The sequence below is a fragment of the Epinephelus fuscoguttatus genome, linkage group LG15 (genome assembly GCF_011397635.1).
Source record: "Epinephelus fuscoguttatus linkage group LG15, E.fuscoguttatus.final_Chr_v1".
Taxonomy (NCBI): domain Eukaryota; kingdom Metazoa; phylum Chordata; class Actinopteri; order Perciformes; family Serranidae; genus Epinephelus; species Epinephelus fuscoguttatus.
Genome location: NC_064766.1, coordinates 4,659,660 through 4,916,776, shown reverse-complemented (window position 1 = coordinate 4,916,776; position 257,117 = coordinate 4,659,660). Strand labels below are relative to the sequence as shown.

General features: G+C 40.7%; 3 protein-coding genes across 4 annotated transcripts; 1 reads left to right on the top strand and 2 right to left on the bottom strand.

The window, feature by feature from the left end:
• Positions 1-14,239: 14,239 nt before the first annotated feature.
• Positions 14,240-22,296, bottom strand: LOC125902830 (homeobox protein engrailed-2b-like). The gene is made up of 2 exons (XM_049599460.1): positions 20,131-22,296; positions 14,240-16,994 (listed from the first exon to the last, which is right to left on the bottom strand). The coding sequence occupies exons 1-2, from the start codon at positions 20,630-20,632 to the stop codon at positions 16,678-16,680; spliced, it is 819 nt and encodes a 272-aa protein (XP_049455417.1). The 5' UTR covers positions 20,633-22,296; the 3' UTR covers positions 14,240-16,677.
• A 22,453-nt stretch (positions 22,297-44,749) lies between these two features.
• paxip1 (PAX interacting (with transcription-activation domain) protein 1) lies at positions 44,750-68,156 on the top strand. 2 transcript variants are annotated; one of them, XM_049599371.1, is made up of 23 exons: positions 44,751-45,026; positions 47,787-47,921; positions 49,610-49,653; positions 49,863-49,926; positions 50,100-50,210; positions 50,474-50,549; positions 50,689-51,216; positions 52,359-52,462; positions 52,669-53,506; positions 54,095-54,189; positions 55,955-56,050; positions 56,706-56,843; positions 59,167-59,288; positions 59,551-59,735; positions 60,850-60,893; positions 62,288-62,355; positions 62,486-62,588; positions 63,359-63,527; positions 65,633-65,733; positions 65,982-66,116; positions 66,496-66,571; positions 67,140-67,200; positions 67,868-68,156. In XM_049599371.1, the coding sequence occupies exons 1-23, from the start codon at positions 44,946-44,948 to the stop codon at positions 67,881-67,883; spliced, it is 3,390 nt and encodes a 1,129-aa protein (XP_049455328.1). In that variant the 5' UTR covers positions 44,751-44,945; the 3' UTR covers positions 67,884-68,156. The 2 variants fall into 2 exon arrangements, with proteins under 2 accessions (XP_049455327.1, XP_049455328.1); XM_049599370.1 differs by lacking the exon at positions 67,868-68,156 and having other exon boundaries at positions 44,750-45,026; positions 67,140-67,219.
• Positions 68,157-84,591: 16,435 nt separating this feature from the next.
• LOC125902777 (sickle tail protein homolog) lies at positions 84,592-236,920 on the bottom strand. The gene is made up of 25 exons (XM_049599366.1): positions 236,622-236,920; positions 182,844-183,181; positions 152,000-152,186; positions 151,434-151,632; positions 150,116-150,209; positions 127,467-127,755; positions 123,454-123,730; positions 120,699-121,016; positions 119,548-119,652; positions 119,238-119,275; positions 118,891-119,060; positions 118,002-118,177; positions 109,361-109,497; positions 107,653-107,800; positions 107,247-107,562; positions 107,007-107,114; positions 105,384-105,681; positions 103,390-103,491; positions 102,712-102,976; positions 102,523-102,607; positions 100,977-101,183; positions 100,684-100,776; positions 93,885-96,497; positions 92,105-92,236; positions 84,592-86,247 (listed from the first exon to the last, which is right to left on the bottom strand). Exons 1-25 carry the CDS (start codon positions 236,890-236,892, stop codon positions 85,366-85,368), a joined length of 7,848 nt encoding a protein of 2,615 aa, XP_049455323.1. The 5' UTR covers positions 236,893-236,920; the 3' UTR covers positions 84,592-85,365.
• Between the last annotated feature and the right edge of the window lie 20,197 nt (positions 236,921-257,117).

Here is a 257,117-nt window from a genome sequence, read left to right as displayed (position 1 = left end):
CTGAGGAGAACAACTTTCCCTCTATTGCCGCTGTAAATGCTATAAACCTTCAAAATCCAAAACAAACGATTATCTTAAAAACCCTTATGCCAGGTGAATCAGTGACGCTCTGAAGCATCATTCAGTGGTCTGTAGATGTTAAGGCGAAAATATTTCCTCCTTTCATGTGAATGTACTTTATTTTGACATTGGCGAACCCTGCTTCAAAGAATACTTCAACCACAAAATTACCATTTGTATGTCAGTCTGTGAGGAAAACGTTGTTTCTTCTCACATGCCTCCACAGTGAACGAAGAATCCAAAAAAGGCAAACGCTCTTAATGAAGTGAGGTTTACTCAGACTGCCTTTAATGACAGCAAAAGTATATCAAAACAAAGATAGTTCCACCCATGAGAAGCACAACCTGGTTGTGCCTGAGCATGCATGTATGTTTTAGGCCCAGTTCAGACCAAAGATTTGTGACGTGACAAAACCGTTGGAGGACGTTGCAGAGAAAAGTTGCAGTAGTAGAGCTCAACTCAAGCCAGCTGATGGTGTCACCTGTAACTCAGCTGGTCAAATTGTCGGTAGTCATGCTGCAGGTACTCTGTCTCTGCTGAGCCCTCTGTATCCATCCTCACAGTGTGCCGGTGTTGGACAGTGGGTTGCTGCTGCTTGCTGTATGTGCTTATACCCCCCTCACACACATTCTCACTGACTGATTAATTGGCGCTGGTTATTTATATTATTGTGGCATTGCTCATTTTGTTTGTTTTTTGCTGTTTCATCACTACGAATGCAACTGTAGCCAGTATCTCACTCTCAAGAACCTACAAATTACAGAGAGCTGTTGCATAGAGATGATACACCATCTCATCTAGTTGCATTAGTGTGAACTGGCAAGTTTTTAGAACGCTGCAGAATGGCACATTGCAAGTAGTTGCCTGTTTCAACTCATCCTGTCGTGAATTTGGTCTGAGTTGGGCTTTAGTTTCACTTGAGCAGAGTTCAAACGCATGCACATGCCCAGGCGTGCAAGTGAGATTGTTTGAACTGATGTGTTTTAAATCATAATGTATTAACCATAATGCATGTGTCATGAAAGTCCTGACCATACGACTGGATAAATGAGATTTGGATTATACTGCACGAGTTGTGTCAGAGTTTGTAAACCGGCATTTTAATACAGTTTTGCTGTATCATGAATTAAAGTACACAGTGTACTTTAATTCATGAAGAATGTTCACATTTTTGGATTCTTCATTCACTGTGGCCGGCAAGAAAAACAGTTTTCTTCACAAATTCAACATAACACAGGGTGAGTAACTGATATGCAAATGGTCATTTTGTGGGTGAAGTGAAGTATTCCTTTAATAAAGGCTTACAAGAGACTTGACAGTCAGTGTGATCATAAAACCACATTTGTCACCAAAAATTAAGTTAAGAAGTTATTAAGATGGGGAATGAAAACAATTGATCCATTCATCCATTACATTATTATGTCTTTACTCTTCAGCAATCCATCAAAACTTGTGCTTCAGTGTAAACGATACTCATAACAGAAATATAGATATTTTTAAAATACAATCCAAAAAGTCATAACTTGTCAACAGAGTCTTAAATTAGGTGTATCACAAGGCTATATGAGACAGTAGTATAGTGAATTTTTTGCTATTGAGTTGGATGATGATACTACTCTGAATATGTCACATACAACACTTTAAAGCAATGTCAGACTGTTTCTGCTACTGAAGTAAAGAGTGGAAAAGTAGCCTAGTTAACCCACTGATGAGGCTTATCTGACCCAAATGTTGCATTTATAGTATGGGAGAGCCAATTTAATTTATTTATTTATCATTATTATTATTTATTTATTTATTTTTAATTATTATCTTTTTTTCCTAGTGTTATTTTGAGCTTCAGTGATGGAATCATAGTGTGAAAACAGCAACACTGTCACTGCGGACTAAAATAAACTTTGCATAAGTTAAAATCCTGTTAAAATCATGTGTTGCTGCAGCAGCAACCCACCACCTGACACTGGCACATTTTGACTTGACCAACAAACTCCACTACAATAGTGTTGCACCGTATACCGGTACTAAAATAGTACCGCGGTACTAGAGTATTCCAAATGGTACTATACTGCATTTGGAAAATACTGGTACTTTGAAATTGATTCAATTCATTAATTTAGTTAATTTATTTTACTCATTTATGCACGCAAACACCTTTTTTGTTCCTATTGGAGCACAGATTGCACAAGTGGTGTGTATGACAACACCTGTATCAACATTCGCAGCTGGCACACGTGAAAAAAGACAAGAGAAAGTCTGCCTTGCAAAGGGAGACAACACAAGACAACACAAACTTGGTGGGACATTTGAGTTACCAAACCGTGACGTCCGTACTGAGGTGCTTACCGAACCATGATTTTTTTGGTACTGTTACACCCCTACTATTTATTGTTCTAAAGGTTTGTATCCAAAAGGACTTTTCCTTTGGAAAAGTACCGAAGAGTATCGAAAAGTATCGAAATTCATATTGGTATTGGTACCGAAATAAAAGATTTTGGTATCGTGACAACACTACACTACAAGCCGATTGGCTGTTAAAGCAGGTGAAGAGCTTTACATTTTAAAACCAGCCACCGACTATTTGACTGGCTGAGTTGCTGGTGACACCATCAGCCAGCTTGAGTCAAGCTCACACTGGTCAGTTCACACCGCTGCATCTTTTGTCTGCAACGGTTTTGTCTTGTCGTGAATCTTTGGTCAGAACTGGGATATATTGATGAAGGTGGAAGAGTATGTGTATCAATAAAATGCAATGTGAGGGAGTGCAATTGAAAAAGATTCAGTGAATAAATGATGACATACTGTCACTGCATAGGCCAAGCTCTCTTCATCACCTCTGGGAGGCTTCTAACACGCTCTGCACAGAGGGCTGTTATCTAAACTCTTCCAAGAGCACAGAGCTTTAGTTGTTTAAAACTCTCTTTTTCCATTGTCCATGTGCTCTCTGTTATCTGCTGTTTTTCTTCTTTTGAGGTTTGACACAGCCCCGACACACCAAGCTGACGTCAGTCGTCAGTCAAGGTTGGGCCATTGGTGAGCGCCTGTGGCCCTCGTCTCTGCGCTGTGTCACGCACTGTTGGCCCTTGTCCGTGCTAGTCAGCATTTTCTGCCGATCCAGAATGTTGAATGGGTGTCGGCCACGCCTCAGCCCATTTGTGAATGAAATCACTCTGATTGGCAGCTCAGCTCAGCACATGAGAAGAGAAACAAAAGTGAGGAAAGTAAACAAAGGGCTAAAGTCAAGAGGGAGTGAGACCAAAACAAACCTGTTACGTAAGATTGTTTTTCTTTAGTCATTGAGTTCTTCAGCAAACACATTTCCTGATGGTTTGTGTTATTGTTCACTGGCGCACAGTAAATATGCTCTGTTCTTTTAGCATTGCATTGTGTTGTTAACGTGCTAACTGGATAACTTGCGTCAAGGCGGTCTTCTGGTTTCCCTTTTTGAATGATGAATATAGACCACCACTATCTGGTGGTGTGGAGAGGTATTTCCTCTTACAGGTGCAGAACGTATGTGCTGGCTGGCTATAGGCTCTAGTCTTTGAGGTGTGTTTACGTGCAACGTTTTGGCCAAGACATGGCAACGTCAGGTGACTTAACAGGGGGTCTATGTTGCCACTAATTCTCTAAAGTTGATTTGGTGTGTCTGGGCCTTAAGTCATCTTGTTGCTCCCTCTTCTTCTGCAGCGGTATTATGACTTTAAATTTAGTGCCACTTACTGCTTATCTCTACGAACCAACTCCCAATATTTGCATAACAGTAGTAAATGGAATAACACATGGATTCTCATTTTCTTTTCCTGATTTCTCAAAAATTCAGTTAAAATTTGCACTGCATTGAGATTGAAACTTGACTATTTACAGACACATACTCCAACCAGTGATTCTAAACCGTGTGCTATTGTTAACCAAGAGTGTGCAGGTTCTGCATCTTACAGTACAAAGCTCTGTACCTTCTTATTTTATTGGTTAACACATCAACCTGAGATCAGCTGCTGCAGACAGTGGCACCAAAGACATCCGGCAAGAACATGACTCTGCAGAGCACCATTTGTCTGCCTTCACCGTCACGTTTCCACCTTACCATCCCTTCTGTCTGTTTGTTGTTTCTACACCAGCAGCAGGAAGTCTGTACCCCCCTCCCTCCCTGCCGCTTTGGTTTCCTCTCTGCCCAAGGATTGAAGTCACAGTAGGACCCATACGAGCTCATTGTGTAGCTGCCTGTTTGGAAATGTCAAGCAGCCCAGTTTCCACCCCTGACAGATCAAGGGTTACCAAGGGGCTGACAGGCAACGGGTGACAGACAACCCTCACATCCGTTAAATCCTCATTTCCCACAGCCCATTGATTGACAATTGGGCTTATATGCTGAATCTCCACCACATGGTATGACTGGACTTAATTCACGATCTGCTGACATCATCCTCAATGCAACACATGCTCAATCCTTTCACATGGTGTACAGCATAGTGTACGTGTGTGTTTACAGTGTAGTTTTGCAAGCTGCCAATGGGTCACATAAATAAAAGAAATTGTGGTCGCTATTAACCATGGCTTGGCCATGTAAAAAGTATTGTTGTGTGTTGGTTTTGAGCAATGGTCTGCAGTTTGGCAGGTGTTTCTCCAAGGTGTCACACTATCCCCCATCTCCTCCATGTCCTGATGACAAAGTCAGCTCATATACTGTGTCACTTTAGAAACATTTTTACTTGGGCTGTCAAAGTTAACGTATTAATAACGACTTAATGCAAATTTCTTTTAATGGCACTAATTTTTTTGACATGCAATTAACATACATACCTCCTGTAATTATGACCCTCAACTCACCCCGTAGTTTGGTAAATCAGGAAGCTATGTAGCAGTAACATTGTGGATGGTAGTGGCAAGCAGAAACAAACCTCCATGAGCAGAAATCCATTAGGATAGAGGTCTTTTGTACGGCAAGTTCAGCTTCAGAGCCTTGCTATTTGCATTTACTGTCGATGTGAAGTGAGTTATCACCATAGTACATTGAGCTGCTTAAAAAAAATTGGAACTACATTGAGCATTACTGAGTAATGTAATTGTTGGGCTTGAGTTTGCCATGCTATACTTTCATCATAATTTTTGAGCACGCAGTACCCTTGAGGTTATTCTGGAGAATGTTCCGGACAGTATTTGTCATTGTTTTTGATTGTTGCAATAATAATAAACATACATTTGCATAAAGCAAGCATATTTATCCATGTTGATAAGAGTACTTGAAACTTGAAAAATATCCATTCAGAGCAGATAAAAAATGATAATTAATAATAATTAATTTGCGATTAATCGTGAGTTAACTGGGTACAGTCATCCATTAATCGCATTTAAATATTTTAATTGTTTGACAGCCCTTGTTTTTAGGATACATACACAAAACTTACAAATGTAACACATTCAAGGTTTGGAGAAACATACAATGCTTACATTTTCTTCTGGCGACTGGGCTGTAGGCCTACAGAACCACGTCCTGCTTCAACTTTGACCTTACTGTGGTTGTGTGCACACAGTTGGCCTGTACAGTGAGGGATTATTAGCAACACTTTTACCCCACTTTATGTTTTTAAAGTCTCTTTTCCACTGCACAAAAATCCCATCAACGCCTGCTAACATCTGGCTTTTTAATGTAATGGGAAAGGTTATGATCGGAATTCACACCCAGGTCAAATGACTCTGCAGTAGTCACAGGTATTTATCAGCTCCGGCTCCAATTGGCATTGATGGAAACACAAAACCTGAGTGAATGTGCTAATTTTAGCTTTTTTACCAGTGGGATGCATTAATGTGCTGCCACAAAATACCATCTGTCACCCCTCAAACATCGATCCAAATTAGTCTGCACTGAGTTTGGAAGAGAGGTTGAATAAGTAAGACATATAAAAAAGAAGTAAATACTGTAACGTTTTCACAGGCCTCCATGCTGCCTTCTACTGTTTACCAACCTGTTTTCTTGCTGGCCATGATGTTGAACATTGCACACTTGTAATAAAAAAAATCCCAGAAAGGCATGCTTTGGCTCTTGTCTACTGACAATGGGAAAGAAGTCGATAGCTTATTTAACAGGTTTTCTTGTGTTAAAAAAAACATGTCCACCTGCTAATTTTAGAGGAAAAGGGGTGTAAGATTCTCACTTCCTATAGTATTTGTGAATGGCAGCTATGGTATAGGTAAGGTAAGGGAGAGATTGCAGTTATGGTAAAAAAGGGGGACATTAATTGCATATCTGTGATGGAACATGAACTTTTGTGTCCTGTATGAAAGTCAACACACTCATCCTCCACTCCGACCTGCAAACCCTTGCTCTCTGCCTCGCTACATAACAGACACTCTGTGCTGACACTGAACATTGCCCGGAACATAAATAATGAGATAGAGATCATTTAGTACTGATGTAAGTAAATCTTAGGATACAGGGCTGTCAGCTAGTGACGTGCTTTCAGAAGCAGCTGTTTTGGAGAAATACTTAAATAACCAATCCTAATATGAATATTGATTATGGAGCAGAGCAGTACTTTTCAAGCATGTGCTTTCATGACTGATCTGTTTATCATTGTAACCAATATATGCCACAGGTAGGTCTATCAGTTACTTTAAGACATGTATTTAGTGAGCTCTCAGAGGATTTTGACAGTGGTATGACTACTTGATAATTCCTTAACTGTTGTTTTTTCAGAGACTCAGCATTCACTTGTTGAATAGAAGAACCTTGGAGACAAAGTGTGATTTTGTATTCTTGTATCCTTCTACTCTTATAGCATAAAGTTTGGTCACTGAGCTGCGGCATTAACTTGTATTCTAACAAGATTAAAATATATTTGTCCTGGAGATTAGCATAGTTAAGTCTCTCCTTTTTTTGGCTTTTGGGGCGGCTGCAGCAGGCTTTGATCAGTGTTGCGCGGCGAGGCCCAGGCTTGGCCTGGCCATCCGAGGCCCTGGTGTGAAATTGGTCTGATGTCATCCCCCATTCTCCACCTTCACCAGCTTTCACCAGCCGTAATTATATTTCCGCCACAAAGCCCCGGTCCCCTTCATTCCATATTCCAAGTTTGACTAGGAAGCATTTAGAGAACTATGGCTAAATTACTCAGTGGGGGGAAGGGGGACTGGATGGGCCGTCTTTTGTCTGACGGAGACACAGGGGACATCAATACTTTGTGATATGTACTTTTCTTTTCTCTGCTCGTCTGCCCTTTGCCTCTGCCTGTTGGAGGGGTTAAGTTTATGACAAGGGGATGGATGAACTTTGGGTAAATAAGATGGGTTTTTTTTTAATTTTTTGTCCCTGTGATACTCCGCTTATAGCCTGAAAACAACAGGACATGTTGCTGAAATGTTTCCATAGACAGATTCAGCAACATTTGACTTAAGCCTCAACAAGCAAACAAGACACTTGTGCTTGGATTTATTGAGAACCATAGAACATATAAAATTATATGCAGGTTGAATAGGTTGTTAGCTGTAGGTAAGCTATTTAGCCAGATGGATGTGTTACCCACCGCTGGTTGGATAGACCAACAATGATAGCAGTGCATGTCTGATGAAGGTAATTCCGCTGAATAATGTTGTTGCATTTTTATAATGTTCCAAATGATTCTGCAAAGTTTTGAGCATGGAATTTCATTCTATAGAAAACAGGACTCAACTCAAGTTCTGATTAAGACCACAAGATACAGTTAAAAGCCCTGAAATAGCTAGTAAATGGACTTACATCTGTAGTGGCCAGAAGAAAATGTTGGCATTGTATCTCTCTGTGCACCACAAATATGTTACATTTGTAGGTTTCATTCATATCATATTAAAAATTTATAAAGTAACGTAGTATATGAGCTGACTTTGTCATCAGCAGGTGACACCTAGGCGAGATGCCTGCCAAGCTGTAGACCACTGTTCAAGACCAACAGACAACAGAAGAGGTTTGGGGTTTTTTTGGTGGGTTTTTAGGCACCAAACATTGGTATTGTTAGCAACCTGTTGCTGTTTTTGTAGCGGAAATAGCGCCATGTAAGTTGTTTTTTAATGGGACATTGTTACGTTTCCAGTTGGTATTGTGCGCCTAAAACGGAATATTTTAAGCCAAAACATGATGTTTTCCAGACCAAGTGGTTTTTGTACTGAAACCTAACCACATCCTTCTTGAAACGTAAAGTTTCGACATTTTGTCTACATAATAAAGTCAAATGTAATGCCAACATTTACTCTGGTGATTGGGTTGTGAGTTGAGATTGTTTTGCTTTTACACATCCATTATACGCAAGAGTTTTAAATAAATATTTGCCATAACTTAGTCTACAGATATACAGAGATGTAGTTTACAGCAGGAAAAAAATTGGAGACCATCTTGCAATGGGATCACTTCAGCTGTGACACAGCGATGTGCAACTTACAACGAATGTTGGCCAGGGCCTTAAAGTGAGGATGCCAGTGGCCCCTTTTTTTCTTCCTATACCCTCAACTTCTGTCACCCTTGCTTGGACCACACCCACCTTTGAACTCAGCCTCCATTTGAGCTCAACTACAAACCTGTCAAGTTTTGTGACTTTGTGCATGATTGCAAAGTTATCAATTTGACAAAATCTGCCCACACAGACAGACAGACATATTGTATTAACATCTGGCAAAATACTCAAAACACCTGTGGTAGTGCCTGCTACAACTGGCGTCACCTCACCAGGACCACATTTCACTATGGTGACACACTTACAGATTCACGAGGTGAAAATGATACCAGCTATCACGACCTGGTCATGCCTGGTAAAGACAGACATAACTGTTTTAGGGTTAGCATAAAAAAATAGCAAGGAAACACTAATATAATAAATCATATAATTACAGAAAATGTAGAATTTTGAGAACCTGTTAAATTAAGAAAAAAAAGCATCTTTGAATCTGATTGTTTTCAGCCAACTGGAGTGAAAACCAAATTCAGAATTCTGCTGGTGTGGGTTTATGTCTAGTGCCAATGTTCAGTGGAAACTCAGCAAGTAGTGTGCTCTTTATGTAGTGAGGCGGAAAGTAGAACACAGATTGAGGGGTCAATATGCTGACAGATCCTTTAACACAACTTGTGTAACTTTCAGGAAATGACAATCCCACAAGTAGACCCACTTTACACAGTGACTAATCAGGTATACAGAGATATGTAAGTTGGTGGGTTTTTGACATCAGTAACTCAGTGCAACATTGTGAGTGTCTCACGGGAGAGAAAGTGTGTGCCGGTATTCACATTTATATTATTCATCACATCGACCTACAGTGAAACCCAAAATTGAAGGGAGATTGGCGAGGCAGTGACAGAACAGTTATAAAAACAGTTGCCTTTAGACATGGTTGGATAAGAGCTCGTACAATCTACTATCCCCCTTTACTTTCCACAATCTGTGTAGCATACATTTGCCTAATGTCCTCACGGACCGTACACATCACACACATCTGTTGTCCACATCCATGTTTGAGTATCTAACCCCTAAGCAGTTTGGTATGGTTACTTTTGAAATGTAGTATGTTACAGATGACTAGATAATAAAACTATTTTATTAACTTCATCAAAGCAATGTAACTTATAACATTTGATTTCTTTTTGATTACTTTTCTAACAAATGTTTTCAACTGGGCAATAATTGAACAATTACATTTCCAGCAGTAAAAGATGCTCTTGTCCAACATAGTCCAGTCACTAGAAGAAAATATTAGCATTCTACATTTCTGCACATATCAACGTTTCTAAAGCGAGTGTATCAGCTGCCTTTGTCATTAAGAGGTAGAGGGGATGGTGGATAGTGTGATGGTGTGGTGGAGATGCCTGCTAAGCTGCAGACCACTGTTTGAGATCAAAAAAAAAAAGGGGGCTGTGATATAGTGAGTCATCACATTGTTTCCAGCAGCATTTTTATTGGGTGTTTTAAAGCAACCTATCACTGTTATTCCAGCCCAGTCTCACACCCAAGTTGCCGTAGCCCAGGCAGGAGGGGTAGTGGATGGGTCCAACAACCTCCCACTTTTTCCTGGGAGGCCAGTGTTTGCTTCACATAATATTGTAAAGCCAAACCCTGTTCTTTTTTCCTAAACCCACCCACGTGCATGTGTTGCCAAACGTAACCACGTGTGTTTGTTTTTGAAGGAGAAAAAATGTCCTTTCGCAGTGCTGTTCCGACGTAGTTCCGTTCGTATATTTTGAAAGAGACCATACGGAAACTGTGCATTTCCTGTGAAAACAGAGGGATCGTTTGAATATAGACGATGCATGTAACAGGCTGAAGTGGACCCAGAACGTCAACAGCCAGTGCACCCAAGGTAACTTGCACTTCATATGTCGACATGGAAAGTCCATGACCAAATGTGGATGTGTGATGAGGTCGTAATGAAAATGTGTTGGTTTTTCTAGTAAGGATAATGGCACAAAAAGTGGCTGTTGTCTTACAGAGACATCATTGCATTTCCTGCTGAGATTGTGCTCCCAAACTAGGTATTTAAACCCAAGACACGATCTTCACCTAAATGTAACCAAGTGGTTTTTGTGCCGTATCCCACCATGTTAACCATAGCTTAATTGAAATGTTAACTTTTAACATATCCAACTACATTATAACATGCAAATCTATCTGTACAATGCCAACATTTTTTTAACGACTGGGTTGTCCGATGACATCACCACCCACCTTGGTGTGGTCAGTTGGTCGCAGACATGGCAGATTCAGATTACTCAGAGCAATACTTTGATTTCATTGGCTGACGAAAGGTGGCACAAATTCAAACAAAAGAACCACTCAGAAGTAACTCTCAAAATTTGAGCATACATACCGCCAAATGTAAGGAGCCTGTCTGGACGGCTTTGCCAACCCACATTGTCTAAATAAGCTGAAAAAAAGGCAGTCACACTTTGTTTTATTTCATTTATTTTATTGATTTTTTTAACCATTACTACAGTCTTTAAATTACATTTGGGAATTCACAAAATTATTTTGGATCAGAACCACTATAAGATTACAGTTGTGAAATAGATTTTTACATTTAAAAACTCATTTAATTTAAATAAAATATGACTGATATCAAAAGTAACATCAGAATCACGATAAAAACAAGTGAAAGTCCTCTGATATAGTGCTAGACCTCCATTTCTTATCAGGTCTTGGCTGTAGTGTTGTCACCTGCTGCTTTTTGCATGGACACCCAAAGCATTTTGACCTTCATCCAGGTTCTCTGGCCATTTCACCAACCCCCTCCACCGCCCCCACCTCCCCTCCACCCCCCAACAACCCCAACCCTTTAGACTGACAGCCCCACACTGTGCATAGAAACCCAGCTCACAGCTTTCCCCCCCCTTTCCTCTCCCAAGTCAAGAGTAGCTCAGCTCATCAAGTCAGTAACCGTTGGGCGTTACTTCCACATACAAGCCAGCTAAGAAAGGAAATGCAGATGAGGGCTCCTGCAGCCATTCACTGAGCCCAGGTCAATGCTGCTGCTGCTGCCAATGGACGAGTCCCAGACAACTCTCTGGCTTTTTGTTGACGGATCTCCTTCTGCTCTCCATATTTCTGTCTTCCTCTCTGTTTCATTTCTCCCGACTGTTTCTCCAACTCGGTCAGATGTTCAGGTAAACAAAGTACAGAAATGAGACATCGGTGAGTTTGGTGCGCTTGCTTAATTTGACTGCAGGATCATTTGGGGGCAGGAGGAGGTGTTTGGATTTGCAGATAATTTTGCCTTCACAGTTTTAAGCTTTCATGGGTAGTCGCGTATGTTTCAAGTTCCATCTGTTGTGTCGCAGACATTGCTACTGTGACTCAGACAAACTGATCGGGACAATGAAGTAAATACTAATCAAAGTAATAACTACGAGTCTTTCACTGTTTTTTCCCCCCCATTTTATCAAGTCAAGTAAGTACTCATGGAACACTCGAACTATCAGTGTTTTGCCAATTCTTTGTGTAATTCAACCCAGACAGGAACCCGCAATTTGCACTGATACAACATGTTCAAAAATGGACTTAATACGTGCACAAATCTTAAAAACCTTTTTAAATTACTCTTAAGAGACCAAAACATGCAAACTTATTATCAAAGATAAAACTGTTTGTTTGGTGTTGGTTTGTTTATCTGTGCCTAACTTTGAAAAATAATCTAGGTCCACTGTGTGACAGCCATAATGACTTAAAGATCAATGTATCCATGTGAAAGGGAGTTGCTGTAGTTAAGAGAAGTTACAAAAACTCTGTCCTCATTTGTTTTGTTGGATCTCTGTTTTTGAGATTTTCACTGCAAACTTATTCTAGTTACTATTACAAGTTATTATTAGCTGGCCTCACTGATTTTTTTTTTACTCTTGGATCATTCCTCAGTGACCAGCTGTGTTCTTTTTTCAGAGTGGGTTTCATATTGTGTCAGTGTGTTCTCTTTCATTTAAGTCAGAGAAATGTTCATAGGAATGGCCTGCTGCCTACAAAACTGATACGTAGCATATTGTTGATAAAACTGTCCATATTGGGAGAATTTCGTTTTTATTTTCATATTTTTTACACTTGTTTTGGCAATGTATAATATATAATGCCTCTTTGAAATGGGTTTAATTAGATTTTTAGGTTTTCACACCAGCTGAAAGATTTCAAGTTCCTTTAGGTGGAGAAGGTTGCTCTACAAGTCACTGGACTGTATATATTGTCATCAAACTTTAAATAATGCTGTATGTTGATGGGTAGAAAACAGCCCTGAATTACACATTTATAAGAATACAATTATTCAAAACTGACGTTCAGAGTAGTCATGCAATTCCCATTAGGGATATTCTGGAATTATGAGTGTTGGTTCTGGATGAGAAATTCCCAGGAATTTGATCACTTCTAAATTCAGTGCCGGGCCCAACTGGAGGAAAAGGCAGTAAAAACTTTTTTTCCCCAGAATGTATAAATGAATGTATGCTCTACATAAGTGTAATCCACCTCTTCATGTCTTACAGCAGTTTGACACTATGAAAATTATTTTTTTCTTTTTTTTCTAGAATGTTGACCCCATTTTGGGGTCCCACAATCAGACCAGCAGTCATTGCTCAGAGTGAATGGCATCATTTCTGTTTTCAAGAAAATGTTGTGGGCTCCAGATTAATTCAAACATGTCACTTTTGTTTTCTTTTTTTTTAAAGAATATAAATCAAATATTCATATATGAGTGATATAAATCTCCCTGTGACCTCGTCAACTTATCCAGCGACCCTATATAGGCTCCCAGCCCCAAGGTTGAAAACTGTGGCCTAACTGGTATGTCATATGGAAAACTTGTATCTCCAAAATATGAAGGTTTAGGAGAATACAAATTTTTTAAAGAAGTATGCTTCTGATACAGTGTAGAAGGTTTTTAAATGCTTTTTCTAAACCTCGAAATGTTCTTAAAACACAAAGAAGCATGCAGTCCTTCAGCTCCCCTGAAAATAGGATGCATATTTATTCTGATGTGGGGCTTTTTTCTTTTTTTGGAAAAAAAAAACAACATACATATATATATGTGTGTGTGTGTGTGTGTGTGTGTGTGTGTGTGTGTGTGTGTGTGTAGGCTATTTGACACGTGGGGCTACAATATATACTGTAAATGATATTACATTGGAATGAATGAATGAATGAATATATTTTAATCTGAGCTACACTTTGTAAGAAACGTTTAAATCGTATTGTAGTATTCTGCAGAAACTTTAAAGTTGCACCAAAGTAGTTAAAGTAAAAATTCTGATCAATTGCCATGATTTTGTGCATCATTTGTTCTGTAGGCTACCGGCCTGTTTAGACAGAAATGATGCAGTACATGCAGTTGATTTTAACTCTCTGTCAAACTGCCTTTTGTGATGTCATTAAAAAAAGCGTTTTGCATTAAAAGCTAAAATACACAGGTGGTTTTGTGACCAGTGGCTACAGCACAACGAAACAACATTAGAGATGCAGTATTGATATCCTACTAGCTGTGCAGACTAGAAGCGTCCTCGATGTTGTGTCTGTGGTCCTCTCATTGTTATGCTAATCATCATCAAGATATTTCAATAAAACAAAATCAGCTTCACAGCAAAATAGCCTACTACATATTTGGGCCATGTGATTTCTTTCTTTTCCCTCTCTATTTTTCCAGGCTTGTTTCAGTTCGTATAATAAAATGAGCTCTTGAAAATATACATTTGCATTGTTGTATTTTATTTACCATCACACCATAATGATATAAATTATTTACATGTAGGATCATATAAAGGAGAACTTCAGCTGAGCGGGGAAAAAACAAGTAAATGTGTCCGTTATTCATCTTTAAAAATCCTGATGTCAAAATCCCATCGTAGAAAACAGCTGCTCTTTCTGTAAATATGTTTAGGTTGTATTTACTTAACTTTTAAGGCAGAAGCTTGTCCAGGTTTGTAATTGAATGCAAGCAAAACTCCTGTAACACAGTCTAGAAAATAAAAAGAAACATTCACAGCATCATAAGACCACGATTTGGTTTGGGTCCACATTAATCAGACCCGGCAGAAGGCCTGTCAGATGGTGCATTCAAACAGAAAAGTTATTACAGGAAAATAAGTTATGTAAACACTCCAGAGCCCCGTTTCCACATAGCTATAGATGCTCATTGTATTATAAATAAGAATATACTGGTCTTTGTTAACAACAAATAAAACCTTGCCTATTTTCTTGAACATTCGTAGATAGCCTGTACTATAGGTCCATGGTTTGGCCGGAGGGTGCGGTGCCAAAGTCGGCAGACGGTTGGAGATAAATGGAAAAAATGTCCCTTGCTGATGATAGCTGGCTGTGGGACATAATGTAAAAAAAATCGGGGATAAATAGGTTATTTTTATAGACATCTTTTCAAATTTATAGGAAATTAAAAAAAAAGTTTGATGTTTTTCTTTCAGTACTAATATCAGATAAATTCAAATGGAAAGGGCTGGTGTGTTCAGTGGCGTGTGGGGTTTTTGCAGGTTCTTTTGTGGAAATTAATTTGGTTATCAAACAATGTTCACCAGACAGCTTCTAGAAAGCAGACCTTTAATTCCAGACATAAAATGTGTCGTTACATTCCCAAATTTCCAAATTTTGGCGCCCATAAAAGGCTATAGAAGGCTACTCTGACACCAAAACAACCAGACCTGCAGGTAAACATTCACTACAGTACGCCGACAGAGGGGAACACCGCAAGAAAAAATAAGAAGAGAGCAGAAAACAGCCATTAAAGTCAGAAAGAACAAAACAAAAACAGAAACACACAAAGTAGGCTATTTTCTCAATTCATAGTTCCCAGAATGCAGCAGAAAAAATCTTTGGATTTCAGCATATAGTTTTCATAATCAATAAAGTTCCTCAGACACAACAGTTGAGCCTAACGGGACACAGGGCTGTAGTGCGCGTGACGGCTGTCCACTCTACTGTCATCTCCTCGAGCTCGTCCTGTTCTCAGCTCCTATTGGATAATGTTGACTCACTTTCCCCGCCTCTAAAAAAACATCAAAGGTATGTTTCCTGTATCTGGACCAATAGGTGACCTTTACCCCTGCCATATAGTTTAAAGTTTAACATCAGGTTGTACCCATTCTGAAGCCTTTTGTCTTAATGAGTCGAAATTAAATGTCGGAGGGCAGAATTCCAGTAGGCAGGCAAGTAGCTTACTGCTGGAGCTCTAACATCACGGTGACACTCTGTAAACTCTGTAAATAGTAAGCTAAAGTTTCGTCCACACTTAGCCTAATTGTCTGTATTTGACCATAATTAATTGCTAGTGTCCACCGCTTTGAACCTCGTTTTGACCATGGTACTAGACCTGACAGTGCTAACATGTCAGAATATGGATGTTCTGGACGTTTCTTTAAAGGTGAAGAGCTACAACTCAAGTAGGAAACTTGGAAACTTGCGTTGGCTGAAATTTGGGGCTTTCTGAGATCATTAAAGATGGCGGGGTACAGTGTTACAACTATGATCCAAGTAACATTAATTATAATGTTGAAAAATATCAAAATAGTCATTTTATTAGCAATGAAAACCTATAGGCCTATGAAAACATGGGTTTTATCCCTGGTGTCTGAAATTAGTCTAACTTTATTGCTTCAGCTGCCAGTAGCTAATAGGCCTACAATTTTAGCTAACGAATAATACATGATTTTACCGGCACAATTTAGCCTAAAGAGTCTTTTCCCAATTTTGAAATGTGACCACATAGCTTATGAGTTCTTCAGGCCTCCTTAACAGAGCGGACCCAAGTCATTGCTGCAGCCTAAAGATAGCTTACATTAGATGTTGCATAGGTAACAGTAAGGTTAACAGTTCAAAGCATCCACAGCTGGTTTCACTGGACATCTGATAGGCCTACGGTTTGTAGCTTATAACATACCTGCTGAAATTCTGATTTCTGGCTGTGGCCTGAACGCAGCACCATTTTTGACTTGGATCGGACATCGTCATAACTACAGCCCTGGGGACACGTAGCAACACACTCATGCACGCGCACACACACTCTAAAGACAAACAAAATGTCACAATATCGTCTCTGGTTGAGTTTTAAATATGAATGCTGGTACTGAAGTGAATTTATTGCATGTTTCAGGATCCCCCCTCCCCCCCGCCTGTCCCCGTTTGTCCTCTACTCGCTGTCCGACTTGGCATCCTTGGACGCGGCATGGTTGTACAGTCCCTGCGCCATCAGATGCAGCGCCAGAGCGTTTTTATTCCCGGTGGCTTTCTTGATTTTGGCCCGTTTGTTCTGAAACCATATTTTGATCTGAGACTCGTTTAGGCCAAGATCCCGGGCCAGGCTCTGCCTCCGCTGCTCGGTCAGGTACCGGTTGTTCTGGAACTCAGTTTTTAACCGGTGGAGTTGCTCCGCAGTGAAAGCCGTCCGGGGCCGCTTGTCCTCTTTACTCGGGGTCGCTGCCTTCTTTGGTTTGCGGGATCTGGGCCCTTGGGTGGGGATGGGGGGTAAGGGTAATAACAAAAAGACACCCAGTAGTTAGGGTCAGTACTTTTGAGCTTTCTCATATCTTAAAATCACAGGGAGGCTATAATAACAGTGGATACTGCATATAAAAACATATCAATAGAAAGTGTCTATTCACGTTTGTGCCAAAATGAGCTAAGTTTCAAACGTTTTAATGCGTCAGGATCTTCAGTTAGTGGACACACATTCCGCAAACAACATCTGATCTCATTTTGCATCATATAAGAAGATTTTAGTTATTAACTAGGACATCATTTAGTAGTGTTATATTTTTGTCTGTCAGCTAAAGGCCTGCGTGGTGTTATAAAAGCCCCTTAGGGGACCTAAACATGCTGTTATACATGTAAAGCCAGTGTTGGAAGTACGCAGGTCTTTAAACAATAGTAATACCACAGTGTAAAAATACTCTGTTACACGTCAAAGTACTGCATTCAAAATATTACTGACGTACAAAAATGTTTGCATCAAATAAAGTACCAAAACTAAAAGTAGCTACTTATTATACAGAATGGCTCATTTCATAATCAGATATATTGCATCATAATTAGTGCTGCGACCTGTTTATCACATTAATGTTGCAGCTGGTAAAGTTGGAATTGATTTTATCTACTTTACTGCGGGGTAGCTTTTGAATTATACATCACAGTTTGTTAGTTAATTTAGCCTTTATTTTGTTTAATATTCTGAATCTACAAAATAAATAAACCCGTCAAATAAAAAAGTATGTTTTCATTCACACTGTAGCGGAAGTGAAGTAGGCCTATAGAATATAGGTAATACAGATACTCAAGTTTAGTAAAAGTACCTCAAAATTGAACTGAAATAGCCTGCAGTAGGCATACTTGAGCAAATTTACTTTCCACCACTGACATTAGCAGTTTGAATGTAGCATTAAATATATATTGCCGTTTATTGAAATATTAATGGTGATCTTTGAGTCGTAATGGCTGAATAAATAGAGGACGTTTGGGAGGAATTACTAAATAAAAAAGTTTAATAATGTGTACAGATTTAAATCATTGTTGTAGACAAGAATCCCTTGATTATGATTACAGTAAAATGATCAACCAATCTCACGAGTTAAATGGCTTCCGAGTGACTTTTCTTTAATCAAAATGAGTTGTCTATGTCATGCTATCTTTTATGATCATCATTTTTGTTGCACCTGTAAGGGTTAAATAATTGAAAGAAAAGATGTCAGTCAGAGATGAAATATTCTGAGATACACTAGGGAAAAAAAGAAAATTGTTAATTCCAACCACATCTGTTAAACTAGGAATGAAATGAAGACTATTCTGCAGTAGAGTTGAGAGCAGCAGCCCATCAGGCTGCATGGCTGCATGTCCTCTCTGCTGCAGCAGACTTCAATGAGAACAGGAGGAGGAGGGTGGAGGGTGCAGATGGGGGTGGGGTTAGGATATGATGGAGGATGGGGAGTTAGGCGCCTCTTTCCCTCCCTGTTACCATAGGAACTCCATTTTTAAAAAACTAGTTTTCCCAAAAAAAAAGAGTGATAAGCCCTTTGTTTGTATTATAATATTGGAGCTTTCTATGATGAAGAAGTCAAATGGCAGATAATGGAGAACGAATGGAAAAAGATATTTCCGCTTTGGTGCGGAAAGTATAAAAACATAGCAGGCCTAAATCAATTGTGCCATCCAATAGTTAGTCTATAGACAATATGAGGTGTTTATACGCCCGTTAAACTAAAGTTTGACAACAATGCGCTTTCTTTACACATTCTAGCATTTTGTAGAATCGTAACTGAAGCATCGACTCATTTCTACAGAGTTATGGTTGGTTTAAGATGCCTAATCCTAATAATGGTGGGGAAAGCTGCAGCCTCCCTGACCTCTTTGAAGGCCTTTGTAGTCATTATCATAAATTCGAGCCTGGACCTCGATGGAAACTTTTTTGTGTGTGCCCATACAACAATAAATACAACATTTCGGACTGTTCTCGCCTCGTTTTGAGCTCTTCCAAACGCTCCTTCGGTACATCGCGAGGTCCCCCCTCCCTCTTGGCTGCTAGTTTGTTTTCAGCAACATTTTTTAACAGTTGAACGCGTTTCTAAATCACCACAAAGGGAAAGTCCAAGTGCACCATGCGTCCACTGGTAAACTAACCCCAGCCTAGAGCAAACCTTTCACTTTATTTATAATAACAGGACCGTGCTTATTTAAATACTGGAATAAAGCAGTGCAGTTCACACAGAGCGATGCGCATTAGAAGAAAAAGGTTTTTGGTCGTCTGAAATACAAAATGACTAAAATCGAATAATTTCATAGCATGTTCACAACATAAACATGTCAAAATGTATTATTGATATTTGGTTGACGAGTGAAAAGGCTTTGAAGTTGTGTTCAGGATTTGACATGGAATCTTGTCTTTTGGGACACACGGCCCTCACTTTTTGGACCCCCCCTCCATTGTCAAAAAATATGCTAATGGAATATCAACAAAGAAGACTGAGGAACAATGGCGTTAAACTTGGTTTTACTTCACTTCTTCACATTTTTAACATCACTTTCGAACCGCATTTCATTTTAACTTAATTTCCACGACAGTTTTCGTCGACACAGTGTCGTCTTGTCCGCTTTATTGTTATTTCAACGCCAAAATCCGGATCGAATTCCATCCAAAACAAGTCCAAATACTTTCCAATTCGTGTGTAAAGTAGTTTATTTTAAGTAAAATATGTTTTGCCTGCTCCACGAGTGCTACTATCATTTATTAAATACTGGAATTGTGAAATAATGAAGATAATATTAGATATGATGGCGTAATAACGGGTTTGTCAATTGTTGCAAGTGATATGTCTATTAAGTAGGGTTGGGGGTCGCTCAGCTCAGAGAATAAAATGTCACCCTCTTTAAAGAATTAACCTCAACAGCTTTTCAACTTAAAAATGATGCAATCAGAGCTTTTTACTCTTTCTGAAAGAAGAGGAGCTGTTTTCTGTAATTTAGACTTTTTCAAATTTTGTTAACTGCCCATATGATATTAAATAGCCTACAATAATCGGCCTTTGTTTATTTATTTATTCATTTTCTTTCTTTCAGTTAACGAAAAGTGGCCGAGCAATTTTTCTCCACCAACCTGATGACGGGCGGTCTGAGTAGCGGGTACAATAAACCCACGCCGGCCACAGCATCGATTTGGACGCAGGGGCCGAGCTGGCCTGGGGGCTGCGGCAGCTGTCCCCGCCGCCCCCCCGGCCCTTCACAGCCACATCACCGGCTATCAGGTCAGGTCTCCTGGCCTCAGTGTCCGGATTCTGGTCGTCGGATGCTCCCGTGTCCTCCTCCTTCTCCTCGTCGCCTCCTGCTCCACCCTGCTGCGGGTTGCCAGTTTTGGAGGACTTTCTCCCTGTCAGCTCCTCTCTTCGTATAATTACTCCCAGACTGTCTCCCTCCCGGACCAAAGTCCTGTCCTTCCTCTTTCGGCCGAAGTCCGGTCTTAAAATGTTGTCGATGTAAAAGTTGGTGATCCTGTGGGACTGCTGGTTGTTAGGTGCCTGGAGGAGAGGCAGGATGGCCCGGTTGGACTCCTCGCCGGAGTCCTCTGGGCGCTCTGGATCTCGACGAGCATTTTCTTCCATAATGATGAAGCCTGATCACCCTCAGCACCTCTGCCTCTGCGCCCTTCTACAAACAAATTATTCCAATTTCGTGTTGTCCTGTTCGCCTTATTATTAACTAATTACTATATTTTTTTACTGGAAAAAGAAAACCGTTGACGAGCTTCACTAATTCCTTTTCTGGTGGAATAGTTTATTGTTTCTGCTGTGAAAACGCGCCTCTTCTGAATTTGACAAAGAAAAATCATGCTTAAGTTTCTGGTCAAAGCCTCCTCCTCATGGCTGCATTGGGCGATTAAATGTTTTTATCTAAAAAATAAAAACGAGTTGGAAAACTATAGACTATTTAATTTTTTCTGGGTCCCTGCACACAATTATTGATGCTTCCAGCAGAACTAAAGTGCCCTGATAAAGACGCCGCTCAAATACTTTCACTACGGATTTTGGTTCTCATTTCTGATTGGCTGCGAGAGGCTGTGATGACGTTGTACTACGGGTCTCTCAGACACGTGCCTCAGACCAATAAAGGCGGAGAGTTGATGTCATGTGAGGTTCCCGGAATTCCCTGGAGACGCAGAGTAATCCAATCCACCCAGTCAGTTTATGATGCGTTCAGGTTGCAGCGGATATTTCTTATTAGCCTACTTGAACATTTAAAGCCATAGACTGAAGTTTGAATAAGGTCAGAGTTGCTGTTAGTGAAAAATACTCTTCAGCCCAGCTTTCAGGTATAAATAATAAAAGCCCTGCTGACTTCCAGTCATCACATGAACATGATGTCATTACATGTCAACAGTGTCACAGTGCAACACACCCCATAGGCTCATTTGGTGCGGGTTAGCCAGTGTTTGTGTTGGACTATGGGCTGGAAATAATGAAGATGAATCGCCAGAGTCTGTGGACAACGAATCTGAAATGCAGCTGAACTGCCTTGAATGGAGCTGAACGTGTTTATTATTCTGAGTTGTTGTGAGAACTGGTCAGCAGCTATGATTTGAATTAATCAGCCCAGTCACCAGAAGAAAATGTTGCCATTGTACATTTCTGCAACCCATGAATACATTACATTTGTACGTTTCATAAGTGTCATATCAAAGCCCCTAAAGAGACATAGTATATGAGCTGGCTTTGTCACTGGGAGGTGGAGAGGATGACGGATGGTGTGCCTCTTAGGCAAGAACCCTGCCAGTCCACTGCTTGAGACCAATAAGCAACAAAAGCTGTTGGCTTTAACTGTGTTTCCAGAAGATGTTTAGGCCCCAAATGTGGGTGTTTCTTAGCAGCCGGTTTTTCCACTGGAGATGGTGCTATGACAAGCAGTTTGTATTTGCTGAGACATTGCTGCATTTCCTGCCAGGATAGTGACACAAAAAGTGATTTTTTTTTTTTTGTCTTTGTTTTTTTTACTGGAACATGGCTGTGTTTCCAGCAGGCATTGTGCCACCAAAACTGGGTATTTTAAGCCCAAACAGGATCTTTTCCTTACCATAACCAGGTTTTTTGTGCCTAACCACATGTCAACCACAGCATTGTTGAAACATAAATAAGCGTGAAGTTTCAACATATACACAACATCATAACAGAAATTCAGCATGTCCATGGTTTGCAAAAACCTCAATGCCAAAATTCTGGTGCTTTGGTTGCATGTAAACCCTTTGTGATATATTGTACAGGTTACCCCAAATAAAAACATGCAAAACAATAGTCCATGCATTTTTTATTCAAAAGACAGGTGTTAAAAGTTTCAAGGACAAAAAAGACTACACTTAAGTTTGGGTGTATTTCCTGTAGCCCAGAGAGTTATAGAGTTATGAGGTGGTTTTCATTTTATGGTTTTAAGGGTCGAAGTAAAGACCTGCATTGCATTCAAACTAAAAAGGATTTACCATTTTACAACTTTATGAAATTTAGAAAATTTGCAGGTGCACCTCATTCACCATTTGAAATGTATCATTCACATTTAGTTTGTAGGCTACACTTTCAATACTGTGATGACCTGCAGGCTGTTTTCACCTGCACCATCCTTCCCACAGAGCTGGAGCAGCACACATAAGGTGTATTACCAGCATTTCTTTCATTACCAGCATTATCTGCTCTAATTCCATGTGTTACACATCACCAGGCTAACACAGAACAGGACAATCGAACAGCTCGGTGGTTCAGTTATAGCCTGTGTTCCCATACAGAAGTGTTCTAGTCCATTTCTAGAGCTCAACAGGCCAAACTATAACACACTGACTGCTCAGTCTGTCTTCTGCTAGTGTCCCAGTCCCCTCCATGGTTTCTCTTTTAAAGGCACATTCTGTTGATATTTTTGATAAAATGTCAATTTGAGCTATAGCTGTAAATGTAGCTGTAAATTATAGTGTTTTGAAATTTAAGCAGCTGATTTTATACTCAGTGTCGCAGTAAAGTCCAATCTGTTGATGGGTGACCATAAAAGCTCAGCGTCCTGACCTCTGATCAGTGGATAAAACATTGTGTGTGGCTAGTTTGGCTATATTTATGTATACATGTATACGTGTGTGTGTGTGTGTGTGTGTGTGTGTGTGTGTGTGTGTGTGTGTGTACATATGTAGCTACATACACATAATATGGGACAATTTCAGCCCACCTAACGTAGGTGCCTGTTTGGAGAAGGTGCGTTCAAGATCAGCTCGTGGCTGCATACAAAATCACAGGTGAACAGAGTCGGCTTCGCTCCTGTCAGCGCGAACTGAGGCGAAGATGCTTCTGCTCGAGCTGGATGAGCCCTGTGTAACTGATTGCACAGAGAAAAGATAAGATTGAGTGGGCATGGCGTGAAAACGAGAGCAATTTCACAAAACCACACACACACACACACACACACACACACACACACACACACACACACACAAACCTTATGTTCTGTCCCGGTGTGTTTTAGTTCTGCATTTATCAGCCAGTGTGTATCTTTGTGTGGAACACATTCCAGTGAGTCTTTCTCACTGTTGGGAGAGGTTTGCCATCAGGGCTTACTGACAGAAAGTCATTCCTGGGGTAAGGCTGGGATGAATAGACTTCTGTCAGAAAGGGCTGAAAGAAACCTGTACCCTGTTGGTAATCTTCTCCTTTGTGCGACTTTTCCGCGCAACTAAGGGAATGGCAAATTGGTTTGGTGTTGTTCCTGAATGCAGCTCTGAGCAACATGGGTGACTGAAAACTGCCGAACTAGTGACAGTCCAAGTCAGATTTCACCTACTGACACACACACACACACACACACACACACACACACACACACACACAAAACGAGAAAAAGAAAAAAGGGGGAGAGAATAATGCAGGCTCCTATATATTTTAAGGCTATAGGCCAAGTGAACATGTAGGAAAGCACTTCTTCGGTCCATGTGCTTTTAAATGGATGTTAACCCGTTTTAACGAGCAGCTTCTGACATGCAATTTTTCATTCATTCATTTTTCCACCGTTTAAAACACACTTTTTCACGTTCATGTACAGGACACCAATAAATAGGAATGAATAGGCACAGTAAGTGTTGAGAGAGATGAATCCAAGCATCACACATGATTTTTTTCATCAGACATGATGTTGGTGAGTGTGTTGGTGTAGCTTGGTGAGCCCACTGATTGGTTTGATTCATGCACACAGGCCCACACCGACACCGGGAGCGTCCTGCAGAGAGCTGGAGAGTCACAGACAGAAAAATGCAACACAACACAATTTGCAGTCTTAACCAAAAACACTCTCTGCGACCTGATTTTTCATTGAGAAACTCTGTAGGAAAAGTAACAGCGAAGCAGCATGAACTATCCATGTGTTGTTTTAATTCTGTTTTAACACATTCTGCGTCTGTTCAGTAGGGAGCGGGCTCCATCAGAAACAAGCCGGGTGTCCCATCGGCCGCGTGGAGCAGCCTGTGTGTGTGTGTGTGTGTGTGTGTGTGTGTGTGTGTGTGTGTGTGTGTGTGTGTGTGTGTGTGTGAGCGTGAAGCAGTATGTGACTGTTCAGGCCTGTCAGTGTGTGAGAGAGAGGCTGCGGGCTGAAGCCTCTGAGGCCAGCCTGTGGACACAAACGCGTCACTGTAGTCGCTGTTGGCAGAGGAAAAACCCTGTATCTCCAAAACTTATTTTGAGGAAAAACTCGTTTCAGCTGCCATTGTTGAAGAAGCTCTCAGACACTTTGAATAAGTAGCAAAAACTCAATAGAAAATGGTAAAAGTCAGGCACTGAATATGAAAAATAGCAATAAAATGTGCACAAGCAGCCTGTCAAATACGACTGTCCTTATTGTGAAGACCGGTCCCTTTAGATTGATCATATCAGCGAATCAAATATGCTGCATGCTTCTGTGGTTCAATTATTTCTCTCTAGATGACGTAAAATAATATCAGTCTCAAACAGGCTGCTGAAAATTGGATGCTGGTGATTTTTTATCCTACAATAGGATCATTTCTGAGATGGTGGCATGCTGAATGTAAAATCCTAGGCTGCAAAGTAACCACAAGCTTTAGCCTCCACAACAAAAAGTACCCCATAAAAGTGAATTGTAGCGTGTTTCAAAGTGTAACGTTTAAAAATGAAAATAGTCGAAAGTGAAAATGTACTTTTGACTTTATGTGTTTTTGAAAGTTTTTATGAAGCCAGGTAGTAGTTAATAGTCGCAACTCCAACGAACGGAAAAAAACTGGAGATAAATGGGTTTTACTCGACAGTGAATAATATATTATAGGAGGTGGGGGGCAAATACAACATCCTGCCAAAAGGTATAATCACACACAACCTGTGTCAGTGCAAGCAATGTATTTATCTTTTCAGAAGATTACTATGTTCCCCTCTAAAATCAGCTTGTTATCAACTCACTGCCTGTGTTCTCTGACGCAGATGGAACTTTCATGTTGCCTCATACCAGGTATTTCTTCTCATGATTTCTGAGCGCTTAAACACTTTTTTATGAACTGCAAGAGTTAGCAGCGGGCGGATCCACCTGGCCTTTAAACCAATCCAAAGCTCAAAAATATCTAGCAGTGCAGGTGAAGTTAGATGGGAAGTCTGAGCCCTGCAGTGTGCATGGGCTTTTTTATCAAACCACAGTGTGAATATAGGGTTTAAAAACAAGAGAAATATTAATAACACAGCAAGCTGCTACTGACATCTATCACAATGAGTTCTTATTCAGTAACCCTAAAATTAAAAGTTGCAGATAATGCTAGCTTCACTTAACCGTTGCCTCTTAATGCAAACATTTATATAGGCTACATCAAAGCAGTAATGTAAAATAATTGCGTTCAGTTCGTTCCAACCTGTATTTAAACTCTGGAGCGCGGATGCAGGAGCCGTTTAAAGTGTGCTAAATGTTTCCATTTTGAAAATGAAACAAAAACAGGCAGAAATCACCTGACAAAATAAAGAAATAAACCAAATACAAGACTTTGGGAGTCCTGACTTATGGATCTAATTAGAAGCACGGTGTCTGATGGATGATTGTTTATATGACATCGCCGTCATGACTGCTGCTACAAGCCTGTGTGCGCACTATCGCTATCCTTATCCTATCTTTATCCTTATTTCTGAAGATCACTGCATCAGTAGCAAGGCTCTGCCACGATCCGGTTGATAATAGCCTACCCAAGTTTTTATTGAGATATTATGCTCTATTATTAATGTATGCACGCATCAATTATTAGTGTGCACCTATAATGTATTGTCAATCCCATAATGTAAATAAAAGACAAACAAACAGACTGCACAGTATGTGGAATTATAGCGTAAGAAACACCAGGATCATATTATCTATTAGATTTATTTATTTATTATTTATTTATATTATTCACATTGAGTTGTAACAGAAACCCTCAGGTCAGTTTTATGGTCAGAGCTGAAGCGTCAACCCATTTTGCTGCGTCATCAGGTTGTAATTCTGCCAGACAACTGAAAGAGCTGCGTATACTTCAACCTGCTGAAAAATTATCATTTAAATTATTCTTAAAAAATAAAATAACGTATGGAAATACTTTGGATCCCTTTGGAGAAACGCTGGATTGTTGTGATGATCTGAGATGGGTTTAAAGTTTGACGTTTATCGTTCATAATCCTCTGTATTGTTTCTGACGGAAACGGAAAGCGTTTAATAACCTGTGAAGTGCTTAATAATTTGACTGATCTAAGTAGCCCATTTAAAAATGAAATGACAGTGCAAAGTCATATAAACCGAGGAGAAAATACTAAAAATATGAAATGTGGCACATGAATTGCTCGTCTTTATCTCTCAGCCTCCTCATTAAAACGAATACACTTTGACATGTATGTCTGTACATGATTCCTCTGAGTGTTATGAAAGTTAAAAGTCTAAATAAAAAATGTAGTTCTGATCCTGGTGTAAATATCCTTCAGTTAGATCCCACACAAATGTTGTAAAAGAGTATTTTCTCTGCCGCACTACATGTCTCCACTTAGATTCTTTTAAGTCTTTTCACATCACACCAACAACGTTTAAAGTACCACGCTGGGCTTTTCAGTCTAACCTATACGTCCTAATTTAATAAATACACAGATTCTCTGAATCATCAGCGTTCCACAGAGGTCAATTTAGTCAATCATTTCGATTCTATAATTTTTTTAAATTAAATTCCAACAGAGAGCACAGAGGACTGATAACCTGTGTGTGCGCCTCATCATCACGCTGACCAACAAAAACAACATCTCTAATATCATTTCCATATCTCAGCCTTTGGTGCATGTGCACCCTGAAGATGAGAGGCAGGTTTTGTGAGACTCTGAATGCTGCTGTCTCCTACATTGTGTTGGTGCCCAGATGTGAGATGAGCCGGGAGACAAAGCTGAGGTCAGCCGGGACCATCAGCTTCCTGTCCACTTTACAAAACCGTCCCCAAGGGGGAGGAGGGACGATGGGAGCTCTGAGGTTAGGGGACACTTCCTATTCCACTCTGTCTGCTCTGTTTATGCAGGGACGGGGGAATTATTGCAGGGACACACACACTTTGGCTCCAAGCGATCGGCAGAGGGGAATGACAAAGCTGGTTGAACTATGACCACCAGTAGGTGATGAACTCAAGGCAAAGAATACAGAGAGACAGAAACCTTTTGTGTCAGTCAAAAACATAAAATTGTTTATGATTTGTATGGATATTTCATTCTCTGATGTCTTTAAGAGACCATCTAATCACAAACATAGCTGTCTTAGACTTTTCTTTCATATTCAGCCTGTAAGACTTGAATTTCTCGAAACAGGAAAAAAGGCCAAATGTCACTGAAGCAGATCACTACAAGAAAAATAGATTTTCAAACAAATGTAACACACACACACACACACACACACACATATCTATATATATATATATATATATATATATATCCCCCTGTCTGCCTCAGACTAAATATTTAAGACCAGACCTACTAAATAAAGCTGAACTTTAATACTAGTAACACTATGGAGATTATTCTTGACCTACGACAGGGGAAAGGCCCCATATATCACCAAAATCAGCAGCCATTTGCTCTCAGAAATATTTGGATACTGCTATGAAACTGAGCTGGTGTGAAAACAGTCATGCTGTGTTTAAAAAGACTCTGTTCTTCAGGAAATTTAAGTTCTGCCAGGTCTGTAGGAAGCTTTTCAGTGTTTCGTGCTTTTACTGCCAGAGTCTTGTTTGATGCTGTTGTACTGTGTGTTGGGGGAACAGTATTACAGCTGATAAAAGGAACAAGGTTGATATGTTTTTCTAAAAGGCTGGTCCTATGATTAGCTGCAGTAGAAAAGCTATGTATGGGTGGAAGGAAACTCCAGTTTAAAGGACATCCTCTGCATACTTTCAGCAGGTTGATGCCATCAAAAATCTTTCTGTTCATTCCACTTGCTTTTTCCTATTCTGTCTTGAATGCAGAAATGAGGCCAAATGGTTGAATAAAGTCATGTTCTTATATTGTAGGCCAATATGGCAGAGTTTTAATGATACACATAGTAGGTATGTTTTACTTGCACCCTTTTATTTCTGAATGACAAAACTATTGGAATTTTGTTTTTCAGATCATTTTGTCTATATTTTTCAACCTAATTTACACACATCCAAGACCAATCAGGCTTCTGATATCCTCCAAGCAGACCTTTTCAAAACCCACACAGAAAATATATTTGTCTGACATCAGCACAAATGTCTCATAAAATAAAACTCATTTTGGTGCAGAGTAGTGGTTCTTAAACTTTTTCTGTCAGGCCCCCCTTCAGAAACCAAATAAAATTCATACCCCCGACATTTTTTGAAAATCAATTCTTAACAATAATTGAGGAAGCAACTAATTAAAAAGGATCCATGCTGAATTTTAGATGAGTAAAGGCCAGCAAGACAGCATCAGCAAATTCTTGTTTCTTTTCTTCTTTACCTATATTTAACCAGGAAGCCCCAGTGAGATTAAAGTCTCTTTTACAAGAGAGACCTGGCCAAGGTAGCAGCCAATCAAAACACATTAAAAGGCAACAAATACAACATATAATACAAAACTCCACAATAAAACAACAACAACAACTAAAATAATTTACTCAAACTAAAATTCAGCATGTAGCCTTGATGAATATGAGCTTTCACTCTGGTGTAATGACTTTGGTACATTTCCCCTCATCAGTATACGCTGGAAGACAGCACCATGATCTACTGCCAAACAGTGTGACTGAGTCCTACCTGGACACACTCCTTGTCCTCCTCTCTCGGCTCCTCCAGCAGCACCTCTTGGCTGTGTGTGTCTCTCTCCTGTCCTCTGACAGCATGTTCAAAAGGCCGTGAGCAGCCTTGTTGCTATCAGTTACTGCTCTAATCCTCCTGATCGTCGTGCCGTGGATAAACCTGGTGTGAAAGCAGCCTGGAGGCCAGACTGACGGGCCTCCCGGGCTCCAGCGGAGCTTGGCATCCTGGACCGGAGCTCGGTCCTGCATGAGTTCACAGCAGTGCTGGCTGACAAAGGAAGGTTTTGCTCCGTTGCTTTTTTAATTTTAAAAGGCCTTCCTAACTTTCTTCTCTTTAGAAGAAAAGGATGCAGCACACACACAGGGCTCTATAACAGGAGACTAACCAGGGGAACGGTTTGGAAGTTTAGGAAGTGTTTGTTAGAAGCTGAGCTGCAAACTGGACCAAATGTGTTTGTTGTTTAGCCCTAATGTGTCCTGAAGGACCAGGAGAGGGTTGTTTAGGCCAGCAGAAGCCTTGATGGCACCATGTTAGAATGCTGTGGTTTCTCCACATCTGCACTGTCTCTGACCCAGAGTGCTTTCATATTATCTTTGATAAAGGATCCTTGGTTGCAGATGTGATGTCTTTTTGGTTCAGAGTGGCACATGTGTTATCTGATTCAATCAGAACCCATATGCTTATTTCACTGCATGTGTTATGTTGAAATTATTCATTCATTAGCCATACTGTGCCTCAGAAAGAGGGCGAGTATTGAGGTGGAACCCTGATTAACCTTTGTGGGTCAGGGACTGTTCGTTATTTATGAGGGGAGAGGGTGGTGCAAAAAGGGAGAGGGATATCACAAAAAATATTTAAGCACTGGGGAGTGATTTGTGTTTTTTATTTTGGCTTATATTAAATGGTTGTATTTTGTATTTATTTACCACAGAATGCAAGAGAACTTGCCAAAATGTGCCAGATAAATGGTGTAATTTATCTGTAAAAACAAATTATTGTTGGATTTTTGAACGGTCCTTGGACAGATCATGTGCGATAAATGCTTCTGTCAGGAAAAAGAAAAAACAAAACAAACAAACAAGCAAACATACAAACAAAAAAACAAATTTGAACTCAAAATAGTGATATTTGAGCAAAATGACTTTATTCTACATCTTATTTAAAATTTGACCAAATATAAACCATTTGCATGAACTACCCAGCATGCGTGGCAAGAGTAAAAACCAAGGCGTTTTCCAACTCCAGGATTTTGTGTTCGATTTTTAACTTTATAACATCAAAGGCAAAGTTTAAATCCTATTTATGGTGGGGGGACAGTCATGCATTTTACCCCAAGTCATTCAGGAAGGCTCAAGGAAAAATATTTGTGGCTTTGTGGAGGGTAAGAAAACAACAACTATAAAAAACAAGAAAATAAAATCAAAAAACAAACAAACAAAAAACACCCCAGACAACCCCTTCCCTGATAAAGAACATTTGTAAAGCAAATGAAGCGTTGCTTTAAACTCAATTTTATTTCACTTTTGTTGTAGTTTTTATTCCTTGTTAATTTTTTGATTTATAACGTACGTACACTGTAACTTTATGTCTGTATAAAGTAAATATAGGCTACCTCAAAACTCTTATTTACTTAGATTTTTCAAGGCAACTGGTTTCTTAGATTTAGAAGTTTCTCAGAAATTCTGGACATAGCATGTCTCCTACTTCACTAAAAAGTCCATGAACACAGATATAAGGTGAGGGTTAATTATTTAATATTAATTAATATTTTTTTACTCAATAGTGTTATCATTATTGTGTCATGCAAACAATTATGCCTGGGCCACATCATGTTACAATACACCATAAAATAGAACAAACTGGGTCCAGAGTCCAGCATACATATTTTCAGACAAAAAGGACAAAGTGGAGCGAAGCATCATCAGATCATTTTCATGGCTCACTCACAGAGACATTTATAGTGTGGCACTGAGAAATCAGAAGAAGAACTAAGTAAACACACTATCTCACCTTCTGTTCCTGGCTTTTGTCACAAAAGCCAGGAACAGAAGGTGAGATACAAGGTGTCAGGGTTTACATGAGCCATTTCATGGATTATTTAACTCTCTGAAGTCATCCTAGTTTGTACAATATAAAAGAAAATAAGAGTCACTTTCCACATCACCCAAATCATACAACTCATATATTCTGTTTTCCTCCTGAATGTTGTTGAATCGCCCAATGGCCAGAGGAAGAATATTAGCTCTTTGCTGTGCAACCTAAGTTCTTTGGCTTCTAAATAAAAGAGATGTTACATATGACTGAGGGCCAAACTTCAGTTTATAACAACAATGTACAGTAGGGTTGTCTATTGTGCTGTATTTTTTATCCTTATTTAAAAAGCACATGTCAAATTTATGTTTTCAGATGTAAAACATGATTCATGTGTGATATTACACCACAAACTGTTTTACACATCAGAAAATTACATGTGAAAGTTTTTACATGTGAGTTCTTTTCCCACATGTGCTTTACTGTGTGTATTTTTACTTAAGAGCAAATTTCCCCACATGGACATTATTTTATTCTAAGTAATAACTGTTGATAGACGATCAAAGTATTTGTGAAAATGATATCATAGCTATTTTTCAAACACCTGAAATCAAAGTGTAGGATGTGTTTTATTACAAGTTACACCAATAGCTAAGACATTTCTTCAATTCAGTTTCATTGTCTCAAAGAATTGTGGCAAATTTTAGATGGAAATGAAGGACGAGGCTTTAATGTGTGACATTTAGCACACAGTGAACGAATAAAGAAAATCATTGTACTTGGAATTTTATCAGGAATATGACCTTGGCCTAATGCATAACGACCATCTCCTTTTACTTTCCATTATCTTCTCTCCCACTACATTCTGTCATCATTACACCAACCATCAAGCAAAGGCTATTATTATTCCAGCTAAATATCATACTTTAAATGCCCTAATTAAAAATGTGTTGCTTTGTGTCATTAATCTGATGGTGCTGATTGAATCTGGGTGGCAGTAAGTACCACTGTCTGGGAAACCCTGGGGAAGTTTTCTATTAGACGATCTCAGGCTTCTTTTTCTCCACTCTGGCTCTTGGAGGTCATTCCCTGTTTTTCAATTACCAGCCTGGTATTAAAATGTACTGATGCTCCATAATGGTCTGATGACAGAATTTCATTTACGGAGAATACAGTGCAGTGCATGAAGGAGGCCTGTGCTGTCTGAAGATTCTGTAAAACAGCAGTGGGAGCTTTGCATTTTCTTCACACACATACGTATGTCTCAACATATTATCATACGATCATTATTTAAAAGACTTTGCTGTTATGATGCCAGGGTCTTTTGTATATTTTGCTATATCTCTGGCAATAAGCTCTCCTTGCTGTGTTTTTGCATGGTATGTCATCTATTTAACATTAAGGGAGACCATTTTGAATTGACACCTTCTGCAACCCAACCCTATAGGGGGGTCGGGGAGAAATTCCCCCCAGATGAAATTTTTAGAAACGTGCCTATGTGAAACTCATATTGCACTCTAGTTTTCCACATTTTAATACATTTGAAAGTAATGAAATAGAGACATTGAATGTACCTACCCACAGCGGTCAAACAATGGCTTCGGCCTGCTTCTGCCAGGGTTGGCAACACCTCTTGGACAAACCACACAAAATTGCAGTCCACTGTAATACTAGAACCGGTAGTAAAAATAATGCTGGCAATTTGTAAAGTTTATTAATTATTATGATTACATTTGCTGGGATGATATTTTCATCCATGGTGGCTCACACACACTGTTAATTTCTGCCTTTTCATATATTTTTCACCAATTGCCATATTTGTCTTTTGGGCCCTCAAAATCAAATCATCTCCTTAAATTCTTCCAGTAACTCAGATGCTCAGTTTATATGTTTTGTTCTCTCAGTTAAGTTCCCTTGAAATACTTTATTTCAAAAAGAACAAATACAAAAATGTAAGCATCTCTTGCATATTTTTGAATTATTTGAAGCCATCTTTATTGCAGGTACTCCTGGGCACTTCTACAGATGGTCTGGCTTGATTTATAACCCACTGTTGTGTTAATTACTTGTAAGGTTGCAAATTGTAAGCGCTGTAATTAATCGCTCATTGGTAACATTGGTGATCAATTAATTGATTGTGATTTTAAAAAACATTAAAACTTTGCTGATATCAAACAAGACCAAATATGGTTGGGGGGTTTTCTCAGACAAAGCTGATAGCAACATATTGCATATTCGCATATTCTCAGACAGCATAGCCAATGAAGCATATAAAGATGTAAAGGCCTAGATATGTGAAACATATTGAATATAACTGAGTACTGCTTCGCTTTTCACTGCTTCATTTTCCAGTGTTGCTGCTGTGCTCTTCTTCAAGACCCCAAGATGGCCCCCCTGTCATGAAATGGTTATATTGGACCCTTTGTTTGCTACTGCTGGTCATGCTTTTAAAGATACACTATTATAGCTGGGATGTAACAGGAGACCACACATTGTTTATATGTCAACATCAGATCTTTGTTGGATCGAATTCTTTACAAGCACAGAAGTTCAGTTAACCATACATGGTGCTACCTGCTACTCCATAAGCATTCACACGCACACCAATGGAACAGCCACCAGGAGCAAGTTGGCATTAAGTATCTTGCCCAAGAATACGTCGGCATGCAGACTGGAGGAGTTGGGGATCAAACTGCCAAGCTTCAGATTGCTGGACAACCTGCTTTACCTCTGAACCACAGCTGCCCAAGCAGTACCAACTTGACACTGACAGGCTGATACCGTTGATGTCCAGTCTCAGTCAGCCAGGTCATAAACACTCAGCTTCAAGGTCCTGAAGTGGCCCCAACGTGGAACCCTCTAGGCTTTATACTACTAATAAAGAGGGAGAATATCATGGGTTTTTTTTGTTTCTTAGTTGTTGTTGTTTTCTTGTGAAATACTGGATAGTTTTTAATCTCCAGGCCTCTAAAAAGTATTCACATGAACAGCTCACAGCTCATTGATGTAGGATTACGATTAGGATTTTACTATGATCCCCATTAGTTGATACACTATATCAGCTATTGGCGCTTTGACACCAGAGGGAGATTTTTTTGATCAAAAGACATTTGAGAGGCAGCAACATAAATCCCCCCATAGCATCCAGACACTGTTAGAGGTGGTGGCTGATGACTCTGAGGATGATGGCTGATAAGGCGGATGAGGATGATGAGTCTGAAAAGACTTGGAGGTGATGGGGAGGTGGAAGGTACGCACGACTGCAGCATGAAAGCACTACAGGCAGATAAAGAACCATATCTAAAATGAGAAGCAGTAAGATGATAGGCCAATGGAGAAGGTGTTTCACAGTGCTTTTGGTTGATTGTGAATCAGCTGTGAACAGCTGATGACGTAATTGACAGCCCCAGTCAATGATAGCTAGATAGTAAGTTAGCATGTATTCAAGGAGTGAATGGCAGAGTGAGAAACATCTTAAACATGTATTGTCTCCCTGGCTGAACTTTCACCAGAGCTTCATTAAAACATCACAAGAGATAAATAATATGCAGTAGAGAAACAGAAGCAGTCTTCAAATAACAGTACTTAGGCAGCCTCTGTGTCAGACACAGATGAAAAAAGTCCTTTCACATCAGCATGATATGTGGCCAGTCGCCATTTTTGTGTAACAGTGCCCAGCAGTGTCGGGTGAAACGCGGCCAGACAACAACATAAGTTAAGGGGGCGAAAAGTAGGGTGGGTGGGAGGTGTGGTGGATGGGTACAACCATCACCGACTTTCACCCAGGAGGTAGGCGTTCACTTCCCATATGAATGTAAAGCCAAACCCTGTTATTTTTTTTAGATATATTTTTTGGGCATTTTAGCCTTTAATTGACAGGACAGACAAGTGTGAAGGGGGGAGAGACATGCAGGAAAATGGCCACAGGCTGGAGTCGAACCCGGGGCCCTGCGGCAACAGCCTTGTACATGGAGCGCCTGCTTTATCCACTAATCCACCAACACCCCCAAACTCTGTTATTTTTTTCTAAACCTAACCACGTGTGTACGTTGGCTATACGTAACCACGTGCATTTGTTGTTGAAGAGAAAAATGTCAATGCGTGGTGTTGTACCGGCTTTGCACTGTAAACATAGTATGTTTGTTGTAATAGAGATTGTATGCAAACTGTACATTTTTTGTGAAAACAGAAGTGCATTTTGAAAAGAGACAATGCATTTACAGGCCGAAGTTCATACGGTGTCACAGAACATTAACAACAGACGCACGCAGGGTACCTTGCATGTCATATGTGGACATGAAAAGTCCATGACCAAGTGTCATTTATTCATTGCCCCCATAAATTTTGTAATTCAAGGGTACAGATTCTACAATTGAGTGAAATACATAAATATATCGACTAATTATGAGTAATAATGAGTAGAATGCATGTAAGGGTCCAAAAGGGTGACTATAAAAAGTGTTAAACAATGTTGAGATAGGGACTGGAATAATATGTTCTACACCATCGCCTTTCATTGAATGCGTTCACATGGCCCTGAATAACTCATTTATGAATGGCTTTTTGGAGTGTTACATTCATGTGTTTGACCATGTAAGCACCATATTCTGTTTATGAGAAACATGAATATGCTACCTGGGATACTCTGGGTGAAACCAGTATACAGTATATGGGGAATATGAATAACCTGATTTCTCTGTGCTCATGTAAACACCATATCCATCATCATCATCATCATCATCATCATCATCATAACTAGGATAAGCCTCAGAAATGGGTTACAATGTCCATACCCTCAGTGTTTCAGTAGACCATTTTATGCTACTTTATACTTCTACTCTAATGCATGTTAAAAATATTGCACTTTTGACCCAGCCTCTGAATGCTGATGCAAAATATAATCAAGAAATCATCATAATTAAAAGGTTCAGCATAGGATGTACTTGTACCTGCACCAATTCAGAAAGATCAACCTGCTCCAGGAGCTGCCAGTGCAATTCTCCTCCACAATAATCCAGCCTGTTCTCTGCACATCCATCACTGTGTGGTTTGGATCAGCCACCAAACAGGACAGGAACAGAACACTACGGACAGTCAGGACTGCAGAATGCATCACTGGTACCAGCCTGCCCTCCATTCAGGACTAACACACTTCAAGAGCCAAGAAACAGGCAGCTAACCTCACTGCAGACCCTCATGGACATAACCTGTTCCAACTTCTCCCCTCTGGGAGGCGCTACAGAACACTATACACCAAAACAGCCAGACACCAGAACAGTTTTTACTTGACATCAGTCCATAGTGTCAGGAACAGTCCCTGTGCAACAAGCCTGTAACCAAGGAATCTATACATTATACATCATACATTTACAGTTTAAAATACACACTATGAATTCACAACTATCATTTTCATATATGATTCTTGAAGAAATGTTTATGTACTGTACATAGCCATCCATTCCATGTTTATAAAGTAATCTATTACATTACCAATTCAATATTTATTCCAATGCGCTATTTGTGTTTGTTTACAGTGAAAAGAAATACTTCACTTGTATATAAATATTGTATGTTGTTGTTCATTGTTGCTTTTAATATACATACATATATATATATATATATTTAAATGTACATTTTTGACCTACTTGCTTTGTTGGCCTTGTTTTTACCTGCAGGTCTATTTCTGTCTTCCTGTAAATTAAACTGTGTGTAAGTACCTTAAGAGCAACTAAAAACCAACCTCAGTTTCCTTTTATGTGTGCACATACTTGGCAAAAGCTGATCTTGATTCTGATATTGTATTACTATAGATTAAAATAAGACGAGACTTTATTGATCCCTGGGGGGAAATCCACACCCTACCCAGCAGTATATAAGGTAACTGAAATTAGCTGATATACCAGCTACAAAGTGATGAGTACATGAATGCATACAATAATATATATTATTCTGAAAGCAAACTTTCTGCAGAATGAATACTTTTAATTTTGATATCTCAAGTATATTCTGATGTTAATCCTTTTGTACTTCTACTTAAGTGTATTTCTATATTGCTTCTTTCACCACTTCTGTTTTTAATACAACTGAATGAGATCTCTCTATTGAAGCACACTCACATGCCTCTTTACTGCCTTCCTAATGTCAAAGAGGAAGTAATGACAAGTACAGTCTCCCTCTTTTGCATATCCACATCCAGTACAAAGTAAGCGGTGTTCCATTTCAGGTGTGCCATCCTTTGAATAAACTGATGTATAAAGGTGTGTCCCTCAGACTAATAAACCAAACCGGTGCTTGCTGCACACAAGGGGCGATCTTTAAGAGAGTCTGACTAGTGTCACCACCATTGTCTGTCCCGGTCTGACAGGAGCAAGTGATCTATATGCAGTGGATTCTGGCTTAGTGAAGATATGCCTCTACTGACTGCGTGTAGAAAAGCCTTTGTACCCTTTTGACAACCACTCATAGCAAGCAGTTGGGGAAAAAAATCCTAGAGGGCTGTCTACCAGAAAGGGATCTCTAAGTTAAGGTTAGGAAAAAAGTCTGGATTTGGGTTAAAATAAATAGATTTCTGTCAGAAATGGCATCCTTGGAGAAAGCCTCAGGAAAATTCTTGTGTGCTCATGGTAATGACACTCTCCTATGGCAGCATGTCCCGCAAATGCTCAATCAGATTGGAATCTGGTGAATTTGCAGTGCAGGTTGATGCCTGGAGGTCTTTCTCATATTCCTCGGGCCATTCCCGCGCAGTTTTTGTGTTGTGGCATGATGCATTGTCCTGCTGGGGGCTAGCCATCCTTATGACGTGAGCTCAACATTCTGTTTCACTCTCTGTATCAGCCTGACGTGCTGCTGTTCCAAACATTTTCAGTGGGCAGGAGTACTTGCCTTGATGGACAAAGTCCTTCAGCTGATCAGTAGCGATGTAACAATGAACATTGAATTTGTACTGGGGAACAGTGAAAATTTTTTTTTACTCATACCATCTGGATAAAAGCAAGAAATGTATTTTAATATATCATTTTTCATTCCCACGCATGCTGCACAGAATAAACACAATCCACAACTCCTCTGATGAAACTCTCCCTGTCTCATCTTTTGTACAGCAGCTCTGCACAGGCACCGGCTGGGCTTGGGGCAGGCACAGGGCGAGCGGTGGGGAGGACGTCACTGAGCGTCCTTTGTGACTGAGCGTCCTTTGTGACTAAGCGTCCTTCATGACTGAGCCCTCACTGAGAATTGTGTGTTATCAATTTTATGCTCTCAGTTTGGACAGAGACGAGAGAACTGGCCTAAAGGTCAGATCTGAAAGTCACACAATAACACAAACTAACTACCTGAATGAGGGGCAGTGGAAGACCAGAGACACGTTGTGTTCTGTGGAGTAGCCTATTATAACTTTTTCTATCAATGGAGTCTGGTGGCTTTGAAGAGAGCATAACATTGGGGCATCAGTTTCTAATTGTAGAGGGCTGTCTGACGGCAAGGTGAAACCGTGAAAATAGTCTAAATATAGTGTACACTTACTGTAAAGTGATTGTTGGGTGGCTCCTTGGACAGAAACAAAACTTTGTCGGAAGAGTGGCCAAACTTCTTCTCTTCTGAGACACTCAACGAGTGCTTAATCTTGTTCTTGTTTAATTGTTGTTATTGACTCTATCTCTGCAATAACTTCACTTATTGCTGTGTATTCCCTACTTACGTTAGAGTAAGGGCTTTTTGCTTCAGGGGCTGCCGTTACTGTTTTGCAAGCAACGGCCTGCATTTAATGTCATCAACTACAACAAGTCCCTGATTGGCTGCTTACGTTGTTAACTACAGTGAGAATCCCTGATTGGCCTGATGGGATAGTAATTTGTGGAAAGTGTTTGGGGCAGCATTAGAGCCACACTGATACAGAGAACAAAGCAGAATGTTGAGCTCACGTTATCAGGGCAGTTTACCAGGCTAGCTGGGGGCCACTGCCATTTGGGAATACCGTTGCCACGAGGAGGGGTGTACTTGATCCACACTGTGCACTGTGTTTAGATGGGTGGTGAGCATTAAGTAGCATCCACATGAATGCCAGGACCAAAGGTTTTCCAGTAAAACATTGCATTGAATGGAGATGATCAATGTCATTCATTTCACCCGCCTTTAGTTTATATATATATATATATATATATATATACACACTCATTTCTTTATACTAAAAATCACCGTAGCTTATTCACATCAACAGAGATAAAGTGATCAGATGGGAAAAGTCATCCAATCCACTTATGAAGATACAACTCCCGTACCTGTGAAAGAAAACACCACATGGGTAATAGCTCCTTAATCAATGCGCCACATCATGTCAGATCCATGCCTAAAGAGATATGTCTAAATCTAATAGGTGTTTGGTCATCAGGTGACCAGCCTCAGCATTAATGTAGCTGTCAAATGGCTCATCCAATGATGATGCTTCCATGGCTGTGTCTCAGTTTGATCAGACCGGAGTGGGCATGGGGGCAAAAGGTGACGGGGATAAGGACCAAGACCAAAGTGGCGCATAATGACAGGTGGTGTGTCTAAAGTAAAGTCTACATTTCATACCAATAAGGTCAAGAGTTGACCATCTACATCATTAATGTAGCTGTCAGAATGCTCCTCCAATTACTGCTCTCAATTGGCTGCAGCTCAGTTTGTCAAGGTTCTTAAGCAGTGAGGCATCTATGATTCACCATGCACAGTGTGTGTGTGTGTGTGTGTGTGCCTGCATGCACACAGACCTACCTGTGTGTACGTGCTTGACAGCTGGCTTGACACCTGCTAATGAATGAAGTAATTAACTACCACAGGAACAAATTGTAGCAGAAATGACATCTGAGAAAATCAGAATTACACATCCTTCAGTAGAAAAGCAGAGGCTGTCAGATGGTGGCTGTGGCAGAAATAGACTGCTGTTTATGGAAGAGAGAGAATGATCATGCTACTTTTAAAATAATGACTTGACTTGGCTTGAATTGCTTGTGTTGAACTTGAACACATGAATACCCAAATGACAAACAACAACAAAACACACTCATCTCACTTTAACACAGTATGAAACCAGCAAATAACGAACTAGGTGATTAAAAGCCAGTAGCTTTCCAAGTTCATTCACTGAAGGATGTCTGGTGATATTCTCCATTTTCCTTATAACCAACATAACCCCTGTACATGACCAATCCAACACAATCAATGTATCTACTAACAAGTATTGTGTGTGTATCAAAGCCTGATATATCTTCTTTCTCTGTGCCACAGAGCTCCATTGTTGTCCAAAAACTATTATAAATACATCAATAAGCCACACTGTTGCACTGGGTGACATGCTTTTTCATTACCTTGAACACACTGTAATTTATTTTGTCCCACACACATTGCCTTGCTGCCACATCTACTCACTATAGAGCACCAAATGTGTATTAATCTGCTGCACTGAAACTACATATTTGTGGAGCGTTTATAAAGATTAACGTGACATGACATAGCTGAGAATCACAGACAGAGAAGCAAAGACTGATGATACTAAAAAATGATGAAACAGGGTAATGTGGTGGTAGCTGGTTGTAGTTACTTTCAGAATTATCACCAAGTAACAATCAGGGAACAAGTTAAAATACACTGAAGATAGTTTTATTTTTGCAACTGCTTACACACATTTAGCAAATCATGGGTCAGCTTAATCTAATGCTCACACCTTTGCACAGCAACAGTCTTTTGCTGGCCAAAGGATAACTATTTCTCATTGCTTTCACACAATATTCTTTGAGTCACACTTTTCAAAACAGTTATCACTTTTCAATGACAGACATGAAACCTAAATGTCTAAGCATGTCAACCACTTTGTCACCTATTCTACCGTAACTGTATGTATTCATTGCACATAATTCAACAACTAGTTCTCAACCCATAAAAGAGGTCAATAGTTAATACTTTCCTGTTCATTGAACCCTGTCATTTCAGTTTTTCCCATGTGCATGTAATGTGAAAAAAGAACTGCAATGCATAAATATTTATTTTTGTGTACACAGTACAATGAATAAAATAAATTGTCTTGTCGGGTTATTGTTGACAATATCCTTTACAGTTCTATGAAGCAATACAAAAAGAGAATATATTATTTTACTATATACAAAATTTAAACATTTTCAAACACTTTCTGGCAGTATATTCCATCAGTAAATGTGCTCAGTATAAAACCTAATTTTGTATGGTTGTCAGTAGTAAAACATTGTTAGTACTGTAAGGGTACTGCAAGGGTACTCTGCAAGTCATGGTTGCAGAGGATGATATTGATAGCTGTGGTTTCAATTTTCTTACCCATTGTTTAATAAATGAGAACACACACAATTTTAACTGAGCACAAATTGTAGGTTTTGGCAGAAATATTTGGTTTTAATGGGTGTGTGACAAGTTTTAGAAGGCAAAAATAGTAGTAGTAGTAGTACTAGTATTTCAAAAAAATAGTGGTTACATATATGTAACTTCAGTTCTATGTGTAGAGTATGTGTGGAGCCCTCCAATAGGTTTCGTTATTGTTTTACCCCAGTGAGGCTCCACCTTGGCACCTGGGAAAAAAACCCTACTGCATTCACTTCGCAACTGGGGGGATAGCACACATACAGCACTCGCCGCCTATAAACCCCACACGTTGCTCATCTCCAGTGTCGGGCTCATTACTGTGAAAATGTAATATATCACTCATTACTCTTTTCAAAAGTAGCAGTGTTACTTTACTTATTACTCTCTGCCAACAGTCATTACACTACCTATTATATTACTTTTCTAATGGGAATATTTCCAGCTGCCTCTGGTAAGGGTTTCCATCTTCCAAGCTAGCTTGCTGCTTTGTGATGTACGGGCGCAGCACCACGATTACAAAAAGGAATCCACTGATATGATTGTTGTTGTTTCAAGTCAGTAGTGATGTCATAACAAAAGTAATGCTGTAATGACTTATTTGGTTTTGGGGTAACTGTAATACTATTACTGAAATTTTATTAGTAATTAGTTACACTACTCATTACTGGAAAAAGTAATAGAAATAGAAACGTATTACTGACCGACACTGCTGGTTTCCCTTTGGAACTCAGCAGCAACAACTAGGATCAGCTGGGCTCTTGGTTAGAAGGCTATGCACATTGTCATGGAACTGGAATTACATACAGCTAACTATTACTTTTTGTAGGGGCTCTGCCCTGGGCTTTGCTATTGGTTTAAACCAGAGGCGAAGGCCGTAGGGATGAGATACACTCCCAGCTGGATGAACCCTTATCCTCAAGGTGATTTGTAAACACCTGCCAACATGCCCTGTAGGCCCTAGAGGTGGGCAGGGCATGTGTGTTCTGAATAGTAGAAACAACTGCAGCTGAGAGGCCCAAACTGCTCAGTCTCACCCTTTCAACCTCCAGACCATAAGGCATCGTCCTAAGACGTGCTGTCAGAGGACGGTGTCCCCTGCCTGCCACAGCCATTAGCAGGTCTAGTACCAGTCACAGAACCGCCAGTTGAACCAGATCAGTGAACCACCTGGCACCTGGACTCTATGGTACCAAACCCACCACTGATAGATGCTGCATCCGGAACCTGTGGAGCAGTTGTATCATCAGTCACAAGGGTGGGAAGGCATGCAGCAGGCCAGGGAGCCAACCCATGTGGGCTATCACATCCACTCCTAAATGGGGGGCATCGTTTGACCTCAAGGTGAACGAAAGAAGACAGTAAGAATGCTTACGACAGGTTGGCCACAAGGCCAACCATTGCCAGATCTTTAGGACTATTTATGGGGAGAGGCTCCACTCATACTTGAGTGGACCCCCTTTGAACACACTGTCTGCCCTTGTTTTGAGGGATGCTGGAATGTGGTGGGCTTTAAGGGAGCAGAGATGGTGATCTGCCCAGGTGAGAATGGATATGGTAATCCTGTGCAGAGCCAGGGATCTGACACCATATGTTACCACTGTCATACTGTCTGACCTCACCATGACAGGCAGTACAAGAGTTGGCCTCAACTCCCTCAGCTGAGGGAGTCCGTTAGCAGCATATGGGTGAGGTATGGGAGGTGTAAGCAGTGCTAGCAGACATGATGTAGTGGAAAATATCTTCTGAGACTCAGGATGTTGAACAAAGTTCTTAGCGGTTCTTAAGGTAACCAAATGATCTGTCACACGGAACCATCTGAGTAACCATCATGGGAAACTGTTTTAAAAAGGGCTTGCTCATTCACAAAATACTGATTGGATCAACCACCTGTTTATCATGCCTCTCATGAGAGAAGAGTAAAAACATTTTTTTCCATCGCGAAAAGCCTTTAGTACGGTTCTTTGTTCTTCTTTCCGGAAAAAAATAATTCTCCACTTCTAATATAATTGATGCTATTGCAGTATCTATGCTAACCTGTTGGAGCCGCCATTGCTGTACTCAGTGAGGTCGTCTATCTTTGTCGTCACACACACCTAACATATGTTAACCCCAGCGTTGTTGCTGAACACCATCCCACAGAAAGTTTGCTGATCCAGTGGGGAGTCAGTCAGATCAGACAGTGCAGGACTCAGTGCTGGGGGTCTGATCTCTGATTATTCCGCCTTCCTGCCATATCAGTAAAATTAGATTTTTTTTTATGACTTAACTATTTATCATATGACAAATGAGAATTAGCTAGCTAGTACTGTGGATTCTGTGGGGTGCACTAACTAGCTAATTCTTGCACCGTTGCTTGGTTGTGAATCTGTGAGACAATGACAACTTATTCATTTGAATATAAGAAATGGAAATAAAAAGAGTTGTGGTATTAAATAATAAAAATCTCCTGAAATAAATAAATGTTGAATAATGAAATCAAAGTCCCCCGAGATAAATAAAAGTTGTTTTTTGAAAGACGTCCTTGAAAATTAAAAACCTATTTATTTTTTGAATTGCACTGACTCATTTACATTTATTTATATATTTATTGCCTCGTCATTTTATTCTTGATTTACATAAATATTCATTTCACATGAATATTTATTTATCTACTTATACTATATATATATATATATATATATATATATATATATATATATATATACATATATATATACACACATATATATATATATATATATATATATATATATATATACACACACACACACACTAAAATGGCAAAGATCCTTTTATGAATGTTGTCTTTTGATTTTGTTTATGACAAATGACATGAAATAATAAAAATGTCTTCAATTCACTGTTTGAGATAATCTAGGTTATACGTTTGGATAAAAACATCAACTGTGATATGACAAGGGGATTACGTGTGCACTAAATAAATATTCGTCCTTGTGAATTCGTTATATCAACACTTTTGATCGAATTCGCTCAATACAGAGCCACATCATTTAATGCAATGTATTAGAGAGTTATAAAAGACAAAAAAAAAAATGAATATACAAGTAATAATATATTGCAGAACCCCCCTCAGTATTTCAGAGTGTTGTAGTCCAAGGCGCGCTCAGCGATTTGGCGCTAGAGTGTCTCCCCGTTTACTGTACGCTCCAAAGCAGCTTCTGTAACATAGACACTTTTAATCTTTTAGCTTTTGACTAGGTTTTTTATATATAACCACATGATATTAATGGACAATCATGTCTGAAGAGGAAAAGAAGGTTTCCGACGAACTTTTCAAAGATGTCAAATTCTACGTGGTAGGGGACATTGACCAAAAGGTGAGGCTCTGGACGTTAGCTTCTTGTAGCTAAGTTGGTAAAAAGCTAAGTTGCTAGCACCATTCAGTTTAAATGAGGTGCTGCAGCAGAAGCTAACCAGCTAGCTAACTGGCTGACATGCTACATGAAAACAGTGAGCTTGCTCTTTGGCTAACATTTAAGTATTGAGGCGGTCTCTATATTTTGTCCCGTAAAGTTATGTGTGAGATTGTGTTTATGATACTCGACTTGACTGTGAATATTTTGTTTAGAAGCTAAGTTACACAGCACTGCACTTTTCATGCAGCCCCTTAGCATTAGCTATGAGTTTCGCAGTTGCATAGAAGGTTAGCTGCTAGCTTATTGCCTGCGGTTTATCTGTCAAAGGGCTTGCTAAGCTAGTAATAAAGCCGGCGTTTGTTAGCTTGTTTTTTCTAAACCATGACCGCCCAGCAACCTCAGTGCTGTTCTTATGGGCAGTGAAATACTCTTGTGCACAGAATAATGCACAATGTTATTCTGCATCAACCTGTGACTATCAGCATCTTGCTCAATAGGGCGCCCTTTACTGCGCATGTATCGCCGCTATTTCACTCGTTGGAGCTGGGGACCTGTGGCACAGAGTTGTACTTCCTGCCAAATAGTGATCTTAGTTGCACCTCTCTTTCAGCGTGTTTATATACAGCAGAAGCGACGTATAAACTGCTGTATCCCATTAAGTAATGTGATTTTAACAATGAATGAAACGCAACTTTGTTGTCAAGTAGTACACCAACTTGTGAAGCTATTGCTCAAGCGCAATAACAACATGAGGACTTAACGTCACTGTACAGTAGTTGTCCATAGTGCCTTTTCACTTAAAACCTAAACCAGTGCCTCATTTTGAATTCTGAGGGAGCTGTGTTTCAAACGTTAATGAGTCATATACTCTTTTGGTTGTCTAAAATATGCACAATCCCAGTTTTAATCCAGTGCACTTGACTGGGGAAAAACACCCTGTGTGCATTTGAATACCCATACTACCATGCTGTTTAATATGTCATGAAAAGATTTTTAGTATGTCCAAATACATAGTATGTCATGTGCAGTATATCAAAAATACCAGGATGTCCTAGTTTACGTAAGCCAGCATGCTTTTCTGGCTATCTTGACTCACAAGACTCACTCTGTGTAGTGGAAGATTCGTCACATCGACTGAGCCGCAAACAGATAACTTGACAGCTCACTGATAGCTGATTGCCAAGGCAACAGATGTATAGAAAGAGGGTCAAAGTTCAGGGTGTGATGTAAGAGGAAGTAGTATGTCCCAGTTGTGTGCATACTGCATGCAACTGTATGTACATTTTAAGGGCAGCTGCAGTACCCACTAACAGTAAAAAACAAAAGTATGCAATTTGGAACACACTCTCTCACTGCCATTTCCTTTTCTGCCCGTAGTGTCCGGTCCTTTTGCATTTCAATCCTATTACTGTCTGTATCACATCTAAGATGGCTTCTAGTCTTTCATGTTGAGGCACCTGACTTGGTTTTCTATGGATTTGAAATGCTGCAGCCTTTGAAATCCATTAGTATTTCTTGAATTCTGTGGAAATGCTCTCAATTTCTGAATGTGTTTGATAGACATGTAGTTACTTCTAACTAAATTATCACAAAAGAAAGACGCTGTGACAGTGATTGATTGACATGTTTGCTTCTTTGTTATGAATCATAGCAGCATATTGTGTAGCTGTGTGATAGCTCTGTTTTTTTGTGTGTTCAAAGCAGATCCTCATAACATTCTGTGGCAACTAGCACATACTCAAACTAAATTTCTAGCTGTAGTATCATTTTAAAGCCTTCTATAATTATCATGCTGCAACACCTGTTTAAAGAATTACTTATTTTTAAGAAATTGCTATGAACTTAACTGTTATCGAAGACCACTTTTATGTTAGTGGTTTAGCATTGCTATCAAACACACGACAACACAACAGCATCGGTCTCTAGTGCGACATATAACTTATGTGTTGGTATGGCCGGGCGATGTAACGACTGTACGATATATAGATATATTACTGCCGAACCGATTTCAGACAACTAGCAGCGACAAAAGCCTCCTACTGTGTCACCTCACGTTGCCTGTGTCTTGGCCAAAAAGTTGCACATGAACACACTGCAGACACTTCAACTGACGGCCAACCAGCATGTGCGTTCTGCGCCTGTGTGAGATGAAATAATTCTCCACATCAGCAGAAGGCAGTTTTCTGTAATCATCATCCAAAAGAGAAACCAAAAAATGCTCTTGATCCTAGTCTTGATGCTAGTTAGCCAGTTAGCACATTAACAACACAATCCATTGTTGAAAGAACAGAGCATATTGGCTGGCTATGCCAGTGAACAATAACACAAACCATCAGGAAATGTGTCTGCTAAAGAAATCAGTGGCTAAAGAAAAATGATCTGACCCAATGTAACAAGTTTGTTTCAACCTCACTCCCTCTTGACTTTAGCTCTTGAACTGCCAATCAGAGTGATTTCATTCACCCCCCAGGCGCATAAATTGGAGTCACTGACTCCAAAAAAAGCTGACTAGCGCTGACAAGGGTCAGCGGTTTGGGACGCACCGCAGTGATGAGGGCCATGGGCGCTTTCAACATTGACGAATGGTACACAGTTGGCTTGGTGTTCAAGGCCTTTATACAGAACAGCAAGGCGTCATATTAGTGTGAAATTCCCACCTTAAAGGGGCAAGTATTGACACCAGTTTTGACTGTAGCACTGAACCTTCTGCTGATATTTCAGGTGGTGCAGCTGCTGAAGGCCGGAAAAGGGAAGGAGGTGTCCTACAATGCTCTGGCCACTCACATCATTGCAGAGGACGGGGACAACCCTGAGGTGGGCGAGTCAAGAGAAGTTTTTGACCTGCCTGTTGTCAAGGTAAGGGTTGTGCCAGAGTATGTTCACACCTAACCAAGGTTAGTCTTTGTGTCATTTTTATCAATTTGTCCCTCTATAGTTAAATAGGCGTCTTTTTTCCTTTCCTTTTTTTACCATTTCGTCTTTTTTATTTTGGGTCAAAAGCAGTCCTGCAGCCGGTCACCTTCCCCAAGCATAAATACTAAAAACAGAGGGATAACAAATGAGCATATTTCCCAAAACTATTCCTTTAATGCATAAAATCACAGCATGTTGGAGGTGATCATTTTGTAAGTTTCCTTAATGTTAATTTGAAATCTCAGTCAAATAGTAACAGTTCTAAATTTGTGCTAAATTTATGCTCTTTCACCTATTTTACAAATATTGGTTGTGCTGTTTGTGATTGGTGTCGGGTGGTGATTGCATATGGCTGCGGGTCACTCATCAGGATGGGGAGATCAACTCACCGCTCTCCTCCTGTGACTCTGCTACTTGGCCAGTCAACGTTTTCAAATGTAAACTTTGAGGAAAAGGTGGAGAAGATTAGCACCAACTATGATTCCGACCACATAGATGGACAAGCAAGACCATCTCTGCATCTGTGTCTGCATTGGTTGACGCAACATGGCAAGTGTGGAGAAATGAAACAATGGCTGCGATCCTGGCCACATGGATCTTCTCTGCCAGGCATCCTGCTGGCCATTGTACAGGCATTGGATTATAAACTGGAGAATACCTTGCTCGCATCAGTTTCCAATGGGATATCAGGAACTGTATTGTCCTCTATTTAAAATCTTAGCTAAATGCTGCAATACTGGTCAACCAGGTGATTCTTTTTCTATATGCTGATATGACAGAACAGAGGACTGGGAAGGAAGAGGAGGAGGCTTGTGTTTTATAGTGAATAAGGACTGGTGTCATGTGATAATATTGAAATGCTGTGCTGTTACTGCTTACCTGCTCTGGAGTTGTTGACAACCAGATGCCGAGCGCACTTTCTACCAAGTAAATTTACATCAGTCACTGACACAGAGATCTGCAGTCTGCCATGGCTGAGTGCAGAGGCTGCCCCATTGGATCTCTGCAAAGACCTGAACTGCTCACAGACAAGTAATGCCGACGTTACACCCACAACTGGACACTCAGATCAGGCTAACCTTAAGATGAAACCCCCCGCTTTGGGAAGAGAGACCATGCAGCTATCCTGTTGAGATCAAAATATGTAAATGAACTGCGATGCATGCCCCCAGTGATGTGAGAGTTCATGAAATGATCAGGCCAATCAGAGGCCATCCTACAGTCTGGACTACATGACGCAGTCTGACGCACACGTTCCAGGACACCACTATCACCGTCACTGATGACATCAATGAACTCAGTGAGACTGTGGTGGATTCAATTTGTAAAACAGAAGCAACTGTATCAAAACTACAATTAAATTATTCCACAACCAGAAACCATTAATTATCAGAACCATTCAGGACACTCTAAATACATGCACTGCAGCCAGTCTGGAAACAACAAACAAGAGCACAAAAAGAGGCAAAAATTGATTGACAGGATTACATTTCACTGGAACTGTTTTTTATATGATTTCACCTTTGGGAATTGATTCCATCAATTGACTGATTGAAACCACTTTGAACCAGTGAACCTGAGAGAGAAGTAAATATCAAACATTAACTTATCGCTCTCTCCCTGTTTTTCAGCCGTCCTGGGTGATCCTCTCAGTCAGATGTGGAGACCTGTTACCGTATCCTTCTGCCCGCAATATCTCAAATTGGTGTAATTTGAAGAGAAAAAAACAGAACAGTGTTAATGACAGCAGAATATTAATGTTTAGAACTCCAGAAACTGGAGGGATTCATTGGTCCAGAAGATCATAGAATGTGTGCATTTTATCAAAATGTCACAATAGGAGTGGCATTTTCCTGTGTTTTTCTATAACCATGAACCCCACAGAGTCACTGGATTCTCCCCAGAATCAGGACAGATATTCTTTGGTGTGACAGCTTGTCTTCCCAGGGTAAGTGTGTGTGTATTTGTGTGTGTGAGAGAGCTGTCTTGAAGAAATCCATTTTAATGTTCTCAAGGTCTCAACATGTACATATTGTGAAATTTTGAGAAATATATGTAGACAAGAGAGATAAGTTAAATTACTCTGCAGTAAACAAAGTACATCCATGCGCTCGTACACAGCTTCCAGAAGATCTCAACGCTTTGTGGGCGTACATAACCTTTTATGGAGGAGAATGTCAACTTAACCTCAACAAGAAGGTTACCCACTTAGTAGTCAAGGAACCAAAGGGGGTAAGTGCATGGTCTGTGTATATCTTTACTTTGTTACTGGTCCCACTGTGCTTGTTTTTGCCAAGGACTTCTGTCATGGAGTTATCTGTCGTTAGCGTCACTGCTGAGCTCAGGCTCTTTACACAAACTCGTGATGTAAAAGCATATTTTGTAGAACAAGTGGAAATGAAAGACTGTCATGTTCATCATTATGGACACTTAGAAATACTCACATATTTATTTATTTATTTATTTATTTATTTATTTATTTATTTGCCCTCTAGGCCAAGTTTGAGTGTGCCCTAAAACACCCAGGCATCAAGATTGTCACCCCGGACTGGATAATAGATTCAGTTAAAGGTAATGTTGGTGCTGTTTCAGGTGTAATTATGCATCATTTCACTTTTTAGTTTGCACAGTGTGGTTGGTTTAGATTCTAGGATGTGATTATATGATGTACACAACAATTGTGACTTGTTCCTCTATAAACCTTTTACAGACAAAAGCAGGAAGGATGAGATGCTCTATCACCCCAGACTCACATACGTGGAGCCTGAGGAAGAGGAGGAGAGTGAAGCTGAGTCATACGACCAGCGCTCCCACTCAGATGGAAGCTACAGCCCGCGGCGATCCCGGCTGTCCAGTGGCGGCTCATCTGGTGAGGAGTCCAGCCCCCGCAGACGACCAGGGCCCAAAAAACTGAACTCCATTTCCCCGACGTCTCCCTGCAAACCTGAGCGCCGCAGTGAGCGGATGTTTGATGACTCTGATGATGACTCATCCACAGAGAAGGAGGGCACCAACCTCAACTGGACACCGGCTGAAGTCGTCACGCCAACCCCTCCTATTGCGACTGGCACAGCCAGACGACGAGGCGGGCCACCCGGCAGCAAAGACCCAGTGTCGTCCACAGGCAGCGGGCTGATTAACCTGTGTGCCACTGTTCCTCCTGTACCTGGCAGTGGAGGAGCTCTGCCCGCAGAGGCTCGCTCTGCTGCTGCCGCCATCAGTCACACCACACAGCAAGGTCAGTATGGGAGGAAAGTCCACATGGCTGCATAGTTCCAGCTCTATATCACCGTCAGGCATACTTTAGAAAACCTACACTGTGTGGTAACAAGCATCTGACAAGTTTAAGAGATGCTCTAAATAAAGTCCATGACCTCAGGTTGATGGTACGTCAGGTTGTTTGATGATCATCTGCTGAATCAGTGAGCTGCAGTGGAAATGTCCATCTGAACCCCTCTCAGTTTTTGAAATACAGTAAATAACAAGCTTTGGCCATTTTCTAGCTTTGTCATTTCTTGTGCTGTTCTGATTAGTTGTTTTTGTAGATGTGGGTCTGAGCAGAAGTTTCTGCTGACACTTTGGTCCTAAATTTTGACACTGGCAATTTTTAGTTTCCAAAACTCCACATGGGTCGTCAGTGGACATGTCTCACAGAGAGATCTAGATCACCATTTGGGTTCATGACCAGATATTTAATTTCAACAACATGTGGAATTACAGCTGAATGGTTCATTAAGATACGTCTCTGAAAACATTTGAGGTGAGAAGAAGGCAACACAATTACAAAAACTTTGAATTGCTTAGTTTTACTGGTTGATCTGAGTCTCTCTCTCTCTCTCTCTCTCTCTCTCTCTCTCTCTCTCTCGGTTTATACAATGAATTAAGTTCACGTCTTTTTTCTTTTTTCTTTTTTTTTTTTATAAGTATCTTTTTTACTAGTATCTATATACAGACTCTACATTCAGTGAATGTAGAGTCCCGGACCCCGGAGATCTTGCCTCCGGAAGAAGAGCGGAAAAGCCCTGGTTTCCGGTTTTAGGTTGTTTGTAGTCCGCGCGATATTGACCAGTCATGTTTGAGCCGGCTGCAGTTGTTGCCAGGTTAAACGGTCCGTGCGGTGAACTAACGAGGCGGAACATAATTGGCGTCACTGCAAACTCTGAATCCATCGCAATGGTGCAGCATATTTACTTATATATAAACGGAAGTCCGAAACGGAAATTCGCCTCCTCCACCCAAATCAAAACGGAATGCCAAAAAAAATCAGGGGTCTGCCCCCAGAGGCTGTATCGCCGTCTGCTGGAAGTCAGATGCCGAATACAGCTGATGGATTCCGAGAATGCTTTTTTACTGAAGGTTTCACCTCTTTCTGCTTTTTAGGTGTATCAGTTCCAGAGGGGTGGAGCCAGGCTGCTCGAACCCTCCGCAACATCACCAACAACTCTGACATGCAGCCAGCCAATCGACCTGCCAACGTAGCACATGTAAGAAATCCCAGCAGTGCTCTCGCTGAGTTTTCTCTGCCTGCTGCCACTGAGGCAACTTCTACCTGAGGAGGGGCACTGCCACATTTCATGACGTATCATTCTGATGTTACTGAATATGGACCAGCAATGAGGCCATGGTAACACTGTTACCATGTACATCAGTTCATTCTTTTTAATGTCTTTGTTTTCGTCCTCTGTTGCAGATCATCCAGAATCTGACAGCCAATCAGACCAAGCCATTGGAGCAGCAGACCAATCAGAGCCATGCTCAGACCCCAAACAGTACCAACCCTCTTCTGTTTAATCAGTCCAAACTGCCCGGCCAGCCCCTCACAGCAGAGCAGCAGCAACAGTTACTGCAACAGCAACAGTCACACCAGGCTGCACAGCAACAACACCAACAGTTACCGCAGCAACCGCAGCATCCTATGATGCACCTCCAGCAGCAGCATCAGATGATGCAGCTACATCACCAACAGCAACAACATCAACAGTCACAAGTCACACAGCAGCAAGGGTTTGCACAGTTACCCCAACAGCAACAACAGTTTCTGCAGCAGCAGCAGCAAATGCACCAACAGCAGATGTTTTCCCAGCAGCAGCAGCAGCATGCGTTCTCCCAGCAGCAGCTGCGGCCTCAGCAGCTCCTGCGGCCTGGTTTACAGCAGCTGCAGCAGCAACAGGCACTACAACAACAGCTCCAGCAGTTCCAACAGCAGCAACAGCGAATGCAGATGTTACAGCAACAGCAGCAACAGCAGAATCAACAGCAGTTACACCAACAACATCTACAACAGCAGCAGCAGCAGCAGCAGCATTTCCTACAACAGCAGCAACACATGCAGCAGATGCAGCAGCAGCAGCAGCACCACCTGCAGAATCAGCAACAGCAGCAGGCTGTGCAGCATCAGAACCAGCAGGTCCTACAGCAACAGCAGCAGCAGCAGCAGCAGCAGCAGCAGCACCAGACAACGCTGCAGCCTCAGCTCCAGCAGCCTCCTCACGTCTCCCAGCTGTTTGGACACGAGCCAGGACAAGAAAGTGAGTACACCCAGAGTCAATGTGGAAGTTTACTTTGGTCACTCCAGGCCCTACTGTTTCATATATTTACATTAAAACATTGGTTCAGAGTGAAACCCTAACCCTAACCCAGATCCAGTTATACTGACATAATTCCGAGTCAGGTTCAGCCCTACTTGACATTTGAATTGAGTGACCACATACAAAGTTAAGGTGACAAATAGTAGTGTTTAACTGTTCTGCTACACAGACCCTGGACAGGGTAGGTCATTATTTTGCAAAAGGTTTTGAGATTTATCCAGCATGCTGACCACTTTGGAAATGCTCTCATACTGTGTGTGAAAAACATTGCCTAGTGTACATATAGGGCCAAAATAGTCTGTTCAATCACTTAAATGTGGAGTTTTTCTCTGTTATGGACCTTTTTTGACAATAAAAACCTATCTGAGAAAATTCTGTCACTGATTTTAGAACCTTCCTCCCTAATTTAATTTCTAAAATTGGTTTGGGACTCAGTTCTCAGTGCAGGTCCATTAAAAAGGTCTTGTCAGATGTTTTTCTTGAACCTGCAGATTCACTTGTGTACTTTCTTTTTATTCTAATTCTCAGTTCCACAGGATGGCTTCCTGCTAGGCTGTGTGTTTGCTATTGCTGACTACCCAGAACAGATGGCTGACAAACAACTCCTGGCCACATGGAAGAGGGTAAGACAGTTACTGAGTCACACAAAACAAGCAAGAAGTTTGTCATTCTCCTTCCATTTAGAGCTGCCTGTGATAAATAACCAGCAGCTTATGTTAATGATTAAACATACTGCATGCATGATGAATATATTCAACATGTGTTTAAAAAAGACAGAAATATTGCAGAGCGCTGGTGCCCTGAGAGCTCAATGCATTGCGAATTTAAAAAACACTGGAAAATAAATAAAACACAAGCAAATGAAGAAATATCACCAATGTCACGACACACGCAGCATTTAGAAAAAGTGCTGCAAGAAGCTCACAACACAACAGAAACTATTCCAGGCGATACTAAAGCCCAGTTCCGACCAGTGATTTGGAAGAGATGAAACCATTTCAGAACGTTGCAGTGAAAAGTTGTAGCGGTGTGAACTGGTCGGTCTGAGCTCAACTCAAGCCCGCTGATGGTGTCACCTGCAACTCAGCTGGTCAGATCTCCGGCACCTGGTTTTAAAACATAAAGAACGTCACCTGTTTCTACAGCCCATCGGCTTGTAGTGAAGTCCACAGGTAAAGTCAAAATGACTACAGACGGAGTGTTCGCTTGCTGCACAGGTGCTCTGTCCCAGCCGAGCCCTCCGTTTCCTTCCTCACGGTGTGTGGTGTTGGATGGTGGGTCGCTGCTGCTATCTGTATGTGCTTATATCCCTTCACACACACATATTCTCATTGACTGATTAATTGGCACTGCTTATTTATATTATTGTGGTGTATTGATTATGAATACAGTCAATCTGATGTTTGTTTTGTTTCTGTTTTTGCCAATTTCATCACTCCTACAATTGCAGCTGTAGCCAGTATCTCACTATCACTATCCTCATTCATATTTTAACAGGTTACAAATAATATTCAGCCACAAAATAAGCCTGAAAAGCTGGAAATCAGAATGGAAATACAGAGAGTTGTTGCATAGAAATGATACACTGTCTCATCTAGTTGCATTAGTGTGAGCCATCAGGTTTTTAGAACACTGCAGAATGGTGCATTGCAAGTCATTGACTGTTTCAACTTGTTTCATCCCGAATATTTGGTCTGAGCTGGGCTTAAAAGGTGATGCACATAGCTTGGAAATACTTGCAGTTGCCATGGTTATTGGCTCATGAAGTAATTGAAATCTGGTGTAGGAAAATAGGCTAAAATGTATTTTTTTGTTTTGTTTTGTGTATTTTAACATTGTGATCATGATTCAGATATGATTGCAGATATCTACTGTTAACATAGCCTAGTGTTAGCCTTTTGCGTATTATTAGCTTGCCAATTTAAATGATTCAGAAATAATTACAAAGCAGGCTCAGTTTATGTTAGCTGAGTGGCTAACACTAGGTTAACAACAGAGATCTTCAAAATCAAAATTATCTCAATCATGGTCACAATGTTAAAAAACAAAAAAACAACAACCCAAAAAACAACTACATTTTAGCTCATTTCCAATGCCACTGATAGACTGTTGACTTCAATTACTTAACAAGCCAAGAACAAGCCGTGTGCATCACATTTTAGTGTCCCCAGAAACAGTTTCTGTTGTGTTGCGAGCTTCTTGGAGCGCTTTTTCTAAATGTTGTGCATGTGTTGTCAAATTGGTAAAGATGTTTCTCTGTTTGCTTTTGTTTTGTCTATTTGTATGTGTTTATTTTAATTTGCGGTGCACTGAGCCTTTGGGCCACTGTACTGAGCAGCAAAGATAAAGGAATAAATGTTGTTCATATTTATTAAACCCCTCCCTCAGGTCATCCAGGCGTGTGGAGGTGCTGTTGACCCCACCCTGACCAGCCGCTGCACACACCTGCTGTGTGAGAGTCAAGTCAGCACCATGTATGTACAGGTAAGAATATGTGCTATCTGAACATACACCACTTTATTAAGTACTCTACCTCTGTGCAGCATGCAATGTGATGTGTATGTATATTGATATTGACATACACACTGCAAACCTACAGAAATTGGAAAGAAGTTTATTGCTAAGTAGGTTTTCACATACAAGGAATTTGCCCTGGTGTCATTCTGCTGGAGTTTTTAGCAGAATGTAAATACAGGCTACTCCTGTTGCACAAAAAATTAACAAAATATACTGGCCTCACGGGAAAAAAAGCACCTGCAGGTGGACTCATCCCCACCTCAGATGCGTCCAATGAGTGTGGTGACAGATGCTTGACAGATTGATGATTGGAGGTGCAGCTGTTGGTGTACAGGGACAAGAGTAGAGAGAAAAGTGCACATCCTTGAGAAGAAATGGTGCATCAGGTATCAAGAAGACAAAGAGATCACAAAGAAAACATGCTGACAGGAGAGTGGACTGACTGTCTGAAAGCTGAATTTACAGCTTTAGGAAAAGGGCGAGTCTACTGAAAATACTGACTGAAGAGCATGAAGAATGTCATGCAGGTCTTGATTTAGTTTAGTTTAACCAAGTTTGATTCAGTTTGCCCAAAACATGCTGTCTTTGTCACTGTTGTTGTTTGTGGTGTTTTCTCGACCAGGCACTCAGAGAGGGAAAGCGCTGTGTAACAGCCCACTGGCTCAACACTGTACTGAAGAGGAAGAGGATGGTTCCTCCTCATCGGACTTTACATCTGCCCTTCGCCTTTCCTCCTGGAGCCAAACCCTGCTCTCAGCACGTAGGTCCAACTGACAGAAATAAGCTACTTTGGTTTGCTTAGTCATGCTACCCGCCTGAGATCTGTTGATGTATTGGATAAATGCACTGGCAGTAAAAAAAAAAGTGCATTAACATTTACACATCAAGGATTTTTTTTTTGCCATTTTATTCTAATGTTTTCTCAGAACTTGGCAACTCCCACTACCCATCTTGTTTAACCAGATTAAATTCTTAATGAGATTCAGATTTCAATAAGGGCCCTCTGGCCCTCCCAGAATACCTTCACAGGGAGGTGTACTAACCAGCGACCTGAAGCATTTCAATTTCACTGAAATATGAAAGGACATAATTTGGTCTGTCGATCATAGGCATCTATATTCAGTTCTCTTGTCATAAAGAACCCAGGATACTTTGCCGATTTTCAACCAGTTCTGTATCACCATGGTGTGGGAGTTTGTTCTTTGCTCCCTCTCATACTAGCACAAAGGGAACTCCACGCCTGTGCCATGAGCGAAAATTCAGGTGACGATGAAACAAAATGAAGTGTTTTGCGTCATCTGGCAGAGCTTTTGAAGCTGGCGAAAGGGGGGCTGTTCACACCATTCATCTGCACACACTCCCTACACTATGGTGATATAGACCTGGTTAAAAATCAGCAAATAATTCCTTTAAAGTCCGTCACGTGGGGCAGCAATGGTAGTTTTTTTAACCATTGCTAGATGTCATGCTCCACAATTGACCTATGGCTAAACCACGCCCCCCTCCACTCACTCAGACAAACTATGAACATTCAGTGACCGGTGCTATGGCAGGTGTCACAGTACACGGCATTTCGCAGGAGGCAACTGATGATTTTTGGAGACATATCGATCAGATGTCATTGAGAAGTAACCAAAAGGGCCTAAACTATGCATTGGAGGGATATATTAATCATTTTATTGTTGAGAAGGTCGATGAAAAGCTTAAATTACAAGCCAAAAAGCCAAAGTCCCAGTGTAAGCATGATAAACCTCATCTTGTTGCCGTCACCATCAAAGACAACAAGATAGAGGATCAGCATTCATGCACTCAGTTTAACTAGAGCCCTTTGGACAACAGCTAACAATGATGTACGATCACCAAAGAACAAAACTAGAACAAAACAGGCTAATGAACTCCCAGCAAACAAGGTGACATGATGAACAACACAGCTAGGAGCTAACGTTAGGCTAACTTTAGCTAATGTTAGCTAGAGATGTTAAAGATAACTTTATATTTCTTTCCAGCAAAGTGACAATATGTTGCCTCAAACACAATTTTGACTTACCTTAGAACAGATGTAGACATCATTGTTAATCTTATTCACGTTGAGTTGATGTTGTGGTGTAACGTTACCACACAGCTTTATCCAAAGGAGACACTTCTCGGTTGAGATGTGGTTTAGGAAAGGGTAAAAAATACACCCCGTCGCCCAGCCTCTCAGGATACCTTGTGTCGGAGTTGCATGTACCCCATGCACACCATTTGACCATTTTTAAACTTCAAATCTCAGAAAAAGCTCATAAAACCGAACAAAACTGACTTTCTGTAATGCATTTCAGTGAACGTCCAGGCAGAGAATGTCTGAGTGTATGGGAATGGCTATATGCGCAGTGATTGGCTCATCACGTTTGAGGGCAGGGCTTAGCCATAGGTCAATTGGCTGCAACCCTACCTCAGAGTATGCTAGATCTGTCAGGCTGATGGAGCCAGCAGAACTACATCACTAACAAAGAGCAGAGGTGCAGTCCTAATGTCACCAATCTGGACACACTCCAGGCTCACACTTGATTCTGTCAGAATCTATCTGACAGAATCAGTGACGAGGCACAGCCTTGACCCAAAACTCATTCATTCATTCATCTTCTAATCGCTTCATCCTCTTGAGGGTCGCGGGGGGGCTGGAGCCTATCCCAGCTGACATCGGGCGAGAGGCAGGGTACACCCTGGACAGGTCGCCAGACTATCGCAGGGCTGACACATAGAGACAAACAACCATTCACACTCACATTCACACCTATGGACATTTTAGAGTTATCAATTAACCTAGCCCCCAATCTGCATGTCTTTGGACTGTGGGAGGAAGCCGGAGTGCCCGGAGAGAACCCACGCTGACACGGGGAGAACATGCAAACTCCGCACAGAAGGGCTCCCACGCCCGGACCCAAAACTCATTTAGGATAATACTTTTAAATTATATTATTCTTACACTCTGGAACTGACAGTCATTTCTATCATTTTCAATGTCTTATTTCTTTACCATTGTATGTTTGTGATGTCTGCCTATTATCTCTGTCCTCTAACCTTTAATCTGTTGTTGACAGATTATATCAGTGACAGGTTTTGTGGATGCTGACAGGGATGACCTGAAGTTGATGGCCTACCTTGCTGGTGCCAGATACACGGGATATCTGTGTCGCAGTAACACTGTCCTCATCTGTAAAGAGTAAGATTTGGAGAGATGGATGAGCGCTTGTCTGTGGTATCATTTGTAGCACTTGTAGCAGAGGATAGATAACAAGATCTTACTGTTGTGATCAAATTGAAAACAGACTTGTAAAAAGAACAAAATTGAGTCTATGTGTTGTGTATCAAATATTAGGATTTGCACCATCAGTTCAGAATGTTTTCTGCCACCTGGCCATGTTGGCCTGTGCGGGCCCAGGTACAGTGTTGTTGATATGGCCCTTTTGCTGCTCTCTCCTCAGACCCAGTGGGCTTAAATATGAGAAGGCAAAGGAGTGGAAGATCCCATGTGTGAACGCCCAGTGGCTGTGTGATATACTGCTGGGAAACTTTGAAGCACTAAGACAAATTCAGCACAGCAGATACTCCATCTACACGCACCCCGAACCACTGGTGCCTAATCCACAGCTGGTCCAGAACCTATTGGGTACATACAGTTGAATATACCATTATTAAAACAGAGTGATTTTATGTTGGATATTGAGGTAAAAAGTAGACATATATAGTATATGTACTATATGCTGGTCTTGGCAATATGTTAATATTATATCAATGTCATGATATGAGACTAGATATCGTCTTATGTTTTGGATATCATGATTTTAAAGGCTGCATTACATTATGCCATTTTTCGATTTTTACCAGACTGTTCTAGCTGTTCTATTATTTGTCTTTACCATATAAAATTATGGATGTAGCCACCGTGATGTGATGTAACCCACTGGTTTGCGGACTTCTATTCTGAAGCCTCAAGTGTAGAATTTTGGCATCTTGTCTTTTTTTATGCCAGAAGTGACCATATTTAGATGAGAGGGGGGAGATAACTCTAACGCTAGCCTGGGTAGCACAATGCATTTACAGCTGTGGTTACCCATGACAATGCTAAGACGAATGCTGTTTGTAAAAAATAGCAAAAAGCAAAACATAGCCTTCAAAGCAGCAAAACAAAATGTACTTACTTCAAAAACTGAACATCCCACTCCTGAAAGTTTTTTTTTCTAGCACAACCAAACACTGAACAAGACTCCAACACAGCATTGTTGATATGGTACCAAGTTGTCAATGGACAGCACCCACCTGTTACTCAAAGTGACCACTCAATTAATAATGTAAATTAAAACCATAATAACCATCCTCAAGTGGCCATTAGAGGAACTGCAGTTTTTGGCACTTGTGTTTTGGCCTCATTATATACACATTACTGATGACTGTTTATCAAAAATCTCATCATGTAAATATATTGTGAAAACACAATTGTCAACCCTACTATACCATCACAATAGTGATGTCAGAGATATTGTGATATTTGATTTATTCCATAACATCTCTCAGCCCTTACTGTATGTATTTCTACATGACATGAGTATGAGTAATGAAAACGCCTTAAGTTTGATATTGTATCTAAAGGATATTTGAAAATAAGTGTTTCGGTTGTAATTGCCAGATGCTTTTTGCCTTTGTGTGTGTGTGTGTGTGTGTGTGTGTGTGTGTGTGTGTGTGTGTGTGTAAATTAAACTGTGCTGCTTCTGTTTTCTCCGTAGCTGCCTGGAGAACGCCGATTAAAGTATCTTCCGAAGCTTTGGCGGTGAGTTTGTTGAAGTGCTGTTTCATGACATGAATGCCACAGTGTGCTTCACACTTTCTTCTGTTTGTTGTGTCAAAAAACAGCTCAGTCATTCATTGACTCATTCTGTTTTCGTTGCTGTTGCTGTACCTATATGCAAAGCAGCCTAACATGGCTCCATCTGAAATGATGACATTTTGTTGCTCTACTGGAGAGTAATTGAAAGTATATAACTGAGACTAAAAAGATCAGTTTCCCATGAATCATCCGTCTTACATACCTGCTTTTAACAACTTAAACAACTTGGGGAGAGATCAGTTTCCTTTGAATGCTACCCTTAAACTTTTTTGTTTTATCAATCATATATTCAGTGCAAATTTATTTGTATTTTGTTTTACAGCTTGCACTAGTTCCAAATATAACTACTCTCCAAACCAAAAAATATTAGACCTTGAATTTGCATATACTTTATGCCCACCATACACTAAAAGACTTCAAATACTAAAGTGTGACAATTACATTGTCCTGTGTCTTAAACATACTAAACTCCAAAAACACAATTAAGTATTTAAGTAGGAGGAGACTGTGAGAATGGGAGGCAAAGCTTTTAAAAATGAAGGTCTCTCACTAAAATAAGTACTGGTTAGTGGATCAGGTACATGCTGAATTAAACACAGACCCTTGTTCACTCCACAGCCCCACTAGTTTCCCCTCCTTTTCCACAGTGCAAACAAATAGAGACTTATTCACATTCTTGTACCTCTCCGGAGTCCCCTTTATTTTACTGTCTGCCTGGTTTGCTGCTTCTTTTTAGCTGCTGGAGAGACCGTATCTATTGGTTGTTGACGTAATTGAACTTCAGTATTTGCATGTCAGAACATCAACATGAGATAAAGACTGACTTAAAACAGCTCAGACTAATTTTTAGGACCACCTGGCACCAAATGATTAAGATCATAGGAGCGCTCACTAACTTAGGGAAAACTGTCATGATTTTAATCCGACCTTGAAAATTGGTCTGTGACAGTGAAATAGCTTGAAAAGTTGTTTGGTATAAGGCTGGCATTGCTCTGTGCTTGTAGATGGTGGTGAAATCTGCTGCTGACAAAACTTTTCCCAATACTTTTATGCCAGTGTTAATTATGTTGCCCTTTATAAATTGCTGGCTTAAATGTAGAGCTTGAAAACGTTTGCTTTCACATTACTCAAATATGAAAGACAAAGCCGTCCATGGTGTGACCCACATGTACAGTGAATGTAAATAGATTGACCCAGAGACCAGATTTGATGTAATGCTTGTTAGTGTATGAAAATTATTCTGTCAGTAGAGATAGTAAAGGATAGATGCTGTGCTACCTGTGTTTGTGCTGTGTTGGCTCATCTGTTGTTCCCTGTTATGGCTGTGTGGTGTTTAGAGTCTCCAGCTGCTCCAGAAGCAGAAGATAACTGACTCCACCAACCAGCCTGCAAACAAGAAGGCCAGGTCAGTATAGCAGACCTGGGAACAGGCAGTTTGTCAGTGTAAAATGGCAGAGTTAAACCAAACATCAACTGTCGAGATAACTGTGTCCGGATTATATTGTAAGTGTAAGTACTATTGTTTGTGTGTGCAGACTGGAAGAGATCCAGTCCCCCAATAAGAAGCTTCCTCCGGAGTCCACTCCCCGAGTCATGTTCACAGGTTTTGAGCCCATGCAAGTACAGCAGTACACAAAGGCAAGTCAGCCTGATCACTCACTCAAACACCATGTGTATCATTATGTCTTTTCTTGACACTTGTATCCACATTAGCATCAGACCTCACAAAGCCCCACTATTTAAACAGAGCAGTGTACAACCATCAGACAGGATACTACTGTTACACTCACTCATGTCATCCAGTGCTTTAATGAGGTCACACTCAGTACGTTTACATGCAGCTTGAGAAAATTGAATTATTGGCTTAGTCCAACTGAAAACGGACTTTTAAATGCATGTAAACATTGAAAATAGAACTATTGCTGCATGTATCCACTTAGTCCATCAGGAGTCGGACTCAGCGTTTTATGCATGCACCACTATTTCTTTTGATGGCTTTCACCTGGAAGAAGAAGGAGAGAGAGCAGTAACTGCCGGAAAAACAAACAATCAAACAAAAAAACACTGTGGCGACCGAGAAGCAGAAGATGCACTTCTGGACAGACGAGGAAACTACATCCATCTCCGTCACCTTCATTCGTCGGTAGCTTCTTTTTCGAGTCAACTGGAACTAGTTGAGTATGCATTATATTAAAAAGGACACAGTGCCGCCTGTCGAGGCGGAGTCAGACGTACTTGGTCAGAAATTCGATTTTCTCTTCTGCATGTATACTCAGACAAGACAAGAAATCCGACTTGACTGATTAGCCAAGCTATGAGCTTAGCTCAACTACTGCATGCATGTAAATGTACTGACTGTCTCCTGCTGCTAAATGTTTCCAGTGTTTGATGGTTTCCCTTCCCTGCAGAGGTTACATGCTTTAGGTGGAGAAGTAGCAGACAGCAGTCAGAAAGTCACTCACCTGGTGGCCAGTAAGGTGACCCGCACTGTCAAGTTCCTCACCGCCATGTCTGTGGTCAAACACATCGTCAGTCCAGAGTGGCTGGAGGAGAGCTGGAGGAGCCAGAAGTTTGTGGGTATGTGTGACTTTGTGTGTTGTGGGTCAGGGCTGATACTGCTGACAATCCAAAAAATGATTTAAAAAATATTGATGCAAGCAGCCATATAGGGTTCAAACCCTTTTGCTCTCAATAGAAGTAGACAGCTCTATTGACAAAATCAGCAGCAAGTGGGTTTCAGGCTTCACATAACTGTGCAAACAAACTTCATTTGTCTAAAGAAGGAGTGAGACCATTCACATTTTTTATGCCTCTGTGCTGGCAACAGCCGCGGTCAGAGGCATTATGTTTACAGGTTGTCTGTCTGTATGTACATATGTCCACCTTACTGTACGTTCACACCAAAAGCGACCAGAGCTTCCAAAGCGGAAGTCATTAATTTTCAATGAGAGCCCAGCGACTTGGGCGACTTGGTCATCAGCTGCGCGTCTTGGGCGACTGGAACAGCTCCGGAGGGGAGTTAAAACTTGTTTAACTTTATGGTAATGAGCTCTGACACGGTTCGGCGGCAACCAATCGGAATGCTGATGTGCTTGAATGAAGAGGGTAACTTTGGTTACATGGCTTGTCCTTTATGATGTGTCGCTGTTCAGTTACAGACACCAAAATAAAAAGAATGAGGCTTGGGACCGCGTTGCGGAGGTAGTTGGTCACCCTGGTAAGTTTCAAAGTGTGTAATGTTAGTAATAGAGGAGAGAATTGCAGGCTAATGTTGCGACGTAGCATGCAGGTCTTCCTTGCTTGGTTTGAATGGGATGACATACGTTTTCTGTTTTCATTGACCAAACATAATTTTCTGTAGTCCAACTATGAGCTTTTTGACTGGACAACAGCAAGCAGCAACTACGCTGCTTTGAAGCCAGTAGTCCGCTTTGCAGCTCCTTTAAATTGACAAGCACGATCAAATGTTCAATGATTCACGTGATGAGCGACTAGAGCGACCAAAGCTGCCACAAATATTTTTGACAGTCGTGCCTCTTGGGCATCCACAAGACTTTGCCTCTTTGGAAGCTTTTGGTTTGAATGTACAGTTATGCTTGTGAACACCACAAGGGAATTTTTTCAAATTTTGCACAAATGTCCACTTGGACTTAACAATGAACTCATTTAATTTTGTCAGAGGTCAAGGTCACTGTAACATAACTCAAGAATTCACATGCTAATAATTATGACAAAACTTCACACAAATGTCTAACAGGACAGTGAATGACAGTGACGGTGAAAAGTGATGACACATTTTATCCAAAAGGTTTAAGGTCAGCTTCACTGTGACATCATAATGTTCTGTATAAAACCCCTTTCTGGCCATTATTCAGTGTCATAACTCAGGAACTGAAGGGGAGACATTTGGTCAGATACTGAATTGGTGACACTAATCTTGGGTGACCACCAAACTGTGCTGATTGTGCAGATCTTCTGTGCTGCAGGGGGGAAGATGTGTGTGAAGCATCTATGTTTTCATAGACATGGATGTAAACTGTAACAGAAACTTGACTGATACATGGAGGCATACAACCACAGGGCGGTAATTCTAGTTTTATCATAACAATTTATTTCAGTAATTGCACACTAAAAGTTTTGCCTAACGTTCCACCATTTTCCCTTTCCTTGTCAGATGTTAATAAAACTCGGTGAGTGCGTTCAGGACTTAGTGCTGGGTGGACATCACTTACAGTTGTGTAACCAAGTTTCGTGTCTCTAACTTGTTCCAGTCCACAGTAAATTCAGCAAAAGCGTAATAGAGCATATGACTCTAAATAGACCACACCCACATGTACCAGTCAGTATGACACTTCAGATCTTGGCTAATACTTAATCTCCAGAGCAGGAGCACTAAATTTGGAGAAATTCTGTCCACCAGGTTTTGTTGTACATGTTTGTGGCATTTGTGCCAGCACAAACTCATTAGTGTTGTTCCCATTCAGGGTTTGAACCCTACTAATCCTGGGTTTCAGTATGCCTTTTTCATTTCGAGTCTGTTTTCCTACTGAAAAGACAGGATTTATGAAATTAAAGTATAAATTTAAAATGTATTTTACTTTGATTTCATTTGTCTCACACAGTAGTGACTGAGCCTTCTGTGTGTCTGTGTGTCTGTGTGTCTTTGTGTGTGCGTGTTGCAGATGAGCAGAGCTATATTCTGAGGGATGCAGAGGCGGAAGTACTGTTTGCCTTCAGTTTGGAGGAGTCACTAAAGAGAGCCCACAGTGCACCCCTCTTCAAGGTTAGATTCACACTCCCACAAGTTCACTCTGAAACCAGTTGGACTGGAGTTTTAACCAGATGGAAAGAATGAATCAGGCAGATGATACTGTATTGTTATCGAGGTTATTCTCACTGGTTGAAATACTGGAAAGAGCTTACACAGTGGTGAAAATTTGTAAAGTAGGATTGGCTCAATTGAATGAATTTTGTCGCTGTCCTTCACTGCCTCACTGGCTCTCTGTCTGTTTCATGTGATGGGTGATGTAGGGGAAGTACTTCTACCTCACCCCAGGGATCTGCCCCAGCCTCAGCACCATGAAACCCATCCTGGAGAGTGCTGGTGGAAAGCTGCTGGCCAAACAGCCCTCCTACAGAAAGATCATGGAGCATAAACAGAACAAGGTCCTTCAAATACCTACAGTTCTTTAGTGCTGTGTCTTTAATGTCCGCTGTCATATCCTGTCATGTCCTTAAAAACACTGATTCTTCTGGGAGATGTTTTTGATATGCAGCAAAATCAGGTTGCTGTACCAGTTAAGGGTTTATAAGCCTCTAGGATTTTTAACCAAAGTTCTCACAGCCACAAGAATCATGATGGTAACATTTATGTTCATATCAAGTTTCATAATAAAACAAACTCAGTAACACATATTAGTATAACTTGATTAGATAAGATTGAAAAAATGGATGCTAAAATATCTCTGATAATTCGACAATAGTTTGACTTCATTTTGTTTATTTATTTAAAAAATTCTAACGATATGTTGGTCTTTTGTTGCAGAACCTTCCAGAAATCATTTTAATATCCTGCGACAATGACCTCCATCTCTGTAGAGAATACTTCTTGAAAAACATTGGTAAGACACACACTCACACAGATCCACATACACTCACAGTGTGAAGTGTTGTCCACACCAATAGTTGTAGGAAACAGTTCTTGGTATGGATTGTGCTTTCCTCCCATTTAAATGCTGAGTATTGTACTCTATTAACAAGCAATTACAAAAAATAGTCAAGAGTAGGGATGCCCCGATATGATCTTTATGATCAATATTGGGGTCGCTCCAGCTAAAGTTAAGCCTTTCAAAATCTTATCCTTTCTTTACTGCACTTCTTCACTGTAATGTCTTGTGTTTCTTTACTGCACTCATTTCTTACTCTACTGTATTTCTTAATTTTTTTGTTTTTTGTCCATCTCATCCACCTAGTGTTGCAGACATTGTCCTGTACAACAGTCTACAGAGCAGAATTTCACTCATAAATGAATGAAAACTAGTATGTGTGTTTGTACGCATTGGTGCAAGTGACCCTGAGTTCTGAGACCCAGATTTAGCAAAGAGTCGTGGAGAGATGAGTGTGTCTGTAAAGCTGATGTTCCATTTAAACTTATGCTGATGTGTTTTTGCTGCTGCCTGTGTTGTCCAGATGTCCACAACGCTGAATTCATCTTGACAGGAGTTCTCACCCAGAAACTGGACTACGACTCATATCCTTTACAGCAATGACAGCTCAGGACAAAATGCTTCTTATAAGACCATTACTGCTGCTATAGCATGATAGCACCTATGGATTACACTAAGTGGAGCCATACTGTTATTAAACATGAACAGCCGTCCAATTTTTTGCATATTATATAATTAATATAAAGGATACATTATGTACACAGATGTTATCACACATGTACACATATGAGAGTTCAGCTTTAGAAGGATATTTGGTTAGTGAGATACTGGCTACAGTTGCATTTCGGCATCGGTTCAGAAATGTCATTTATCATTAATCAAAATGTTTATTAATAACGCTATGTTGACAGAACGAAAGAGGCAGAATTCAAACAAAAGGGCAGTGCAGCATCCGAACAGTCTACAGTGTGGACACGCTGGAGTTAACAGTTGAATTATATTTAGAGTTTAAGAAACTCCACTGTAAAAAAAAATAAATGTTTTTTTCTCATTTTTTTAAGTTTAAAATGTTTGTTAGGTAATCCTCTTAAATCATGTTAAATAATTGTGATCTCAGCATTGACCAAAATAATAGTGATTATGATTTTTGCCATGATGGAGCAGCCCTGCATCATACCCATTAGTTGTGTTACCTCTGTGACAGCTGTGACATGTGCTGCAGACAAAAATGAGTTTCCTTGACAGTCACACGTATAAGTTCACTTGATGGTGAAGCAACAATGACATGACAGGATGAAGAGGAGGAGGAACAGATCAGGAAACCACCTGTGTACAGTCCAGCCACACTGACTTTTCTATGTTTTTATTTCTGTGCATAGATCTCCAGTCATTTTGTAGCTTTTTGTTACCTGTTTGAGAATAAATAAATGGATGTTATTTTTATGAAACGAATGTTTAAATTATAGAAGATTTTAACTTTTTTCTGTTGTTCAAATAGAATGTGTAAAGGCTTCAGCTCGTACACGCTGCTTTTTGGAATAAAAACTGTACTTTATGTTTGTGAAAAATCTCTTTGCTTTTTGTTGCTTTTTTATCATGTCCAAGCTTAAAAAACATTGTGCCTCATGCAAGAAACGTTATACGAACAAATTTTCTCATAGTTTTGTTCGTATCCATAAAGTGTTCTTATTTTGTTAAAGTTGACTGATTTGTGGGAATTCCCAATGTTTTCCTTTTTTTGCTCCTCTCTTCGGTAAAGTTCATTTTGCAAGTGGTTGAGAGCACTCTTGGAAAGATAGGAGGAAACATTTTGTTTTCACAGTCCGCAAATTGCTTATCCAATGTGAGGGGGAAAAAATTGAGATACAGTACAGGCCAAAAGTTTGGACACACCTTCTCATTCAATGCGTTTTCTTTATTTTCATGACTATTTACATTGTAGATTCTCACTGAAGGCATCAAAACTATGAATGAACACGTGGAGTTATGTACTTAACAAAAAAAGGTGAAATAACTGAAAACATGTTTTATATTCTAGTTTCTTCAAAATAGTCACCCTTTGCTCTGATTACTGCTTTGCACACTCTTGGCATTCTCTCCATGAGCTTCAAGAGGTAGTCACCTGAAATGGTTTCCACTTCACAGGTGTGCCTTATCAGGGTTAATTAGTGGAATTTCTTGCTTTATCAATGGGGTTGGGACCATCAGTTGTGTTGTGCAGAAGTCAGGTTAATACACAGCCGACAGCCCTATTGGACAACTGTTAAAATTCATATTATGGCAAGAACCAATCAGCTAACTAAAGAAAAGCGAGTGGCCATCATTACTTTAAGAAATGAAGGTCAGTCAGTCCGGAAAATTGCAAAAACTTTAAATGTGTCCCCAAGTGGAGTTGCAAAAACCATCAAGCGCTACAACGAAACTGGCACACATGAGGACCGACCCAGGAAAGGAAGACCAAGAGTCACCTCTGCTTCTGAGGATAAGTTCATCCGAGTCACCAGCCTCAGAAATGGCAAGTTAACAGCAGCTCAGATCAGAGACCAGATGAATGCCACACAGAGTTCTAGCAGCAGACCCATCTCTAGAACAACTGTTAAGAGGAGACTGCGCGAATCAGGCCTTCATGGTCAAATAGCTGCTAGGAAACCACTGCTAAGGAGAGGCAACAAGCAGAAGAGATTTGTTTGGGCCAAGAAACACAAGGAATGGACATTAGACCAGTGGAAATCTGTGCTTTGGTCTGATGAGTCCAAATTTGAGATCTTTGGTTCCAACCGCCGTGTCTTTGTGAGACGCAGAAAAGGTGAATGGATGGATTCCACATGCCTGGTTCCCACTGTGAAGCATGGAGGAGGAGGTGTGATGGTGTGGGGGTGTTTTGCTGGTGACACTGTTGGGGATTTATTCAAAATTGAAGGCACACTGAACCAGCATGGCTACCACAGCATCCTGCAGCGACATGCCATCCCATCCAGTTTGCGTTTAGTTGGACGATCATTTATTTTTCAACAGGACAATGACCCCAAACACACCTCCAGGCTGTGTAAGGGCTATTTGACCAAGAAGGAGAGTGATGGAGTGCTGCGGCAGATGACCTGGCCTCCACAGTCACTGGACCTGAACCCAATGGAGATGGTTTGGGGTGAGCTGGACCGCAGAGTGAAGGCAAAGGGGCCAACAAGTGCTAAACACCTCTGGGAACTCCTTCAAGACTGTTGGAAAACCATTTCAGGTGACTACCTCTTGAAGCTCATGGAGAGAATGCCAAGAGTGTGCAAAGCAGTAATCAGAGCAAAGGGTGGCTATTTTGAAGAAACTAGAATATAAAACATGTTTTCAGTTATTTCACCTTTTTTTGTTAAGTACATAACTCCACATGTGTTCATTCATAGTTTTGATGCCTTCAGTGAGAATCTACAATGTAAATAGTCATGAAAATAAAGAAAACGCATTGAATGAGAAGGTGTGTCCAAACTTTTGGCCTGTACTGTACATGAAAATGTATGAATATAATTAAATGTAGATGTTTTAGAGTATTTATAATGTTTGAATTATCGTTCAGGACTAAAAAATCCCACTGTAGTTGGTCCATTGATCCCAGTTACTGTCATTTCAGTTACTGTGCGTCCCTCTGCTGACCGGTGCTGGAATGTAATTAAGTACATGTACTAAAGTACTCTACTATAGTGTACATTTGAGGTACTTTTACTTTGAGTAATTTAATCATTTTATAGTTCCAGCTTGTTAAATATGAGAACAGGCTTCTTTACTTTTTAATTAGTTTAATTATTTTTTCAATTAAATTGATTTAAATTTTTCTGCAGGAGTACTTTTGCTTGTAATACTGAAATTTATTTTCCTAATTGTGCTCACACAGTTTCACTTAAGTAACATTTTCAATGTAGCGCTCTTACCAGTATTACTAAAAATTACAGCGTGGTATAAGTACTTCTACTTAGTTAAAGGGTCTGAATATTTCCCCCACCACAGCTGCTGATATGGCTTTTATAGCATCGCAAATGTTTTGCCATTTTGACACCCAGATTTAGCAAAGAGCAGGGCCATTTGTTCCTGTAACGCCAGGAAAATGTTCTGGACCAGTGGTTCCTAACTGGTCCAGTCCAGGGATCCAGATTTCTCCTTAGTCATTAGTTCAAGGTCCACACAGTTTAATACATTTAGTGTCATATTTGCGCTTGGCCATGTTGTTGAACTAGTTTGCTGTTTCTGTTAAGTAGCTGTCTGTCACTCACTCTACAGCAGGAAACAGCACTTCAAAATAAGAGCTCTGTTCCAGAAATTCACTTTACCTCAAAATAGTGTTTTTTGTTTTGTTTTGTTTTGTTTTTTAACAAACTTGACACATTTCAGAACCACTGCTCTGGAAAAATCACATTTGAGTTTATTTAATAATTTAGCTACTGCAGAACTTTTTCCAGCCTTTTTTTGCTGCCATCTCTCCAGTTGTCTGGTTCATGTGCCAGAGTGACTTCTCTTTACAGAAAATTAAGAGAAATTTAAGACAATGATGCTGCATGAGGCCCACTGCCTCCAAAATATTTTATCTATAAGCATAGTTAGCCTTTGAAATAAAGCTGCAAATAAGAAACCTGAGAAATTGGACATGAATGAACTGATGTTATCAGTTTCAGGAATCAATAACTCAGCTTTGTTCACAGGTCAAACAATCATTCACTCTCAGATAAAAGGTCACATTTCAGAACAAAAGCTTCGTCTCTGCCTTTCCTCACTTTTGAGGTTTTGAAAGCTTTCTTCAAGGTATTCCTCCCAGGTTTAAGCAGATAATTCCTGATAGATTTGATTTAATTAACTGGTAATGAGGGTCTGGGGTAGTTACTGGTGAAGTTCTAATTGCTGGCTGTCAGACAGATAGCCTGGGGTCATGTGTGGGTGGGGGTGCTGGGTGGGAGCGGGGTGTGCAGCGTCGCCTGCGGTGCTGCCCTCAAAACTACAGCAGACTGAATTAGACACAGCCTGAGCCAAGGTCATGTGCTACATATTCCATGTGTGTGTGCTGCCAGCACTCCTCCATGTGTATTTACACGAACATGAGCTGTGACGTTCATTCTGTTAGCCTGAGCGTCCAAGCAGAACCAAAACTCTGAAGCCTCTGTCTGAATAAGGTTGACACGACAAAACAAGAGGCAGCCTCAAGTTCCTGGAAGTCTGGTCACGACAAAGGAAGTCACGACACGTTCTGTTTGTTTTAATGGAAACCTAAAAGCCACCGTCCTTCATTGCACACTTAGATCTGAGTTTCTTAGTGATGTGTAGTTGGATTTATAGTGAAAGCAGGGAGACGAATATTAACTTTACAGGGCTACTCCACTGATTTAGTGTTGGGTGTTCATGAAGTTGAGGGACTCACAAGAAAAGAGTCAGAATTTAAGCAGCAGAAGCTGAGACATCCTGACTTTTGAAATGCAGAAATACTGAATACCCATGATGCAACTTGATAGGGTCTTTTCAGCTGACTGACCCTGGCCACGTCAGTCAAACTCCACGCCTTGGCTGAATCTAAATGTTTGGACTTCCCTACACTTGCAGACTCGCAGGCTTTGCAGGCTCTTTCCCAGGAAGTCGGAGAGGGCTTAGGGCTGTCCAAATCCTCAGTTACGACCTCAAGTAGACTTTCTGCAGGCTTCCAGAGAGTCCACTTGTGGTTCAGACTTCACTGGACTTCACAGAATTTATTACCCACAATACTACACTGGAATGCATGCAATATGAATGTGACATAGTTTTCTCAATTGCAGACAAAAGAACCAAACAAAAAAAACATGAATGTGTAAAATTGTTATTGATAGTTAGGCCTATTAAAATGAATTGTGTAGGCCAGAAACAATATTCAACTGCATCATGATACAGAAATATGTAGAAGTACAGGCTCTGGAGGGAAAATACATTTTTATTAGTAACAAGTTAAGTGAAAAATAACAAAAGAAGGTCTTTTATGTCAGTACTACCCAGTTTATTTCATTATAGTCCAGTCTGTATTCACAAACATTTCTGGTTTTAAATGTGTGTAGCCTATATGTATGAAAATCCTTTTGTTCAGTCACCAAACATGCTATATATGGGATTTGTATTTAGATTTTTAGATGTATTTATTTATAAGGACAACACAGGTTAATCAACATTTCTGTAAATGTGCCAGTGTTAGTTAGCTGGCTAATTTTCAGCTGTAGTCCTTTTTCCAGATTTTTTGAAACCAGTAAAAGAAGAAGAATATTTTGTTATCTGCTTCTGTCAGCAGCTTGCAGTCTCTGCCCTCGCTGACTCTACATGATGACACTGAACACATCACAGTAGGTATGACTGAGGCCCGCAAGGGCACAGTGGTAAGGCCAGAGGGTGGACTTTTGGAATCAGCCCGTTGATTAGCAATATAGGCTTTCTGTTATAAATGTGAGATAACCCTGATGACATCACTATGACCTCATCAGGGTTATTCTCTTGCTGTTGTAAAAAAAAGCTCCGGTTTTTACCATAGACTGTTTAAAAGACTGGGAGCAAGGAGTATGAGTTTGGCAGATTGGATCAAATCTTGAAAATGAATCGTTCAAAAGTCAAGAAGGGATTCTGAAATTGAATTAGATCATGTCATCCAGGATTGGGATACCTTGAAAAAAAAAAAAAAGATCTAGGCAGCTGTTCTTTACATAGCTAAAAAGCCTATGTTGTGATGTGTAGTCCCAGTAAGAGCACTGGTTGGTTATCTGGATTTGGCTATCTGGATTTCCAGATGAATTGTGATGTCTGATGAAGGTCACATCGACCGAAACGTTACGCCAATAAATGTTTGACTGAGAGCAATACAGTGTGCGGGAACCTTTCTTTGATTTTGTGGACAGATGAATTGTTGTGAAATACTGGGCTGTGACAACGAGAACCTGACCATGTCAGTCTTGTCTTCCATGCAGGCTCAAGGCTCAGTAAATAGCTTGATGAGGATACAATGATGAGTGAATTATTACTATGGTCTTCACCATAACCTGATCTAACTGAACTGAGGGAGATGGTGGAGCAACGTATTAGACGTCACTGTCCACCACCATCATTAAAACACCAGTGAGGTAGTGTATCTTTTGGGTAAATGCTGTCTGTCCCTACAGTAGAGTTGTACAAGGAGCGCTGAAGTACTAAGTAAAAATATTTTTCACAACCTGGCAACCCAGAAGATGCTTTTATGAACAGCTTATAACTCATCCATACAGCATTAGCAAGTGCTTTATTAAGCATTAGTAGAGGAGTACCAGAAATGGTTGTACGATTTTTGACAATTCTGTCAGTATCTTGAAGGTTTTTTAAGTGTGTTCAAAATGTGATACGAATGAGTTACATGTGTCTCCTATTAAATGGTGTAGCTGTGTCTGACAGCAAAGCCAAACTCTTGTAGCCATGAACTAGCTTACTTACAGCAAAGAGCTAAAACATTCCTAACAACTTGCGTGAAATATATCTACAGATATGGATTATAAACACGACTTCAGTTTGAGGAATTTAATGACAAAGCAGCCATTGCTATCACAAAGATACATGAAGTATGAATAATTGCTTTCTTACTTCAACATTTTTGTTTTTCCTTGTACATTTGGCTGTGTCCGAGCTGGAGCAGCTATCTGGCCCCGCCCACTAGCCACATGACATGTCAGTCCCCGATCAGTCCCCTTCCAACCTTGGTCCAGAAGTGGAAACCCTGAGGAAAATCCAAAGTTAACAATTAGCTAGCTAAGAAGTATTAGGTTAAAAGAGAGGCAGTTAAGGGTAGCGTGAGGGTAGTAGTCTTCATGTATTCTGAGTTATAAAGTGGATTATTGCTACATTTGGCCTGATATTTATTCACTGCAGTGTAACACTGTAGAGTTCAGATAGCCGTTGTGATAGTGGGTTTGTCTTGTAATAGTGGTGGGCATGGTTTGTATGCGACCAACAGTATGTGTCTGCAGCTGTACATTTCTTGTTGTGACTGCCACAGGGTCCTACTTCCTCACACGAGGAATAAGTAACAAAGACAATACCCTGTTTTGTTGTTTGTTGGTGTTAAGCAGCGGTCTGCTGCTGCTGTCTGCTGCTTGGCAGGCATTTCACTGAGGTGTCACACCATTTACATCCTCCCCTCCCTCTGATGAGAAACTCAGCTCATGTAAATGTAATCTGCACTACATGTTACCTTACAATTGTTGATAGGATGCGAAATGTACAAATGAAACATATCTGTTGTTTACAGAATCATACAATGCCAACATTTAATTCTGGCAACTGGGCTGAGAAAGTGGCATTATCAGTAAGAGATTATCAGCTTGAAGTGGTTTAAAAGGTGTTGCAGTGGGCTAATGGCCGGCCTCAGACATTCAGGATGTTCTTGTTATATTTAACAGAGTCTAACATGTTATTGCAGCTGATTCACCCCAGATGCCCCGCTGCCCATGTGCTGTTGATAATGACATCATCAGATGAATGAAGAAATCCACATAAGCAAGAACATCTCTGATCACAGAGAACACACACACACTCTCTCTCTCTCTCTCTCACACACACACACACACACACACACACACAGTATTTGTGCGATCCTAATTAATTCCAATTAGAAATGCAAATAAGGAGCCATATCTTTGATTAAGCAGCCGTCAGGCTCCTTGTTGGTTTGTGATGTCCTCCTCTGAAGCAGCCCAGTTGTGGGGAGAAGGAAGAGAGAGAAAAAAGTATTGGGACACAGAAAATGTTGTAATTAATGTAGAAATGCTTCATGTGAGATATTTCTAATTAGTCCCCAGTCCCTCCCTCTGTTGCATCAGACACACTTTTGGCCTGCCAACTTTCCCATGTTCCACAGGATGCAGAGGAATTACAGACTAATTACACAGAGACGGGCACTGGGATTCATCTGGCCCCGCAATTTACATATGAGCTAATTAGCATATGATGGAACTAATGACTAATAATTTAGCCAATTACAGGGCTGGGCTATCTCATTACGCTTTTGGAAAAAGGAGGCTTGGAGGAAAATGTATTGTTTGAGACAAAGAAGAGAGTTTCTACCTTTATGTCCCCAGGTTCACTGTCCAAACCCTGAGCAGCTCCACTGGACCAGCTGGAGGCTCAGTGCCCTGCTCAGGGGCACTTCAACAGATGTGGAGGTAATGCTGAATTGTATTCTTTTACTGAATGGATCACAGACAGCCAGGCAGGTCCTTCCCATCATGACACAACACAATACAACATAACATGACACAGCACAACACAACATAATTAGAGACAACACAACACGACATTACACTAACACAATAAGACACAACACAAAACGATATAACACAATGTAACACAACAAGACACAACATAAAACGACAAGGGACAACAAGATACAACATGACATACCACGAAAAGACACAACATTCTCAAACACAGCAGAACATAATAACTCGACATAACACGGCATAACATGACACAACACAACACGACACAGAACAACGTAACACAACAAAAAACAAGAGACAACACTACATAACACGGCACAACACTACATAACACGGCACAACACAACACTACATAACAACAAAATACTATATAACGCAACATAAAATGACACTACACAATGCAACATGACACAACGTAATCACATATCATCACATAATAACCCTAAAACAACATACTGTCTGACATACTGAGTCAGTGGTTCTGATCTTAAATGGTTTGTCATTAAAACCATTAAAAATAACATTTTAAATACATTTTTACATTTTAATTGAAACCCTGCTGACTACACTTTGTCACTCAACTGTGTAATGAAGGTTAGCTGTATTTGTGTTGCTCACTTGGGTGATGCCTGACTGTACAACCAGGTGTTGTGCAGTTACATATAATTCTGCCTAGTTTATGGGTTTACTTTGATGATCTACTGATGTGGTGTCTCTTGGTTTTTTTTGTTTTTGTTTGTTTTGTTTATTAATGATGTTGTAAATGATCTATGATGTGATTATTTCATGTCTTGTCTTGTTTTTGTGTTTTGTGCGGACCCCAGGAAGAGTGGTCGTTACCGTGGTAACAACAAATGGACATCCTGAATGATGAATCTGTCTCCCCTTCACATATCAGCTCACCATTAAAACCCTAACTTCAACAACTTTAGTGACGCTATAGGCAGGTTACATTACCAGTTTGATTTTTTTATGGCATGATGGACAGTTATTATATTGTCAGTTTCTGCAGTCCTCAAACTGAACCCTGATCTAAAGGGGACAGAGCTTTTTCAGGCGTAGCCCCTAAACTCTAACAATTTACTACATCATGTTAGAATGGCCGATCCACTTCATATCTGTACATTTCAGCTGAAGACTTCATGTCAGGAGTTTGCTGCCACTTTTTTTAGCATCATCCTATAATGTCAAGTAGCCTCTCTCTATTCTTAATGTATTAATGTACGTACCAGGTACTTACATAACTTATATAAGTACCTGGTACTTATATAAGTACCTGGTCCCATCAGGGAAGGTCCACATTTCTGTGGACGGGGGTTGATATCAAAACATATTTTAGCCACCTTAATAGAGAAAAATCAGTATCAGTCCAAGAGGACACTACACTGAGGAGTTTTTCACTGTTTTACCTTGCCGTAAGACAGCCCTTTCCTCTGGCGCTATATTGTCTCAACCTTATCTCAACCACACACTGTATTACTCCGCAGCTCAGCTGTTGAGGTCAGGAAGTACTGTTCTGAGATCAGACGTAAAATAAACTTTACTTTTGTAAATACAAGTATTTCAAACATGGTGCATGCTTGGTTTTTTTATGGGCTGTTTAAACAAAGAAAATGAATGGCCAACACTAATACGTTGATAGGTTAAATATCATGGACCTTTGATTGTCTAATACGCAATTATACAGTAACCTGTACAGAGAGCAAAAAACTTTACTTTGAAGACAACAAAGTTTTGTTGTTGAGAAAATGTAGTCCCAAAGAAAAGGGCTGTCTGGTGGTGAGATAAAACAGTGAAAAAATCCTCAATATAGTGTCCATAAAGATTGATATTAATTTTTTAGGTGGGCCTCTTTAAAGGTGGCTAAAACACGTTTTGGTGTCTCGCCCTGTCCACTGATACGTAATGCTTAGCTTCCCTGGTGGGACTCCAGCCTGTTAACCAGGGGTGCACTAACCATCCTCTACTGACGGTAATACACTGACTGATCAGTATAGGTACCTCATACAGCCCCACTTAAAAAATCCTGAACTAACCTTTTAAGGCCCATTCGCTCCCTTTGCATGTTTAAGTCTTTACAGTGACATGAGTTCTTCTTATTTTATAATTATTTAATACTTTTCTAAGCAGTCAGTCATCTTACATTTTCCTGTTTTATAAAAATGTGCTATACATATCTCTTTTTGTTACTACTATGAAAGTGTTTATGGGCTACAAAGAGCCTACATGTTAGTTTGGGGCTGATCTTGTGATTGGCGGTGAAGGGGTTTCTACTCAGTATGTGAATGTGAAACATGAATCAGAACAGAGGTCTGAAGAGCTTTTTGGGGTCATCAGCACTCTGGTGTGTCTCTACTGTCCTCTACTGGTACAACACAGCACTGTAATATGAAATAAAGCAGGACCACAGGAGCAGCTGATGTCTCAACACTCTGGAAGCCCTTTATTAGTTCTCCAACCTGACAGGAAGCTCAAGTGTGTGACAGCCAACAGCTTACAAAATCAGAAAACACAGCTATTTACAGTCGTGTAAACTCGACAAGATTCAAACTGACAGAGAAAGAGTTAAAGGCATGCACAGGGTTCGATTCTGGTAGGATAACAAAACAACAACAAAAGAAAGAAACTCTTTGCATACTAGAGGAGGTTTATATTAAACTGTGCCTTTAGGTTTGAATAAGAAACATTCAAAAGGTTTTTTAAACACAGACCACAGTAAAAGGTCCATACAGTGTGTATTAAATCACATTGTCAAACCAAACACAGTGTTGGAGTCATGTTGCTGCCTTGCAGAGAAAAGAATCTTATGAGAGAGCAGGCTGACATTTATGGAAATATAATTTTAGTCTTAACCAAAGTCAGATGAGAAGATGAATAAGACATCTCAATGTTTATCTCTATGCATAGTGTACACAGATAGATCCAGGATGTGTTTACTCTAGCCTGACACTTTACACACTCCTGCACTTAGTGCCGTTTTTCATCCTTTCACAAATAAACAGAAGACACTGGCGAAAGACAGTGGAAGTCATACGTTTGAGGAGCAGTTAGTGTCCAACCTATTTCCCACCACATTTATACTTAAAAAATAATAATAATGATGTCTCGTCTTGCCTCAACTCACCATTGTAATCTCACTGTGTCTAAGTTGGTGTGTCTGTCCAGTTCTGTTATCATTATATAAATTTTAACTGGTGGTGAGAAATTTCTGCCTGGATTATCTTCACAGTGAATGTTTTTTCCACATCATGTGAATAAAACATTTTTGCTTTGCATTCGGTAAAATCACAGTTTCTTTAATAAATGACTAAAATTAGTCCTTCACAATAGAGGTATTATTGGGTCTACGCGGACCTTAGAACCTGAGACCCAACCCGGAACCTGTATGGATTCAGGTCCATACTTAATTATGGTCAAGTGGGTCGCGCTGGGGCACCACTCAACAATTGAATTGTGGAGAATCTACCTGATCTAACCATGTGCAGGTAGGGTTGCAGCGATACACCAGTTTCAAGGTATACCATGATATAAAAGGTGGCAGTTATCACAGAGTGTACATTTGCTTATCTATGATACTGAAAAAAAGAGGGACCCGAGGGACATCAATCTCCCCTTTATTTTAATTCTTTTCAAACGGGAGACTTTTTACACATATTTCCATTAACAAAATGGTGTCAAATGTTTCAATTACAGTAACAACCAACAATAACCCTTTTGTTTTCATTCCTTTAAGGGTCATTCTGACTGATAGTAATATAAATTTTGTAATAACATGAAACTGTTACATTTTCTGAGATGGTTATTGTACCATGAAATTCTCATACCGTTGCAACCCTAGTAGCAGGTCCATACTGACAAAAATGTATTTACTTTTGTGTGCGCAATCTTAGAACTAAGGTAAACTGGCCGCCAGCTGGCAGGTCCAGCGCCCAACACAACAACAACAACAGAAACAACAACAAAATAAATGACAATAGAGCAAAATAAAATAAAATTCGACATCTGAAACATTATTATACATTATATACAGTAAGATGGGTGAAAGCAATATGTTGTATCTGACATGACAAAATGTGTTTAGTGGTAGAACGGTATTTTCAGTGGGAGATTTAATTACTGGGTTTTATGTGTCCATAAATAGACCCGCGACCTGACCTGGGACTCATGCAGGTCTGGGGTCTCTCTTGCCTTGGACATGTACCTGTTCGGGTCATTTATATCTTGTGCACAAACAGGTTGGATTATAGGCCTATATATTTTTTAAATTCTTGGGTCCAATTGGATCTCAGAACTTATTTCCTGGGTTTATTCGGGTTCAGGTCCATCATTTTAGACCCTTGAGGACCTCTACTCCACAACAAATACTTATAGTCCTTATCCAGGGTAGAAAATAAAATATTTTTTCAGGAAGCACTTACCCTCGATGTTTGGAGGCATGTAAGGCCTACATACACAACAATACAATTTTCTTGTCTTCTTGATTGTGTTTTTTGAGGCAAATACTGAATTTTGGCAGCAATTTTGCCCTTTGCCCTGATTATTCCTGACACTACAGGTTACAGGTTCTTTTACTTTTGATGGACCTCAATAACAGAATATCCAATTCTAGTAGACTCAAAGCTTGCTAAAGATGTCCTGAACATACATGTGCTGATATCAGATATCATCTTCTCATCTGACTCTGACAAACAGATTTGTTTGGTTCAGATTTCCCAGAACCGTGGAGTTTTCCTTTATTCTTGATGGATTTAGCCTCACAGATAGTCTGAAGGGGTATGTTACAATGAACTCACTCAGCAGTGTAAATAAACTCGACAAAAAACGCAAATTTCTTTCTGTCTGGCAAAAGTCACTTCAAACAACTCACTACAAATGAAAATGGTTCTGCAGAAGCACAATAAACAATGGCTATATTCAAAGAAACTACGTATGTCTAATATGTCTGAATATTATTTCTATTTTATACTTAATCTACAAAAAACTCTACACAAACACATTTGACCTTTACAGAATGTATTCTTTACACAGTTTAGTCTGTATAGGACTCTTTGGGTAAACTCTGCATATTGATAATCACAACCTCTATTTTTTAATAGAACTCTATTTAACATTTTAGTAATGAAACCACACATACTGTATGTCACACACCAATAATCCAACATCAGCTGTTCTACTGCATCTTAGAGGACTGACGGAATGTGTGTCAATCTAAGCTAGTCTGAAGAAAAATAAACTCTGTTCACCTGTTTATTTAATATTCAGATCATTGGTAGATAAAACATTATAAAGATAGACTCAGTAATTCAAATTAAATTCATATGATTCTACCAATTGAAACTGTGACATTACAGTGAAGCAACAGTGAAGAAATTCCATCACACACTGATTGTCTGCAAGCAGTCCAAGTCCAGCTACATCCACTCCAAAATATCAAAGCACACAGCTAAAGGTGCTCTCTGTTGCATCGCTGGGTCTACCAGGTGAAAGCTCTGAGAAACTGAGAAAAGCCAGAGCCTCAAACCCACTGTGGGGAGAGGGTTGTAGTCTCATCAATAAATAAAAAATAATAGTGTCATTTGACAAGATTTATTTCCTGAACTAACCCTCTCAGCTGTAGCTCATCAGACAATTTCTTAAGATGAATAACATCTTTATAAGCTGGGACTGAAGGTTGTAGAGTTCAGTATACTTTTCCACAATGATGTTTCTGCTTATCAATTTTGACAACTACGATAGAAAAACATGTGCTGTAACCTGACAGAAGAACAGGTCAGGGTCCAGTAGCCTGGATATCTGCTGCTGTTGTGTGGCTGTACAAAACTAAAACCAAGGTTGACTAGAGCCCAACCAATACTGGATTTTTTGAGGCTGACTGATATTAATATGAAAGCCTAAACTCTTTGATGACATATAATCTGATATTACTTTTTTGAAGTATAAACACGTACACATTTGGTAAAAGTTTGGACTGTCACTTTTAAAAAAGGCCCGACGTCTCACTCCCAACTCGTCAAATATGGCAGCTTGGTCAGTGGCTCTCTGCTTCACACAATGACGCTCTAGGTAACCCCCTAGCAGCAATTTATGATTTGTCAGTCAGTTTTTATAGGAAACCTATAGTTTTCGCTTATAACAAGCATAGTGTCTTTTCAAAATAAAATTTGGTGTTCTCAGGAAACTTAAGTTTCAACTCAATACATGCATAGTGTCTTCAAAATAAATTTCTGTGGTCACAGGAAACTTAGTTTCTTCTCGATACATGCATAGTGTCTTTTCAAAATAAACTTTTGTATTAGCAGTGTACTTAATGTTTCTGCTTGTTACATGCATAGTGTCTTTTCAAAATAAACTTCCGTGTTAGCAGGAAATTCAAAGTTCCCACTAGTTACAAACATAGTGTCTTTTCAAAATAAACTTCCATGTTCGCAGGAAAGTTTAAAGTTTCCACTCATTATGCGCAAAGTGTCTTTACAAAATAAACTTTGGTGTTCACAGAAAACTTAAAGTTCCTGCTCGTTGTATGCATAGTGTCTTTTCAAAATAAAGATTGGGTTTCACAGGAAACTTACAATTTATTTGTTAAGTGCATAGTGTCTTTTCACAATAGTCTTCTGTGTTTACAAGAAATGTAGGTGTTTAGGTTTCAGTAGCAGTATGTCTTGAAAAAGATCATGGTTTGGGTTCAAATAACATTGACTTTTGGTTTCACACGGGGCACAAACAGCGATCTTCTGGTTGAAAGTCCTGTGGTTTACATGTCCATCTGCATTGACTACTCCTCCCTATATGCACTTTCTTGCTCTTCATACCACATCAGCTGCTCTGAGCATCTAACAGGCCTATTGCTGTCGATGGGCTTACATTGGAGTTGGATAAAAGCTGGTCATGAATCTGTATTTGACGACATGGGAATGAGAAAGAACAACACATCTGTGTCACCCACACGGCTGTTGTTTTTAATGTAATGGCTTAGAACTCATCTAAGGACTTGACATAATTCAGCAGAGCCTCACCCACTTTTAACCTGAGCAGGAGTCCAATCAGTGGGCAGGAGTGAAGACACCTGTGAGCATGTGCAACGCTATCTAAAAAGTCAATTATGAATAAATTCAAACTAACATTGAACTGAATTTATTTGAACAGAACCCATGTAGCCTTACCCTGAACAATGTTGTAGAATTGGCTCTGTTCATTTGCGGTGCATCCTCTGTGTAACTGAGTGACAAGGTGACTTTAGATGTGTTGATGCAATTTTACTGTGAGGCAGTCAGCAAAGAACGTTACTTTTATTCACAATTTGTACATCTAATTCAAATTCAACATTCTTCTTCATACTTCTCAGATGGTTTGGTGTTCTGATTACCTGTTGTTCAGAACCCAAGCTGCCTTGTTACTGAGAACAGGGTATCAATAAATCAGTCACAGTGCTTTTCATAAAAGGCACGGCCTGTTGTGCTTATATTACTGTCACTATTAAATTCTGACAGTAAAACACACAATTTTTCCCAAAATAAGTAAATAAATAAAGATTAAAAAAGTAATAACATCCCTCAAAAAAATAAATAAATAAATTTGGTTATTAAATAACTGTTTTGAACCTTTTGGAACATTTCAACCAAAATTAAATTGGTTTGGAACCTGAAAAGTTGGCTCCCAGGTGGGACCAACAAAGGGTAGGAGGCTTTTCTTGGCCTAAAGTGCGAATGTATTTGAAATCACTGGGTGTCTTATTCTACAGGATGGAAAGAGAGGGTGGAGTCTTGCACTTAACAGTCTTTTACATCTTCTTATCACTAATAGTTGGTCTGTGCTTGTTTTTTGGATAAAAACAGATATCTGTGACTACACTGAACAAAAATTTAGGTGCTACATTTTTGTTTTTACTCCCAGTTTTTACAGGTTTAAGTTAATGATCCAAGATGTTTTTCATACACTCAATAATTAAATTTCTCTCAAATTGTGGCTGCAAATTTGTTAAAATCCATGTTTGTGAGCACTTTTCTTTTTCCAAGTTAATTCATCCACCTGACAGATGTGGCATACCAAGATGCTGATTAAACAGCATCATTACTACACAGGTGTGCTTTGGGATGATCGCAATAAATGCAACTCTAAAATGTGCAGTTTGATCACACAAATCAAGCCCACACTTCTTAGGTCTTGAGGGAATGTGCCACTGGCATGTCGACTGCAGGAATATCCACCAGAGCTGTTGCCCATGAAATGAATGTTCATTTCACTACCATAAGATGTCTGATGTTTGTTAATTTGGCACTACATCAAACTGGCCTCACAACTGCAGACCACAACCATAACCACACAAGCTCAGGACCTCCACATCAAGTGACCTTACCTGTAAGATTGTCTGAGACCAGCCACCTGAACAGCTGATGTAACAGTTGGTTTGCACAACCAAAGAATTTCAGCACAAACCATCAGAAACTGTCTAAGGGAAGGGCATCATTGTATTAACCTGACAGCAGTTTGTCATCTTAACCGACTTGTGTGTTTGTGAGGCTGGTAAGCTGTAGTTCCAAATTCATGGAGACGGCTTTATGGTAGTGAAACATTCAGTTTACAGGCAACAGCTCTGGTGGACATTCCTGCAGTCAGCATGCAAATGACGTGCTCCCTAAAAACCTGGGACACCTGTGTCAGCATCTTAATATGCCACATCTGTCAGGTGGATGGATTATCTTGGAAAAGGAGAAGTGCATACTAACATGAATTTTAACAAATTTGTGACTGAAATTTAAAAGAAATATATCTCTTGAGTGCATGAAAAAGTCTGAGCTCTTTAACTTCAAACTGTAGAAAAAAGGGAGCAAAAAAAAGTGTTGCATTTAAATTTTTGTTCATTACTATCAATGGTAACAGCTCACAGGTCATCAATGTGATCTGACATCTTGCAACTACTGTTTACTTCCTTTGTGCACTGTGCAACACCCTCCATTGATGACACATCCGTGATTACATCAGTTTACTGACTAGCTACAAAATGCGGGCTAATTTGCTAGATAGCACCAAGGTTTCAAGAATCCTGAACAGAAGTGGTTCAAGAACCAGAGCTAGTTTAAAGGAAAACGACTATCAGTGGGACATTTTAAAATAAAATAAACAGTGTTCTCTAGTGAACAAATGATGTGGTTCACTAGAGAATGCCAGTTTTAATTTACGTCAGTATATCTTTGGTATCCCTGTGCTGTACTGTGTTATGACAGAAGAGAAATATTTGTGATAAGATAAAGACAGCCTGTAATCTCAACCACGCCAATGTATTGGTAGGGCTCTAGGGGTGACTGTCTAGATGCATGTCATATGGCACTAGTGTGGTTTGGACTTAAAATGAGAGGTTTAACAAGCCTAATCTTTGTCCACAACCCATCTAAAAATGTCAAAAGGTAAACATCACACAATATTGCTGTAGGAACACAGTGCAATTAGCTTTTTTCATCACTTGGGTATGCCCCACACATTCCCTTCTACACTTACACATTTATAAAGCCTAAATTGTAGATGAAAACATCACACCGCATCCTTTGAGGCTGCCGCTGCCGTGCGCAGGGCTCGGCCAGCTTGGTTTCCGGTGCGTTTCTTGCCGCGGGCCGGAGAGCCAGGGTTGGAGGCTGACATTCGGACGCTCCTCACCCCATGACTCACCATGGTGGGGAGGAGGGAGGAGGATGGGGAGGGAGGGGAGGAGGAAGAAGAGGTCGGGGACAGGGAGGAAGAAGTGGACGAGGAGGAGGGTGAGGATGAAGAGTAGGAGGATGAAGAGTAGTAACTGTGTTGGGAGGTGGAGGTGGTGCTGGAGGTGGAGGTGGAGGTGGAGGTAGAGGTGAGGACGAGGCGGTGCTGGCGTTTGTTGCTGCTGCGAGGCCCGTGGTGGGCCTGGCTGACGTTAGCGTGGGATGGCGACAAGACGTGGCTGGACGAGGGAAGGAGACGACTCAGATTCAGAGATGGGATAAAAGACTTGTGAGGAGGAGGGGAGAAAGAGGGCGAGGATGGAGAGGGGGAGCGAGGTGGAGAGCCTGATGGAGAAACAGAGGAGTTTTTCACCAAGAGGGAAGAGGAGAGGGGACATAAGAAAGCCTGTTGCCGGGAATTCTGGGCCGAAGAAGGAGAAGACGGATGGGAAGGACACTTGGAAACGTTTGAAGGGGGAGACAGAAGAGAGTGTTTCCCCAAGGGGGATGTGGAAGAAGCTGAAGGTGAAGAAGCAGAAGAGGAGGAAGAGGAGGAGAGGATTTGGAAGCTATCGGTGGTGTCTGAGCAGTGAGGAGTGGACAGAGAGGCAGACGGGTGTTTCCCGGAGCTATGGCACAAGGCTGGGATCTTAGAGGCACGCAAAGCAACGACAGAATGGTTACTATCCCCGGCTGCTCTACTGCTCCTGCTGTTAGCCTGTAAACACACACCACGGAACACGGCAAGTCAAAGCCAACAACACACAGCCCACATAAAAGAACACTCCATTTCAGCAATCATATCTGTTACTTCTATGGCTTTGGCCAGCCAATCCTTTTATTGAGGCTAGAAATGATACAGTCCACTCCTGTTTTTTAAGTGCCCACTCACAAGTTGGCACAGTGAAAACATCCTTTCAAAGAGCATGTTTTTGTAAGGAAAAACATCCTTTTTGTGAAAGTTTGTGAAGCCTTTTTATATCTGGTATTAACATGGGTCTTGGGTGATCTGATCTCCAGACCACCAAGACACACTGTGACAAGTTTTTAATGACGAGTTCAACAACATATTGTATGACTGTCCACTGTTTTGCCCTATGGAGGAAGATGTGTTGAATTCGAAAATTTACTAATATTTCTGGGATTTAAGACAGACAATACAGTTTTGAAATTGGACAGTATTTGTTTAGGTCACTTTTTTTCTCCTCCTCCTTTATGCAAAGGTAAAACACGAGTCAATATCCATGCTTTCGGTATTATAGCCTACCAGTTTTATATCAGTGTGGATGTTACCGATATGATGTGTTGCAGACGTTTTGATCGCGATACCCTGTGACTAAATGTCAGTATTGTACGTCATGATAATGTTGGCCTGAGAAGTTTGGAAGATGTTGGATTTCAGTTACTTAACAACACAACTTAAAACCAACAAAATATCAATGACATCTGTCATCAGTATTCTATATCAAATGGTGTCCTGACATTGAATTTTGGTCACTTGACATCACAACCTAAACTCAATCAAATATTGTCGACATTCGTCATAAGACTTTGATGGCCAGTTGGGCTGTATGTGGGGCCCTTCGCAAAGATGGGGAATCGAATCATTGTGACTTGGACTCGAGTTGACTCGAGTCGCTGTTTTGATGACTCGTGACTTGACAAAAAATAAAAGACTTGAGACTTGACTCGGACTTGGAAGTTAAAGACTCAGGACTTGACTTGAGACACGATGACTTGAATGACTTGAGTGTTATTCACATCATGTTTTCGGTTAGAATATAAAATTAATAAATTAATTTAAAAAATAATGTTGATTACCCGGTAGGAGTGCAGGCTGAGAATGGCGTTGTCATGATTGGATCACTACCCTGTCAATCAGTCATGCCCTCTCTACGTACCTTACGTGTTTATTGGAGAAACAGGCCCTCTTATATCAGATAGGCATCAACTTGTCAGCGGGAGGGGTACCGAGAGTCATCATCTTCGGCTTTCGGAATTACCATTATTACAGCAAAAGACGAACAGCACAGTGCAAGACATGCGTGTCTACATGTGTGTGTGTGTGCGCACACGCATGGTGGTCGTCCCTGCAAAGTAAACAGTGCAGCGATAAAGTCAATGTTTACTGACAGTTACTTATATCTTGTCTTTTCACTTTATTAAGATCAGATTTTGCAGGTAAAATTACAATAATAAGGTGACTTGACTTGGACTTGACTTGACTTGATATAACCTGTGACTTGACTTGACTTGACTTGCCCAAGAAAAAATGACTTGGGACTTACTGGAGACTTGAAGGTTAAGACTTGAGACTTACTTGAGACTTGCACATGTGTGACTTGGTCCCATCTCTCGCCCTGTGACCTGGTAGCATAAGTGGTCAGACACATGACAGACTCAGGTGTGAACGGTGATGTCTCAACCTTCCACTTGTGCTTGCTTCACCGAAATGTATGTTAATACCAGGTGTAAACAGGCATGTTGACATACTGATGGTCAGTATGTCAACAGTGTTGTGAGTCGCTCACCTGACAGTAAGTTAAGGTGTAAAGGAACTTAGGATGTGGTTAAGGTCAAAACAAGTTCTTACTATGTGTCGTCAGATTTGTCTGAAGGTCACAGTTTACAGTCCTGTATGAAAAATGTTACTTGAGTAAAAATATGGCAAAATGTATCTGAAATTTCAAAATTCAAATTACTCTATGTAGAGAAATTATTATTGGATTCTTATTGTATACAACTAGTGATGTATTTGTCTGTATGTTGCATTTTACTGTTGTGGTTGGATGACACAGCAAATTTATCTCATATACTGTTGGGTAGTTTAGTCTCTAACAGTGCATCACATGTTATAAGCTCATCAGATACTACTTATATAAAATCTTTATTTGTAAAGTGACTTTAGCTGTCAAATAAATGCAGCACAGTAAAAAAGTACAATATTTTCACTCTGACATATAGTGGAATAGAAGTATTAAATGGCACTCTTACAAAAAAAAGTACAAGCACCAAAATTTGCACTTTAAGCTTTGGTTAGTAACGTCTATAACAACCTTCTGTCATATTTGCTGCAACTGGTAGCCCCGGTGAGTAAGCAGCTTCATTTTCGGTCTTTGGCTGATTGCACTTTTGTTTTTGTTTTTCCATCACATTTAACACAGGAACTCCTCTCTTTGGATTTAAAGAATTCTGGATAAATGTTTTTTTTATGTTCATTTTCTTACTGTGCTGGCCAAAGACACAGTAGTAACACATGACTGACAAAATGCAGTGCTATTTCCTCTCAGATTAATCAAGATCAGTCCAGAAAAAGTAGAGATATTGTACAGGCGGTTGATGACAGAAAATATAAAAATACATAAAATACTTTTTTCCTTCCATAAAACCTGGAATTGTTTTGTTATTACTTCAACATGTCATTAAAGATTTGACATTTGATTACATGAATCTCACTAAACATTGGTGCCACTGAGCACAACATACATGCAGTACTAACAGGGTGACTCTTTGATGACAGAAATGTGATGGTTATCAACAATGGATGTTTCACCTGGATTATTAACATTTGTAAATGGTGGCTTCTGCGTGTCTGTGTTTGAGGAACGAACGTTTCTGAGTTTTTGATGCCCAATTAATATTTCCACAACTCACTGCCAGATGAAGAACAGCTGTACAGAGTAAACATGCAGGTTACATGCAAGTCAAGAGCCACTCTCTGATCTAGAAACTCAATAGTCAACTATGTTGAGTTTGAAAATATTAACTTAGCTCATTTTGGAAGAGCATTGATGGTAATAAGATGGTAACAGAGTCAGAGAGTGTATCTTGAAGGAAGTGTGCCGAGGTGAAGAGGAACATGAATGCAGACACAAACAGACATATAGAATTTGAGGAAGACCCACAAAATAAGACAGATGTGCACCACCACAGAAATGACCTCAGTACATTTAAAACTCACTGCCAACAGTCAAATAAATTAAAAAAAAAAAAAAAAAATACTCTTTGCTCCTTTTCCAAGCTATTGACTATTGGTGGTACCCAGTTCATCCTCATCTAAGCTACATAATAATAGGTGCTCTTATAGATACCTACAAATAAGCTCAAGTAGTTTGTTAAAATTAAACAAATCAATTTTGATGTCATTTCTAAAGACTGATTCTGTAGTTTAAGCAAATAAGAGGGGGATTTACACTTATTCATTTCACATGACTTAACCCAAATTGAAGCTTCTGCTTGCTACTTGCATGTTTTATAGGGACTAAGAGAGTAAACTAATGTTGGGTCAATATAATTATCTTTAAATGTGCAGCAAGAGTCTAGATTTTAAAATTCCTATAACTTCATTGTAAGGAAAGTCCACCTGAAGTTTCAGAAAAGAGTTCTTTTAAACTGTAAACACCAGTCATTATTGCTTTTTCGAGAACAAGCTTTTGTTTATTTGGTTTTCGTAATGCTGATCACTGATGGGAGGGTTTAGTTTACCCTCTGTTATGCCGAGTTCACACTGCAAGACTTTCAAAGTTGTCAGATTGCTGTACTGTTCACACTACACAACTCGCTGTCTTGTGATTGAGAGTTCCACACGTCCTTTTACAATTACCATTTATGACCTGTTTTCTCAAGGTGCAACATCAACTTTGGTCTGTGTTGCAAATACAACACAAACAGTTAACATCCTATTTGTCATAGGTGACCCCTCCCCCAGGTTTCCACTCAACCTGTGTCTCACTGGCTACAGCTTGCCCACAGGTTCCCAACAGGTCCAGATATTTGGCTTGCTGGGGTATCTGGGTGCATCTTTAAACAGCAAACACATAGAGCTTGAGCACTGATTTGCAAGTGCTGAGCCAAAGTCGGATTGGGTCTGATCTGGGACTTTTGTCAGGGAGCTCAAAAAACTGTTTGAGAGTGGAAAATCAGGGCTTAAGTTGTGTAGTATGAAGCAGGCATTGGGCAGTTGACAACAAAAGGTCAAAGTTTGTTAACCTGTTCTATTCAATCTAAAGAACACAAATCCAGTTGCCATTTGGTGGAGCAAAATAACTGTATATAAAGATGGATGACATGACAACTACCCAAAAGTGAAGCCAAAACATCTCGATTGCACGCATTAAATAAAACTTTCCCAAAGATGGTTTCTGTAATTTTAAGTAGTGTTTATAATGCTGGGCCCATATTCACAAAGATTCTCAGAGTCCTCTCAGAGAGCTCCTAACTTAGCCTAAAAATTCTTAGAAAGGAATCTTAGCTTAAGAGTGATTCAAGAAGTTTCTAAGAGCAACTCTGAGCAAGGAGGGGACAGAAACTTTTATCTTAGTGAGGAGGTGTGGTTGACTCCGTTGCTAGGTATGACGCAGTCTTTTAAAAGCTGTGATAGGTTGTTACAAAAAGGGAAAAAAAAAAGAAAAAAAAATGCTCTCCTAGTAATGAATGGATCGTGAAATCAACCGATTATAGAACTTAAGACTGTATTAAGAAATGTGTAATTGTGAAAATAATTTTATGTTATGATGATGAAACTCAGCAAAATTAGTTTAATTGTTACACAGCTTCAAAATGTTTGAACGTACCTCATTCACATGCCAATTATTATACTGATTGCTTATTGTTATGTTTACTCACCATGCTGGTAATTTTACTACTTAATCTATTTGATATTAATGGTGGACGCAGACTCAGCTGTCAGGAATTACAATGATTGCTGGCCTCCTTGTAAAAAGCGGTTTGATTTGGCAGAAAGACCAAAACAACGAATGAAATGGAGAAAAAAAGGACGAGAAAGCCGAACTGGACAGAAGAGCAGTGCCTGCTATTGGCACGGCTCGTGGAGGAGAACAGAGGAGTTTTAAGAGGGAAATTTGGTCCCGGGATCACGGCACAAGGGAAGAGGCAGACTTGGGCACGCATTGCCCGACAAATCAATGCGTCGTTCCCTCTCCTTTTATGCACACGCGATGAGTGTGAGAAGCACTGGTACGTGCTGCAATCCAAAGCAAGAGCGGAGATTGCAGCTCATCCCTGATGAGGTCAACCACAAACATTATCCCTGCACGATCAATCCGGTAGCGTCGTATTAAATCACTGTCATTCAAAATATGGAGAATATCTCTCCTTCCTCTCTGTCTTTCCGCCACACACTTAGGCTTCTTAAAAGTCCTCCTCCCTCCTCCTAACAGTTTTTCACCTTAGGAGCTCTCTTAAGGCCTAAGATGCTTTGTAAATAACTTTTATCTTACCAAGGGAAAAATGATGTCACTAAGAGCTACTTTTAGTCTCAGGATTCTTTGTGAATACGGGCCCTGATGTTTTAGTGTTCATTTTTCTGATAAGTTTGGAAATTAGGTCAGAAAGGTGTTTGGGCAGGACCAGGACCAGCTGATTGCTACTGCACAGACTCTGGCAAATGACGTCAGCAGCGCAGCAGCAGAATCTGAGATATTTTGGCTTCATTTTAGTACAGTGTGAGGAAATGGAGACATGTCATCTATCTTTATATATAAACTATGGTGGACTCCCCTTAAGTCTCTGCTGTTTACGAGGTGCTATGTTCAGGTCTCTCAGAGTTAACTTACCTGGCTGGGCTGCTTCTGGGTGGCCTGCTGCTGACCCTTGGGTGTCTTCTCTGGTGAGCCAGAGGAGGAGGAGGAGTGGCGAGCCTTCATGTGGGATCGCTGAGAAGAGGAGCTGGAGGTGCTGCTGGAGCTCTACCAAGAATATGCATAAAGAAAAGGTAAGACTGGCTGGGACTGTGCTATAGTTGAAAAACGTGGGCGATAGATACAGCATTTGTATGAACAGCAACTCCGGCATAGAGAAACAGGCAAAGGCATAAGATCAAGCAGCAAATTCAGAGAAAAGATGACATCAACCATTGTACTCCAAGTTATTTAAAATAGCACACAGAGGTACAATGTACATTTGAGTGGTCTATACTGTTAGCAGTGTGGTATATCAGTCATCAGTGGTGATTGAAATTGGCAGGAAAATACTATAAAATATTTTTTGATGATATCAATGATAATGTTCAACAATATTACGACATTGAGCAACACTATCAAAGATGTGATTGGATGCAAACAGGACTTTGTGCTGTGTAATATGAATTGAGGCAAAGTTTCATCTGCCTGAGCTGCGTGAAGTGAATCATGGGAGGAAGGGATGTGGAGGGAAATAACAGAGAGAATTAAAGTTTCTTGTAGGTTTTGGAAACAGTCAGAGTTTGAAGTGTCATTCAAACAGAGCACAGGGACACACTTGGTTGGTGTGTACATCAACTAGCTAGCTAAAGCTAATAGTTGTACAGTTGGTCCATTGCGGCAAATAAACAGACATTCCAGCAATCACATTTTGTGCGGATAACACATGGCAAAAACATGTTTGTTCTTCAGTCTGAAAACACATATAGCTTTTTCTGTATTTGTCCCTTTTAGTGTCCAGGTAAAGTTGTATGTACCATCTTGCTTAATACATTTGTCACTGAACCATAACTAGTTTGTTTAAAATGACCAGAGAGACTACAAAAAGCCATTCTTTGTAGAAAATATACTGAACCTTCAAGCTACATGGACAAACCAGTACAACGCCTCATTACCACTGCATGGTTCAGCTCCACTCGACTCAACCCATGTTTGGTACCAGGTGCTTTTCTCAATGCATTTGCTCTTGCAGACAGTAAGTCAATGTACTGTAGGTGGGACTCTTAGCTCACTGTCATAACAACAAAACATGAAACCGCCATGACGCCACCTTCAAGACCACACAGCGCGTATTACTCCATCCTTTCACCAACAACCAAACAGTGGAGCAACTGCACTTTGTCATTTGACCACAGCATGGTTTTGTTAGCTGCCATTAGTTAAAATCTTGGTCGAGTCATTTAAAAAAATTGTGGTCGTTATTGACTATAGCTTGGCTATTTAAAAATGGTGGGTTTGTGCAGGATGTCCTGTGCTAGTGATGATCCTCTCTGACCAACCAGTGGTCTGCAGTTTTTAACTCCACCTTCTAGTATCAGCTTCGCTTGCTTGAAAATTAGGCTTGGGTGGTAGTTGTAAAAAGTACCAGGAACTATCCACAACTTTTGCCAATGGAAAATCGAAAAAGAACAGTTCCAAGCCAGTTGAGTCATGACGCACCGGTATCATACATCGGAAATGAGGCATAAGTCAATTTGTCCTTCCTGGTATGACCTACCACTTCCATTGCCTGAAAACACAGAATGACCGCTGGCTGTGAAATAATAGAATCACAGAACACAAAAGGTGTGTAGAGTCAGAGAGTCAGAGTAGAGAGCCCACCACCAGCCCAGCGTCACTGAAGCAAGCAAGCTCTGCAGGAAGAGGAACATCAGACCTGTTTCTTGGTGGAGGTTTTCCCTGTGTCCTGTGCAAGCTGCGGTTTGGCCCTCTTACTCTGAGGTGGATTTGGACCCTTGAGGATCTGAGAGGCCGGCCTCTTGGAAGGGCTTCTCTCCCTTTCTCGTTTGACTTTGCCTTTACGCTGAGCTCGGTCAGTGGAGTCAAAGGAAGAATCTGGAGACCGAGGAGATGAAGACACAACGCTGGATGGGGAAGAAGGGGGAGAGATACTGTCCACACTGATTTCCAACTGTTTGATGGACTCTTCTAGACTGTCAATAGATTCAAACGCATTCTTGCAGAGCTTCTCTACCCGGGTATGTGACTTTGAGTATCTGGTAGCAGAGGGAGGGGAGAACTTGAAGTCCATGTCACAGGCATTGTCTTCACCAAAGTTGAATTGCTTGGTACTGTTGATCTCAAACCTCTTAGATTCTTTTGGCTGCTTCTTGGTCTCCTTCACTGGCTTGCTATCTGATGCTATCTCCTCCTCTTCTTCATAGACAACAACCTCAAGTGTTTTCTTTCCTGTTTTGGTTGTCCCTGTTCGAATGGCCTGGCTAATTGCAGCCAGTTTGTTTTTAGGGAACTTAAATTTGAATTTCCTTTTGGTCTCTGGCTTTTTAAGCAAGTCTGGTTTGCCCTGGTCTTGGTTTTTAGAAATTGTGCTGTTATCTGCTGAAGGTCTTTGGTGTTGCATATTTAGAGAATTGTGACCATTTCCTGTGGTGTCTTTATGGTCTGAGCCTGTATCTATTTTGGTGATGCGAAATTTTCTCATGTCTTGTTTCTCGTCTTCCTGTATTGTGTCCTCTTCATCTACAATACTTTCTGCTGAGAGAATCCCATCAAGATCTTCCTCATATTCAAAGATGGTCGACAGACGCTTGTAGGCTGATTGAATGTCCATAGGTTCATTCAAAATAACGATAATAGGTTTCTTATCAAAGTCATCACTGTCATCAAAGCCTTCGTTCTCATGCCCCAGATAAGTGTGTTCACCGGTGCTGTCCTCAGATACAGTGTCTGTGTCAGGGGCACTCATTTTTCCTGGGTCTTCCTGTTTCTTGACTCTTGGACTCTTGCTCCTAGCGATTCTAAGGCTGATTTTACCAGTCGGAGGTGGTGGAGGAGGAGGTCCCTCATTGTCTCCAATATCGGGGCTCAGGCTACCTTCTTCTTCTGTGTATTGCGATTGGTCCCTGGATACTAGCACTGTTGCCCTCTGGTTCTGCTGCGTGCTGCTGTGGCTGCTAGTCAAGCTTGGTGAAACAGGTTGGTCCCTGGATACTAGCACTGTTGCCCTCTGGTTCTGCTGCGTGCTGCTGTGGCTGTTAGTCAAGCTGGGTGAAGGGGATTGCTCTCTGGATACTTGCACTGATGCCCCTAGATTCTGCTGCGTGCTGCTGTGACTGTTAGTCAAGCTGGGTGAAGGAGATTGCTCTCTGGATACTTGCACTGATGCCCCTAGATTCTGCTGCGTGCTGCTGTGACTGTTAGTCAAGCTGGGTGAAGGGGATTGCTCTCTGGATACTTGCACTGATGCCCCTAGATTCTGCTGCGTGCTGCTGTGACTGTTAGTCAAGCTGGGTGAAGGGGATTGCTCTCTGGATACTTGCACTGATACCCCTAGTTTCTGCTGCGTGCTGCTGTGACTGTTAGTCAAGCTGAGTGAAGGAGATTGCTCCCTGGATACTTGCACTGATGCCCCCAGGTTCTGCTGTGTGCTGCTGTAGCTGTTAGTCAAGCTGGGTGAAGGAGATTGCTCTCTGGATACTTGCACTGTCGCCTCCTGGTTGTGCTGCTTGCTGCTGTGGCTGTTAGTCAAGCCGGGTGAAAGAGGGGGGAGTTTAATGACAGGAGTAGAAGTTACACATTCCTGATCAGGGCTCCGTGACTTATCCTGCTGGGACTCTATCAAGCTATCCTCTGGGGTGTTTTCTTTTTGTAAAGTTACAACTACCATCAAATTTGACTTCTTGTCAGCTGGTACCTCTTTGACAACTTTTTCATTCGTCTTGTCAGGACTCGTCGAGTCGGTAGCTTGGAAGTTTTCTTTTTGTAGAGTAACAATGGTTGTAAACTTGACCTTCTTTTCTGCCGCAGTCGGGGAGCACACCTGTCCAACAACCCCCTTGTTAATCTGATCAGGACTTTTCACAGGAAGATCACTTTCTTTTGGCGAAGTTATTACTGGAAGTATCTCCATCTTCTCTGCTTGCTTTTGGGTTAGTGTTGGTCCCTCCTCATCCTTCTGGACAGTCTGAACATCTTTTAAATTTACATGTGTGGGTACCTCCAACTTCTCTACTGTTGCACAGTTAAAGGAAGACACTAGTATAATCACATTTTCCTTTGCTTCCTTCTTCTTATCAGGTTTTAAATAGTCTTTCTTAACGTCAGTGTGTTCTTCCAGTCCAACTGCTGTTACGAATTTATGAGGGCAGCCATTTGTTTTTCTCGTTTGAGGAGCTGACAGGTGGTAAAATGCTGTTAACTCAGAAGGCTTCAGATTAGCCACCTGTGATGTCTGAGTTGTCCTCACCTCTCCTTTCCATTGCTTATTTCCACCTGGCAAATTATTCTTATCCGACAGTTCTGTCGTAACCTATAATTACAAAAGGCAACATTAAATACTTCATAATCTGAATATCAAGTATGATATATATTGAATTTATTCTTTATATCCCAGTATTACTTAATAATACACATCCATTGTTTCACCATCAAAACCCATACATTTTTGGCTTGTCCCTGCTATGTTCCAGAAATTGCTTTGGCAGTTATTCAGACTCAAAACAGTGCAGGGGGTTGTGTTGTTTCAGGTACCAATTTTAGTCACCACAATTGTCGGGTAAACAGTAAAAAATATGCAGTTCAATAAATAAGGTCATCCACCAGGAATGTTGCCATACATGTGTGTGACTAGCCAATACAATGTTTTGCCCAAGTAACATTGGCTGACATTGCAGTATACTATCACCTTCACCTTTACTTTTTTGGGTTTTGTGACTTATGTTTACTCAAGTGTACATTTTAAACTAAATTTGATAGTAAGGACTGCAGAATTGATTACTACTCCATGTCCAGATGCCTTTACTAACTATTCAGTTGACTAACAACTTGAAGTTCACTGGTAGTAACTGCACTGCAGAAAAAGGCTGGTGATACACATCTATCGCCAAAATTCCATTGCATGGAGCAGCTTGGCTTAACTCGACTAGATTTTCAAACCAGGTACTTTCCACTGCAGATGGTGCCCTCTACATGTGGGCCGGATTCTCAGCTGATTGTTTTTGTAATGTCACGTGAAACTGCCTTGACATCATCTTTAACATGACACGTGTGTTATTAGCTATGTAGGCAAGGCTTATGTGAGTGCTGCATTGTATTGTGGGTGTGCATGTTCACTCATAGTGATCCCTGTTAAAAGAAAATGAAAGACTTAAGAAGACAAAGCAGGGTGGAGCGCCGAAGTTTATTAATCCAAAATAGCAGGTATAGAGTTTATAAAGTCCATATGACCAAAGATCGAGCAAAGACAATACAAGAACCACTGCAAGGTGGTAAAATGTGCAGGACAGTGATGAAAGAGTTAATCTGGGAGTCTGTGGCTACTGTTTTCCAAGAGGAAGAGAGACATGGAGATAACAGAATTATAGCACCAGTTGAGTTCCATGAATTTTTATTTTTATGTCAGTAAAATCAGAAATAAGATAAAAATCTGAGGGCCCTCTTAAAACAGTTCTGTCTTGTTAATGTGTTAGTGTGTAGACACTCTCATTATACATACTAACACCAGCTGTAAATGTGATCATTAGTGTGTTTTGTTAAGGATAATTATTCTCCTCATCATTATTATTTATTAGAAATGTGTTTAATTATTTCTTGAGTTATGACCAATTGTATTTACCCTTGTAGTGCACACACATGACTGAACAAAGCAGGCAAAGTGGGCAACCGCCCCTGGGTCACAGACCCTCAGGGGGCCCAGCTCTCAGCTAATCTGTGTGGTGCTTACTTTGTGGTACTTTGATTACTTACAAGTTTTCTTGGCAGTGTGCACCACTGAAGCACAAATCAAAGTGAAATAGTAAGGGCCCAAAGGTGGCTCCAGCATTTCTTTTAATACCTTTATTATTTCTGTTGATGCACATCCATGCACCTATCCATGGAAGAATGTGTGTGTGTGGGTGGGCATAACAGGGGTCCCTTTGTGGGTTAATTGAAACTTGAGTACACAGCTTTCCTTTGCAGTAAAGTTTAGTTTGTTTCCCACCCGCCTGATTGTTTGGTGTTTCTTGACCTGTCACATTTATTTTTAATGACATCACTGTTTTTTGTAACTGATATATAGACAGAGCGACAGAGCAATAAGGAAGTGATTAGTCAATATCAAGGCCTCAATGATGTTAATCCAGGAGTGTTAGCTGTTATGAGTTAGAAGCAAGAATATATTCACTGCAAACCACAAGGTGAGCAAACCCAATTAAGTCAGGTGAGCAACTATCTAATTTGCTTCATTAATGTTAATTATAATGTATGAATAGGATTGATTCCATAACAAAAGCTCCATCTAGTGGATCATTTCAATCTTAGGGTGCTTTCACACTTGGCATATATCAACACTGGAAGAGAACCCACACCCCTCTGAAGTGAACCATACTCAGACCACCTCCAGAGGTGGTCACTTCAAGTTCGCGGTGAGGTTCGCTAAACCTGTGCCTTGTGAACACAAAGCACTCCAGGTTCGCTTTGCTCTTTGCCATTGTATTTAGCCCTCTAGATCACATGCTGTTGCACTGGGACGCCTGATAAAACCACTACACCATGTCTGCCTGTAACGTTTGCAAGGACGCAGGACAAGAAGTAGTTTGGTCTATAGAAGATAGTGCACATCTCCAGATGTGGAATGCAGAATATATTTAATGGCAACAGTCTACAGCACACAGAAATGCTAAGGTTTTCATCCAATTTTAAGTACATCTGAAAGCAAGGGGCTTCATAACCACACTGCAGTGCCATGTCAGATTAAAAACAAAACTATATCAATATATTCTAGGCTATAGTGTGGACAGAGAGAGGACTGAGGCTCCATCAGAGCTGGAGATGACCAGAAAGAAAACTGAGTCCTAAAATGAACTGACAATGTGAACACAAAAAGAACTGAGTCCCTTTTCTGTTGGTCCACTTTTTGGTCCACTTTAAAAGGACTGAGTTCGGTTCACTTAAAAAGGACTGAATGTGAAAACACCCTCAGGGGCCGTTCAGATGTAGCGTCTTTTGTGCGCACAAATCCATTAGTTTCGATGTAGACGCGTGTCAAGCACGCTCACAATCCAAAGCCACGCCGTAGCGGCGCGCATTCGGTGCGACGCGCCTGTTTTTTCGTGCGCGTCCGCGGCAAACAGAGATGGAAAAATCTCAACTTTTTCAAATGCAGCAAGCGCACTGCATGTCATGTGATAAGAATTAACCAATCAGCTCCACGGACCTGCTTCTTCCTTTCGGTCCAACGGACTCCAAAACATCTGGTGATATGAAAGGCAGCAAGCAATGGAGGAGCAACTTATCATTCTTGTCCAGGGATACCCAGAGTTACATGACCTGTCTTCGTCGTACTACTTTGACTCCAACAGAAGGAACAATGCCTGGAGAATTATCAGCTCGGAGCTTGGGATAACTGGTGAGCATGATGATAGCTAGTTTTTGTAAACTTTGCAACTTTTTTACTCCCCCTATGAGTGACAGGCGGTTTTGGTTGCTTAGTAACGGCAGGCGCGACAGTAGCACAACCTCTGAAGCGCTACATCTGAACGGGGCCTTAAATGCTCTTGCAGGTATTTGTTTATCATAAAAGTGAATCATATAATCTCCTCTGACAGTGGTTCCCTACTGGTGTGTCGCGGTCCAGTGGGTTGTGGGTCCATTCTGAATGGACCGCAAGTGTTTCGTGAACATGTCAAGTTCATAATAAACACACTTTATTTTTAAGTATAGTGAATTTCTGGCAAAGAGCTTTTGAAAGGAGTATTCTGTATGATTATTTTTGATACTTTCAGTACATTTTGCTGGTAATACTTCTGTACTCAAGTAAGATTTTGAATGTAGGACTTCTACTTGTAATGTAGCATTTTTAAATTATGGTTTTCAGAGGTGGAAGTAAGTCTCATATGGTAAAGTCACAAGCAAGTCCCAAGTTATTGTGGTGAGAAGCAAGCAAATCAAGACATGAAATCTGGATGAATGAAAGCTAATGTTAGATTGGTAAATGAGCTAATAAATTAGCTAAAAAGACCTTCACATACCATTTTTGTAAGATGGATAAAGTTGGATACTGTAGTTGTGTCACTAATTTTGAGTGGCAGATCTTGCATACCAATGTTCTCTTCTTACTACTGTCATTGACAAAATAACCCTTGAATCAAAATTCTATTATTTCTGGACTGTTTTCCTCCATGATAACTTGTGCATTGGCCTCTGCTGGTCTGCTACGTCAATATCTAATAGCAAGTAACTGGTTAAAGAAACAGTGGGTTTAGATTAGTAAGAGATGGTTAATTACAACACAAGTTCAGAATTTTAACTCAGTGAGGACTAAAACAAAGACAGTTGTGCTTTTCCAGAACCCAGTGATGTTGAGTTTACATCAAAATAAAAAGCAGCTGACTTTTTCTAAACATGCACTTAACACTTCGGGCAGCCAAATTTTGAGACTCGAGTTAAAGGTCTGCTGTGGATACTGAGCTGTTAATGATTAGTGTTGTTAGACTTTGTTTTCCCTTTCTTTTTACCTGAGACTCAATCTCTCTGCTCTGGAGCTCAGAGGCTGAGAGTTCAACCATACCTCTGCTCCCTACATCTCTCACAGTGCATTTCTGAAACACCTGGGTGAAAAGGGCAGAGGGTCCATGGTGAGGGTTAACGTTGTATTCAGAGACAGGGGTGGGGTCAGAGGCACAAGAATGCAGTGGATGCTGAATACCTTTTACTTTAAAGTGTTCATGATAATCAAATTTAATTTGAACATACTGGATGAACATTTGATCTGCTCAGGTTTTAAAAGACAGCAAATTAGTTAACATACCTGCAGCTCTTTCATGAATTTGTTGTCCTCCTCCTCTTCCTCCTCGTCCTCCCTGTGTGCTGAGGATGTTGAAGCAGTGGAGGTGGAACTAGCGGGAGGTGCAGGAGCACACATCTGGGGCTTGGGTTTGACCTCTGGTGGCTGTCTTGGGGGCTTAGGCTGAGGAACCACAGGTGGTCCTTTGTCTTTCTCCTTCCCACCTTCGTCCTTTAACACATTCATCAAGTAAAAACACAGCATAAATTAAATGAACCACTTCGATGTTGATTTGGTTGCTGTTTTTTAAGAAGGGGCACAGCCTTTAGTTTTGTTATTTGTATTATCAATCAGTCAAACTTTATTTATATATCACTTTTCATACAAAAATAATGCTACACAAAGTACTCCACACAATAAAAACAAAACAAATAGCCCAGATCCGTCAATAAATAAGTAAATAAATAAATAGATAAGTGATGAAATAGAGGAATGTGCCGGCTAAAAAGAGAGATTAACAAAAATAAATATATAAATACACAATAATCATAAATACAAAATTAAAAAACAAAATAAAAACAATTTAATTCATTAAAATAATAATAATAATAATAATAATAATAATAATAATAATAATAATAATGATAAAAATAATAATAAAGGACATTTGAATTAAAAGCCAGGCTAAAAAGGTAGGTCTTGAGTTTGCCTTTAAAAACATCAACACTCTCTGCGGCCCTCAGGTCTTCAGACGGGCTGTTCTACAGACGTACACCATAGTTTTTGTTTTCTTATCATTATTATTACATGTAGATAATAACTTTATTAGAGTCTCTGGAGACTAATCATAAAAATTCTATTTCAAGGGATACTACATTAAGCAGTACATTTAAAATCAGTAATAATCTGTTGTTGTTAAAGCTAAAGATACAGCATGTGACGAGCTTGAAATAATGCTGTGAAAAGCCCTTGGTCTTTACTTTGGCTGCTAACATTAAGATAACGTTACTTTCACAGACAGTCAGGAGAAACCGCTGCTCAGCCCTGAATGCTCCATAGGTCCACGCTTAAAGGGAGAGTTTGGATCTTTTGAAGTGGGGGTGTATGAGGTACTCCACAGTCAGTGTATTACATACAGTAGTTGTCAGTCGGCACACTCCCAGTTTGGAGGAACAGGCTGGAGTCTGACACAGAAGCTACGCAATGTACTGCTGTGGGCGAGGCAACAGTCCACAGCAGTAAAATGGATTTTAGCATCCTAACAAAAAATCCTGCCGCAACTCGAATTACCGCCTCAAAGTTGTAGGCCTCCAGGCACCAGTAAAGTTGCACAGTCAGAATATTATTAAGTTCCAGCTCGTTTAATCCTGTTACGCAGTTTACAGTGTTTATAATTAGACATAGAGTGCCAAGAGCAGGAAAAATATGACTGTAAAATATTTCAAATATAAATCTAGACTTCTACTTGCAAGCTTGGACTTTGGACACTTGCATTTTTCTGTTTGTAATCATGCTATGCTTTTAAATGTATCCACAGTATTCACAGATTTGCGCCCGCTCACACACATACCTGGGCTCCAAGCGGCTCTTTCCTGGTGGTGATAATCACCTCCCCTGACCTTCCTGTGGTCAGACCTGAGCTGACAGCATGGAACCTGGGAAGACAATAATAAAGCTGATAATAATAATGCATTCATGGTGATTTATAGATGTTAGACTTTAAAGGCCACCCAGAAGCCATCCTGAGTGACGAACTGACCTTCGTGGAGGAGGTGGAGGAGGAGACTTGCCAGCCCTGTCTGGACTCTGCTTCATCTCTCTGTCCACACTGGTGCGCCGGGGTTTCTCCACCTGTGGCCGGCTGCTGCGCTCTGTGCTGGGAGAGGCTGAAGGCGCAGCTGTGGGAGCAGTTGAGGGAGCAGTTGAGGGAGCAGCTGAGGGAGCAGCTGTGGGAGCAGCTAATGGAGAAGCTGAAGGAGGAGGCTCCACAGCTGCTACAGGAAGCTGTGAGGCTGCAGCTGGAGCTGAACATAACCAAACAGAGTGTTGTTGTTTAGTTCTAGTTGTCAAAAATATGTGAGTGAGTGAGCCACTTACGGCCACAAACAAATAAACAGCGGCCACCTAATGTATCCACAGTGTCAATATGTGTCAGCAAGCAGAGTGGCTCTGCTGTTTGTCTCTGTCATAGCAACACTTGTCAGCTGCACCATGCCTTTAAAGAGCTGCTGTTGGCTAACAACTGTATTTCAGAGGTCATTTAAGTCTTTTATTCATGCTGTCAGACACAGGAAAATAAAAAGATTGGGTCTGGACCCTCTACAGGCAGACATAATATCCAATGATAGATTGGGAGTGTGGACAAAACCACAAGAAAAAAGATATAACATACAAGAATACCATTGTTTGAATTTCTTTGTCCACACCAGTCTCATACCTGTGTGTGGGGGTTGTGGCTCGGTGGAGTCCACCTCCTCACTGAGCTGGGGAGGTGTGTCTCTCTGGGAGTCAGACAGAGGAGCTTGCTGCTCCACTGAGGCTGCAGCACAAACACACACATGAACTGTGTTTAGATCATATCTAAACAAAAAGGTTAATAGATTTTCGTAATATTAAAACAGCAATCACCATATGAAACACTTTAGACATTAACAAATATAACTAATGGAGAAAATATGTCTGATTTATATTGTCCAATGATGATCCAATGTTTTTTTTTCTTTTTCAGATCGATAAACAGGCACTTGATGAACAAACTAAGCTGAACTCATACATCCACTGTCATATTCATATGTGCCATTGTACATAGTTATTAATCACACTGTATATCTTTCGCCAAAGTTGGGGATTTGAAATAAAAATATATAAAAATAATATCTTGATATTTTTATTGAGATAGACAACATCTCGATATTTTAAGATATATATCTCAATATTTTCAGCTCTCCTCTAAACTACTGTAGACTACTAATATACAAAATTATTAAAGGAACTACAGTTATAATAAAGTTAAATAAAGTAGCCACTGTCATAATAAAGTTAAATTTAGTGTTATAATTAAGTTGAAATAAAGTACTGTTATAATAAAGTTAAATGAAGTAGTTACTGTAATAATGAAGTTAAATAAAGTACTGTTATAATTAAGTTAAATAAAGTATTGTTATAATAAATAAATCAAAGCAGAACCACTGGTGCTTTAATTTTGAAGTGCCTGGCTCGTCTCGGGCTGGAAGTCTTAATGTTTCTGCTCTGAACTTGAAGCTTCTGGTCAACAGTTCCCGCTGCACCTTTTAATATGATGATTTATTTACTATGAGCTGGAAACAAACACACCGCTCTCCAGTTCATATCTTAATAACATTTGCAAGTTGCAGTGCTTTTCCATGGTCACAAAATGCGACCGAATAGTGGCGGTCTGGAGCCCTGCAGAGCGGACACATGCTTCACCTGCTTACACACTATTGCTCAGGAGAAAGTGATCTGGATGGGTGGGGTTTGTGAGTCTTTCTTTGTGTTTGTGAATCTGTGAGAGAGCCACGAGAAAGAGCAAGAAAAGTGAAAGCTGGTGGCTTAAAGAAAATGACGTGACAGTTTGTATTCAATGTTCTCGACATATTCATTTTACACATCCCGCGTGGAACAAGCCGCAATGCATCAAGTATATGCAAATCGCCCACCCATATTTAAAACTATTCAGATTAGCTAAAGGAGAAAATGATCCTTCATTGGCTGAGACAATTCTCCAACTACTTAGGATAAAGAAACCATTGGACTGTTTGTCACAAAACTTAAAACAGGGCTGTTTTTCTTAGCTCATGACAAGTTGACATTTTGGAGATACATGGTTTTCACAGGCCTGGTAATATTGTGTCATGTCTGCCTTTTTACTCTTACGGTAGGTGACTTTCTTATGATGTACTGCAGCTTTTAACGAGGGGCAACTAAAGCTACTTTTACTTGTAAAACTCATCATTCTGTCATCTATTAAGAAACTTTTGACATCATGCAAGAACCACTGGTACACACAGAGGTCTGAAGTAGCACTGATGTATGAGTTAAGAGAGTTAAGATTCGAAGAGAGTTAAGATTTGTTACATACAATGATCTTCCTTTATCCAAAATTTCACAAGTTTAAACATAAGTTTAAATGATCGAAATCAATTCAAATAAAACATATAACTACTGTAAAAAAAAAACCTTGCAAACATGCACATTGTGTTCAACAAGGGTACTATCTTTTGTTGTTGAGATTTTGTTGGCATATTTTTGAATGGAAACAGTTCAGTAGCTGTTAGAAAAAAAAATCTGCTCTTCCTGAATCTGATGATGAACACACGTATGTGCAAACCTCACAGAAAAAAGTCAGATTAAGTATAAGAATAAGACAGTGTTGTTGCATGAGGCCCAATGTGTTTTCAGTGAATGGTCAACCTTGCAGTGTCAGGTCCAGAGCTGTGTCCTGCTCTGACTTTGATGCAGTGGAGGTCATCTGTCCTGAGGCAGAATCAGAGGAATCCTCTCTGGTATCTGACACATTCAGATCTGGGATGGACTTCATCAGGTTGGCCTGGGCCTCCTGGAGTTCCTGGTCAAAGTTTGTGTTGGTGCTGGGGGGTGGAGGCTGACTGGAGTCAACACTGGCTGGCTGGTTGGCTTGGCTGGTGTTGGACTGATCCACACTGCCAGTTTCTACCGTCTGGCTGTTCTCTGGAGTTCGTCTTTCTGTAGTCTGAGGTGGACACACAGGGTCACACAGTTAATGATAGGTGGGGATCTGTTAAAACTATCAATAGGCCTGAAACCGAGGGAGAAATCTCACCTAAAGATTAGTACAAACTACCAAGTCCTCCAACTTGTGCAACAACAGAGGCTGTTTCCTAAATAAGCACCCCTAGCGATGGCAGGAGATCAACATGTCCTGATACCTGAACATCAGAGCAGGTCATATATGACCGTTAACAGCAGTTTTAAACATGTGGTTAATGTTATGAAACTGTAGCAGTTGCACCAAAACTACTTGCTTAGGTATAGACAAAAGATCATTGTTTGGCTTACAATAAACACGTTGGTTAACGTAACTTAACTTACGTACACCTGTTAACTATGTAACGTTACATATGTAATGTGATATATGACACTACGTAGTTAACTAGGTTACGTTGTTTTAATAGCTTAACATTTACTTTTAGCTTCACACGAGACACAAACAGTGGTCTTCTTGGTGAAAGTCCTATGTTTGTTTGGTCCATAGACTGTAAAATAAAGATGAAGGATATGACAGCTCCCCAAAAGTGAGACTAAAACATCCCACTCGCTACTTGATGGCTGGCTACAGTAGAGGTTATAAACCTCGGCCAATGTTAGCAGATAGGACATGGGCCAAACAAAAAACTCTAAGTACACCTTAAAGGGATTTTTTTCAAAGATGGTTTCTGTAATTTTAGTTCCTATTATTCTGATATGTTCAAGTGTTCGTTTTGCTGATAACTTGGTTTATAACTAGTAATTTGATGTTAAAAAAGGGGGACTGAGGTCATGCTTAATATCTGTGTGTGCCAATGGGTGTGCTTGCTATCTAGGGTGCTGCTGGGGATCGGTTGAACAGGTGTTTGCACAGGAACTCGATATCCATCCAGATTGCTACAGTACAGATAAGACAATATGAATGTTAGGTTAACTGCTCACTCTAAATTGGCTGTAGGTATGAAGGTGAGCGTGAATTGTTGTCTGTCTGTATTTAAAGTAAACACAAGACGTTTGTGCTCTAGAGAAAGGATCAGCACTCAGTGAATAACCTCCTAAGCCCTATGATAAGCTATTATGGCAAGGCCTGTCTGTATGTTTTAGTCTGGCGACCTGTCCTCTCACCTCTCACCCAGTGACAGCTGGGATAGGCTCCAGCACACCCTAACAGGAAAGGTGGTTACAGATAATGACTGAATTAATGAGTTTGAGGAATGTCTCGAGTGCCCACTCAATAATCAGCCTTTTAATGCCAAAACATTAGAGGAATGAAACAGAATAACAGGGAGTGAGTATATATTGAACACTGACCTCAGTATGTGTCTCTGTGTGTTTTACGGTGGTCTGTTCAGTGTGGCTCTCCTGTGGGCCCGGTCTCTTCTGCAGGGCAGGGCTGCCCTCTCTGCTGCGAGGACTCACCTTCACAACACAACATTTCTTAAATTCTACACAACAGGCTGTTTCCTAACAAAAACACCCGTTTATACACACTGTCTCACATTTTGTGATTTTATAATCATTCAGCAAATGGACGAATCATCAGTGCAGTACCTTGGCCACAGTGGGTGAGTCTCGTCCATGGGTGGGTGTCAGTGGGGGGCTGGGGTGATGATGGGAGGGCTGGATCACTGTTGCTGCTGCGTTCATTCTGCGGGCCATGACAGGGGAGGCTGAGCCCACCGGACTGACCTCAGCCTGACTCCCAGGGAGAGGCGGGTTGGGAAGAGGAGCTCTGACCGAGGATCTAGGCTGAGGTTTGGGGGAGCTCTGGGGGCTCTGGGTCTTCAGGGGTCCCTGATCTGTTTCCAGCACCTTTAGAGGCTCCACCTGAGCTGATCTGGCTGGGGGGGTTGACTCTGATACACACCTGTTGATAACAAGAAGGACGAAGACATCCATCAGGATTATTTCCCTGTTAAACATAACTGTTTTCCTTCTGAGTGAAGTTAATGAGCACCTGCGGAGAGAACTGAGAGCTTCAGTCAGGGCTTTAACTCTCTTCAGCATGGAGTCCATCTTATGCGGCTCCTCCTTCAGGAAACGCACTGCCTCCACCTCCAGCCTCAGCACTGAGCGCATCTTCACCTGTAGCTCTGGAAACTCACCTGTAATACCACCAAATGAAATGTAAAAATACATTTACTCTGCGTTAACTTTATAAAACTGCATATCACCATATGTATTTAGTTATAATGAATTCTAGTGGTCCTGCAACCCTGAACACAATAGGCTGGTAGGGTGATAAGTGGATACAAATGAGAGAGATTAAAGTATATTGTCAACTTATTATTATCATTGGAATGAGAGAGATGGACAACCCAAAAACATAACGCCTCTGGCCATGGGTATTGCTGGCGTTGAGGCATAACAAGAGTTGCAGGCCAGGGTCCTAATTAGGTGTGGGAAACTTTCAGACCAGCCTCCTCCTGTAAGTATTCTTTCAGCTAATGTCCAGTCACTGGATAATAAGCTGGATAAACTCAGGAGTATGCTGGCCTTTTAATGTGACATTATGGTTCTCACTGAGACTTGGCACCACCCTTAGATCCCAGACTTGGCCATTGCTCCAGCAGGGCTCTCAATTCACTGCCAGGACTGGACAAATGAATCAGGGAAGACCAAGGGGCGGAGGAGTCTGCTTCATGATCAACAACTAGTGGTGGAGATCATTTCTACAGGCTCCTCTCTTAATCTAATGATCAGATACCTTATTATAGTTTTTATTAGTCGTCCTTACAGCGATGTACATTAACAGCACAATAACTAGACACTTGATGAGCTGTATGGCGTTAGTGACAGGGCAGAGACCTCATGTCCAGGGGCTGCTTTTTTTGAGAATGCCAAGTCCTGCAAAGATATAAACACATCAGCTGTCCTATGTGTGTTGACTAGGCTTGTGCGGTATGTATTTTTTCATATCTTCATACCTTCCTGACATTTCACCAGGATGTACAGCATATGATGGTATTTGTGTAAAAACAAACAAAAGAAAAGTAAAATCTTAGCTTTTGGTGACAGAAGTCAGTGTAGCATGTATGTCACTGTCTACAAGTCTGTTTCTGATATGCTATTAGTCTGCTTAGATAAGCCTTGCTGGGTTTAAATACTTGTGGCCCACAGAATAATGAATATATGAGTGCACTCATTGCCAGAGGACCCATTGACATGCTGCAGCAGATACCTACACATCAGTGGGCTGAACTGAGATGATCCATTGAAAAAAAAATAAAATGGCTAATAAACTGTATTTCTAGTTGAAAGAAGTCAACCTAATATAAAGTTATATGTGGCAATTCTCCCAAACACAAGCGGTGGCATTTTTCTTTTTTACTATTCCTGTAAATTTATCTCCACATCTCACAGTCTTTCTCAGCTCAGCTGCCTGTTCCACCAGATCTAGTGCCAAGAGAACAATACAGGAACAAAGTTGAGTTTAACCACTAGGGCTCCAGACTTACTAGAAAAAACTAAACTTCAGTCAAAGATGGGCAGAAGTAGCTGTCAATCATAGTCTTCAGCTTTCTTTTGATTCATGGACAAGTGTCATGATTACATTTACATTCAGTGTACCGATCCAACACAAATTATTACATGTTTTAATGAGCCAATAGAGATGGACTGTTTGAATCAGTACTGTATGCTTGATACAACCCAGACCCACCAACCTTTAAGGATGGCCAGAGTTTCTCCAACCCTCCGCAGGTTGACTGCTCCCTCCTCCACGTCTCTCAGAGTGATTGATGGCTGGTCGGCACTGGAGGCGGAGCTTTGTTGCAAATGTTCCACATAGTCCTCCAGTTCACTGAAAGGTGAAAAAGACAAAAATCTTGAGGAATTAACGGTCAACGCAGGCAGAAGAATTAACTATGTAATAGCTGCTGTAAACACAAGATGGCAGCAGAGAACGCACTTGAGGGGTTCCATAGTTCTGTTGGTGGTCCTCAGGTTTAAAAAAAATAAATAAATAAATAAATAACATATTTCATTATATTATATTTAAAAAGCCACTTCTGGCTTTAGCCCTACAGACTGAGAACCCTTTTAGGTTAAGAGCATATCATCCTGATTTTCATTATATCTGACTGAGTCTGTTCAGATACCTTTCAGACTGGTTGCCCATATCCACACAGTTGTCTGCAGGTGCATATAATTCAACAAAAAAGGTATTGTGTTTTCAAGTTATTACACATTGTATTGTACCATCATTAATTACTAAATACGATATAATTCATCTGCACTTCTTTCTTTTTTTTATTAAGTGTTTCTGTACTTTCATCATCCTTCATACTGCTACACTGCCAGTACAATGCACTCAAGCAGACACATGCCCTGCCATGGGGTCCAATTATGATGAAAAACATGGGAAAGTGCAGATGGGAGGAACAGCAAATTCCACATCCACAATGTTCTAACCTGGTCATTTGATTTGATTTTAGCAGTATATTTGAATTTGATTTCAACCTCATTAGAATGTCTTCATCTTTCACAAAGAAGATTTCTTACTCTTAACAGTGTGCATAACCAGATGAATGGCTTATTTGACAACCAGACAGCATGACTTCTTTCCCCTTGTCCTACCTGCCCCAAATGACCCAAACAGATGTGTGCCCAGTGGAATTATCACCTGTGTGGGAAATGTGAAGCAGCGCATTATGTCAAATTAAATTTGTGTCATTTTCTGGTTCTGCAGCTGTGTAAAGCAGTTGTTGCCCACGATTTTTTTTTTTTTTTTTTACAATTTAAAAGACCAGTGGATATGAACTCTATTGATATTCATGTACATACAAAATGATTAGACACACAGCTTTCTCTGCAGGATATATAATGTACAGAGGGTGGTGAAAACTGCACAGCACAGCACAGCACCAGGATGGAGCTGCCATCCATCGAGGACCTCTATGCCCAGCAATGCAGAAAGAATGCCAGGTGGATTATCAGAGACCCCAATCACTACAGCCACAAACTGCTCTGCCCACTGCCATCTGGGAGATGGTGTCACAGCATCCTAACCCACCTCACCAGGATCAAGAACAGCTTCACCCCACTGGCCATAGACTTCTGAACTCTGGAGCTCTGAGCTGATCACTGTTGTCACTTTACCTTTAAACCATCACTTAACCCTCATATACTTTTGACTTACTGTTATACAACTGCTCACACCTCTGCGTGTATATATCTATGCTTCTCATTATGCTTATACATTTACTTCACTCTTGTTTATATTCTGTTTGCATTCAATTTAAGGTTTTTGCAGTTATCAGATACTTAGATTTAATGCCTTTTCAGACCTTTTCAAGATAATTTTAAAACAGATTTGAGACTGATTTGTGGAAAAATCCTCATTTTTCTTATTCAAGCATAAATAGTAAGTATAAAGGTAAGTAGTATATATGTGGTCCTAATATGTTTATTAGAGTGAGTTGGGTTAAGCTACATTTTGCCAACAGGAAAGTGCAAGAATATAATAAAAAGACAGTATTAGATTCAGTGGGTTTCAAGATTTCTAACATCTAAAATGTAGAATTTTACACAGAAGAGCTTGACTTACTGCAACTAAAATAAATTAAAAGATGGATAAATGAAATAAGATAAAATGTTTGTGGCAATTAAGACCTCACAAAATTAAATCCTAAAACTATTTAATGTGTTTTAAGGCCTAATATTAATCATTTTAAGACCTTTTTTTAAGGACCTACAGACACCCTGAGTTTATTCATTTGCAATACGGTGTACACAAATTTATATCACTTCACTTATATTTAATTTGTTCATATGTTAGCCCTACATATGAACTTGCAGTATTTGATTTCATAGATTCAGTGTTTGCTTTTACTTGCATGATGTTCTCTTTTATAGATGTTAACGAGCACCGCTGAAGGAGCCGGAGGCCTTAGATTTTCACTGCCAATGACTGCTTCTCTGTAACTGTTGGGCACATGATAAGAATAAAGAATCTGTACACAGATAATGTGAGGAAGCACACATGTAGTGAGCATAGTGCCCACTGTAGATCACACACTGAGCTAATTAAGGTCAACTTCACTTTCATGGTTCAGCATGAAGGAAAAATTCCCTCTTTGCTTGTTACTACATTGACTGAGATGGCTAATGTGGGCACTGATGATATTGCACATCATTAACTGCTCAGTTCCTGCTCATACTATGGCCTCTCAGAGCAGCATTACAGTGCTGCTGGTTTTAATATATGTCATCATTTTAAAATCCATTTAAACTATCAGAACATATGATGTAAGCTGGTACTAGTCCTTGTTTTGGTTCGGATTAGTCTTTGTGGGGCCTACAGTGACCTGTAAAGGCACTGGTCATGGAATTTATGTGATTTTAGTTTAGTTAGTTACAGATTTGACTTGAACTGTACAGAGTTCAAGTCTGATCCCTGTTGTGGCTGGTTGGAAGTACCTCACACCAGGAGGGTTCTGGGTTGGAACCCTGGGCCCTACTGTGTGGAGTTAACGCATTTTCTCAGCGTGGGTTTGCTTTCTCCCACAGTCTTAAGACATGGTTATTGCCCGTGGGTGTAAATGTGAGTGTGAATGGCTGTCTGTCTCTACGTGTCGGCCTGTCCAAGGTGTACCCGCCTCTCGCCCAATGTCAGCTGGGATCAGCTCCAACCCCCCCGCGACCTTGTAAAGGATAAGTGCAAGATAAAGGATAGATGGAAGCCCTTTTCTAGAATTCACTGCCCTCATCTCAGTTTTTTTCAAATAAAGTAGGTCTAGTGTTGTGCTTACTGATGACTGCTTTCCTTTGTAGAAAAACAACTGACCAATCAGAGCTTTATAGGCAGGGTTATAAATGGGAATGCCATCTCCCTAAACCAGAGCCAGCTAAAATAAACACAGTTAGGCTTTTTACAATGCATTCTCTTAGCCCAGGGCTAAGGATAACGCAGGGCTAAAGTTGACTTTGGGCCAACTCAGCCCCTTTATACCCAGGGTTAACCTGAGCCAAGGGCTATACCACTCACACTGCACTTCTACTAGCCCTGGGTTAAATGTGAGTTGGAACACATAACTCATGTTTATATTCTAAAACTATATTGTTTACTTACACTGGGACCTTTTATTCATTCATTCATTCATCTTCTTCATCTGCTGGAGCCTATCCCAGCTGACATCGGGCGAGAGGCGGGGTACACCCTGGACAGGTCGCCAGACTATCACAAGGCTGACACATAGAGACAGACAACCATTCACACTCACATTCACACCTACGGACAATTTAGAGTCACCAATTAACCTAGCCCCAATCTGCATGTCTTTGGACTGTGGGAGGAAGCCGGAGTGCCTGGAGAGAACCCACACTGACACGGGGAGAACATGCAAACTCCACACAGAAGGGCTCCCACGCCCGGGATCGAACCGGCAACCCTCTTGCTGTGTGGCGAGAGTGCTAACCACCACACCACCGTGCCGCCCTGGGACCTTTTAGTTAAGTCTGTTTTCAGGGGATAACCCTGTAAACCTGGGGCTAACCCTGCAAGCCCTAGGCTAAAGCCGGGGATATCCCACTTGGAATGTGTCAGGTTTGTGCTAGTATGAACATTTTTTTTTTAGCTCCAAGCCAAACTCCCTTAGCCTAGGGCAAAGAGCAGGTCAGATGAGATATGAAATCCCTCCAGTGTATTCTGGGACTCCAAGATACTTGAACTCCTTGAGGCAGTAACTGTCTCCCAACCCAGACGGGGCAATCCACCATTTTTAGGTAGAGAACCATGGTTGCAGATTTGGAGGTGATGACTCTAATCCTGATCACTGCACACTCAGCTGCAAACAGTCCCATTGCCATGCTGGAAGTCACGGTGTGATGAAGCCAACAGAACCATCTTATCTGCAAAAAGCAGAGGTCCCCAAACTGGACCCCTTCCTCCCCTGGCTGCGCTTTGGTATCCTGCTTAACTAAATATCGAATTGAATAATTTAGTGTAGCATTTTGTAATTAAGATACAACAATTACATTTTCAGTATGTATGAACTAAAACTTCAGTGGTATGTTGACAGCTTGCCTTTAGCTGAAATTCATAACTGACTAACAACAGAATTGTCTTTTCTTGTTTAAAATGATGTAGTGCTAATTCAATTAAACAGTGCAGTATAGTTAATACCAGTTTAGTTTAGAATATGAACAGAGCAGCTAACATATTTTCAGCTTTTCAGATAGACTGACCAAAGAGATCCTACAAGTCAATATACAGTACAGACCAAAAGTTTGGACACACCTTCTCATTCAATGCGTTTTCTTTATTTCCATGACTATTTACATTGTAGATTCTCACTGAAGGCATCAAAACTATGAATGAACACATGTGGAGTTATGTACTTAACAAGAAAAGGTGAAATAACTGAAAACATGTTTTATATTCTAGTTTCTTCAAAATAGCCACCCTTTGCTCTGATTACTACTTTGCACACTCTTGGCATTCTCTCCATGAGCTTCAAGAGGTAGTCACCTGAAATGGTTTCCACTTCACAGGTGTGCCTTATCAGGGTTAATTAGTGGAATTTCTTGCTTTATCAAGGGGGTTGGGACCATCAGTTGTGTTGTGCAGAAGTCAGGTTAATACACAGCCGACAGCCCTATTGGACAACTGTTAAAATTCATATTATGGCAAGAACCAATCAGCTAACTAAAGAAAAACGAGTGGCCGTCATTACTTTAAGAAATGAAGGTCAGTCAGTCCGGAAAATTGCAAAAACTTTAAATGTGTCCCCAAGTGGAGTCGCAAAGACCATCAAGTGCTACAACGAAAGTGGCACACATGAGGACCGACCCAGGAAAGGAAGACCAAGAGTCACCTCTGCTTCTGAGGATAAGTTCATCCGAGTCTCTAGCCTCAGAAATCGCAAGTTAACAGCAGCTCAGATCAGAGACCAGATGAATGCCACACAGAGTTCTAGCAGCAGACCCATCTCTAGAACAACTGTTAAGAGGAGACTGCGCGAATCAGGCCTTCATGGTCAAATAGCTGCTAGGAAACCACTGCTAAGGAGAGGCAACAAGCAGAAGAGATTTGTTTGGGCCAAGAAACACAAGGAATGGACATTAGACCAGTGGAAATCTGTGCTTTGGTCTGATGAGTCCAAATTTGAGATCTTTGGTTCCAACCGCCGTGTCTTTGTGAGACGCAGAAAAGGTGAACAGATGGATTCCACATGCCTGGTTCCCACTGTGAAGCATGGAGGAGGAGGTGTGATGGTGTGGGGGTGTTTTGCTGGTGACACTGTTGGGCATTTATTCAAAATTGAAGGCACACTGAACCAGCATGGCTACCACAGCATCCTGCAGCGACATGCCATCCCATCTGGTTTGCGTTTAGTTGGACGATCATTTATTTTTCAACAGGACAATGACCCCAAACACACCTCCAGGCTGTGTAAGGGCTATTTGACCAAGAAGGAGAGTGATGGAGTGCTGCGGCAGATGACCTGGCCTCCACAGTCACCGGACCTGAACCCAATCGAGATGGTTTGGGGTGAGCTGGACCGCAGAGTGAAGGCAAAGGGGCCAACAAGTGCTAAACACCTCTGGGAACTCCTTTAAGACTGTTGGAAAACCATTTCAGGTGACTACCTCTTGAAGCTCATGGACAGAATGCCAAGAGTGTGCAAAGCAGTAATCAGAGCAAAGGGTGGCTATTTTGAAGAAACTAGAATATAAAACATGTTTTCAGTTATTTCACCTTTTTTTGTTAAGTACATAACTCCACATGTGTTCATTCATAGTTTTGATGCCTTCAGTGAGAATCTACAATGTAAATAGTCATGAAAATAAAGAAAACGCATTGAATGAGAAGGTGTGTCCAAACTTTTGGCCTGTACTGTACATAGAGATCTAAAAGCTAGTTGAACAGAAGCAAACTCTTTAGCTCTCTATACAAATAAACTGTCATGTCTAACTGTTATGTGCTATTTGCTCAGCACTTGAGCTGAAAAAAAAAAAAAAACCCTAAGACTTTAACTAGTGAAGCTAATGCTTTCGTGATGTGTTGTGTTGGTATTTTGTTAATGATGTACATGATTTGGATTGGTGTGCGGAGGGATAATTGTTACACAACTCATTCTAAAACTCCTACTCATGATACTTGATAAATGCCAGGCTTCTGTTTGCACAGAGTCATCTTTGCTATGAAGTCAGTGTGTAGCATGCTAACATGAAAATGAGTTCTGATGTCTCTGGAAACCCATGTCACACCCGATCAAATCACTTCCCATCCCCCTGGCTCTATTTTTAACAATATGTTTCTTCACATTTTGTCTCTGCCTAAAGATGTTGCTGTGCTGTGTCTTGCATGTCACCAATGATTTAACTTTAGCAGCTGTGACATCACAAGGGGCATGATGTCAGAGCAAGTGTGTAAATGTTGAAAAGGCTAAATTGCCACTTTAGAAATCATGGCCACCAATGGAGAGTCCAAGTTTGGTAGAATGATCCAGTGTTTCTCTGCTCAGCTTGTTGTCTGCTGGAAATTGAACAGCTGCATGTCAATGACTGAAGGCCTCAGTGTTTTAAAGGTGTAATGCCTGGCCACACGCTCCAAACTAATAGGCTGCAGTATTTCTACCCCAGGGCAAGAACAAGCAAAATTAAACCACTGCTTAAACTCTGGGAGCTGATCAAAATACAACTGCTATCTTATAATTTTTAAAGGAGCTACATGTAAGAAATCTAAAGCAAATAGTCGTAAAATCCTCCTAATATGTCACAGAGACTAAGGAATAATGTTCATATAACATACTGATCTCACCGACAACAATAGTACAGTCAGAATATTTGCATTTAAAAAAATTTTTGACGGTCTGCAAATCATGTTTATATTTTGAATTTGTGTTTTGGCCTGTTGCGCCACCCACCGCCGTCTACCAGTCACGCAGTCAGTAGAGTCTCAGCATCAGTTACAGTTACGACTGAGCTACAGCAGCACAGCAAGCAGCAATAGTGGTGTCCCAGTACATAGCATTAGCAGCCAGCTCCTCCTCAGCTGTATCCCAGCAGCAGCGTTAGCAGCAGAGAAGCCGGACTTGCTTGAACGGTCCACTGGAAAACCGAAGATCAGCGACGCAGCCCTGCCACGACAGCCGCCCGTGGGCAAATAAATCAGTCTTCAGCGTGCCGCTGTCCAGCAACCTCGAATCTGTAGGGGAGGGGGGGGCGGACACGACTCGTGGCAGTATTTTGAATTTGAGTGCAGTAACCGTTTTGGCCACATTCTTACATACAGCACCTTTAAGTGTGCCGTCAATCTGCAGTTTACATTATAGCTTGCTTAGCTCAGTTTGAAGACTATAGTGGCAAGAAAGCAGCTGCGTCAAAACCATATATCAATGCCATTTAGGAGTGGTTTTCAGTTTCAGTTGTCATTAGTAGCCCTGTTTGTGCTTTGTGTGTTTCTCAGTTTTGACAGTCTTTGCCAAAATCCAGCAGATTTTGGGTTTTGGTTTTTGGGTTTCAAATCTCAGATTATCAGTAGTTTGGCTTTGAACAATGTTTCGATTGAGGCAGCAATTTAAGATCATGGACTTGAATGAGGGATGAACAGTCTCACCTGGATCGTGAGTACGGACCTTGACCAAATGAGGCTAGTGAGCCTGCTGGCTAGATTGGCCTGATTGGTCAGGTTGGCCGTGTTGACCGAAGTATTAACTGTAAACTTTGTTTGTGCTTTTTGTAGACAGTGTTCAGTTGACCACGTACTCATTGCACTGAGCAAGCAAGCCGGGACCAAAGAACACCTTTCCAGTTTGGATGAGAAAGTCAAGAACATAAAAAGATCACTGGTACAAGTGGTATTACAAGACAGGATAGAGCTGGTAAGCTGGGTAGTAGGCTCATTTCAGTAGACATTTCTGTAACACAATACACAGACCTCTTTGACAAGTAACAAAACTGTTACTTCCCCGCATTCTAATGGTAACATAAGTTCATACATAAGCCTTTAAATGTTTTAAACTAAAATTCTGGCCATATCTTTCACATTGCACCTTGAATCCCAGTGAATGTATATGATTACAGAGGGTTATGGGTGTAAGGGATGTGTTAGGGTCAACCTATTGTCTTAAACTCTTCAAACTCTTCATGTTATTATCTCACAGAGGTTATGGGTACTAGTTTTGTCAGAAAATCCCATGAAAAGGACAAATGCATTATAAATAAAAAAAATATAAAAAGTAAATGAAAAGAACCAAACTACAACACAAGGGGTTTTCATTGAGAGAATGAATGTGTTACTTACAAAAGCTACAGTTTTCCTTCAAAAACATATACTCTTGAGTTAATTCAAACTCTTACCGAAGCTGTGTAAGTATTCTCTCCTCTGTAGCCAGGTAGCGGATCCTCTCCTCCTCCATCTCTGCTCTCCGTCTGTACACTGCCTCCTCAGACTGAGCCAGGCGATCATACATCAGCACCGCCAGCTCCTGACCTGCCATCCGCAGCATTGAACTGACACTCTCCTGGTTTGACAGCTGGAACACGTAGAACACAACTCAAGAATTAGGATTCAACAACAGAAGTTTTTTGCTGAGCTAGTGGTGAGGCCTGAGGGAAGGCAGTGTTGGTTGGTCAGTCTCTCCTTCCATCTCTTTGGTCCAAGATATTTCAGCTACAACTACGGACTTCATTGCCATAAAATCTGGTGTGGACATTATTGTCCACAGAGGATGATTATGTAATAACACTATTATTATACAGATAGCATTTGAGAAAAGCATGTTGACTAGCTACTGTATGTTACTGTATGTTTAAATAGCTGTGTGAGAGAAAAACACATAATAAAGTTCTCATTAGGGCTGCAAAATTAGTTGAAATATTATCAAAATCTCAATATGGCCATCGGCCAATGCAATATCCAAATCCCAGTAATGCGTTTTTTTTTTGTTTGTTTGTTTGTTTGTTTTTTTTGATGAAGGTAAAATATATCAAAACATACCATTATAAATAAAGCACTGTGGTGCTATGGAGATACCTAGTTCTACAAATCATATTGCAGACATAAGGTAACATGTTTGTCTGCAACAGACCCCATTTTTTATATTGTTTTTAGTGAAAATGAATGCAAAAATTCCCATTCCCACTAAGACTGTGATTCATATCCCAATTGCAATATCAGTCAAAAAATAACTTTTTTTTTCCTTTGCATGCATTCATTCTTTTCATGAGTGAGTACACAGGTCAGTACCTGTAAGTGTTTGAGTTGGTTGAGTTGCAGTCGCAGCTCAAACACATTTCTCTTTGCTAACACCAAGCTCTGCTGCAATCCGCCATCAGAGGGAGGGGCCTGAAGAGCCAGAGGGGCGGGACTAAAGCTGTCAATCCCAGCAGCAGGGATCTGAGGCTCAGAAGATACTCCTGAGGGTCAGAGAAGGGAGATTTTAAAGATATGATCACATTCAAAGCATAATGAGTGCATTGTTGATGGCAGGTGTTATCATCTGTTAAAATTTTAAAATAAATGAATGAATAATAATAATAATAATAATGAGAAGAAGAAGAAGAAGAAGAAGAAGAAGAAGAAGAAGATCTCACCAGGTCTGTTGTTGAGGAGTTTACGTTGAGAGCTCTCACTGAAAAGACACACAGATAGTAACATAATAAACCCACCCACCCTTGGTGTAGCCAGAGTTCATTCAGTATACAGAACTCATTTTGCTATATCCAGAAATGATTAGCACAGGTCTGCTCTGTTATCTAGAATTATTTCTTGGTTTAATTTTAGAGATTACATACTACTGTTACATATTGTGAATGAATCTAAAGAACATGTTGGATGTGTGAACGGCTGCTGCTGAATTAAAGCCACTGGTGGTTGAAAAGTTTAAGGGCAGGTGTTACAGACCTGATGGCGTCTTTGACTCCTGGAATATCTGATCCCATAGACAGAGCACTGTGCACTAGACCTGCCAGACTGGCTATCTGCTCCTCCATGGCTTTCATTCTCTCACTAAAAAATAGAAACACATGTATATGTTAGTATGTTTATACTATACAATCAGCACAGTTTCAAGGTGGGCACCCAAGATTCGTGTCACCAATTCAGTATCTGACCAAATGTCTCGCCTTCTGTTCTTGAAATATGACGTTGAGTAATGGCCAGGAAAGTGTTTTAGCAGAACATTATGATGTCACAGTAAAGCTGACTTTTGACTTTTTGGATATCAAAAAAGGGAACACCCACACACTGTCTGCACTTGCAAAAAAAGGTTAAATTTATTAGACTACAACATTTCGGTCATGGACCTTCATCAGATAGATACTGACAGAGAGAAAACAGTTCATCTACACTGGAGGCAAAGTCCACAATGACCCACACCTGAGTCTCATTAGTGGTCAACAGATTACACCTTGTGGCTCTGAGTAAACTCCTCTTCTGTCAATCCATATATTGATAATAATAATAATTACTTTCACTTCCACTGGCCAGTGTCTTTACAAACGGTAATGGACAATCCTGCATAGTATAACTTAAACACCCAAATAGATCCCTCCTGTTAATGCTCCTTTAGAAGCTCCACCTTACAGTCCCTATTGCTCACACTGCCTTTCTCTTTATACAGGCTTGGCCTTTCCCCCGTTCTGTGCATGAGCAGAGCATGATAGCGCTGTGTGCCTCTTTGTTTGTTTCCCATTCACAGAGCCAGGGATGTGTATGAACACCAGATTTTTTTCAGTGCACACTCAGAACAGACAGCTAGCGGACCAAGAGGAGATATTTGCTGAATTTGATAAAAAGTATATTGGATTACATTTATAGACTCCACCCTTTAGGCATGTCTGTTTATGAGTCAAAAGTGAATTCAGATAAACTCTTACAGGATAAACATGCAAAATCACTGACACCATCCCCTGAACATCAACACAGACTTGAAAATCAAGAAGAAGAAAAAATGCATAGCTAATGCTGTGTAGCTTGAAGCTAAGCTTTAAAATATGCTGTACCTCATAAAGTGCTTACAATAACTATGGAGATTACTCTGGCTCTCTGCTCACCTCTGGGCATTGCTGGCAGGCACGTGACCCTGAAACAGTCTCTCTGGTTGTCCCAGAGGGCTGTCCACAAAAACAGATGAGGTAGAGGACGATGAGCCACTCCCTCTACTTCTGTTCACAATCTCCACTGTGACTCCATTACTGTCCCGCCGCAGGGACCGGCGAATGGGAGACATCCTGTCTGGAGACACCAGGCCCACCCCTCCGATGATCTGTCCCTCAGTCATCCTGACTTCATTGACTCTGTGAGGGGAAGGGGGTGGGGTTTTAATTCCTAGTGGTGGAAGCTGGCTGTCTCCATACTTCCTGTTCTTCTGCCTGGATGGTGGAGAAACAGGTGGAACAAAGGATGGACTCATACACACCCGGTTACATGAACACTGGGTTCATAGCTAGAGTGTGGTGGGGTCCCCACTTTTAAAAATGCTACTGCTGTATTCATGTCAATCATTATTTTAGCTGATGTCCATGATCAGTTCTTCCTCCCTGCGCAGCGCAACGCAGCTTAACTGTCATTGTTAGTTTCAGAACTACGCAGTTGTCATTTTCATGGCTGGTGCCCACGTTGTATAAGTAATCATCTGTGTGGCCACGGCCATGTAATTCTTAAAATGAGGTGGGGTCCTGCACATTGCTGGCGTATTGCTGTTTTGAGGCATTAGAATGTGATTGCACCATTGACCATTAATATCCTGTCTGAAGTCAGAATGCCACAGAATTTTCCTGCTATTTTAAGGGCCCATTATTTAGATGGTAAGATGCTCCTACATAGGCCTGTCCACAAAACACATACACTCTGCTTGTTACACACACAGGGACATGGGTTAGGATAGGTTGTGGATGGGTGAATTAATACATCATTAATGAGGAAAATATTAATTACTTTCTGTAAAATGAGAACATAGCAGAGATCAAAGCAGAGCTGCTGTCCGACTCCAAAGTGAGACGCTGTGCACATTTACACATAAAGAGCAACGTAACTTCATTGATTATTTCAGATGCTGAATGTTAAGTTCTGTTTCTTCTGTCAAGTTTATCACTAATGTTTTTAGTTTTGCTGCTTAACTGTCCCATGATATTTGCTGCAGGGATATCACTGCTCTTCATACATTATTCTCAGCAGAAACTGCTTGCTGCTCCAATTTCCCAAATTCACCATGTAAATAGCATTGTGCCAGCTGTATGTGCACCAGGCTATTAAAATGAATAGGAGATGACACTGGTTGGTTGAAATTGTGTTACACCCTAAACACACCTTTGAATAATTAAGGACCTAAGGTTCAATCCCAACACACCGCTTGCCCATACCACTTAGCCCTTTACATCTCTGTTTTGTGTGTTCACATCTAGGGGTAGGGTGTAATAATTCTCATTGGGATAGAGGGATAGGGCAAAGTGTTAGGGCTACATGGCCTTCTAAATGCAGGTTTTACAGAGGCACACTCCAAACCAAGTGTTATAAGAAATCATCAGCAATATGGCTGTTCGAGCAACAAAAGAAACCCACAAATGTATTTTCTTTATAAATCAATATTTTAAAATTATGACAACTATCACATTATGTTAGTTTAATGTTGTTTTAATTCAATATGGCCCTTTTTGTGTAACAAGCATAACAAAAAGAAAGGCTGGTGGTGTGCTGTTTCTTTTGCTAACTGGCTATATATTACATTATTTCCATGTTCAATGGGATATTAGTGGCCTGGTAATTGCGAGAATCATTGCTTTTTCATCTCTGTCAAATAAATGCCATTATGATACAACCGTTATTACCATAGTTGCATCTGCTTATGATAATGCCATAAATGACTACTGATAACATCTCAGGGTCTTGTTGGGTTGTCCTGTTTCATAAAAAAAAGATTTCAACCACTACCCCTTGTAACTTCTGAGGGGCAAAGGGGCAATAAAAATGAGAGGGAAGGGGTTAAAAGAAGAAATGGGACTGGGCTAAATACCTTTGCCCCTTGCGCCCTACTTTGCACCTATATTATGCACTGTTTAACTATCAAAAGTGGAGGTGGATGCCCTGAATTCACTTGCACCATACACTTAAGACTATGCACTATAGGAAGTTTTAATAGGGCCTGCTATATTTATCACTGATGTTAGCGCAAACTGTAATATCATAAATTTTCAGAACAAGACAGCAGTCATTTATTTGATGATGCTGTCAGTGGACCAGCTGTAAACCTGCCAGATAGCAGTGGAACAGTGAGGAGCAGCCACAGTGAATGTTAGATAAAGAGATGGAGGTGACAGGCTGCACACCTTCACTTCCGACTCTTTATAATGCGCCCTGCTTTTGTGTGGAAAACTACTGGCTATGAAACCTGATAACGGTTTTGATTTCTTTATTTAAACAACCTGAGTTTGTCTGGCTGCACTGTAAACAGACACACCAGCTGCTCTAACATTGGATCTGCGACAGAGTAGCTGCTCAAACACTGTCTGATATTTGATCATGATATTGGTTTCATCCATTTTGCCCAGCTTTGAAAATGATTAAAGGTAATATCAGGAACAGCCTGGTGGATCTGCAGACCTAGTATAGATAGCATAGTTACTGAGTTACTGTATGCTGCAGTTGCAATGGTAGCTGGCTCAATCAGGCTCATGACCTCTGTCAGCCCCCTACTTCCTGAACTGTGTTGTCGCCTCCTCCTGCACACGCTTGAATGAAGCGTTTGTGTCACTGTTTCCAAAGAAAGACACCGTATGGGTGTCTGGATTGAGTTTAAATCATTGTGTGTACCTGTGGAGGGAGCGGGTCTGGTGCTCCATGCTGTCTCCATAGCCCATCAAGGGTTTAATGGAGGCCCGGTACTGTTGCAAGCCCCCTGGGATCCCTGTGACCCCGGCATCCACCATGTCTGCAGTGAGAGAGGGAGGAGCGCTACACTGGGAGGAGGCAATGCTGAGGCGACCTCCTCCTCCATCCTGCAGGGAGGAGCAGTAGGAGTCTGGGTAATATGGACCTCCTTCACCACGCACCACCAGGGCCATGCTCTTACTGCTGCCAAAGTCCTCATCTGATACACACACACAAGAATTGAGACAAGTAGTACAAAGAGTTTAGAGAAGAGTCCATAAGAGACATAGTTGCCACCTATCTTAAGTCATACATGATCAGGAAATCCAACAGGTGGAGCACTAACAACTTCTTGAGTGTAACAATCTCTTCTTCTTAAAAGTGGGAAGTCAACACTATGATCGTGCTTAAAGGGACATTGTGTAACATTTTCAGTTGTTTATTGGCAAAAATTGATGTCTGCATTCATAAATATCACGTAGGAAAGAAGCAAGCACTCTCAAAATAAATCCACTCAACAGGTGCACGGCCAAAAGCAGCAGAAAAAAGAAAAGAAGCCAGCACTCACAAATGTCCTTTTGGTAAATTTAATAAACCAACTTGGGTGGCGTTACCAGAAACACAGACGTTTCGACAGAAAGTCTTCTTCAGTGTGTAACTCAGATTACGGAAGTGGCGTTTAAGTACGCTAGAAGCAATCAGTGCAGGTGTGTGGAAAGACAATTTATACTTCTGCCATACAATACAGTGCCAACTCACAGGCAAAGAAAACACAACAACAATACAACAATCTTAAACACATGTGTCACAGCTAAATAGCAGTAGATACACTGAAAATCAATATAAATATGGATAATAAATTCTGCTCGTACAAAAAGGCACTGTGATCAACAGTAAAACATGTGTGCTTGAGGGGGCAACTAAAGTACCCAACTGTCAAATAACCATTAATTAAAATCAACAAATTGTCCCTCAATTAACAATCAGAACACAAATGCACAGTAAGAAAAATAAAGTGCAAAGAAGTCACTGAGTCGCTGTCCCTCAATTAACAATCACAAATGCATAGTAACACACCATCTTTTTAACTTCCTCTCATCTTTTAAAAGAGTGAAAAGAATCAGAACTAGGACAGCCAGGTTCTGCAATAGCACTTTCCCAGAATTCCCTTCACTCCTGCATTACTAATGTGCTGTTATTATTTCTGTCTGTAAGACACCTTAAGGGCATCTATACAATGGTATACATCATAGCTGGTTGTGGTACTGAGAGCATCCCTATGGGAATGCTTTTTATAAGTATTTATTGTTATTAATTCATTTATTTTTCTGTCCTCAGGTGGGTACTGTGTGTGACGTGGAGTTCTTGTTGTTTTTGTTTTGTGTGAGCTAACCTAACCACATTAATAACAACTCTGTTGAAAAAAATAAATACTGAATTTTGCAAAAATCCACTTGATTAAAATGAAGGCTCTGCACTGTGACTTGAAGTATCTCTATGGTTGGCATTTTTTAAAAATTCACCATGCATGTGCTTACTGTAACTCAAATGTAACACAAAGGTAACTGAACTGGAATTGAAGACTCACCCCAGGGTTAGTCAACTCAGAGTCCAGTGTTACACTAAGTTTGTTTAAGTTGATTTCTGGAAAGGACAGCTCCCGAACAGCAACCAGGACACCTGCTACACTACTACTTCTACTTTATGTTTTTCTTTGGTGTGGAGAGGTTCTAATGGAGCCTCGTAGTAGTTCAGGTAGGAATAGTCCTCATTTCATTTTCTGAGCTCTAATCTAAATCCCTCCACCACTCCAGCTTCCTCCTATATTATCATTTAGTTGTGTGTGAATGTTTTCAAGACATGATGATGCTTATTAAATACTGTGTATCTCAGGCTCTGTGCTGAACTGATCAGTGGGCCCAAACGGAATCTGCAGATTTTTTTAATGTTTTCAGCAGTCATCCAAAATGAAAATCTGAGGAATTCTGCAGTGTTTTTTTTTCTTTTTGCCTGTAATGTGTTAGACAACACTCATTTATGATAACAACTGTTGAACAAAAATAACATGTCACAATACATTAAAACCTAAAATTACCTCAAGCAGACTAAAAGAACTACTTTACAGATTTTAGTAGGAACTTTGAATCAGAAATTTGATTTAATCATGAATACTTGAAGAAAAACAATTTAACACTTCAATTCAATCAAGTCAATCAACAAAATTTGGGACACATGGCATTGCAGGTAATCATTTTTTGACATTTCTTCTCACTACACCACTAACTTTGATTTTATTGCTAACTGGATACAACACACGATTGTAATACACATGGACAAGGACTTGGAGGAGACAGTGACAACATTCTGAGTTTAACAGCAGGATCTATATTCCAAAAATCTGCGGAAAATCCACAGAGTTCTGCGGGCACAGATTCTATATGGAACTGCTGTTCAGATTTGCATCCCATGAGCTGAGTCAAATTAAAATGTATATTGCCGAAAAAAATGGTCAAACTGGTTGTGACTGCTCTGACCGGAGTACATTCAAGGCATCAGTACATTTTAAGATTTTTTCATTTTTAAGTATACTTAAGTTGTTGTTTTTTGTTCCTTTTTTTTGCTACACATATAGCATATATTTATTTACGAACCTGGGTCTTTACCAGTCCTTCCAGGATGTTGTGATCGCAACAATTAATGCAAATTCAGCCAATCCCTGTGAATTATGTGTGGCCTTGCAATTTTGTCCAATCACCACAACTTTCATTGCTTTGGCAATATGCATACAGCATATTAATTCACTGAACCCCTCCTTGCCACTCTCTGTCTGTTTATCATGAGACTGCTACTGTGCCCGGGACAGGGTCACACACACAGTGATGTGTTTATTAATGGGTTGAATGACACAGCTGAGCTGTTTTGGTGTAGGTGGGGTGAGATTGTTGCGGGATGTTAGCCGCTGCTGCTAACACTAACACTAACAACATTAAAATTCATAATACTAAGCTCTGTATCCAAGACAGCATTGCAACTATTTTTGCAATTTTCTTTTACAACTGCAATTTCATCTAAAAAAATGCCTGAAAATATTGCACCGTGCATTGCAGTTTTTCAGAAGAGCTGCCGTGAAATCAGAAATTTCAGGCTGCAACAGTCACAAAAACAGCCGAAAAAAAATCTGGAGGGACTGCTTACAGTCTCCCATCAGATGTTGCAGATCACAGTACCTTTAAGCCAATAAGCGTCTTCATTTCAAAGACTGTGCCTATGACTCACTCCTGACACATTGTTGAAGAGAAGCGTCCTGCATGTTTACTCTTCTGGATTCTGTTTGCCAGTTGTTACATAAGGACAGGCACAGCAAAAGCAAGAGCAGCAACAATGAGGTCTGGCAATAATTCAAGATGAAGTATTGCCAGACCTCATTGTGTGTGTGTGTGTGTGTGTGTGTGTGTGTGTGTGTGTGTGTGTGTAGTCTGTATTTTTTCCAGGTCTGTGTGGTAGAGAACAGGTTTTGTGGTCGAGGTCCGTAAAGTAAAGAGCTTGGCAGCACCTGGGAGTTGCTTAAACTTGCCTCTAATCCACAGACTTTCCTCCAAACATGCCTGAAACACTCACAACACTCTGTAACTTAACTGAAATCTGTAACACAACTAAACTTTGTAACTTCACTGAAATCTGTGACGTAACTACAAATATACAGATTTATTATTTCTTGTGTGAGTAAATCCTTTCTCTGTTGCTCTTCCTGGGGTTTCTCCCTTTTTCCTTTTTTGAGTTTATCTTGACCTGAATCAGTGTCTTAGTGTATATTGTGCAGACTGTAATGCCCTCTGTGGCAATTTTATAATTCTGACCTATGACTAACAATGATTAGACAAAAAAACCTGCACATTGTGTTTAGTAATACTCAAACACTGATCATCCACCAGCTGAGGACCCTGCAGGTATCTCACCAGGCTTGACGTCTCTCCTCTCCAGTATAGCACTGCTGCTGGTGCAGAGGGAGCTAGATCGCCCTGTCCCTGACAGGCGTTCCCGTGGTAACGTGGCACTGCCTGGATCTACCAGCCCCGTCCTCCCACCTGTGTTCCCCCCGCCGTAAGCCATCCTGGAGGGGGACGAGGGCATGGAGCGGACCATGGGTGGGGACATGGAGCCCTGCAGGCTGTGCAGGGTGCTGCGGCTGGATGAGGACAGGGTGTGGACTGGACTGTGACTGCCGTACAACACCTCTTTGGAGATCTGTTAAAAGAAGAATAAGAAAAAAAAAGTGCTCACTTTGAGGGGATGCTGAGAGTCACCAGAGTGTTAATGTTATTGCTCAAAATTGTGAATTAAAATACTAATTGAAGAGTTAATTTCCTCTTAATTAAATTCTCAAACCCCGAAACTCACCATAGAAAAACCTTATGAGACTTAGGGACATGAAGCTACTGTATACATTTAAACTGTTTCAGCATCCTGAAATTATGAAATAACTGTTTATCTGTATGCATACTGTTGATATAATGGTTGAAAAAGCTTTACTGAAGCTTTAATTGCATACACAGAAAGACAAAAGTAAATGGAGGATACATAAATACAGTGAGTCAGTGGTGATTTATTTAATGTTCATTATAGGTTTGCCCCGGCCATACACTTCTAGTGTTCTGTATAATTTTGTATAGCAAATTTTAGTTCATATTTTTAAAGTTCTTTATCATTTTGTCTGTTTTCTTTGACTAAAGTGGTCCTGACCAAATAAGAATAGAAGTGACAGGCAAAAATGAAACAAATCTTTTTAATTGACTCTTTCTGGTGTCTGGTTTGTATTGGGTCAACCTGTTGAATGTCTGAGTGCTCATAAACCCCTGACTTTTCGTGCTCGCTGTTACTGTAGGATGCTGCTCACGATGCCTGCTACAGTGAGTGAAAGAAAAGCGATTGAATGGAAATCGAGGTGAGACCTCCACCAGCAAAGGCTAATGGTGCATTAACATGCTCCTTGGATTACTGTTCTTCTGAATTCGGTGTGTTCATGAGCTTAAAGTTGTAATGTGGAAACAACATGGGTGCTACAAAGATGATGTATTATATTTTATTGCTCAAGGAAATGTATCAGGTGAGCCACGAAACATGATCAGGAGTCATTTTTCAGATTATTCTGACACCACATGAATGCAACACAAGGCTGCAGAGGTAATTGGGACGTCTGCTACTTGCCACTCAAAGAACAACAGATTGTTGGTCAGTGACATGTCTGCAACATTGTTTTGAAATTACAAAGCCTATCTGCATCATGTGGGATGCTCAATCAATGCACTAAAACAAATATTGTATCTTTATTAATGGGAACTTATACATGATGACTGGTAATGCATTCAGAAGAAGTTTTGTGGGCGGCAGCACAAGCTGTTGAACATGCGTATACTACGACAGAGTCTCATAGAGAAAATGACAACATATTTAGCAAAACGCATCAAAACTCAAAAGGTTTGATATATTTACATGTTTCAACTCGAAGGAACCATTTCTGCAAAACGAGTTGGTCTGCCAATCAATCAATAACAATGGCTGGGTGCTCTCAGAGACCAAAACCCACTGCAGGAAAACCTGCTTTTACGGAGAAGCCCTGCGTAGTTATACAGGTGTGTGAGTGTGTGTGTGTGTGTGTGTGTGTGTGTGTGAGAGAGAGAGTGAGAGAGAGAGAGAGAGAGAGAGTGAAAAATGTGGGAAGAAATCCCAGCGTCAACATGCTCTTATGCAACCAGTGAATCAACATGTGTGTAATGAGACTGACTTCACTCTGCTCTTCACAGCAGGAACATGTGGGTTTACACCACTCTGACACACAAACTGTCAGGACAACTGATTCTTCTGCTGCCTGCTTGCGTGTTAAACAACCAAAGCTCAGTGGTTCCAGCCTCTGACTGCCAGGCTGATCCCAGAACAGCCTGTGCAAAGAACAGCCACTACCTGTTTGCTTAAGGGCAAGTATTACTATGCACATACTGTGTATTATTAATCTGGGGTCTTCTTGTTCAGCAGAAGTTTTTTTTTTGTACACACACTTTCTATCAATATGCCTGTTGGGGATTTCCTTCCTTTCCAAGAACATGGTTTGTGAGTTCTTAGTAAACACATGCCTGAACTTGTCTGGGTGGTCCCACAAAGCCAGTTTTACATATCAGGTTTTCCCATCATGGAGTTCTGTCAGCCATTTAAACTGAAGCTAGTAGCATGAGTATCCTCATCATGCTCGTGCTGTGCATCCAAGTGAATCTCAACCAACCTTTATTTGAAATTCTTGTGGAAATCGCAAAGTCTTCAATGATGCCAGAGATGTCAGTCTGAATTTTGGGAATGATGAGCATCGCATCTAGATTATTTCAAATACTTAGTTTTTTATGTTTTTCCTTATCTAAATCAAGGGTCTAAGGATCGTGCTGTGTGCTGTACAGATTCTAAAACCCTCTGAGACAGACTAAGACTGATTTTAGGCTATAAAAATAAAACTGATTGTGATCAAATCTCAAGTTGAGTCACATTTAACTTCCTTGTTATCACAATCAGAACCATGTCAGAATTCTTAATATTACTATTTGTTTATATACAGTATCAGTAAAGTATCCATGGGATACTATATCGTGGTAGTAATCATGGGAAGGTTAGGGTTAGGAAAGATCCATACAGTGATGTAGTAGTTGTGTTGTTGGGTACACTTTATAAACAGCTGTTGGTTTGAAGAATTTCTTAAAAGAACAACAAACTTAATGACTGGAAAAACTGATCAGTTAAAACCAGAAACTAGAATTACTCCATCATGGTTGTATGCCTCCCTAAACCAGTCAAGTTTCTCTTATAGTTTACATCCATGTCTGTGAAAACACGGATGCTTCACACACATCTTCCCATCAGCAGTACAGAAGATCTAAACAATCAGCAGAGTTTCAAGGTGGACACCCAAGATCCGTGTCACCAATTCAGTATCTCACCAAATGTCTCCCCTTCTGTTCCTGAGATATGACACTGAGTAATGGCTAGAAAAGTGTTTTTGCAGAACATTATGTCACAGTGAGGTTGACCTTAACCTTTCGGATATAAAATGTCATCACTTTTTGATGGCTGTTCCATCGGTGTGTGAGTGTGTTAAATCTGTGTAACAGGTGGAACCTTGTATGGTAGCGTCGGCCACCAGTGTGCGAATGTGTGTGTGAATGGGTGAATGTGACTCATTGTGACTCTTTGAGCATGCCCTATAACCATAACATTAGTTTGAGTCAAATCATTGGATTGGTAACTTGTCACTGAATAGCATAACCCTAAACTAATGCACCCTGAGAAAACCCATGCTGACACAGGGAGATTTCCTAACAATTAGTCCCAGGCCAGCCAATTTCAACCCAGAACCTTGTTGCTGTAAGGCGGTAATGCTTACCATCGCACACCATGCCAACAATATGAGTGAAAGGTTCGAAACACTGTAGCAGCTGCTAAAAGCCTTCTACACACCAATACACTCACTGAAATGACTGTTTGTGGTAATATTGAGCAACTGCATGGATCTATCAAGGACTCTGAAGCAGACACTGTGAATTTGATTTCTATGGGTTATTACTGTAACCAGTTGGTTCTGAGCTGCCCTGTGTAACCACCACCCACAGCTATAGGCATTGGGGTGGTGAGCAATGTTAGCCAGGCAGCAGGCAAAGGCGAGGATAAGCATGCTGACCCCTGGCTTCATAGACTATTCTAGGGTGGCAGGGCTCAGCCTTAGAGATAGGTAGGGAGCTGAGATATCCAGAGGGAGCTTAAGTGGAGCCTTCACATTAGAAGGAGCTAGTAAAGTTAGTTTGAGCATCTGATCAGGCACCTTTCTTTAGGGGTTTACTGGGCAAGTCTAATTGGTAGAAGTTCCAAGAGTAGACCCAGAACATGCTGAAGAGATTATATATCTCAACGCTTAGGAATCCCCCAGGAGAAGCTGGAAAATGGAGGGAGAGGGATGTCTGGGCTCCCTAGCTTAGCACCACTGTGGGTAAACAGCAGAAAATGGAAGGATGGATGGAGTTATTACTGAAGTGCAGTTAGTCAGCTGATGAGGATTTGTTGTACTGATATGTGAATATAGAGGATGTTAATGTTTGGTATACAAGCTTGGATCGTGGACCCTTTCTACTTTCCATCAGAGGGGCCTTTATGGAATCAGAGCCGACAGCAGTAGTAGCCTACTTAGATCTGCAGCAGTTATGCTTGCAGTAAAGCAGAGCAACAATGTGAGCATAGCATGACAGCTTTAACAGACCATCTTAAAAGCTAAGTATGTGAGTGTGACTATTGCTGTCTGCTTGAACTGGCACATAGTTTTGTTTTGATATTATTACTGTGAAGAGGTGAAACAGACTGGGTGTATATGTATGGTTGGGTGCAGTGGCGGCTGCTGGTCTTTCAAACAGGGGAAGCTCACTTTACATCATAAAATTTGTCATATTGTAGCGAGGCAGTAACTTATAAAAGAAACATTTAATTGAAGACATTTTTCAACCACACTCATGCCATAGAACCACAGCAAAACACCCCTCAAAGATTTTCAGATGGGTTTAAACACCCTAACCCTTGTTTACAGTGTGTGTTGTGTGTGTATTGTACAAATGGTGAAAATTAGCTATATGGCTTCTGGAAATAAAAAACTCTGGAACACACGTCGCCTACATCGTTGTGAGCATTTATACTTCTGCGGTGGTGTGCCTGTGTCAGTCTGCAGTTACACCTCCAAAACACTAGTCGGTGGCGGAGGTTTCTGTGAAGTGCTGTAAAGTTTAGTTGATTCAAAACACACATTAAACATGGCTTTATAGAGACAATTTGAAAAACCTTTATCTGAGCACATTTCCCCCACAAATACACCATGCTAACATTATTAGCACAAGCCTATGGCATTTTATATTGTATAAATTAGCCTAGCAACGAGCGATCTTTTCCTCTTCTCATATAAAACCAGGGACAATAGTAACATTTAACAAAGGTAACGGCACACAGTTTGGCTCCATTACAACTCGCAAAGTTCACTGACAAAACAACTGTCATACTAAACATGTATATGGGGCATTCTACCGATTTTGTGCAAAGTGCTGTCCCTTAACAAAAAAATAACAAAAATGATATAATTGAGTATTTAGACATAGATATTTACAAAGATTATGCTATGACCTATTTAAACCCAGGACATTAAATGATAAGCTAAATAAAAACAAAATCACCATTTATAGGGTAATTTCTATTGGGAAGTAGCTGTCCCCAACCCTGACCTCTAAAATTCAATTCATGTAAATAACACTTATAACATTTTTCATATTTTTTTCAAAAGTGCAATTTAAAACATCTTTGTTATTAAGTTTAAACATAAGTTGAAAGATTTAGATGTATTGTGGGATTAATTTTTAAATTAAGAAACTATGCTAAAAACTAGTGTCCCTTGTTTTGAAGTCACTACCGAAACACAAGAGTTTTAATGCTCTGGTTGAATCTGGATTTTAGCCACACCGCTGAATTTCTGAGAAGGGGGGTAGTACTGCACCCCCGTCCCAGATGGCTGCATGGTAAGCCGCTGACTCCCATCATTTTTTAAATAAATGTCTTCCAAAGTCTGAAAATCAGTGTGTAACTTTTAAAGTTGTCACTACCAAACACATGTTCTCTTCAATTATGTAAAAATTTAATTTAGTTTATGCAAAATATTATGTTTTTCTGTGTGAACAACTTCAAACATGTGACATGAGCCATGTGACTGCTAGCATTCTTTAGTTATCCTGAAAAATAGCTAGGAATGTCACCACCGAAACAGTCACTACTGAAACCTATGGTAAAGTTTCTGTAGTGACATGATCATTTCGGTAGTGACAAAATGGAATGGTCAGTAGTTAAACCCCATAATTTTGTGGTCCAAAGTTTTGCTCTTCTCTGCTCTACTGTGCTCTACTCTACCCTGGTCTACTCTACTCTGCTTTACTCTATTCTGCTCTACTCTACTATACTATACTCTACTTTGCTCTACTCTATTCTGCTCTACTTTGCTCTACTCTACTATACTATACTCTGTTCTACTCTGCCCTACTCTACTTAACTCTGCTCTATTCTGCTCTACTCTACTCTATTCTGCTCTGCTCTACTCTGGTCTACTCTGCTCTGCCATACTCTATACTCTGTTCTACTCTGCTCTACTTTGCTCTACTTTGCTCTACTCTATTCTGCTCTGCTTTGCTCTATACTTTGCTTTACTCTGGTCTACTCTACTCTACTTTACTCTGGTCTACTCTATAATCTATTCTACTACACTCTGCTCAACTTTGCTCTATTCTACTATACTCTTCTCCACTCTATTCTTCTATGCTCTGCTCTATTCTGCTTCGCTCTACTCTACTCTGCTCTGCCCTCTCAAAAATTAAATTGTTTTATTGACCACAAAACATTTGTCTTTGAATTTGTAATTCCCACCATAAGGCATACATTTGAGGAAATATGATGCAACCTTAAAAACTCTATAATGGTCACTACCGAAACAGTGCAGTCACTACCAAAACACTGGGTGTTTTGTAAAAAATAAAGTATATTGAGTTATCAACTAAAGTATTATGATGCTAATCGGTTACATTTATGTTCTGTTTCATCAGTTATTAACTCTGAAATCAATCTGATCAGCGTTATGCATTTTACAAAGAAAGACTGCATTTAGATTTTGAAGAATTCTATAAATTGAACTTCAAAATTTGTTAAAATATTAATTTTTATAGATTTAGTTGTGAAAACCTTCAGTCAAAATTTGTAAAAATTTAGACAAGGGAAGGGACAAGCATAACAGGTTGATATATTTTTTTTGTATAATATAATACTATATGTTTCGGTAGTGACAAATTTTGGGAGAGGAAAAACATTCCAAAACAGTCTGAAAATACAATATAAAAATTTACAGTCATTTTACTAGATATGTGACCTTTACATATGGTACAATATATAGAGGGACAAAGTTTTGGAAATAAAACATACAAAATTTCAAAATATTTCCAGCCTGACTTTGCACACATTTGGTAGAATACCCCATATATATATATAAATATCCAGATGGGACTGCACTTGAAATGCGAAGCACTGTCAATCACAAAGGGGTTCAGCCTTCTAGACAATTCCTCTAATCATCATGCATACACCGAGCATCCTCTCCTGCCTACCGCTCCATTAGGTCCCAGGGAAGCTGAGCCTCCCTGGAAGTGACGATTTTGTCGCATTTATCCAATGACCGTCTTGCTTTGCTGCATGAAAAAAACCTGCTCAGCGCTGTCTCATAGGAATGCTTGGAAGCTCCGTGTCCGCTGTGCTGACACGAGAATGTATGACAGGGAGGTCATGTTTGAAAACTGGTGATAAACAGCTGACGTTTGAACATCATAGTCATGATGTTAAACGCATCCGAGTACACGTTTAATGCAATGTAAATTCTTATTTTAATGTAAATTCAATCGTGCATATTTGACCATTTCTTCTATGAAATTTTAGGGGAAGTTCAGCCTCCCTTGTTGTCACAGAGCAATCGCCCCTGGTTGGGTGTGAATACTGGTTCCAACAGCAGGGATTATTAACATCCATCTATTGAGAACAGATTGTGCCCTCTAAATTACTTTAATTCACAAACAAGATGGAGCCATTCCTGCAGCATAATATATGAATGCAGGTGGAGTCATAATGCCCCTGAGCCTGCCAATGCTAATGCATTCAGCTGGTGGAAACAGGTAGAAAACATTTGTGCATGGCAAAAGTTTTTCTGTATTTTATCTTTTAAGCACAAAAAAAAAAACAAAACAAAAAAAACTAGAGACCATCTTGCAACTTGCTGTAAAATGAATGGGGCCCCGTTGCTCGGACCACACCCATCCTCAACAAGGCCTTCATTTTTATCTCAGCTATACACCTGTAAAGTTTCATGACTGTGTCTTCAACGGTTGTGACATTATTGTGTTGACAAAATCTGTCCACAGACAAACAGACAGACAGACACAATAACACCTGGCAAAGTACTCAAAACCACTTCTGTGGTAGTTCCTGGTACATTAGGTGTCACTAGGACTACATTTTTCCATGACGACACACATCCAGACTCGCAAGGTGACAACAATACCAGCCGTCGTGACGGCTGGTGAATACCTTGTCATTCATGACTGTGTCAACATCAATATGTTTAACTGGTTTTTGCTAGAAAGCATACCAAGAATTAACACTAGAATTACCGCCCCACTGTTGTATGTTGTTCACCAAGTTGCACTTACAGTTTCTATCCATGTCCATGAAAACATGGATGCATCACGCACATCTTCCCCAGACAGCACAGAAGATCTATACAATCAGCACAGTTTCAAGATGGGCACCCAAGAAGAGCGTCACCAATTCATTATCTGGCCAAATATTTCCTTTTCTGTTCCTGAGATATGACATTGAATAATGGTCAGAGTGTTTTTGCAGAACATTATTATGTCTCAGTGAAGTTGGCCTTTGACCTTTGGGATATAAATGTAATCACTTCACCATTACATTCTATTAGACAATTATACCCTATTAGTCAATTGTGTGAAGTTGAACTTGTAACTCAAATTCTTAAGTTATGGCAAAAAACATGTTTTGTGACGTCACAGTGACTTTGACCTTGTAGCTTTGACTACCAAATTCTAGTGACCGTATTCTTTAGTCAAGTGGACATTTGTGTCAAATTCGAAGAAATTTCCTTATGGTGTTCTGGAGATATGACATTCATGAGAATGAGATGGATGCAAGGTCTCAGTGACCTCTAGAACCAGAATATACAATAATAAATAAACACAATTCACCAATAAGAAAGTTTTAATGGGTGGCATAGTCACATATGTTTAAATGAATCTCCAGGTAGAGAAAGCCTGAATTATAATACGTAGAATTAGAACAGGCTGATCCATGTTCCAAGCCACATTTGATGGCACGGCAAGTGTGATACACTACACTGAAAAAAACACTCTCAGGAACATAGTATTTCAGTGAATTTTTTAACTATAACAACCATCCATTATTCACCCAGTCAGGTTGAGCTGGCAGAATACCCTGGATTCATTGTTATGTATGGTGTACTGTAAACGTGCTCACTTTAATTCAGGCTCTTTTTGAAGTCTTGGTCATGTATAGTTTTGTGTCTGTCCTTCTCTTACGTTCCCACCATTAATCATGTTAACAAGCATTTCTTCTTTCTGTGCTACACAAAGCAACAAATGTGACTCAGCAGAATGACAGAGCCTGATTTTATATGGCACTCACTCTGCCCCATTTACATCATGCTCTGCAGCTCTACTCTGTCTCAAGAATATGCTGATGAAAAATCCACAAAAACAAGAATTTTAAGATCAAACTGACATTTTTACAGCTCTGTGAGGGTTTGGAAAATACTACATTTGCAGACATTCCAAGATTAATTTAGTCTCAGAACCTTCCCAGTTTATAATGTACATGCTATTTTTGACCAAATACCTCAATATTGTTATTGCAACAATATTACAGGGTTGACTACTGGTGTTATCACAAAAAATATTTTTGATAAATAATCATAAGTAATGTGGATATAATGTAAGTGGGTAGAGGCAAACGATAGCTACAACAGTCTGGTAACTTCAGAAAATTACATCACTTTACTGTGATGCAGCCTTTAAAACCAGGAAAGGAGAACACAATATTATGATATCCAAAACCTAAAACAATATATATCTAGACTCATATCACCATACCAATATAATATAGATATATTGCCCAGCCATACTTCTATTATAAAATATGTAGTTCACAGATGTAACCTGTAGTAGGCATGCACACATAAGCAATGAATAGCAGATAATCACAAACTGTGATGTTATGTTTGTATCATTAGTTATGTCGTAATACACATAAGCCCTTTGTAGATGAGAGTTGTGCAAATTTGCAGGAAAGCCCAATCAGTCTTCGTTCAGCATTGGCAGTATAAAAACAAAATCGGGGAGTGCATGCCGCCTATCTACTTTTGTTGATACAGAATGTGCCTTTTTCGGGGCAATGGGGGGCGTGAACAAGTAACAAAACATGTGGCTCAGTGTGTGACGTAAACAGTGATGTGGGAGGGAAGCCACGGCTGGTCAGTCCTTTCGGCGATTCTCTCGTAAATCGGCCCGTTCCTCACTGTCCCCATCATCTGACGGTTAATGGCCTCTTCGTTTGCGAGGGCAAGGAGCACGCACAATTCCTTGTCTCCCCAGTTGCTCATCTTTATAGTGTCTGTCAGGCTTGCGTTTCCCTCTTGCTACTAGCTGCTCGCTAATTCCTGCTATCAGCTGTTTCCTATTTATCCATTATCAATTCAGTATGTGACCAAATGTATCCCTTTCTATTCCTGTTCCTTATGTAATGGCCAGAAAAGTGTTTTTGCACAACATTATGATGTCACACATCTTTGACCCTCTAGATATAAATGTTATTAAATCATCATGTGATCCTGTTAGACATTAGTGTAAGAATTGTTGAGTTATGGCCAAAAAAGTTTGACAACCAAATTTGAATCAGTTCATTTTTGAGTCCAAGTAGATGTCTGAACCAGATTTGAGGAATCTCTCTCAAGGCCTTATTGAGATATTGTGTTCATGAGAATGAGACAAATGCAAGGTCACAGTTACTTTGACCTTTGATCACCAAACTCTTGTCAGTTTATTGTTGATTCTAAGTAAATATTTGTGAAAAATTTGAAGAAATTCCTTCACAGTGTTCTTGAGATGTTGCCTTTACAAGAATGGGATGGATGGACAACCTGCAAACACAATGCCTTTGGCCTTGGCTATGGCTGGCACAGAGGCAAAAAAAAAAACATAGTTAGGAGTGGGCATAATAGAAGGGTGTACCACAAAGAGAGATTAGTGAGGTTTGAGGTATGTCATGAAGGTGACTCTCTATTCTTTTAAACTGGGTAGATCACCATGGTAACTTATGCTACACAGCTTACCTGGTCAGGACCCAAAATGCCATCTTGTCAATGTGAAAAACATGGACAACAACACAACTTAGAAGCGTCGTGCATCCATCAGCACACCTTCCACTCCTCACGAGCCAGCTAAGGCAAAGACAGTCTGACTCTGTCGAACATGCTTTGGGGCACAGCCCTCAGGGTTCTCCTCAGTCAACAAACAGATGGAAAGTTCGACACAAACATGTCAGTCAGCACATCAGACAAGCCGCCGCCTTCATAACAACCAATGAGTAAAACACCACAACAGATGACGAACGCTGTATATGAAATCATTCCTATTTACTATGTAGTGCTTAGATACACTTTCCAACATTCTATTTAAGTGTCTTAATTTTGAGTGTAACATTTATACACAACATACACAATAGTCCTTTTTCACAGCAGATATCTGCACTGGTACATACTTCTTCCAGGAAATAACCACAGCCTTATACTATCCAATGGGATAAAAGCTGCTCCACCTACTCGACTTCTACATGTTACCACACTGCCAACCACATACAATCTGTAACTGTGTCACAAACTCAAGCAATACTGTGTGACAAAGTTAAGCTGTGAACAGTGCATGTGGCACTTGCTAAGCTTGACACACATTCAGCTCAACCTGACTCAACCCTAGCTGCTGCTGATACCAGCTGTCATACAGAATCGCTGCCCTCCACACTGCCAAGCATGCCAAACTGCAGCCTGTACAACAAAGAATACAGAACAGACTGCTCTGGGGGCTTCTGGGCTCACCAATAATAAACCAAATAATTAGAGCTGTCATTTTTCATGCAGCCTGCAGCACAAATTCCTCCATCTTTCCAGTTGACTGCAAGTCTCTGATGCACAAACAGACTAACTTCTCAGATGCACAAGCTTTTGCTGTAGTCTTAAGCTTATCTCAACCAGCTGTAAAAGAAAGTAATGGTAACACTTGATTGGAAGGGCTGTGCATAACACTGACATGACACTGACATGACACCATTACAACATGACATGACACCTGCCATGTACATGAAGGGGTCTTTATGAAGTTTAATGACTGATGTCATTAGATGTCATTTGGGCAAATACTCAATTTTAAATGTATAGTCGACATTGTTTGAGATGTATTTGGTATGACAGCTTGACATTAACCAAGACAACATAACCTGTTATAAACATGTCACGGCAGGCCTAATTGGCACACTAAGAGAATCTGTTTAGCTTTAACAAGTCATTCAGGTAGTCAACAGGTTTGTTTTCCCGAAATATGAAATGTATTGTTGTGCAACTACAATAAATTAAAAACTCTCTTGACTTTTGTATCACCTCTGTCAGGGTAGTTAAACACATTTAACAGTATAATAGTACTTAATTATATCTCAGTGAAAAGTACAAATGTACCACTGAAGTTTAGGTCGAGGAAAATATTCATGACACAGGTATGATGTTCTTATGAGAGCCAATATGAAAACCAACCACATATGACAGTTTAATGTAATGTTAACACACAGAGCTTAATGGTTTCTCTGAATTTGATAATTCTCCTGTTATGGCATGTTTATGTTGTCTTGGTTAATGTCAAATTGTCATAACAAAATCATATCAATGTTAAAAATGTCAAATCGACAAAATGATACCAATGACGACAGTTATAAACATTCATAAAGACTCCTTTATGTTGATGAGAGGTGTCACGTCAGTCTTGTGCACACCCCTATAAAGTGTTGGCAAAGTAATATGGTAAAGTTGAAATTAACAAAATGATTAATTTAAGCAGTCTGACCATCACTTTTAAGGGTTGAAGTTTTACCACAAACACAATTCAGTAGGTGCTCATTATGGAAGTTCCACACCCTGATCTAAACGACGAGTTTTTCAGTTCAACATTAATCTGTTCTCCCGTGTAACCTGTTGAGTTTGTGCAGCTCCTGTTCCAAACTACAGAAAAACACAGCTTTGTCAAAAGTTCTGATTTAAGTTTGTGCTGTCTGTGACTTACCTCCACACGAACACAGTCAATAATCCTGTAGCGGTGCAGATGAGAGGTGCACAGAAGCCTGTGTGACTGAGTGGGTGACACCATTCAAATCTATCTCTTTATTTCAAAAGGGCGTTGATCTCTAAACCTACACAGAGCCGACATGTCATAACACATAAACTGCCAGGAGTCTGAAAATCCAACATAAAATGAAGCCTGCAGTGTAACGTCCTGACCAGTTACACAAGGAGAGCAGGCTGTCAATCAAATGATTGTTCCAGCTAAAACTGAGTTGACACAGATTCCCCACAACAACAAAATCTCCTCTGACTCAGTCCTAACTGGCTTTCAGGCAGCATCTCCTCTCGAAGCACGCAAACTCCCTCTAACTCACATGCACGCGCACACACACACACACACACACACACACACACACACACACACACACACACTATCAGAGTTGGCATTGTACATTTCTGCAAACCACAAATATGTTACAATTGTACATTTCATAGGTATGATATCAACATTTCCAAAGTCACATACTTTATAAGCTAACTTTGTCATCGGGAGGTGGAGGGACCAACAAAGACCAACAAACCACATAAGTGTTTGTGTGTTAGCACTCTACAGCTCTGCAGTAACAGAAAAGCTGGCATCAATTCTTATCAAAGTGAAAAGAGACCCATGGGATAGCGTGCTCATCCTTATCAGCAGCCTTTCCTTTTTTTTCCCTTCTTATTGGGTTGAGTGAGGAAACCTGCATCATCCACTGTGCAGTGACTAAGATTCAGTGAGTTGATCATGAGTGTGTATGTTTGTGAAGATGTTGCTTGTAACTGATTCCCCTTCCTGTTTCACATAATCATGCTCGTGGCTGGATAGGAAAACCCAGGGTTGACTGAACTAGTTAATAACCAGCTTTGTGATTCCGGAGATCCAGATGGACAATGTAAGGTTTCGTCAAGCCAGATAACTGAAAGATATCCTGGGTAAGCTGAACTAGGTGAACATTTATTCTGGTGGTATTTACATGATGACTATGCAAAGCCCAAAAATGTATAGGGGCTGTGACCGTGCTGCGGCCGTGCTGCCTGCTCTCTCCGGTTTTACGCCAGGCTCGGCTCCTTTCAAAGACTCCTTGCGAAGCACTCCTCTGGGGTTTTTTCGGACCTAATTGTATTGCGGAGTTTTGCACAGCAGCGACTGGATCTTTGCTCTCAAACCACAAAAAAATGTGATGGCACAACAGTCTCCTTCAGTACATTATTCTATGCTTTCTTTTGATTTTCATATTGGCTAGTCATCCTGTTTAATTTGTATTCTGATTAAATCGGAACCGTTGAAACAAGTTGTAGGAAGCCTCTGCAAGTAACTGGTTGCTGGCAGACACTCTGTGCTGCAATAAAATGGTTAATCAGCAATGCCACGCATGTACAGCCGATGCGCTGCTGGTTCTGCCAGCCTGAATAGAATATAATGTCTATAGCCTTACTGTTGTGTACAGCCTTATAGACTGAGCTGAGTAGTGATGCGCAGGTCGACCCGTAACCCGCGGGACCTGCAAATGGACCTGCGGGTCGGGCAGCAGTGATCGTCTGTTAAATCGGTCTGTAAATGATATTCTGACATTATTGGGTATTACTGTCATGGCATCCGAAGGTACTGATGCGTTGAGCAGGCGACAGTCCGCGGTCGTTTTCAAAACACACTTGTGTCACGCACTCCAAAAGAAACTTGTTGAAACTTTAAACAATAATTTATTGTACAAAACAGGGGAAACAAACGTTGACAAAAACGGTTCCATAATTCATATTAAGTTCAAAAGATAACGAAAAACAGCTACAAGTTAGAGGGAATAGTGATAAAGTGGTAAAACTTGGCAATGATCCACAGCCTCAGACGGATGCGCTCAAGCTCGCTGTGCGCACAAGCTCAGTTGGTAGGCGATACTATATTTTCACATTTTTAACAATGCAATTTAAAAGTTTTGATTTTTATTGATATCCTACATTTACCAACAACAAAAAGACTACATTTAGCACCAAAAAATATGTAAAAAAAAAATAATAATGGCCTAATACTAAAAAAAAAAAAAAAAAAGTAAAAAAACCCCCCAAAAAAACGAATATCGAATACCAAATTTTCATAAGGAATACCTACCCATAGAAACGAATATTCAAATATCTGAATATTTGGGTACAGTCCTAAATATTATGCAAAGATTATAAAGTTTCAGTACACCAAAACATTATGTTACTTTTAACTAAAAAAAAATGTTTGCATTTACATTTCAACTGGCACTATAACGAGCCTTGATGTTTGGATGTTTGATACCCAGTGTAATAGTAGTACATCATCTAGCACTTATGATATAGTAATACAAGTCGTTTTAAATGTCTGTCAGTTCATAACATTTAAAGGCCCAGACACACTGAACAGACATCAAAGAATTAGTGGCGACAAATTTTGAATGTTGGTAAACTGCTGCTTCGCCTCATGTCACCTGTGTCTTGGCCAAAAAGTTACAACTGAACATACTGCAAAAATTACAGCCAACATCAAACCAGCACATACATTCTGCGCCTGTTTGAGAGGAAACAGCTCTCCAGACCAGCAGGGGGTGGTAGTCTGCATTTGTCATTCAAAAGGGCAAACCAAAAAACCAACAGGCAGGATTCAAGCGTTGTATCCTCATGAAACTGTTTGTATGATATCCTATGAATTAGCACCCCACAAATATTTGATCCTTAACATAAAGTTACAAAAAATTAATGTTAAATTATGGGATTAGGTTTAGGCAAGTACATTACTATGGTTAGGGTTAGATAAAGAGACATGGTGACGACGTAAATTTACATGGTTTTGAACAACCGTCTCTTAAGGAAAGTCCTGTGTGTTTTGACCCATGCACCAGCCCAACCTGCCTCCTAACTGGAGTGTACCACCACTTCCCTCTTTATTCCCGTCAGCACATGGTCACATAATCGCAGCCTTCCAAAATACGCAAATTATGCATGAATTACTGGTTCATGAATACCTGGGATGTGTACGAATTTTGGTGCATTGTTTTTCGTGGGGAGCCTACAAACACTGCATTAGAACAGCTGGATTCAAGATGTTAGTCAAGCAGTAAGCACGTTAACAAAACAACCCTATGGTGAAAAACACAAATGAAATTTACCGTGCGCCACTGAACAATAAGCTACCACAAATAATTAGGAAACATTTCTGCCAAAGAGCTCAACGGCTAAAAAAATAATAATATTACCTGTAATGACAAGTTTGTCTCACTCCCTTTTGACTTGTTTGTTTACTTTCCTTACTTCCCGTTCTCTTCTTGTGCACTGAGCTCAACTGCCAATCAGAGTGATTTCTCTCACTAATAGGCTCCGTTGGCTCTGCAGCTGATTCAACATGCTGAATCGCCAGAAAAACAGCTGACAAGAGTGCTCACAGACGGCCTGACACTGACCACTGTCAGGAATCTACGGATTAAATTTATCAGAGTATGTGTGGGCTTAGGGTTTGTGATGTAAAATGGTGCCATTAACTTTGAGTCAAGAATGCAAAGTTGCCTGTTTGCCTGTACATCAAATTTTCAAATGTCAAGGTCAGTAGAAGTGTAGATACACAAAAGATCAATGGAAGAGGAAACAGAAATGTTACAACCAAATGAACACTCACTCTATTCTCGAGATTACTACACAGTGTTCTGTATGGGAAGCCAACATATCTGTCTTCAAGCATGTATACAATCTATATGTGGAAAATAATGAGGGAATGATCAGAGGACATTCCACAGATAAACAGGAATGTCTGAAGGTCACACCATACTGTTACTGTGTATGTGAATGGCAGAGATAAACAGAAGGCAGTGAATGTTGAAGGAGGCACTTCCTCTGTCAGCATCTTATCTGTCAGACTAGTGGGAGCAGAACAGCGTCTTGATTTTCTGACAGAATCAGACCCTCACTGACAAAAAGCTCTCATAATCCCACTAACTGGCAGCACAGTGATAGTGTGTAATTGAGCATTTTATAAACATCCCAAACTCAGGGATGGAAAGTTGAGACATGTTATCAGGACAGCTCTGAGAACATGAAGCATGGACACTATCAAAGTCCTCCCGCAGCTTTTCTACAAACATGAACATGATGGTTGTGTATGATGAAAGGAACATTACTCTATATGCAAGGCATTTCCTGTTGGTGATGATGAATCCAGTGTAACTTGTTTAGTTCCAGCGAGTGCCTTTCAGCACACATCCATTCATATCCCTTTGTTATAAGGACATGTTCAAAACAACATTAGCACAGTAAAATAAAGGCAGTCTCCTCATTCATGTCACTCAGATCACTGTGTTGGTCACCTGACAAAAAAATGTCTCAACTTTTGCCACACTGCAATGTGACATCATCAAGAAAAAACACTGCATTGGAAAATAAAATTCATGCAAGCAAACACACCTGGCAGATGACTCTGTAATGTGATCAGTAGGCGTGAACTAATACATCATTACCTGTATCTGTATCTGTTCAACTGACTATATTATCTGTATCTACATCCATATTTGGAACTTGCAAAGTTTAAAACAAACATGAGTGTTGCCGGTTGGAGGGACCTGACCAGTGGTGTTAATGCCTTTGACGAAAACTATGACAAATTTTTTTCATCAACTACCATGACAAAAACGAGACAATGACAAGTTAAAAATAGATCTTAATAATAAAAACAGTAAATGGACTGAGTAGAGCCAAAGACGCCACAGTACTATAGCCACGCTTTCCAACGTTTTGGCTGCATCACAGCATGCTGAACTGCCAAGTCCATAAAATACACTGCACTCAAATTCACCACACAACAGGCTGTATGGGTTGTAGCTGCTGCAGTTGTGGGCCAATCACATGCTGCATTAAATCGAAGAACACTCCCAGTGATCAGACAGATTTTTTCCTATTTGGCTACAAAAAGGGTTGAATGCAGGTATTGTGTGACTGGAGAAGTTTTGATACAACTTGGTACTGGGTTTTCTTAGTCGATACCTTGAAGGTATGGTGTAGCCTAACGATACCCAGCCCTTTTCAGGACTCACATGGGGAAATCAAATTTTAGTGAGTGACAGAAGTTAATGCAGCACTTCAGTGCTTCTGATCTGTGTATTCATGTTCTTTGGTGTTACAAACAGATCTTGAAGAAATACCTGATCATAATCATTAGTATTATTAGACTGCAATTTGACCATATGTAATGAATAATGACTAACAGATAGAGACAGGATGAAAAGGAGGCATCTTGTGCATACATATAGGTACTAAGCCTTATACAGATCAATTATATAATGGCTTCCTAAACAGATTCTACAATCAGCAGGTGGATTAATGGATTAGTTTTAGCTTTTGAAATCATGCTAAAATCTCGTATCTGCTCTAAGTGCATACTGAATTATGAGCTACTTGTAACCTGAATGTTGCTAGGCTAACATGTGTTCATGTCGGTTTAGTTAGCCTAGTTTAACATACAAGACTTTCTAATGGCTCTGGTAATGTGTTTTGTTGACTAAATGTGACAAAAGCTTCTCCCAACGTCTTTACTGGAGAATGAGTCATCAGTCAAGCAGCCAGTTGCAGTCTACATCCCTGTCTGTCGAGACTCATATAGGCTAACATATGTAGTGAAGACTTTATTAAATGCATTTTTGGCAAAATGGAAGTTATCACTATATTAACATGTTTCCAGTGAATCATTCCCAGTGAGAAACACGCTGTTTTCATTTAAAGACTGTTTTTACAGAGTGCAGAGGACTGATAGAGAGCTTCATCACATGGTGCAACAACAATCACCTGAGGCACAATATATGCAAAACCCTTGAGCCTGTGGTGGACTACAAGAGGAACAGGAGAGAACATAGAGTTGCAGCTATGACAGTTGACAATGCTTCAAATATGGGTGTTGCTGCAAAGAAGCTTCATATTCTAAAACATGGATGCATCACACACACAAGATTTATTCAATCAGCACAGTTTCAAGGTGGACACCCAAGATTAGTGTCACTAGTTCTGTATCTGACCAAATGTCTCTCCTTCTGTTCTTGAGATATGACGTTGAGTAATGACCAGAAAAGTGTTTTTGCAGAACATTATGATGTCACAGTGAAGCTGACCTTTGACCTTTTGGATATAAATGTCACCACATCATTTTATTCTATTACACGTTTTTTCCTAATTAGCATATGAATTCTTGAGTTTGGGTATAAAACATGTTTTGTGAGGTCATAATGACCTTGACCTTTGACCACCAAATTCTAATCAATCCATCTTTGAGTCCAAGTAGACATTTGTGCCTACGTTGATGAAATTCCCTCAAGGCCTTCTTGAGATAACACATTCACGAGACTAAGACAAACACAAGGTCACAGTGACCTGTGACCTTGGAGTCGTAGTGGACATTTGTGCCAATTCTGAAATAACTCCCTCAAGGTGTTGTTGAGATATCACATGTACAAGAACGGGACTGACAGACAGACAACCCGAAAAACATCTTACCTCTGGCCTTTCTCTGGCAGAATGCCAAAAATTGCAGTTCTTTGAACGACTACTTGAGGCAGTTCCCACAGGCCGCCATGTTAAAATGACCAACTTAACAGCCGAAATAAACATGTTTTACAGCCTGGTACAAAAACAGTTTTTGTCTCTATAGCTAATTTCCCCCTAAATGAGAACTGTACAGTGGGTGAATTTCTATTTAACACACCCATTTACATTTTATTAAGGCCTAAAGTTACAAATAATTAAGGGAGGGCCACGCTATAGGCTGTCTGCCAATACTGACCCCTCGCCCCTCTACAGCTCCACCCTCTCGCCCAAATATGATCACTTCTGGCTCCAAACAACCAAGATGGCAACAGCCAAACTGCCAAACAGTTGCCAAACTTCAAAACAGGAGTCCACAAGCCAACAGGTGATGTCACTGTACAGTAGTTACATCCATTGTTTTATACAATCTATGGTGCGCCAGCTTAAAAACATGAGTGTAAACGGGCACTTGCATTCTAATCAGGCTTATATTCGGGCCATATTTCCTTTCATGTTTCATCTTGTCACCTGTACCTCTGGCAACGTACCCACATTCTAACACAGTTTCCTGGGACTGAATAGGTTAAAGACACATATTAGTGTAATCTAGTTGAACAGCCGCGATACAAGAAGTACTTAACCAAAAATATTTGAGAAAGTGAGACCAAGTATCTTCTCCAGCTGTGCATAGATGACCATTATGGTTAACATACAGAGTGACAAAAAAATAACCATTACATTGCAATTCTCTAACCCAATTTTTCTGTCACTGCAGGTTAAATACATAGTTTGAAGTCCATATTAAACTGAGTACTAATACTGTGTAATTATACTATAGCAATACTATAACAATAAGTGACTTCTAATAAGACATTCAAAGCAACCAATCAGGCAAAGCCCAGTCCAGAAGTCCAGACTCCTCAACATGTCAGTCTGAAATCAATCCAGACAAACATAAATAGTAAGAGAATGTCATGTTATAATTATGGGTCAAACAGAGGTGACATATTTGTTGCTGATAGGCCCAGAGGCAGCTGCATCACTTCTTTGGTACAACGTGTTTACTGTGGCCTTGTTGAACCTGACTCTTCATATCGCTCCTACACACAGACCACTGTCTGTTCACAGGGGTCATGCTGAGTGCAGAGCCACAGCAGTTTGCTCAGGGAGAACTCCTCTGTGATAGAACAGAACATTTACTAACACAATCTCCTATAAGTTGACCGAGTAATGGTCGATTTAAGATTCATTGGGTAATATTTATTCATGTCACTTGTCTTGCTCTGTCTCCTGTGAGGAACAGTTGCAAAGTACAATTATTTGCTCTCTTTTCAGTGAGCTGTTTGGAAGGCTATTAGTCTCATGTCTGTGTGTTACTGTTAAGTGCAGAGCTGAGGTCAGGACATGGTTCATCTATCTTAGTATAAAGACTGAAAACAAAGGGAAGCAGCCAGCCAGCCACACCTCTAAAGCTCACTAATTAACAAACTGGTGTCTCAATTATCTAATCTGTACAAAAACAGAAATATATAAATCACAATGTATGGTTTTATGAGGAATTAAATCTTGGAGCTATTTCGGTTTTCAAAGCCACTTACAATGTTTCTCCTCACACACTAATATAGAAGAAGCACTGTGGGGTTCAGTGTTTTGCTCAACAAGACTTTGACATCTTGACAGAGGGGGCTGGGGATTGAACCAGCAACAGCTAGGGCTGACAGCCAACATTTATTACAACCTGAGCAAGAAGTTAAGTATTTACAACCATGGAAGTGGCCTCATGAGTGTAACTGTCAAACACATGGAATATCTCTCATCTTAAAAGTGGATGTAGTGACAAGAACAAAAATCAAAGAGATAAGAGAGGTTGACAAAATAGATAAGTGAAAATAATATTTCCTGTACATTTTCACTTGTAAATTCCACATAAACTGTACTTTTTCTATATCATGATATATATTTAAGAGACGGGGTGGGTGATATATCAAATTAACTTGATGTATCACCGCTATTTCCATGTGGGATGTATAAAATGACCATATTGCAAACACTGAATATAAACTGTCATGTCGTTCTTTTTAAGGGTTGCATTTTGTCACCAACTGCGGCTTGCAAATATTATTAATATATAGCATGGAGAGGCGTTAGTTTGTTTCCAGCCCTGCATATCCACTGGCTACACTGGAAGCCCTACTGTAGAAATACTGCTGGTTGCCCAGAGGCTTATCATCATCAGACCAATAACTGACAGGGTTTCCAGATTACAATTAGGCCGGTCACGATAATTACTTTTGTTGAACAATATATTGTCCCTGAAATAACAGTAATAAATGATATTGTTGTCATTTTCATACCATTTTAGTTGATATATTAATATAATAGCATAATAATGCAGGTAGACCCTTTCAAGGAGCAATGATCTTTTAATTCCACCAGAAATGACTGCAAACCAATCTCAGCATTTTTCTATTTATTCAGCTTAGGGGCTGTAAATAAAACACATCCACATCCAAGTTTTCTAATAACCAGGAAAACCCTGCTGTTTATTCTGGCATTATGTCGGCTAATATGTTGATGACATTCTTATGTAAACACAACAGTTAATATTGTACTATACTTGGACATGACCTGGATCATTTTTGCTGACCTCAGTAAATCAGTAACAGAATTGTGGTAAGAGGCCAAAAAGAATTGTGCTTATATTGTTATGAATGTAAAATTATCATTAAAGTAGGCTAAACCGTTTTAATCCAACTTAATACATGTTGAAGTTAACTAATTTACTCAAATTTACTGTGATATATAATTACAGTGCATACATACAGTGGGGTCTCCAAGTAGTCAGGTACATTCAAAATACTAATCTGTTTTATGTGGTGCGTTGTTTTGCATTCTTAGATAAATTCATAATGTTCCTGTTATAAAGTCACATCAAAATCTTATCAGTCATGTCTGAAACATAGTTTCTGCTCATCGTATCAACACTGCAGGATTCATTGTAATGTATAAAGGGTAAAGACAAGAGCAGAGTTTTTGCTGACTCACCCTTCCCCCTGTGTTGACAGGTCTGGCATGGCGGTTGAACACATGAGCTAGGTCTTTATGATAAACCTTGAGACAGGAGTGGGATGGGATGTTTCTGGAAGCAAAGAGAACACACAAAGTGACAGTTTAATGTGTGTGTGTGTGTGTGTGTGTGTGTGTGTGTGTGTGTATGTGTGTATGTATGTGTGTGTGTGTAAAGTCCTACAGAGGGACAAACTGGCTGACTGGCTACTGGATCTTATATCTTCTGATAAATATGACTTTATTTAGGTAAGCGTTGAACCCTGTCTGTCTTCTGTTACCAAACAAGGTGCTGAGACTTTCTAAACCAACCCTATCCCTTAAAAATTACACTGATATACTACTTATTTGCAAAAGCAAATCAAGTTATTTCAATTTTATTTGTACAGGCCAACATCAAAAATTTGCCTCAAAAGGCTTTATAATCTGTACAGTATATGACATCAACTGTCCTCAGACCCTCAGTTCAGTCAAGAAAACAGATGTGATGAGGGTTGTTTGGGACAGGGACCACTGTGCACACACAGGTATTCCGTCTGGTCATGCTGCCTTTGTGGTTTTGAATTTCTTCAGGCTCCTCCTAATGTTGTGCAATGAGACAGTAACTGCATGTTCCTCTCCAGTGGGGACTTCCAAGCCCTGATACAACAGTTTTTCAGCTGCTGGTAGTGTTAGTCTTGAAAATTTGAGCTCTTCAGCCAGAGAGATTTCCAAAATCACTGTCTGTTGGAACCAGTATTCCCGCTTCTTCCCGTAGCCTTGCTTAGCTTCCTTCACTGCTCTGTAGACATTTTATGATGCAGCTGTAGGCCTCCAAAGCATCATGGATGGTGAAATCCACCCATGACTTCTGGTTGAGAAAGGTCCTAATGGTCACTTTAGAAACAACATTGTCCACTAATTTTCTAAGAAATCCCACAACAGTCTGTTGATGCATTGATGTTGTTATCAGAGCTGCACCAGAACACGTCCCAGCCTGTGTCACACAGAGCGTCCTAAAATGCAGCCTTTGATTGGTCAGTCCTTCATGTGACCTCTCTATGAACCTGAACTTCCTGTCTGCCTTTGTTCCACACAACAACTACGGAAACAACTACTTCCAACTGAACATAGCTAATGCACTTATGTGTGGACATTATGAATAGGTTGAAAAATAATAATAATAAAATAATAATTAATGATAAAATATTCAGGAATATGGTGTATATACATATAGTATGTCATTTTATGTTCACCCTGTATTACAATAATAACTCTGTGTTGGTGTATGTAAGTTTAATTGTTAATTTCTCCTCACCTGATGTCATCCAGGTCGTAGTAGACGTTGCGGCTGGTGTCTTTGATGTAGATGGCCATGTTGGGAGACTGTAGCATCTTCATGGTGAGCTGATGAGGGAAGGCAGTGACAAACAGAGCCCGTAGAGCGTCCCGACTACTGATCTCAGCGGGCATCCTGACCTGCTTTGTCTCCTCCCCATACTGCAGGTACAACACACCTAACGGAGCACGCACACACACAAACATATACACACACACACACACACACACACACACACACACACACACACAGGGCTTTAGTGTCTCACAGGACTCTGCAGTGTGATAATACTGCCACATGTATCAATCTGAATGCAACATGTCTGACATAATCCAGTACCACAGTTAATACGCTGTACAAATCAAACACTTCCCTTTAACAATGCTGTTGGTTCATAGTGTTATTTAGGTATTACATCAGATACCTAATATCAAAGGACTCGGATCAGAAAATCTTGAAAGTTTATGATAACACTTGCAATTAATGTATCTGTGTGTGTGTGTGTGTGTGTGTGTGTGTGTGTGTGTGTGTGCATGTCTCCCTACCAAGCGGCATCTCTCTTGTCTGACCACTTGACCGGCCCACAGGTAGACTTGCTCTGGCTTTACAGCCCCTTGTAAAGGGGACTGTGGGGGGCAGCACCTCTCCATCAGACATTGTCTCTAAAGCCAGAGGATCCTGCTGCTCTGTCAAGCCCACCACACTGCTTTCAGAGGGCCTAGGACTCCTTGCCTGGATGGAATGAAAAAGGAGAGAAGAGCATACTGAATTACACTAAGATCACATGGGATTTTATCCCTGCAGGAAGAATAATAGCATGGAAATATAGAAAAATGTAGAATGCGTTTGAATGATGATGAGAGCTTCCAGAGTTGGTCTTTTGAGAGGGGCAATATGTATTTCTTACAAAGAGACAAATATTAATACAGCTACCTCTGCCACTGCTTTCCGCCACCAGAGGAAAGCTTCATGGATTTCCATTCTTATTGTATATGTATTGGTCACAGAGCACTCACATGTCTGTAACATCCACAATGCTTGCCATCATTGTCTGAAAGTCTCTAGCTCACTGTGGCAGCCAAGTACACTCAGGATCAGAAATAGGTTTGCCAGGTAAATTCAACAATCTAAAATTCACATACAAGGAATTTGCCTTAGTGTTTGATCCATAGCAATAATCGTAGTAGAGAAAAAAAAATACAAGCAAGTTCTTCAAAGGGTTGAGAAACACGAATAAAATACAACAAAGTTACAATTAAATTAGAAATATGTACAATATATCTATTCAAAAATGAAGTGCATAACAGTTTTGTGCAAGACTGTGCAAAATATCGTCCAAGAAATGTGCAAAAAGTCACAGAATAATTTATAGAGAAAATGGGCAGTTATGCAGAGATGAAAATCCAAACTAGAATTACTGCCTCGCAGTTGTATGCCTCTGCGCACCAGTCAAGTTGCACTTACAGTTTACATCAGTGTCTATGAAACACATCTACCCCTGACAGCAAAGAAAATCTTTACAATCAGCACAGTTTCAAGGTGGACACAGTGTCACCAATTCAGTATCTGACCAAATATTTCCCCTTCTGTTCCTGAAGTCAGAAAAGTGATTTTGCAAAACATTATGATGTCACAGTGAAGTTGATCTTTGACTTTAGGCATCTGTGTGAAATTTTGTCATAATGAGCATATGAAGTCTCGAGTTATGGTCAAAAGCATGTTTAGTGAGGTCACAGTCAACTGATCGATCAATTAATTCTTGAATCCAAGAAGTCCAAAAACTTGAGAAAACCCCCAATCAGGTTTGCTGAAATATTGTCCACAAGAATGAGTTGAACGCAAGGTCACAATGACCTTGACCTTTGGCCATCAAATTCATGGTTAAGTCTAAATGAACTTTTTTCAACTTTTTTTTCAAAATTGAAGAAATTTCCTCAGGTGTTCTTAAGATATCATGTTCACAAGAATGCCATCAACACAGGGTCACACTGACCTTGACCTCTGACCACCAAAATCTAATCAGTTCATGATTGAGTCCAGTGGATGTTTCTGCCGTATTTGAAGAAATTCCCTTGTTCTTGAGATATCATATTCACCAGAGTAGGACGGACATCAGATAATCCAAAAACATAATGCCTACAGCCACGGCTATTGCCCATGTGGAGGCATAAAAATTTCAGAGATGTGTGTTAATGTAACCCACTGTGACAGATGTTAAGACTTCTGTATCATGAAGTGTCTATGGAGCTAAATGGGAGTCAGTGTCAGTGTGGCAATCCTGGGCCTTGTTGATGAAGACACCTGCAGATGGGAAGAAACTGTTTTTGTGGCCACTTCCTGCTTCACCTTTGACCTACTGCACTTACTGTAGTTAAGAGCACACAGTTGTCCTGTATAAAAAGGATTCGAAACATTTCATGAGTGCTCACTTTCAGTCATTCTGTGGGTGAAGCATATAGGCTACTTGTAATGGTTAAGGTTGGGGTGGAATGTTTTATGTCAAAGAGGGTCCTCACAAGGACGCACAAACATGTGAGAGTCTGTGTGTGTATAAAGCAGTGAGTTGATCAGAGATGATTGGTCTGATGTGGACTTCCTCTTGGCAGCGCAGCCATGTGACTTGGTCCTGTATGCAGACGCTCTCATTGAAGCACAACCACTGAACTGATGTTTGAAACCTGACATGTGCACAAGTGCATACACAAGCACACATACAGAGACTGCACACACGTGAACACTGAGTCACTACACTATAATGACAAGGTAAGCCACACTGGGCTGAATAATGCCCTGTGGCTTACAGCCCACACATTCACAGTACTCTGCACACACTGCACAAGTTATGCTGCTGAGAATTAGTGGATGTCATGTGTCTGTAAAGATGCTAGACAGACACCATACTGTATATTACAATTGGTTTTGACCACATGCAAACTGAGTGGTCACCCAGAGTGGCATCAGCTCAGGGGGACGCAGAGCAGGAGTGGTGGTTTAGGAATCATGCTATGTCTAAACTGACAGAAAGACAGTATGGCTGTGGGGCGGGGCTTGTGAAGGTACTGTAGGTCATACAGAGTTCAGTGATGATGATGTGAGACCAAGCTGAGGGTCTGTTCAAACTAAAATATTATTCCTCCCTTTAAGACACTTACACAACTCACACATCTTCTCCTTAACTGAAAGAGTCCTATTTTAATTCATTTAATTAAGGGGAATTTTATTGGGACATAGAACTCATTAGCTATGTTGAGTACATATGAGTAGTTACAGTAGATACACGTGCACCTATCATGGTATCTCCTGACTCCAGGTTGTTAGCTGCTCTGCCTATCTGGTAGTGAATTTAACAGTCACAGAGGAACAAGAGGAACGGACTGAAAGAAGACGCTGCACACTGATCAGAGATCTGTTTGTGGTGACCAGTTGTCTTTGGTTTTGAAAGGCAAAGCCACAGGAGTGTACTGAGCAGTGTGCTGATTCTTCTTTATGTAGACTGTCCCTGCCACGTAGACAGGTAGCTGGGCAGCCAGGTAACTACCATACTTTTCTGTGCCGAAAACAAATTCTCTGTGTGCCTTCATCTGATTTTGAAATCTTCAGAAAACCTAGAGAAAGAGTCTGCCGCTGTCCAGTTATGTACAAAACCCTGTTTATCTATGGCTACTTGTACATGCACTAAAATTGCTTTTGCTCTTATTCCAAAAAAGACAATATTTCTACTAAGCTGTTTACATGTCTGATGAAAATGAATATTCCACTTATATTCCTGTCTACATGCAGCCGTGCATACTCTGATAAATGTGCTCTAACGTGAAGTTTATCATGTCATAATTGGAATACAACAGCTGGAACTGCTTGTCTTTTGCTTCTTTGCATAAAAAATAGTGGTCCAAGTGGTGGTGGACTTGTTAGACTGTGTGAATGCAGCCTCCCTCTTTCATGCCTTTAACCACCTTCTTAAAAAGGTCAGCGTGGTGATATTTGAGCATATCCAAAAACCTGTTGATATCCAAGTCTTTCCTAATGTTTAAACAGGTTGTGTGTCACAAACTGCAGTAAAAACCCCACTTGAGACGCATACTCTAAAGGCTCTGTGTACATGAATGTGTACAGAATGTTTTTAAAACCTGAATAATACTGGCATATCCCATGGCTTAAATCCACCTAATCCAGAAAATCCAAATGGAATATGCTGTTTACATGACTTCGTTTGAAATTCAGAATATTGTCATGTTCAGAACAATAGGTCAATATTAGTGTGCATGGGAACGCTTTCAATAAAATCGAAAAGTGATTCTTATACATTTGACTCCTATTCCATACTTAAACGTTAATTGAATATGTATCTACATACATATACAATGAAAAAAAACTGTAGTTTGGTCCATTTTTGGAACAGCCTCTTGATCGAAAAAATCATCTCAATTCAAAACTATTCATTTTATAAGCTTAAATTATTGACTTCATCGGAAGAGTGCAACTCTCGAAACAGATGTGAAGCCATCAGTTAAGCCCCTTTCCCACTGGGCTAACACCCACTAAAACCTGGCAATTATATTTACTGGGAAAGGTTACAAACTGCTTTCACTCAAACGACGCACAAATGACTCTGCAGTAGTCATGGGTATGTATAAGCCACAGTTCCAATCAGCTCCGATCAGCAGTGGCGGAAATACAACACCCAGGTAAACACACACATTTAGCCTCTTTGCCTGTGCGATGCAATGAGGAACCACCTCAAATTACCATCCATCCCTGTCCAAGCAGCCCTCGAACATCATTCAAAATTTAGTCGGCACTGAGTTTGAGAGAGAGACTGAATAAGTATGATTCAAAATAAGAAGTAACCACCATGACATTTTTACTGGCCTCCATACTGCTTTCCACTGTTTAGTGACCCATTTTCCCACCTGTTCATGAAATCAAACATGACACACCAGAAGAAGAAAAAAAGGCTCTGGTCTACTGACAATGGGAGGGCAGTTTATTCCCCATCTGTAACGGGTTTTCCTGTGTTTCAAAAAATCTGCATACACATGCTAATTTTGATGGGAAAAAGATGTGAGATGTAGTTGGAGTTACCACTCACAGCCGTACAGTGGTGTTTGAGAGTGTAACTGTGTATATATTTTTCTAATTCATTTACTAATTTAATCACCTATTTTATAATATTTATTAATATTGTCTTTCATGTAATCAATTGTTTCATTCGTGGTCTTTCCATTGTAATTGTGCTTGGCAACACATGTTAAACATCATGCCAGCACAGCCTACTGAACTGAATTGAACTGAATTGAGTGGAGCTTCTTCTAGTGGTGGACGATAAAACGATAACATATCGTATTGCGATAAACACTTATGTGCCGTCGATAGAAAAAAACGTTCGATATAACATTTGATAATGCTACTGTATTCTGTCAGGAAAAAACACAAGGAAAGCCGAGCAAGTCCTCGGAGTTAGGCTGTGCAAGGTTGGTTGCATGAACACACTCACTTATCCCTGGTAACCCAGCAAGGGTGTCACACAAACAGCTAACATTGTCAGGTTTGGTTGCGCCACCCTTGTGTTTGAACACAGGTCCGCTTACAAATATTGGTAGTCGCGGGTTATGTTTTTTTGGGCTTGTTTCTAAAGTGGAGTTGCTTATTTGGGCTTGCTCTCTAAACGTCAACTTTCTCTCTATATATATCTGTCTAATAAGTTATTTAAACGTATGACAGTATGTCAGACTGCTGGATGTTTCCACAGCTCTGCTCCTTCCGCCCCTCTCCTTCTACATTTTCACACTTAAAAATGCGCGAGTAATGGAGGTCCTTTAACAATTTCGCTAACAAGTGGGCGAAATATGCAAAGAATACAATAAAGATTTGTAGAAAGAGAGAGGAATAAAAGATTCGACTTCAAGAGGGGGACAATTCAAAGGCAGTGCAGATTCAGATTCTGTGTGAAATATGTACTCATCATTCAGATCGTGTTCAGCATACTAACACTGTTACAGTTGTTACAGTTATTTCTTATTTCTTATCTGCTCATCTGAAAGCATTTTAATTCAATTTATGTTGGTTTGAATTTATCTTACCATTTTACTGGATGTCCACTGCTGTTACGTGTCATTACAAGTCTACCTCAGGTTTCCTCGCTACTCATCTGTACAGTCTTCTGTTCTGCTGGTCATCTTTACAGATATGTTTGCCTGAAAGCATTTACTAGCTTTACTTGAAGTTAAGAGAAAACTGTTCATTTTTTATTTAGTTTTTATACCATCTTGTGTATGTTCAATTATTTGAGTGTTTTCTAATGGCTGTGTTGACATTACATTTTCCTCCGTGTGCCTTGACTGATGACTGTGATTGAAATCAGAAGAAAGCTATTGACTTTAAAATAAATGTGTTAAAATTTATTTATTTTCTCCTGGTCCTTATTTTAAATAGGTTATAAAAATTTTCTTGATAAGTATTGTTATCGATCAATATGAAAGAGCTATATCGTGATATAGTTTTCATCCATATCGCCCACCCCTAGCTTCTTCCTGCACAAATGATCTTTGGCTGAGTACAGACACAGGCTGCATTAATTAGTGACAGCCAATAAGACCTGCTGTTTGTCATTTTAACTTAAGAAAGTGTAAATCACAGCCAGTGTCTGGTCCAGGTAAAAATGAAAAGCCATTAGCGTCAGAGTTGAGCAAATCTCTCTCTCTCTCTCTCTCTCTCTCTATATATATATGTATATAGAGAGAGAGAGAGAAAGAGAGAGAGAGAGAGAGACCGCTGTAACAGATAAAATACTGAGGAAGACACTAACTATGTACAGACTCAGTGATCACAGCCTGGACATAGAGACTGGCAAACACAGGTAGACCTGGCTGCCTAGAGAAGCTGTGTGAGCCTTGTCTTAAGAGACAGGTGGAGACAGAGCAACATTTCCTACTACAATGTAATGAAAGTTGAAGACTGGTTAACTTTATGCAAATTAGCTCTAACGTGTTTGAGCTGCAAATGACCAGGCACCAATCGGAATGTAGATGTCCATCTCTTGTGTGGAACCCAGAGAACATCCTTGGAAACTTTTAGTTCCTACCACACATTCGTTCCTACTTCAAAACAAGCAGCAAGCTGTCAAACTGATCTGTGTTCAGCCTGAAGTAGCGTGGAACCTCTCCCCATCCAGTCGCAGCTCCCGCACCAGCCGATGATATTCCCTGTGCTGTTCACAGCCCGGGAGGATATCGTGAACCCAGACCTGACGGTGGCGCAGGTACCACACGGCAGCACAAATTGCAAGAGTGTCTTCTTCCATGTTGAATCGATACACAAGTGTGGACAAGCACATGTACTTATACAATTTCTTTGTGTTCTGAAAAGCTTCAATTCATTTGCTCTCCTTATCACCAGTTTAACTAATCGCGCTGTAGGCACTCAACCCAAACCACTAACAGTGTTTCCCCTAGGTTTACAGCTTTGGGGTTGGAATAACAAATCAAAAATTTTTGCTCATATTCGGTTCGGGTTCGGCCCACTTGACATGCTGCTGTGTTGTGCTACGGCCTATTCAAGTGCTGAAATCTGTTATTTACGTGACAATGCCTGAACGCAACACAGGCTGTGTGTGTTTAATGTTTAATGTCAGACATATTTAGACTTTTTGTTCTGTTTTCATTGTCCAAACGTGACAGTTTCTGTACTCAGGCAAATGCATGAAGTCACATTTCTGTGCTCCAGCCAGTAACCTGCTTTGTGGCTCCTTTAAATTGAGAAGCATAATGGAACATTCAGAATTTGACGTCATGAGCAACTTGAGCTGCTTTTGCTGCCACAAATATTTTACCAGCGGCGCTGCTAGACTGAATTCAGCTATTTTGAAGCTTTGGCAGCTTTTGGTGTGAACGCACAGTTAGAGACAACCAACACAACAACACATAACAACTGGAGTTCACAGCAACCCTTGGCTGAAGACATCTCAAATATACACTATAAACTGTCAAAGATATTCTCACAAACTTTGTCTTTTTTTTTTACTTTGAAAACAAAAAAATTGGTCAACTATGCATTTTTGAGTTTTTTCAAATCCATTTCAGGAATTTACTTGCTCACAAGCTCACAGTAGTGGAGACAGAATCTTTCCTGCACAGGGACAATGTACAGTGCAAACTTCACGGTGAAAAAACTCAAAGATGTAAAGGATTTAGAGAAATCAGATCATATTTCACACAGTGAACATGAGGGGCAGCCAACCTTTTGTCAACACACAGACGTGTAAGAACGTGTTCAGCTATCTGCCAGACCAAATTAGAAAAGCATCAAGAGTCAGAGCTCAGGAAAACTACCAAGGCTCCATGAAAGTACCACACAATACACATATTCTATACAACACTAGAAGAAGTCGTCCTCGAATTTGATAAAGGTTTGCTCTGAACAAACGTCAGTATCCAAAGCTCGTTAAGCCCTACCAATTTTTTACTAACATTAAATTTTACTATAATTATTCTAAACAAAATATTTAACAAATATACTATGGAACCATAGGATATATTAGTAACTGAATCACCACACTGAATGGAATCAAATGGGATCAAAGACAAGTGAACATCAGCAGCACATTTTGTGGCAATGCAGCCATATCCTTTGTACAAAGGTAAGTTTGACCTGATGATAATGTCATAAGAAAGATAGAGGAGCATGTCAATAAAAGAATTCATCCTCTGAGGAGCATGAATGATGCAACTAAAGGAATGGTCAGGAGTCACCAAAACCTTAAAATTAGTGATGCACCGACACAAAACATTGGAGCAGTATGAGCACCCATTATTTAACACATTATGCATCAGCCACACATGACTACTTCTTATTACATAATTGGGAATATCTGAAAACAAAACTGTATGAACCTGGACCTGTGTGCCAGTGTGGGCACACAAATGACTCCTTGACAAATTTGTGGCAAAAATTAAGAACATTTTTTCAATGAACAATTGCAGGGAATCCATAATATCAGATTACAGATTCAGAGAATCTGGTAAATATCTCTGCTTGTAAGGGGCAAGGCTGAATCCCTCTGGTAGCATCATAAACAGACACGACTTTTATAAAAGATATTACTACATGGGCTTGAGAACACTTCAGAAAATGGTTGTCAGTGAGAACAGTTCATCACTCAGGTACGCGCGACAGGTCCGACGGACACGTGCTCTGCAGGCAGCGTCTGGCCGGCACAGAGCCCTCGCTGCAACCCGGCTTGTTGTCGTTGCTGTGCATGCATGCCCACATTTCTGTTGCTGTAATATGGCCAGCGCAGCTGCAGGAGGATCAGAGCAGCCAGTTTTGGTCAAAAATGATAAAGGAAAAAGCACTCTTTGGAAATATTTAGTGAAGTGAACACAGCACGCTGCAGACGGCAGGTACAGCCCCTCCCCTCACTAGCAGCTTAGCAGCTGGTGTCGCCAGCATCAAACTAAAATATAACTTCTAACGTTAATGTGGGAGCTAAGCAGAAAACTGTATCAGTCATGCCCGTCTGTAACATTAATAGACAATGTTAGTTTAACAGGACAACACAATTATGTGTGTCTGAAAATGTTAACTGTAAAGTCACAGATTGAAGCTGAAAAAACATTTGGTTTCTCCCATAACCCCTGGTTCTCTGATCACATAGTGAGGTAGAAACAGGAGCATCCTGAGCCTAAACTACCAACTCTATTTGATCAGCAACAAAAATATGGTGCCAATTCACCAGAAGCACAGAACATAAACAGGGCTGTAGATAAATACATTTGTATGGACAGATCTTGTTTTTGGTTGTTATTTATTTTGGGGGGATTTTTTGTTGTTATCATTGATGTTACTGTTCTGATCTTTATTTAAAAAATGACATGATTCTTAATTTTTTGCTGCTGTATCGAAAATGGTATCGAGTATTGAATATTTTCCTGGGTATTGATATTGAGTTTGAAATTTTAGTATTGTGACAACCCTAAAAGGCGCTATACAAATACAAGTCTGTTTACCATCATATTCAGTATAACTGTATATTTACTAGGGATGTCCCGAACAGTAAATAATCTGCACCAGGATGTTTCGTTAGCCAGCAAAAACACTCACATCTGAGCAGCATCAGCCATTGGTGTGAGTTGTGAGGTGTAATTCAGCATTAAATAATCAGCATGTGTGTCTAACTGTGGATGGTGGAGCTGCTGAATAGAGTTGTGGAGTCTGTTAGTAGCAGCAGTGGTTGTTAGCGGTTAGCTCCACTTGTTAGCTGCTAAATGGCAGCAGAGCAAGCAGCCACCAGCCGCCAGACTTCACAGCTGATCCCCGCAGGACTCCACTCAGTCTGGACTGTCTTAGGAAGGTTTATGGTTTGATGCTGTTTGACAGGCAGGTAGGAGGCTCAGTTATCAGTTAAAAAAATGCCTTGATTGACCTTGATCCTGATCTTTGAGATCAGATGGAGACATCCCTAAACAATTTTTAACAAGTTTATCAGTTTGAACATTAAATATTGTCTTTGTCTTGTTTTAAATTGAATATATCTCTAAAAATAAATTATCAAATTAGCACATTATGTTTTAATTATGTTTCACACAATGCTACAACTTTTTTTTAAAAATGTGGTTGTGTATTGACACTCATCCCCATAAAATTATGAAAGCAAATTTATTCAGTGTAAACACACTCAGGATTTCACAGCTACAGAGAATGACTGTGTGATGAAGTTGTTACACAGCTAATAAATGACTGAATGAATGGCTTTCATGGTTAGAAGTTCCTTGTGTCCTTACGCATCATTTATTACAATGTGCAAATATGTGCCTGCCCCATACACAAACACTCACATCCTTCATATGACTTCATATGACCAGTGCTGACATTAAGCATAACTGTTTACCTGGTGTGAGGGAGGAGCTTCCATCATAGTGGAGGTGGATGTAATGAAAGGTAACAGCAGACAGATGACCACTTCAACCACTACTCTGTGTTTAAAGTGAATCGGTCTGGCTCCATCACATTACAGCAGCAGCAAACTACAAGCTGACTGCATAAAGGATAACAGCTGAGGACTGCCTGAAGCACTCCTATCCAAAAACTTCAAACACACACACTTATTGTAGTTCAACCCTGTAAACCCTGCTAAGTGCTTCTGACACACGCAGTTTGTTCCCACCTTAAAGAGACAAAGTAGGTCTTGAGGACTGCTAATTACAGGCCTGAGGGAAGCTGACAAGTCAGATTACACTGCCCCAGTGCTGTATTTGAAAAAAGCACTAATGATGCTTTTTAGTGGTGTCACTTGCCACTAAACATGAATCACAAAGCAGCCGTAGAAGAATCTGTCTCGTCACTGCAGTTCAGCACTATAAGTATATGTAAATAAAGTTATATTTATGGATACTAACTTATATTTTATTCCAACACACCTCAACATTTAATTCTAAAAAGGAAAAAAACAAAGATTTTTCTTCTTAAGGAAGTTATTACTGCTTATTTTAGAGGCATCTTTTGAAACTGTACATCTTTTAGGTCAGGTTTAATTACTATCTGTTGATTTAGAAATCTTATGTATGTGTAATCTTTGGTGATCTAGTTCTCATCAACTCACCTCTCTCCGTGCTCCGTAGCACTATGCATTTTAGCTCTGGGGGGGTAGTTCCTTGGGGGTTTAGTTGCTTGCTCAGGGGGCAGCCGGCAGCTTTCCTCCACAGTTAGCCACCGTGAGGTGTAGGTGGCTTTCCGGTTTGCGCCTGCGGAGGCCTCCCATTTCCTCATTACAACACGGCAGTATAAGTATCCTGCTGTACAGTGTCAAAAAAAAAAATCCATACTGTGGCCACACTCACATCTCAGAGCGCACTTTCTGGTCCCACTACAGTGATGTCACTCTCCGAAAAAAAAAAAGAAAGAGAGAGAGACGATGGCAAGATGGCAGGGCCCTTCTTTTGTGGGTTGTAATTTTAATATGCAAGTAGAGGATGGCCATGACTTCTGTGTGCTATGTTAGGGAATTGAGCCTGGAGTGACTGCTAGTGATAATCCAGCTTCATGCATAAACTGCTTCTGCTCTGCTAAACAAAGGGAAGCCCATTGCCATTTGTTTGGCAGATGTCCTCCAGTCCCTTCTCAGGGCCTGCAGCCAGCTTAGCGCCCTAGGTTGGCAGGTCCAGTAGTGGGGGATGGGGTCTCATCAGGTTGCTCCCCCGTCTTCACTATTACATTTTGAGTAGGGGGTGTTGGACTGTGTCATATAGGAACTTCCCTGCTCCTGGGCCCTCTGCTGTTATTGGCTGGGCTACTTTGGCTCTGGGGCTTGACCTGCCAGCTGATCAGGGTCCCGCCCCTTCCTGTTTCGATGGTGAAACAGGGGGGCAACCCACAAAGCTCCTTGTGCCTCTCCTTTCTGATTTCAAGGAAGCGGTCAAGAGTCAATTTACAACACCGACGGCAGGGGCACACTGGTCGGGGCTCTGTCGTCGTATGGCTAAAGTTGACAACCGGGGGAGGATAGGCTGTTGGCCATTGTCCCCCATGGATCAGGCTTTGGCTGCCTTGGCGGCTCCATCAAAGTCCCTCCTGAGCAAGGCGAACTGCCTGAGTAGAAACTGCAAGGTAATGGATGGCTTGTTGGGGAAAAATGCATGGAGCCATGGCAGTCCAGACACAGCTGGCAAACACAGGTGCCATAATGTCCCTGTACCAGCACCATCTGGTTGGCCAGCGAGGAAGGGTGTAGGACGGATCTAATAGCTGAACTACAACATGTCTCCTCACTTCTTCCAAAGCTCATAAGAGAGCAGGGTGAAGCAGCTGGCAGTGCTATGGCAGGTTTTTGGGTGGCCAGGCACCATCTCTGGCTGTCACAGTCCATGCTGCAGCCAGAGGATAGGGCGTGTCTGCTCAAACTGCCTGTTGAGCCATCTGCCTTGTGTCGGCCTGATGCATCCATGATGATTCAGCAGGGCCAGGAAGCCCGTCGCTGTGCTAAGGAGGTGTCAGGCACCTTGAAGCAAGGTCAGGGCTGGCAGCGGCCTCAGCAGAGTCCACAGAGACAGCTGCAGGCAGTGGTGCTTGTCACAGTGCAGCTTTGTGTGGACCTCCCGTGGTGGTAGGATGGTAGTTACCAAGGCTGCTCATACAGGGGATTATAGGCTTGCTGATGTCATGTTGCGTCCAAACTAGGGCTGACCCAAAAAATTCGAAGCTTCGAAGCTTCGTTCGATGGCACAGGATTCAATTGTGAAAAAAAAAATTCGAAGCTTCGGCGCTTTTTTACCCGTTTTTTGGGGGAGGCCTTAAACGCAACACTAACCCCCACCAGTCCCATACTTACAATGAGCGCACTCAGAGCTGGCAGACATGTCCAAGAGGTCATCAGATGTGTGGCTGCACTTTCAAATATGCCCCGACAACCCCCAGAAAGCAGAGTGCCAGATTTGCCAAAAGCAATTGGCATATCACAACTCAACAACAAATTTGGGAAATCACTTGAAAAACGTAAGTAGTAACTAGTAGGCTTAATATGCATTTTCCAGTTCCACCGGTCCGCTCTGAGTCTGGTGTCAGAGACACTTCTGATGCTCTTAGTTGTGCATCTGTTTGATTGTGCTGCAGTGTGCACCGAGGGTTTTAATTTAGTGTTCAATCAAAAGTTAAACACTACTTATCACCGACCATTAGTGGTTTTTCATTTGTGAATACATTTATCTTAATTCTAGTGTTGGAAGAAACTACGTTTTCGCCATAATTTTTTTTTAGCTACCTAGTGGGCCTTGTGGTGGGGTGCCACCCTCTCTGAGGTCTGTGCAACTGCTACATGGTCAAGTCCATCTACATGTGCCAGATTTTACTGCCTGAATGTGGCTGCTGGCACCTCATTTGGGGAGTGTGTGCTCACTGCCACCACACAGTAGGCCATGTAATTCCATGCCCCTGAGCCTTGGGGGTGCCTTAGGCCTCGTTCAGATGTAGTGTCTAAAAGCGTGTGGAAAACGCCAGCTGTGCCGTTTTCATCCTTTTATCCACGGCGCTTCGGAGGTTGTGCTACTGTCGCGCCTGCCGTTACTAAGCAACCAAAACCGCCTGTCACTCACAGGGGGAGTTAAAAAAGTTACAAAGTTTACAAAAAAGTTAAATGGATTTCCAGCAAGCATCAGGAGGTGAGGTCTGTGCATGTGTGTGTGTGTGCATGTGTGTGTGTGGAGGAGAGGGAGAGAGGGAGATGCTGGTAGAGAGATAGTGTGTGTTATTAGATACATAATGTTGTGAAGTCCGCTGGACGAAAAGGAAGAAGCAGGTCCGTGGAGCTGATTGGTTACTTCTTATCACATGACATGCAGTGCGCTTGCTGCATTCGAAAAAATTGAGATTTTTCCATCTCTGTGTGCCGCGGACGCGCACGAAAAAACAGGCACATTGCACCGAAAGCGCGCCGCTATGGCATCGCTTTGGATTGTGTGTCTACATTGAAACTAATGGATTTGTGCACGCAAAAGACGCTACATCTGAACCGCCCCTTACTCAGCCAGGGTCATGCCGTATATTATTGTGAGTGGCCTGGCAGCAGGCTGGCCGACTGAGCAGTTTTCGTGCACCCAACCCCTGCATCTGGCAGGGTTGGTTGCGTCTGGCGCCTGGGCATTGGTACAGTGGCACACAGTGTCTGGCTGTGTCACCGACCATTGAATGCGCAAGTTGTTGTACATTTGCTCATAGTTCATTGGTGTTTTTCCATATATACACACCTATTGGGTATTTTCTGTTGTTAATGGGGGGCACTTTTGGACCTGCATTTGCTCTGTCTCCTGGGGCTCCTTGTGGTGTGTCTTAAAGGGTTCACATATCTATGATATAACTACTGGGTGGTAGATAATCTCATCACTATAGAGAACATTCAGTTACATTGTAACCTTGGTTGTCTGAGTGAGGAGATTATCTTCCCATGCTCAAGGCCACTTGGTACCCGTTCCAATCAATGTTAATCAGTGGGTGCATGCGCAAGGTGGTGCTTTTATAACCATCATCGTCTTTCTCTGGCTGCTTGCTGTCTGACTATTATATGCTATTATATGATTGACTAGCGGCACCAACATTATACTACTTGGAAACACTAGGGGGGGAATATTTTTACATGGACCATAAAGGTAAAAACTACCTTGTATATGCTGTGTCACAAAGCTATCCAATGTTTAATGTGCGTCTATGTATAATTCATTTGACATCTTTGTCAGCATTTCCCTGCCTTCATGCCAACTCAAGCCATGCAGCATCTGTACATGAAGCATGAAACACACTCAGACTCTGTTTGCTTGATAGGTGTAGAGAACATGACCATTCAAACTGTTATATTAAATTTCACATATACCCACCACCAATGCAGATAAACCTTGCTAGGACCAGCTTCGGCTCTGTTTTGCTTTCTAAACAACCTTTCTTTGCGGCAGATTCAACAAGGTGTTGGGAATATTCCTGAAATTTTAGTCCATACTGACATGACAGCATTACAGTTACAATACACAGTGAACGCAATACACCATGTGGTACCAGCTGAGCTTTACCGCTCTCTCCTATTGTTAATGTTTTTGCTGTAATTTTGCTGTTCTCTGCAACTAACCGAAGAAAAAAGAAGTCATCATCATCACTGCATAGCGTTGTTGTTTATCGTTTAATAAGATTTTTAAATTTCATGCCCTCAATGTCATTTTTTTTCCTGTGGTATTGACAATGGTATTGAATATCTATATTTTTCAAGGTATTGTACTGAAGTTAGAAATCCCACTATGGTGACAATACAACATAGAAGCCAAAAAGCTTGCCTCAACAAAACATCTGGGTGCAGAATTTGCAAGCTTCCGTGAGGCAAGCAATGACGGGGTAGTGGCACCTTAACAGACAACCAAAAGCAGTATCTACAGCTGATCTGAGCCCAAATTCTGTATACAAGGCAAGTACCATGTGAATACTGAGCACCTTCAGCAGAGTACACATTAAGCACAGTGCAGGAGCACAAGGGGAACAAAAGGCAAAGCAAACAACTGCTGTATACACAGCACAGACAAGGTGTCAGACTAGGGTTGGGATCAGTCTGATTTCATGCACTGAAATGTGTCTGAAGAATTTGGTTAAAAAAACTGTCAAGGACTAAAAGTTGGCATCAACTGTCTGGTCAGGTTCATATTTCAGTTCACTTATTCCTTGATCAGACTGTTCTTGACTTAGAGTAAATCATTTTGCTATCCAGTTCATCCAACTAACATCCCTCTCTCAGTCTTGGAGCCTGCTTCCTCCTCCGTCCTCCTGAACCAAAGCCAAAGACAGTGTTTAACCTCAACTAATTAACACATAGGGCTCTAGTTTCCCGGCGCAGCGCAGGGTGGCGAACCCCGCTCAGAGCTAGTTTCGAGCAGCGCAACCTGAGATGGGTGTGGCGGTGCAGCAGGGGGAGGTGTCGACAGATCCAGCTTGGCGCAGTGACAGTTTCGTGCCAAAAGGCTTCGCCGAATTTGCGCTAAAAGCTCGCCAGCTGTAACCAGGTCTACTGTCAGCACAGGGGGAGCGCAGCCGGTGTAAGCCGAAGTTTGGCTGACCGGCAGACAGTGCGCACACATCACCAAAACCTCACAGGCAGGTTTTCAGAATGTCAGGCACATTAACGATGCAATAAATGCCCCCCCCAAAAAACATTCAATGCAACTATCTGCAATCAGCACATAAATGTATCTCTATATCGACTGTCCCGTCACATCTGATGTCAGATCAAAGGGGATTGGCACCGTTTGGCACGTTTGGCACGCGTAATGGAAACCCAGTCTGATTTGATTAAACAGCTGCAAACTAATGAGTTCACATCCCTCTCAGCCAACCACAAACAGCCACAGCATCAGATAGGGAGTATATATTCAGCATCTGTCATCTTAGAAAAGTCAGAAGAAAAGAAACAGAGTGAAACTGTGAGAGAGAAAGAGAGCCCACGCGCGCACAAGAGAAACGCAACATTGATTTACAATTGTGGTGACCTCCTCCCAGGCTACCTTTGCATCATCAGCCCATGGAGGTCTGCTCGCAGTTCCATATATTCGGACACTGCGAGCTTGGACCTCCTGGACCAAAACATCAGTTTCCTCCTGGGAGAAGTTTGGCTGTCCGACGCTGCTGCTCTCTTCTGCCATGGCGAATTGAGTAAACTGTCATTATGCGTTCGCACAGCGCATTCAAGGGCGAGGAGAGGGGCTCATTTGATTGGTGTGATGTGTGTAAAACCCACTCCACGCCTTCTCTCCTCCCTCTTTCCGACTTGCGCAGGTAGGAGGGATGGAGGTGGGAAAGAGGAGTAGCTGCGCCAGGCGCACGGTGTGCCAAACATGCAAAATCCGCCTGGCCACACCCAGTTGCCGAAGCGCAGGTGCGCTGCGCCTCCGCCTCGCCCAGTCTGCGAAACTAGAGCCCATAGAGGCAATTTACACCTCACATATTTGGCGCGTTTTTGTACCTCATCTTTTTTAACCTCACCTTTTATTGCCTAACTTTTACCTTGGCTGGCTTGTTTTGAATCCATGCATTATACTGTAACAAAGTGTCTCTCCAAAGACATCGCTAGACTCCTATATTGAGGTAGTATTTAATTGATTTTTATGGCTGGCAAAATATGGTGCACGGCTTATGAAAATTGAACTGTTTGTCTTCTCTGCGTCATAGTGTTAAGAAACTGTGACTTGTCTTCTACTAAATGGGCATCATGCAGCAACATTCTTGTAAATTTCTCTAATATTTCCTCTTAATTTTCTGTTAAGAGAAAAAAAATGAGAGGAGTCAACTCCAGACGCACAAACGTTCTTATCCCTCTAAATCTGCTCATACCCAGGTGTGCTAAATAATGAACCCTACTTGATCATAAGTCACCTACTAGCATAGGTAACGCCTAACACTATATAAGGACAGGTGAACCAGAGAATTGGAGAGATGCCACCAAAAACTCTGGAAGAGGAAGAAAAACTTCTGCAATAGTGAAGCAATGACAAAACATCTGCTGTGTCAGCAGCAGTGTGGGAGGAAGTATTCAGATCCTTTAAGTAAAGGTTCTCATACCACACTGTTAAGATACTCTGTTACTGGTAAAAGCTCTGTCAAAATTATTAAAAAACAATATAAGTACAATCAGGAAAATGTATTTAAGTATTAAAAGTAAACAAACTCCTGCAGAAAAGTTAATTAAAAGGAAAGGCTGCAAGGCCTCATATCCGAGAGGCTGAAACCATGCCATGTTTTTGCATGAAAAATGACCTAAATGATTATAAAAATTGTTGCAAAGCTGCACTTGTGTATTTTCATATGGTTTGTGTGCAAAACTCTTAATTAATCTCTAAAATAACTTGTAACTAAAGTTATCAAATACGTAGTGGAGTAAAAGTACAGTATTTCCCTCTGCAGTGTAGTGGAGTAGAAGGAGAAAATGTCATGAGATACAATTATCAAGTAAAGTAAAAAATACCTCAAATTTGTACTTCAGTACAGTTCTTGTGTAAATGTACTTAGTTACATTCCAGCACTGGTCAGCAGAGGGACACACACACTGGAATACAGATATTGGAATCAACGGACCAATGGACCATTTTAAATGTTCCTCAAATTTAAAATTTATGTTGCCTTGGGTTGGGCAACAATTTGTGGACTATAAAAACATTTCTTTCTTATCTTGGTAAGGGTGCTCTCAAACCACTCATAAAATTTGTTCTTACCTAAGAGAAAAGCAAAAACAAGAAAAAAAAAAGGCCCAATGCGTGGTATGAAGAGTTGTAGCTTTAACTATTGGTTCCAATTACAGCAGGTCAAGTGGATGAGGCGAGATGGCTGTCATACAGTCCCTTTCCAAAACAGCAGTAGTCTGCAACATTCAGTGTCCTTTGTACTGTTGTCTCTAGTCTGTTGGCCACACACTCAAGAATGTGACAATATTATAGTGACACATACAGTGTGTGTAAAGCTGCTCTATAGTAGCATTCACAAAGCAGACAATTGATTGACTGTCATAGAAGCTGAGCTATCATTTAACATAGTGTGTGCTAAGTTGTTTGCATAGAGTCTACCGTCAATCAGCATTTTGCATGGTGTGTGACTGGTAAGTATGGCGCTTGTGTACACTAATTTGTTAGCATAGAGAAGCAGAACTAATGCTCATGGTTTCATCAGCTTAGGACTTCACAGTAAAATAATACTGAACAACCAAAGCATTTTGGCTTGTAGCCCTCACCCTGATATCAGACAGAGGTATAGACATGATACAAAAGCTGTCTTGATCATCAAGCCCAGTGTGTCTCTATAATTCTTCTCTGGTTCATCAGTGAAGTGTGTAAACTATACCACAGACTGGATTCTCCACAATGACACAGAGTGACAGCTGACTCATAGGAACAGGTCCAGCGTGGGTTGAATGTGCATCAGCAGGTCCATATAAGTCTGGTGCATGGAATGTCCGTATCGTCGCTGTTCTGCATTTAATAAACTATGGTCATCTGGTCTTGGTTTACATCTCTCACTCTCTGTTCATAGAAATGGAGTAAACAAACACCCAGTAACTACTGTTCTCTTTTAATAGGCTATGTCACACCATAATGTATTTTGTACCTTTGAAATTAACCTGACACTGGGAAGAGAAAAGGAGAAGGGCAGACAAGGTCTGCCTAGAAACATCTCATCCACTTTCAGTGGAATTCCACACACTCCCTTGTGGTTGCAGATACAGATTTCTTAAGATCAGAACTAACCAAGCTAAAAAGGCTTCTATTCCTGTAACAATTACCCAACTGCATTATAGGATTAGAGTTGGGAGGAGGTTATGTTGACAGATGTGAGAGGGGACATACACAGGGATGAGCAGTATATGTCTGATTTATTTAGTAGTGACAGATCCTTCTCATGGACTTTCTTTGTTGTCTTGTCGTTCTATGTTTTAATTGCATTTACATTGTGTTTTTCATTTACCGTGCTGTACCACAAATGACCTCTTTAGAACACTGAAGTTTTCTTTTTGAGTCGAAGTTACACTGACCAAAATGCTAATTTAATATTAATGAAATAGGGGCGTAAATACAGACAGTGCAGGCAGTGCAGTTGCATTTGGGCCAATTAGGTGAGGGTGCCCATGGAGAGAATGGGCCCTCTTACAGTTTGTAGGGCAGAAATATAAGGCAAGCTTTATTCTGGGGCTGGTTGGCATCTCTGACCTTTTGTATACCCAGTCACTGGGATCTGTTCATTTATAAAGCCATACTGGCTAAAGTCCCTTCAAACATTTGTACTTTGACTGAACAGAGATCTGACTGTACCTATAGTCTGAGATCTCAACATTTTGTTTGTTGTCTGTTCCTTGTACACGGACTGAGCAGGGAAAGAAAGCTTTTATGTGCTCTGCTACTCTCACTTGAAATATTCTTTAAAAAGATTTGAAACTACACAAACTGGTCTCTCTGCCTGAATTTAAAGCTCTTATATATACAAGGATGAATGAATCGGTTGGTTCTTGTCATTATGCGTAGGGGTTCAAATCAGTGGCATAAGGTAGTTACAATGGGCCCCAGTGCAGGCTATTATGAGGGGCCCTATTACGCCCTAGTTACAAGTTATGAAGCACATACATACACACACACACACACACACACACACACACAGTTTTAGGTGTATATATATTTTAGTAACAGTGTGTCTTACTGCCGCTTTTACGTTACATCCACTTGCAGATACTTCATACTGGACACATTAACATACATATTACATAGCAATCATCATTACATATCTGTATAAGACAAATCTACAAAAGAAAATAGGAAATTATTAGTTTATAATTTGTTATAGATTGACACTGTTTTACAAAACCAGAGAGCCATGATGGAGATGGGTTTGCCTTATTTAGGGCATGTATGGAAAATAGCACAATTTTTGTTTTAACCTGAGTTCTTCTTTGAACACAGGCATTTCCAGGTGTCAGTCGGGCCCCTTCACCCCATGGGCCCCAGTGCAACCGCACTGCCTGCACTGTCTATATTTACGCCCCTGGTTCAAATATTTCTACATGTTATTATATATAATTATATTTTTTTCATCGTGTTGTTGTTTGGCTGTAACTTTATTTTATGCTGCTGTCTTGGTCAGGTCCCACTTGAAAAGGAGACTGTTGATCTCAAAGAGACTTACCTGGTTAAAACAGGGTTAATAAAATAAAAAAAGAAACTGAAATTTTTGTTATATACACACATGCAATAATGATTTCTGGGTAATGTGTATGTGTTATACAATGTCAAGTATCTATTTGATCATGTGACGAGTCGATAAGATTACACTGTAACTAATTTAGGCACATAAATAGTAGCTAGCGTGCACTGGGGCCCATTGTGACTACCATACGCCACTTTAAAGAAATATTAATATAATTGTTACGTAATTAAAAGTTAGTTTTGTGAAGTTGCATGGAAGTTTCAGAAACTATAAAATTTCATATATGAAAATGAAACTATAATTTCAGGGTTAGATGATGATTCAGTAAATCAGAAAACCTCTTCATAATGAGTCATGTCTTCTGTCATAATTATATGAAGATAGGCTACTGTAGTTTGGAATGTTACAAAAACTAAAAAGTTTGATCTAAATGAAATAAGTGATTTGCGCTAAATTTAAAAAAAAAAAAAAAAATCCAATACAATGTAACTAGTTGAGTTATTTTGATAAACATGAATTAAGAGGTTTTAATGGGAATTGGTATTACTTCAGCAAATTCTAATGGGCAGTGTCAATAACTGAATAACGATAGAATAATTTCTACATTCTTTATATCACTCACGTTGTTAATCAAAATATCTCCTTTACAGATAGAATTGTGTATTGCAGATTGTTATTGATTGGACACATTGTAATTATGACTCATTTGAATGCATTTTGAGATATTTTAATTGCAACTGCAGATCCAAGTTTCACTTGATCATCTGCTGCCAAGACCTTGCCACTCTTGTCATGCACGTGTGCCCACAGGCGTGTAAACGTCACTGGAGGTACAGGTGTGATGGAGACTCTGTTAAAATGTGGCGTTCTAGGGACATCTAGCTACTTCTTTTATTAACGTAGCTATAACACCACACACAGGCTGTAATTAAATGGCAGTCTGTCAGTTATTTCTGTTAAACATCATCTCTTACACAGCTGGCTAGTTTGCTAGCACTCTCTCAACAATCGTGCTAACTCCGGTGAAAATAGACATGCTACAAGTCGACATTTTATTAAAATAGCCCATCTCGTTTTTGGCGTATTGAACTAAAGCCGAATGGAGGAAGAGACCTTAGCGCTTAATTTTCGGTTGTTGTATTACTTTGGATATAGTGTAATTTATGTCACTAATCAACATAACAGGAAATTGACAGATGTTATATGGGGATTGGTGCTCCATGCCTCTCCATAGAGCGGAGCGGAGCGTGTCGCAGCTCAGCAGACACCAGAACAACCCGCATAATCATGTGTTGATACAGCAGCTCGTTAGTCCGGCTGGGCAAACGCACAACACCAGCTTCAAGTGTGTGTGAGAGAACAGAAAGTTTAGAAACGCGGCTGGGTTGTGTGGCTGCTTTCAAACTAAATGTTCACTTCTTTTAAGCAGTCAGAAATAAAGACTTTCGGTCAGTGAATTACTGTTTGGTGAAGTTATATTCAAACAAGTTGAACGAGCTTACCTGGAGGCAGAGGGTTGCTGTCGTGTCAAAGTGTTAATTTATCTTATGTCCAACGCCAGCTAAGTCAAGTTTTGGGGGTCAAATCCAGTCCCAGCGCTTCACACCAAATTAGATATTTTCTTCTTCTCTTATAAACTGTTTTTGTTTCAATCTGCAGGCTATTTCTCTGTCAGAGTCAGGTGCACTGAAAAACCACACCCCTCTTTGCTTGGTTCGCTCTCCCTCTTGCTGGTGCACTGTTACAACAAAACTCCACCTCAGTAAATAATGCTGGCTTTACCTGTCTGACTAGCAAAGCAGACCAACTTGACAACTTCATGGCATGACACAAGTCACATGGAGTAAGTCAGGATAACTCTAGTCAGCCCCCAGACACATAATTAAAGTAATACAACAAAACAGTAGCCTATAATTGTCACTTCTTCATTGAAATAATACAATGAAAGGTACTCATTATCTCCCATCGCTACACATGCAAACACTCAATAGCTCAGCACTGCACCGGCACCAAAACACAATATTCCTCTGGACTGCAAGAATAATAAAGATCCAGGGAGCCATTTTTACCACCCAGTGTTACTGATAATTCAATTCAAATTCCATTTCAAGATAATGATTAATGGGTAATGACTGGCATAAATCACTAATTAAGCATCCCTTCCACTCTATATCATTTTAAAGGCAAAGCAAGGAATTTGGAAACAGGAAAACTCATGCATATCCCACTGTAGTGGCAGAGCAAACGTCATATGGGCACATACTTTCTTCATTATGTCCTCTCTACTCTAGTACCGGACTAAGGTAATAGGCAATTTAGCCGTGTAACTAACTTGTGTCAGTAGTCATGGTAGGCAGTAGTTTAATAGCCCGTAGCCAAGGGCACAGGTTTCTTTTATAATAATTATAATAATAATCAGTGTTGGGCAAGTTACTCTCAAAATGTAATACATTACATATTAATAGTTACCTTCATTTAAAAGTAACAAGTTACTTCACAATTTGCTAACTCAGCCATTCTGGATGTCACTAACTCAGCTTCTTCTCCGGAGCCTTTGTGCTCCACTGTCTCTCAGATTAACTCATATCGCAGCGGTGCCTGGACAGCGTGACGTGTGTGGTTGTGCTGCTGCCGTGGTCCTGCCAGATGCCTCCTGCTGCTGCTGCCATCATTAGTCATTAGTCATACTTCTACTGTTATTATACACATATGACTATTGTCACACTAGATATTAATACATACTTTCAACATATTGTACCGCAGTAGCCAGAACTATAACTATAATATTATTACTTTCAATAATGTTGTTGTAAGCTACTGTCATTACCTGCATCTCTCTCTCTCTCTCTCTCTCTCTCTCTCTCTCTGTCTCATTGTGTCATGTGGATTACTGTTAATTTGTTATGCTGATCTGTTCTGTACGACATCTATTGCACGTCTGTCCGTCCTGGAAGAGGGATCCCTCCTCAGTTGCTCTTCCTGAGGTTTCTACCGTTTTTTTTCCCTGTTAAAGGGTTTTTTTGGGGAGTTTTTCCTTATCCGCTGTGAGGGTCATAAGGACAGAGGGATGTCGTATGCTGTAAAGCCCTGTGAGGCAAATTGTGATTTGTGATATTGGGCTTTATAAATAAAATTGAATTGAATTGATTATTACTCTCTGTGCAAAGTAATAAGTTGCTTATTACACTATTTTTGTGTAACTTTCACCAAAATGAGCTCAGAAGAGCTAATGTTCATTTTAAATGGATGATGGTCATGTTGTTAACATGTTGGTAATCAAAGCACAGAAGCTCCACTTTATTACACTTCATTTCATTCATTTGCTGCACAGGTCTGACCCATTCATACATTCACTTGCAGTGGGTACCATTTTGTGTTAAAATCCCCTGCTTATGTCAGTAATAACGTGATGATATAGAATGATTAAATGAATAGCCTTGGACACAGGGAGGGTCAGGCAGAGGATCAAAATCTAATAATTATGAGATATAGATAGATATATAAGTATTTGTGGGCCTATGATATGAAACACTAAACACAAACAAATATTTAGGTTAGCACAAAAAACAACAACAAGTAAGTCACTATGATGAGCGCAAATTACTACATGGGAGTGCAAAAACACACCTGCCATCACCCAGTCTGCCGGTTAGCTACAGCAGCACAGGAAAGAGAGTTGACTGTGTGCCGGCGTTCCTCTGTAGTTGTAGGGAATGTGAATGGAAACACATCCAACATACACTAACATCACCCAGATGTGCTGATCACCCGGACGAGGAAAAAAATTATAGGAGGTTAGCTCCTTATCCCATCTGCTTTCAGGCAGCCTTAGGACGCGAAAGCAGGATGGGACACGCTGAAGATGTTGCAGGCATATTAACAGAAATACACTGAACAAAACAACGCACAGTAAGGCATGACCCAGATGTGCCGATCACTGGCACCCCTCTGTAATGTAGTGTATAATGACATGACAACACACAACAACCTTTGGATGATATTTTTTCTGTTGGCACATGAGTGGAAGTGGAGCAGTGTGGATCAGTGTGGATGAATGGAAAATAAAAACAATGAACAGTTTATTTCGGGTGGTAACATGTTACATGACATTGTAAATGTAATGACATTACCCCAAATCCTGTTGGTAATGTATTATATTACTTTGTTACTGCTAAAAGGTAAGATATTACTGTAACATGTTATTTTTGTAACATATTACCCCTGCCATTATACATCTGACTCATATAGAGTTTTTAGGTCTCAAAGATGCTTTTTTGTGTATTTATGTGGAACAGCTGACGTCCTGGACACAAGAGAAAGTGAAATCAAAATCAAATCAAACAGAAGAGGATATATGTACAGTACAGGCCAAAAGTTTGGACACACCTTCTCATTCAATGCGTTTTCTTTATTTTCATGACTATTTACATTGTAGATTCTCACTGAAGGCATCAAAACTATGAATGAACACATGTGGAGTTATGTACTTAACAAAAAGGTGAAATAACTGAAAACATGTTTTATATTCTAGTTTCTTCAAAATAGCCACCCTTTGCTCTGATTACTGCTTTGCACACTCTTGGCATTCTCTCCATGAGCTTCAAGAGGTAGTCACCTGAAATGGTTTCCACTTCACAGGTGTGCCTTATCAGGGTAAATTAGTGGAATTTCTTGCTTTATCAAGGGGGTTGGGACCATCAGTTGTGTTGTGCAGAAGTCAGGTTAATACACAGCCGACAGCCCTATTGGACAACTGTTAAAATTCATATTATGGCAAGAACCTATCAGCTAACTAAAGAAAAACGAGTGGCCATCATTACTTTAAGAAATGAAGGTCAGTCAGTCCGGAAAATTGCAAAAACTTTAAATGTGTCCCCAAGTGGAGTCGCAAAAACCATCAAGCACTACAACGAAACTGGCACACATGAGGACCGACCCAGGAAAGGAAGACCAAGAGTCACCTCTGCTTCTGAGGATAAGTTCATCCGAGTCACCAGCCTCAGAAATCGCAAGTTAACAGCAGCTCAGATCAGAGACCAGATGAATGCCACACAGAGTTCTAGCAGCAGACCCATCTCTAGAACAACTGTTAAGAGGAGACTGCGCGAATCAGGCCTTCATGGTCAAATAGCTGCTAGGAAACCACTGCTAAGGAGAGGCAACAAGCAGAAGAGATTTGTTTGGGCCAAGAAACACAAGGAATGGACATTAGACCAGTGGAAATCTGTGCTTTGGTCTGATGAGTCCAAATTTGAGATCTTTGGTTCCAACCGTCGTGTCTTTGTGAGACGCAGAAAAGGTGAACGGATGGATTCCACATGCCTGGTTCCCACTGTGAAGCATGGAGGAGGAGGTGTGATGGTGTGGGGGTGTTTTGCTGGTGACACTGTTGGGGATTTATTCAAAATTGAAGGCACACTGAACCAGCATGGCTACCACAGCATCCTGCAGCGACATGCCATCCCATCCGGTTTGCGTTTAGTTGGACGATCATTTATTTTTCAACAGGACAATGACCCCAAACACACCTCCAGGCTGTGTAAGGGCTATTTGACCAAGAAGGAGAGTGATGGAGTGCTGCGGCAGATGACCTGGCCTCCACAGTCACCGGACCTGAACCCAATGGAGATGGTTTGGGGTGAGCTGGACCGCAGAGTGAAGGCAAAGGGGCCAACAAGTGCTAAACGCCTCTGGGAACTCCTTCAAGACTGTTGGAAAACCATTTCAGGTGACTACCTCTTGAAGCTCATTGAGAGAATGCCAAGAGTGTGCAAAGCAGTAATCAGAGCAAAGGGTGGCTATTTTGAAGAAACTAGAATATAAAACATGTTTTCAGTTATTTCACCTTTTTTTGTTAAGTACATAACTCCACATGTGTTCATTCATAGTTTTGATGCCTTCAGAGAGAATCTACAATGTAAATAGTCATGAAAATAAAGAAAACGCATTGAATGAGAAGGTGTGTCCAAACTTTTGGCCTGTACTGTATAAAAAGATCTTTAATAGATAACATAGATAATAAAGATTAAAATGGATTCAGTCATCAATGGATTAAAAACATGGCGGAGTGGTGGTGGTGGGTAGTTTGGGAAAACGAGTCTGTAGAGGTGGGTTTTGAGGCCCTTTTTAAATGCTGTAAGCGTTGGGGCGTTTTGATGCGGTTACTGTGACTTCCATAGTAGGAGGTGGGCACTGAAAATGCTGTTATCACCAAAGGTTTGGCACAAAGTCCTAAGGATCTGACAGCGGTTGGCATCAGCAGAGCTGAGACATCAGGAGGGGCAGTGCTGGTGGAGGAGGTCAGAGAGATAGGGGAGAGCCAGGTTGTTAAAGGCCTGGTAGGTGGTGAGTGGAATCCTGAAGTTTATTCTGTGTTTAACCAAGAGCTAGTGGAGGTCATGAAGGACTGGGGTGATGGTGTCACATGTACGGGAGTACACACAGCACTGTCGAGCCGGCAATTTCACTGAGCTAAAATACTACAATGACTACAACCTTGTCGTAAACAACCCCCTTTCCATTTCCAGTGGGGGATTTCTACCAACGGACAATGAGGCTTCCTATAGAAAACCAATGGATTACAAAATGTCAAATAAATCACCACGGAAACCACAGTTTGCTACTTTTTTTATGTCAGAACATCAACGAACACCACTGACCACTTGGTGAGTTTCATCACTTTGAAAATGAACATTTAGGGTGGTTTTAGGACAGATTCACACATGGCCATAGACAGCATTGTTAAGCCAGGCAGGGGAAAGCCAAATTCTCCGAAAAGGAGCAATCGTAAAAAATGTTGGTCTTAACCACTCTATTTCATCATAAACAACCCAGAAATGGAGCTCAAAGTGCAAAATACCGTACTTCTCCTTTAAAGGGAAATTTAGGTGTATTTCAACCTGTCTCCTATCGTCCTAAATTTGTTTCAAGTGACTAGTGACATAGAAATAATAGTTAGCATGTTAGCCATTAGCCTAGATACAGCCGTAGCGTCAGCCCTGTTAAAACTTAATTGAACGGGCAACCTTTCAAGTGCAAAGTTAGTCCACTAAACAAGCTTTTTTTCCACAAAGACCGCTTCATATCGTTAGGATAAATGTCAGAGAACATATAGAAAACGACATGTAAACGTGTTGTCTTATCTTACCAGTGTGTGCAACAGAGGTATTCCTCTTCTGTGGGCAATGGGGTACAGCATTCACAGGTAACGTTACACCACCAATCTCCAGAGCTACGCTGCCTTGCAGCAGCCATTCCTCCTCTGTCGTCCTCTACCTGTTGTGCCTCTCTCTCTCTCCTCCTCCGTTCTTCAATTTCACAAAGCTCTTCGTCAGTGTATTCTGGCTCAAATAAATAAGGGCAGCCCGTTCAATTACGTTTTAACAGGTCTGACGCTACGGTTGTATCTAGGCTATCAGCTAACATGCTAACTATTATTTCTATGTCACTAGTGACTTGAAACAAATTTAGGACAATAGGAGACAGGTTGAAATAAACTGAAATTTCCCTTTAAGGACGGAGTTTGTGGTGCTGTAGAGGATACTGTTGCAGTAATTGAGCTGGATGTTACAAGTACATGGATGAGAGTCTCTGCAGCATAGGTGACAGAGAAGTTTGGAGGTGGTGGACAATGTTAAGGAGGTGAGAGAGGAGTCCTCTGCTACTTTCATGTTGCTGTTATGGGGAAAAACAAATGCACATGTTCTTAATATTAAGGGAGGGCATGTCCTCTGCATCCCCCCACAGTCTACATCCATATCAGCAGCCATTAGTGTACTGATACTGTCTTACAGTATTCAGGCCACATCTGCACATCACTACACAATGATCATGTCCACATGAGAAAGGTTAGCATTTAGAATCTTATCTAGTTGGAAAGGTGAAGCTGGATGATCCATAGAGGCACATCTGAGAAGTTAGCATTATGGTTTCGACTGCTTTTCTTGGTGCTGAAAGCCCAAGTTCCTGTTGTATACAGGATGTCCCTGACAACATTTCAGGCTGCTGTGAGAGCATCAGCATCCCCCTGTGTAATTGTCCTCTCATGCTCTGGACCTCATCTGAGATGTCAAGTAATGTGAAATGAGGGTGAGAAGCAGGTCACCAAAGTTAAAGTGCTTCTAGGTCTGCTTTAGAGGAAATATAAATGAGAAACTCAGACCAGCAGGCAGCCTTGTTAGTTTCAGCAGACTGCTTAAAGGGATAGGTTTGGATTTTTTCAAATCGTTAATACATCTGGGGCCAGATATAGATGTGTGTACGCCTTTTCCCACCCGTAAACTGATATTTATAGGGGAGGAATATGCGGTGAGAATGTGTGCACCTCACACTGACTTCAGACCAGTGAACACAGTTTTAGCCCAGATAGGTGCAGGTGATACAATAAGGTGGAGATTAAATACAAGTTAAAGGTCCAGTGGGTTTAGCTGGATATATTGGCAGGAATGGAATAAACTATAATAAGTATGTTTTCTTGAGTATATAATTACCTGAAAATAAGAATCATTTTGTTTCTGTTACCTTTGAATGAGCCTTTTATATCTACATATGGAGTGAGGGTTCTACAGTGGCCCAGAACAGAAAAACCAAACAGTGGTTCTAGATAATAGGGCCATTTGCAATTTCACATTGGCCACCATAGTTAGCAGCCCTTCTGTAAAAGTGTTGGAAAAAATACTGAATTTTTTTTTTTAACATGAAACTGCTTTAATCAGTGTTTTTAGCAGTTTAAATCACCTAGTCTGATTGGTTTGGAGAAGAAGAGACCTCTGCAGATAATTTGGCTCGCAGTATAAGCCTCCTGAATGTCTGGATTTTAAGTTACCAGAGAAAAAAGGTGTTTACCGGTGTTGGTTAGCAGCCTGTTTCTGATATGCCATACAGCATTGTAGAAACACTCATTTGTAACATGAAACTGCTTTAGGCAATGTTTTTACTGGTTTAAATCACCTGGTCTGTTTGTTTTGGAGAGGAAGAGACTTCTGCAGATAACGCGGCTCATGGCAAAAACTTCCTGAACATCTGGATCAGAAATAATGTGAGCACACATTAAGTTCTCAGAAAAAAAATGTGAGTACACATTAGCGGGTGCTGGGCAAGCAGAATGTCTCCAACATACCAAAAAGGGTAGGAGAAACATTGATTTGTAACTTGAAATTGCTTTATGGAGTGTTTTTAATGGTAAAACCATAACCGGGTCTGAGAAGAGACCTCTGTGGATAATTCAGCTCCTGGTAAAAACCTCCTGAACAATGAACACCAGAGGTGGCAGTTAGTCACACAAGTGCAAGTCATCAGCAAGTCTGAACTAATAACGTTCAAGGCTCCAGCAAGTCCCAAGTCACTGTGGCAAAAATCAAGCAAGTCAAGTCAAGTCCTTGCCACAAGTCAAGCAAGTCGAATCATGTCATTGGTCAGGTGAATCAAGTCACAGGTCAAGTCATACCCACAAACTCATAAAGATAATATAACATAAACTGCACCCAGTGATGAAATGTAACTTAACACATTTACTCAGGTACTGTAAGTACAAATCTGAGTTTTTCCTTCCATTGTCACCATCTACGTCTACTGCATTTCTTTTATCTGACAGCTTTAGTTACTTGTTACTTTACAAATTAAGATTTTACACTCAAAACATATGAAAATGTACAACAACAGCTGGAACTACGAGTCAATTATTGAACTAACAGAAAATAAATTTGCCACTATTTTGATAGTCACAAGTCGCTTTGTAATGCAAAAACATTTCCAGGCTCCAGCTTCATAAATGTGAGTATTTTTTGCTGCCTTTGCTTTTTGATATTTACTTAGGACCTAAGTGCTGATGCTCTAAGGGCCCCAAAAAAACTTTAAGTCTAAAGTAAGCCAGAAAACCTGTTTGATGGATGCACTCAATGGAATGAATGGGTCAGCATCTTGGGGACATGGTTTTCACTTTCCTTCATGAGTCAGAGGAAAAAATATAATCATGGAATAGTCTTCTTTAAAACACACTGTATTTGCCCAGGGAAGTTTCATGAGAGCAGTGCTTTCCTTGTATTGCAGTATTGTTGTAATTACTATTGCAGTGTTAAAGGTTTGGATCTGCTGATAAATCTTTCTCTGTGGAGAGAAAGTCAACAGAGGGCAGCAACATATCCTTTTTGTTCAACACTGGTAGCTAATGCACACCAGCACAGCTTTAAACCTCACCTGCTCCCTCATGAGCTCCTGGTGTCCTATGATGATGGCAGCATGGTGAGGATACTTCTGCCTCAGGTGGTCCAAAAACACCTCCTTCTTCCTCTCCACATCAGAGTGCTGCATCATCAGGCTGTCCAGCTGGCTGTCCCTGCTGCTTGCACGAGCGGCAGTGACGTAGCTTCGTGGTAAGGTGCTGGGAGAGCGTGGAGCCGTTGCACAGGAGGTGAAGTCCGGGTTACACAGCAGGCTGCTGTTAGTGTGTAGTTTCTTCTGTGGCACACACTCAGTGCTGCCGTCCACTGCAGCGGAAAAAGAAGAAGATACTCTGGATGGGGAGGTTCCTGGATCTGAGTGGAATAGATAAGAGTACAGAGAAAACAAATAGATGAAAAAAAAGAAAATGTAGGACAGGACAAGAGAAGGCAGAAGACAGAAAAATCATGACAAGATATATTGTATGGCTACATAAAAAATTACAAAGTTGTCACAGTTGAACCATGTTGAATAGGTACACATTTTACTATCTCTCAAGCTCCTTTAGTTTTACTTAAATTCAAAATGCATCGAAACTTTGGATTCTGTGAAGGTGTGAATGAGAAGCTGGTTACTGGAAGCCTCTGTGATTAATAATCATGATGCATTTTGTTTACAGGCACCTTTCAAAGCACTCAAGGTCACCTGACAAAGACTCAGTTAGAAAAAGAAGCAGCAAAGTATCCACAGACCTTAAAGTTAAACAATTCAGTAATATACAATAATAAGTTAATAAAATAACTAGACAAAGTCATATTCATAAAAATTAGGTATAAAATCATCATAATAAACACATCATTACTGCAAGTCTCTATTAAATAAAACTGAATATGCCAGCCTGAAAAGGTGTGTTTTCAGACAGGAGCTGAAAGTGGACAGGGAGTCAATATTGCAAATGTCATGGTGTTGAAGGCTCTAGAACCTGTGGTAGTCAAGCGGGCAGATGGTAATATCAGTTGGACTGCAGAAGAGGATCTAAGAGTATGGGACATACTTTCACATGTGAAATGAACAGCACGGTCTTCTGGGTGTAAGTCCAGAGTTTGTTTGACCCATCCCCCACCATTCTCAACCACCCTGTGTGGACTTTCTTGCTCTTTATATTATGGTAGTTGCCCACAGTATGAGAAATTGCAGCCAACCAGTGCATATCATACTGCTGCTAGGGGTGCCTCTGTGTGTCAGTGTCTGCTGCCGAGTGCCACTGACAAAGGTATTTGACAAGTTGGGAGTGAAATTATGAAACTGATTGATATATTGACTCACTCCATAGGTAATTGGTGATTAAAACTTAACTTTCATCTGTCAGAGTTCAGACTGTTTCCGTACAGCACAGCTACTCTCACAGATAACTGAACCTCCTACGTGCCTGTCATTCAGCATCAACCCATATACCTTCTTCAGTCTGGACTGAGTGGAGTCCTGCGGGGATCAGCTGTGAAGACTGGCAGCCAGTGGCTGCTTGCTCCACTGCCGTTCAGCAGCTAACAAACCAGCCACTGATGCAACTAACAAACTCCATAAATCCACTCAGCAGCTCCACCATCCACAGTCAGACACACACTGATTATTTACTGCTGAATTACAGCAAACACTTTGCACCAACGGCTGACGCTTCTGAGGCGTGACTGTTTTTGCTGACTAGGGAAACATCCTGGTGCAGACTATTTGAGTTCACTCATGCAGCATTTGAAGATAACTGCAATCACGGCTGTTCTTTGCTTTTAATGTCCAATAGTTTACCACTAACATTGTCATCATGTCATGTCTTGTCTCGTCTCATGTTATCAACGTAAATAAAGCATATATTTGGTCTTAGTTCTACTGAATCAAGATCTATTTTTAGCTTGTCATCGTATCGTTTTCGTCATAGAAAATGGTCACTGACAAAACATTTTTTGTCAACATTCATTAAAGCCACAGTGTGTAGGAATTTCTCCCATCTAACGCTGAAATCATATATTGCATTCAAACGGATAGTGCACTCTAGCGCCTCACTTTTTCAAATGCGTATTGCAACTATGGTAGCTGCTGTGTACCAAAAAGCTATGATAACATTGATGAAACCATGTCATCCGATACTTCATGGAGTATTCATTCAGGCTCCTACACAGACACACGCGACGCGAGTTGACAAACGCCCTCCTCACCATGCTGGCTGTGTTTACAACGTAGGACTGTTGGGGCGGGTGTAAATCGAAACAAACCAATCACGTCTTGTCTTTTGACAACTGACAACTGGCTCAACCTCACACACCTCATCCATCTCCTTGCATCACTGTGATGTGACGCCACTAACAGCGGCACAGTGATGTGAGGAGAGTGATAAGGCTTGAGAGGTTGAGCCACTTGTCGCTGTTAGCCGTTTCCCAGCTAACAGCGGCACTGGCCTGTGATTGCATTATCTTTCTCCTTCAGCAGCTCTCTCCACCTGGGAAAGGCTACCCCGATGTTGACCCTCGTTTTTTGAATTTGCCGGTCATGTTGCCTTTTTGATTCCCTTCTGCGCTTTCTTGGTGACGAGGAGGTTGCTGCATATGTATAATCCTGCATTATGCTTAAAGAGTGGGACTTTGTTATGCTGCAGCAGTGCCGGGGTAGTAGCAAAGCGCCTCTTGCTCCTCTCCTTCGGCTTCTCAGTCACGCAGCGCTGGCCTGGCTCTCGGCCGGGCTGTATGTCCCTTGCTGGCAGATGTATTCTAAAGATGGCGAAATGTTATGGAACTCCCCAAACGACTTGCCCGCACAATGTACAAACAAATCCGAAATTCTCCTTTTACAAGAATAAGTCAGATTATTGGAGGAGGTAATAGTACACCAATGATGACATATTTATGAATGCAGACATCAATTTTTGCCAATAAACAACTGAAAATGTTACACAATGTCCCTTTAAAATTGGCTGTTAGCTTGTTTAATACATTACATTAATGCCACTGTCACACTAAACATCCATCCTAGCCCATTCAAACTTTAAAATTTTACATGGATAAAAAGAAAAAAAAAACACATTTTAGAATAATTGTATTGAACAGCTAAATCTGATATAACTGACAGAATTCTGAGTCGGTGCAGCCCTAATTATAACATTAGTTGTCTCTAAAAAGTGGAACGGTCTAATACTGCCTTCTGAAAAAGTGCAGGGAACATCTCCCCTTTGCCTCGCTAAATTACGCCCCTGCCTGTGAGCTTGCATCGGAACTAAACGCAACAAACCAAACACCTACCTGCCAAAATGTAAAATTTGGGACTTCAGTGGAACATAAAGTCAAAATCCCTCACTTTGACTCTGAATAATGTGCTGCTTTTAGCCAATTATTTGTATGGATCAGTTGCTGTGTGATGTCCATGTTGTTAATGTGTATCAGTGTATGGATAATTGCTGTAATAATGGAGGAACAATATGCAGCTCTGCAGATGGCGAGAACAACAGATTCAGGGAAGCTAAAAATAAAATACAACAGAGCATTCATTCAACTTCATATAGCACTTGTCCACACACAGCTCGAGAGGGATTGTCACTAACTATAAACAGTGTGAGCTGGGATTTACAAGAGTTTATGTAGGCTAAGTATCTGCTTCCTGAATACTAATGTTCTCATGAGGTGTCAATATTTGATCACACTTAAAGTGAGAAACAGGAATGGAAGTAGGTTGATGGAATTATCCAATAAATTCCACCAGGACATGAATTAACTGACTTAACAGCAGCAGTTAGTGACTTTGTTTTTGAAGCGCTGTAGTCCATTTAACCACACACGCATGCAAACACAAAAAACAATCACTGTACTTCTATCTCAGAAACAGAGATGGCTGATGGCACAGTACAGCCTGTATGTTGAACAGAAGAAATAGTTCAGTCTAAATGCCACTGATCGAGCCCTAACTCCAGCTTTCTGCCTTCTGTGACTGATGCTGTCTACAGAGCTGTGTGGCATTTCACAGTCAGACCTGCAGGCTCCAACTTACACTGTAAAAAATGAATTCACAGCAGAGGTGACACATCTGCAGCGCAGAAACTCTGCACAAGTGACTGGCCATCCAAACCTCATCAACTTTGACTTAAGCTATAAGTGCAAACACAGACTGGATGCCAACTGCTGTTATTTAGAGGTAAGCAGAGTATAGGAATTGTCCTCTAGCTCCAGAACTGTTTTATTTGGGTTTACAGTGTGTATATTGTTAGTTTGGATTAGTTGGTGAGCCTCCTAATCGCCTTTCAGCAGCAGCAGAATGGAGCTGAGTGGAGCTGTGGGCAAGAAATACCACTAACTCTCGTCAGGCTGTTCAACTGACAAATATTTCCAAGAGGTTACACAATAACTCCATGGGGAAACATAGGGAAAAAATAGATTAACATACATCCATGTGAACCTAAAAGTCAGGGGAGCTATTTTACTTTTCTTGTGTTGGCTAAGTAAACATGCCTGACATGCTTCCCCGGGTGTCCACAACTGATGCAGGAGGGTGGGTACATAGCGCATCAAATGTTGACGTGTAGAGCCACTGACCAAGCGTTGGCGTTTCATGAGTTTGGAGTGAGAATGTGTTGTATACTTCAGTTCTGCGTGTGGTTTGTCTTTGTGGTGTTGCCATATCTCAGCAGAAGCTGTTGTGCTGTGTGTCAAACACTCTAATCTATCTCTCTACACTCTATCTCTTTTTCATTACTTTCAACAGGCTGTTCTCATGCACTGTTTGTACACTTTCCCATGAAAAGTAATGCACCAACATTCATACATATCCCACATAATGATGAGCTGGTAATACATACATAACCCACATGTTTTGGAAGGCTGCAATCGTCACGTGACCAATGTGCTGATGTGAGTAAACAAGGAAGCTGCTGACCACTCCAGTTAGGAGGCAGGTTGGGGCAGTGGATTGTAACACAATAACAGTGAAGCAGTCGCCGGCAATAAAAATGTCAGACTTCAGTCATATAAAGGTCATATTTGAGTTTCTGCCTATAGGCAGGCAGAAGCAGATTCAAGACATTATCTTATTTGCTGAAGGGGACACGAGGCCTTAAGTTACAGAAAGGAGTCGTATATGATTGAGTGTTACCACATGTAGGACAGCTGATGTGCTGAGATCTCAGCAGGACTTTTCTCAGTTTGGAACAATCTCCAGCCACAGTAAAAGAAGCCTCTGGCCATGAGGTCTCTTCTGTCAGGAGCTCCATACAGCTCGTGCAGGGCTTGGGTGGTCTCAGCGTATGGTGGAATGTACACCTCTGTGAGAATGACCAATGTAAACTCCTTTAGGAGATAATAAGGTAGGCATCTGATCATAAGGGGCTGTAGGTCAGGAGAACAACTCGAAGAAATCACCTCCACATCTTCCCACTGATCACTGCTGGTTGTTGATGATGAAGCAGACACCTCCCCTTTTGGTCTGCCATGATTGTATTGTCCTGTCCTGGTGGCAAATAGAAAACCCCTCTGGAAAAATGGCGGAGTCTGGGACCAAAGGATCAAGCCAAGTCTCAGTGAAAAACATAATGATATAGTAGTTCTTAGTATCACATTGGAAAGCCATCCTGCTCCTGAGTCCATCCAGTGACTGGACATTTGTTAGAAGAATACTTAGTAGAGGAGGCCAGTTTATACATTTTCTCAGTCTGACCTGGAACCTGGCCCACGACCTTTCCAGGTACAGCAACAGGTAAGCCCATGGACGTGTTGTCCACCAACGATCTGATGTGCACAACTTGTTATCTGTCATATTGTATGGGTTTGCTTGCGCAGCACACATGACGCAGAAGATACAAAAATACATGACAAATAAAATAACAAAATAAAACATGAAAAATACAAAGTCAGTGAGGAGTTTGAGACGTGGCAGCTGTCCTCAGCAAAATTTTCTCTCAGTTAGTGAAAGTTGCCTAACGAGGAAAGTAATAAAGTACTAGTTCTAATTCAGGATTTTTTTTTTCTTTTTTTCTTTTTACCAATTTCTTGTAGAGTACAGATATACACGGGCTCCTCTCTCACACACATGCACAGTTTCATCATCCTGACATTTGGAGTTGTCCTGGGGCTTTGCTGCCTGTAATGAGGACATGATCACTTACTGGTTGGATGGAGAATGCTTTTTTACTATAGCTGGAAGGTTATAAGGGCTGACTGCTGTGTGTGTGTGTGTTTTTTTAATTGACTGGTAACTAATATTAATATCACAGGTTCTGGTGAGCACATCAAAAGGTAACAATGCAGCATTCTGAGTTAGTTATTAATAATGCGGCTCACAGAAACATTACCATAGACTGTAGAAATAACATTACACAACCATTACACAACCCCCCGCCCCCGTTTAAAACGTTTAAAAGTGATGGGTATTTGGCCGACGTGGGGTCTGATGAAAGTATGCAGCTCCCCAGCATTATGGAAGTGTAGTACTAATTCACTGCTGTATTATTTTATGTGTAGATCCTTGAGGAGTGGCCTTTCATTCATGTTACAATATGCTTCCTGCAGTAGGTCCATCACACAACAACTTAATGTTGTATCTATATAACGCACCACATTTTGTCTTCTCTAGCAAAGCATAACATCATCTATACTTCCTCAGTGTGGACTAGTTGATTTATAACCTCAGACTGGCAGTGTGTGTTTCATACTTGTACTAAAAACTTCATAGTTTGAGTGCATTGAGTGCGGCCACACTGCTTGCTACGGCAAAATGCAGTGTACTACTGGCACACTCAAATGGTCCAAGTATGGAGTGAGGGACACTTCTCACCCTCAACGGTCGGGGTCATCCCTATGTTTCCCAGGTTCTATGTTTCCCAGGTTCTATGTTTCCCGGGTTCTATGTTCCCTGCTCAACCAAAGAGGGTTCTATGTTTCCCACTTACTAAAAAAAAGGTTCTATGTTCCCCGCTTATCCAAAAAAGGCAGGAAACATAGCAGTTGCATTAGTATGTTATTTCTAAACACACACAACGGAACACAATGGGGAGAAATTACAATGAGAAACTTACCCTTTGGGCGATCTATGGTGGGCAATCTGGGCAATTATATCCTTTCCAGAAGGTTTTTTAATCCAGCCGTAGAACCCGGGAAACATAGAACCTTTTTTGTGTAAGCGGGGAACATAGACCCTTTTTTGCAGGGTTAAGTGGGGAAAATAGAACCCGGGAAACATAGAAGCCGGAAAACATAGATACGCTCCCCAACAGTCACCATCTTTGTGAAGTAGCAGAAGCTACGTCACAAACTTTTCAACTTCTGACATGGCAGCTGGTGACAAAGGAGCCTGTTAGTTATACATGTTTTTTGCACTGAGTACCAAAACTGTTGTCAAACAGAAGCCCTCAGTAATGTTTGTTGGGTCTATAATGATTTGGTACTATGAACAACAATGCTAATGTTAGCAGTGCTAGCTAAAATAAACCTAGTCTGCTTTTGTCGTGCATCTGTACAATTGTGGTGTTAAGTCTGCAAGGTCACAAATTTTGAGTGGCCCACACTTTGCACACGTGGGTTACATACCTTTGTGAACTTGGGAGATGATGGAATCTAAGTCATGCACACTCACACAGCCACAACGATGCAGCAACCAGGAGTTAGGCATTATAAATCTGCCTCAGATGTTCCTCATCTTATGAATCCCTTTTCAAAATAAATCACAATATTAAACAAGGCCAACCTCTAATTTTTTAAAGAGCTGGAAGTGTTGGATCGAAGCAAGAATTCATGCAGGATGAACTTTACATCTTGTTAAGTCTGGAAGTTATGTTTGGGTACTGCACCAATATTTGGTAAGCATCATCAACGGGTACATTCTAACCATATTTCCTGCTTAAGTTAACACTGACACATAGCTTTTTTTAAGTCGCTGGGATTCATTATATTTCCTAACACAGCTTATCTTCTATGTTAAACTTCCCCACAGCCTCCTCTCATCAGTGACAAACAGCGCACAACAGAAACTCGCAGAGTATGAACTTAATCCGCTCAGTCCAACCTGACATAGTAACTGAGGCTGAAAACCATTCTTCCAACATGACTTGTGGACTCTTTCTCTTCCAAGGTTCTGTTCTCAATGAGGCTTAAGATGCACTGAATTTAGTGGTAAATTAGTCACAAACATTTAAGGCATGGTGTAGTACCATTTCTCTTAGTGCTTGTGGACTTGCTTGTGAACGGTTCCTGCAAACGGTTCCTAGATTGTTAAAAAAAAAAAAAAAGGTCATGTGCATTTCCATTAGAGTGCGGCACGGGCCGCATATTTCTGTCCGAACCCGACCGAGCCCGAGACATTATCTAATCACTAAAGCACTGAGTTTGTGTCACACAGTTGTTATAGTTACAGGCTTTAACAGGCCGGGCGTGCACCGTGGGTGCTCAGCGGAGAGGGAGACCTCCGTGTTTGAGACTGGAGCGGGCGGTGGGAGGTCCGAGGCTTCCAGCGAGAGGAGTGGTAGAAATATAACAAAATAAGATAAAATAGGAGACACCTGTCTCCCTCTTTTAATTTAATTTTCAGCGTTTACTCAAGGCGGAGACGGGTGGCTGGAGGTCCGAGACTTCCAGCGAAGGGAGTGGTAGAAACAAACAGCCAATGTGTGTGTGTCTTCTGTTCAGGTGTTGTCACGTAAATAACAGTGGCCAAGCAAGAATGCATATAAGTATTTTTTATTACATTGCTGTGGTTAATTTGAGGTAATAGTGTTACTGTAGAAATCAGAGAATCACTTTTTGTTGTTATATATTTTCAGGGAGATGATACAGGCTCTAAATCTGAAATACACACCACACACAAATGTGTATTTTCATCTAATTGTACTGTGCAACAGTTAGAATAAAGTTTTTGTATTTGTATGATTGCATTTGTGTTTATTATATACTTGTTAAAGTATAGCAAGTATAGTGAATATAATGTAGGAATCAGTAAGAGGAATCGGTAAGGAATCGGAATCGTTAAAATCCTAATGAGTCCCAACCCTACTCACAAACCTACTCCTTGTCTCACATTTGGTCACCCTAGCTGTGTGAAATGCAAGAAAGGTAAGGGCAGCTTTAAGATTACTATGCTATCAGGGCGTCGGTGGCTTAGTGGATAGAGCAGGCACCCCATGTACAAGGCCGTAGCGGCCTGGGTTCGACTCCAGCCTGTGGCCCTCTGCTGCATGTCACTCCCTCTCTCTCTCTCCCCCTTTCACGCTTGTCTGTCCTATCAGTTAAAGGATAAAAAAAAGATTACTATGTTATACTATATACATGCACACACACACACACACACACAACCACACACACACACATATATATATATATATATATATATATATATATATATATTCATATATAAATATATATATACATATATACAGTGGTGGAAAAAAGTTTTCGGACACCCCATGCATTTGTGAAATATTGCATTAAGAATCACTCTTAGGTCTTCAAGTGCAATTTCTTTTAGTACAGTCACAGCCAAAATACTAAATAAATCCTAAAAAAGCCATTAAAAACTTAAAATTGATTGGTTCCATAAAAATACATAAGAAATTTTGAGTATTGGGTCATTTTGGTACCAGTGATGAAGGTCGTTCTTTTTATTAAAAGACACAATTTTTGTTGCCGAGCTTCGTGTCTGCATAAAGCCAGCACATTTGAAAGTTCTTCAGACACAAAAATGGCTAAAACAAGGAACCTAACGCAGGAAACGCGCCTGAAGATAAAGATTCTCAGCCAGGAAGGGTACAGCTGCCGCCAGATAGCCAGGAAGTGCAGATGCAGTCCTTCAGCAGCTGGATACACTCTGCAGAAATACAGACGAACCAACAGCTTGGAAGACAAACCAAGATCTGGGCGTCCAAGGGTTTCTTCAGCAAGAAATGACCGCATCCTGATCCGCATGTGCAGGCAAAACCGCCGAATGACATCACAGGAGCTTCAGCAGCAGTGGTCAAACCAAACTGGTGTCCAGTGTTCCACCTGCACTGTACGTGGCCGACTTTTAGATCATGGTTTAAGGTCCTACAAGGCTATCAAGACGCCCCTGATCAATGAGAGACAGAGGTTAGCCCGGCGTCGTTGGGCCCAGGCACACAAGAACTGGACAGCCAGGAATTGGAAGAAGATTTTGTGGTCAGATGAGTCCAGTTTCCAGCTTTATCTTCCTCCTACTAATGTGAGGGTACACAGAAGGCCAGGCGAAGCATTATCTCCAGCATGTACAGTACTTACTGTCAAGCATGGTGGAGGCAGTATCATAGTTTGGGGAGTGCTGCTGGTGTTGGTCATCTCACTGTCTGTGATGGCACATTGAACTCTACCAAGTATTGTACCATTCTCGAAACCCACATGCTCCCTTCTGCACGTGCACTGTTCCGTCGAGGTAAAAACTGGATGTTTCAACAAGAACTTGGCTGCAGGAGCACAGTATCCAGGTCTTAGAGTGGCCAGCTCAATCCCCGGACATGAGCCCCATTGAAAATCTGTGGTGGATTATCAAAAGGTCTGTTTCAAAGCATAAACCAAAGAATTTAGAAGAATTAAAAGCAGTAATTCAAGAAGAATGGGACAAGATTACCCCTCAACAGTGTGAAAGGCTCGTGGGGAACATGCCAGCCAGGATTAGAGCTCTACTACGTGCCAATGGCAGGACTACTAAATATTAATTTGATGATGTGATGGTTTATTTATTTTTTTGTTCAGTTTTGAACACATTCTCTGTTATTTGTTGACTTTGATACCGACAATGTTGAGAACTGACATATTGAAACTGTCAAGAATTTAGTTTTGTTAGTTTTTCTTGTAAACAATAAACAAAAAAATATAATTTGTATTTGTTTGTATCTGTCTAATGCAGCCACACCTTTTGAAACACGAAAAAGATTTTTCCACAAATATTTCTTGATAATATTTGAGATTGTGAAAAACTTTTTTCCACCACTGTATGTGTGTGTGTGTGTGTGTGTGTGTGTGTGTGTGTGTGTGTGTGTGTAGGGGCGCGGGGATAAAGCAGCAGTAGGCTATCCTTTTGATAAAACTTGCTCTTCATATATGTATATATATATATATATATATATATATATATATATATATATATATATATATGTGTGTGTGGAATAAACCTTGATCTTTATTGATTCCACCACGAGTAGTTCCAACTCCAGATAATGTTCTGATCCCACACAGAAGAGCTTTAACGCTTTTTTATTTCAAGAAGGCCTTTCATGTTGTCATTGTCATGTTGGCAAAGTGAATATCCCTTGCATGGTCTCTTTTTTTGTCCTGAACCTCATCTTTAATTCATCTTTACTATCATCTTTACTAAAATGTCATCATCTCTTAAAAGCTCTGTGCTATTCCACAACAGGTGACAAACACCATTCCCCCAATTTCCAGTTTGTGACATCATATGACCCTTGTGTATATCTAAATTAGATAGGAAGTTAGTTAAACAAAATGTTTTTTATAATTACACAAATACAGTTTAATGGAAATACTAGTATAATAGTAATAATATAATAGTTACCTACAGTATTTGTTCCAGCTGCAGCAAGTTCAGCTAATCCAACACTGTCTGTTCACACTCTGATGTCTCAGTGCAACACAGGCTGCAGTGATAGAGCTCACACTGCTCAGGGCAATGTACTGGGAAAGTTCAAATAGGGTTTGTGTATGTGTGTGTGTGTGTGTGTGTGTGTGTGTGTGTGTGTGTGTGTGTGTGTGTGTTCCTGAGGAAGCCTGGAAGGCTGGTCTCACTTTTTCCAGACCTCCTCTTGTTTCCCCTCTAAGTTCGGAGGGGAGTTATAGTACAACACAATAACACCCTGGCAGGATGCAGCAGTTCCCACATTTAATTTGTTTCTGTAAGTGAGTCGATGTCATTGTAAATGAGGGTCGCCCCTCAGTGATCTCTCAAGTATAAATAAAGGTTGAAGGTGAACATGCAAACAATGGATTTGTAGTGCTCCATCCCCCGAGGTGAGATTGTGAGTGTAATTGGAGAGACTATGATAGTTAAGAGTCAGATGAAAAATAGCATTCTATTCATCAACTAATTTATCTTTACTGTCAAATGCTAATATCACGCTAACATGTTCACAATAACAAAACTATTATGCTCATGTTTAGAAGGGAAGGTACACCATATTCAACATCTAAAGGCCCAGACACACCATCAAGAACTCCAGGCTGACTGTTGCGTTGCCTCAGATTGCCTGTCTCTTGGCCAAAAAGTTTCACTGAACATACCACAAAGACGACAGCCAACGGCCAACTAGCACATACATTTTGCATTTGTGTGAGACAAAATAACTCTCCACACCAGCAGACGCCAGTCGTCTGTATTTATCATTCAAAAAGGGAAAGTGAAGATTGACAGGACGGATCCAAGACTCTGCTTATCCAGTTAGCACATTAACAACACGAACTGATGCTGAACGAACCAACATCTGACTGTGGAGATCCACTCACCGAGGAGTGAGGGACTGCTGCGTCCTTGTGTCCACTGAGACATGGATGAATGGCAACATATTAGACTCTGGTGTTGAGCTAACGGGGCTAACACTATATAGAGCAGACAGGGAGGCTGCATCATCTGGTAAGCTCCGTGTGGCGGTCTGGCAATATACACAATTCATAGTGCTGTGATGTGAAGAGGATCTCTCAGTTTTGCTCTCAGGATGTGGAGTTTTTGACTGTGAAATGTCGACCCTTTTCATCTTACTATTGCTCTATATGTTCTTTCTTATATGTTGCACAAATTGTTTTTATATGTTTTGTTTCTTTTTGCTTGGGGTATGCAAAATGTCATTTCCTTTTTGTGTTGCGCATAAAAATGACAAAGAAGTTCAGTTTGGTTCATAACAGTATATATGACAACACAGCATCCAGTTGCTAATGGCTAACGTTAGCCTACTGTAGCGTAGCCTCTGAAACTTAAACGTTATCTTCCTTGTGCGTTTCCACTTGCTAGTAACGTTAACGCTACTATCTAACATTAGCACTGTAACCTTATTCTATAACTCATTAGTCATCACTGACTCTGGTTGAGTTTTAAAACTCCGGGGTTGCGTTTGACTGTCTTGGTTGTAACGTTACACTCGCTCTCCTCTTCTGTGTATGTAACGTTACTTTGCCAACGCCTACGTCTATCATAGACGTAATGAGTATGTAATGGAGGAGGGGGAGTAGGCCTTCGGAGGGAGATGGAGTTGCAGGAGGAGGGGGATGGGACTTTAGAGGGAGACGGGGGTTGTGGATGTTCAAATTTTTTCTTAGTGTTGTGTGAAATGCAATAAAAGTAAGAGCAGTTTTAACAATAACACAAACCATTATGAACCATTTCTGCTGAAGAGCTCAATGCTTATCTTTCATAATATAACATGTTTGATTTGATATCAATTAATATCAATATCAGTATTGCTTTGCTGAACTGGCAATCCGAGTGATTTCATCTGTGGCCTCTGCCAGCTTTGACACAGATTCAACGTCGTCCAAACAAAACAAACAAAAGCTGACAAGGGCAGACTAGTGCCAAAGGTGTGTGCACACCGCAAAAACTAGGGCTTATTAGCCTGCTAACATTTACTAATTGGCAGAAAACACAAAGTAGCTACAGATGAGGCTGATGGGAATGTCACAAATGTTGTAAGTGTGCGATCATAAATCAAATGTTAAAAAAATTCAAATAGGAGCAAAGTTTTTGTGATTCATCCTGAGGGGAATGTGAATGTCTGAACCCATTTCATGCTAATTCATCCAATTAGTGAGACATGTTACCCAACACATCAAATGTCAAACTCATGGTGGTGCCAGAGTCAAAAGTCTCGAGATCATCAGTAGGATTCGTCATGTGGAAAACATGCTTGTCTGCACATAATTTTATGTCAATCCATCCAATGGTTGTTGAGTCTGGACCAACTGCTGGACTGACTAACTGATATTACCATCCCATAAGCCCTGCCACTAGCATTTACCGATTTTACCAAGTTTAGACAGTGAAATAGATCTAAAGCAAATATAGTCCAATTTGGAAAAAGCACCTTAAAAGTAAAGTGTAAGCAAACTGGCTGCTTCTGACTTGGCACAAGTATTATCTGTGGATTAACTTTGCCAAAGAACATGAAAAGGTAATCCTGATGAACACTGACAACACATTCCTTGGTCAGATGAAGGCAAAATTAAAATGTTTGGATCAGATAGGGTCCAGCATGTTTGCTGTGGACCTGGCCCAGACTACCACAGAAACTGCATCATGTCGTGTTATTAGCTAAAGCCCAAGAAGAATAAAGTGAATTCATTTGATTAACAGAAATGCTTGTTTAGCTCGGTAGAAATAAAATAGTTCCTACATGAAACTGCTCACAAGAAGGTCTGTGGATTATCTTGAGTAATCAAGTCATGAATTCTGGAAAGAGACATTGCTGTTGAGTTTTTCAAATGCAATTTTTGGCACTTTGAGCACCACAAACTGAGTGCCATCTCCATTATACTGGAGAGAAGGCAGATATCTCTATGGCTGATATAACACTTGGAAATTCCCACTAAAACAATCTAGTCTGACAAGTAACACTACAGGTAAAGGGGAAAATATGTATTTTTGGTTTTGGGGTGAACTGTCCCTTAAAAACTGACCTTGATGAATAAATAAGAAGAAACATCGCATATAACGCAGAGCTGTCTTCCCAAACTTCCAAAACTAGAATATTTTCCCATTTAATTCCCGCCTCCCATCTATTTTAATCCACAGAATGAAATGAGTCAGTAACATCCAGGACGAGCTGTTGAGGAGAGATGGAGGAGTGCAGCCAGTCCTCCTTGATAATCCTGAAAATATGATCCCTCTTCTTCATGTCATGTTTGAAGGCGTAAAATCCCTCTTTAACGTACCTTCCACCCTACATTAACATCTCCATTTCATCACTTAAATCGAGTGGATTAAACTGAAGCTTCACAGCCACATGCCATAATCTCCCATCAACCCCTGCTGGCACCACAGGGAGGAGGACTGTGCAAATAAAGTCTGGGCCTAATAACACACAAACAGGAGGAAGGCAGACTCCTGATACAGCTTGCTGTGATGCAGCTGTGGGTTTGTTCAGTATTGTGCTCTATCATAGTGAATATGTAAATTTGAAGAAAAAGGTAGATGTGTTTTTAAGGGAGGCTGAGGTCCAGGAAAATCAGCTATCCACATATTACGTCAGCTGCTCTCAGTGTCAAGTATTGCTGTGGATGGTCAATTTGATTTACACTGTAGTTAATTGAAAGCCCAGTACATCTCATAAAGATGCTAAGGGTGCCATTGGTGTCAGTATCACACTCTGAGGGGCGTGACAAAGCACTGATATTTGATCATCTGTGGAGAGAGCAGGCTATCCTTTTGATAAGTTAAAGCTGAGTTTTGTAATGAAAAGATGCCGTCTTTCATGTTTTATTAAACATACAGACTAAATGATGTTTTAGATTTTACATATCCTTATAATGTTGATTAAGGGATAAGCTACACTAAGTTAGACTTATTCAGTGTATATATAATTTGTTCTGTGTCCTACTGGCAACTATACATCTTTCAAAGTTGTCAGATTGCTCTACTGATTACATTACATTAGTGTCTTTCTTATAATGGTGTATCTTGCATTTGTAGTCATTTGCACATCATACAAGTGATCAGCTACGAGGAGTCACAAATTACTGTATGTATTACTGACATATAACTGGAGGAATCCCCAAGGAGTCTGTCTGCTCTCCAAACTATGTTTGGTCAACAAAACACACAGAGGTAGTGATGTGGCAAAAGATGCAAGACGACATGCAGGACAGGAGTTCTTCCCACCACAAATGTATGTCCATAAGAAGCTTCCAATCCAAGGTATTTGTGCACTGATTTGCTTGGAGGGAGCATCAAATAGGCTTTGATGCTCCTCCCAAAGGTCCACAAAATTTTCCTCCATTTCTTGGATCAAAGCAAATTGCTTGCTGATGTTCTGTTGCTGATGTTACAACTCCTCCCCCTGATATTTCCCTCGCCCTGAATCATGCACTCTCATGGAGGGCCCCAGGAATGAGTCCTAAAACCTGGAAATGAATGAGCATTTTGCCACTCCTGGTTCCCTTGTCTGGAAGTCAGTTGTTTTTTTTTTTGTTTGTTTTTTTATGGGTTTTTGGTTAGATGCCTGAAATAAGGTCTGTGGTTAACACAAGCTTAAAGGCGCTGTATGTAAGAATGTGGCCAAAACGGTTACTGCACTCAAATTCAAAATACTGCCGCGAGTTGTGTCTGCCCCCCCCTCCCCTACAGATTCGAGGTTGCTGGACAGCAGCACGCTGGAGACTGATTTGTTTGCCCACGGGCGGCTGCCGTGGCAGGGCTGCGTCACCGCGTCCTTGATCTTCGTTTTTCCAACGGACTGTTCGAGCAAGTCTGGCTTCTCTGCTGCTAACGCTGCTGCCGGGATACAGCTGAGGGGCCGGCTGCTAATGCTACGTACTGGGACACTGCTAATGCTGCTGCTGGGATACAGCTGAGGAGAAGCCGGCTGCTAATGCTATGTACTGCTGCTTGCTGTGCTGCTGTAGCTCAGTCATAACTGCAACTGATGCTGAGACTCTACTGACTGCGTGACTGGTAGATGGCGGTGGGTGGCGCAACAGGCGAAAACACAAATTCAAAACATAAACATGATTTGCAGACTGCAAAAAATTTTTTTAGATGCAAATATTCTGGCTGTACTATTGTTGTCGGTGAGATCAGTATGTTATATGAACATTATTCCTTAGTCTCTGTGACATATTAGGAGGATTTTACGACTATTTGCTTTAGATTTCTTACATATAGCTCCCTTAAGAGACTTTCACGTTTTGTTCTACCACATAAAATACATCAGTAAAAACCCCACTCGTGAATTTTGAAGCTTTTATGTGTCTTAAAAAAGGCAGTTGCTAACAAGTGGTTAAATGAAACTACAGAACGTCATCACGGCTATACAGCCAGTCATGCAACCATAGTGACGTTCGTTTATAGCCTAACATCAGCGTCTTACTTCTGGTGAATGAATTTAGGCTTTAAAAATTATAAAAATGCCGTGCATTTGAAAAGATTATCTTACTGAACAAAACATGTACTATAAATGTTATTTTTCCATAGAACTTATTTTCTGCAATAATCCAAAATCCAGTGGAAAAAATCCAATTGGCATTTTGACAAGGAAACCAGAGTGCTGCTAACTTCTGAATCGGCCTACAGAAAAACGTCACCCATGGAGCATTCTGTTGATTTTAGACAAAACAAATATCACATTACAGGATTTGGGCTCACAGGCAGGTCCAGAAAAAACCTGCCAGAAAATTGACACAAAGCAACTGTTGCCGCTGATTTGCCTCTGATCTAGAGCTTTTGTTGGCCATCTCCAAAAACTATTGGCATGTAGAAAATCACAGCTAAATTCTTGTAATGTAAAGTTTCTATTAAATGGCACGGTAGATATTTTGGTCTATTGCACTCAAAGTCCACAGTCAGGACAAGCAAACTCTGAAAAACACTAAAAAAAAAAAAAAAAGCATCTGTGTTGGTGTGGGTGTGGTGCTTTGGGGATGAGTGAGGTGATGAAATTCAATCTTGGAAGGGTTTGAGTAATAGAGCCACAGGTTCAAAGGATTTTACAAATCTGTGTATTTCAGAATCTCTCTGAGTCAGATTGCTCGGTATATGTCAACTGTACACTCTATTTATAGTATCAGTCGATTCTTGTGCAGAAACAATTACCTAGGCTACAAATTTCTTTGCTAAAGTCACACTACTTCCACTTGTGGGCAGCAGTGACCTTTCACAAAGAAACACGATCCCTCCAGCACTCTTTGATTCTCCCTGCATCATTTCATACACTCAGCACAGACTTCTCATGTTGTCACACTCAGTACTTTGCTGAAAAGGTCAAACAGTGAGATCTTGTCTCTGTGTTGACACTAACATGTCCTCAGCGTCACCTAAACTGATGCAAACTTTTTGAATAACAGAAATGGATTTAATCCTCAATGGTCAAAGAGACTGAAGAATTATGTATGTCGCTTTTATTCATTCACTTGCTCCATGATCACTGTCTTTGTCCACCAGGCCCTGTGACTTGTCATTGGCAATCCTGTCCAGTCCAAATTTTACAATTTTTACTCCTGATCTATTTTCAATCACAAGTGTCTGCTACAGCACCCAAACTTAGGTGTACAGTAGGCTACACAGTACATACACATACTAAAACAACTATGGTTTCTGAAGAAGTCAGAAAAGATTAAAAGGGGACCTATTATGCTTTTCTGTATCATGTGACTTTTACATAATGTTAAAATGAAGGATTTTCATATTAAACATGGTCAAAGTTTCAAAAAATGAAGTAATGTATAGAATCGATCCCTGTGATGGTTCTGAATGCTCAGTTTCTAACAGTTTTTGTGCCACATTTTTTATATGGTCATGTGCTCCTGGTACACTACTGTTTACATCAGGCCCCCAGAAAGTAAGCCAGGCTTTGAAGCCAATTTTCGTAGTGGCCAAACAGTTGTACTGCAATTTGTCATGCAATGCCCTGTGGCCCAAAAAAGACACTATGTTCCTTTTACTACTACATTTTTCTGAGTGTCAGAACCCCTGCCAAATGACTCATTCCACTATCAAGATTTAATCTATTCAATCTGATAACATTTTGGGAATGTTATCTAAATGTTATGTTATGCCAAGGTGGGTACTGACACCTCACGGCAAGAAGGTTCCGGATTCGAGTCCACCAGCTGGCCAGCCGGGGCCCTCCTGTGTGGAATTTGCATGTTCTCCCGAGGTCAGCCTGGGTTTTCTCCGGGTACTCTGGCTTCCTCCCACAGTCTAAAGACATGCAGGTTAGGTTAATTGGTGACTCTAAATCAAACGTACAGTAGGTGTGAATGTAGCATGAATCTTTGTATATCTCTATGTGTTAGCCCTGTGATAGTCTGGCAACCTGTCCGAGATGTACCCCGCCTCTCGCCCAATGACAGCTGTGATAGGCTCTAGCACAGCCGCAACTCTGTATATGGATAAGCCATTACGGAAAATGAATGAATGAAAGTCAGCAGAGCGCTTAACCAAAGTCAGTTGCTTGGCCGGCAGAAGTTAGCTGCTTGGGTACACTCGGGCAAACTCCACTGTGCTAAGTGGTCGTAAGTCTCGAGTGCACCTGCTCTGTGGGCCCAATGATGCGGAGGCACTGCCGATCATCTAGGTTATTTCATATTGCAGAAATTGGCTTTATGTGCCACTGAGTAGCTTTTATAGGAATGAACAGGGCCCCGCTGCCAATGCTGTACCCAGGTCTCGTAATGCATCCATTCTTTACATTACATAGCCTGCACTGCTATATGTAGCTACATGCTACCCTACGGGAAACATGTAATCTTGGCTGCTAATGTTGTAAAGTTCTCCTCAATTTTGGATCAGGTTCCTGCTGGAACATGTCCAGTTGTGTTTGAAAGCTTTTACATAGATTTTTCACAGGATCAAGTGCCACTACTGTCTATTACAGCCATTTACCAGCTGCAGACACGCCAAGATACGGAAGACCTGGAAACACTGACCAATCAGAGTAGACTGGGCTTTTTAAGGAGGGGGGCTTAAAGAGACAGGCACTAAATGCAGCCTTCTCAGACAGTGGGTGAACACAGGTGTTCCAGAACAGACAGTATGAAAAAATAGTGTTTTTTGACCATTAAAGCATGTAAACACATTTTTGTAGAACCCTTTAGAAAACCAGCATAATAGGTCCTCTTTAAATTCCTTTGTACATCTATCCACACCCATCCAGTCCTGATCCTAATGCCATGATGTACTGTGTTTGACATGTCAGGGAGAGAGAAAACATCTATTACTATTTGTCTTTCACAACTATTATTGGTGTATGTTAGCATGTCGGATTACATAGTGTTAATGATTCCACGAAGATACAAATGTACATGCTCGTTATAATGCTCGTAATGCTGTTGTAAGACACTCTGGCCAATGACTTAAGAGCATAAAAGAAATAGAGAGATGGTGAAGGAACAGAGAGAAGAGAAGAAGCAGAGGTGACAAAGGATAATGAGTTTCTATTTCTCACCCCATTCATCCACCCCTCCCTCTCCCTCTCGCTCTCTCTTTCTCGCTCTCTCTCTCTCTCTCTCTCTTGTTGACGGAGCAGATCTGATTGATCTAGTTCAGTGGAGGCCTGGAGGTAAGTCTCTCTCTGCTCTTCGCTGTGCTTGTAAGGCCTGTGATCATATTTTGCTCACAACGTGGACAGAGCCAGGCAGTCAGTCAGTTAGCCAGTTAGTTAGCTAGGCAACACCCAATTCACCAGTGGGAGAGCTGTTGTCTTGCTAAAGTGATACCCTGTGGCTCTCTAAGACTAGAATATTTAAAAAAGAAAAAGTCTAGTATTATTTTAGATTTATCCCTCAGTTTAGACTTATCTTGTGAAAAGACCAAGAATACATGTCCCAGTACCTTCCAACTACCTCAGTCCCATCGTTCCTACAATAACTGTTGTGAGTCTATAAATACATTGCAAATATATTCATTTTCATCTGAAATAATGCCAGTAAATCTTACTCAGAACTGGGGGATTGTCCTCAACATCAAAGATGCAGTGCATTTGTTGGGGATATTTGGTGTACTCATGAGTATTTGTGGCAACAGGATCGTGTATGTAACTATAGTGTGTGAACTTATGGAAATAAAGGAACATGTTACCCTGAGCAACGGTTTGGCTCATTGATGTGTTTTTCATAGTTTTGGGACAACAATAGAACTGTATGGCACAGAGGAAGATGATACATGAGGTTTTGATACACACATGATACTTGTTATTGAATACATTCATTGCTAGTGTGGCTCTGCACATGACAGATATAGCATATCACCAGCCTTATATTTAGAGGGAAAAAACTGGGCATCATGCAGCAACATTCTCTTAAATTTACCCCATATTTTTCTCTTAAGTTTTTTTTTGAGAAAAAAAAAAAAACCCAAGAGGACTCAGCTCCAGATGTACCACATGTTTGTAACCCTCCAAATCTGCTCTGACCCAGGTGTGCTGAATGATAAATCCGACTTGAGTCGGATTGACCTATTAGCATAGGTAACGCCCCATAAACACTTTACAAGGGCAGGTGTTAAAAAGTTAGAAAGCCTTTATTTCAAAACATGACTGCTTACATTAAAACACAGACCGGTTTCGACTCTATGGTCTTGGTCAGGGTGCAAAAGGGTGAACAGGAATCAAGCAAATATTTTCTAAGTTTAGTAGGGGTGTCACCCAATCTTGATTAGTAAGTGAGCACAGGTGGGTGACTTCAATGAATTATAATGAGAAGCCATTTTGAAAGTTACATGCCTCAAAAACATACATCAGGGGGGAAATTATTCAGTGTTATTCAGTGATCTAAAAAAATAAATTGATTAAAATGATAATAATAATAATAATGAGTGATGATGGTGATAATAATGAACTCATAGTAAAATAAAATAAAATCAGTTGAAAAAAGAAAAAAAGAATAATAACAAGACAACATCAACAAACAGTAGCAAGAATGATCACTTGTCATATAATGATATTTCTCAATTAAAGGATGGGTGTATAATCAATTTCCTCATTTAATCCAGGATATATCACTGCATTGAGTTTATAAATCCAAAAAGTTTCTCTCTGGAGAAGACTACGTAAACAATTTCCACCTCTAATGGATGCCCGTATGGATTCTAAGCCTTCTACTCTCAATAAGGAATCATTTCTCTTACGTACCTTTTTGAAGTGTTTAGCCATGTGGTAGTCATCATTCTGTCCTAATCGCGAATTTATGTTTTCAAAGTCTGTCTTTTCGGCGTCTTTTGGTGTGTCCTACATAAAAACACTTGCATGGGCATGTTGGATGATATACAACAAAAGTTATATTGCAGTTAATGAAATCTTTTTGGCTATATGTCCTTCATGTTTTGAAGTCAGTGAAAGTCTTTGTTTGAACCACATTTGGACAGTGCTTGCATGTGTTAATGAGACACTTGAAGGTACCTGAGGGTTTCTTTAACCACATGTCCTCTTTGTGTACTGGTAAATACTGTAACTGTGTACAAGTTTTTCTTTCATAGTGGGAGCTTTTTTTCATTTGTAAGAAATAACTAGTAATTCATGGAAGACAGTTCTCAAAGTGGGGTCACTTTTTAGGATAGCCCGACTGGAGTATGATCTGTTTGATTTTCTGAGATTTAATGCTGTAGCGTGTAACAAAAAATGAGTTGGAGCACTTGCATCCTGATGAAGACCATAGAATCAAAACTGGTCTATGTTTTAATGTAAGCAGCCATGTTTTGAAATAAAGGCTTTTTAACTTATCGGTGAAGATTCTCAGTCATCCAGGTCATGGTAATCGTAAGTGCTAATATCGTAGGCAACTGGACTTGCTTGCGTTTCATAAAGACCTTTTGCCTCTCATCCAAGAAGCTTCTTCAGTTCTAAAGGCTTTTCAACTTAAAGGGCCAGTGTGTAAAATGGGTTGAAAACAGTGACATCAGTGGTCAAATTCTAGATTGCAGGGCTCACTCGCTCACCCCTCCCGTCGGGTAAATGACAGTGGCCTCGTAGGGACAAAAAGCCTTGCGCAGACACGAGTTTTTCAGGAGTAGGTCTATCTAGCAACAAGGTAAATGTTTATTTAGAAATCTAAACCATGTTACGATATTGTAATGAATCACTCACAAGCAGGAGACCAGAGGAGCGTTCGGGAAAAAGGCCCGTTTATTTGAGCACTCCAAAAACTCCAGTAACACTCCAGGATGTAGAAGACTCTGTCCCAAACTCTGACTCCTCTAGCGTAACACACACACTTCATACACACATAGTTGTTTACCATACTGAGTGGGGACCCCCCTCCCCTCTCTGCTCAATCTCCAGCCCGCACACAGACTGACAGCGTAGCCTGTAAACAGAGCTCAGCTGTTTATTTAGCCTAGCAATATCTCCGGACTATAGTAGCTGCAATGGACGACTTGACTGGACGATCGCGATTTTGAAGAGTATCTTGTGGCGGACACAGATCCAGAGCCTGTTGCGTGGTAAGTGTGGTCCATTCGCAAACTTTATAACTAAAAACACTTTTCACTACTCTCTATCGATGAACTACTAACACTCTCTGCTGTTTCCTCCTCCTTCTTCCTTCCTTCCTTCCGCTGTCTTTGTTGGTTTATTTATACACATGAAACGCGTTCTCTGGCTGGCTGGATTGTCCGCTCGGTCTGCCGTACATACATGGCGGCACAAGATGGCAACCTCTCTAAAGCAAGGCCCTTGCTATATATATATATATATAAAAGCATAATTATGAGGCTACGAAAACCAAACAAATTTTATTTTACAGCGATTATACACTTGACTTTGTAAACTATATAACTACAATAAGGACATTGGATTTAAGTATTAAAAGTAAAAGTACTAATGCAGAAAAGTTTAAATAAATTCAATAAATGAAAATAAACAAATCAAAAGGAAAAGTAGCAAAGCCTCAAATTTGAGAAGCTGGAACCATGTTTATTCATAAAAATGTATTCTTTAAAAATAGGTGTCAGTTATTTTCAAATTAACTGACTATTTGTTTCAGGTGCACCTGTATATTTTTATGTGCTTATTGTGCAAAAATAGAAGTAGAACTAGAAAGTGTCATGTGATTTAACTACTTAGGTAAAATAAAAGTTCCTCAAATATGTACTTTAGTACCTGAGTAAATGTACTATGTTACATTTCAGCACTGGTCATAAGAGGGATGTACAGTAACTGGAGTTACAGTAATTGGGATCAATGGACCAAGTATAGTATTTCTTTAATTCTCTAAAACATAATCTAAGTTTGATTATATGATATCTATGTGATTTTCAAATGTTCCTCTAATTTTAAGCTTGCATTGGGCAACAGTTTGTGGACTGTGAAAATAAGATGTTTTTCTTTTATCTCATAAAATGTTCTCTTACATAAGAGAGGAGCAAAAGTAAGAAAACACTGGTGAATCCCAGAAATCTTTGGGTGATGTTGTGCCGTACAAGGATTTCTAACAAAGGCCTACACTTTATCCATAAACTTTTGGGCCTACATGTAACAATCAAAGCCTGAGACCACATGTTGGCGCCCAAAAGAACAAAGGAATCAGTCAACCCCCTTTCTCTGTGTGAATCAGCTGATTCAACCCCAACACAGCACCCCAGCTGACCATCAGAGGTCCCTTGAAATACACAGCTCCCATTGGGTGAAATCCGCCATGGCCAACCCCGCACCGATGATGTCACGCCGGGGTATATCATCACAAAGCGTACCTGAGGGAAACGCTTCTGGCTGTGATCCTCACAGCTAATAGAAGTACCCACAACTGTTCCTAAAGCTTAGCAACTCGTCCCACGTGGCGAACGCTTTAGAAAGAGTTATTACTGTGCACAGTTAGATGCGTTTTAGGCCTACGGATTTCCCTCGCTGGTCGAGCTGATCTCCTCTCCTCTCCCTCACTCTGTGTGCCGAGGAACACAGAGTAGCCCGGTACGAGACCACGGATTGACCCTCTCACCCGGATGCCCGCGGATGCGAAGTTTGGTAGATAACAAGGACTGCCTGCTTCAAGAAGAAGGACAAGGACCCCCTTCTTTCCCGAGTGATTCCCGCTCTGAGCGGAATTAACTCGCCTCGTCAGAGACTTGCCCCCTCGCCGAGGACCCGTTAGCTGCTGTGAGCCGCTAACCACTTCACCTCTGCCGTAACAAAGGACGCACGAGGAACGACCGACACATCACTCCACCTTCTGCAACAGTAAGAGGCTTTAGCTCTGGGCAGATATTAGTTAGTGTGTGTTTTCTTTTTAAGTTTGTAAGGGCTTGTTGATACGGACCGCCGCGTCGGATTTTGGCTGCATTGATATTGTAAAAATATTGCCTGTGTTGCTGCTGTCTGTTATTCTCCTGCCCGTTTGTGTCTGCTTGTAATACGCAGTGATCCAACCTCGTCGGACCGCTATTGTGTCGCTCCGCACGCGGGATCGATCAGTACTTCGGCTGTGTTGGTTCAATGTCCAGATTCACGCCGCTCACCAGCTGAGCCGAGCGCATCTCTGCGTAGCACAGACGGGTTACTGCATCTCAATACCGCCTGCGTGACCACACTTCTGAGTGCTTCCCTTTCTCTCTTCCTCTCTTCCACTAACCTACACTTGGAGCCGAGCAATTCGAACTTCCCTCTCTACCGGCTCCCTTCCTTTTTGAGTCGCGTGCTTTCTTGGCGAGCCGCCACTGCGTGACGTAGCTTGCAGCGTCACAGCCGCCATCTTGCTACGCTCACACGCCTCTCTCTCTCTCACACACCCACTCGCTCAGACACACACACACACACCACACACACTCACACATTCTTACTCACTCACCCACTTTCTTCCACACCCTCTCTCTCACACACACACACATACATACACATACACACACACACACACATTCTCGCTCACTCACCCACTTTCTCCCACACTCTCATACACACCCACACACACCCACACACACACACACACACACACACACACACACACACACCCTTCTTGATGCTTGCTGGTTGATTCAGTAATGTTTTATAGTTGATAGGGTTTATAGAGCAATGTTGATGTTGGTTGTAAATTAATGTCATCAGTGTGAATAAACCCTGTTATACTGCAAAGAGAGGTTGCTTTGGTTTTTCATTGTATACTGTGATGAAGCTGGTTGACAAAGTCAGTGCCTGAGCTCCACTCCTTCCTGTTCATCTTATAGTTGCTGATATCTCCCTAGAATTAGCTTCCTAAGTGAACACTCTTGAGACTGAATTTACGTCTGATCATTGGTCCGGGTTTTCCCGGTGGTGCCCCGCTGTAAGCTAATTTGATTATTATGCTTATGCAATAATTAATTAATTATCAATTAATTAATCAAATATTTTAATAATCCATAATTAATATTAATAATTATGAATTATTGCCAATGATCATATTTAGCTCCTCCTCTTCCCAACAGTACCAAAAAATAAGAACAGAATCTTGGATACAAATATATATAATATGTTTGCTCTAAAGTAAACTTTAGCAGTGGATCACCACTGAGTGGATAAGATTTCCTGCTATCAGAAAAAAACACACTATCCTGTAAAAAAGCTTTGTTTCTGCATCGACATCTGTCCAACAATAGTGTGGATTATATGTGGCACACTGGCTTGTTTTCATAAAATGTGTCCTCTGTGATATGTTCACAGCAGCACAAGAGAGCCATGAAAGAAAGACAGGGCTATAGGACAAAAAAGAACTTGAAAAGAGAAAGTAGGCCATGTCACACTGGTGAATGTTAAAGCCGTGTTGCTTTACATTTAATGATGCTCTCCTCCATGTGCATAAAAATCTTCAGTGTTTAAACTGTATTGTCATAGTGTGGTTGCTTCAGCACCCACAATGTTGTTATCAGAATCTTTATTCTGCCAATTATTTCACCCTTGTTTTGCCTAACAACTGTACTTTCACCTACAGAAACCATTCAATTAAAAAAGTGTTGTCTCTTTAAGGACATTTCTGCTATTACTTTTAATCTTTCTTCCATTTATACTTAAATATATATACTTATATTTAAGAACTTGAACTATAAAGCTTTAAGTCAGCCTTTTGATGTCTTGTACCATTTTTGTAAAACAGCAGTTTACATTTTACATTTTTTACATTTCTGACTGAATCTCCTGTAGTGCCCACAATTTTCACTCTTAAAACACAGTTTATACATCAAAACATAGGCATTTTTGTCTTCTTTCAGCCGATATGCCCATTTAAGCAACAGGACTTACACTTTGTTAAGCTGGTGCACAGTGTAAAGCATCCTACGCTAACGTTAGCTAACCAGTGGAGATTGGAGAGTAGGGCAGTGGGCACTATGTTTCCACATGTTATGTTTCTACATGTTAACACAGCTAGCCAGCTGTCAGCAGAGCCAACAGATTATGAAATAAAAGGCAGTACATTTATGGTACTTAACAAAACACTCTCTATGTCTGTCCACTTCTGAATGGATAGTGCTTTGAAAAGTGGTACAGAAGCTCACTGAATCAATGGAGCACCAGACCAAAGGGAAAGGCCTCTTGTGTTTCATGTCATTTGTGATTTTCTTCTCTGTCTTTTTTTCTACATATACTTTACCTGTCCCACTGTCTGTGAAGTGCAGCCCTGATTTGATGTGTTACAGTAGCTGCTTGCTGGCTAACCCAAAGAAAACCTAAACTAATGGCTCCTGGAATAAGGTGTTTATTAAGCAAACCAGCCATATTCAGACTTAAAATTGACCTCTACACTGAAAATCATGTTTATCACTGACATTTACCTAACCTTTAATTAACACTTAAAAACATGCAAACTCTGGAGCCCTTCTGTGCAAAGCTTGCATGTTCCCCCCATGTCAGCGTGGGTTTTCTCTGGGCACTCCAGCTTCCTCTCACAGTCCAAAGACATCAAAGACATGCAGGTTGGGTCAACTGGTGTCTCTAAATTGCCCGTAGATGTGAATGTGACCATGAATGATTTCTTGTCTATGTGTCAGGCTTGTGATAGTTTGACAACTGGTCCACGGTGTACCCTGCCTGGGACAGGCTCCTGCCACCCTGCGAACCCTAACAGGATAAGCAGTTACAGAAAATAAATGTATGATTTTACTTAACCGGCAATGCTTTTTTGAAGAAAACATTTGTTATACAACAAGAAATAAAATGAAATAAACATCATAGAAAGTGTTAAATTAAACTTTCTTGTACATAGAGACACTGTGTTGCAGCACTAATTTTATGTTTTGCAAGCAGATAGCAGAAAGTGAGTTTTTAGGATTAGAAAGTTCTATCTACATTTGACCCCTCCCTAAAATCCCCATTTACAATTGTGACAGGATTTTGATATTTTACATTTAGAATAACTTTAGGGTGTCTCTCATTTCTGTAGGAAAGAGACTTGTTCCTTATATCATTTTTGCTGTTTGGAATGCAAAACTTTGAAGCTCAGTATCTCAAAACCACTGAGAACGCAGATTGAACCTTGTGATTCTAAGGTCTTGTTTCCTCTGAGAGCATTCATACTTTGAATTATATGATGCATGTTAAAAACACAGTTCTCTTTAGTTGGAGCACAATGGCAAAACTTTGTCACACCACTTCTATTGTGTTCCTGTAATCTGCCTGCAGTGACTGGTTAGGTACCAGGAATGTAACACAGAGCTATCTGTATCTGTATTCAGTGAGCACAGCTTGTACAAGAAATTGGTTGACATTGCCTAATCTATTTCATTTTCTGCATTAAATTGTGTTCTACTGACATTTAGGCTCATACTCATATATATATTAGCTGCTTACAAAATAACGGTAAATTACCAGTCAAAGCACTTCGATACTAAATGGCACATTGACCATGGCAGAGACTTTCACAAAGTGCTACCTGCTGCTCACTTAACCATACACACAGTCACAGACTGATGGCACTGAGAGCAATTTGGTGTTTAGTCTCTTGCCTGAGGATACTTTGAAATGTGAAATGGAGGAGCCAATTTTCTGATTAGCTCCGCTTTACCCTCTGAGTCACAGCCAACTCATAAAAAATATCTTTTAACCATGTACGAAAATCAGCTCCTATCAGATTATGGGTAAGAAAAAAAAAGTATGTATAAGTTGTAACCTTGGTGATCATCGATGCCTTATTTGAGGATTGCCCTGACTTATTTACAGATTCTTCAGTTCACGTCATTCACATTTAGTCTTAAAAAAGTACATTTTAAGCATTAAAAGTGATTAGAGAAAAAGGGCTGCCACAAATTTGATCCAGGTTTATTACTGTTATTACAGCATTTAAACTTTAGTATGTAGCTACAATGGTCACATGACACTGGCATCACAAACTCTAGTCTCTTGCATGAAAGCCAAACACACTACACACCCTGAAGCTGGATTTATGGTTGTGCACCAAACGCACCTACATGCAGCTACATTGGAAGGCTTTTAAGCTTGTGCCCCTTCTCAAAAATACACTCCTCAAAAAAATTAAGCGAACACTAAAGTCACACATCAGATCTTGATCAATGAGTTATTCAAGTTGAAAATCTTTACTGATGTACACTGTATAATTTGTTGAGAACAAAACGACCCAACAACAGTCAGTGGAAACCAAAATCATCAACTCACTGAGGGCTGGACTCAAAATCACACGGAAAATCTAAATTAAAAAAAAAAAAAAAAAAAATCTAAATCACAGCAACTTATGATGTGACTCAGTAGTGTGCATGGCTCCTCACATGCCTGTATGCACTCCTGACAACATCTGGGCATGCTCTGGATGACTCAGTGGATGGTGGGGATCCTGGGGGATCTCCTCCCGGACCTGTATCTGGGCATCAGTGAGCTCCTGGACAGTCTGTGGTGCTACTTGGTGGCATTGGATGCTCTGATACATAATGTCTCCTAATGTAGCTGCAGCTAACATGTAACACTAAGTCATTAAGCAGCCCTAAGCTTGCTGTTGCTGTGATCTCTGGAGCCATTCTCCTCTGCAAATGATCAGTTCAACATCTGCAGTTAGCACGAGTTAACACAGCAGCAGAGGCTATATCATCCAACACCGTGCCATTAAACAGCTTCAACAAACTCCCACCAACACCGAAACGGCTCAAATTTAATTGCTATTTGTAGTATAAATAGTATATTGTCAATGAACACTGGACATGAATAAGCATGTTTCTAGACCCTGGGAGTTGCATGAACCTCCTGGTGGAGATCCTCACTGTCTGATGAAAAGCTGGTGGCTATCTAAACAGGCCAACAGAGGGAGTAAGTCCAGAGTATTACAGTACACAAAGGCTCCTGGACATTCTCTATTCCACTAACAATGCTGTTGAAGATGAAGCATGCTCTTTTGCAGCAACTGGACATTTGAAACCCCTGTCCCAGCCTCATTTCCAGATTTAGTTGTATTGTGAAATCTGCAACAATATGACCACAGACCTGCTTAAATAAGCCTTCTCATTTTTCAAATCATAGTCAGGTTCATGATTTGTACTTGCAAATAACAGAAATAACCGCATTGTGGGCATGATCAAAAATAATCACTGGAAATTGTGTCATGAGTTGAATTTGAAGAGACATGTAGCTCCACATGGAGCCTGACTGATCAAAAATATGCTCTGGAGATGTTTACAGACCAGCTGTTTCCCAGGGCTCTCAGTGCTCAGTGAGGCGTAACACACAACATTTTGACTGTAAGACAAAATAATTGCAACATAATGTGAAGACCAATGGGAAGACGTCTGAGATGAAATCACACTGCTGCTGTCAGAACAAATCACCAACTGAGAGACGCAGCAACAGGAAGTAGATGCAACAGTGGCATGGCAATGAAGAGGAGGATAAAGAGGAAGGCCAGTAAATGAGTCACTTAAAATTTCTCTGAGGTGGAGTGAAAATGTTGAGGCCTAAAGGTTGGAGTGGGACTGATTTGGATAAGTGAAAGAGCAGCATTATACAAAAAAGCACTTAACCGCCAACCCTCCAGTTGAGTTTCTCAGTGGCCGTCACATTAGACTTAAGTTGAGTGTGAACATGACCTTCAAAAGGGGAGCACTGTCAGCAGAGCTTTCTCCATGATAAATCAAGGTAAAAATAAATAAATAAATAAAAAACCCAAAGAAAACCCTCAAAATTGTACACAGTATGTCTGGGGACTGTACCACAATGCAAGTTCAACAGAGTCAGGCTCTCTTTGTCTGATCTGGCTCAAAACCCTAAAGCCTCAGTCAGAGTTAATAGGTACCATAAAGTTGATTAACTTGCTCTGTTAACTCCCGCTTTCTACCTCAAGCTCTGTGCGCATTCTCATAAAACAAGTCAAATGACGCATTCAGTGTGTCATCTGATATATACTACTTCGCCTCTGAAGACTATTACAGTAAAAAGCAACACCATTGCTTTAATTAAGGCGAGAGGACTTGAATTAATATAACTAATGGTGTACTAGCTGAATATTGTTATTCTACATCTCCAGTTCTTTCTAACAGCTGCACATTAAATTTAGCTTTAAATTTTTTAAACTTGATGCAGCAGATTTAAACATTATACTCAAGAATGGCATTTACTGTCCCATAATGAAAGAGACATGGAAATCAGTTTAGTTAGCAAATCAAAGTGATGTGAATTTTACTGATTGAACAGAATATATCTGTGATAAATACCAACAGTTAATTTTCTTTCCAGTGTTCTATCACCTGTAATATACCAGCAGTGGACCTCAGTCAAATCAGGACCAGACATACAACCAAATCCACAGTGGTAATGTTATGGTGGCTTTGACCACTAGAGAATTGATAAAAATGGTAAAACAATCTCTCCAAAATATCACATTAAGACTCCAAGATCTTGAGGAACACCACAGAAAAATCTATGCTGTCATTTGGTTAAAAAACTTAAAAGACAAAAACTTAAGACATCTGGAGATTTCCTAAAGAATTGTATTTTTCAGTGATTAGATGGGGAGCACTTCTGTTTTGGAAACTGCTGAAAAAACCCTTTACTGTATGAAAGCCATCCATCCTCTGAATGCTTGAGGTCTCCAGTTTGTGGCTATAAAGGTTCATGAGGCTGTGAGGCCTCCTAGAGGTCACTATAGGTCATTTTATACAGTGATGTCTGTTTCAAAGAAATGTTCCCATTACATTAAAATGGCTACTATGTGGGCTAACATTGTCACACATTAATTCAATTAGGCTCACTGAATCCACAAGAGACTCAGCTTTCCAGCCAGACCCGATTTGTGCATTTCCACCATTGATCATGGAGCCCAGTATGCAAAAATAGGCTACTCAAACACAAAAGACAAAAATAACACATTTAGACTGCATGCAAAAAAACCCAGCAAGGCTTTTGCCCAGAACTACATGGTAGGCCTACTACCATAAAGTGGGCATGTCTTTAAGGGGGGGACTTGTGGGTGACCATAGAACCCATTTTCAGTCAGACATCTTGGGGTGAGAGGTCAAGGAACCCCTGTGAAATGGCCATGCCAGTTTTTCCCTCGCCAAAATTTTGCCTAATTTTGAAACATTATTTAGCCCCCTTCCTGAGAAGCGAGGACCGCTGGATTCCTTGGGTCTTCAAGTTTCATATATCAGTATCACCACTCTAGGTTTAAAAGCCTGCTTGGGCTTCTTAAAGACAGGAATGTTGGCTGGGATCACCAGTAGCCCCTGGGGGCTGAGAGGGTTAATCAGTGAAGGAAAACAGTTGGCATACTTACGATAAAAAGAGAAAGTGTTTCCCACAAAGTGGTAAGTGCTGTGCACTGATGAATCTGTGTTTAATTATCAAGACAGAAGGTAAACACAGAGGAAGTGTTGAGTTTGTATCAACAGCAAATTGAAATATTGGGCTCTAGTTTCCCGGCGCAGTGCAGGGTGGCGAACCCTGTGCAGAGCTAGTTTCGAGTAGCGCAACCCGAGGTGCACTCAGTTTGGTAGTTTGGCAGACCGAGGTGCGCTGAGATGGGTGTGGTGGCGCAGCAGGGGGAGGTGTCGACAGATCCAGCTTGGCGCAGTGACAGTTTCGTGCCAAAAGGCTTCGCCAAAGGTGCGCTAAAAGCTCGCCAGCTTAAACCAGGTCTACTGTCAGAGCAGGCGGAGCGCAGCCGGTGTAGTAGAGTTTGGCTGACCGGCGGACAGCGCGCACACGTCACCAAAACCTCACAGGCAGGTTTCCGGAATATCAGGTGCATTAACGATGCAATAAATACCCCAAAAAAAACACGATTCAATGCAACTATCTGCAATCAGCACATAAATGTATCTCTATATCGACTGTCCCGTCACATCTGATGTCAGATCAAAGGGGACTGGCACCGTTTGGCACGTTTGGCACATTTGGCACATTTGGCACGCGTAATGGAAACCCAACCTGATTTGATTAACACAGCTGCAAACTAATGAGTTCACATCCCTCTCAGCCAAACTTGCAAAATCCGTCTGGCCACACCCAGTTGGCGAAGCAGGTGCGCTGCACCCCCGCCTCGTCTGGTCTGCGAAACTAGAGCCCAGTGTCTCACTAAACTGCAGTCAAATCAGTGCTCAAAGCAGAGCAGTACTCACCAGTACACAGACCTGGCACTTTTATGTTTTACTCTTTAGTATACCGTGTTTAAGTTGTCACTAAGACTAGAAAAGCACAATATAAATGCAGTCCATTCACCATCTACCATCAAATGCCTTCTGGTAACATCTGGGGTCAGAGTTCGCAGCCTAAAAATTTAATGTAGACCTGTCTCTCTCCCTGCAGGCTCCTTTCAGGTTATGAGGCAGCGTAAGCTCCTCCTTGGTTCCTTTTTTTTTTTTTTAGCATTTTATACTCACACACCATGCAAACCCCCACATACACCCTACAATACTGATGTAGACTTCCCATGCAGTTTGATATTTTGTTATGCATATGATTCAGTTACTTCATTTGACCAGGCTGTGACAGTGAGGAAGACCTTATCAATGTCCTAAAAAAAACACAACAACAACAACAACAACATTATTTTATATACATATATATATATATATATATATGTGTGTGTGTGTGTGTGTGTGTGTGTGTGTGTATGAATATATAAAAGACCTTGCAATAAAAACATTACAAGAAGTAGAAATGGAGGAAAGGAAGGGGAAAGGAGAGAGTTAAGGTAGACCTCTGTGTACTGCTGCTGGTGTTCACTGTGAAAATGCTGTTACAGCCTGTTATTGCCTGGTGACTGTGACTTTGCTGCTCGGCTTGTGTGTGTGAGTGTGCATGTGTGTGAGTTTTGACAAGGACACATAGCCTGGCAGCGACAGCTGGACAGAGACAAGACAGCCGTGGGAAATATCATTTCGGCTTGTTTAACAACACACACGTACACACATGATGTTGCTGTAGCCTGCAGTTCTTCTTAGAATCACTGACTGTAGATCAGACCTCTGAGGAGTTTCCAGTCCTCTAGTTCTTCTGAGACTGGGACCTAATCAGCAGACACTTTTATCATGTTAAAATGTTCTTTTAGTATAATGTCAGATGGGATATTAAGAATAATAAAAAAAAATCAGAAATAAACATTGATAAATAGTCATCTGTTATTTGCAACAGTTATTAATTAAAGTATTGACATTTACTGTATAGCCTATAAATAATTTTTGGGACAGTGAAAGAAGTAGCCACCCCAGCCACCCTCTCCTGATAAATGAAGAACAGTCCCTTAGAGTGAGTTTTAGATACTGACAAAATATCCTGTGTGGCTGTGGTGTTCTCCTTCAGAATACTTGATCAACTAATGTGTTACCACCCAGCAAAAATGATGCCTGTCCCAAAAAATGTGCCACTTTATGCTCCACAGATTTCTTCCAATGCCACACATCTTTGGAACAGTTCCTGCAGCACCAGTCTGGCCCGTGTAACTCCCCTTCCTGCCACCGAAGCTAGACTCATCAGTTATAGTTGGAGCTTCTCACAATCTCCAGCTACACCCGCCAACTGTCACATTATCACGCTGTTAATTTATATAATATATATAAAGAAATAAAGAAAGAAAAAGAAAGAAAGAAAGAAAGAAAGAAAGAAAAAAGAACGAAAGAATAAAAGAAAGAATGAAAGAACGAAAGAAAGAAAAAGAAAAGAGTCCATTAAGCTGTATCTGTGGGGGCTTTGAGGATGCTGATGAACAAAGTATTGGGGGGGACACAATCAGTTGTGATTTTTTTTTTATTGCACATGTACAAATCATGCCCACAGAGCGCTTGAGATTGCCAGCATATTTTACAATTTCATAGAAGCTCATCACCATCACCAAGTCATTCAAAAAGCTACATCTAGTTTCAGGGTCTCAGGCATGTTATGTCCACTCACGTTCTCATCTCTTGCCTCTCACACATTCCCAATTCTCCTCATCATCTTATGGGACTACTGTATACATCAGTGGATATGAGATCAGTTTTTTGTTTTGTTTTTATAAAGTTACCTGCCCACAGTTGCATAACAGCAGAGCAGGGCGGGAGGCCTAGTAGGCTAGAGATGGAATGTGGAGTTGGAAAATATATTTATAAAAATATTTGTTCCACAATTTTTATTTATTTTAGAATTGGGAATGTGGAGTTGGAAAATACATTTGTTCAATTTCAATCATTTAGGCTATTTAGAATTGGGGGGACAATTATTGTTTTTCAGAAATTGGGGGGGACATGTTGCCCCTGTCCCCCCTGGGATATGCACCCATGCACCCAAGGAATGCATCTGTCACTGCTGCAGTCTCATTGCAACGGCTTTGAGCTTGTTCGTGCTTTCTGATTCAGGACATCTGACACACACATGCACACAGATGGGGATCTCTCCCTCTGTTTCAAGCATCTACCCGTTTCCTTTAATTTTTGCACAGTTTAAAAATCAATACGCAGACAGTTTCTGAGGGAAAAGAAGGGAGTGGAGTACACTGATAAAATTACAGCCTTATATAGTGCAAACAGACGTTTCGGCACTGCTGTGTCTTAATCAGAGAAAAAGAGAGCAAAGACAAAAAGGCAACTGACCAAGTGGCAGTAGCGGATCCTGATATGGGCCGAATGGGCGTCTGCCCAGGGCGGCACTTTGTGGGGGGGGGGGGGGGGGGGGGGTGGCAGGAGCTGTGTTGTGCTCTGGCCAATTCAAGTGCTGGAATTTGTTATTTACGTGACAACGACTGAACTCAACACAGGCTCCACTCCAACTGAGTGTGTGTCCAGTGTTGTGCTGCGATGCTGTGTGAGCTGTGTGTTACACACTGTCTATAACAACAACTATGTCAGGTAACAAACTGCGTCGGACTCGGATCAGGCTCTGTCAGGAAAATGCTGCCTGAGCAACGCTCTAGTGTGCTCAACTGTAAGTGTGCGCACGCATGTGTGTGTGTGTGTGTGTGTGTGTGTGTGTGTGTGTGTGTGTATGTGTGTGTATGTGTGCACATTGGGGCGGAGTGGCGCCAAGTGGCGACATTTGTCGAGTTGGGAGTAGGAACACACTGAATAATAACCAAAAGGAAATAAAATTTACTCCTAAGCTTCTTTAGTGGCATTTCTTTTCTTTCTTTTTTTTATAAACATTATGTTGTTTTTTGCTGTGTTAATAAGCTGCTCAGTTTTTGCAACCGTTCCTGTAACACTTCTCAATTAAATGATAAGACTACTGTTTTCGAGAGAGGGGGGGGGGGGTGGCAGGAGCTGTGTTGTGCTCTGGCCAATTCAAGTGCTGGAATTTGTTATTTACGTGACAACGACTGAACTCAACACAGGCTCCACTCCAACTGAGTGTGTGTCCAGTGTTGTGCTGCGATGCTGTGTGAGCTGTGTGTTACACACTGTCTATAACAACAACTATGTCAGGTAACAAACTGCGTCGGACTCGGATCAGGCTCTGTCAGGAAAATGCTGCCTGAGCAACGCTCTAGTGTGCTCAACTGTAAGTGTGCGCACGCATGTGTGTGTGTGTGTGTGTGTGTGTGTGTGTGTGTATGTGTGTGTATGTGTGCACATTGGGGCGGAGTGGCGCCAAGTGGCGACATTTGTCGAGTTGGGAGTAGGAACACACTGAATAATAACCAAAAGGAAATAAAATTTACTCCTAAGCTTCTTTAGTGGCATTTCTTTTCTTTCTTTTTTTTATAAACATTATGTTGTTTTTTGCTGTGTTAATAAGCTGCTCAGTTTTTGCAACCGTTCCTGTAACACTTCTCAATTAAATGATAAGACTACTGTTTTCGAGAGATTAGAGAAGGGTATGTTTGATCCTGAATAGAATGTAACATTTAGGGTGTCAACATTTGTATAACAATATTAAAGGGCCAGTGTGTAAAATGGGTTGAAAACAGTGACATCAGTGGTCAAATTCTAGATTGCAGGGCTCACTCGCTCACCCCTCCTGTCGGGTAAATAGGGACGAAAAGCCTTGCGCACAAGTTTTTCAGGAGTAGGTCTATCTAGCGACAAGGTGAATGTTTTTTTTTTAGAAATCTAAACCATGTTACAATATTGTAATGAATCCCTCACGAGCAGGAGACCAGAGGAGCATTCGGGAAAAAGGCCCGTTTATTTGAGCACTCCAAAAAACTCCGTCCCAAACTCTGACTCTTCTAGCGTAACACACACACTTCATACACACATACTCGTTTACCATACTGAGTGGGCACCCCCTCCCTTCTCTGCTCCGCCAACCTCCAGCCCGCACACTGACTGACAGCGTAGCCTGTAAACAGAGCTCAGCTGTTTATTTAGCCTAGCAATATCTCCGGACTATAGTAGCTGCAATGGACAACTTTGAACGCAATTTTGAAGAGTTTCTTGTAGCGGACACAGACCCAGAGCCATACCTGTTTGAGCCGGAGCATACAGATGAGGAACTCCATGTGTTTGATGCTGAGCGGGCGAGAAGAGAGGCTGAATGCACAGAATGGGATTCGGTGCTACTGCTACCATCGTTGGGGAGATATATCATCAGGAGGAAAAGCGCTGCAGAGAGTGCATCACAAGGAGTGAAGTTGCGTCTTCTTTTCCTCGCAGATGACGGTTCGGGCTCATTCTCTCCTGTTGTGTGGTAAGTGTGGTCCATTCGCAAACTTTATAACTAAAAAATGTTTCACTACTCTCTATTGACGAACTACTAACACTCTCTGCTGTTTCCTCCGCCTTCTTCCTTCCTTCTGCTGTCTTCGTTGGTTCATTTATACACGCGTATACACGCATATATATATATATATATATATATATATATAAAAGCATAATTATAAGGCTACGAAAACCAAACAAATTTTATTTTATAGCAGTTATACACTTGTATAAACATATTAATGGGTAGAATATTCAGATTCAGATTCAGACTGACAATAAACCATGCCAAATATTACACACTGGCCCTTTAAATGTCTTTCTTAGTTTGAGCAGTTTACGTTTGTGAGGGGAGTTACATGAAACTTTTTGGTATGGAGCGTCTCTTATGACAAACACATTACGGTGTTGCACGTGGTCAGTAAGTTGGCATCGATGCGGGCTCACTGTTGGAGGGTCATATAACCCACTTCCACTCCCTACTAGGTGGTTTGGGGTGGCACTAAATGTGACAGACCCTCTATGTGAAAAAAAGCCCACAGTCAACTTACAACACATTACATTACATTTCAGATCAATTCGATGCTGAGTCCACAGGTGGGAGTAGCGACTAGCAGATAGAGTTGTGTAAAGGCCACTGGACCACATCTTATGGCAGAAGGGTAGCTGTTCGAAACAATCTCACTTGAAGGTCACTCTGCTGTCCAATCAGTGTGTAAAGTGAACGTGATTGGATGGTCGGTCTTGGAAAGACCACGCCGGCGTGTGCCTGTGATGTGCTGAGTAGGTGGAGTCAGCACACCATTCGATGGGTATTGTGGCTGGCAGGTACGCCAGATCTGTCACTTAATTTGAGCTGCCAGGTCATGGTGATTGATAAGACAGAGAACTGATGAATGTCATTCATACTTACATAAAATTATATTGTGAACATTACTGTTCATGCAGGCAATTATTTGTCAACTAGGAAAGCTACCATGGCTTTTGCTCTGTGGGACGAAATTGTTGTTTTTTTTGTCAGCTGACAATTACATGGTTGCTGCCACTGGCTGACACATAAATTCCATTAAAACAGCTTTCCCGGCCTTTGCTGTTACGTGTTAAGCGGTGCACCTACGCACTGAAATGGGGTGAACCCACTAATTCCTAATGTGAGGGTTTGAAGTAAATGTGAAAGGTTGCATAACAATTACTAGGATAGACCTGTAACAAAAGGAAAAGCATGACATGTTACAGAAAATTAGATATGTATGTTATTATGTTATGTTATGTTAGGTATGTTTTTTTTGTGAAATACTGGATAATTTTTCTGTTTTGGGACTTAAATAATTGTCATATCAAACGATCTGAGGCTAATAGGGGAAATCAGTCTTTGATGAAACTACTCACAACTTTTGGAAAATTGCAGCAAAGGGTCACAAGTAGACACTGCATCATTATAAGGGGACATAAAAAGTTGTTTTGAAAAACGTCATTTGAACTCTGTTTTTAGCCTCATTGTAGCCTGTAGCTCTGACTGCTTCTCTGTGCTCTGCGCTCACGCATGAGCGCTTGCGCGCGACCAGTGAAAGCGTGAGCTTTGCTTGCCCGTGTTTACATCACGTGACACGTGCACCGCAGGGGGAGACAACAGTAACCACAGTAGCTAAAAGATAATTTGCACTACGGTCTTTTAGCAAAGGACAGCCCAACATGTCTGAAGACTTTGAAATTGAGGAGGAACAGCATTTCTTTGTTGAGCCGTATTTCTTTGACCCCGAGTATACGGACGGAACAGGCTACTGGACGAAGTAGCCGCCGCAGCTCATGAGCCTAACCCTCAGCCAGCCGCAGAATACCGGAGTCCAGCACTGGAAACCTGGTGGTGTAGTTGTTTCAAATGCAAAGCAATGCCAACAGATGAGGAAAGTCTTTGCTGCTCAGACTGGGAATTGGCGATGCCTACACTTGAGAATCTGGACATCAGTACTGACGAGACTGCTGCTCTTTAGAGACTGTGCATCACCAATCACCCTGAGCGAGCACACGTGAGTGCAGAGCACAGAGAAGCAGTCAGAGCTACAGGCTACAGTGAGGCTAAAAATAGAGCTCATATGACGTTTTTCAAAACAACTTTTTATGTCGGGCTGCAGCACACTTGGGTCACTACAGATGAGCAGTATGGAGATACTTTGTGGATTCAATTTTGTGTTCTTGGACCTTAGTCTCGGGCGCCGTCTGCCATTAGGTGTGCTAGCCGCTCCCCCCGCCGATCTCCGCAAGGAATGTGAGGACTCTAAAACTTCACCAGAGCCTTCCTCAGCATGAGGGTGAGTAGATAATGGCTGAATTTTCATTTTTGGGTGCACTATCCCTTTAAATCTGCACTAAGCATCTCTATACAGTAGTCCATACCGATTGAGTGCGCAGTTGCCCATGTACAGTTTCACATGGTGTGTGTTTGGGATACAGGTCATGGGAAATTGTAGATTAAATAGTCAACTGAACCCATTAAGAAAAGCAATGTCTTCAGACAGAGTTTTTGTGAATTTGATAGTACAACTGCTTTATTGAAAGTACAGTAGTACCATTGCCAATAGTGGGATAGTTAGTGGGCTAAAACTGTACAATAGTAGTTGAGGTAGCACGTTGAAAGGCAGATAGTTAAAGTGTTTATATGTTGTATTGACTTAAAAGTGGGGCGCACTGGTAGTTCACATGGGAAACAGATTGACCACGTCAGTGAGTAGAAAAACATGGGACAATGACTGACTGACAGAATGACACACTGACAGTTTCCGTGATTATGTACAGCATACCATACCATGACTTAGTCATACCAAAAATTAGAAAAAACAAACAAACATTGGGCCACAGGGGGAGCCATAGTGATCGGTCGCATTTTAGCCATTTTTAAGCATTTTTCTGTTGTTATAGCGCCACCCAGTTGCCAATTAGAGATAAATTTCTCCAGTCACCTTGAGGCGTCCTGTTCTACATATCTACCAAGTTTGGTAAAATATGGCGGTTAGGCCTAGATAAGAAATTAGCTCTCTAGCGCCCCATTTTATTGGGTCCCCTCAGATTATGTGTGGTCATATGCCTACAAAGTTGCGTGGTGATGGGTGAAACCCTTGAGATGTTATACACCTGTATGTGATGAGCCACACCCTCATAAGGCAACATTCATTGCCTCATAGAAGCTCAGTTTTAGTTTTCCAACTTTTGCCAAGAGGGAATTTTAGATATTGGATTATGTTCACCGAATTTCATGCAGATCGGTCAAACTTCCTAGGAAGAGATCGATTTTAAGTGTTTTTCAAAAAATTCAAAATGGTGGAAAATCTATATAACCAGAAGTTATGGGTTCTTGATGCAAATTTGTTCCTCATGAGGAGAGGCATCTCTGTGCAAAGTTTCATGTCTCTACGACATACAGGGCATGAGATATGCCCATTCAAAGTTTGCAATTTCATTGGTTGCTATAGCGCCCCCCTTTGGCCAATTGATGTAATATCGCTTCATTTGCATCCTCCCATGACCCTCTACCACTGTGCCAAATTTAAAATGGATTGACCAAGTCAGTGAGGAGAAAAACATGGAACACACACACACACACACACACACACACACACACACACACAGAGTTTTCGTCATTATATAGTAAGATAAGATACTTGTCTGAGTTCCTAAATTGTCTCCATACAGTGGAGACCAATGTTAATGTTCAATTTGAGATTAGTTTGACCACACTTTGTGACAGTGTTTACTAAATGTTGCCTTGTGGTAACGCTATTATAGTCAAGGCTGTGTTGGACCCACTGAAAGCAAGTACGATTTTCTTTTTTCTCTCTGCTAAGCCCATTGGTTTCTGCATGACAAGTTTGCAAAAGCACGTGTTACAATTTATTGGCCATCCTACCGTTGTGTTTCTCTCCCTCCCTCTCTGACTCACTCCCTCCCTTCCCCCCTTTTTCCCTTCCTCTTCCCTCCAGCTTTTGAAGTGGAAAGCATGGAGAGATTAACTTCACTTTATAGTCAAAGGGCGGAATGTGATGATACGAGAGGGAATGTAACTAATCAGCAGCGGGCTGTAATCCACAGGGACAAGACAGGACAATACTGCTGGACTCCAACTCCCCACTCAGGAATGTATGACACGACAGAAAAAGCTGCAACCACTAACCAGGGGAAATCGAACTGGGTACTGTACATACAACTCTGTGTGGGAACTCACTTGTGTCAAGGGACAGATTCTCTTGACACAGTCACGTTATTGGGATTCGACTCCATACAAGGTTAAACTTGCAGTGGACAAGTATTTTGTTTTAACTTATCATTATGAAGTGTTGATTGCTATAGAATGATGACACCATCTGCATCCATTTCTATGTTCTTACATGTCTCCATTATAAACTAAATTAACAAATTAAGTCATACACATAATGGTTTTGTGTTTTTGGCAGCTGCTACCTTGGGGTAACAAAAAGCAATCAGACCGTCTTTGCAACACCAGCACTAACCAGTGTTAATTTTGTTGATGAATGATGAAAACTACGATGAACATTTTTAATTAACAGTCTTTTTTCCACGACAAAAACAAGACGATGACAAGCTGAAATTAATTCTTAGTAATAAAAACTAGGACAAATCTATGATTCATTTTCGCTGATGAGATGTGACAAAAATGTTAGTGGACTATTGGATATTGAAAGTGGAGAGCAGCTGTGTGAGCAACAGGATGGTAAACTCAAGTAGATAGTCTGCACCAGGATGTTTTGCTAATGTTCCGCAGCAAAAACGCTCACACCGGAGCGGCATCAGCCATTGTTGCAAGTTGTGAGCTGTAATTCAGCAATAAATAATCAGACGTTTGTGTCTGACTGTGGTTGGTGGAGCTGCTGAATGGATTTATGGAGTTGTAACAGTGGTGGCTGTTAGCAGTTAGCTCCATTTGTCAGCTGCTGAACGGCAGCAGAGCAAGTAACCACCGGCTGCCGGACTTCACATCTGTTGTAACCCGCAGGACTAAACTCAGATCAGGACTGTCTATAGAAGGTTTATGGGTTGATGCTGTTTGACAGGCAGGTTGGGGGCTCAGTTATCTGTGAGTGTAGCTGTGCTGTAAGAAAAGTCTGAACTTAAGTTTTCTCTGACAGATAAAAATGTAGTTTTAATCACCAACTCTGTGAGAGGACATGAGTTTAAACCTCCAGACTAACATGTTGCAGATTAAGAAAGAATTCAGGCTTTAATTATTTTTCTGCTTCTTGACAGTGAGATGGATAAGTCAGATTTTACAATGACCCTGGGTACAAATCCTAGTTGTCTAAGATTAGTTATTTGTGGTGTCAAAGTTTTTGAGAGCATAAATAGAGATGTTGAGCTTTTCAAATGACAATCAGTAAGTGTTTGCTCGTAAATCACCCCTTAAAACTGTCAAATACTGCTGGAGAAATGACAGCTTGTAAGTGTGTATAAATTATTTTTAGTTGTAGAAAAAAATTGTCTAAATGAAATTTTTATACAACCTGTTACCTTGATTCTAATCTCTGATACATGCATGAGCCTCACTGGTTTAGTTTAAAGATAAATCAAACAAAAAAAAAAAAAACACATAGAAAACATAATGACTAACAGTTGACTAAAATGTCATGAATTCTTATTTACTAAAACGTTTCGAATTTTCATTGACTAGAACTAGACTAAGACTATGAAGGATAAAAATGACTAAAATGTGACTAAAACTAATAAGCATTTTCGTCTCAACACTAAGACTCGATCTAAAATAGCTGTCAAAATGAACGCCAACAGTAGAGTGCAGACATAACAAAACGGGGTTGCAGCCATGGCAGCCGGAATGCGGAGAGCTGTGCCTGGTGGAATTTTCCCTCCTGGCTCCCTTACAGTCAAGATGGCAGAAAGGTGACAAAAACAGGGGCTAATTCATCCATATTGTGGCTAACTTTAGGGGATCATGACATGCTAATTATGGAATTATCCTGCAGATGCTCTGGTTCAAAATATGTCCAAACTATTTTTATGGATGTCAGTATTTAAGCCATAATCAAGGCCAAAATGTGTCCTGCTGTTGTTTTTAAGTGAGCTATTTCTGGAAAACTTGCTGCCCATGTTTAGTGAGGAATAAGCAGTCAATGACAGTATAAACAGTCAATAAAACAAGTTTTTCAACAATTATGAATCACAGCAACCACAAGAGATCCTTGAGCATACAGCCGGACGGATACACACACACCCAAATGCAGTCAGATACACACACAACCGAATGCAAGTTCTCCTCCAGGCTTACGCTTGGCAGAGGTAATTAATCATCCATTCTCTTCTTTAAAATATATGGGAATTCAGACGGTATGTTTGTCAAAGACGGGGGGATTTGGAAGAAGTTACTTCTTAAGAGGGAGGCATTCTGGCACTTTAAGCGCAGCAGGGTAAATGAGGAATTAGACTTAGAAGCCATTTTTGTGCAGTCTACTGGATTATATTTGTTCTGCGTTAACATGATTTCTTTGAGAACAATTGGAAATGTGGTTCTTGGATGGATGTGTTAAGTTCAAATATAGTGGTGATATATTGATTGTGTTGAGGAAACTGGAAACAGCCTCAGGCACTACCCCAATAACGGTAGAGACAATCAAAATCATCTAGTGAGTAAAGCATAGCGTATCTGCGGCGTGTTCTAATGTTGTTGGGTTTGCTGGTTACTGCCACCTACTGATCATTCTACCACAACTACTCCCTAACAAACCCCTCTCTGAGACCACTTTCAAGTGTAGTTTTTCAGAAGACAAAGAGACACTTTTGTTGTAGATGTGGTGGGATGACATGGTGCAAAAAGCTAGTTTTGGCGTCTTCAGATAATTCATTGAATGTAAGTGTGTAAATGTTTATGAAATGAAGAAACTAATTGAGCTCCTGGATGACAAAAGTTGCAATGAAACAATGATTTTTTTTAGTTGCATGACTCTATATGAAACATTCGGTAACCTTTGACATTGACTTCAATCATCAAACGAGCAAGTGCAGCAACAGTGACAAGTTTTCATTCCTCTCATACCCTACCCCCCTCCCAGCCTCCCCCTCCCTGCCAAACAGTGGTATGCACTGGATGAAAATAATGAGGTCTCTTTTTCCCAGAACACAGGAGCGTAAGCTGACTGAAGCACAGATAGTTTTTGACTTGGCAAGAGAACTTTTTAGCCTTTATCACTGTGATGCTGATGGCTCGCTCATTCATGGCAATGATCTTCAACCTCGGGCAGTTAAAATGGAGGAGGATGGTGGTGAAGGGGGACTCGTGAAATGCAGTGTAGAATGAATGTTTGACCCAAGACAGAGAATTGGCAACAAAGTTCTTATGTCATTGATAGTATAACTCTCAACAACCTGCAGATTCACTGTGTCATAGGAGAGTAAAAACTCATTTCATTGTGCTTGAAATGAGGCTAAAGGGTAATTAGATTTTGTGGTTTGTGGGTTAATGTGGTTGTTTTTGACATCATTCTGCTTTACTAACCACCATCATTGCTGTGATCTGATGATGCAGTGATGTAACTATGAAGTCCATTTGTACAGGCAACACAAGCAAATTAAATTCTAATTTACATTAACTATATTTTCTGTACCACTTGTTGAAAGAAAAAAAGAAGTGCAGAGAGAAGGTTTTTTTTTTTTTTTTTTTTTTTTTTTTGCCATTGGTCTTTCAAAATGAATAGGCACAGGTAATGTCTTTGCCACCTAGGGTTGCCATGCACTCTGGTTTTCCCGGGATTGTTCTCTTTTTTGAGCGACTGCCCCAGAAAATGACTATTCTTCCTGGGACACAAATTGTCCTGTTTTTTTTTTATTGGAAAAATGTGCTTCAGATTGTGCAGCAGATTCTTCTCCTGCATTGTTTTTTCCTCTATACATTTAGAAATCCAATCCTGTGTCTGTAATCTGGTAAAAAATAATAAAACACAGTGATGACTGGCCATATGCCTTTACTGGTGCCAGTGTTCACTTTCCTTATGCTTGTAAAGCCAAACCCTATTCCTTTTTCCTAAACTCAACCATGTCCTTTTGCTGACTAAACGTAACCACATGCATGTGTTGTTGAAGGAAAAAAAAAAAGTCAATTAGTAATGTTATACCGACGTAATGCATTTGTTTTGAAAGATACTGTATGCAAACTGTACATTGCCTGTGAAAATTTAAGTGTATTTTAAAAACAGACAATCCATGTAACAGGCTAAAGTGGACACGGCATCCCAGAACGTCAACAACCAACACACCTGGGGTACCTTGCACGTCATTACTCAATGTGGGAGTCGATGACCAAACATCAATATGTGACAAGGTCAGAGTGAGAATGTGTTGGTGTCAGAAGCCTGAATCATTCTGAAACAACTTGACAAAAACAGTAGAGTTTTTTGACTTTATAATCAGTGATCAATTCAAGTTTATAGCCACTGACATACTCAATCTGTGTGTCTGTTTTCATGGCAACCAGTCTCTTAACCCATTAAAGACTGAATGGAGATTATGTGCTCCTGTTTTTGTCATGGACATGGTATAAACCCAGCATACTCACATTACTCGTACATTAATAACTTTTCTTATTTCTTCAGTAAATGGTCTGGTGTAGTTAGTAAAGCTAATATCCACAAATGATCAAAGAGGACAACAGCTGTATGTGACTGCTGAGTGATATCATTTTAGCTGCATGTCAGGGCAAATAGAGGTAAGAAAAACAGTCATACAACTGTTAAAGTATATTTGCAAATATGGTTTAATGTCCAATGATTGTTTTTTTTTTTTTTTTTTTAACAAATCAAATGTGGCATCCCAAATCCCGCCACAGCAAAAAAATATTGAATCCATTTCTTTGAGATTGTTGTATCTGGACAATGCAATTGTTGGCCTACTCCAGCCCGAAGAAAATGAGCTTACTCATATACTATCCAAGGAAAAGAAAAGTAAAGGAGGTAGGGATACAGTGAAGGTATTGTGTCTAAGTTAGCCAGAACAATGGCGCAAGGATGCTTAAACTGACACACCTTACATCATAGACTCCTGTTTAAGATTTTGCTTAAGGGATCTCCATCTGAAAGATTTTGGTTGTTACATATCATTCAGACCAGAATTCTATAGTTGTCAAGTTGAGGAGATAACTGTGGAGAAAGCGAAACCTTTGATCAGAATGTGACTCCTACTCACATTGACATGACAATAAACTAATCCCCATTTGTCTAGTTGAGAACCTCTGAGCTAAACTATATGTCTTTGTGCATAATATCAAGACAGATACAATTATATAGCTTAAATTATTATGAAAATGTGCAGTTACGCTGTTGATGTAACCAAGCTCATTAAAAATGTTATGACTGTACTCAAAAAATAATTGTAGTACTGAAAAATCTCAAATAGTGACCATTATTCAACTCAACTGCAGTTGAGGCCTTTATTTCAAGCTGGCTTACGTGTTTGTTATATGTCACACCAGAGGTGGATGCTGTTGTGTTACATGTCACACCTGTCATGCCTTTTTTGCTTCTTCGATGCCAGCATGCTGTGTAAAATCACACACTGGAGCAACATGATGCCGCCGTTGTTTGTGTAAAAATGCAAAAGCGGTGTAAAGAAGAGACTTCGTAGCTGCCATCGTTGTGTAAAAAGGGTAAAGGGCTTAATTTCAGAAGCAAGGTTTAAGGAAATGTAGGATATTGATAAAAACAAATTGAAGCCCTGATTGTTCTTTCAGGATTGTGCTCGAGAAAAAAACATTGAAAGATCCTCCCCGCTCTCCCAAAAAAAGGTCTGTATGGTGACAACTACAAACATATGATCAAAATGAACAACTGGTCATTTCAGTGATAACATAACATTAAGGATCCTGTTGCAGGAAAAATACAACAATAATGACTGAAGCAACACTTTAAATAAATTTTAAATTTATTAATTTAATTTAAAATGCTATTAATAAGCTGATGGCACACCAAAATGTAAGTGAATTCCACCAGAGATAAAAACTCATAATTATGCCATTCTCATATGGTTCTAAGAAAACTCCGACCAATCATTGAGTCGAGCGTCCTGTCTGTCTTACCGACGTGGAGGCCTGACGTAACTGCTCGCGTAACATCGTTCCACCCCCCGACCCCACCCCCAGAGACTGTGACACAACAAATAGGCTAGTAGCAGGGACGCTTGTGGATGTAAACTTTTCTCCGTAACAATGGCAGACAAATGCGGACCACCCTTTCCACCTCCAGCGGCTCCAACAGGGAAATCAGTTGACAAAAGAAAGAATATTGCAGAAAAAGCTACACTAAGAAAGAACTCGATGTTGCAAGAGCTAAAACTTGGGTCAACATCGGCTCTGCTTTGGAGCGATGGCGAAGACTGATGCAGCCTAATCCTGAGCTAAAAAGGGACGAGATGGTCACAGAGTTTCTGTGGACAGGTATTTTTAGTTTTCCTCTAATGTAACATAGGCTATAACATTATATATGTCAACACAGCATCCAGTTGCTAACGGTTAGCCTACTGTAGCCTAACATTGCCTGAGCCTCTGTATTATCTTCCTTGTTCGTTGCCAGTCATAGATATATATACGTAGATGCCGCATTCAACGGTGCTCCTCATTGGAGCGATACGTCAACGCGGCCGCCATCTTGCCCGGGTGGAGCCGCGCTGCATAATGCATGTATGTCTATTGAGGCAGGAGATTATTTATGATTAAAATCATCATTACTCGCTGAATTCTCAACCGATTTTCATGCGGTTTGGTTTGTTACAATCGTCAGACATGTAGTTACGATACAGGATACTTGGTTAAATAAAAAATGCAGCTTTTCATACCAAAATATTTCATCTTATGTAGATAAAGTAACAGTAATAGTTGTACAACACATTTAAACTAAACTTTCCCCATGTAATAAATATTCTTTTTTCTTACTAGATGTACAATGCCCACCATGATGTCATTTAATTATTAATTTTGATTATAAATGTTTATTCACATTTTAAGTCACACAATGTGCAAAAAATAGTGTATCAGCAGGGTTGTGCCGAGCTGCAGTGTAGTTACACATTCTGATTAACAAATGTTGGTTTTGTACAAGTGAAAATAAATGACTTAGAGCTGCATGTTTACGCAAAATTTTGCTTTAATCTCATATGTATAACACCACAGTGCTCATGGGAGCCTGGACACAGAACTGTTTACATTATGAGGTCATATTTACAAAAAATACAGTGTACAGTAGCTAGTATTATTTTTAGGAGTCTGCCCAGTCCTGTCGAAGTCCTCAGGTTTGAAGTGACAGCTGCAGATGACTGAGGAGTCACTCGGGACAAAGTCCTTTCTCCTCACTGCTGCTGCCCATGCCCGTCTCCTATCTGTGTTTTTTGGGAAACTACACACAAAATAAGTGTGTCAGAAAAACGCAGTTACACATAATTTGTAGTTACAATTCAGGCCACAAGTTAACTAACGTTATACTGCGTTATGTCACGTTGGTGCCATGAAACAGATAGTTGACCATTTGGAATAACAGTTTGCATGTTCTCCCCGTGTCAGCGTGGGTTCTCTCCGGGCACTCCGGCTTCCTCCCACAGTCCAAAGACATGCAGATTGGGGACTAGGTTAATTGATAACTCTAAATTGTCCATAGGTGTGAATGTGAGCGTGAATGGTTGTTTGTCTCTATGTGTCAGCCCTGTGATAGTCTGGCGACCTGTCCAGGGTATACCCTGCCTCTCGCCCGATGTCAGCTGGGATAGGCTCCAGCCCCCCCGCGACCCTCAAGAGGATGAAGCGGTTAGAAGATGAAGACATAGCGTTAGCTTAATTTGGCATTAGGACCAGATCAGGACAGTTACTTTTCTTGATTAGCTTAAAAGAAGCGTCACTTTTTCAGATATATATATCTCATCAAACATGTTCGTATTAGTAAAATATTGTAAAACAACTTCTTACCTGTGGAACGTTATTCCCTTCTGCTTGGTTTTAACACTTCTTTCGTTCGTACATCCAAATGCAGAACAAAAATTGGCATTTTTGCCGAGTCTGACATGGGTCTGAACCGGTCAGAGCACCTAGGCAAGATGGCGGCGGTATTGACGCAGCCCACAAGCCAGGGTGCGGCATCTATGTATTTATCTATGGTTGCCAGTCACCAGTACTAACGTTAGCATTTACGTTATATTATAAAACTCAGTCATCACTGACCCCGGATAAGTTTCAAAATTCTGGGGTTGCATTTGACTGTGCAGGACAGGTAACGCTATGTTTAGTTTGCATCTCTTATAACATATAATGTTATGACAACACAGCATCAAGTTGCTAATGGCTAACGTTAGCCTACTGTAGCGTAGCCTCTGAAACATTAACGTTACCTTGTGCATCACATTTAGCACCAACAATGAAACCTTATAATGAAGCTTACATTACAAATGCATCATTATGTATGTCACTTTACTTAACACATACAATGATAAGTTGATACTGCATGGACTATCATAACATTCCATAAGTCCTTATTACAGTTGATTGTTGAGGTGTGTATAGGTGAGTATAGGTATTCATTAAGCATCATATTTCCCATCACTCAACCTCTAATTTATAGGTAGTCAGGAATATCCAAAAGACACTTATAATTCATTATAAGTCACAGCTCTAATGTTTTATGACAGCTGACATAGTGCATCCTGAAGCATTATGAGTGTTTATGAGTGCAATCATAGAGCATTATAAATGCATATAACTCACTATGAATGGCCCTATAATGAATGATAGATGTGGTCTTCATAGAAAGAGTTACCTTTTTGACCAGGGGTTCCCAAACTTTTGAATGCCACTGTACTTGATAAAGTAGAGGCTCTCTCAAATCATTTTTCAGACAACCTGTCTCTCCTCTCAGCACAGACTGTCCAGGCTAAAGAGCCTCTCTGCACGTTGTTGCTGTTCCAGCATGTTTGATCAATTTAGTCTATTTGCTAATTATGCAGTTAATTGAAGAAACATATTTAATGCAAGTAAAGACATAATAGTTTAGTAACTGTAATGTGATTGCTGAAATTAGAACAGTAACCCTTTACAGACAAATGTAATGTGATTGCAGCAACCCAACACAGCGACTGACCACTCTAGTCCTAACCATACTTTACTGATGAACTGTGCTCAGCTTAAAATATAATATTCAGTATATTTCAAATACATAATTATTATTATAAGTAAGTCAAAGAATGCTTCTTTGTGATTAGGGATTTATTAGTTAATCATTTTTGTATTTACATCACATCGCAAACTTACTTAAGGGTACTAACTCTGATCTTGTCACCATGAAGTCACCGTCATGTAATATAGTCACTTTCTCATTATTAGCATCGGCCCTCATGACATTTATTCATTCAAACATTAATGCATTCAGTGTCTTAATGCATTAACATATGACTTAGACATGTAGCCTCATTATAAAGTGTTACAGAAATGGCCTCAGAATGAAAATAATAGTCTATTTGTGCACACACACACACACACACACACACACACACACACACACACACGCACACACACACACACTGCCGTAGGCTCTCATGACTCATTGAAGCACGTGTTTGTAAAAAGCTATATTAGCTGACTGCATCAAGTGAGAGCGGGATTATTTTCTGTGAATAACAACGAGGTAAAACCTGAGCTGTTACTGTATATCTCACAGGGGTTCTTTTGTTAGATAGCACATGACCTTGAAAAGAAATAATGCTCCTTTTTTGTGCAGACTTGTATACAATACAATGTCGACATTTGAGAATTAAAATGACAGAATAACAGTTTATTGACCAATATTTTCAAAACATAAACATATACACTAAAACATTTTAGAATCCTGTAAATGTGACTAAAATTATGATAGATATGTGCTGAGCAGGAAGTTTTGCATCGTAAAATAAACTTTCAAACTTGTAGTTGTCTCCAGTGTATGTAATGGAGATGCTGTGTCTAAATTACTTCTGTGCTGACATTTCTTGTTAAATGTCCATTGACCTATACACTGCTACTAACATATGTGTGATGGGATAAAATCTGCTTGTAATATCAGTCCTCGGTTAATCAGGCTCTATATGTGAGTACATAATATTGTATGTATGTACAGTATTGTAATGTTAGAGGGCTTCTTGTAAACAGTCATATTAAAGATTGTGAGTTGGTCAGAGAAGGACAAAGTAGCGGTGAATGAAAGGGCAGTGGAGTTTTTCTACTGCTGGGCTGACACACTGACACTGTGATGGATCACTGTTCATGCATGAACTCTGACAACACTACAGCAACTAATCCAGCCTTGCAGCAGCAGCACATCAAATCCACTCTTTGCTTTTCTTGTTTGGAGTATGCTAATATATTAACACAGAGACATGCATGAGACAGAGATCGCATCATATTCGTCTCCCTAACTTGAGCATTTGTGTCTGAAATATATGCCTGAAATAAAATACTGCGAGGCAGACAGCATGAATAGACAATGTGTAAATGCCAGCCAAACCCATTATTTGAAATGTCACATGCATTTCACACTTCCTCTGGTCCTTATGCTGCGTTCACATCACATCATACAGACTTTAGCTCTGAGAAACATAGTGGGACAAACCATTCATGTCAGCCCCTCAGTTTTAATTCCAAGCCAGAGACATCAGGAAGTTTTTACAGCAACAGTATATTCTATTCTGCAAAAAATGTAAGTCAGTAAATCTGTGGCAAAATGGCTACAAATCCACTATGACTAGTAGTTAGCCTACATTTGAAAAAAAAAAAAAAAAAAAAAAAATTATATATATATATATATATATATATATATATATACACATACATACATACATACACACACGTCTATAGCCTATGCATACATACATACATACATACACACATATACACTACATATATATATTTGTGGGTTACAAATATACAGCTGAGCTGTAATGGGTACCTGGCTCAGTGGTTCTAAGTGAGCTAACAGTGGATGCATGCTTCCTTCTGCGCGATGATACGAGTGGTGGTAAAAAGAAATAATTTCTACAGGAGACTGCACACAACAAGGTCTGTGGATTATTTTGAGTAGCCGGGTCATGATTGCTTGAAAGAGACATTGCTGTTGAATTTTTCAAATTTATTTTTTGGGTGCTTTGAGCTCCATGAGCCGAGTGCTATCTAGTTCCATTATATTGGAGAGAAGGCAGACATCTCTATGGCTGATATCTTCAGCACCCTGCAGCTCAAACTAAAACTATCTAGATTGATAAATAGCATGAACGGTAAGAAGAAAAATCTGTATTTTCTATGTTGAGGTGACCTGTCCATTTAACACTATTCAGCCAACCGAAAAGGGAGCTTTACATGATCTATTTGTGTATCTTCATTGACAGCACTGTCTTACAGTTTTTCCGTTCTGCCAACTTAACATGTATCCAGAATTAGCAGCAACAAAATTTTAACAACCCGACATCCAAACTGAAAGAAAACCAAACTTGTCATAAACAGGTAACATGTTGCTGTTTCATAAGTCTGAAGAAGTAAGGGGTTATTCTGAAGTAAATGGCCATGCAGCCATGATACGTCTCACTGCTCATATTTTCACATATTATTCAAAGAGAGCCTGCTGAAGTGCAGAATTCTGCCACTTTTTCTTTATCTCTGAAACATATCTGGAGCATTCCTCTGTTGGGTGAAAACTGCTTTCGATCTTAAGAGTATTGTCTATGCTGGGAATTAAGAGGGACTATTCAGATGTTCTGGATACAACAGATACTCACTGACACAATATAATTTTCTTTATATGACACTACACAAAGTTACTAAAATACTGCAGGAAGCTCTTTGAATGGAAATAAAGGCATTATAGATATGGCATATCTCTAACAATGCACATACAAAATCAGATAAATCAGATACATACAACCAGGCTGCTTACTTATTTTCAGATGTAAAGTTGTAGAAAAGCCACAAAAGTCAGAAGTCCATCCCCTGACTGTAAAATATTATGTTATGTTGCCTTGGGAAACCTACGTTCTATTATCACAGCATTATGTTAGGTTACTTGTGTTTATTTAAAGAGAGCTTTTAAAGCTGAAAGGGAGGCACCTTACCTTTGTTGGAGTTATTTCCTGTATGCTCAGTGGGTTTGTCCCGGGCTGGAGCTTGTGTCTGGTCATTCGTCCCTTGCCCTAAGCCAGCTGAGGAAGCCTGGCTCTGTGCTGGAATGGGTCGCTGGACCAGGTTCCCCTCGCTGCCTGCCCTCATCAGCCTCTCTCCGATCCGTAGCATGCATGAGCGATTACTCTGCGGTTCCTTCCTCAAGCTGGGGCTCTTAGACCCAGCTGATCCGGGTCGACCCAGCCGCGAGGAGGACTTTGACATCTTCCCTGCCGGGCTGAGCAGAGCACTGGTTAGATACTCCAGGGTTAGTCCTAGTCCCTCTTTTCCCTCTTCTTTACCTCTGTGTGCTTCTTCTTCTCTCTCCTCCTGCTGCTCTCCTTTCTGTCCCTCTTATTTCTAGCCTGTTTCTCTTCTGTCTCTTAGTTCTTCCTCTCATGTACAGAGGAGGAGTGTTGAAGAATTATTTTGTGTCTTGTCATCCAACTGTCTTCTGCTTTTTGGTTTTTGAAAGAGAAGAGTTTTTGTCCTTGCAGTTGTCTTCTTCTCTCGCCTTCCCCTCTTTGCTAACTGGGTGTTCTTCTAGTGTTTATGATGGTGTCTTAATGATGTCAGGTTGTCTCTTCAGGCTTTTGTCAGTCTCTTTTCCACCTTCTTAATGTCCTGTGCTGTTCTCTTATGTCTGCCTCACATTGCACAATGATGCTCTCCAGTCTTGTTTCAGTCCTTCTCCTCTGTCCTTCTTCTTCGTCCCTCTCCAGACTGTGGTTGTATCTCTGTACCACTGGACTGTCCCTATGTATACAGCAGTGATCAGTGTGCAAGGAAGTGGATGTTCACAGAGCGTAAAGCCAGTTCACGTTGTATTATTCCCCGTCTTCCTCTTGCTGTCTCCCTGTCAGCAGTGAGCTCCCTCTGTGTGCCCAAACTCCTCTGGGAAAGCTCTACACATGCTCTCTCTCCCTGCCACCTCCTCTTCTCTCATCTCCTCTCTCCCTCTTCACTTTGAAATCTATCTTTTCCTTTTTAAATTCCCACTCTGCTCTCTGTTCCCTCCCCCTCTCTTGACTCAGCTGTGTCAACATGAAAACGCTGTTCACATGTTGGCTCTGTCAGTATACACCATGCAAATCCCTGTTGATGTCTCAATACTCACATTAGCGTTTTAGCACATTTTCCTACTTCCTTCCATGCCATTTTTTTAATACCAAAACTACCATCTAGTACATCTTAAGTCTTCCAGTTTCCAATATGTGATCTTGGTTGCATTCCTTCTTGCAGAACATCAAGAGTAAAAGTTAATATAAGTTGCAATTTACTGCTGTTTACTCACATCTAAAACTAAGCACAAAAAGTATGGAAATTTGTGTAGATTTTATTTCTTTGTTGTAACAATGCTTCTTGGCAATAAATCTTATACGGTTGGAAAGCCTGTTTATTTCCCTTTTAAATAGTGTCACATATGTAAGGAACATGCCTTTGCGGGATGAGCAGCAGAACTGAGTATGTGGGTTGCACCTATGAAAAATTTGCCAGATCTTCTCTGCCAGTGCCAAAAAGCTTTTTTTATGTTGCTATTGACTCTTCTAAATCTAGATCTGGATAGGGCCTGTGCAATGGGCCAACTTCAAGTGGCTCTTTGGAGACTGTTGGCCGTCTGGTCTCTGATGTCTGGTTTGGATTGTGATGTGGAGAATGCTGTTGTGTAGAGGAGGCTCATCAATGGATCGTCAGGAACAGGTTGAGAACGTGCACGCGCGGCCACGCCGATGGTGACCACGATTCTTGGCCCTCGTGGATGGAAGAAAGAATCAATCCAGAGTTGGAGAGAGTTTGGGGGGCAGATGGAATGAATAAGGTAAAGCTGCAGTACTGGAGGCTGCAGTTTCAGGACTGCAGGTTTAGGACCGTTTAATTTTCGTCACGGGGCGGCACGGTGGTGTGGTGGTTAGCACTCTCGCCTCACAGCAAGAGGGTTGCCGGTTCGATCCCGGGCGTGGGAGCCCTTCTGTGTGGAGTTTGCATGTTCTCCCGTGTCAGCGTGGGTTCTCTCCGGGCACTCCGGCTTCCTCCCACAGTCCAAAGACATGCAGATTGGGGACTAGGTTAATTGGTAACTCTAAATTGTCCGTAGGTGTGAATGTGAGTGTGAATGGTTGTATGTCTCTATGTGTCAGCCCTGCGATAGTCTGGCGACCTGTCCAGGGTGTACCCCGCCTCTCGCCCGATGTAGCTGGGATAGGCTCCAGCCCCCCGCGACCCTCAAGAGGATGAAGCGGTTAGAAGATGAATGAATGAATGAATGAATGAATAATTTTCGTCACAGCGCCACCTACCGAGCGAAGGATGCAATTACCTTAAGTTTATTTTTATTTTTTGCTGTACCCAAATGCTACTTTCTTATTAAGTAGTTATAATCAGTGTTGGGACGCAATTCGTTACTTAGTAATGCATTACTGTAATTTGATTACTTTTTTTTAGTAACAGAGTAATGTAACACGTTATAACTTCAAAAATAGGATAAATTAATTAGTAATAGTAATTATAGTTACAAGCCCAGGTAACTACACATTACCATTGCCAGTCCTCTCAGCTCCTCTCACCCACACTTAAACACCCGTCCTGGGCTACACAGTGTCGGATGCTCCACTGTCCTGCTAGAGTTTGTTCTGTGTTGTTTATTATTATTATTATTATCATTATTTATTTTTATCTATTGATTTATTTTTTTGAGGGAATGGAGTAACTAGTAACATAACTACTTACTTTTGAAATAAAGTAAACAGTAACGTGATTACTTTTAAAATGAGTAATTTAATTACTTTTAACTAGTAACTTGCCCAACACTGGTTATAATTTAGTATAATATGATATAGTAATATATAATAATAATTAAGTTCACCCAGAAATAATAACAATTGCATGTACAATTCAGATCTCCATCAAAAGTGCCCTAAAAGATTAACAGACCTCTGTTACTGTATGATTGATAAATAAAGCTGAGTTGATTGACTCCTCACCAGATATCAAAGATTAAAAAAACATAAAACACAAGGATTATCATGGGGGCAGATTAAAAATATCAAACTGAACATTTATAAATATATAAAAATGTACAAAAAACAATCAATAAGAAATAAAAAGTGAGAGAGACAAGGATTTTTTTTCCATTTTTAATAGAAAAAAAAAACGACTGAATTGCTAGCTAGCTAGCTAAAATGATTAGCTATAGCTAGCTAATAATTAGCTAATAATAAGATGGCAAAGGGTTATTTTAGCATGCTATGCCTACCAGAGAGGCAACAGTATATTGATAAGCTTAATATTGCAGGTCTACCTCAGTGTCTCTTCTCCTTACCTTGCTCGTCTTGGAAAAAACATGATGTGGAGATTCTTCTTTAAGAAGATGAGCATTTTGGCATGCTCAGCCGTCAGCCTGCTCCTACTAGCAGCACACATTGTTATTTTGAGACATGCCTCTACATGCTGGTAAATTGATAGAAGTGCTCGAGCGGACCACTGGAATGGACTCCTTGAATCGCGGAGCACTGAGCACAATTACAGCATTAGTTGCATTCATACTGTCAATGCTTTAGCAACATACATAAATACAGTTAACTGTTACTCTAAAAAATACATTTGGAGGGTCTGACAAAGTGTTTGCTGCACACATAGGCATACCGAGTGTCAGGATACAACAATTTCTTCCCTGTTGAAGCCTCACATTTTATTGCCTGTATCCACTTTTGTCTTCTACAAGGTTCCGTTTTTCTGCTTGGCAGCTGATAAAAGCTAAGCTCTGAAAGTGTAAGGGGGAAAGTGTGAGGGGAAAGCAGGCCTCGTTTCTCCTTGGGGGATGTGGCTTTCAGATTATGACGTGTCGTGCTCTGTCTCTATTGGATGGAATGGAGGAGCTGGTGAGGCCGAGGTATGGAAGCCGCTTGCCTGGAAGCAGCAGTCAGTCTGTAGCCTGACTGCTGCAGGAATAATCTAACTTGAGGATAATCACTTTCTGGTGGATTCTGCTTGGACCAGAAGGACTGTTCTGCAGTTCCTGATCCGTGGTGAGTTGATTATTGGTTGATCGTGGTGATACAATAAAAACTAGCGTATGTCTTACTTTACCTACCTTATGTATTGAGGTAAGCCTGTGGTTACATGTGAAGCGCACGGTCAGTCGGTGTGAGAATGTGTCGAAGAGAAAGAGAATCCGTCAGGTGTGCTTAAATATTTTTGGGCAGAAAAGGGATGTGTTTGAGGCGTGGTCTTTGCTCCCGAATGTAGTTATAAAACTACATTTCTTGAAGACAATGTTGGCATGAGACATTTCGAAAACATTGGATTTTAGTTACCTAACGTTACCTAATGTTGGGGTTCACATTTGTACTGGCTTGGCCTCCTTGGGACAACTTAGCTGAGATCTGATTCCCTACTTCACTGCCTAGCTGCTTGATTAAATCTGCAATACTTTGCAACTGACTGGATTGTGCACCACCTGCAGGGATCTGACTCGACCACCTATGGTCACCTACTGGGGGTTGGACAGGGGAGGCTCTGGCACTCTGTTCGATCATACTAGCTAACTGAGCTCCGTGTCCCACCCCAGGGATTCCCCTTTCTGTATTAAAAAATACCACCATCAGTGCGAGCAGGTTTTACATTCACAGAGTTAAAACCACTATTTGACACAGTTTCATCTGATTGTGGCACACTGACATACCGTGAAGGAGATAAACCTGCTGCCCCTTGAGGGTCATCACTATTTGAAAGGGACATGCTGAGCAGAGTTTTTTTTTTCAGTTACTGTCCACCCGTGATGTCGAGGAAACATAGAGAACTTCCCCGGCGATCTGCAGCAGCTGATCTCTTGATCCGGGTCGCAAATTTGTAGCACGTTTGGAACACACCGCAAAATCACCACGACACCACGGCTCTCTTTGGATCTCTTTTACTGAATGAGTCTGTAATGATACAACATGTGACAAGGACTGCATCAGTTCACATCCTTCTCTCCTCTCAGAATACTGTAAAGGATGCATAAAATAACAAAGAAGAACAAATGACAAAAATAAATATGCCCTGTCTCACATGTCTGATTCATCACAGAGTAAGCACATTGACCTTGTGTGCACTCTCACACACACATACTCAACATCGGACAAGTAAAAATACACTTTACATTCATTTTATTCAAATCCCAGAGAAAAACCACATTTCCCATATGCCTTGCGTCGCCAAGCGCGACTTGATGCGAGCAGCAGCACTTCAAAGGATCACAGTTGAAAACAATGCAACGCTAACTTCTGAGGTAACGTCAAAACGCTTTACAGTACGGACTTATGCTTTATGCATTACAACTGTCTTACATAGCTCTTCGAAATATCATTACAGTGCTGTGTTTTAAACACTAGGACAACTTTTAGAAGCTAATTTGCTCCGTCAACATACCTGTCTCTCTCAGCTCCAAAAGCACATTGAGAGAAAACTTCTAATGCGCATGTACCACAGCGCGGCAGGGAGTGTTCTCTGACCAAAACACTCAACATGACAATAAAGGTACATAAAATATTACTCCTTTGTTAATACTCGAAACAGTCTCACAACAAGGTTATGATTGACCTAACGTAATCATTGAGTGTTAAATTAAATTATAAAAGTATGATAAATCTCTATACCCTTCCTCTCACTGTCAGCAATTGGAACGTACCAACTCACTTATTGAACAGGGGCTTAAAGTTAGCTGGAATACCAAAACACACAATTACAACAACACAACTTAAAACCAATAAAATATCAACATCATCTGTTGTCAATATTGTATGTTAAATTGATGTTGATGATAAATGTCTAACAACGTTGGTGGCCAATTGGGTAAAGCTCAGAGGTGTCTGTCGAGTACATCCGCCAGTTTCCACTAAAGCTCTGTCTAAGTTTTCATATGTTGATAAAGGACTGCAGAACCCAAACCTTTCATGGATTGTAGTAGCTAGTTGGTTGTTTTACATAGAGTGACAGCTTGCTGAGTATAAGCACTGAGGAGTTCTGTATTTAGACAGGACAATTGTCATGTGATGTAAAATCAACTTCCTATTGAATCTTTCATCTTTCTTGGGTAGAAAGATCATTTTTGCTGTTGGACAGCACAATGGATCAGAGCAGAGGAGCGTGAATCAATGAATGAATTACTTTATTTTGAACCAAAATAAAAAAACATAATAAAAAACAAACAAGACAATGATAACAATGTCCAAAAAGGAATAGGTAGAAGTAAAACTTATGTGTCCCTACCCATTTCTTACATTTCTTCTTTTAACTTGTATATTACTTCAACAAACAAACAAGTAATAAACCCAGTTCATTTACAGTCCAAGTACCACCCAGCGTTAGAAAATAATAAATATGCGAGCGTGTCTGTGTGTGTGTGTGTGTGTGTGTGTGCGCAGATAAGACAAGATAAGATAAGATAAGGTTTACTGATCCCACACTGGGAAAATTCACATGTTACAGCAGCTCAAAGCACAGACAGAAATTGGAGGGTGACAATGTATACTAAGAAAAAAAATAAAGATAAAGTACGACTAAGTATAATGGGCTCCAAATCTGAGACAATGCCTGACAAAGCTGTAAAACAGAAGCACAGCATTGCTCCAACAAATTAAGGATCTGACAATTATTTTTGTAGGATTCAGTGTTTCTTTTACACAAGTTAGACGCAGCACTGGAGAACTGCCTCAAGAGCTGCTGTTCACGGCGATGAGTCAGTTTTATATCTGCCCAGTTAGCATGAGCCAACACAAAAGCAGCGGTTACCATCCAACATGGAGCCTTTAAATAATCCCAACAAGCACACAGCAACAGCAAAATGGCTCGACTTCGCCACTGGGTGCCCAGCTGTCTTTAAACCTGTAAATAACCGATAGTTAACATTAGCCATGTAATGTTAACAGTTTGCCCTATGACTCTTTGTGATTGGGCACACTCTAACTGTTCCCAGCTCCTGATTAGCCTATCAGAATCAGCTTTTACACTGCCTGTTCAAGGGAGAAATATCACACTATTATGTTGCCATTCTGTATATAAGATACAATTGCAGATAGGGGGGACAGAGTTGCGTCGCCTCTCAGCCACCATGGGAGGTATTAACAGCACCCAAATGGCGTCTGTATAAATAGGTATCCTGCAAGACAGGATTATGGGTGGCACGCAATGCATGCAACCCACCATGGGAGATTTAATAAGTAGCTAATAGCAGTTAGCGACTAACCCAAAGAAGAAGAAAAGCAGCTGTAAATGTCCACAAATTGGGAAAATAATGAGGTCCAGGAGCTCCTTACCTTCTGAGCAGAGGATGAGCTCAGCCACCATATAACAGGAATGGTAAATGTTTGTTGCTGCCATGTAATGCAATTGTCATTGCTTATACAGCACTGCCAATGTGTATGTTATAAGTCACTCTAGAGACTGGTGCTGTTGTGTTACATGTCACGCCCGTTACGCCTCTTTCGGGCATGCTGTCTTTAACCACACATTGGAGCAACATGATGCTGCCATTGTTTAGTTCTGTGTAAAAATGCAAAGAAGGCATAAAAAAGGGACTCAAGAGATCGAACTATAGATCTTCCAAATATTAGATAACACGCTATCTCTGAACACACAAACACATCTCCCCATACCCTAACACTCATTCATTTCTATGAACTGGCTCAGATTTTTATTTATTCATTTTTTGCTGTCCACCAATTAACTCCTTGTGAGTGTGTAGATGAGTCTTCCCTTACTGTAGGCAGGGGAAATTATTTGAAAAGAGGAATCGTTATAGGCATGCCGGCAGCTCTGTGAGACTGTACTCAAGCACAGTGGTGATTTGAGCTAAATGCTAACATGGTCATGCTAATATGCGAAAAATGTTTACCATAGTAACCGGTTTAGTTCAGCGTGTTAACACGCATTCACTGATTAGCACTAACACACAAAGTACATTTGAGACTGATAGGATTTTCTGTAGTTTGCAGGTCTCTGGTCATAAACCAAAATATTAAATAAAATGCATTTTTTTACCTGATGATGGAGTGAGATAAAAAGTCAGAGGATCCCCACTTAGAATTTAAACTGACTGAAACAAAATGTCTGAACCAAATTTTCAATCCATCCAGCAGCGGTTGATATATTTCACCGTCATGTTAGAGAATAGGTCAGGACATCACCAGAGTCAGCAGGATTGTGTGCTGATCCATCCAGTGGATAGTTTACCGGGACAGTGGTGCTTTTCCAGCTGAGCTGCATGAGCTCATGGGGTATCATAAATCATGTAAAGACAAACAGACTTTTCACAGTTAACATAGTCCTTAAATTAGGTCTCATGTTTCACAAAGCAGAACTCTGATTTAATAAAATCTCATCTTGTAAAAAAAAATTGCATGGACATGTTGATTGGTGTTACATCCTGTCATTGGGATTCAGTCACTCTGTTGCCATCTAGTGTCCAAAGTTATCAAGTGCAGTCCCCTCTTTTACCACTGTGGCATCACTGTGGTAATGTGACAGCAACCCCATGAAATAAAATGAGTGACATCAGTACAGTTATTTTGACTTGTGAAAAAGGTTTGAACTGCTGTGTGGTGTCTTTGCTCTGTCTGGTAGCTCTGTGTCACCAGCTCTGCTTCCCCTACAAGAGACACCTTTGCTCTGTTTATGACTATCTCCAGACTCCAGGATGCTACACTGAAAAGCTTTGGGCTGTGAGGTGAAATTTACCAGAGGTGGTGAAAGTAACATTTGTGTGGACTATAAGCCACCATTCATGAGATTTATACCTGAACTGAAGTGTTTTAAGATAGTTTCAGTATTCTCATCCAATAAAGGGCAGTGCACAGCTGCTTCCCTGAACTTTGTTGCATCCAGAGAGTCCCAGATGGAATAATGTGTCTGTCAGACCATCTGAATGGGATACTAACATGTCAGCAGAGCAGTAACATAATGCACACAATGACTAGGACATGCAGATTTTTTTTTATTATGACTATTTTCATGAAATTTAGACTATTCTCATGATATTATGACTTTGTTCTACAGACCTCAGAGGACAGAGACATATGAGATATGTTTTGAATGTGTAGGGAAGCTTTGAACATGAACAGAAATCTTGCTAAAACACATATAAGCAATAGCAGTCCAGGGGGTTATTAAAGAATTAAATGAACTGATTTATGATTGACATTTGGCCACATGAATATTAAGAGATGTTACTTTTTAACACAAAAGACACAGTGGATAACGGAAAAATAAATCAAGCCTACTTGTGTAACTCAGGAGGGTTAACATTACAGGAGAAAAGCTGAACTACAAGAGAATAAATATTTGAAAGCAATAATGCCTAAGAACCTTACTGCATTGTATTACATTATATTTGATATTTGAATTGTCACCTGGCACCTGAGTTTTGTTTTCCTTTACAAATATAAAGGGATTTCCACCATAAATTGGTGCTTAAAAATTCACCTGAAGGCAGGGAATTAAGTGTTTGGTCCCCAGACCTCCCACTTTGTATACCTACACCCTTAGCTGACTATATAAATCTGTTGTGCAAAGTTCCAAGAGCTGGTGAAGACAGTTTTTGGCTTTAACGCTTCATTAGAGTGCATCATAGCACTGAGACAGCTCTAGTTAAAATTACAAATGACCTTCTGATTGCTTCAGACAAAGGACTCGTCTCTGTACTTGTTTTATTAGATCTTAGTGCGGCGTTTGACACAATTGACCATCAAATTCTACTGCAGAGACTGGATCACTTAATTGGCTTAAAAGGTTCAGCACTAAGCTGGTTTAAATCTTATTTATCTGATCGTTTTCAATTTGTTGACGTTCGCAATGAACCATCCTTACGTACTAAAGTTTGTTTTGGAGTTCCGCAAGTTTCTGTGCTCGGACCAATCCTGTTTACTCTATATATGCTTCCTTTAGGTAACATCATTAGAAATCACTCTATAAATTTCCATTGTTATGCGGATGATACTCAGTTGTATTTATCAATGAAGCCAGAAGAAAGCAATCAATTAACTAAACTCCATAATTGCCTTAAAGACATAAAAACTTGGATGAGCACCAATTTCCTGATGTTAAATTCAGACAAAACTGAAGTTATTGTTCTTGGCCCCAAACAACTCAGAGACTCTTTATCTGATGACATAGTTTCTCTAGATGGCATTGCTCTGGCCCCTGCCACTACCGTAAGAAACCTCGGAGTAATATTTGATCAAGATTTGTCTTTTAATTCTCATTTAAAGCAAACCTCACGGACTGCATTTTTTCATCTGCGTAATATTGCGAAAATTAGGCCTATCCTGACCCGAAAAGATGCAGAAAAATTGGTCCACGCTTTTGTTACCTCAAGGCTGGATTACTGTAACTCTCTATTATCAGGTAGCTCTAGTAAGTCCTTAAAAACTCTACAGCTAATTCAGAATGCAGCAGCACGTGTACTAACAGGAACTAAGAAACGCGATCATATTTCTCCTGTTTTAGCTTCTCTGCACTGGCTCCCTGTAAAATCCAGAATTGAATTTAAAATCCTACTGTTAACTTATAAAGCTCTAAATGGTCAAGCTCCGTCATATCTTAGAGAGCTCATAGTGCCATATTATCCCACCAGAACACTGCGCTCTGAGAACACAGGGTTACTCGTGGTCCCTAAAGTCTCCAAAAGTAGATCAGGAGCCAGAGCCTTTAGCTATCAGGCTCCTCTCCTGTGGAATCATCTTCCTGTTACGGTCCGGGAGGCAGACACCGTCTCCACATTTAAGACTAGATTTAAGACTTTCCTCTTTAATAAAGCTTATAGTTAGGGCTGGCTCAGGCTTGTCCTGTACCAGCCCTTAGTTAGGCTGACTTAGGCCTAGTCTGCCGGAGGACCCCTCTATAATACACCGGGCCCCTTCTCTCCTTCTCTCTCTCTCTCTCTCTCTCTCGTATCCTATTACTGCATCTAGCTAACCCGGCCATTCTGGATGTCACTAACTCGGCTTCTTCTCCGGAGCCTTTGTGCTCCACTGTCTCTCAGATTAACTCATATCGCAGCGGTGCCTGGACAGCGTGACATGTGTGGTTGTGCTGCTGCCGTGGTCCCGCCAGATGCCTCCTGCTGCTGCCATCATTAGTCATGAGTCATACTTCTTCTGTTATTATACACATATGATTATTGTCACACATGTATACTGCCAGGTATTAATACATACTTTCAACATATTGTACCGCAGTAACCAGAACTATAACTATAATATTATTACTTTCATTAATGTTGTTGTAAGCTACTGTCATTACCTGCATCTCTCTCTCTCTCTCTCTCTCTCTCTCTCTCTCTCTCTCTCTCTCTCTCTCTCTGTGTCATATGGATTACTGTTAATTTATTATGCTGATCTGTTCTGTACGACATCTATTGCACGTCTGTCCGTCCTGGAAGAGGGATCCCTCCTCAGTTGCTCTTCCTGAGGTTTCTACCGTTTTTTTTTCCCTGTTAAAGGGGTTTTTTTGGGGAGTTTTTCCTTATCCGCTGTGAGGGTCATAAGGACAGAGGGATGTCGTATGCTGTAAAGCCCTGTGAGGCAAATTGTGATTTGTGATATTGGGCTTTATAAATAAAATTGATTGATTGATTATGAGGCATATTAATTGCACCATATAACAGTTATAGAATAATGACACAGTTGATATTCAGTCTGGTTCCCTGTAAGCCTCGCTTTGACTACACAAGTCTGTCTGCCACCAAGTACAATCTCCCAGGAAAATAAAGGCTCCATCTTGGGACAAAAGAAGGGTGTCAGCCATTGCGAAACCGAAACAGGAAGAGAATAGCAATCCCCAGTTACTAAAGAGTATCAGTTTAAGTTCTCTACTGTTACTACCCTCAGTAGCTGAAATGATGGTTGCTGATCTCTAAGGGAAGCTCAGAGCAATCTGGATAACACCACTTTGTTTCCACTTTAAAGGTCCAATGCGTAGGATTTCGGATTTTAAAACGTTTCGCTCAGTTTTGGCCCACTTGACATGCTGCTGTGTTGTGCTATAGCTTAATCAGGTACTGGAATTTCTTATTTGAACGCAACACAGGCCCAACTTCAATTGAGTGTGTGTACAGTACTGTGCTGCCCTGCTGTGCAGGTGGCGTGTTTGACTGTTTGTAACAGCAGTCTTTTGATGGTCATTTACACACTGTCCATAACAATAACCAAGTCAGGTAACAAACTGCTTCAGGCTCGGGTCAGGTCGGGTTCGGGGGCGCCCCCCTAATATAATGGCAGGGGAAACACTGCGGTCAGCCACCGTAGTAAGAAGCCCAACCGCAATGAGCAGCAGTGACATAACGGAAACACATGAGGCCCACCTGCAGCTAACCTGAGTGAGCCCCCCCGCCCCCTTAGGAAAAAAAAAGCTTTTCATTTGACAAATTCAATATCAAACAGCTCAAACAAAGCAACAGATAAACCTATTACACATTACATTCGTTTCCTACAGGCTTGCAGGTGAATACACGTGCACATCTGACGTAGCTGACGGTGACGTAGCTAAGTCTAAAATAACCTCTAAGAAAGAAAACAGGATTGAAATATATATTTGATTTATTGTTACACCAGTATCTACTCTGGACACACAGACAAAAGGATCACAATGTGCTCCTATGTAATTGTAAAAAAACAACAACCAAACAAACAAAAAAACATAGTTGTTGACAGAGTGGGGGAGGGGCCCCTTGGACTACGAGGCCCCCCCTCGCCTTGCGGGGGCTACGGGGGGTATACTTTACGGGCGTGATGAGCAGCGTTAGAATCACGTGGTCCATTTGTTTTAGAGAGAAATAGACCTTTGTGGATATTTCAGCTTTCAGTGAAAACCTCCTGAGCTGCTGAATCTAAGAAAAAAGGTGACCACTCATTAACATGTGTTGGACTAGCCACCTGCAGTAGTAAGGAATCTTAGCTTAGGAGTGATTTAGGAAAATTCTGAGAGCAACTTTGAGCAAGGAGGAAGAGAAACTTTTATCTTACTGAGGAGGTGTGGTTGACGCCGTTGCTAGGTATGATGCATTGTTTTGAAAAGAGGTGATTGGTTAAGCAAAAAAAAAAAAAAAAAAAAAAAAATAGAGATGGGGGGATGCTCAGCTTTAATCAATTTCTGTAATTGCTGGCCAATCTATTTAAGTATCAGGTTTGGCGTAAACCTACCATAAACCAGTGACCAAACGACAACGGAAGCAAACAAATGAACTCAAAAACCGCACTGGACACAGGAGCAATGTCTTCTGTTAGCTCAATTAGTTGACAAGCGGAAAACGATTATAAAAAGGAAATTTGGCCCCAGTGTCAAGCCGCACACCAAGAGGTAGGCATGGGAGGACAGTGCATCAGATAAATGCCACATTCCCTCTAGTTGTGCACTCCAGTGAGGAGTGTGAAAAAAGGTGGTATGTGTTGCAGTCCAAAGCAAGAGTGAAGTTTACAGCACACAAACAGGAATTCTCACTCACAGGTGAGTGCTATACATCTTACAACTCCTGGCAAAGTTTAATTCAGTTCAATTCAATTTTATTTATAAAGCCCAATATCATAAATCACAATTTGCCTCACAGGGCTTTACAGCATATGACATCCCTCTGTCCTTATGACCCTCGCAGCGGATAAGGAAAAACTCCCCAAAAAAAACCCTTTAACGGGGAAAAAAAACCAGTAGAAACCTCAGGAAGAGCAACTGAGGAGGGATCCCGGACAGACGTGCAATAGATGTCATACAGAACAGATCAGCATAATAAATTAACAGTAATCCATGACACAATGAGACAGAGAGAGAGAGAGAGAGAGAGAGAGAGAGAGAGAGAGAGAGAGATGCAGGTAATGACAGTAGCTTACAACAACATTATTGAAAGTAATAATATTATAGTTATAGTTCTGGCTACTGCGGTACAATATGTTGAAAGTATGTATTAATATCTGGCAGTATACAAGTGTGACAATAATCATATGTGTATAATAACAGTAGAAGTATGACTAATGACTAATGATGGCAGCAGCAGCAGCAGGAGGCATCTGGCAGGACCACGGCAGCAGCACAACCACACACGTCACGCTGTCCAGGCACCGCTGCGATATGAGTTAATCTGAGAGACAGTGGAGCACAAAGGCTCCGGAGAAGAAGCCGAGTTAGTGACATCCAGAATGGCTGAGTTAGCAAGATGCAGTAATAGAATACGAGAGAGAGAGAGAGAGAAAGAGAGAGAGAGAAGGAGAGAAGGTGCCCGGTGTATTATAGGGGGTCCTCCGGCAGACTAGGCCTAAGTCAGCCTAACTAGGAGCTGGTACAGGGCAAGCCTGAGCCAGCCCTAACTATAAGCTTTATCAAAGAGGAAAGTCTTAAGTCTAGTCTTAAATGTGGAGACGGTGTCTGCCTCCCGGACCGTAACAGGAAGATGATTCCACAGGAGAGGAGCCTGATAGCTGAAGGCTCTGGCTCCTGATCTACTTTTGGAGACTTTAGGGACCACGAGTAACCCTGCGTTCTCAGAGCGCAGTGTTCTGGTGGGATAATATGGCACTATGAGCTCTCTAAGATATGACGGAGCTTGACCATTTAGAACTTTATAAGTTAACAGTAGGATTTTAAATTCAATTCTGGATTTTACAGGGAGCCAGTGCAGAGAAGCTAAAACAGGAGAAATATGATCTCGTTTCTTAGTTCCTGTTAGTACACGTGCTGCTGCATTCTGAATTAGCTGGAGAGTTTTTAAGGACTTACTAGAGCTACCTGATAATAGAGAGTTACAGTAATCCAGCCTTGAGGTAACAAAAGCGTGGACCAATTTTTCTGCATCTTTTCAGGTCAGGATAGGCCTAATTTTCGCAATATTACGCAGATGAAAAAATGCAGTCCGTGAGGTTTGTTTTAAATGAGAATTAAAAGACAAAGTTAGTTACATACAGAAATATATGACCATATTCTGGATTGTTTACAGGGGCGGGCCACCCGCTAAACAATTGTCTCAAGTGGCAGAGACGGTGTTTAATGTCCTTGGGCAGTCTGAAATCAGCATTACTGGGCTAAAGGAAGGCATGGACAGTTCAATGATTCAGCTGATGGAAATGCGGCAAAGGTAGAACAACTTGTTTTGTATGTACCAATAGGCAGGTAAACAGAAAGTCATGCACATTTTGTTTAAGGTATAGGTCATGACGCATACACATTTCATATTTTTTATGACATTAATAAAAAACAAAAATTAAACCGTCATGAATTAACAAAGTGTTTGCCCCCTTTCTGCAGCGTGGAGCGATCTGAGAAACCGGGGCCTTCAACTTCGCAGGTGTGCAACCCTCAGCCTGCTCAAAGCCTGTCTGCTGCTGCTGCCTCAACCCCATCCCTGCAGGACAGAAAATTGGAAATTGAAATGAATGTCCTCTGACAGCACAAGAGAGTCCTCTGTTTACAGGAGGAGTACTACAAACTAAAAATCGAGCTTCTAAAAATTAAATTACATGACAACCAAATAATGCATTCACGTGTCTTTATTACAACGTGCTTTATAATGTATGCCTACTAACACTACGATTTCTTGGTTCAATACAACTACCAGTTTTTATATAACATCGACTGTATCTTACAAATGTGTAAAGTGGGCTCTGTAAGGAAGCCCACTCTGGGGCAAGTTCCTTCCCTGTGGAGGGTGTAGCTCTTCATCCTCATCTTCATCACGGTCTTCACCATGACAGCCCTCGTGAGGTTCTGGGATTTGTCTGGCTTTGCAGATATTATGAAGCACTGCACAGGCTGTTATGACCTTACAGACATTCTGGCGACAGCCGCACCTCTCCCTGTAAAACATGGAAACGCCTTTTCAGTTGTCCAATACCCTGTTCAGTGCATGTTTTCTTGTGGGCCCTAACAGTTGATACAAATAAATTGGCAGAATTTAATTTAAAGCAACTTAAAATAATACAGATAATGTTCAATACATGACAGTGTAACATTTAAACTACCATGATACGCCACATGTGTTTACTCCTTACATGTTGTTTTCACATATTCTCATTAAATACCATTGTTCAGTTACCTGTTGTAATTTAGCTGCGATTCCGGGTCAGGACGGAGGTAAGGTGTAAGGAGCCATGGCCTGTATGGATAGCCACTGGGACCAATGTCCCTCGAACAGCTGTCTCAGGCCATTCTCAGACAGTATTCTGGCATCATGTGTGGATATTGCCATTTTGCGACAATGTCCAAAATCTTGCTGTCCACACCAAAGACAATTTGGACAATGCTGTTGTACTGCTTTCTGTTTACAAAAACATCTGTGTTTACAAAAACATCTGCGTCCCATCAATGACACCTACAAGACTGGGGAAGCCAGCAGTGTCCCTAAATGCTCTTTTGTGAGTCTGCAAGGTGTCACAATATGTAATATGTAATTGTTTGTGTGATCACTCTGCTTATGGAAGGCTGGGACAGACACAAGTCATCACTGCTGCACTGTTGATCTGGTTGTCTTTGCGCCAGTTATAAATACACTTTAAGTTTAGCAAGTTAAAGTTATTTAAACAAATTAATCGACAGAGAAGATCCTCCTCTGTGACAATGTGCTTGAGCAGCCCTCCTTTTCTTTCCTTTCCAGAATTTATTCTCTCTCACAGTAATGCATCTGTGTCACAGACGTAAATCTGGGCAGGAGAGGAAACAAGACTTAAATGCAGACAGTTAAGACAGGCAGGGACAGTTTAATAATTTAATTTAAAAGAAGAGTGAAGGTAGCAATACCAAACACAAATGACCAAGAACCCACCTAAAAGTGAGGCAGAGAAAAGTGCAGTTAGGTATAGATTCAAGGCTACAGGGTACCAGGATTTGAATGCAAGGCACAAGAAACACTGCAGCTATGATTACCTACAATCTGAGTGGGGAAAGGAGCCTGTGTATATACTGCAAGGCTGATGAGGAAAGCGGGAACAGCTGTGGAAGTGGCAGGGGAAGTCAGGCCACTGGCAAGAAAGTCTGAGGCCATCTAGTGGATGGTTTGAGAATGGCAGGTCCAGGGAGTGAGAGGGGAGCACATGGCCTAAGAAAGGTTAGCAGGGACTGGAGACAAAGGGTGGTTTCTCAAAGTCAAGGATCGTCCTCCCAAGGAAGGATCCTGCAGAGGCAAGGCAAAATCCTGCATTCCCGAGTATTGGGAGGTGGGATATATCCCACCTGGAGTTAACTAGATCCCACCTCAAAGCATTCCAGATGATCAATGTTGAACGTAAACAACAAACATGGAGGACCGCAGACCTGATTACCTTGCATAGCAATATCCAGGTACAACTAGATATCGCTATTTAAAGTAATTGGGCATTTACATTTACATTTCACAGAGTTGTGTTAACTACAGTGTGTAATATAACCACATACATGCAGAGAATTATAGTTTCTTGTCAATTCGTTGAAGTTTTACCTCTCACGATGTGCATCTCTGTGTGCGCCACCACTGTTGTGTTGACGTCACATTGTTGATTTGCGGTGAGGTTGGGGTAGCTCGATCTGGCCTTCCTTAGGACTTCCAGCTTCGACAGGCTTTTCAATGCACTAGTTGGAGGTCTGAAATTTCCTACCTCCCAGCACTTAGGAACGCACCAAAACTTCTCCCTAGCATTCAGTGGACACACATTGGAACAGATTAGTGTCAACAGATGACCGTCATTACCCCTCAGCAGACTGAGGAAGTTTCAGGTACTGTGACCATTTTAACACTCTCTAATATTGTTGGACAATTTTAAACAAATGTATCAATATTGTCAAAATCAGGGAGAAAATATTTCTGGATCATATTTAAGAGTAAGTGGGGTAATGAAGTAAAGACAACAGCTAAAAAAGTTCTAAATTATCATTAACAGTATATACACAGACTTGCACACATTCAAACCTCACGGACTGCATTTTTTCATCTGCGTAATATTGCGAAAATTAGGCCTATCCTGACCTGAAAAGATGCAGAAAAATTGGTCCACGCTTTTGTTACCTCAAGGCTGGATTACTGTAACTCTCTATTATCAGGTAGCTCTAGTAAGTCCTTAAAAACTCTCCAGCTAATTCAGAATGCAGCAGCACGTGTACTAACAGGAACTAAGAAACGAGATCATATTTCTCCTGTTTTAGCTTCTCTGCACTGGCTACCTGTAAAATCCAGAATTGAATTTAAAATCCTACTGTTAACTTATAAAGCTCTAAATGGTCAAGCTCCGTCATATCTTAGAGAGCTCATAGTGCCTTATTATCCCACCAGAACACTGCGCTCTGAGAACGCAGGGTTACTCGTGGTCCCTAAAGTCTCCAAAGGTAGATCAGGAGCCAGAGCCTTTAGCTATCAGGCTCCTCTCCTGTGGAATCATCTTCCTGTTACGGTCCGGGAGGCAGACACCATCTCCACAATTAAGACCAGACTTAAGACTTTCCTCTTTGATAAAGCTTATAGTTAGGGCTGGCTCAGGCTTGCCCTGTACCAGCCCCTAGTTAGGCTGACTTAGGCCTAGTCTGCCGGAGGACCCCCCTATAATACACCGGGCACCTTCTCTCCTTCTCTCTCTCTCTCTCTCTCTCTCTCTCTCTCTCTCTCTCTCTCGTATTCTATTACTGCATCTTGCTAACTCGGCCATTCTGGATGTCACTAACTCGGCTTCTTCTCCGGAGCCTTTGTGCTCCACTGTCTCTCAGATTAACTCATATCGCAGCGGTGCCTGGACAGCGTGACGTGTGTGGTTGTGCTGCTGTCGTGGTCCTGCCAGATGCCTCCTGCTGCTGCTGCCATCATTAGTCATTAGTCATACTTCTACTGTTATACACATATGACTATTGTCACACTTGTATACTGCCAGATATTAATACATACTTTCAACATATTGTACCGCAGTAGCCAGAACTATAACTATAATATTATTACTTTCAATAATGTTGTTGTAAGCTACTGTCATTACCTGCATCTCTCTCTCTCTCTCTCTCTCTCTCTCTCTCTCTCTCTCTCTCTGTCTCATTGTGTCATGTGGATTACTGTTAATTTGTTATGCTGATCTGTTCTGTACGACATCTATTGCACGTCTGTCCATCCTGGAAGAGGGATCCCTCCTCAGTTGCTCTTCCTGAGGTTTCTACCGTTTTTTTTCCCCGTTAAAGGGTTTTTTTGGGGAGTTTTTCCTTATCCGCTGCGAGGGTCATAAGGACAGAGGGATGTCGTATGCTGTAAAGCCCTGTGAGGCAAATTGTGATTTGTGATATTGGGCTTTATAAATAAAATTGAATTGAATTGAATTGAATTTCAAAGTGGACTAGGTTAATTGGTAACTCTAAATTGTCCATAGGTGTGAATGTGAGTGTGAATGGTTGTTTGTCTCTATGTGTCAGCCCTGCGATAGTCTGCCGACCTGTCCAGGGTGTACCCTGCCTCTCGCCTGATGTCAGCTGGGATAGGCTCCAGCCCCCCCGCGACCCTCAAGAATGAATGAATTTCAAAGTGATCCATATTTTATGTGTGTCACCCCACACTGCACTACAATAATATAAACAGATCTGATCTGATGAGCTGCACTGCTCTGAAACAGCTGACTGCGCAGATTTTACTAATACCGCCAGGTAATCCTCTGAAAATACACCTATTGAAACTGACAGAATGAGAGCAGTTATCAATCAATCAATCAGTCAATCAGTCAATCAATCAATCAATCAATCAATCAATCAATCAGTCAGTCAATCAGTCAGTCTTTATTTATAGAGCACTTTTCATACAATAAAATGTAGCACAAAGTGCTTTACATGTTAAAAGCACCCCCCCCCCCCCCCAAGACTTTGAGAAACACCCTCAGTCCTCAGTGAATTTCGGAAGGATACTTGACATTGGAACAGTGCTTGGGGTTGTTAACATGACATCCTTGAAATACGAAATTTGGCCGTTTTAGGATCCTTCTTTTGAGAAACACACAGATACTCAGACACAGGCCAGGGAAAATGAACAACTGGAAAGTTTATATGACATTTTGTGGCATAAAGTTACAGAAATCATGAGCTTAGAGTGACAATCAGTTGGTAACAAGTTTGGCTACTTTAATAAAATCTAAGGTTTTTAATTTTTTGTCTTTGTCCCTGTTTCTTGAATGATTACAAAGTCAAGGGTCAAGTCGAGTGGAATACTGAGACAAAGAGATTTCATTTTCATTATTCCACTTCCTGCCCACTGTTTCCTTTGCAGGTGTTGGATGTTCCGTCTCTTGTGGTCATGACCTTAATGTCACGGACCTTCAGGTACTTTCCATTTATTCATAAAAGGACTCTTCATTTCCGCTTTCATTTACACTCCCAGCACATAATAAGAGTTTACTTTCTCTTTCAGCTCACCTAGATTTCATGAGGTCAAATTGACATTTTTTTCTCAAAATAATTAATTTTTGAGAAAAAAATTATCAACTCATTTATCAACTGGGGGCAACTGC

Bases quoted from the DNA above. Each gene is read 5' to 3' on its own strand.
- LOC125902830 (XM_049599460.1), bottom strand. From the start codon at position 20,632: ATGGAAGAAAATGCTCGTCGAGATCCAGAGCGCCCAGAGGACTCCGGC. The intron at 16,995-20,130 runs GTTGGTGGAGAA...TCCCCACCCAAG, and splicing joins CTCAGACCGCCCGTCATCAG to GGCCCAGATCCCGCAAACCA.
- paxip1 (XM_049599370.1), top strand. From the start codon at position 44,946: ATGTCTGAAGAGGAAAAGAAGGTTTCCGACGAACTTTTCAAAGATGTC. The intron at 62,356-62,485 runs GTCAGTATAGCA...TTGTGTGTGCAG, and splicing joins CCTGCAAACAAGAAGGCCAG to ACTGGAAGAGATCCAGTCCC. The intron at 62,589-63,358 runs GCAAGTCAGCCT...CCTTCCCTGCAG, and splicing joins AAGTACAGCAGTACACAAAG to AGGTTACATGCTTTAGGTGG.
- LOC125902777 (XM_049599366.1), bottom strand. From the start codon at position 236,892: ATGTCAAAGTCCTCCTCGCGGCTGGGTCGACCCGGATCAGCTGGGTCT. The intron at 107,801-109,360 runs GTTGGTGGGTCT...GTGGTATTACAG, and splicing joins AACTCTGGCCATCCTTAAAG to GTGAGTTTCCAGAGCTACAG. The intron at 96,498-100,683 runs GTAAAAAGAAAG...TTGTAATTATAG, and splicing joins GCAGAGAGATTGAGTCTCAG to GTTACGACAGAACTGTCGGA.